The 288358-nt window shown below is 42.0% G+C and overlaps 3 protein-coding genes across 6 annotated transcripts; 1 reads left to right on the top strand and 2 right to left on the bottom strand.

Annotated features, from left to right (window-relative positions):
• Positions 1 to 6208: 6208 nt before the first annotated feature.
• On the bottom strand, positions 6209 to 20717 carry LOC118392246 (oligosaccharyltransferase complex subunit ostc). Its single transcript, XM_035784030.2, has 4 exons — positions 20326 to 20717; positions 13110 to 13203; positions 12757 to 12954; positions 6209 to 6450 (listed from the first exon to the last, which is right to left on the bottom strand). The coding sequence occupies exons 1-4, from the start codon at positions 20462 to 20464 to the stop codon at positions 6432 to 6434; spliced, it is 450 nt and encodes a 149-aa protein (XP_035639923.1). The 5' UTR covers positions 20465 to 20717; the 3' UTR covers positions 6209 to 6431.
• An 11493-nt stretch (positions 20718 to 32210) lies between these two features.
• Positions 32211 to 39541, bottom strand: LOC118392245 (60S ribosomal protein L34). Its single transcript, XM_035784029.2, has 5 exons — positions 39452 to 39541; positions 38873 to 38945; positions 38521 to 38620; positions 35870 to 35973; positions 32211 to 32335 (listed from the first exon to the last, which is right to left on the bottom strand). The coding sequence occupies exons 2-5, from the start codon at positions 38935 to 38937 to the stop codon at positions 32251 to 32253; spliced, it is 354 nt and encodes a 117-aa protein (XP_035639922.1). The 5' UTR covers positions 38938 to 38945; positions 39452 to 39541; the 3' UTR covers positions 32211 to 32250.
• A 38923-nt stretch (positions 39542 to 78464) lies between these two features.
• Positions 78465 to 271272, top strand: LOC118392243 (sodium/potassium/calcium exchanger 2-like). 4 transcript variants are annotated; one of them, XM_035784025.2, is made up of 11 exons: positions 78465 to 78895; positions 95873 to 97087; positions 191590 to 191631; positions 193737 to 193845; positions 209252 to 209266; positions 245756 to 245854; positions 255584 to 255669; positions 263675 to 263809; positions 264140 to 264229; positions 265366 to 265532; positions 266934 to 271272. In XM_035784025.2, exons 2-11 carry the CDS (start codon positions 96173 to 96175, stop codon positions 267181 to 267183), a joined length of 1908 nt encoding a protein of 635 aa, XP_035639918.1. In that variant the 5' UTR covers positions 78465 to 78895; positions 95873 to 96172; the 3' UTR covers positions 267184 to 271272. The 4 variants fall into 4 exon arrangements, with proteins under 4 accessions (XP_035639918.1, XP_035639920.1, XP_035639919.1 ...); XM_035784027.2 differs by lacking the exon at positions 191590 to 191631; XM_035784026.2 differs by lacking the exon at positions 209252 to 209266.
• Positions 271273 to 288358: the final 17086 nt, after the last annotated feature.

Genomic DNA, 288358 nt, shown 5'->3' with positions numbered 1-288358 from the left:
ATTGGTAAGAATGCCTCAACCCCACATTCAAGAATGGCCTTTTCCCCTTTATTCAGATTACAATTGCTCACTTTCAGTTATTTGAAACGACAATCTCCAAAAGATTGTTAGTATTATTATTATTAACCCTGCATTATAATTAGATAAAAGCCTTAGATATTCTCACAGATCAGATTTTCCCTAAAAAAATGCCCTTTAATTTAGAATCCTCCAATCCTATAAATATAATTATTGGTGGAGAGTCACATCACTGGAGGAGAGTCAGGCGGCATTGGCTGAGTTTAAGAGGGCAAGGGACGAGATGGAGTCACAATCCATGGCAGGCAAACATGCAGATGATTATTTCAACTACATTTTAGATGCAACAAGTTCGATCGGTTTTAAATCAGGAGACCTACAGTGCCATGAAAAAGTATTCATCCCCCGTGGCGTTATTCTTATATTGTTGCATTACAACCTGTAATTTAAATAGATTTTCATTTAGTTTTCATGTAATGGACATACACAAAATAGTTAAAATAGGTGTAGTTAAATATATATATAAAAAATATATTAAAAAAATGAAAAAGTGGTGAGTGCATACAGTTGAAGTCAGAAGTTTACATACACCTTAGTCAAATACATTTAAACTCAGTTTTTCACAATTCTTGACATTTAATCCTTGTAAAAATTCCCAGTCTTAGGTCAGTTAGGATCACCACTTTATTTTAAGAATGTGAAATGTCAGAATAATAGTAGAGAGGATTTAATTAAGCTTTTATTTCTTTCATCACATTCCCAGAAGTCAGAAGTTTACATACACTCAATTAGTATTTGGTAGCATTGCCTTTTAATTATTTAACTTGGGTCAAAAGTTTCAGGTAGCCTTCCACACGCTTCTTACAATAATTTTGGCCCATTCCTCCTGACAGAGCTGGTGTAAATGAGTCAGGTTTGTAGGCCTCCTTGCTCAGGGCTTTGTGATGGCCACTCCAATAACTTGACTTTGTTGTTCATAAGCCATTGTGCCACAACTTTGGAAGTATGCTTGGGATCACTGTTCATTTGGAAGACCCATTTGCGACCACGCTTAAACTTCCTGACTGATATCTTGAGATGTTGCTTCAATATATCCGCATAATTTTCCCCCCTCAAGATGCCATCTATTTTGTGAAGTGCACTAGTCCCTCCTGCAGCAAAGCACCCCCAACCACATGATGCTGCCACCCCCATGCTTCACGGTTGGGATGGTGTTCTTTGGCTTGCAAGCCTCCCCCCTTTTCCTCAAAACATAAAGATGGTCCTTATGGCCAAACAGCTCTATTTTTGTTTCATCAGACCAGAGAACATTTCTCCAAAAAGTACTATATTTGTCTCCATGTGCAGTTGCAAACCGTAGTCTAATTGTGATACATTGAATTATAAGTGAAGTAATCTATCTGTAAATAATTGTTGGAAAAATTACTTCTGTCATGGTCCTTCTGTGGCTCAGTTGGTAGAGCATGGCGCTTGTAACGCCAGGGTAGTGGGTTCAATTCCCGGGACCACCCATACGTAGAATGTATGCACACATGACTGTAAGTCGCTTTGGATAAAAGCGTCAGCTAAATGGCATATATTATGCACAAAGTAGATGTCCTAACCGACTTGCCGAAACTATAGTTTGTGAACAAGAAATTTGTGGAGGGGTTGAAAAACAAGTTTTAATGACTCCAACCTTGTAAATTTAGACTTCAACTGTATGTATTCACCCCCTTTGCGCATGAAGCCCCTAAATAAGATATGGTGCAACCAATTACCTTCAGAAGTCACATAATTAGTTTAATAAAGTCCACCTGTGTGCAATCTATGATCTCAGTATATATACACACACCTGTATATATAGGCATGTGGGAGACTCCCCAAAGGTATGGAAGAAGGTACTCTGGTCAGATGAGACTAAAATTGAGCATTTTGGCCAAGGAAAATGCTATGTTTCAGTCTTCCAGAGATTCGAGACTGGGACAGTCAATTTCTTCAACAAATGATCATAAATATCAAACCAGTTGTTTTGTTTAAGTATTAAGTATTAAAATACTAATTTAGTAATACAATTGTATGCAGAAGTTACCTTAGCTTTCTTGGGAACAGGCACAATGGTGGCCCTATTGAAGCATGTGGGAACAACAGACTGGGATAGGGATTGATTGAATATGTCCGTAAACACACCAGCCAGCTGGTCTGCGCATGCTCTGAGGGCGCGGCTGGGGATGCCGTCTGGGCCTGCAGCCTTGCGAGGGTTGACACGTTTAAATGTTTTCCTCACGTCGACTGCAGTGAAGGAGAGTCCGCATGTTTTAGTTGCGGGCCATGTCAGTGGCACTGTATTGTCCTCAAAGCGGGCAAAAAAGTTATTTAGTCTGCCTGGGAGCAAGACATCCTGGTCCGTGACGGGGCTGGTTTTCTATTTGTAATCCGTGATTGACTGTAGCCCCTGCCACATACCTCTTGTGTCTGAGCCGTTGAACTGATATTCTACTTTGTCTCTATACTGACGCTTAGCTTGTTTGATTGTCTTGCGGAGGGAATAGTTACACTGTTTGTATTCGGTCATGTTTCCAGTCACCTTGCCCTGATTAAAAGCAGTGGTTCGCGCTTTCAGTTTCACGCGAATGCTGCCATCAGTCCACGGTTTCTGGTTTGGGAATGTTTTAATCGTTGCTATGGGAACGACATCTTCAACGCACGTTCTAATGAACTCGCTCACCGAATCAGCGTATTTGTCAATGTTGTTGTCTGACGCAATACGGAACATATCCCAGTCCACGTGATGGAAGCAGTCTTGGAGTGTGGACTCAGATTGGTCGGACCAGCGTTGAACAGACCTCAGCGTGGGAGCTTCTTGTTTTAGTTTCTGTCTGTAGGCAGGGATCAACAAAATGGAGTCGTGGTCAGCTTTTCCGAAAGGAGAGCGGGGCAGGGCCTTATATGCGTCGCGGAAGTTGGAATAGCAATGATCCAAGGTTTTTCCAGCCCTGGTTGCGCAATCGATATGCTGATAAAATTTAGGGAGTCTTGTTTTCAGATTAGCCTTGTTAAAATCCCCAGCTACAATGAATGCAGCCTCCGGATATATGGATTCCAGTTTGCAAAGAGTCAAATAAAGTTTGTTCAGAGCCATCGATGTGTCTGCTTGGGGGGGAATATATACGGCTCGGTGAAAGGCAGAACACAGGATCCGCTTCGCGAAAGTCATATTCTTGGTCGTACTGATGGTGAGTTGACGCTGCTCTTATATTCAGTAGTTCTTCTCGACTGTATGTAATGAAACCTAAGATGACCTGGGGTACCAATGTAAGAAATAACACATAAAAAAACAAAAAACTGAATAGTTTCCTAGGAACGCGAAGCGAGGCGGCCATCTCTGTCAGCGCCGGAAGTATTGTCAAAGATTGCTGTATACCAGCGGAACCGATCCAACTTGAAGGAGCTGGAGCAATTTTGCCTTAAAGAATGGGCAAAAATCCCAGTGGCTAGATTTGCCAAGCTTATAGAGACATACCCAAAGAGACTTGCAGCTGAAATTGCTGCAAAAAGGTGGCTCTACAAAGTATTGACCTTGGGGGGTGAATAGTTATGCACGCTCAAGTTCTGTTTTTCTTGTCTTATTTCTTGTTTGTTTCACAAAAAAATATTTTGCATCTTTAAAGTGGTAGGCATGTTGTGTAAATTAAATGATACCAACCCCCCAAAAATCTATTTTTATTCCACGTTGTAAGGCAACAAAATAGAATGCCAAGGGGGTGAATACCTTCGCAAGCCACTGTACATGTAGAGATTAAAAAAATATTTGTAGATATACTGTAGGCCTACCATTTGCGACATGAGTCTCACTCGTGTTGAGTAATGTGCTGTTAAAAGTGTTGGTTTTATTTAACATTTATTTTACTACATAAAGGTCTACTTACTCTGCTTGTTCCAGTTTATACCCTCATTTGCAATGCAAAGGGGCAGCAGCGTAGCCTAGTGGTTAGAGACTAGTAACCGGAAGGTTGCAAGTTCAAACCCCCAAGCTGACAAAGTATTAATCTGTCGTTCTGCCCCTGAACAGGCAGTTAACCCACTGTTCCTAGGCCGTCATTGAAAATAAGAATTTGTTCTTAACTGACTTGCCTAGTTAAATAAAAAATAAAAAACCTTACAATGGGAATAAATGGAAGAGGCAAGTGGGCTGCCCACATGTTCAAGCACTGTTACCAGTCTGGTAATAAGAGTTGCCGATATAAGTTACTAATTTTTAATGGGGTAGAAACTGAATTTTTATTTATTAGGGATCCCAAGGCAGCAGTTAATGTGTTTGGACCCCTTAAATCACACAAAACAAAAGATAAAACAGTAATCACATAACATTTTTACATCCCTACATCTCTACAATACAAAATGTATTATACCACCATACAACAATGACGTGCACCAAGAAACCTTAAAGAAAGCATAGTGAAACATTAAACAAAGTGTTTTTGAAAACAGGTTCAGTCAGATGTAGCTGTGATGGGATCAGCACCTTTGACAATTCTGCTGAGGTCAATGCTGACTGGTCATATTGGGTGTTGCCTCTTTCTCGCCCTTATTTGGTCAAACATATATTGAATATCCACTCCTGACAGTACATAAATTATTTACTTAACTATTTGGAGGTTTCTATGAAGCATCACAGTCAAAGGTCATTTGCGATTGGTTGGTTGGTTTTGTTTACATAAGTTACCAGTTAGGTGACACTGATTATCCTTGTACAAAATACACCATACACCTCTGCCAAGAGTTAATTGGGAATGAGGTTAAACCTGAGTGAGATCGCACATTGGATGTGAGTTGTTCATGCTTAAGTACTTGCGCTCAAAATACAGACCTTTTCAATGGGCATATCATCAAAGAGCCGGAGAACATCTTTGTGTGTTGTTTACATATTTTTTTCTGTGATGAGAAAAGAAAGTGGTAAATGTAACTCCAACTGACGTTTTTATTACTACACATTGCGGTTGTTCACAGAATTGACTGGCTGACAAAATTTGGGGTAGGGTAAACCGTTTCTATTAGTGACAACTTCTAAACAGATCTGTTGCTGGTCCTGTGCGCTGCTCTCAATTTGAAAGAAGCACTACTTTTTGGACATCCAGCCAAAGTCTCTATATACTTACTTCAACATTCACTGCTACCCTGTGATCCAAACAGAATTCAGGCTGTTTCACTAGGATGAATTCAGTTTGGATTTAATACTACCACAAATTGTATCATCTTTGGTAATAATTTATAAAATAATCAAATAACCATCTGTTGCAATGATTGTGAATGGTTGCATTATGGATGTTTTTAAACCTCTGAACAGAAAGATGCTGATACAAATTAAGATGAATTTTACCACAATGCTCATTTCTGCAAAAGAAAAACAATAACAAATGCACCTGGGGGCAGTCAGTGTCGCCGTTATGCCGATTGCAGATCTCAGCTTTAAATGATTGCTATTGATATCATTGCCAAAATATCAATTTTGGCCTATTTATGTGAGCTGTAGTTTGTCTGTCTTTCTATATGCCACTTAATCTGTACACTCGAGGGCACATCACGGAGCTGTGTGTTGAGTTATTTTGAGGGGACAGCTAATTTACACTGTTATACAAGCTGTACACTCACTACTTTACATTGTAGCAAAGTGTCATTTCTTCAGTGTTGTCACATGAAAAGATATACTCATATTTACAAAAATGTGAGGGGTGTACTCACTTTTCTGATATACTGTAAATAAAAGGAAAAATAAAAATTGGCTTCATCAATAAGTGCATCGATGACATCGTCCCCAGTGACCGTACGTACATACCCCAACCAGAAGCCATGGATTACAGGCCACAACCGCACTGAGCTAAAGGCTAGAGCTGCTGCTTTCAAGGAGCTATGCTATTGGTCTATTAACTCAGTGTTTCCCAAACTCTGTCCCGGGTGCACGTTTTGGTTTTTGCCCTAGCACTAATCAGCTGATGCAAATGACTTCCTGATCATCAAACTTTGAATATTTGAATCAGCTGTGCAATGCGAAAGCAAAAAACTAAATGTGTACCTGGGGGGGCCCCAGGACCGAGTTTGGGAAAGCTTGTATTATCATACCGCCTGGTAAACTCCATCCCACCAATTATCATTTTCACATTATATTGATTTATTATTAAAACCCCTGGAAATATATAAAACACAGGAAATCTCATTTTTGACAGCACTGGCCTTTAATACATCACTCAAACATGGTCAAAGACGTATTGCTCGGGAAGGATGTTACTGTCAATTCTAAATTTGCAATTTAAATTTGTGTTGAATGTTTAGGCTGGCTTAAATCAATTGAAGCATTATTACATAATCAGTGATTGTGCAAATTATACATGTCTTTGCACTTCTTTCTTCATCTTTGGAATATGTTGTGTCCATCTTTAACCCATGAGGTACCCACTGCAGGGAAATATAAAAGGAAAGGTAGAGACAGATTAGAGTAGGCTTTCAACACGTGCGGTCAAAATTAACAAACAGGAGGATCCTCAATGACAAAACTTTAAATATTTGGCAGCAGTTCAGGTAAATAACTGATTGATATACACACTATATATACAAAAATATGTTGACACCCCCTTCAGCCATACCTGTTGCTGACAGGTGTATAAAATTGAGCACACAGCCATGCAATCTTCATAGACAAACTTTGACAAGAGAATGGCCTTTACTGAAGAGCTCAGTGACTTAACGTGGTACCGTCATAGGATGCCAATAAGTCAGTTCTTTAGATTTCTGCCTTGATAGAGCTTTAAGTGCTGTTATTGTGAAGTGGAAAAAAACTGTTTCAACACTCACTACAGAGTTCCAAACTGCCTCTTGAAACAACGTCAGCACAAGAACTATTCGTCGGGAGCTTCATGAAATGGGTTTCCATGGCTGAGCAGCAGCACACAAGCCTAAGATCACCATCGAGTGATGAATCGTGGAGGGCGCTTAACCAACGTGAGTTGAAAAATGCTCACTCACCATTAAACACAAATTTTATTTGAACAACAACGAGTAAAAGCTTGATGTTTCAGCATTTATCAATGGCCTTAATCAGAACATTTATTAAGCTGGCCCGATTCACAGGTCATAAGGGGTTTGAACTAGGTGAAAAACACCTCCTGGGTTTGAGCCAGGTGTCCAGTTCAAAGCTGAAAGCGAAGTCGGCTCAAAACAAAGTGATGCATGTCAAGCATGTGGAGTAATGACTTAGGATTCCCAGTTCACATGCAAAAGTGTTTGATCTTATTATAAAACGCATATGTGCTTTATCTGCCTTCAAGGACATTTTTTTTGGAACAAATACTTCATGGAAAATACGTGTTCCTGAACAATGCAATGATTTTACATCTTCACTATCTTTTGCTGTTGTAATTTGATTGCATAGCATTTTCCATTGCATTATTGTTTTCTAGTCTGTATTTTGCCTTTGACCACAGTACCTCTTACCCTGCGGACCTACTTGAATTGACTGCCACACCTCTCATTGGCACTGCCAGCTGAATAGAGTTCTCCCTAATTGTCTCCCCCCCATCCCTACATGTACTTGTCTATTCCCTCTGTCATTGTTCTGATGAAGGCTGTAATGTCAAGCTTTTAATAGTTGTTTAAATAAAATAATGAGTTTAATGGTGAGCGAGAATTGCGCCTTTTCCATTCCAATTATATCACATAATTTGAAATATGAGCATCACATTCTGCTAATGCAACAGCTCTAATTTTGATGACAACACTACTGTGCCTTGACAAGGGATGTTCCACTCAAAATACAGGTTTTTAGATATCCCACTGGGCACGCACAAAATTACGTTGAACCAACGTGGAATGGATGTTGACTTGACGTCGGTGCCCAATGGGATAGGCCTATATTTAGCTTCCTTCGATATTTGATAGTCTTAGGTGTTGTACCAAATGACCGCACCCTATTGGGGCGTAAGGTTGCCTAGTGGTTAGAGCGTTGGGCCAGTAACCGAAAGGTTGCTAGATCAAATCCCTGAGCTAACAAGGTAAAAATCGGTCGTTCCGCCCCTGAACAAGGCAGTTAACCCAGTCACCTAGGCCGTCATTGTAAATAAGAATTTGTTCTTAACGGACTTGCCTAGTTATATAAAGGATAAATTAAAACATTTAAAAAACATCCATATATAGTGCACTAGTTTTGCCAGGAAAGTATGGGCCCCGGTTAATAGTAGTGTACTATATAGGGAACAGGGTGCCATTTGGAGATACATCCATAGTGTTTTGCCAACATTATCATAGAGTCAAAAACAGTGGGTGTTTCTCTATATGCATACTACCGTGCTCCACACTCATGCGCCGAGTGCATTCCCCGAAGACTTTCTAGCGAGGACGAGTGTTGAGAACATATACAACATTACATTTGAGAATCACTTGCACTCCCCCTACTGTATTCTTACTCTGCACCTCCCTATTCACTAAATCTTCTTCCAGCCAAGACAATGGCAATAGAGAAAAAACAAGAAGTAAAATTATTGCTTTGTGTATAACTATCAGTTCCTTTGTCACATTTTGTTACAGCCTTATTCTAAACTGGATTAAATTGTTAAAAAAAAATAAAAAATACATCTACCTACCGTAATTGCTGGACTATTAAGCGTACCTGAATATAAACCGCACCCACTGAATTATTAAAAAATATGTATTTTGTACATAAATAAGCCGCACATGTCTATAAGCCGCAGGTGCCTACCGGTACATTGAAACAAATGAATTTTACACAGCCTTTAAATGAAACACGGCTTGTAACAAAAATTAAACAGTGGCCTACCAAGAAAGTCATTGGTCACTTATCTTCCTCCTCCTGTGCACTGAAACCACTGAAGCCATCTCCTTCGGTGTCGGAGTTGAATAGCCTCAGAATTGCTTCATCCGATGTTGGATCATTTTCATTGTCGCTCTCGTCACTTTCATCCGGAGGCAAATACCCCGCTGAGCTCATGCTGCCCCTTCAACACGCAGCAGTCCAGCCTTTCGAAACCCGTTGATGATAGTGGATTTTTCGACAATGCTCCACGCTGTCAGGACCCACTGGCAGACTTGACCATAAGTTGCTCTTCGCATGCGGCCCGTTTTAGTGAAGGATTTCTCCCCACTTGTCATCCAAGCCTCCCATTGAACAAGGAGCGCCACCTTAAATGCACGATTTACACTGATGTCGAGTGGCTGCAAATACTTTGGGCCATCTGCTTTTCTTCCCTCTGAAAGCTGTTGTCTTTTTGCACTGAGTCAGTTCCTCACGCTGCTTTCCAACGTCTTATCATCGACTCATTAAGGCCAAGCTCCCGTGCAGCAGCTCTATTTCCTTTTCCAACAGCCAGATCGATCGCCTTCAACTTGAAAGCTGCATCATATGCATTTCTCCGTGTCTTTGCTATGATGAGGGTGACAAAATTACTACCGTAATCAGAATGATGGGAAGTTTGAGCGCGCTCGATTTACGTCACATTATGTGACGGTGCACAGCTTTTTGGCGGCATGAATCCTGTGAAAGCGCCCAGACGGCATCCCCAGCTGCATCCTCAGAGCATGCGCAGACCAGCTGGCTGGTGTGTTAATGGACATATTCAATCAATCCCTATCCCAGTCTGTTGTTCCCACATGCTTCAAGAGGGCCACCATTGTTCCTGTTCCCAAGAAAGCTAAGGTAACTGAGCAAAAAGAACTACGGGGCGTAGCACTCACTTCCGTCATCATGAAGTGCTTTGAGAGAGTAGTCAAGGACCATATCACCTCCATCCTACCTGACACGCTAGACCCACTCCAATTTGCTTTCCGCCCCAATAGGTCCACAGACGACACAATCGCAACCACACTGCCCTAACCCTTCTGGACAAGAGGAATACCTACGTGAGAATGCTGTTCATCGACTACAGCTCAGCATTTAACACCATAGTGCCCTCCAACCTCGTCATCAAGCTCGAGACCCTGGGTCTCGACCCCACCCTGTGCAACTGGGAACTGGACTTCCTGACGGGCCGCCCCCAGGTGGTGAGGGTAGGTAATAACATCTCTACCCCGCTGATCCTCAACACTGGGGCCCCACAAGGGTGCGTTCTGAGCCCTCTCCTGTACAGAGGGAGCTCCCCCTTATCCACATCAACAGGTAAGTAGTGGAGAGGGTAGTAAGTTAAGTTCCTCGGCGTACACACCACGGACAAACTGAATTGGTCCACCCACACAGAAAGCGTTGTGAAGAAGGCGCAGAAGCGCCTCTTCAACCTCAGGAGGCTGCAGAAATTCGGCTTGTCACCAAAAGCACTCACAAACTTCTACAGATGCACAATCGAGAGCATCCTGTCGGGCTGTATCACCGCCTGGTACGGCAACTGCTCCGCCCACAACCGTAAGGCTCTCCAGAGGGTAGTGAGGTCTGCATAACGCATAACCGGGGGCAAACTCCCTGCCCTCCAGGACACCTACACCACCCGATGTCACAGGAAGGCCATAAAGATCATCAAGGACAACAACCACCCGAGCCACTGCCTGTTCACCCCGCTATCATCCAGAAGGCGAGGTCAGTACAGGGGCATCAAAGCAGGGACCGAGAGACTGAAAAACAGCTTCTATCTCAAGGCCATCAGATTGTTAAACAGCCACCACTAACATTGAGTGGCTGATGCCAACACAGTGACTCAACTCCAGCTCACTCTAATAATGGAAATTGATGTAAAAATGTATCACTAGCCACTTTAAAGAATGCCACTTAATATAATGTTTACATACCTTACATTACTCATGTATATACTGTACTCTATATCATCTACTGCGTCTTTATGTAATACATGTATCACTAGCCACTTTAAACTATGCCACTTTTATGTTTACATACCCTACATTACTCATCTCGTATGTACAGTGGGGGAAAAAAGTATTTAGTCAGCCACCAATTGTGTAAGTTCTCCACTTAAAAAGATGAGGCCTGTAATTTTCATCATAGGTACACTTTAACTATGACAGTCAAAATGAGAAAAAAATCCAGAAAATCACATTGTAGGATTTTTAATGAATTTATTTGCAAATTATGGTGGAAAATAAGTATTTGGTCACCTACAAACAAGCAAGATTTCTGGCTCTCACAGACCTGTAACTTCTTCTTTAAGAGGCTCCTCTGTCCTCCACTCGTTACCTGTATTAATGGCACCCGTTTGAACTTATCAGTATAAAAGACACCAGTCCACAAACTCAAACAGTCACACTCCAAACTCCACTATGGCCAAGACCAAAGAGCTGTCAAATGACACCAGAAACAAAATTGTAGACCTGCACCAGGCTGGGAAGACTGAATCTGCAATAGGTAATCAGCTTGGTTTGAAGAAATCAACTGTGGGAGCAATTATTAGGAAATGGAAGACATACAAGACCACTGATAATCTCCCTCGATCTGGGGCTCCATGCAAGATCTCACCCTGTGGGGTCAAAATGATGACAAGAACGGTGAGCAAAAATCCCAGAACCACACGGGGGGACCTAGTGAATGACCTGCAGAGAGCTGGGACCAAAGTAACAAAGCCTAGCATCAGTCACATAAATCCTGCAGTGCCAGACGTGTCCCCCTGCTTAAGCCAGTACATGTCCAGGCCCGTCTGAAGTTTGCTAGAGAGCATTTGGATGATCCAGAAGAAGATTGGGAGAATGTCATATGGTCAGATGAAACCAAAATATAACTTTTTGGTAAAAACTCAACTCGTCGTGTTTGGAGGACAAAGAATGCTTGTTGCCTCCAAAGAACACCATACCTACTGTGAAGCATGGGGGTGGAAACATCATGCTTTGGGGCTGTTTTTCTGCAAAGGGACCAGGACGACTGATCCGTGTAAAGAATGAATGGGGCCATGTATTGTGAGATTTTGAGTGAAAACCTCCTTCCATCAGCAAGGGCATTGAAGTGGCTGGGTCTTTCAGCATGACAATGATCCCAAACACACCGCCCGGGAAACGAAGGAGTGGATTCGTAAGAAGCATTTCAAGGTCCTGGAGTGGCCTAGCCAGTCTCCAGATCTCAACCCCATAGAAAATCTTTGGAGGGAGTTGAAAGTCCGTGTTGCCCAGCAACAGCCCCAAAACATCACTGCTCTAGAGGAGATCTGCATGGAGGAATGGCCAAAATACCAGCAACAGTGTGTGAAAACCTTGTGAAGACTTACAGAAAACGTTTGACCTCTGTCATTGCCAACAAAGGGTATATAACAAAAGTATTGAGATAAACTTTTGTTATTGACCAAATACTTATTTTCCACCATAATTTGCAAATAAATTCATTAAAAATCCTACAATGTGATTTTCTGGATTTTTTTTTCTCATTTTGTCTTTCATAGTTGAAGTGTACCTATGATGAAAATTATACAGGCCTCTCTCATCTTAAGTGGGAGAACTTGCACAATTGGTGGCTGACTAAATACTTTTTTGCCCCACTGTACATCTTTTGAGTGGTTGTGCAACACCCACACATCCATCTCAACCATCCTATCAAGAGTGTTGCTTGCGTTGTGACGATTAGGTCGTCTTCAAACTAGACAAACAAATGTTTAAAAAACGCAGCAACTTAATGGTTTTCAATGGGAGCAGTGTGTTGGGGAAGGGCCTAGGTTTGTGTTGTGCTGTCCATCAGAAAATAGCTAATTTCTCCTCACCCCACAGACATTAGTTGCATGTGTTTTGGTTTGGAGGTATCCTAATAAATCTTCACAAGACATTACTTACGGCAGTTTCATTCTCATGAACACCCTGGCCATGAAGAAGCTGAGCAGGACGCTTACAAAACCAATGAACAGCAGGAGGAAGCGGTTGAGTTTAGGGATGTTTGGGGCATTGGAGCGATCCAGGATTATGAAGCCCAAGCCTCCCATAGTGAAGAGGAAACTGGAGGCCAACCCTTCCATGATGTACTGGCCATTCACTCTTCATGTGAAAGAGAACAAATAAAGTGTTCATGACTACCCCCTTTACATATTTGGCAATACAATGCAGATAATTATGATAAATGGGGTAAATGATGGCCCAAAGCATTGACAATGCAGGAACAACATACACTGGCAAAGGGGCAGCGTACTTACCTGTATGCCAAAAACGCAACAGGCCGCTGGTGCCCATGTTCATCAGTCATTGAACCCACACTAGGTGGTTCCACAATGACATCGTAGATGATGCCTGCAGATGGGAGAGAGACACGATGAAAGCCCTTCAAAATATTTAGCTAAAGTAACTAGATAGAAAATCAATAGTTAGCTATGCATTGCATGGTAAACGTGATGTGCGAGGGCAAAAGAAGGTGCAATGCTAGCCCAGACCATCTGAGCTGGCTTTCTTCAAGTAGCCTATACAAATCGCCTAATAAATGACTCAAGGTTCATTAGCCACAGTGTGGGGGAAGCTACTCTTAGAATATAGTTTAACATTACCTAGTGTAATTAATCAGGCTGTAATACACAATTGGTATATACAGCCTGAAATGAATTCTTGCAAAATCTTGTAAAATGTTAATTACAAGCCAGTATGTTGAATAAAATTAAATTTGAAGTTAACTCCTTCAGCTGCTCAAAATGACAAATTATCCACAGTATTGTTTACCCGACTTTTTAAGAGTGCCTGTAGTTATATAGTTAGGTATAAGAGGTCAACCGGTTAATCGGAATGGCCGATTTAACTAGGCAAGTCAGTTAAGAACACATTCTTATTTTCAATGATGGCCTAGGAACGGTGGGTGAACTGCCTTGTTCAGGGGCAGAATGACAGATTTTTACCTTGTCAGCCCGGGGATTCAATCTTGCAACCTTACAGTTAACTAGTCAAACTCTCTAACCACCTGATTACATTGCACTCCACGAGGAGCCTGCCTGTTACGCAAATGCAGTATGCCAAGGTAAGTTGCTAGCTATCATTAAACTTATATTATAAAAAACAATCATTCAATCATAATCACTAGTTAACTACACATGGTTGATGATATTACTAGTTTATCTAGCGTGTCCTGCGTTGCATATAATCGATGCGGTGCGTATTCGTGAAAAAGGACTGTCGTTGCTCCAATGTGTACCTAACCATAAACATCAATGCCTTTCTTAAAATCAATGCACAGAAGTATATATTTTTAAACCTGCATATTTAGCTAAATCAATCAAGAGCATCCCAAACATGTTCAATGGGCTATGGAAGAACTAGGACATTTTCAGCTTCCAGGAATTGTGTTCAGATCCTTGTGACATGGGGCCGGGCATTATCATGCTGAAACATGAGGTGATGGAGGACAAATGGCGCGACAGTGGGCCTCGAAATCCCATCACAGTATCTCTGTGCATTCAAATTGCCATCACTAAAATGCAATTGTGTTCAAATCAAATCAAATCAAATTTATTTATATAGCCCTTCGTACATCAGCTGATATCTCAAAGTGCTGTACAGAAACCCAGCCTAAAACCCCAAACAGCAAACAATGCAGGTGTAAAAGCACGGTGGCTAGGAAAAACTCCCTAGAAAGGCCAAAACCTAGGAAGAAACCTAGAGAGGACCCGGGCTATGTGGGGTGGCCAGTCCTCTTCTGGCTGTGCCGGGTAGAGATTATAACAGAACATGACCAAGATGTTCAAATGTTCATAAATGACCAGCATGGTCGAATAATAATAAGGCAGAACAGTTGAAACTGGAGCAGCAGCACAGTCAGGTGGACCGGGGACAGCAAGGAGCCATCATGTCAGGTAGTCCTGGGACATGGTCCTAGGGCCCAGGCCAGTTGTTCGTTGTGTGTTGCTTATAACTGACCATACCATAACCCCACCGCCACCATTGGGCACTCTGTTCACAATGTTGCCATCAGCAAACCGCTCGCCGACACAACGCCATACATGTGGTCTGCGGTTGTACGTACTGCCAAATTCTCTAATACAGCGTTGGAGGCGGCTTATGGTAAAGAAATTAACATTCAATTCTCTGGCAACAGCTCTGGTGGACATTCCTGCAGTCCGCATGCCATTTGCACACTCCCTCAACTTGAGACATCTGTGGCATTGTGTTGTGTGACAAAACTGCACATTTTAGAGTGGCCTTTTGTCCCCAGCACAAGGTGCACCTGTGTAATAATCATGCTGTTTAACTTCTTTGGGATAGGGGCCAGCATTTTCACTTTTGGATGAATAGCGTGCCCAGAGTGAACTGCCTCCTACTCAGTCCCAGATGCTAATATATGCATATTATTAGTAGTATTGGATAGAAAACACTCCAAAGTTTCTAAAACTGTTTGAATGATGTCTGAGTATAACAGAACTCATATGGCAGGCAAAAACATGAGAAAAAAATCCAAACAGGAAGTGGGAAGTCTGAGGTTTGTAGTATTTTAACTCCCCCCTATTGAATAGACAGTGGGATATATATTTTGAGATTTCTGTTGATTTGTAATTGGCGCCCTGCAATTTCATTGGCTGTTGGCGAGGGGTTCCTCCTAGACAGGTTAATCAGCTTCTTGATATGCCACACCTGTCAGTTGGATGGATTGTCTTGGCAAAGGAGAAATGCTCACTAACAGGGATGCATGCAAATTTGTCCCAAATAATTAAAGAAAAATAAGCTTTTTGTGCATATGGAAAATTTCTGGGATGTTTTATTTCGGCTCATGAAACATGGGATTAACACTGTATATGTTGCGTTTATATGTTTGCTCAGTGTAGCTATTGAACCAAGCATGCCATGGCTTTGAACATAGTATATTCTGAACGAGGGAGAACAATCCACACGTTGAGTGATTTCTTAATTTATACAACAACAAAAAAAAATAGCTAGGTGTGGATTGTTCTCCCTCATCTGATTCAGAATATACAATGTTCATTGTCATGGCAAAATTGAGGAGAACTGAATATCCAATATAAAACGTATTTTAACTCTGTGCTGAACCAAATCATGTACAGTGCATTCGGAAAGTAATCAGACCCCTCGATACCCGACAATGACAAAGCGAAAACATAATTTTTTATTTTAGGAAATACCTTATGTAAATAAGTATTCAGACCCTTTACTATGAGACTCGAAATTGAGCTCAGGTGCATCCGGTTTTCAATGATCATCCTTGAGATGTTTCTACAACTTGGAGTCCACGTGTGGTAAATTCAATTGATTGGACTTAACCTGTTACTTCTACCCCCTACTTTTTCGAACATACTGTTAAAAATCGCGCAACATTTCAGCGCCCTGCTACTCATGCCAGGAATATAGTATATGCATATGATTAGTATGTGTGGATAGAAAACACTCAGACGTTTATAAAACTGGTTAAATAACGGCTATGACTATAACAGAACTTGCGTTTCATCGAAAAGTGCAGGAAAATCTGATCACTGAAAATGGGAAAATATATCCATGCGCCACTTCAACCCATTGTTAAACGTGAACCACATTAAATGGATCCGAGGTTGCAATACCTACAGCTTCCACACGATGTCAACAGTCTTGTCATTTGCCTACGATTTGTTTCTTGGTCAAACAGACACGAGGCAGCGCAGTTCTTCCGGTCTCCGACCGGATATTTTGGTTGAGATTTACCCGGACATTATTTCCAGACGTACAGCTATAGAATATACATCGCCTCGTGATCAATTTGATCGCTTATTAACGTTTACTAATACCTAAAGTTGCATTACAAAAGTATTTCGAAGTGTTTTGTGAAAGTTTATCGTTGACTTTTTTAATTTAAAAAAATGACGTTACGTTATAAAACGCTATTTTTTTCGTTGATCACACAGTCTTCATAGATCGATATCTAGGCTATATATGGACCGATTTAATCGGAAAAAAAGACCCAATAGTGATGTTTATGGGACATCTAGGAGTGCCAACAAAGAAGATGGTCAAAGTTTTATATTGTTTTATATTTTATTTGTGCGTTTTGTGTAGCGCCGACTATGCTAATTATTTTGTTTACGTCCCCTGCGGGTCTTTTGGGGTGTTACATGCTATCAGATAATAGCTTCTCATGCTTTCCCCGAAAAGCATTTTAAAAATCTGACTTGTTGCCTCGATTCACAACGAGTGTAGCTTTAATTCAGTACCCTGCATGTGTATTTTAATGAACGTTTGAGTTTTAACGAGTGCTATTCGCATTTAGCGTAGCGCAATTTGCATTTCCAGATGTCTAGATGGGACGCCTGCGTGTCGGGTAGGAGCAAGAGGTTAATTTGGAAAGGCCTTTCTATACAAGGTCCCACAGTTGACAGTGCATGTCAGAGCAAAAACCGAGCCATGGGGTCGAAGGAATTGTCCGTAGAGCTCCGAGACAGTATTTTGTTGAGGCATACATCTGGGAAAGGGTACCAAAACAGTTCTGCAGCATTGAAGGTCCCCAAGAACATAGTGGCCTCCATCATTCTTAAAATGGAAGAAGTTTGGAACCACCAAGAGGTGGCCGCCCAGCCGAGATGAGCAATCGGGGGAGAAGGGCCTTGGTCAGGGACGTGACCAAGAACCTGATGGTCACTAGCAGTTGCTCCAGAGTTTCTCTGTGGAGATCCGACAACCTTCCAGAAGGACAACCATCTCTGCAGCACTCCAGCAATCAGGCCTTTATGGTAGTGACCAGACAAATGCCACTCCTGAGTAAAAGGCACATGACAGCCGGCATAGAGTTTGCCAAAAGGTACCTAAAGAGTCTCAAACAATGAGAAACAAGATTATATGGTCGGATAAAACCCTGATTGAACTCTTTGGCCTGAATGCCAAGTGTCACATCTGGAGGAAACCTGCCACCATCCCTACGGTGAAGCACGGTGGTGGCAGCATCATGCTGTGGGGATGTTTTTCAGCGGCAGGGACTGGGAGGCTAGTCAAGATCGAGGGAAAGATGAACGGAGCAAAGTACAGAGATCCTTGATGAAAGCCTGCTCCAGAGCTCCTCTGTCCAGGCTCCTCTGCTGCTCCAGGCTCCTCTGTCCTCCACTCGTTACCTGTATTAATGGCACCTGTTTGAACTTGTTATCAGTAAAAAAGACACCTGTCCACATCCTCAAACAGTCACACTCCAAACTCCACTATGGCCAAGACCAAAGAGCTGTCAAATGACACCAGAAACAAAATTGTAGACCTGCACCAGGCTGGGAAGACTGAATCTGCAATAGGTAATCAGCTTGGTTTGAAGAAATCAACTGTGGGAGCAATTATTAGGAAATGGAAGACATACAAGACCACTGATAATCTCCCTCGATCTGGGGCTCCACGCAAGATCTCACCCCGTGGGGTCAAAATGATCACAAGAACAGTGAGCAAAAATCCCAGAACCACACGGTGGGACCTGGTGAATGACCTGCAGAGAGCTGGGACCAAAGTAACAAAGCCTACCATCAGTAACACACTATGCCGCCAGGGACTCAAATCCTGCAGTGCCAGACGTGTCCCCCTGCTTAAGGCAGTACATGTCCAGGCCCGTCTGAAGTTTGCTAGAGAGCATTTGGATGATCCAGAAGAAGATTGGGAGAATGTCATATGGTCAGATGAAACCAAAATATAACTTCTTGGTAAAAACTCAACTCGTCGTGTTTGGAGGACAAAGAATGCTGAGTTGCATCCAAAGAACACCATACCTACTGTGAAGCATGGGGGTGGAAACATCATGCTTTGGGGCTGTTTTTCTGCAAAGGGACCAGGACGACTGATCCGTGTAAAGGAAAGAATGAATGGGGCCATGTATCGTGAGATTTTGAGTGAAAACCTCCTTCCATCAGCAAGGGCATTGAAGATGAAACGTGGCTGGGTCTTTCAGCATGACAATGATCCCAAAAACACCGCCCGGGCAACGAAGGAGTGGAGCGCATTTCAAGGTCCTGGAGTGGCCTTGCCAGTCTCCAGATCTCAACCCCATAGAAAATCTTTGCAGGGAGTTGAAAGTCCGTGTTGCCCAGCAACAACCCCAAAACATCACTGCTCTAGAGGAGATCTGCATGGTGGAATGGGCCAAAATACCAGCAACAGTGTGTGAAAACCTTGTGAAGACTTACAGAAAACGTTTGACCTCTGTCATTGCCAACAAAGGGTATATAAGAAATTATTGAGGTAAGTATTTGGTCAATAACAAAAGTTTATTTTCCACCATAATTTGCAAATAAATAAATAAAAAATCCATACATATACACAAATACATCCATACACACATAAAAGGAAATATTACATTTACATTGGTTACAATTATTATTTTATGTAATGTTTGCTTTGTCTTTATGGCGTATTGTGTGTAGATTGAGGGGGGGGGGGGACAATTTAATCCATTTTAGAATAGGGCTGCAACGTAACCAAAATGTGGAAAATGTCAAAGGGTCTGAATACTTTACGAATGCACTGTACTTATGGGCTCGCAAAAGGTTGAGTAAACAATACTTCCTTGTAGATATTGTCTAATTTCTAGCAGCTGAAGGACAAACCACACAAATAAACAGGTATAGTATGTTAAAATGTAATTGCATTTAACATTCTAGCTTGTAAGGAACATTTACATGATTTTGCAGGTATTGGTTTTATTGTTTATACCAATTAAGTGTGTATTACTGCCTGATTAATAAGACTCGAAATTACCAAGCTACCAATTACTTAATAGACACACAGTAAAGCTACCCTTTGTTTAACTAAAGTTACTTTAAAAAAAATTGTTCACTAGCTACATCAAAAAAAAGTTCAACATTACTGCACAAACATGGGTGTGCTTGGAAAAAGCAGATTTGGTTGATGGTTGGCACAAAACTGGTTTGTAATGTTAATTGTGTGTTCTTATGAAATCCCTTCATTTTTGCAACACCGATTAGCCGATTGTATTGGTCTGACTGCATGTACTGTTTTTTCCTCAATGTGTATGTTAACTAAATAATTTTGCATAAATTACAAATCCTGGAGTTAAGTAGTTAAACTCAACTCCAAGATTTAAGATAGAGTTTAGCAATGATTGATGTGGGCACACTGGAGCTGACATCACACATCACATATATTGGATTTCAGCACCCTAAGAATATCCCACAATTACACACATTTATACATATAAAACAACGAAATGTTGTGTGACGGGGTGCCAGTCCAGCCACACTAGTCACCACTCAACTCCATCGTAAATCGTTGAGTCGACTAAGACTAGTTGAGTATCCCAGCTATCGCTAACTGCATACAATACTTGTGATTGTTGAATATCGTTTTTAACACATAGCTAGTTAGATGGACGTAACTTGGTTTATAACGTTACAGCCAAAGCAAAGCATGTTTGGGGCTGTATTAAACATGATCTGTTACAGCTAGCAGCAGTGTTCGACAACTTACCTCCAGTAATGAGAAAGTACGATACAATAACGATCGCATAGACTGTCATAGCAGAGGGCATGTGCAACCATGACGGCTTTTTGAGTTTTATATTTGGACATTCCAACACTGCGAAAGGTATACCATATAACGTCTCCATAATTCAAAACGAATGTACTCTTTCGGTAAACAGATTTCTGGTTTCTGTCCGTAACGTCGACGTGTCCAGGAAGTACCGAAAATCGAGTGCGTTGATAAACACTTAATAAGTCAGTGCCATTATTTGAATTAGAAAATGTATTTCATGAATCGAAAAATGTCATATCCAAAATCACTGTACCCGAATACTGACAAAGGGTGACTAACGATCTATTTTACTTTGAAATGGGTCATTTATCTGGTAAGACCTTCGCGGTGACGTAGATGTTGTGCGACAATCAACGGTTATAGCGCAAACCCTTTTGTTCTAATCTACCCCCATCAGTGTTTCCAGGTTGCAACCTCGCAGTTTACTTTGAGAACGATGTTGCGATTGAAAATATATTGGTTGCGGGTTTTTTGGCCTCTCTGGGGAGCAGGTTTTTTTTAAATCAATGATCTCTCTGTATTTAGCTCCGTTCATCTTTCCTTCGGCCCTGACTAGTCTCCCAGTCCCTGTGCTATTTCCAAGTTGCACCACCGCCACCATTGCATTTATCTTAAAATATATATATATACTTTTTTCCCCAACCTTTTTTATTTTTTAATTAACAACAAATCAATACATAAAGCACATGAGGGAACACAAGCATACATAGATTACAAACAATAGACAATCGAGCTAGGGGGTACAATATCACATTACAATTACACAAGGACCTTAAGGGACATGCATATACTTACAATTCTAACAGCTTTTTTGTTAGTAGAGCATTTAACCGTCTTAAAATACAGTTCAATTTCAATTTGTAGGGTACGAAAATGTGGTTTTCTGTTTGTAAATTTACATTTGTGTATATGAAATTTGGCCAAAAGAATAATGAAATTAATTACGTAAAACTGTTTCAGCTTATTTCTGTTGTACGTAAAGAATCCAAACAGTACATCTCTCCACAATAGTGTAAAATCTTCATAAATGTGTTCAATTATAAACCTACCGATGTCTTGCCACAGTTTTCTTACATGCATACAATGCCAAAAAAGATGCAACACTGTTTCTGGGTGGTCATTACAAAAGGAGCAATTTGAGTTGATGTTTTCCTTAAACTTTTTCATATAGTGGTTGGCAGGATAATATTTATGAATAATTTTAAAGGAAACTTCCTTAATTTTGTTCACAAGTAGGTATGTGTGTGGCAACATCCAAACTTTTTTCCAACAGATATTATCAATAAATCCATTCCAATAAGGCATGACATAAGGTAGATACAACATCCCGCTGAAACAAGGATCGTATAGCTCTGTTGTTGAATGGACCAAAAGAGAAACAAATCTCAATAGAAGGTAAGCTCTGAGGGTCAGGTCTTGACACGTTCCTGAAAAACATAGCAACACCTGAGGGAATGGCATCTAAAACAATTGCAAAATCTTTAGGTGTTACAGGGACCTTGTAAAGTGATAAGAATTCTTTATAACTGAGTAAAAGACCCTCTGCATTTACCAGTTGGCTCAACAACAGGATATTATTTCGGAACCAATATTCTAAAAACGAAGATGTATTTTTATACAATACATCCCGATTATTCCATATATAATATCTGTGTGGAGAAAACTTGTGTTTATAAATTAAGGACCATGACAAGAAAACCTGCCGAAGAAAAGCAGAAAGTTTCACTGGAACTTTGTCAATATTATAATTGCAAAACAACATGAAGTTAAGGCCACCAAAAGTAGAGAAGACATGATGAGGAACAACATTCCAGATAGAAATGGGTCTTCTTAGGAATTGTTTTATCCAATTGATCTTAAAAGTATTATTTAAAGTAGTAAAGTCCAGAAAATTCAGTCCACCAATCTCATAAGTGTTCATTACAACAGTTTTCCTAATGTAATGGGTACGGTTTCTCCAAAGAAAGTTGAAAAGCATCTGGTCTATCTCCTTGCTTATTTTACTGTCCAGATATAAAGATAGAGCACCATATGTTAGTCTAGAGATACCTTCAGCCTTGGTTATTAGGACTCTACCTTTTAAAGATAAGTCCCTCTGCAGCATTGATTTAGTTTCTTCTGGGTTTTTTTTAATAAGAGGGTTAAAATTTAGTAAGCCTCTAGACTTCTGATCCTTTGTTATGCCTAAATATGTAAGTTCTTCTTTTACTGGAATACCATAATATGAAGGTGTCACACAATATTTGACAGCTATGAGTTCACATTTACTAATGTTAAGATATAGACCAGATGCTTTGGAAAAGGATTGTATCACATTGATCGATATGGGAATTTGGTTAGCGTCTTTCAGAAAAAGAGTAGTATCGTCAGCCAGCTGGCTTATAATAATTTCTTTACCAGCTATGGAAATAACTTGTACAGGACTATTATTTAAAGAATTTGCAAGAAGTTGGGTGATTAATAAAAACAGGTACGGAGAGATATGACAACCTTGCCGAATTCCTCTCTTTAACTCAAATCTAGGTGAGGTGCCATATTTCAATTTGATAGAGCTGTTACCATTTGCATAGAGAGTCTTGATAGCCTTACAGAAAAAATCCCCAAAGCCAAGTCTCTCAAGGGAGTGGTAGAGAAACCAATGCTCTACTGTGTCAAATCTAAAAATAATATGAAGCTATCCTCAGTTATTAGGTCTGAGTAGTCAAGTATGTCTAATACTAGTCTGACATTGTTAGAAATATGTCTGTTCCTCATGAAGCCAGACTGTGTTTCATCAATGATTGCATCCAGGACTTCTTTAATTATTTTTGCAAGTAGTAAGGCTAATATCTTATAGTTATTATTAAGAAGACAAATTGGACGGCAGTTATCGATGAGCAGCACTTCTTTTTTAGGCTTAGGTATCAGTGTTATTAACCCCTGACTCATTGTAGGAGGGAGAACATTGTTTTTAATACTCTTTAAAAAGACTTCAAATAGGAAGGGAGCTACTTGTTCAGAAAATAATTTGTAAAATTCTGATGTAATTCCATCAACACCTGGTGATTTATTGTTCTTTAGATGTTTGATACACTCTATAATCTCTTCAACTTTGATGGGTTCATCACACTGTTTAGATTCTATATCACTGATAGAGTGAACATTATTCAGTGAGTTAAAAAACATATCTGTGGATTCCTGACAGTACGTAGAGCTATACAATTTTCTGTAAAAATTTCTACAGTATTTAGCGATACATTTTTGGTCATCTGTAATAACACCATCAATGTTTAACTTATAGATAGTGTTATTTTTAGAGTGAAATTTCTATTTCTAAAGAAATAGGATGAATTCTGTTCTCCCTCCTCAATCCATTTTTTCCTAGATCTAATAAAGGCTCCTTCTGCTTTTAATTTATATACACTGCTCAAAAAATTTAAGAGAACACTAAAATAACACATCCTAGATCTGAATGAATGAAATATTCTTATTAAGTACTTTTTTCTTTACATAGTTGAATGTGCTGACAACAAAATCACACAAAAATTATCAATGGAAATCAAATTTATCAACCCATGGAGGTCTGGATTTGGAGTCACACTCAAAATTAAAGTGGAAAACCACACTACAGGCTGATCCAACTTTGATGGAATGTCCTTAAAACAAGTCAAAATGAGGCTCAGTAGTGTGTGTGGCCTCCACGTGCCTGTATGACCTCCCTACAACGCCTGGGCATGCTCCTGATGAGGTGGCGGATAGTCTCCTGAGGAATCTTCTCCCAGACCTGGACTAAAGCATCCGCCAACTCCTGGACAGTCTGTGGTGCAACATGGCGTTGGTGGATGGAGCGAGACATGATGTCCCAGATGTGCTCAATTGGATTCAGGTCTGGGGAACGGGCGGGCCAGTCCATAGCATCAATGCCTTCCTCTTGCAGGAACTGCTGACACACTCCAGCCACATGAGGTGTAGCATTGTCTTGCATTAGGAGGAACCCTGGGCCAACTGCACCAGCATATGGTCTCACAAGGGGTCTGAGGATCTCATCGCAGTACCTAATGGCAGTCAGGCTACCTCTGGCGAGCACATGGAGGAATGCCCCCCAAAGAAATGCCACCCCACACCATGACTGACCCACTGCCAAACCGGTCATGCTGGAGGATGTTGCAGGCAGCAGAACATTCTCAACGGCGTCTCCAGACTCTGTCACATCTGTCACGTGCTCAGTGTTAACCTGCTTTCATCTGTGAAGAGCACAGGGCGCCAGTGGCAAATTTGCCAATCTTGGTGTTCTCTGACAAGTGCAAAACATCCTGCACGGTGTTGGGCTGTAAGCACAACCCCCAACTGTGGACGTCAGGCCCTCATATCACCCTCATGGAGTCTGTTTCTGACCGTTTGAGCAGACACATGCACATTTGTGGCCTGCTGGAGGTCATTTTGCAGGGCTCTGGCAGTGCTCCTCCTTGCACAAAGTCGGAGGTAGCGGTCCTGCTGCTGGGTTGTTGCCTTCCTATGGCCTCCTCCACGCCTCCTGATGTACTGGCCTGTCTCCTGGTAGCGTGCTCTGGACACTACGCTGACAGACACAGCAAACCTTCTTGCCACAGCTCGCATTGATGTGCCATCCTGGATGAGCTGCACTACCTGAGCCACTTGTGTGGGTTGTAGACTCCGTCTCATGCTACCACTAGAGTGAAAGCACCGCCAGCATTCAAAAGTGACCAAAACATTAGCCAGGAAGCATAGGAACTGAGAAGTGGTCTGTGGTCCCCACCTGCAGAACCACTCCTTTATTGGGGGTGTCTTGCTAATTGTCTATAATTTCCACCTGTTGCCTATTCCATTTGCACAACAGCATGTGAAATTTATTGTCAATCAGTGTTGCTACCTAAGTGGACAGTTTGATTGAGCCTAAAATCTATTCTGGATTGTCTGGAACCTGTTTTGTTACTCAAGTGAATGATCTTTCGGCCGGAAACCTCTCTCTCCATATATCAGTAAGATCAAACTTTTCCATAAAAAGTATTAAACCCAAATTCTGATTGGTTGGCATACCTGGGGGCCATCTATCAGTTGAATTATCTATTGTAATGTTAAAGTCCCCTCCTATCAATAATAACGAATTGGGAAATTTAGATAACCAATAAATATATGTTTCTCTATAGATTCAAGCAACTCATCATTCTCATGTCTGGTGTTGTACCCGTAGAAGTTTACAGTAACTGATCACAAGACAAATAAAGTGACCAAAGGGGTCACATGGGGTCACATTCCGAGTGTAGAATATTACCACCAAATGTATTTTTCATTGTAGTGACACGGGCAGAGCGTTCAGATCCATGGGAAAGTCAAATATCGTTGCCCCACTGTGACCTCCAGAAGTTGGCATCAGCCAAAATTGAGTGAGACTCTTGAAAAAAGCAAAACATCTGTTCGAAATTGTTTAGCAAATAAAAATAAGGCCTTGCGCTTCACATTGTTTTGTAACCCCCAAGCATTAAGATATACTATAGACAAAGACAAAACAACAAAGATTATATAAAATTATAAACTGTAGTAGGATGAGTCAAAGACATAGGAGCAATGAACGTAAACGATAAGGAACAGAGATCTGCACCATTTAAGTCAATTTAAAGTGAAAATAGCTTATTCCATAACCTTTGAGCTAGACGTTATCTGGCTTTGAAATTCAACTCAACTGGAAATTATGTTCAAGACCAAACCAAGGGTTCTTGTAGTAAGAGAGACTAAAAACCCTCTTTAGTGTAATCAGGAACTATTCTGAGAAATAAAACAACAAATAATAATTTAAATAAAAGTGTACCTACTATTTTAAGTACATATGAAAACTGATCATAAAATAATTGAATAAAAAATGTTTTACATATAAATGTTCCTAAGACCTTTTTTGGAAATAAGTGTTAATAACTAAATAGAGCAATAACCGTGTAAAGTCAGAGCAGACCTGTATATGCCCTTTAAAACAGTATCTTAGTTACTGTATACATAAAAAATAAACACAGCTTTCAATCTTCTTCGTAAGTTTGTAAACCAAATAGGTCTTCTGGTCATACAAGAACAAACTAATAAATTGAAATACCTGAGTATTCCTGAAAAATAGTCACCTGATGCCTGTTAGGTAAACAACATAAGGAAAATGAGAATACCATGGCTGAAACCATCAACCTGTTCCTTCTGGTGAGATTTTAGGGAGGAATATGGATTTCTGAACCATTGATGAAGCCTCGTCCTTCGACGAAGTAAGCAGCCTTCCCCTCATTTCGTGCTATCTTGATCGTTGGCCACAACTTGTTCCTTCTTTCTATGTCTTCCGGGCTGAGATGCTCGGCGAAACGCATACCATGGCTCTGAAGGAAGGCGTTCTTCCTAGCAGCTTTCCAGACAGCATCCCTGTAGAATCTGGTAGTGAATAGGATGATGATACCTCTAGGTCTTGAATCGTTTTGCTGTTGCTTCTTGCCGAGGCGATGCACAACGTCGATGGTATCACCAACTTTGTTCTTCTCTGCAGGCAAAACTTCTTGGCAGATACGGATAGCCTCTCCTCGCACATCTTCATTCTCCACCTCTATCAAGCCGTAGAGTCTCAGGTTCCATTTTCTTGTGTATTGTTCCAGATCAGTGAGACGTCTATGGTAGACATTGTTATTATTTTCCACCCTGTCCACATTCTTTTCAACTTTTGCCACTCTCGTTTTCACATCCTTAATTTCACCACATGCAAACTCCAGTCTTTTTCAAGCCTTCGATAACCATGGTGTTCGCGCCTACCATTTTCTCAATGGGGTCACACCTGGAGTTGATGAGTAAGGAGAGGGTAGCCACAATGTCAGAGTTCATGTTGGGTTTTTTGGAGGGTGGAGGTTTGCACGGAACTGGTAAAGAGGGGAATTCGTCGTCGTCATCTTCAACAGCATTCGAAAGCATGATATTATCCATAGGCCAAGTGTAGTTATGGCAGTTGTCTATAAGCACGTTTCTCTCTTGTTGATTAGCAATAGACCGGCTAACTTCTTCCTTTCTTTTTTTTCAAGAGTTTGCATGGACATGCCGAAATAAATGATCCAATTATCATTCCAGTCACAGGAAAGGTCTTATATCTTGAACAAAGAAAAATAGTAATGACTGTAAACTTGTTTTTTTTTTTTTTTTTCACAATCTTTCTGAAGTTTGGTACGGAGCTCAGTAAAAAAGCGTCTGTTCAAGCCACCATCTTGGCACCTCCCAAAATATATATCATTCATTGTGACCTGCTGCTGAATGTGAGGCAGGCTGTTGAGCGAGAGTGGTGGGGAGGGACGGAGTGGTGTGTGTTGAGAGAGCCCAACAACTATTGCCTGAGTCACGTGAGCTGTAGGTTTGCGATTTAGATTGTGGTTATAGAGAAACCCATCTCCAACCTTTTCCCCCATAAAACAGATTCATATGCTACGATTTATGCATATCAAGAAATAATGGATACGAATCACTGGAAAATGACATTGGGCGCACTAGAGCGCATTACATACACCCCATCAGGGTGGTTTAAACTGCATTCGAATGTTGACTTAGCATAAAGAAAACTAAAAAGCGAAGTGCTTTATGCATGCTTAGCTCATGGGTCTCGGGCTGCCGAGTGGAAATTTGAAATGGAAGTTATGGACCTTCCTCACGTGGTTCTTTTTATAGGGAAAAGTCCTCAATGAAACTGACATTAAATGTAGAGAATTATACATTTGCCACTCTGTTGGCCATCAAGTAGCCTATTAATGTATATGCCATTGTTGGACACCATTTGATACAATACATATGTTGAAATGACGATATCACTGGAGTCATTGCAAATCAATTTGTGTCACATGTGTAACCTACATGAAGCTGGCAAACCAATATCAATAATAAGCCTATAACTTCAGTTTGTTGTAGCCTTGGGTTATTATGCAATTATTAGAGAACATGCTTTGTTAATTCAATTGGAAGTTATAAAAGCTATATCGCAATTGCCAATCAGTTAGAACGCATATGATTTGACGTAACAGTAGTCAAATTCTTCGAAAGCCAAGTGAACCAACAGATCACTGACCATTTCGAATCCCAATGTACCTTCTCATACTCAACGACAAAAGACAGTACTGTGCAGCCGTCTTCATCGACCTGGCCAATGACTGCCTCACCTGGTTCACTAACTACTTCTCATATTTCAGTGTGTCAAATCGGAGGGCCTGTTGTCTGGACCTCTGGCAGTCTTCATGGGGGTGCCACAGGGTTCAGTTCTCTGGCAGACTATTTTCTCTGTATATATCAATGATGTCGCTCTTGCTGCAGGTGATTCTTTGATCCACCTCTACGCAGACGACACAATTCTGTATACATCTGGCCCCTCTTTGGACACTGTGTTAACAAACCTCCAAACGAGCTTCAACGCCATACAATACTCCTTCCGTGGTCTCCAACTGCTCTTAAATGCTAGTAAAATGAAATGCATGCTCTTCAACCGATCGCTGCCCGCACCCGCCCACTTGACTAGCATCACTACTTTGGACATTTCTGACTTAGAATATGTGGACAACTATAAATACATTGGTGTCTGGCTAGACTGTAAACTCAACTTCCAGACTCACATTAAGCATCTCCAATACAAAATTAAATCTAGAATCGGCTTCCTATTTCGCAAACAAAGCCTCCTTCACTCATGCTGCCAAACAGACCCTCGTAAAACGGACTATCCTACCGATCCTAGACTTCGGCGATGTTATTTACAAAACAGCCTCCTACACTCTACTCAGGAAATTGGATGCCGTCTATCACAGTGCCATCCGTTTTGTCACCAAGCCCTATACTACCCACCACTGCTCTTGTTGGCTGGTCCCCAATACATATTCGTCGCCAAACCCACTGGCTACAGGTCACCTATAAGTCTTCGCTAGGTAAAGCCCCGCATTATCTCAGCTCACTGGTCACCATAGCCACACTCACCCATAGCTTGCGCTCCAGCAGCAACAACATCGCCTATGGGCACAAACCCACCGTCGCTGGACCAGACAGGACTGGCAAAAAGTGCTCTTCACTGACGAGTCACGGTTTTGTCTAACCAGGGGTAATGGTTGGATTCACGTTTATCGTCGAAGGAATGAGAGTTACACCGAGGCCTGTACTCAGCGGGATTGATTTGGAGGTGGCGGGTCCATCATGGTCTGGGGCGGTGTCACACCATCATCAGACTGAGCTTGTTGTCATTGCAGGCTATCTCAACGCTGTGCGTTACAGGAAGGACATCCTCCTCCTTCATATGGTACCCTTCCTGCAGGCTCATCCTGACATGACCCTCCAGCATGACAATGCCACCAGCCATACTGCTCGTTCGGTGCGTGATTTCCTGCAAGACAGGAATGTCAGTGTTCTGTCATGGCCAGGGAAGAGCCCGGATCTCAATCCCATTGTGCACGTCTGGGACCTGTTGGATCAGCGGGTGAGGGCTAGGGCCATTCCCACAGAAATGTCCGGGAACTTTCAGGTGCCCTGGTGGAAGAGTGGGGTAACATCTCACAGCAAGAACAGGCAAATCTGATGCAGTCCATGCACTGCAGTACTTAATGCAGCTTGTGGCCACACCAGATACTGACTGTTTACTTTAGATTTTGACCCCCCCCCTTTTGTTCAGGGACACAATATTACATTTCTGTTAGTCACATGTCTGTGGAACTTGTTCAGTATGTCTCAGTTGTTGAATCTTGTTATGGTCATACACATATTTACACATGTTAAGTTTGCTGATTATATGCGCAAAGGGGATTTATTTACATCTATAAAACCTGGTTCGAGCCCTGAATGCTGATTGGCTGAAACTCAGCGTTCCGTCGTGCATAACAGCCCTTAGCCATGGTATATTAGTCATATACCACAACCCCTCGGGCCTTTTGCTTAATCATAGCAGTCAAACAAGTTAAATCCATTTATGGGAAATGATCTGCCGATTTTAATAAGGGCAAATTATCTTTTATCTTGCCACATATTCATATCAGTGGAGGCTAATGAGGGGAGAACGACTCATAATAATGGATGGAACGGACCCAATGGAATGGCATCACACATGGATACCATTCCACTGATTCCGCTCCAGCCATTACAAGCCCGTTCTCCCCATTTAAAGTGCCACCAACATTCTGTGATTCAAATTCCTTAAATACGTCATAGCTCGCAGTAATTGAGGAAATCCTGATTTAACTTCTAACCTCGTTACAAGTTCCTACGATATTTCTTGTCTCGATAACAGTTAAACGTGTTATTGTATAAATATGGCAACTCCTCTCTTGCTGTGATAAAAACAATTGGGCTAGTTCAGGCCTTTTGGGCAGCTTGAATGGTCATTGGGCAAGAAATGTTCTCGACCTGGCAACCCTGCCCCCCATTGAAGTTTAAAATGGGTAGGTAAGGGTTATAGATTCAGTAGAGGTAAAACCGAACTCGACCAGATCTCAAGTTGCCTCATTAGCCCCCAGCAAAATTGAGATTTAGATTTTTTGTATTTCACAACATAATGTAAAAATCATATGCTTGTATGGATGTCAACCCCAACACACGTTCTTGTCATCGTTTCCATTCAACTGTATTAGTTGTTCAACTACCCCCACCAATTGCTGTATGCGAACAAGCTGATAAACAGGAGTTACTATTTAGCAGTTACTTCTAAACCTGAAAAGTAACCAGTGGGCCTGTTACAATACATAAATTAGAGATTTGACAAATATCCACTTTGTTATATCAGAATTATTGAATGTGCACCAATCTGGTCAATGTGACAGATGCCGAGCAGTTGCATCGCTCCAGTCAACCGTCATTGACTGTTCTCTGCTACGACAAGGCAAGCAGTAACGGAGCACCAAGTCTAGGACCAAAAGGCTCCTTAACAGCTTCACCCCCAAGCCATAAGACTGCTGAACAAATAATCAAATAGCCACCAGACTACTTACATTGAAGTCTTGTTGATGGACCTAGCCTTGAGTGCGATGGCTACCTTGTGTGTTCATACGGTATAGTGAACTTTGTTAAACTGGAACCTTGTCGTTGTGTCATTTCAAGTTAACACCTGTACCCCCTGCAATATAGCCTCACTTTGCATTAATTTATATATAATTTTTTACTTTAGTATGTTTGGGCTTGTAAGAAAGCATTTCATGTTAAGGTCTACACTTGTATTCAGAGCATGTGAAATAAAGTTTGATTAGACTTCTTTATGGTTAGGGTATGGATGTCCCAAGGATCTGAGATAGCACTGACTACAAAAGGGTTAATAAACAAATGTACAAGGGTAGCTAATGAGATTAGAGACTGGTTAAACTGTTTGGTAATAGTTTTACTTGTTAGTATTTATATGATTTATCACCCACCCATATTGGATGAAATCCAGAGTATTCCCAAAAATGTAAAGCCTATAGAACTCTTGGCCAGCTTGATAGCAGCAACAGCCACTGAACATTAGTACATATTTAGTCAGATGGATGACTATGATCTCTTTACAAAAATGGCTTATTTGTAGTAAAGCAACTTGTTTACCTTGTATAAGCCATCAAATAATTTCAGTTTAAAGGCCCGCTCACCTTCATAAATGCAAGCACATGCAGCACCATCTTAATATTTAATAAAATACACAATTCCTGGATGTAATGTCAGTGTCAACACTTTAAGTGAATAGAACAATGTTCAGTAGTCCACTCAGTTTTCAAACTTCAGTCTCAATCAAAACTACAAAATGGTAGTTCACATTGAGAAACACTGGACTCAAACTTCAAATTGAGGAATACTATGGACAGTTACACCATTTGAGTCAGGACACTAAACATATTTCAATTATTTTAATGTTGCAGTACAAATACACATTTACTTAGATTTTTGACTCTGTGCCTGTGCTTTAAGGACCTTGACAACGATCTTCTGCTCCTCAATCAGGAAAGCACGCTTGATCCTGTGGTAGACAGAAGGGTGAAGGTTAGTGGATCAGTTAACTGAGATGTTCAGGACATGCCTTTAATGGTTACTTTACAAATACTGACCAAATGTCAACACTAAGAAAAATCGAATGAATGCATGTTGCAAAGACATTGCAGAAACATCCATCTTTATTTTTTGCACATAGGAAGTGTCACTGCTTTTAACAGCACACCCCAGGACAAATCTCCCAATGTGATACTAGTTGACAAAACCAGCTAAAACCACCATCTACTTAAACCACAATTGAACAGTTAGGGAGAGATGTGATCAGGATCAGACTTGACTAAAGAATGTAGTTTTAATCCTAACACATGGAACTCACAAGACCAGAGGCTGCTGAAGCAAACAAACTGCACTTAAATTGCTATGGATAGAAATTCAACTACAGCTGGCTGGCGTCTTGAATAGAACATCTCTCTGGCATAGTTAGTCCAATATGCAAGTAAACATTATCAACCAGAACCACCCATGGGGCAGGATTAGGGCTGTTACAGTAATTGAATATCCATGTCACTGAGTTATGGATGAAGACAGTCATTTCAGGATTTATTTTTATAAACATAATTTTCATGCTGATAAACTACCCAATAGTGGGAGTTCACTAATGATAAGCAATTGTTTTGCTAAATTAATCTGTCTTTCCAACTGATGATACGCAGGGGTGTAGAGCGCTATAGGCACTTCAGTGAAAAAAGTTTGGACCTAATTTCTTTGCGTGCTCGTAAATAGATCTTTCAAAAACAGTGTCAGATTGAATAATTAATCAACAAGGTTGACCTGACTCCGAGGCCTATAATGCGCTAATGTGTCAATTGGAACCGCTGTCATTTGGTTAAAAAAAATTCATGATTGTATTACAAAATGTACAGGTCTCATTCTCTGAGTGAAAAGTAAGCCTGAGTGAAAAGTAAGCCTAAACAATCAAGGCAAGGGCTGTTCAATCGCCTCACCCCGTTGCTGCCTCTGTCGCATCGTTCTCAACACCAATATGCTCGATAACTTTTCTATTTTGCACATAGCATTTATCAAATATACACAGATATATACACAACTTCAAAATAGTGGATTCGGCTATTTCAGCCACACCCGTTGCTGACAGGTGCAAAGATTTGAGCACAGCCACGCAATCTCCATAGACAAACTTACAGTAGAATGGCCTTGCTGTAACTTTCACCTCGGCACAGTCATAGGACTCCACCTTTCCAACAAGTCCGTTTGTAAAATTTCTGCCCTGCTAGAGCTACTACCCCCGTCAACTGCAAAAGCTATTATTGTGAAGTGGAAACATCTAGGCACAACAATGGCTCAGGCGCAAAGTGGTAGGCCACACAAGCTCACAGAACGGAACCACCAAGTGCTGTATCGCATAAAAACTGTATGTATACTTCCAAATGGCATCTGGAAGCAACGTCAGCACAAGAACTGTTCGTCGGGAGCTTCATGAAATGGGTTTCCGTGGTCAAGCAGCCGCATACAAGCCTAAGATTACCAAGCGCAATGCCAAGTGTTGCTGGAGTGGGGTAAATCTCTCAGCCTTTGGATTCTGGAGCAGTGGAAAGGCCTTCGAGTGATGAAACACACTTAACCATCTGGCAGTCCGAGAGATATCTGGGTTTGGCGGATTCCAGGAGAACACTACCTGACCCAATGCAGTGTACCAACTAGAGGCCGAGCGATTAAATCGGAATGGCCGATTAATTAGGGCTGATTTCAAGTTTTCATAACAATTGGAAATCTGTATGTTTGGGCGCAGATTTGCCGTTTTTTAAAACACCTTTATTTAACTAGGCAAGTCCGGTAACCTCTTGGGGCTAGGGGGCAGAATTTCAACTTCCTGCTACTCATGCCAAGAATATAAGATATGCATATTATACATAGATTTGGATAGAAAACACTGACGTTTCTAAAACTGTTTAAATCATGTCTGTGAGTATAACAGAACTTATGTAGCAGGCAAAAAAAACCCAGAGGACTAACTGTTCAGAACCCCCCTCTGTTCCCTGAGTTGTCACTGCCAAGGGATATTTCATAGGAACCTGTTTTCAGTTCCTACCGCTTCCACTGGATGTCACCAGTCTTTGGAATTTGGTTGAGGTTATTCCTTTGTGCAATGAAGAAGTAGGCCAGCTTGGAACTGGGTAACACTTTTGTGAGTTGCGCAAGATGTGAAAAGCAGAGCTGGTTTGTTTTCATTCCTGTATTAAACAAAGATTGCCCCGTCTACAATTTGATAATTTATTAACGTTTAAAAATACCTAAAGTTGAGGCCTCCCAGGTGGCGCAGTGGTTAAGGGCGTTGTACTGCAGCGCCAGCTGTGCCACCAGAGACAGTCAGTTTTTTACTGAAAGTGATAGCAAATGCAGCTACCTGGGGATTTATCTCTAATCCTGCTTTTGTGACTATCTTTGGCTGGAAAAAATGGCTGCGTTTTCCCTTTGATTTGGTGGTGGTCTAACATAAATAAATATATGTTGTGTTTTCGCTGTAAAATATTTTAAAAATCGGACATGATGGGTAGATGAACAAGATGTTTATCTTTCATTTGAGGTATTGGACTTGTTAATGTGTGAAAGTTAAATATTTCGAAATAATATTTTTTAATTCCCTGCGCCACCTTTTCAGCTGAATGGGGGGTGGAGTTCCCTGAGGGAGCTCCCGTAACAGGTTTTAAGAAGCAGTGCAGCTTGTTTGGCTTGTGTATCGGAGGACGCATGACTTTCAACCTTAGTCTCTCCCGAGCCCGTACGGGAGCTGTAGCGATGAGCCAAGATAGTAGCTACTAAACAATTGGATACCACGAAATTAGCGAGAAAAAGTGGTAAACATTTAAAATAATACCTAAAGTTGTATTACAAAAGTTCCAGAGCCCGGACTTGAACCCGATCAAACATCTCTGGAGAGACCTGAAAATAGCTGTGTAGCGACACTCCATCCAACCTGACAGCACTTGAGAGGGTTTTGCAGAGAACAAGGGGAGAAACTCCGCAAATACAGGTGTGCCAAGCTTGTAGCATCATACCCAAGAAGACTTGAGGCTGTAATCACTGCCAAAGGTGCTTCAACAAAGTACCGAGTAAAGGGTACTTATGTAAATGTGATAGGTTTTTAGAATTTATTGCAAATGTATAAAAAAATAACTAAAGTTTTTGCTTTGTCATTAATGGTGTGTTGTGTGTAGATTAAATTGGGTTTGTTCTTCTTCAAACAATTTTAGAGTAAGGCTGTAACATAACATTTGGAAAAAGTCAAGGGGTCTGAATACTTTCCGAACACACTTTATAGGCTACTGTATCAATCTATTTGTTCACGTCATCACACAACATGAGTCATTCATGCTAGTCATTCATGTACATAGTAGGCAGTTTATGTAGTACGCTAGTATGGGTAGTTGTAGTCATGCACCCTTCACATTTTGCTAGATATTTATCTTATAAACTGTACGTTTCACCCGACATACAACACTTGGTACAGATTCTTCAGAAGGCGGTGTTTTGGATATATTCTTACCTATCACGTACACACTTCGCACACATGGCACCGCCGTAGGCCCTGCTGACGTGCTTCTTTGTCTTTGAGAGCCTCATCAGGACCTGGGGTCTCACTGCCCGGATCTTTAAGACAAACAAATGCTTGTGAGCAGATGTAACAAAACCTGAACCCAGGTTAATGTTCAGGAGAAACATGGGAGAAACCATTTTGACCATTAACAATGCCACAGCCATTTTTAAAGGAGAAATTCACTTTATTTTAACAAAATCTCAAATTACAGTATGTTAGAAGAGCCTAGACACTTTTTGCGATCTCACCTGTTTACAAAACACATTTTTTATCGTTAACATTATATGAAATTTTGTGCGATTCTGGCTGTCTCCTACCAGCTGTGGGGGCTACACAGAAACAGCACAGCTAGTTTGAGTCCGCTGGAGTCGCACAAAACGGAATACAACAAAGGATAAAGTTCTGAATGACAAATCCATGCGTACAAGAGTAAAGACCTACATCAGTATACTGAGAGCGTTGCAGTTTTAAAGTACGCATTTGGATGTTTTCGGAGCCTTTGCTTATGTTACACCCCTACAACCGCTGAATGAGCACGAGGAAGTATATCGCTGGAGTAGTAAGTTACCCAAAAGTGAAAACTTCACAAAAGTGTCTGGGCACATCTATAACATTGAACAGATCAATTCAAATAAGGCGAAATTGTCCTTAAAGATTGTTTAATAACATGCCACCTTCACTTTGCTAAAAATAGAAGTCAGTTCTATTTGTGACGCAGATAGTGCTGCAAGTCCTCCCTCTCCCATCTCCTTATTGGTTATACCCAAGTGGGTGACTGAAAGACGAACGAGGTCAGTGGCGGTAACTCACCCAATTTACAAAAGTTGCCAATCGCAATATAAAGTTGAGAAGAAAAAGCCTAGGAGAGATGACTAGATGCGATTCGGTTGACCGTTTCATGTGTGGATTAATTGTCGGAATAAAGGACCTTGTGCATTTCAGGTAAAATAACTCAATGTATATATCCCAGGACAAATTAGCTAGCAAAAGCAAGCTAGCTAGCTAAATTGCCATAAATGTTTAATGCTTTTTGACCTGTCCCCAAATTAATGTAATTGGTTCAGAGTTTGTATTGATATTTTATATATACACATAGATTTTAATACATATATATTAATATATGTGTGTTTGCGCACAGTGAGTGGACGCCTCTTCAAACTGGTGAATTTGTCTATTTCAGACAACGGGTGTATAAAATAGAGCAGAGACATGCAATCACCAAAGGCAAACATTGACAGTAGGTAGAATGGCCATACTGAAGAGCTCCATGACTTTTAATGTGGCCGTGTCATAGGAGACCACCTTTCCAACAAGTTTGTCAAATTTCTGCTCTTCTAGAGCTGCCCCGGTCAACTGCAAGTGCAGTTATTGTGAAGAGGAATCATCTAGGAGCAACAACGGCTCAGCCGCAAAGTGGTAGGCCGCACAAGCTCAGAACAGGACCGCTGAGAGCTGAAGTACGTAAAAATAGCCTGTCCTCGGTTGCCACACTCACCACCGAGTTCCAAACTGTCTCTGGAAGCAACGTCAGCACAATAATTGTTCGCCGAGATTCCGTGGCCGAGCAGCCACGAGGACCAAGCACGCCCCCATTCTCATTGACGGTGCTGTAGTGGAGCAGGTTGAGAGCTTTAAGTTCCTTGGTGTCCATATCAAAAAACTAACATGGTCCAAGCACAGAGACAGTCATGAAGAGGGCATGACAAAACCTATTCGCCCTCATGAGACTGAAAAGATTTGGCATGGATCCTCAGATCCTCAAAAGGTTCTACAGCTACACCATCCTGACTTGTTGCATCACTGCAGAGTATGGCAACTGCCCGGCCTCCACTGCAAGGCACTACAGAGAGTAGTACGTACAGCCCAGTACATCACCCGGGCCAAGCTTCCTGCCACCCAGGACCTCTATACCAGGTGGTGTCAGAGGTAGCCGGAGTGCAAAGTCAAGGTTCAAGGGGCTTCTAAGCGGCTTTGATCCCCAAGCCATAAGGCTCCTGACAATATAATAAAATGGCTACCCAGACTATTTGGATTGCCCACACCACTGATACTGTTATTATCTATGCATAGTCACTAATAACTCTAGCTACATATTACCTCGACTAACCAGTAGCCCCTGTATATAGTCTCGCTATTGTTACTTTACCGCTGCTCTTTAATTACTTGCTCCTTTTATTTCTTAATCCTATTTTTTAAACTGCATTGTTGGTTAGGGGGGCTTGTAAGTAAGCATTTCACTGTAAGTTATACACCTGTTGTAGTCTGCGCATATGACTAATATAATTTGATCAAACACATTTGGGATGAATTGTAATGCCAAATGCTGGCCCAAAATCAGTGCACCTCACTTATGCTCTTGTGGCTCAATGGAAGGAAGTCCCCGCAGCAATGTTCCAACATTTAGTGGAGAAAGCCTTCCCGGGCGAGTGGAGGCTGTTATAGCAGCAAAGGGTGGACCAACTCCATATTAATGCCGATGATTTTGGAATGAGATAGTCAAGCAGTAGTCCACATACTTTGTCATTTAGTGTTTTCACTACAACAGTAACAGACCTGAAAAAAAAGTTTGTATATTATGCAGTGGGATAGGATGTACTTACTCCACGCAGTCTACCAGGGCATATTCCGCATGCAGACTTGGGTGCCTTGCCCACCTTCTTGGTGTACAGGTACACAATGCGGTTACCAGGAGTCCGGGACCTGTAAGTGAGGAATTACACATTGCAATGTTGGTAACAATATTTTGAGGGGTGGAAACATGCTCACAAGACTACTTTTTATTTAAAATCCAGAGCTAGCTAGATACAACCACGTGAAAGCCAGTACTAACGTTACTAACCGTGTAGGTCACAAAGAAACATGCACTGTAGTAATTAAGAATGGCACAGAAGCCACGGGAATAGCAACAAGCCAATGGAATTAGCTAGCTATAGCTACATGCTAGTTACTTACAGCCTAGTTTTGTTGGAGGCGGTGTTGTAGGACAATCTACGACGGTAAGTTAGGCGCTGGACCATGTTGATACCTGGTAAATACATGATTAGTAGTATAACGTGTAACACCGGTTGATTACATTATTACCTTCCTAGATAATTTACTAGCTAGCTCGTTCATTAAAAAATGGTATCGGGGACTGCCGATGGCGTCATCACTGCGCAAGACTGTGTAACCAAGTAAACTAAATAGTATATATGCTACCTAACAAACGTATCAAGATTAAAACGTTTGATTTTACGTGGAAGAACACACCCTAGTTTGTCAATTTAAGGCAGCAAAACTGCAATGGCATTATTCTTGTAGTTACCAAAATTGAGACATTTTTGCTTTGGGCTAATGTTACTGAAGATATACTACTTAATTAAGAGGGCCATGACAAAGTACTAGGATAACATGAAATATCATCATCAACGTGTTAACGGCTTCTAACATTGGAAATATAATCTTTGAAATACGATTTGTCGTAGTATATAAACACAGATTACAGCAGATTATTTAAACTAAATATAAGCGAGAAAATTTAGGCCGCCATACCTTCTATTAATGTAACCGGAAAAGGAAGGACTAAAGTCGCTACCTTGGAATTTGACGTTTTTCTTCTTCCCTGTGAGTTTCCAGCAGACTAGACGTTGTGTTGCGTATTGTTGCCTTTCGCAGGTCGGCGTGAGAATTGCACGTTTATATATCTAATAGCCTCACACCCGTAGGTGCAGGCCGGTGCATTGGCCTCATTTATAAACCTTAGGAACATACAAAATATAGGGCAAAATGTACGTGCGTCATGCAGAAATGGCCATTTATTGACATAAATTACTTGACGTGAGAATGTGCACACCTCCCCACACACTTTAGACCATGCTTACACACATCTGCTAGTGGTTGAGATATTGTAGTGCAAGCTGGCAAGTATTTTGTGCAAATGGAGATATGCTGAAAAGCTTATTCATGAAAACAGGAAAACATATTAACAAGAATGCAACAATTTGCCATTAGCGAGAAGAGAGAAAATCTATGTAAAAACATTTTAAATATAAAATAAATAGAGTTAGGAATCTTATAATTAGACATAGGAATCTTTTCCCCCCTTTATTTTCACAACCATTGCACAATATATTCTTCACATGTTCTGGCCCTGATGGGTTCATTATCCCGAAGGAGCCATACAACAAATTACCATGCACATCTCTTGTTTAATTTGGCTCCCGAGTGTTGCAGTGCTGGAGGCATCACTACAGACCCTGGTTTGATTCCAGGCTGTATCACAACCGGCTGTGATTGCGAGTCCCATAGGGAGGTGCACAATTGTCCCAGCTTTGTTAGGGTTTGGCTGGTGTAGGCCGTCATTGTAAATAAGAATTTGTTCTTAAATCAAATATAATTTTATTTGTCACATGCACCGAATACAATGCTTTCTTACAAGCCCTTAACCAACAATGCTTTAAGAAGTTAAGTTAAAAAATAGATACGTTAAAAAAATAAAGAAAATAAAAGTAACTAATAATTAAATAGCAGCAGTAAAATAACTAACCATAGCAATAGCGAGGCTATATACAGGGGGTACAGAGTCAATGTGCGGTGGCACCGGTTAGTTGTAATTGAGGTAATATATAGGTAGAGTTAAAGTGACCATGCATAGATAATAAACAAAGAGTAGCAGCAGCGTAAAAGAGGGGTCTGGGTAGCCCTTTGATTAGCTGTTCAGGAGTCTTATTGCTTGGGGGTAGAAGCTGTTAAGAAGCCCTTTGGACCTAGACTTGGCGCTCCGGTAACGCTTGCCGTGGGGTAGCAGAGAGAACAGTCTATGACTAGGGTGGCTGGAGTCATTGACCATTTTTAGGGCCTTCCTCTTTTTATTTATTTTTTATTCACCTTTTTTAAACCAGGTTGGCTAGTTCTCATTTACAACTGCGACCTGGCCAAGATAAAGCAAAGCATGGAATAGACAAACATACAGTCAATAACACAATAGAAAAAAATAAAATAAGTGCATGTACAGTGTGTGCAAATGAGGTAAGATAAGGGAGGTAAGGTAATAAATAGCCCCTAGTGGCGAAATAATTACAATTTAGCATTTTAAACACTGGAGTGATAGATGTGCAGAAGATGAATGTGCAAACAGAGATACTGGGGTGCAAAGGAGCAACAAACTAAAAAATTACAGTATGGGGATGAGGTAGTTGGATGGGCTATTTACAGATGGGCTAAGTACAGGTGCAGTGATCTGTGAGCTGCTCTGACAGATGGTGCTTAAAGTTAGTGAGGGAGATATGAGTCTCCAGCTTCAATGATTTTTGCAATTAGTTCCAGTCATTGGCAGCAGAGAACTGTAAGGAAAGGCGGCCAAAGGAAGAATTGGCTTTGGGGGTGACCAGTGAAATATACCTGCTGGACGGTGTGCTACGGGTGGGTGCTGCTATGGTGACCAGTGAGCTGAGATAAGGTGGGGCTTTACCTAGCAAAGACTTACAGATTACCTGTAATCAGTGGGTTTGGCGATGAATATGAAGCGAGGGCTAGCCAACGAGAGCATACAGGTCGCAGTGGTGGGTAGTATATGGGGCTTTGGTGACAAAACGGATTGCACTGTGGTAGACTGCATCCAATTTGCTGAGTAGAGTGTGAGGCTATTTTGTATATGACATCGCCGAAGTCAAGGATCGTCAGGATAGTATGTTTTAGGAGGGTCTGTTTGGCAACATGAGTGAAGGAGGCTTTGTTGCGAAATAGGAAGCCGATTCTAGATTTAATTTTGTATTGGAGATGCTTAATGTGAGTCTGGAAGGAGAGTTTGCAGTCTAACCAGACACCTAGAACATGTGAACAACTCCAAATACCTAAGTCAGAACCGTCCAGAGTAGTGATGCTAGTCGGCCGGGCGAGTGAAGAGCAGCGATCGGTTGAAGAGCATGCATTTAGTTTTACTAGCATTTAAGAGCATTTGGAGGCCACGGAAGGAGTGTTGTATGGCATTGAAGCTTGTTTGGAGGTTAGTTAACACAGTGTCCAAAGAAGGGCCAGAAGTATACAGTGTCGTGTATATAGTGTCGTCTGCGTAGAGGTGGATCAGAGAATCACCTGCAGCAAGAGCGACATCATTGATGTATACAGAGAAAAGAGTTGGCCCGAGAATTGAACCCTGTGGCACCCCCATAGAGACTGCCAGAGGTCCGGACAACAGGCTCTACGATTTCACACACTGAACTCTGTCTGAGAAGTAGTTGGTGAACCAGGCGAGGCAGTCATTTGAGAAACTAAGGTTGTTTAGTCTGCCGATAAGAATGTGGTGATTGACAGAGTCGAAAGCCTTGGCCAGGTCGAGGAATGCAGCTGCACAGTAATTGTCTCTTATCAATGGCGATTATGATATCGTTTAGGACCTGGAGCGTGGCTGAGGTGCACCCATGACCAGCTCGGAAACCAGATTGCATAGTGGAGCAGGTACAGTGGAGCCTTTTAGAAAGAGAGGGTCCAGATCTGCAGGGGTCCAGATTTTGCAGCTCTTTCAGAACATCAGCTATCTGGATTTGGGTGAAGGAGAAATTTTTATTTTTTATTTTACCTTTATTTAACTAGGCAAGTCAGTTAAGATCAAATTCTTATTTTCAATGACGGCCTAGGAAGAGAGGGTTACCTGCCTGTTCGGGGGCAGAACAACAGATTTGTACCTTGTCAGCTCGGGGGTTTGAACTTGCAACCTTTCGGTTACTAGTCCAACGCTCTAACCACTAGGCTACCCTGCCACCCTAAATGGGGAGGCTTGGGCAAGTAGCTGCGGGGGGGTGCAGGGCTGTTGACCGGTGTAGGGGTGGCCAGGTGGAAAGCATGGCCAGCTGTAGAAGAATGCTTATTGAACTTCTCAATTATTGTGGATTTATCAGTGGTGACAGTGTTTCCTAGCCTCAGTGCAGTGGGCAGCTGGGAGGAGGTGCTCTTATTCTCCATGGACATTACAGTGTCCCAGAACGTTTTGGAGTTTATTCTGCAGGATGCAAATTTCTATTTGAAAAAGCTATCATTTGCTTTCCTAACTGCCTGTGTATATTGGTTCCTAACTTCCCTGAAAAGTTGTATATTGGTTCCTAACTTCCCTGAAAAGTTGCATATTGCGGGGGCTATTCGATGCTAATGACGTACGCCACCGGATGTCATTGTGCTGGTCAAGGGCAGTCAGGTCTGGAGTGAACCACGGGCAAGTCTGTTCCTGGTTCTACATTTTTAAAAATTGGGCATGCTTTAAGATTGTGAGGAATGCACTTTTAATGAATAACCAGGTGTCTTCTACTCACGGAATGAATTCAATATCCTTCCAAGATACCCGGGCCAGGTTGATTATAAAGGCCTGTTCACTGAAGTGTTTTAGGGAGCGTTTGACAGTGATGAGGGGTGGTCGTTTGACCGCAGACCCATTACGGATGCAGGCAATGAGGCAGTGATCACTGAGATCCTGGTTGAAGACAGCAGAGGTGTATTTGGAGGGCAGGTTGGTTAGGATGATATCTATGAGGGTGCCTGTGTTTATGTATTTGGGGTTGTACCAGGTAGGTTCATTGATAATTTGTGTGAGATTGAGGGAATCAAGTTTAGATTTTTAGGATGGCCTGGGTCCCAGTTTAGGTAACCTAACAGCACGAGCTCTGAAGATAGATGGGGGGGCAATCAATTCAATTCTCTGAGAATGGGGCGTGCTCAGTCCTCCTTTTCCTGTAGTCCACAATCATCTAATTTGTCTCGTTGAGGGAGAGGTTGTTCTCCTGGCACCACATGGCCAGGTCTCAGACCTCCTCCCTTATAGTCTCATCATTGTTGGTGATCAGGCCTAACACTGTTGTGTCATCGGAAAACTTGCTGATGGTGTTGGAGTCCTGCCTGGCCATGCAGTCATGAGTGAATAGGGAGTACAGGAGGGAACTGAGCACGCACCCCTGAGGGGCCCCTGTGTTGAGGATCAGCGTGGCAGATGTGTTGTTACCTACCCTTACCACCTATTGAACACCCATCAGGAATTCCATGATCCAGTTGCAGAGGGAGGTGTTTAGTCCTAGGGTCCTTAGCTTAGTGATGAGCTTTGAGGACACTATAGTGTTGAATGCTGAGGTGTAGTCAATGGATAGCATCCTCACAATAGGTGTTCCTTTGGTCCAGATGGGAAGGGAAGTGTGGAGTGCAATACAGATTGCATCATCTGTGGATCTGTTGGGGTGGTATGTAAAATGGAGTGGGTCTAGGGTTTCTGGGATAATGGTGTTGATGTGAGCCATGGCCAGCCTTTCAAGCACTTCATGGCTACAGACGTGAGTGCTATTGGTCGGTAGTCATTTAGGCAGGTTACCTTAGTGTTCTTGGGCACAGGGACTATGTTGGTCTGTTTGAAACATGTTGGTATTACAGACTCAGTCAGGTTGAAAATGTCAGTGAAGACACTTGCCAGTTGGTCAGCACATGCTCGGAGTACACATCCTGGTAATCCATCTGGCCCTGCGGTCTTGTGAATGTTGACCTGTCTTCAACTGACTTGCCTAGTTAAATAAAGGTTAAATAAATATAAAATAAATACATACAAAGAGTACCAGTACCGAGTCAATGTACAAGGTAGTTGAGGTAATGGAGTATGTATATGTAGGTAGGGGTAAAAGTGTCCAGGCAGTTAGGATATATAATAAACAGAGTAGCAGCAGCGTATGTGTGAGTGTGGTGTCAATGTGTGTGTTGTAGTGTCAGTGTAGTATGTGTGAGTGCGTGGATAGAGTCAAGTGAGTGTGCATAGGGTCAGTGCAAAACATTTACGATCAATAAATAATAAACTCGACCAGGGCAGTGGTAGAGTCTGAACAGAAAATAAACCTTTTAGGCCCCACTTCATTCACTCACCGCAATGCCCACACTAGTTCTAGTGCTAATATTTCAGCAGAGAAAAATGAGACTCCGTCAGACAGCCGCCTACACTGGTGTGGAATTAGAAGTTCTCTCAGCACGGAATATTTCTGCACCTTCTTATAATATGCTGCCAACTAGTGATGATTGTGTGACCTTCCATTGAGAGGACCACAGATAATTATTTTTGTCATGAAAAATAACCTAAACAATTATAATTAAAAGATTCACATAACCAGTTAACTTGAGCCCCACCATCCAACTATCATAAAGGGATAGTTCCCTCAAAATACAAATCAACATGATTTCCCTTTTTTTGGGAGAAGGTTAAAATCCCTTCGACCCATCCCTCAGCTGTATACCATGTGTAGGCTGTCATTTAGCTGAAAAACAAATCCCAGACTGGTGTTTTAATTATTGTTTTATTGTATTTTATCATTATTAGCCTGGTTCGTCACTATAAATTGGTATTGTACTGTTTGAAATTTGATACAATGATTTGATTAGATTAATTGTACATTTTGGGCATAATATAGTAGCCTGGGCCTGTTTCCAAAGAGGTTTCAAAACATCCTGCACACTTAGAAAAAAGGGTTCCAAAAGGGTTCTTTGGCTGTCCATATAAAGAACCCTTTTTGGTTCCATGTAGAACCATATGTGGAAAGGGTTCTACATGGAACCCGAAAAGGTTCTATCAGGAACCAAAAGGGTTCTAGGCAATTGTCAAAAAAGGAGTCTTGTCCTTGTTTCACTTCTTCACCTGCATTTATTGGAAAAGACTTGACAAGTCAAAACATTATGGTGGAAGTTCATCATTTGACTGACTTTCAACTGGTCAGTTCTTTCAAATCAGAGACCAGGAAATTATAAGAAATGTGTCCATTTCCTACACCACATGGAATATTATTTATTGTCCAGTTGGTGGCAGTAGTATCATACCAAGTGTTTGAATATTCTCGATGTGAATGTGGAAGCCTCTCTCATTGCCCCCAACAATGAGACATTAGTTAACTATCTTCTCTCCTGCCAACCATAATATTGCAAAACTCATATCCAAAACAAAAAATTAATGTTGTGGCAAATGGAAATGCAATTCACACACACACACACACACACACACACACACACACACACACACACACACACACACACACACACACACACACACACACACACACACACACACACACACACACACACACACACACACACACACACACACACCTCCAGTTGCTGTGAAAGCACTGTGCTTCAGATTTGCTATGGTTGCACACTTGGCAAGTGTATAGATCTCCAAATATGTAGCTTCCTTAACCACCTGCCCCCCTTACCCTCTGGGGCCTTGTCCCTGAGCTACAGCAAGCATGAGGGCCTCTGCTACTGGTTTCCCACAGGGATACCTCTCCTGGTTGATAGATTTCCACTGCTCTGTCCTAATAGAACCATACTAGGCTTTCTCTTTTTGAGTAAGGAAGGAAGGCATCTGCAAGTTCAAAGCATGGTATAAGATGAATCCATTGGAATTTCAAAAAGTTACAAGGTCATCTTCAAATTAGTGTGTTTATGCCCCAAGTGCTGTACTGTAAAGTCATCCTCAGCTCCTTTTTCTGAAAAAGCTTTTAAGGTGACTAAATGTGACTTTTTTTGTTGATTGCAAAAAATTAAATCCCTTACTCTTGTGCCTTGCATAATTCAGGCCACTACGGTTGAGTCAAATTTGTAATGGGGTTGATAAAATATATTATCAGAAATCTGCTGTCTATAGATATATATTAAAGAATAATAGCTCAAAATGTTGTTCTTAGTCAACGTGAAATCGACAAAAAAATTCACCATGTCATTGGATTTAGGTTAAAAGTTGGGTATAAAAAGATATCTTAATAAGGAATTGGTCCCCCTTTGCAGGTATAAAAGCCTCAGCTCTTCTGGGAAGGCCTTCCACTAGATGTTGGAACATTGTTGCGGGGACATGCTTCCATTCAGCCACAAGAGCATTAGTGAGGTCAGGCACTGATGTTGGGCGGTTAGGCCTGGCTCGCAGTCTGCGTTTCAATTCATCCCAAAGGTGTTCGATGGGGTTGAGGTTAGGGCTCTATGCATGCCAGGCAAGTTCCTCCACACCGATCTCGACAAAATGTTTCTATATGGACCTCATCTTGTGCACGAGGGCATTGTCATAATGAAACAGGAAAGGTCCTTCCCCAAACTGTTGCCACAAAGTTGGAAGCACAGAATCGTCTAGAATGTCATTGTATGCTGTAGTGTTAAGATGTACCTTCACTGGAACTAAGGGGCAAAGCCTGAACCATGAAAAACAGCCCCAGACCAATGACCTTAACCTGACCCAAATATTCTCCTCTCACTCAAATCAAATCAAATTGTATTTGTCACATACACATGGTTAGCAGATGTTAATGCGAGTGTAGCGAAATGCTTGTGCTTCTAGTTCCGACAATGCAGTGATAACCAACAAGTAATCTAACTAACAACTAACTCCTGCATCTTTCGCAGATTCTGCCATTATTCTCCTGAAGTTGCAGGTAATAAGCTACACGAGTCGGCGGCAGTCGGTGGCAACCATTCTCACGTGGAAAGCCAATTTACCCTACCATTTCTACCGATCTGGCTGCCAGTTATGGCTTTCATATGCACATTTTCGTGAAACAATTTTGTTTAATTTATAATAACGTCTTCGTATCTCAAAATCATTGTCATGTGGTTAATCACAATTCTATACAAATCTGAATAAAAATGATACAAACCTAAAAATTAACTTCTATTGCCATTGCTAACTATGTAAAATAGCCTACATAAAGACAACTAATGAAAACACTGCAGCCAGCAGGTAGAAAATAACGTGATAAAAATAAATATCCTATAAATCACATTGGCTACACATGGCCTGTATGCAACAAACTTTAAACATTGTGTAAAATATTCTAGGCCCTTAGTTTCCCAGTCAGTGAGCTCGGGACAGACACAGCTGTAGGCAATTGGCACAAGGGATAAGAAGCAGCTTCACTTGGGCAGGAGCTCACCAGAGCTGAGTACCGGCACCTCAAATGTTCTACTGCTTGAGCTCCTGTTCCTCTTAAAGAATATTAGCTCAAAAGTATTGTGGAGCTCCTGCACGTAAATATAAACAGTACCAGCACCCTAAATGAGTACAGGAACATATTTAATTCCAAGTCAAGCACTGATAAGTAATCAGTAATCAGGTAGGCCTACTTTATGAACTTTCCATTCTATCAGAGCATAAAATGTTTCCTTTTCGGGAGAGAGCTGGAAAGATTTTTCAAATACATTGAGGAACTATTGTAATTCTCAATAGATGTAAAAGCAGACTTTGTTTGCTTGCTGTTTGAGGTGAGAAAACATTACTTTGAGAAGCTCCACAGGTCATTAGTGGTGGTGCATTAAGTCAATCAGAAATACTATCAGATCCCCAAATGGACACATTTTTATGACCACATTTGCACACAGGCCAGCTAGCCTATAGGCCTACTTCTATGCGCGCACGTCCTTGCTCAACATTGGCAGTACATGCTCCAAACAAAAGACAATTACTAAATTGACAAAACTTGTAAATGGAATGAAATAAAACCAAAACTTGTTTCTCACAACTGTAGCATAGGTTGTGCACTCTGCAAACAATATATTGACTCAGACAATGAGAACGGGAAGACTGGAATAATAATTTTGAATAATATTGAACAGAAATTACCGTAACAAATGTAATAAACATTGTAGATTAGAAATTATAGGAATTAACGGTAAATGTACTACTGGTGATATATGTAATGGGGAATTGATGTACACTAACAATTCACACAATGAAGTGATGAAACAATGAATGTGCACAAAAAACACAGGATGTAGTACCCCCAGTTACCGTCAACCAATCATGTCAATGCGGAGCTATACCATGGGAGATTTTAGCATTTAAATCTTGGTGTGGAAGAATCCCCCCCAAAATGTAAGGTGGATGCCAGCAAAGCCATTACACAACACATCATAAAAAATACATTAATTGCACTACAACGGTGACAAACGGTGCCCACAAACTGTTAGGACCTACATAAAGCTGTCCCAACAGCAGAGCTTTCTTTTCAGCACCATGGAGTGAATCCTTACCACTGCTACACCTGGCTATCAGTGGAGCCTTGTCTGGCAGCGAAACAGTTCATTTAGCTTAATTTACTGCCTTTAAAAAAACAGTTGATATGGCTGACTTACATAAACAAATGTCGTTTCTACTGACAATTGAGACGTACAAACTATGGTATAAGGGGATGATGAGAGGATAAGAGACAATCCGCAATTTCTATTAAGACATTAATGACTGAGCTAGGACGGACATAGTCAATATAACTATTTGTTCAGCACTTTTGAAATGTACAGCGACAGAATTCAGAACATGGACCGATCTTACAGTATTCTCCCTGTACACCATGTCAGAACCGTAGTATAAATAAAGGGGGCATATAAGCACACAATAAAATCTCTTACAATAGTTGATGATTACATTTGTCTAAAACAGGCTATAGGCTACATGTACAGCATTAAGTCAGAACAGTATGAGGGGGAAAGGTACCAAATCATAAGGGTGATGCATATGGGCTACTAACAGCTTACTACACAACATACACTTAGTATTACTTTCTTAGCTACAGTATACATATCTCCCTGGCATATTACATAATTTATGCAGCAGCATACAAGACATTGTTGGACTCACCTTGTTGTGTTGTAAACGGCACTCCATGTGGGCAAATTTTGTCATCTAACTTTGTCATCAAAGTCTGGCATTCTCTGGATTTATGGTACTTTCAAGACAACTGGGAACTCAATGAAAAGGAGAGAGCTCGACCAAAACATCCGGTCGGAGACTGGAGGGAATCGATTCCCTTGATTCGGTTAGACCAAGAATCAATTGCGAATCAAATGACAAGACTCTAGACAACGTGTGGAAGCTGTAGGCACTGCATCCTCGGCCTCATTTAATTCGATTCACTTTGAACAATTCCTTGAAGTCGCGGATGGATATTTTTTTCCATTTTCAGTGATCAGATATTCCTGCACTTTTCGATGAAACGCACGTTCTGTTATAGTCACAGCCATGATTTAACCAGTTTTATAAACGTCTGAGTGGTTTCTATCCACACATACTAATCATATGCATATACTATATTCCTGGCCTGAGTAGCAGGGCTCTGAAATGTTGCGCGATTTTTAACAGAATGTTCGAAAAAGTAGAGGGTCGACTTAACAGGTTAATGAAGGATCGCGATACATGAAATAACTATTACAAAATACAAAACAACAAACGGAACGTGAAATCTAATTACAGCCTATCTGGTGAAACTACACAGAGACAGGAACAATCACCCACGAAATACAAAGTGAAACCCAGGCTACCTAAATACGGTTCCCCATCAGAGACAACAAGAATCACCTCACTCTGATTGAGAACCGCCTCAGGCAGCCAAGCCTATACTAGACACACCCCTAATCAACCACAATCCCAATGCCTACAAAAACCCCAATATGACAATACAATAAACCCATGTCACACCCTGGCCTGAACAAATAATTAAAGAAAACACAAAATACTAAGACCAAGGCGTGACAGAAGGGCTATATAAATACATTTGATTTGATCTGATTTTATTTAATTCAATGCTGCAGAAATGTTTGGGTGCCGTTCCCCAGATCTGTGCCTCGACACAATCCTGTCTCGGAGCTCTACAGACAATTCCTTTGACCTCATAGCTTGGTTCTTGCTCTGACATGCACTGTCAACTGTGGAACCTTATGTAGACAGGTTTATGCCTTTCCAAATGATATCCAATCAATTGAATTTACCACACAGATGGACTCTAATGAAGTTGTAGAAACATCTTAAGGATAATCATTGGAAACAGGATGCACCTGAGCTCAATTTTGAGTCTCATAGCAAAGGGTCTGAATACTTATGTAAATAAGATATTTCTGTTTTTTGTTTCATAAATGTGAAAACATTTCTAAAAACCTGTTTTTGCTATGTCATTATGGGGTATTGTGTGTAGATTGACGAGGACATTTTATTTATTTAATCCATTTGAGAATAATACCGTAATGTAACAAAATGTGGAAAAAGTTAAGGGGTCTGAATGCTTTTCTTAAATGTACCAATTATTTGACTAGGCAAGTCAGTTAAGAACAAATTCGTATTTACAATGACAGCCTACACCAGCCATACCCGGACGATGCTGGGCCAATTGTGCACTGCCCTATGTGACTCCCAATCACGGCCGGTTGTGATACAGCCTGGATTTGAACAGGGTGTCTGTAGTGATGCCTTTAGCACTGAGATGCAGTACCTTAGACCACTGCGACATTTGGGAGCCCTCTGCATTGTTACATTTTTTTGGGAGAAGCATGGACAGAGCTAGATTTGGCCTCTGCATGCCTCTGGAGGCTCTGCAATTGTGTCACACTCTCCATAAATTGTCTTTTAGTCTAGGCCTCCGCAATGGATTAGTTCACAGAGATGGGTGCAAATATATATAAATAAATATGTGTTGCTGCTCAACTAAAACAATCTTGGTCGACCAACAGCCTAACGACTGAACAATCAACCAGTCGACTAATTGGGGTCAGTCCTAATTTGCATATGAATGTACTGTATGTATCTTTATCTCTTTTTTTATTGCGATGTACACTAGTCAACTGCTTATAATGGTCTTGATTATTGTATTAATTATGTATTCATTATGATGTAGGCTAGTTAGCTGCTTATCATGGTCTTTTTTTGTATTGAAAATATATCTATGGTGATGTAGGCTAGTTAGCTTATCATAGGCCCATGTATTTTCCTGTGTATTTCCATGTTTTTTTCCCTGTTCGTTATGTCCTGTTTTTGTTCTACACCTAGGACCACATTGGAAACAAGTGTTTGTATCCTTTCATGTGTCATCCTCTGGGTTTCATGTACTTTTAACCCTTTACACTCGTGGGAATTGGCCTACATGGATAGGTACCATGGTAGCAATCGAAAGGGAACAGTTAGGAGACTATGGAGAAATTATTAGACCAACGTTGAGGACATAACAGTTCACCTGACACAAGACAGAATCCAAACATTACACTGTTGATTTTATATGTGGATTTTACATTTACTCTCCAAGCTGTGCCATTGAGGCACTAGAACAAGCACACTTTTAGCTATTTTGTTTGAAACACAGCCCAGCATTCATGCCATCCCGCAATTACGGTTGTTGTTTGCGCAATCCAAAAATGTCCCATTATAAATCGCAATCTGGGTCAAGTGGGCATCATTTGAAAGCTTGTTCAATTGCCAACATGACTAGCTAAATTACAGTATACAGTTATGCTTTCACAGGGCAATTCATGGAAACAGATTTTAATTTTGGTGCGCATAAAAAGGAGTTGTGTGCATTCAAGTGCGTGTTCCCAATAAACATCACAGGCTCATTCTGTTCAGAACAACCCAGGGTATGATGCAATGTCATCTTGTAACTGTAGGCCTACATCAAACATAGTGATCATAAACGTTGACACTGTATATGACATGGAAATGTGAAGTGTACATTTGGACTCACTGGTGTTTGGCTTGCTTGTATGACATCAAAGTGGTATTTATTATAATCCTAAATGTCTCATCTTTCAAAATACATACTGTAGAATCCACTTAATTTACACCATTTCCCTCACTCAGATAACAAACCACTTGCAAAAGTTGCCCAATTAAGTGGGAGGGATCGGGCAACATTTGGTGCTCAAGTTCATAACGGCTGTCAGTCAAAACCAATGCAGCGTTGTGAAGTGCAGGGCCAAAATCTGCAGTTTATGGGTATAAGTGTAAAGGCTTAAACTGTTTTTAAACATTTCAAATGATTTTTTCCAAAATTAAATGAATCAATTTATCCATCATGGTATGGTATAGGCCTACAGTTGAAGTCGGAAGATTACATACAGTCGGAAGTTGGAGTCATTAAAACTATTTTTTCAACCACTCCATAAATGTCTTGTTTAACAAACTATAGTTTTGGCAAGTCGGTTTGGACATCTACTTTGTGCATGACACAAGTCATTTTTCCAACAATTGCTTAAAGACAGATTATTTCACCTATAATTCACTGTATCACAAATCCAGTGGGTCAGAAGTTTACATATACTAAGTTGACTGTGCCTTTAAACAGCTTGGAAAATTCCAGAAAATGATGTCATGGTTTTAGAAGCTTCTGATAGGCTAATTGACATAATTTGAGTCAATTAGAGTTGTACCTGTGGATGTATTTCAAGGCTTACCTTCAAACTCAGTGCCTCTTTGCTTGACATCATGGGAAAATCAAAGATATCGGCCAAGACCTCAGAAAAAAGTATTGTAGACCTTCCAAAACGCCTGAAGGTACCATGTTCATCTGTACAAACAATAGTACGCAAGTATAAACACCATGGGACCACGTAGCCGTCATATCTCTCAGGAAGGCGACACGTTCTGTCTACTAGAGATGAACATACTTTGGTGAGAAAAGTGCAAATCAAAACCAGAACAACAGCAAAGAACCTTGTGAAGATGCTGGAGGAAACAGGTACAAAAGTATCTATATCCACAGTAAAAATGAGTCCTATATCGACATAACCTGAAAGGCTGCTCAGCAAGGAAGAAGCCACTGCTCTGCTCCAAAGCTGCCATAAAAAAAGACAGACTACGGTTTGCAACTGCACATGGGGACAAAGATCGTACTTTTTGGAGAAATGTCCTCCCTTGTTTGGCCATAATGACCATCGTTATGTTTGGAGGAAAAAGGGGGAGGCTTGCAAGCCGAAGAACACCATCCCAACTGTGAAGCACAGGGTTGGCAGCATCATGTTGTGGGGGTGCTTTGCTGCAGGAGGGACTGGTGCACTTCACGAAATAGATACTGAAAAAATAAAAAAAATGTGTGGATATATTGGAGCAACATCTCAAGACATCAGTTAAAGCTTGGTCGCAAATGGGTCTTCCAAATGGACAATGACCACAACCATACTTCCAAAGTTGTGGCAAAATGGCTTAAGGACAACAAAGTCAAGGTATTGAAGTGGCCATCACAAAGCCCTGACCTCAATCCTATAGAAAATTTGTGGGTAGAATTGAAAAAGCGTGTGAGCGCAAGGAGGCCTTACAAACCTGATTCGGTTACACCAGCTCCATCAGGAGGAATGGGCCAAAATTCACCCAATTTACTGTGGGAAGCTTGTGGAAGGCTACCTAAATCACATTACCCAAGTTAAACAATTGAAAGGCAATGCTACCAAATACTAATTGAATGTATGTAAACGTCTGACCCACTGGGAATGTGATGAAAGAAATCAAATCTGAAATAAATCACTCTTTACTATTATTCTGACATTTCACATTCTTAAAATAACTGGTGATCCTAACTGACCTAAAACAGGGATTTTATACAAGGATTAAATGTCAGGAATTGTGAAAATCTGAGTAAATGTCTTTGGCTAAGGTGTATGTAAACTACCGACTTCAACTGTATGTATCTCTATGGTAGCCTATAGCTCAGAAAAATGTTTAGAACTATCATGTTGATCTCATGGAATGTCAGTCCTTGCATCTATGGCTCCATCTATGTATTTGGGCTACATTTCTCCAGCCCCATGCCTCAGCTTCCCAGGAAAAGTTGTGGGGCTGCTGTTTGTCTGAATCACAAATTAAGGATTGTGGCTTTAATATATTCCCTATTGCAAATCCAGCATTAGTTAGGCCTCCAAGGTAGAAAAAAAATACTCAGGAGTCAAAGGATTGATTTGATTAAATCCAGACATACCAAGTCCTGGATTAACCTATTTCCTCTGTCCAACTAGTCCAATAGGGCTCTGCGCACTAATTTCACTTAAAGGCACAGTTCAGTCAAAAACATGATATCCTGTGTTTTATTTATATTTCCATGCTGAGGGGTTGGAATAATACCGTGAAAATGATGATAATGCCCTTTTACTGTAAAAGCTGTTTTGAAGACTGAAATTTCTGCCTGTTTTGGTGGGATGGAGTTTTGGCCTTCCATGGTGACATCTCCATGCAGTAAATTGATTAATAGACCAATAAGAAAGGAGTGTTCCAAACTTGTCTGCCAATAACAGCTAATTTCAGTTTCCCCCTCCCCACTCAGACCACTCCCAGACATTCCTAGCAAAATTCTTGCTTGAGAATTTGCCCTTTGCTAAAAATATATTTTTGAACATTTTAATTGAAAGCAATCACAGTAAGGTACTTAATTGTTACCCAGAAAATATTTGATATTGAGATAGAAATGACTGCATTGGACCTTTAATACACAGTCTCAGTAATCCATGTCATGATCCCAAGGAGCACAGAACCTACACACCCATGTTTCCATATAAACACAGCCATCTGTAGGAGGTCCAAATGTCAGACATGTCAAAAGACTGTTTGGGTCAAAAGGGAGTTGGTGTAAATACCGTGCATACCACAAACTCACTCAACTCAGGAAGTTAATATGAAGTTGTCACGCCTTGGTCTTAGTATTTTGTATTTTCGTTAATTATTTGGTCAGGCCAGGTTGTTACATGGGTTTATGTTGTTGTATTTCGTATTGGGGTTTTTGTATTATTGGGATTGCGGCTGAGTAGGGGTGTTGTATGGGCTTGGCTGCCTGAGGCGGTTCTCAATCAGAGTCAGGTGATTCTCGTTGTCTCTGATTGGGAACCGTATTTAGGTAGCCGGGGTTTCACTGTGTATTTCGTGGGTGATTGTTTCTGTCTCTGTGTAGTTTCACCAGATAGGCTGTAATTAGGTTTTACGTTCCGTTTGTTGTTTTTGTATTTGTATAGTTATTTCATGTGTCACTTTTTTCATTAAAGTCATGAGTAACCACCACGCTGCATTTCGGTCCGACTCTCTTTCTACAAACGAAGAACGCCGTTACAGAAGTAAAGAAAAAAAATCATAATGGGTATTTTTTTCATTGATATAATTGATTTTAATTATATGCATTCCCATGTGTTGACTTAATTAATTGACAACAACCCTTCTTAGCAAAGGGTTTTTACTCACTGTCCTCGTTCCAGGGTTGGACCGTCTTGTCTGAATGGTGACCACAGAAAGGAGGACTGCATCAGGACTGTTAAGTGCACTTGATTACACAAACTCACTGGGCATCTCCTTAGGCCTGCCGTGTAATCTGCTGAGATTTAAACCTGCTGCTTCTGTTTAATAAATCCCACTGCGATTAAAATAGGATTAGAGCTCTGCTTTCACCCCCTAATAACATTGGATCATGAAACATTTTATTTTTGCCTGGTTCTCCCTAATTTTTCAGTCATTGACATCGTCCACGACAGGGACAAATTTCCAGTTCCTGCCCCATTCTTTCTATCTTCTGTCTGTGGCCCAGCAGGTTGGTCCATAATAGTGTGGGGTGATGAAGATTAACCTTATAATACGGTGCACACTCTGAGTGTACAGAATATTAGGAACACCTTCCTGTTATTGAGTTGCACTCCATTTTATTCTCAGAACAGAACAGCCTCAATTTTGAGGCTACAAGGTGTCGAAATTATTCCACAGGGATGCTGGCCCATGTTGACTCCAATAATACCCACAGTTGTGTCAAGTTGGCTGGATGTCCTTTGGATTGTGGACCATTCTTGATACACATGGGAAACTGTTCAGTGTGAAAAATCCAGCAGTGTTGCAGTTCTTGACACACTCAAACCGATGTTTGTACATTCAGTGTATATCTGTATATAAAATGAAAGCTTTAGAGTGATATTTTGAATACATAACTAATACATTATTGTAATGATTGATTTTATAGTCAGATCTGTGTAAACGTGGATGTCATTAACTATATTGGTGCACTTACTTGTAACTATGTCACTGACATTGTCAAAAATAGCATTTTGCTTTTATGCTTTGAGTGTGGACCGCAAATGTGATATATAAAATAGGACAATGAAATCGATAAGACGGTGCTATTCCGGTGGGGTATACTTTTCCCCCTTAATGTTTTACATTGAACATGCTTAGTACATGCTTAGTACATTACTTTTACTTCTAATAAGCCTGTCACACAATAACTTCAGATGTATACAAGTACATAATGTCTTGTTCTTAACTGACTTGCTTGATTAAATAAAGGTTAAATAAAAGTTATAGAACAGTTTTCTACTTAAATAATAAAAATGACAAGGAAGCAAAACATTTTATCACACTGAGCTCATAACAAGAACATACAAGGCCAACCATGCAATGCCATAATAAAATGAGGTATTGAGGGGTATAGAACATGTTTCTACTTCAAATACAATTCTATGGATAAAAAAAAACATGCATAAACAACATGGAAAATGAACTAATGCATTTGATCCATATTCAGTATGATTTTGCTGTAAGAAGGCCCTGGCCTGTATATTGTGTTGATAATATGAAACCTATTTGGCATGCCTGTCATATTATATGGGTGATCTTGTAGGACGCTCAAAGTGACCTCAGCATTTCTGCATGCTGGTGTAATATTAGGATATAATGACTTCCATAGAGGCAATCCACTATAGAAGGAAGTAGGTGAGCAGAGACTCGAAGAAAGCTTTTGTTGGTCAATGAGTGCTGAGCGAAAATATAAACTGGTAGAAACAGCAACTGTTATAGTGATTCCCAAATATACCCCCAGGGGTACGCGCAATGCAGTCGGGGGTACGTCAAATAAAAATGTGATCTACAAAAAAACATTTAAAAATATATATACAGTGGGGCAAAAAGTATTTAGTCAACCACCAATTGTGCAAGTTCTCCCACTTAAAAAGATGAGAGAGGCCTGTAATTTCCATCATAGGTACACTTCAACTATGACAGACAAAATGAGAGACAAAAATCCAGAAAATCACATTGTAGGATTTTTAATGAATTTATTTGCAAATTATGGTGGAAAATACGTATTTGGTCACCTACAAACAAGCAAGATTTCTGGCTCTCACAGACCTGTAACTTCTTCTTTTAAGAGGCTCCTCTGTCCTCCACTCATTACCTGTATTAATGGCACCTGTTTGAACTTGTTATCAGTATAAAATACACCTGTCCACAAACTCAAACAGTCACACTCCAAACTCCACTATGGCCAAGAGCTGTCAAAGGACACCAGAAACAAAATTGTAGACCTGCACCAGGCTGGGAAGACTGAATCTGCAATAGGTAAGCAGCTTGGTTTGAAGAAATTAACTGTGGGAGCAATTATTAGGAAATGGAAGATATACAAGACCACTGATAATCTCCTTCGATCTGGGGCTCCACGCAAGATCTCACCCCGTGGGGTCAAAATGATCACAAGAACGGTTAGCAAAAATCCCAGAACCACACGGGGGGACCTAGTGAATGACCTGCAGAGAGCTGGGACCAAAGTAACAAAGCCTACCATCAGTACCACACTACGCCACCAGGGACTCAAATCCTGCGTTGCCAGACGTGTCTCCCTGCTTAAGCCAGTACATGTCCAGGCCCGTCTGAAGTTTGCTAGAGAGCATTTGGATGATCCAGAAGAAGATTGCGAGAATGTCAGATGAAACCAAAATGTAACTTTTTGGTAAAAACTCAACTCGTCATGTTTGGAGGACAAAGAATGCTGAGTTGTAGCCAAAGAACACCATACCTACTGTGAAGCACGGGGGTGGAAACAACATGCTTTGGGGCTGTTTTTCTGCAAAGGGACCAGGACGACTGATCCGTGTAAAGGAAAGAATGAGTGGGGCCATGTATCATGAGATTTTGAGTGAAAACCTCCTTCCATCCGCAAGGGCATTGAAGATGAAACGTGGCTGGGTGTTTCAGCATGACAATGATCCCAAACACACCGCCCAGGCAACGAAGGAGTGGCTTCGTAAGAAGCATTTCAAGGTCCTGGAGTGGCCTAGCCAGTCTCCAGATCTCAACCCCATAGAAAATCTTTGGAGAGAGTTGAAAGTCCGTGTTGCCCAGCAACAGCCCCAAAACATCACTGCTCTAGAGGAGATCTGCATGGAAGAATGGGCCAAAATACCAGCAACAGTGTGTGAAAACCTTGTGAAAACTTACAGAAAACATTTGACCTCTGTCATTGCCAACAAAGGCTATATAACAAAGTATTGAGATAAACTTTTGTTATTGACCAAATACTTATTTTCCACCATGATTTGCAAATAAATTCATTAAAAATCCTACAATGTGATTTTCTGGATTTTTTTTCTTCTCATTTTGTCTGTCATAGTTGAAGTGTACCTATGATGAAAATTACAGGCCTCTCTCATCTTTTTAAGTGGGAGAACTTGCACAATTGGTGGCTGACTAAATACTTTTTTGCCCCACTGTATGTTTGAGGTGCGAATGAGCACTGATGTCTCACTTTCCCTTGTGCTGCGGTCTAATCAGCTCTAGGATTTACCGGTAAGAGACCTTCCTGTGGATTATCGTTCCCCTAATCTCTTTAGCTGGATGACAAAAATGAATATTCACATTTCATCCCCTCTCTGCTCATTGGTTTTGCTTCTCCATTCCAAATATGTATACTGTACCTCTAATATCTCAGACTGAGCAAACATTCCCCACTCTGTTCCAACTTAAAATCTCTGGTGAATAGCTGTGGGCGTCGATTGTACACCTAAACAGGCAGCTAAAGTGCAGGAAGATACATACAGTATGTTAGAGGCAGAAGGCAGCATATACATTTATGAAGAAATATATATAAAAACCAATTTCAGTTAATTGTAGTATGTGGTGTTCATCCAGTAAGCACAGCTGGTCTCTTACAGGCCTATCCAAGCCTCTTTGGTCAGTATTGTGGTTGAGTAGGGGGATTAGCATACAGCCATAATTTAAGCCCATACCAGAGTCCCCCAGAAAGAAATCCTGTTTGGATGACCCTACACTTTTACTGTTTCGACCACCAAGCCACAAACCTTTGGCAATAATTGTGGTTAGTGAGGTTAAATTTGCTTTGGTGGCTGCGTCGCTCTCTCTCTCTCTTCGTTGGGAAAGCTTAACAGACCCCTCCCCGCATCTATCCCCCTTTACCATTGCTGACAAATGCACACAACTATGTGGCACACAAAAGCACGGATTTAGCCGCTGGCCCAAACTAAGGGTGGTATGGGGGGTAAGGCCAGGGTGGATCATTCTGTTGTTTTGTTTCGTGCAGATTTCAGACAAATCAAAACAAGTCCCATGACCAGTCATCACTTTTATGCTGGAGATGCAGCCAGATATGTGCCACTCAATGAGGAGGAGGCTGGGTGCCCATTGTGGAAAAAGAGCTGACTTAATGTCGGGATCTCATTTGATAGGCAAAATCATTGCCACAATTGAAGAGGGGTTGGTTGTAGTCAGGAAGTGTTGTGCACACAGGCCATTGGCCATTGTTACTTTATATTACAGTTATATTCACCACATACGATGCATGGATATTGTTACCCAGTAGTGGAAATGGTCTAGATTCAGTGGGAAAACCATAGTAGGGGGGTCAGGGGACAGACCTTGAGAAAAGGTTTTCTAATTTAACAACTAAATTCTGCATTTAATGGATTGAATAGAATAGTTACATTACTTATTTACTTCCTTATTATAAATAGATATTTTTGGCTTGTTTAACATTCCAAGAACATCAAATCAATATTCTAGTGGAAACATATTTCAGGTACAATGTGTACATTTGTCATTTAATAGATATTTCAAACACAAATCTAGGTATTTACACTACCTTTATGAATCAAATCAAAATCAAATTTTATTTGTCACGTACACATGGTTCGCAGATGTTAATACGAGTGTAGCGAAATGCTTGTGCTTCTAGTTCCGACAATGCAGTAATAACCAACGAGTAATCTAACCTAACAATTCCACAACTACTACCTTATACACACAAGTGTAAAGGGATAAAGAATATGTAAATAAAGATATATGAAGGAGTGATCGTAGAGAACAGCATAGGCAAGATGCAGTAGATGGTATTGAGTACAGTATATACATATGAGATGAGTAATGTAGGGTATGTAAACATAAAAGTGGCATAGTTTAAAGTGGCTAGTGATACATTTTTACATCAATTTCCATCAATTTCCATTATTAAATTGAGCTGGAGTTGAGTCAGTATGTTGGCAGCAGCCACTCAATGTTAGTGGTGGCTGTTTAACAGTCTGATGGCCTTGAGATAGAAGCTGTTTTTCAGTCTCTCGGTCCCTGCTTTGATGCACCTGTACTGACCTCACCTTCTGGATGATAGCGGGGTGAACAGGCAGTGGCTCGGGTGGTTGTTGTCCTTGATGATCTTCATGGCCTTCCTGTGACATCGGGTGGTGTAGGTGTCCTGGAGGGCAGGTAGTTTGTCCCCAGTTATGCGTTATGCAGACCTCACTACCCTCTGGAGAGCCTTACGGTTGTGGGAGGAGCAGTTGCCGTACCAGGCGGTGATACAGCCCGACAGGATGATCTCTATTGTGCATCTGTAGAAGTTTGTGAGTGCTTTTGGTGACCAGCCAAATTTCTTCAGCCTCCTAAGGTTGAAGAGACACTGCTGCGCCTTCTTCACGACGCTGTCTGTGTGGGTGGACCAATTCAGTTTGTCCGTGATGTGTACGCCGAGGAACTTAAAACTTACCTCCCTCTCCACGACTGTCCCATCGATGTGGATAGGGGGGTGCTCCCTCTGCTGTTTCCTGAAGTCCACGATCATCTCCTTTGTTTTGTTGACGTTGAATGTGAGGTTAATTTCCTGACACCACACTCAGAGGGCCCTCACCTCCTCCCTGTAGGCCATCTCGTCGTTGTTGGTAATCAAGCCTACCACTGTAGTGTCATCCACAAACTTGATGATTGAGTTGGAGGCGTGCATGGCCACGCAGTCGTGGGTGACCAGGGAGTACAGGAGAGGGCTCAGAACGCACACTTGTGGAGCCCCAGTGTTGAGGATCAGCGGGGTGGAGATGTTGTTAACTACCCTCACCACCTGGGGGCGGCACGTCAGGAAGTCCAGTACCCAGTTGCGCAGGGTGGGGTTGAGACCCAGGGTCTAGAGCTTGTTAACGAGTTTGGTGGGTACTATGGTGTTAAATGCTGAGCTGTAGTCAATGAACAGCATTCTCACATAGGTATTCCAGTGTGGTTGCGATTGCGTCATCTGTGGACCTATTGGGGCGGTTATCAAATTGGAGTGGGTCTAGGGTGTCAGGGAGGGTGGAGGTGATATGGTCCTTGACTAGTCTCTCTCTTTATGACCACAAAGCTGACTGAAATGATCAAGTATTTCAGTCACGGACACTTACATACAGGGTTCAGGCCATCTATCGTGAATTGGTCTAGTGTGGCATGAGCATGGAGCTCCCCCGGAGATCACATACTAAAAACGGATACACACAGGACAATGTTGAGCATGAAAAATCCAGCAGCGTTGCAGTTATTGTCACACTCAATCCGGTGTGCTTTGGCACCTACTACCATACCCCATTCAAAGGCATTTTACATCTTTCGTCTAGCCCACTCACTCTCTGAATGGAACACATACACAATCCATGTCTCAATTGTTTCAAGGCTTAAAAACCTTTCTTTAACCTGTCTCCTCCACTTCATCTACACTGATTGAAGTAGATTTAACAAGTGACATTAATAAGGGATCAAAGCTTTCACCTGGATTCACCTGCTCAGTCTATGTCATGGACAGAGTTCATTATTTTTTGTATACTCAGTCTATATTCCAATAAGTATACACAGGCTGCTTCAGAAACAACATTTTCAGCCTCCTGAGACAAAAATTTAGCACACTAAATTCAACAAACTTCAATACTGACAGATAAACAAAAAACTCCTTCCAGCACAGTAAAATGTTCTGCAACCATCTGATTGATCAAATAGCCTACTTATCTATCCATCCATCAATCAAAAACTCATTTTAATTAACTTGTCTAACGGGTGAAGACATTCTCAGGAAAAAACTTTGGAGTCAGATGGCTAGGGAGCCTGATTGTCAGAGGCATGCCCAATCCATTATGAGGAGTGAGTGCCAATGCATAATGGTTGAGCAAAGCAATTAAACTCTGAAACACTTTGCAAATAAATCAGTGGCCTAGTGGGCTTTTGCATCGGACAGCATTCAAACCAAAGTTGAATGAGAAGTCCCTGGGAGACCACGTTGGTTTCTCCAAGGGAGAAATGTATGTTATTACACACAAGATGTGTAAAGAATCATTGATAGCACTTCATATTAAGTCCATAGATAATGCATTAATTAAACAGACACATAATGGGTTATAATGCAGTCAAAGTGTAGTAGGGACATAGCTGAAGTCTGTCATCAGGCTATCATTACTCCTGGGAATTATTATGAAAACTCCCAATGAATGATTTTGAATAAATGTGCCATTTAGGTTGTTATGGAGGATACTGCGACACTGATAAAGGTGTTATTACCAATGTTCCCTCAAAAAAAATTCTGCTGAGCGCAAACTTAAAAAAAAACTTCCAGCACACTGTTTTAACAGTGACCATGTAGCCTACTGTGGCTGTTTAATCATACTATCATAATCCTACCATCAAAAACAATGGAGAAAATGCATCCCATAATATTTTAACATGGAAATAGCTGTCTTTCATTCAGCCTACAGAAGCCTACAGATATGTGGTGTTCAATGTAGGCCTACATGCCATGGGATTTTACAAAACAAAATGCATTATTATTCCCATTATTACAGAATCCTACTCCGAAGCGTTCTGCCTACAGCAAAATCTCTTGCATAGTTTGTTTTGTTTCAGTATGCTACATTGAAAGTGGCTAATATTTGGTTGATTTAACCACAATTGCCACAGTAAAGGGAAACATTGATAGTGTTAACTAACAGGGAAAACTCTAGAAAGATAAGTGATGTGTCATGGCCGATGAAAGGAGAGGACCAAGGTGCAGGTGGGACGCGTTAATGATATTTTATTAAATCAGAAAACTTGAACAAAAATAACAAAGAGGAAAACAAACCGTTCTGTAAGGAAACTAAACTATACAGAAAACAACTACCCACAAAAACCCTGTGGGAAAAAGCTACCGAAGTATGGTTCCCAGTCAGAGACAATGATAGACAGCAGTCCCTGATTGAGAACCATACCCGGCCAAAACAAAGAAATACAAAAATATAGAAAAAGGAACATAGAATGCCCACCCAAATCACACCCTGACCAAACCAAAATAGAGACATAAAAAGCTCTAAGGTCAGGGCGTGACATGATGTTCAATCTCGTGCTTCTCTTCATGGGCTGAAATTTCTACTGCACTCTGTGTAGCAGTCCAGGGGGAGCTGCCCGGCAGTCTCCGTTACCGTGCGCCCGCTCGGCTGTAACTGTAATTTAAGATATATATTTTTAAAGTATTATAAGAATATTCAAATCTTGATTTTGTCCAAAATAACAGACATTGTTATTTTTAGCTGTATAGACGATGCATTTTGGACGTGTATTTTGAACGCTTTCAGTGAATGCAATTATTCACGGTACTACAAAATGTGTTCACTAAAATGACAAAACGTTAACTTGAGTTAATTGATTAACTCTGACAGCCCTAATAATAATAATTGTTATGATATATTGTAATATGATTTTAAAACACTTTATGGGATCTTTTATTTGGGGCAATCTGGGATTGGCACATTCATGTTTGGACATTAAATTAATTGTATATACCCATCGATTCATTATTGAATGACATGAACTGTTTTAACTGCAATGTGTGTAAAAAAATTGTAAATGTGAACAAACAATGTATAGCCTCAATTAAGGTTTAAAACTCCTTACTCCTTGCGTCCATAGTTCTGTCTATAAATTTGAGAGTGGTTACATTTGTCCAGCACCACCGCTCAGCTTTTTTTTGGTGGGGTGCCTACTTTGTTATTGTTTGAACTGCATATTGCCAATCTGTGATTGGTACATATGTTTTGGGGTTTCTAAATGAATGATAATGTAGCAAACGGTAGGGAAGGGAAGGGAACCTGGGTGCTGGCGTGAAAGGCAAACACCCTACGCATCACGCCAATAGAGTTTGCCCACTTGGTGGGAATTGTACGTGGCTTATATAGCAAGGATTGCTACTCTTCCCAATCAAGGATCACTACTGTTCCTACTCTTCCCAATCCGAACGGGAAGGCATGTCCCCGTGTTATGACGTACCGCAATCCCACTTCATGGACACAATCCCTCTTCTGACACCAGTGCAGCAATTGACAGGGCAGGGAAGTGAATCCGGGTATCTGGCGTGAAAGGCCAACACCCTACACATCACGCCAATAGGGTTAAAACACTTGGTGGGAATTGTAACGTGGCTCATATAGCGAGGATCGCTACAATACCCATTGATTCTTATATAATGTAACGGATCTCCTCCTCTTCGTCTGAGGAGGAGTAAGGATCGGACCAAAACGCAGCGTGGTAAGTGTCCATATTGATTTATTCAAAAATACAACTGAACACTGGAACAAAATAATAAACGTGAAATATACAAAACCGAAACAGTACCGTGTGGCCCAAACATTCACATGGAAACAAACACCCACAAAACCCAGGTGGAAAAAGGTTACCCAAGTATGATTCTCAATCAGAGACAACTAATGACACCTGCCTCTGATTGAGAACCATACTAGGCCGAACACAAACCCCAACATAGAAAAACAAACATAGACTGCCCACCCCAACTCACGCCCTGACCATACTAAAACAAAGAATAAAATAACAGAACTATGGTCAGAATGTGACAGTACCCGCCCCCAAAGGTGCGGACTCCGATCACAAAACCTGAACCTATAGGGGAGGGTCTGGGTGGGCGTCTGTCCGCGGTGGCGGCTCTGGAGCGGGACGTGGACCCCACTTCACCATAGTTTTTGTCCGCCGCCTCAACCGCCCCCGTGGCCTCTTATGAGCGGCGACCCTCGCCACAGACAGGCGGGAGACTCTGGCAGCGCCGGACAGGCAGGAGACCCCAGCAGCTCCGGAGTGAAGGGCGATTCTGGAATCGCCTGGCTGACTGATGGCTCTGGCAGCTCCTGGCTGACTGACGGCTCTGGCGGCTCCTGGCTGGCTGACGGCTCTGGCGGCTCCTGGCTGGCTGACGGCTCTGGCGGCTACTGGCTGACTGGCGGCTCTGGCGGCTCAGGACAGACTGGCGGCGCTGGCGGCTCAGGATAGACTGGAGGCTCTGGCGGCTCAGGGACAGACGGGAGATTCTGGCGGCTCAGGACAGACGGGAGACTCTGGCTGCTCAGGACAGACGGGAGACTCTGGCAGCTCAGGACAGACGGGAGACTCTGGCAGCGCTGGAGAGGAGGAAGGCTCTGACAGCGCAAAATAATAAACGTGCGGGAGCACCTGTAGGGAGAAGACGGAGAGACAGCCTGGTGCGGGGGGCTGCCACTGGAGGGCTGGTGCGTGGAGGTGGCACCAGATAGACCGGACCGTGCAGGCGTACTGGAGCTCTTGAGCACCGAGCCTGCCCAAACTTATCTGGTTGAATGCTCCCCGTAGCCAGGCCAGTGCGGCGAGGTGGAATAGCCCGCACTGGGCTGTGCTGGCGAACCAGGGACACCATGCGTAAGGCTGGTGCCATGTACGCCGGCCCGAGGAGACGCACTTGGGACCAGATGCGTAGAGCCGGCTTCATGGCACGATGCCCACTCTAGCCCGGGCCGATATGAGGAGCTGGAATGTACTGCACCGGGCTATGCACACTCACCGGGGACACTGTGCTCCCCACCGCATAACACGGTGCCTGCCCGGTCCCTCTCGCTCTCTGGTAAGCACAGGGAGTTGGCTTAGGTCTCCTACCTGACCTAGCCACACTCCCCGTGTGCTCCCCCCAAGACATTTTTGGGGCTGCCTCTTGGGCTTCCAGCCGCACTGCCTTGCTGCCTCCTCATACCAGCGCCTCTCCGCTTTCGCTGCCTCCTCATACCAGCGCCTCTCCGCTTTCGCTGCCTCCAGCTCCGCTTTAGGGCGGCGATATTCCCCTGCTTGTGCCCAGGGTCCCTTGCCAACCAAAATGTCCTCCCAAGTCCAGGAGTCTGATATTTTCGGCCGCTGCTGCTGCTGCCCGTTACTATGCTGCTTGGTCCTCTTGTGGTGGGTGTTTCTGTAACGGATCTCATCCTCTTCATCTGAGGAGGAGTAAGAATCGGACCAAAAAGCAGCGTGGTAAGTGTCCATATTGATATATTCAAAAATACAACTGAACACTGGAACAAAATAATAAATGTGAAATATACAAAACCGAAACAGTACCGTGTGGCCCAAACACTCACACGGAAACAGACACCCACAAAACCCAGGTGGAAAAAGGCTACCTAAGTATGATTCTCAATCAGAGACAACTAACGACACCTGTCTCTGATTGATGACCATACTAGGCCGAACATAAACCCCAACATAGAAAAACCAACATAGACTGCCCACCCCAACTCACGCACTGACCATACTAAAACAAAGAATAAAATAACAGAACTATGGTCAGAACATGACATATAACTATAACAACTGTTGTATTCCATCAGAACTCCCAAAATAAGCTTGTTGTACTCCATTGTTTGTAAACCATGTACTGCTAAACAAACACTGTATAGCCTAAAATCATGAGCCAGGATTAAATACAAAATAAAAAGCTTGTGTTCCAGCATTGTGGATGTTGCATTTGCACAGATGAGGATCTGTGAAACCCACTCAACCTAAACAAAACAAGGAACAAACCAAAAAAGACAGGCTTTTGAAAAATTAACTATTTTTCATAACATTGTACAGTTATCTTAGTTAGCTGAATTGCTAGCAGAATTGTTTACTTGTTGCTAAGCAGTTGCTAGGGACTCTCCTGGAAGAAGCTAGCTAGCTTACAAAGAATAACAACAAAAAATATCTAGTTAACAGAAGAAAGGAAGACAAAATAAGGACAAAAGAAGGACAGAAGAAAAAGGAAAAGAAAGAGGACAACAAAGTGAAACAGTCAGCACTTCTATTGCAACTTCGTATTTTGTCGTCCTAACGTAGTCTACACTGCTATCTGCCCAGCAGCTAGCCAGCTAGCAAACGTCCACCGTCTACCGAATAGCAGCACTGTAGAAACTATTACACTCAACTGAACGACTTGATTAGTGTAGTGTTAGCTAGCTACATAGTTGTCTTTGCTGTCTTCGTATCCAAGGTAATTGTGTAGTTTAGAGCGTGTAGTCTTAGAGTGATTATCTTAATTTACCGAGGTTAGCTAGCCAGCTATTTGTCGCCCTTAATGTAGGAGACACTGCTAGCTAGCCAACAGCTAGCCAACGTCTACTGAATAGAACTTCCGCACTCAACAACCCGGTCGCATTCCGCTTCGCTCCACAGGTAGTATCACATTTTCATTTCATTTCATTACAGCACAACGGTTTGATTTGTCTGATCGTAGCTAGCTACATAGCTAGCTACATAGCCGTCTGTGTATCAAAGATAATTGTGTAGTCTAGAGCGATTTTCTAGGTTAGCTAGCCAGCTATTGTCGTTCTTTTAACGCAACGTAACGTAATCAACACTGCTAGCTAGCCAGCTAGCCCCCGAATAGCAGCACTGTAGAAACTATTACACTCAACGGAACGACTTGATTAGTGTAGTGTCAACAACGCAGCCACTGCCAGCTAGCCTACAAAGTCAACAACGCAGCCACTGCCAGCTAGCCTACTTCAGCAGTACTGTATCATTTTAATCATTTTAGTCAATAAGATTCTTGCTACGTAAGCTTAACTTTCTGAACATTCGAGACGTGTAGTCCACTTGTCATTCCAATCTCCTTGCATTAGCGTAGCCTCTTCTGTAGCCTGTCAACTATGTGTCTGTCTATCCCTGTTATCTCCTCTCTGCACAGACCATACAAACGCTCCACACCGCGTGGCCGCGGCCACCCTAATCTGGTGGTCCCAGCGCGCACGACCCACGTGGAGTTCCAGGTCTCCGGTAGCCTCTGGAACTGCCGATCTGCGGCCAACAAGGCAGAGTTCATCTCAGCCTATGCCTCCCTCCAGTCCCTCGACTTCTTGGCACTGACGGAAACATGGATCACCACAGATAACACTGCTACTCCTACTGCTCTCTCTTCGTCCGCCCACGTGTTCTCGCACACCCCGAGAGCTTCTGGTCAGCGGGGTGGTGGCACCGGGATCCTCATCTCTCCCAAGTGGTCATTCTCTCTTTCTCCCTTACCCATCTGTCTATCGCCTCCTTTGAATTTCATGCTGTCACAGTTACCAACCCTTTCAAGCTTAACATCCTTATCATTTATCGCCCTCCAGGTCCCCTCGGAGAGTTCATCAATGAGCTTGATGTCTTGATAAGCTCCTTTCCTGAGGACGGCTCACCTCTCACAGTTCTGGGCGACTTTAACCTCCCCACGTCTACCTTTGACTCATTCCTCTCTGCCTCCTTCTTTCCACTCCTTTCCTCTTTTGACCTCACCCTCTCACCTTCCCCCTACTCACAAGGCAGGCAATACGCTCGACCTCATCTTTACTAGATGCTGTTCTTCCACTAACCTCATTGCAACTCCCCTCCAAGTCTCCGACCACTACCTTGTATCCTTTTCCCTCTCGCTCTCATCCAACACTTCCCACACTGCCCCTACTCGGATGGTATCGCGCCGTCCCAACCTTCGCTCTCTCTCCCCCGCTACTCTCTCCTCTTCCATCCTATCATCTCTTCCCTCTGCTCAAACCTTCTCCAACCTATCTCCTGATTCTGCCTCCTCAACCCTCCTCTCCTCCCTTTCTGCATCCTTTGACTCTCTATGTCCCCTATCTTCCAGGCCGGCTCGGTCCTCCCCTCCCGCTCCGTGGCTCGACGACTCATTGCGAGCTCACAGAACAGGGCTCCGGGCAGCCGAGCGGAAATGGAGGAAAACTCGCCTCCTGCGGACCTGGCATCCTTTCGCTCCCTCCTCTCTACATTTTCCTCCTCTGTCTCTGCTGCTAAAGCCACTTTCTACCACTCTAAATTCCAAGCATCTGCCTCTAACCCTAGGAAGCTCTTTGCCACCTTCTCCTCCCTCCTGAATCCTCCTCCCCTCCCCCCTCCTCCCTCTCTGCAGATGACTTCGTCAACCATTTTGAAAAGAAGGTCGACGACATCCGATCCTCGTTTGCTAAGTCAAACGACACCGCTGGTTCTGCTCACACTGCCCTACCCTGTGCTCTGACCTCTTTCTCCCCTCTCTCTCCAGATGAAATCTTGCGTCTTGTGACGGCCAGCCGCCCAACAACCTGCCCGCTCGACCCTATCCCCTCCTCTCTTCTCCAGACCATTTCCGGAAACCTTCTCCCTTACCTCACCTCGCTCATCAACTCATCCCTGACTGCTGGCTACGTCCCTTCCGTCTTCAAGAGAGCGAGAGTTGCACCCCTTCTGAAAAAACCTACACTCGATCCCTCCGATGTCAACAACTACAGACCAGTATCCCTTCTTTCTTTTACATTTACATTTAAGTCATTTAGCAGACGCTTGAACGTGCCGTCCTTGGCCAGCTCTCCTGCTATCTCTCTCAGAATGACCTTCTTGATCCAAATCAGTCAGGTTTCAAGACTAGTCATTCAACTGAGACTGCTCTTCTCTGTATCACGGAGGCGCTCCGCACTGCTAAAGCTAACTCTCTCTCCTCTGCTCTTATCCTTCTAGACCTATCGGCTGCCTTCGATACTGTGAACCATCAGATCCTCCTCTCCACCCTCTCCGAGTTGGGCATCTCCGGCGCGGCCCACGCTTGGATTGCGTCCTACCTGACAGGTCGCTCCTACCAGGTGGCGTGGCGAGAATCTGTCTCCTCACCACGCGCTCTCACCACTGGTGTCCCCCAGGGCTCTGTTCTAGGCCCTCTCCTATTCTCGCTATACACCAAGTCACTTGGCTCTGTCATAACCTCACATGGTCTCTCCTATCATTGCTATGCAGACGACACACAATTAATCTTCTCCTTTCCCCCTTCTGATGACCAGGTGGCGAATCGCATCTCTGCATGTCTGGCAGACATATCAGTGTGGATGACGGATCACCACCTCAAGCTGAACCTCGGCAAGACGGAGCTGCTCTTCCTCCCGGGGAAGGACTGCCCGTTCCATGATCTCGCCATCACGGTTGACAACTCCATTGTGTCCTCCTCCCAGAGCGCTAAGAACCTTGGCGTGATCCTGGACAACACCCTGTCGTTCTCAACTAACATCAAGGCGGTGGCCCGTTCCTGTAGGTTCATGCTCTACAACATCCGCAGAGTACGACCCTGCCTCACACAGGAAGCGGCGCAGGTCCTAATCCAGGCACTTGTCATCTCCCGTCTGGATTACTGCAACTCGCTGTTGGCTGGGCTCCCTGCCTGTGCCATTAAACCCCTACAACTCATCCAGAACGCCGCAGCCCGTCTGGTGTTCAACCTTCCCAAATTCTCTCACGTCACCCCGCTCCTCCGCTCTCTCCACTGGCTTCCAGTTGAAGCTCGCATCCGCTACAAGACCATGGTGCTTGCCTACGGAGCTGTGAGGGGAACGGCACCTCAGTACCTCCAGGCTCTGATCAGGCCCTACACCCAAACAAGGGCACTGCGTTCATCCACCTCTGGCCTGCTCGCCTCCCTACCACTGAGGAAGTACAGTTCCCGCTCAGCCCAGTCAAAACTGTTCGCTGCTCTGGCTCCCCAATGGTGGAACACACTCCCTCACGACGCCAGGACAGCGGAGTCAATCACCACCTTCCGGAGACACCTGAAACCCCACCTCTTTAAGGAATACCTAGGATAGGATAAAGTAATCCTTCTCACCCCCCCCCCTTAAAAGATTTAGATGCACTATTGTAAAGTGGCTGTTCCACTGGATGTCATAAGGTGAATGCACCAATTTGTAAGTCGCTCTGGATAAGAGCGTCTGCTAAATGACTTAAATGTAAATGTAAATGTAAAGTATCCCCACTTGAACTGCCGAATAGCTATCTTTTTGGTGACGCGACTAGTAAGACTTTTCAGGAAGGCAGTCTTGTGTTCGAGCTTCGGTATGAGCTGAATCAGGGGGAAGCAGTACTCACTAAACAAGCAGCATGACGTCCTTTACACATTCACGGTAAATGCGGATAAATTGGGAATTACCTTTAAAAATGTCATTGTCTGCTGTGCAGAGCACTGGCCAACAGATAGAATCCCGGCCAATGTTAAAACTATTTTGATTTCATGTCCTTGCATCCATAGTTCTGTCTATTTGAGAGTCCTTACATTATTCTAGCCCCATTCCTCAGCTGTTTACAAAAACAGTGGCAAGGTGTCTACTTTGTTGTTGTTTAAACTGCAGATTGCACCTTTGAGTAGGGTCACCATGTTGAGAAGTTATTTGAAAACTGCACCTATGTCATTTTTTTTAATTGGCCAGATTATCAAATGTAGGTATGACATGCCAGCAATAAATGCTGCCACCACACATCCAAGTACAACTGATCAAATTATGAAAGACAAGCATTGTAATTTTGAATTCCGTAAAGTGAGTGAGGAAGAAGTGTGTTTGACCAGATACATAGTGAAGGACATTCAAGAAGCACGGCACTTACAAAAATGACTGATGATTGGCTGAGAGAAAGGTATGAAAGAAAGACTGTGGGAGCTGTTTTGTTACACTTCAGTGCGGCTTTTGACATTATCGATCATAGTTTGCTGCTGGAAAAAATGTATGTGTTATGGCTTTACACCACCTGCTATATTGTGGATAAAGAGTTAACTGTCTAACAGAACACAGAGGGTGTTCTTGAATGGAATCCTCTCCAACATAATCCAGGTAGAATCAGAAATTCCCCAGGGCAGCTGCCTAGACCCCTTACTTTTTTCAATCTTTACTAATGACATGCCACTGGCCTTGAGTAAAGCCAGTGTGTCTGTGTAAGCGCATGACTCAACACTATACACATCAGCTACTACAGCGAGTGAAATCACTGCAACACTTAACAAAGAGCTACATTTAGATTCAGAATGGGTGGCTAGGAATAAATTAAGGGTGTCCAAAATATTTCACAAACTAAAAGCATTGTATTTAATAATAATAATAATAATAATAATTTCACCTTTATTTAACCAGGTAGGCAAGTTCTCTTTTACAATTGCGACCTGGCCAAGATAAAGCAAAGCATTTCGACACATACAACAACACAGAGTTACACATGGAGTAAAACAAACATAGTCAATAATACAATAGAAAAATAAGTCTATATACAATGTGAGCAAATGAGGTGAGATAAGGTAGGTAAAGGCAAAAAAAGGCCATGGTGGCGAAGTAAATACAATATAGCAAGTAAAACACTGGAATTGTAGATTTGCAGTGGAAGAAGGTGCAAAGTAGAGAGAAATAATGGGGTGCAAAGGAGCAAAATAAATAAATAAATACATTCAGTAGGGGGAGAGGTAAGTGTTTGGGCTAAATTATAGATGGGCTATGTACAGGTGCAGTAATCTGTGAGCTGCTCTGACAGCTGGTGCTTAAAGCTGGTGCTTAAAGCCAGTTTCAGAGATTTTTGGCAGCAGAGAACTGGAAGGAGAGACGGCCAAAGGAAGAATTGGTTTTGGGGTTGACCAGAGAGATATATCTGCTGGAGCGCGTGCTACAGGTGGGTGCTGCTATGGTGACCAGCGAACTGAGATAAGGGGGGACTTTAACTAGCAGGGTCTTGTAGATTTACCTGTAGCCAGTGGGTTTGGCGAAGAGTACGAAGTGAGGGCCAGCCAACGAGAGCAGTGGTGGGTAGTATATGGGGCTTTGGTGACAAAACGGATGGCACTGTGATAGACTGCATCCAATTTATTGAGTAGGGTATTGGAGGCTATTTTGTAAATGACATCGCCGAAGTCGAGGACTGGTAGGATGGTCAGTTTTACAAGGGTATGTTTGGCAGCATGAGTGAAGGATGCTTTGTTGCGAAATAGGAAGACAATTCTAGATTTAACTTTGGATTGGAGATGCTTAATGTGAGTCAGACACCTAGGTATTTGTAGATGTCCACATATTCTAAGTCAGAACCGTCCAGAGTAGTGATGTTGGACGGGCGGACAGGTGCAGGCAGTGATCAGTTGAAGAGCATGCATTTAGTTTTACTCGTATTTAAGAACAATTGGAGGCCACAGAAGGAGAGTTGTATGGCATTGAAGCTCGTCTGGAGGGCTGTTAACACAGTGTCCAAAGAAGGGCCAGAAGTATACAGAATGGTGTCATCTGCATAGAGGTGGATCAGAGACTCACCTGCAGCAAGAGCGACATCATTGATGTATACAGAGAAGAGAGTCGGTCCAACAATTGTTCCCTGTGGCACCCCCATAGAGACTGCCAGAGGCCCGGACAACAGGCCCTCCGATTTGACACACTGACATCTATCTGAGAAGTAGTTGGTGAATCAGGCAAGGCAATCATTTGAGAAACCAAGGCTATCGAGTCTGCTGATGAGGATGTGGTGATTGACAAAGTCGAAAACCTTGGCCAGGTCAATGAATACGGCTGCACAGTATTGTTTCTTATCCATGGTGGTTAAGATATCGTTTAGGACTTTGAGCGTGGCTGAGGTGCACCCATGACCAGCTCTGAAACCAGATTGCATAGCGGAGAAGGTATTGTGGGATTCAAAATGGTCGGTAATCTGTTTGTTGACTTGGCTTTCGAAAGGCCTTAGAAAGGCAGGGTAGGATAGATATAGGTCTGTAGCAGTTTGGGTCAAGAGTGTCACCCGCTTTGAAGAGGGGGATGACCGCAGCTGCTTTCCAATCTTTGGGAATCTCAGACGACACGAAAGAGAGGTTGAACAGGCTAGTAATAGGGGTTGCAACAATTTCGGCAGATCATACAAGAAAGAAAGGGTCCAGATTGTCTAGCCCGGCTGATTTGAAGGGGTCCAGATTTTGCTGCTCTTTCAGAACATCAGCTGACTGGATTTGGGAGAAGGGGAAATGGGGAAGGCTTGGGCGAGTTGCTGTGGGTGGTGTAGTGCTGTTGACTGGGGCAGGGGTAGCCAGGTGGAAAGCATGGCCAGCCGTATAATTTTTTTTCAATTATAGTGGATTTATCGGTGGTGACATTGTTTCCTATCCTCAGTGCAGTGGGCAGCTGGGAGGATGTGTTCTTATTCTCCATGAACTTTACAGTGTCCCAGAACTTTTTCAGTTTGTGTTGCAGGAAGCAAATTTCTGCTTGAAAAAGCGAGCCTTGGCTTTTCTAACTGTCTGTGTATATTGGTTTCTAGCTTCCCTGAAAAGTTGCATATAACGGGGGCTGTTCGATGCTAATGCAGAACGCCATAGGATGTTTTTGTGTTGGTTATTAAGGGAAGTCAGGTCTGGAGAGAACCAAGGGATACATCTGTTCCTGGTTCTACATTTCTTGAATGGGGCATGCTTATTTAAGAGTGATGAAGAGTGATGAAGGCATTTAAAAAAAATAACCAGGCATCTTCTACTGACGGGATGAGATCAATATCCTTCCAGGATACCCCGTCCAGGTCGATTAGAAAGGCCTGCTCGCTGAAGTGTTTCAGGAAGCGTTTGACAGTGATGAGTGGAGGTCGTTTGACCGCTGACCCATTACTGATGCAGGCGTAGGCAGCGTAGCCTAGTGGTTAGAGCGTTGGACTAGTAACCGTAAGGTTGCGAGTTCAAACCCCTGAGCTGACAAGGTACAAATCTGTCGTTCTGCCCCTGAACAGACAGTTAACCCACTGTTCCCAGGCCGTCATTGAAAATAAGAATATGTTCTTAACTGACTTGCCTGGTTAAATAAAGGTAAAAAAATAAAAAGCTGATGCAGGCAATGAGGCAATGAGGCAGTGATCGCTGAGATCTTGGTTGAAAACAACAGAGTTGTATTTGGAGGGCAGGTTTGTATTTATAATATAATGATTTGTATATAATCATTGTAATATACTATATATAATATAATATATAATATAATGATTATAATGATTTGTATTTGGGACAAATCATTCACTAAACCCTAAATCTCAACTACATTTTGTCATAAATAATGTGGAAATTGAGCAAGTTTTATTCTACTCTTATTCTATAAGTCTATCATGGTGAAAACATGTTGATACAACAGTAGCTAAAATGGGAGAAGTCGGTCCATAATAAAGTGCTGCTCTGCCTTTTTAACAACACAATCAACAAGGCAGATCCAACAGGCTTTAGTTTTGTCGCACCTGGACTACTGTTTAGTCGTGTGGTCAGGTGGCACAAAGAGGGACCTGGGAAAATGACAATTGGCTCTGAACAGGGCAGCACGGCTGGCACTTAAATGGACATGGAGAACTAACATTAATAATATGCATATAAATCTCTCATGGCTCAAAGTGGAGGAGAGATTGACTTCACCACTACTAGCTTTTGTAAGAAGTGTTGACATGCTGAATGCACCGAGGTGTCTATTTAAACTACTAGCACACAGCTCGGACACACATGCATACCCCACAAGACATGCCACCAAAGGTCTCTTCACAATCCCAAGTCAAGAACAGACTATAGAAGGTGCACAGTACTACATAGAGACATGGAACTCTATTCCACATCAGGTAACTGATGCAAGCAGTAGAATCATATATATTCTTTAAACAGATAAAATGATCCTTATTGAACAGCGGGGACTGTAAAATAGACACACATACACACAGACACACACTCATGATAAGACATGCATATAGTAAATATGTGATACTGGAGTAGGGAACACACTAAATGTATTGGGTATATAGTTATGAAATGTAATGTAATGTAATATTTTAAATTGTATATAACTGCCTTAATGTTGCTTGACCCCAGGAATAGTAGCTGCTTCCTTGGCAGTAGCTAATGGGGATCCTTAATTAATAAATACAAACACAAAAATGTAAATGTGCTTCCTGTAGTGGAATATTCGTATCGTATCTATTTTTTGCATTTAAGCCTCTGTTTTGGATTTTTCGTCAGACTCAATCTCTCCGAGTATCAGGAGTATGGGCATGGAACAGTCATGTCACCATTTTGACCTGATCAAATGAAGTCCAATACTCTCGTTAGTCATACTGTTGAATTATAGTTTGGTAACACCTCCTACGAGTACCCTGTTTATAATGTATTGTCATAATTGTCATTAATTGTCATAATGCCTTATGCTACATATAATGTAATGCATAACATAACTGTAATGTTATAGCTGCTCGTAAACATGTACAATCATTATTATCATTATACAGTAGATGATGAACAATCTTTTGAGCTATTTGTTAATTTTCGTACTTTTTAACTACATTTTTGGGAAGGGCTCGTAAGCATTATTACGGTAAAGTTTACACTTGTTGTATTCAGCACATATGACAAATACAATTTGATTTGATTTAGAATTGAGCTTCATAGAACATTTTACTGAAGTGTTCTTTAATTTGCATTCTATTTATGAAAGGCGTTTTTTTGTTAATGTGAAAAGAGTTGTGTGTTTAGTAGGCTATGCATGAACAACAATAAAATAACAAGCCACTATGGAAGTGCACAATATGTTGTTTGGAATAGTAGACAAGAGTTTAAGGCTTTGAGGGGAGAAAGCAAGCCGTCCATCTCAATTTGTAGGTCTGAGCTTCTTACACCGTGGGTGGGTCAATCGGTGTGAATTGTCCATGAACGCATCTGTCTTTCAATGGTAAGTGGATATTGATAACAGGAATGCAGACAAGTTACTGTCTGTCTCTGTGCCCATTTTGGGTTTTGGGCAGGTGGGAAGGGAGGGTAATCAATTAGGTCAGTGAATCGTGATATATTATCTACCACGAGGGCATTAGTGTCACACATACCTTGTCATGCTGTGCAGAGATTGCTGTCTTTATCTAACACGGCTTGTTTGGAATGTCTGCTAATGCTAAATCCTGCTGGGGGGTTTGATGTAAGAGGAACTGAAAGTAAACCTGAGAAGCAGGTTTGTAGAGATGGATGTAACGTCTACTGAGGGCTGAGCAACAGACAAATCCTACAACACCAAATCCCACACACTGTTTGACCTTGAAGTCATGACTGCAGTGCATTCCTTTATGGATCTCATGTCCCAAAATGCCCTGATGTTTCAACCTAGTTTCAGATGAATAATATCCAGATTACCCAATGTGGTAGGCTATACCACATCAATTGATGTAATTTCAAAACACTTCAACTCATTGATGACTCACAAATTCAAAACCATCTGTGCCCATATCCAAAGTGTTGATTTAGGATCAAGTCCCCCGTCTTATTCATTATAATAAAAGAAAAAACAGATCATAGCTCTTACTCTGCTTTGTGAATAAGGCTCTGCTTTAGCTCCATTGGTGACTACCCTTCATTGCCTATACAAAAAAGATTGCAGTTTGAAATTGCAGTAAAAGTGCAGTAACTGCAGTCGATTGGGATATTTTGGAAGCATGAATTGCAGAATAACTACTGCACTCTAACTGCAGTTACACTGCAAAATTACTGCAGTAAAAATAGTTAAATTTGGACGCAGTATTTGTAGCATACTGCAGTTATACTGCACTAACTGCAGTAGTACTGCACTCTGACTGCAATTTGTTTGCGTAAGGGTGACCTTCATATGAAGGATCACGTGCAGACCACTAAGCAACATCATTGCACGTTATTTCAAACAAATCCATCCATCTATGTCAGCCCTATCTGTGTAGTTGAAATGGTGCCATTGCTGTAACCACGGCAACTCCATCCAAGTCTAGTATTTCCGTGGTATATGGTATCATTTGACGGTTTACACTGTACGTAGTCTACCAGCCAACCAGGGAAATGGTTTGTCCGTCGGATATTGTAGGCTATAGCCTCCGTATTCACGTGGTTGGACCGACCCTACATTGGGTTACAGTCTCTTCTCTTACATTAGCAAGGTACTTTCGGATTTCTCTGTGATATGGGAGGGATGATGCTGAGGTGAGCGCAGCTTGTAACCAGTTTGTCAGAGCTCCGCATCAATCGTCGGATAGGATAGTAACATCACATTTGCTCAATGAGAGCATAAGGACACGAGAGAGGATACTGAATTTCGACCTGGTGCGATAACGTGCCGTTCTATGTACCTCTATATAAGGTAAGACATTCATAATGACTCACACATTTGTCAATGTTAAGCGTTTACGCATACATTTTACACAGATGATGTTAACGAACAGCCTAATAATTACGCAGCTTTGGAGCACTATTGTTAACCGGCAGGGCGATTTTACAGAGGCGCGCGTTACAACAGCTGTTTGCTGGTCCTAGTATAAATTAAGAGATAAAATGCTGATATTTCATTGCACGATGCAGGATATAGGCGTACGCAAGACAAGGCCAGTATGTTTGCGTTTAGGCTATTTAATTTCAACGCAAATAGCCTAACGTTACTGACTGACTTAAACGTACATTTCCAGCAATGTTTGTTATTTATTTGTAAAAATAAAGATTCTGTCGCAAGTAGTATGTTGGTGACGTTTGCGTCACGAAAAAAAATCGACGCAACAAAAAATGTAACATTCTGACAATTTATCTAGAAAATGATCGTCTCAACGCGCATATTATCCATGATGCTCTGCAGCACAAATATGGAGGAACTAATGGTACAACCCTAGTACAAAACAAACAAGTCTAAGCATCTAGGTGCCATCCTCTTTCTCATATGGTAATGCGGTCAACCTGACTCTCAACAACCTCCTTGGACTGTGGCGTTGACACAGGTGTAGGCATGTGAGTAGCCTGTGTCGCAGTCTTGTTGTGTACTTTTGTGGGTGTGGCTGAGTAAGTGTCCTGAGAATGTGACTGTGATCTCCTAGGTGAGGACTGCTGAGTCAGGGTGTCACTTAATAACAGTTCTGGACTACTCATGACTGGTGGTTCTGCCGATGTTGCTTTACTCAACAGTAACTGATATGTGTGCCTTTGACAGATGATGTCCTCTGCAGTCTGGACAGTGTAGGACACAGGACCAGTCTGAGCAATGACCAAAGCAGGAAAACCACTTTGGTTCTTTGAGGCAGTTCCCAGCTAAGACAGTTTCTCCAGCTCTGTCCTTTGCTCTCAGTTCACAACGTTTGACTTGACTCTACAGTCTCCTTTTCGTTCTGAGGTTGGAGTAGGTTGAAGCTTGTGCGTAGCTTTCGCTTCATGAGTCGCGATACAGGTGAAGCCTTGGTGGTTGCGTGAGGTGTGTTCCTGTAGGATAGCAGGAAGCTGTTCAAGCATTGGTGCAGTCTCCTTTGACCATGAGACGCTTTCAAGGCATGTTTCATCGTCTGTACGAACCTTTGTGCCAGCACTTTGGTAGATGAATGATACGTCGTGGACCTGTTATTTTGTATGCCATTCACATGTAGGAACATGGCCATTTCTTGGGACACTAGCTGCATTCTGTTGTTGCTAATGAGTGGTGATCCGAACCGACTAAATACTTCCCCAAGATTCTTGATGTTATTCTCAGCAGTAACAGACCTCATGATGGCAACCTTTTGCCATGAGGTTTCACGACCATGAGAAACATTCTGTCTTCGAATGGAACTGTGAAGTCGGTGTATGCGTTGCCATGCCTCCCCCGGCCAAGTTGAAGTATGTTGTGACCCTTCTGACATGAGGAACATGTTTTTGCTTTCTCCTCAATGCTTCCATCCAGACTTACCATTAGGCAGGAGGGGCAATTGCTTTAGGCCTCACATCATCAAGAGGCCTCGTGAGCTGGGCATAGTTAAAAAAAAATAATAATAGTGGTAATCTTTTTTTTATGAGGCCCCCTCTGCTCCACTCTAGGGGAGTTTTGCCTGGCCACTGTGCCCAGGTTAATGAGGCCGCATTGTTGACAACAAAAGGCCCCCCAAAAAGTTTATGAATCCATTCAGCCAAATTCATAATAGATCAATCATTTATTTCCATGCATATACATATATTTCATATCAATATTAATATAATCCAAGTTTTAATAGTCAGGCTTGGGTTGGTTACTTTCTAAATGTAATCCGTTAGAGTTACCTGTCCAAAATTATAATTGCCAACATAACTTTTAGATTACCCAAACTCAGTAACGTAATACGATTACTTTCCCTTTAAGAGGTGCAGGTTAGTAGCTGGCACAGCCACAAAGTCATAAAATCTGCTTTTAAACCTAACCTTAACCCGAACCTTAACCATATTGCTAACCCTAAACAGATGGCCCATCTAACCGAAATCGCTCAGATCCAATTCCAATTAATTTAATACCCTTGATCTTCAAGAATAGGACTTGGAAATATAGATTAGCCAACCTGTTTTATCTGAGCATAACCCTAAAACTAAGGACTAATTAGCCGACTCTGTTGTTTATGATTTTGTTGTCTCGGAGGACTGATTAGGTTCATTGCTTCGAGTGGGGGAAAGAATACTGCTCTTGGAATGGCATGCTTTGAGCACTACCGAAAAGTGCTAATTGCATGTGAAAAATGTATTCCAAATTCTGCATTTGCTATAGGCCTGTTGTTTACATTTTTGTTTGTGACACTTTGATATCTCAATAATCTGCAGCTGTTTAAGTCTATCAAAGTGCGAGTTGGAGTTTGAGCATCTGTCCGTTAGGTCTATGGATTTTTTTTAATAAGCACAAATTAGATTAAGCAATAAAATCATGCAGTATGGAGCACAATACTATGAGGGAGAAGGGAGAAGGGAGGAACTCAGAAGGGAGGAACTCAGACTCTTATTCTATAGGCTGGGATACGCACTATGCGCCTGCTGCTAGAGCTAATTTTTTTACTGGCTGTCCACTGGGGGGGCGTAATCATTTTTCTGATTCTGTTGCAAAACATTTCTTAAACCGAACGAAACGGGAAGGGACCTACCTGAATATGTCCAATAGAAACTCTCCTTTTGCTCTGTTAGCTTCCGTTTGGTTTGTAAACAGTAAAAGTTTTCCCGTCATGAATACAACCCTGGTAGCAAAAACAATGATTGACAAGCAGTTTAAACTTCTTCAATTCAACCATTATTGGGTTAACAAATTAACATCCATCCACAACATCCACAATCTGTAAGGTGCAAACAGTTAAATGAGAGAGCAGGAGTGTGATTTACGTCAATGTGGCCTAGATATCAATAATAAGTGATACCCATATCGCCTGTAGGCTACACCACTGCTGTCGTCCTTACCTCCAAGCATTTATTCCAGTTGGATAATCTTTGGATGCTAACAGCAGTTGCACAATTGGAAGATCTTCCGAAAGTATTCACACCCCTTGACTTTTTCCATATTTTGTTCTGTTACAGCTTGAAAAAAAATCTATTGAATTGAGTTGTTTTGTCACGGGCCTACACACAATACCCCATAATGTCAAAGTGGAATTATGCTTTTTGAAATGTTTACAAATGAATTAAAAATGAAAAGCTGTAATGCCTTGAGTCAATAAGTATTCAACCACTTTGTTATGGCAAGCCTAAATAAGTTCAGGAGTACAAATTTGCATAACAAGTCACATAATATGTTTCATGGACTTTCACTCTGTGTGCAATAATAGTGTTTAACAAGATTTTAGAATGACTACCTCATCTCTGTACCCAACACATACAATTATCTGTAAGGTCCCTCAGTCAAGCAGTGAATTTCAAACACAGATTCAACCACAAAGACCAGGAAAGTTTTCCAATGCCTAGCAAAGAAAGGCACCTATTGGTACTGTAGATGGGTAAAAAAAAAGAAAAAAAAGAAGCTTAGTGGTGGCTATATCATGTTATGGGTATGCTTGTAATCGTTAAGGACTGGAGAGTTTTTCCAGGAAAAAAAGTATTGAATGGTGCTAAGCACAGGCAAAATCCTAGAGAAAAACCTGGTATAGCCTGCTTTCCACCAGACACTGGGAGAGGAATTCACCTTTCAGCAGGACAATAACCAAAAACACACTGGAGTTGCTTACCGTGAAGACCGTGAATGTTCCTGAGGGTCCGAGTTACAGTTTTGTTTTAAATCTATTTGAAAATCTATGGCAAGACCCTCAAATGGTTGTCTAGCAATGATCAACAACCAATTTGACAGAGCTTGAAGATTTTTGAAACGAATAATGGGAAAATGTTGCACAATTCAGCTGTGGAAAGCTTAGAGACTTACCCAGAAAGACTCACAGCTGTAATCGCTGCGAAAGGTGCTTCTATAAACTATTGACTCAGGAGTGTGAAAACTTTTGTAAATTAGATATTTCTGTAATGTTCAAGAAATGTGTTGAAATTTCTAATAACATGTTTTCAATTTGTCATTCTAGGGTATTGTGTATAGATGGTTGAGAAAAAACAAATTTTTAATCCATTTTGAATTCAGGCTGTAACACAATGAAATGTGGAGAGATGAATACTTTCTGAAGGCATTGTAGCTTGGACTGTAGCCCATTCCTGCTCTTTTCTTGCGATCCATCAAACACATGTGGCATGCCATCATAGTGGTCTCTGAAGTAGATAAAGGGCCTCATTGCTAAAATACCTAAGTAGGCCTTTAAACTTGCTCCTTTTTTCAATGCTAATTTGAATATCATTGAGAAAACAGAAAGGTCTCCAAAAACATATTTTCTGAATTGTTAAGTAATCCTACAAGTAATCATTTAGTTTTTAAAAGGTTTCTGTAATCTGATTACACTATTTTTGCTGGTGATGTAAAACAGGTTACAGTTGGTTTGTAATCTGTTCCATGTAACGGATTACATATAATCCTCAATGAGGCCCTTCACATGTAATCTGTTACTCCCCAACCTTGATAATAGTAGAAACAAGTGTCATTAATCACCCATGGACTGGTTCATAATAATGAACTATTCCAGATGCAGCAATGAGGTTCTTTTAAGATGTAATTTGTCTGTTAAAATTCAGTAAATTAATGCATTTCTTTAGTAAAAAGACAGGTGCTGCAGATAATCGTCATCAAGACAGAATCAGAGGACATGTATGTGTAGCTCATGTATCTGATGCTGTCTGGCCAGAAAGACTGGCCTCTGCCTGGGCCTCCAAATCACCAAGTCCACCCCTGGCCACCAGAAGTAGCTTTGTGTGATTTCCATCATGTGAACCATTCCATAATGACTTGAGTGTAGCTGTTGCAAAAGGGGTTTCCTCACCGAAGGCGGAATGATAACCCTCCTCCCCCACAGAAGACAACCGGACTGTACTGACAGCTCAGTTCTCCTGGAAAGGTAAAGTTTCAGTTCCGTGGCATCCCTTGCAGCCCTGCCTTTGATGATAAGTCGTTTCTGGTGTTTCTGCGCACTGGTGTTGAAGTGACTGGTGCATTTTCCACTTCTCTGAAGTAGAAAATGTCTACTTGGCGTGACTGTTGCAATATAGTTCTGACTTGCAGTTCTTGATATCGTAGGTGTGTGCTGACAACAACAAAACCCATCTTTGCATTCTGCTTACAGTAAGTGATGTAATCCCTGTATGCAGTCCAAAGATGCACGTCAGGGGACGATGATCTGTAAGAAGGGTCAACTTCCTCCCGTACAGACACTGGTGAAACTTACGCAATCCAAAAACGATGCTTAGGGCTTCCCGTTCTATTTGTGCATTGTTTTTGTTCAATATCCTCGATGCGAAAGTGATCGGCTTCTCTTCATCTGAAGGCATGATATGGTAATGACTAGGGATGGGTATCATTAAGATTTTAATGGTATTACTACTCTTACCGATACTGCTCATCTATCCAGTACTTTAACGGTATTCTGTTCGGTTCTTTTTGCAATTTTTTACAAAAAAAACCCAGAAACAAATTAAGAACAGAATTAACATTGCTTTATTTTCTGAAATGTAAAATAAATAAAATAAAAACGATTTACAGAAAAAGAAACAGCAATATTTTGAACAAATCACTATTATAGACCCTAATGTTGTGATGATGGAAATGTAAAACAAATGAAATAAACAATATTTTCCTGCAAAAGAAAGTACAGTGGTATACATGTAGAGCAAAACGGTTGGGGTATGCAGGTAGTTTGCAAAAGGACTAACAGTCCTTAGCAGTTCTTCTGGAGAAAGATCAACATATTTGCCTTCTCTGGCAGAAGTCGGGACGTCTCCTGACTTATTATGTTCCCTGCAGTCGAATATACCCTCTCGCTAGGGGCGGAGGAGGCTCGAGCACAGAGGTAGCTTGTTACAATGTTTATGAGGAGGGACAGAGTAGCTCTCTTCTCCCACCGTCACAGGATCTTCAGCCATGGGGATGGGAGGCAGGCCTTTGTAGAGCTCGACCTCTAGGTCAACACGCTCGCTGAGGGGCAAGGTGTCCTGTTGGATCGTCAACCTCAACTTCCTGTACTCCTCTGAGAACAGCTCCTCCAAGGCACTCCTTGTTTTGTACAACAGAGGGACTGGACTGTCTCCTCCATTTCCTTTCCTTCAGACTCCTCCTGTTGTTGGTGCTCTGTGCTTGTCTGCTCCTGCTCCTCTGACAGCCCTGGTGTTGCTCCTGTCACATTGACCTCAACAGTTGCCTTCCTCAGCCTGTCCCAGGTGGCGTCACTCACCGGCCTCCCTTTAATTCTGGGGTCCATTGCTGTGGCCTCATGCAGGAAGGCTTGAATGTCCTCATCCTGATAGCACTCGGAGAGATTCTCCCACACCTTCACTTTGATGGTTGCCACAAATGTTGTCTTCATGCTTCTCAGTGAAGTGCTCTTCCAGTTTTTGGAGGATGGGTATGATCTGTCGACAGGTGGCATTCTTTTCACATGGCACACACAGTGTGGATGTATAGAGGATTGTCAAACTCCTCAGCCTTATGGAAGGTTGTCCTTGGTCATTGCTTTTCGTAATCGTGGGTCCAAGGCTGCTGCTTGGATCACTGGATACTGATCCATGAATCTCTCTATCATTAGATAGAGCGAGTTCCATCTGGTCTTGACATCAAGGATGAGTAAGTGTTGCGGAAGGCCTGAAACGACAACAAAAAACAACATGCATTTAATTACAGCACACTTGAATATTGAATTAAAATGTTAAATTTGGGAATTTCAAAATAATACTTTAATAGATTGAACTGGCTTCTTACCAAGGAGCTGCTGCTTTTCTTTCAAGACTGTTTAGAATATCGAGGATCTCTTGAATCACACGGCCACTGCTCTGATTCGAAATGCTCCTTTATCAATTGAAGTAATATTGTCGATTTTCTTCACTGACAGATTCAATGTGTGTGTGCAAAGCATCCTATTTTGATGGCAACATCCATATTGCCAGCATTATCAACAGTCACAGCTACAATCTTGCTCTGGCACTACTTCGCCAGTTTGTGATTTGTACACTGCCCTGGTATGGGGGACCTTCTGGCACATCCTTCAGCTCAGTGATCACATTGGCCTTTTCTACACCATACCAGGTAGGAATTATTGTGCCACTGAGGTAATTCCTGGAGTGAGGGGTATATTTGGGGTTGAGTGCCTTGCTTATCTCCCTACAGTAAAAAAAAAGAAGATAATTCAACACATGAAAACAATCATTATTGTGTTGTTGTGTATTGTGGAGTGATGGGACTAACATATAAACCTTTTATACTACTATATCCTAAAAATGAATACAACTCAATATATACTGACAGACTGTTACCTAAAGCCCTTGGACTCTACTGTTGCAAATGGGTGTAGGCCTTTCACTATGAACTTGGTTAAGGCTAGGTGGCACTCATTCACCCTCTCCTCTGTCATCCTCCCACTAGCTGCCAGTGTGAAGGGGCTTTGGGCTTGTCTTAGGCTTGGACCAGCGCAATTAAAGGGAGGAGTGGGTTGCTTCATTGTGGCTGCAACTTTAACAAAAAAGTGACAAAGTCTTTAAATGGGTGATTGAATTTATGCACGCACCCATAGCTAAACAATTAGCTGGCTAATGGTTACTTTTGATCATGAACCCATGTTCACATAATTTAGTTAACTCTGTGTGTGGGCTCTAGGCTGCTAGCATACATACCAAACTTAGATTGGGCAACGAGTGATGAACTACGAGCTAGGCAGTCAAAAATTGTGCATTTCTCTGCCTGTACATGATGCACCTTTGATAGATGTTTGGACAGATTGCTCAAGTTTCCGACCTTACAAGCAAATGTCTTGTTGCACTTGTGGCAACGAGCATTGTCCGCATCGACTCTGAAGTGTTACACACTTTTGAACGTTTAGTTCTCTCTCTCTACCATCGTCACTAATTAAGAGCAGGCTCTTTTGTGTTTGTGTGTGTGTGTGTGTGTGTGTGTGTGTGTGTGTGTGTGTGTGTGTGTGTGTGTGTGTGTGTGTGTGTGTGTGTGTGTGTGCTGTAGCGTGTGAGAGACACAGGCTCCACGCGAGAGAGATCTCTCTTCTGGATTGGGGATAGCGAAAATGCACCATAAGACTAATGTTTTCATCCTATTGCAAATTAGAAACAGTTGGTGAGACAAAATGTGCAAGATAATGTTTATGTAGCAATAATACATAGGAAATGTGTTTTCTCAATTTCTCTAGTACCGAAAGCAGAACCGATAACGTCAGAGCTTATCGATACTACGTTCCTTCATAATTTAGCCCTGGGGCCTGTTTAATACCGGGTTTCGGGACCCATCCATAGTAATGACTGCTCCCACACCATAGGGACTAGGATAACAAGCTAGTTGTATTGGCAATGGCCGATCAAAGTGTTTTAAGTGCCTCATTTCAGGAATGTTTGCTTGGTTTTCACGATACTTCCTAGCATTGTTCTGTCCATTTCCATGTTTTGTCCTAACAAAGCAACTGATGCATACTACATATAAAGTGTACATAGTATTTCAGTAACCCCAGGAAAGAACACAGTTGACTGACTTTCTGAGGAGCAAGGGTGTCCAAGATGGCCTTGACCTTGTGAAGGCCCGTAGCATCGACAACTTGTCCGAGGTATTCAACTAGGGATGTGACAAATGGACAAATTTTCTTAACGTTTAAACACCAATTTCTTAAAATCGGTTTTCCATTAAAAAGATACTACGAATTCATACAATTCTACGTGAATTCACAATAGAGCTGCGATGCTGCCAGCAATGATTTGGGTTTCACGCACGGTTTGGGTCCCTTTCAGATGGTTAATCATTGCACAATCATTGCACACAAGTTTTAATTTCCTTATCATTTAACTTCTTGCGTCGAGCAATCCCGTATCCAGGAGCGTAATCATAGCCTCAAGCTCATTAGCATAATGCAACATTAACTATTCATGAAAATCGCAAATGAAATTAAATAAATATATTGGCTCACAAGCTTAGCCTTTTGTTAACAACACTGTCATCTCAGATTTTCAAAATATGCTTTTCAACCATAGCCATATTGATAGATAGCATAGCATTAAGCCTAGCATTCAGCAGGCAACATTTTCACAAAAACAAGAAAAGCATTCAAATAAAATAATTTACCTTTGAAGAACTTCGGATGTTTTCAATGAGGAGACTCTGTTAGATAGCAAATGTTAAGTTTTTCCAAAAATATTATTTGTGTCTGAGAAATCGCTCCGTTTTGTTCATCACGTTTGGCTAAGAAAACCCCCCGAAAATTCAGTCATTACAACGGTAAACTTTTTTCCAAATTAACTCCATAATATCGACAGAAACATGGCAAACGTTGATTAGAATCAATCCTCAAGGTGTTTTTCACATATCTATTCGATGATAAATCATTCGTGGCAGTTTGGTTTCTCCTCTGAACCAAATGGAAAAATGCACGCAGCTGGAGATTACGCAATAATTGCAACGGAGGACACCAAGCGAGCACCTGGTAAATGTAGTCTCTTATGGTCAATCTTCCAATGATATGCCTACAAATACGTCACAATGCTGCAGACACCTTGGGGAAACGACAGAAAGTGTAGGCTCATTCCTTGTGCATTCACAGCCATATAAGGAGACATTGGAACACAGCGCCTCCAAAATGTGGGAAATTTCCTGTTTGAAATTTCATCTTGGTTTCGCATTGCACTCCTGGCAATCCACTCAAGATCTGACTCATTGCCCTCTCGAACAGCGAGGATGCACTACCAAACGCTTGACGACAGTACCTGAAGATCCATTTGTGTGTCACGACGGTCAGCAGCTCTTTTTACTTTTCATACACAATCATCTGCGAGTAGGCTTTCCAGAAGTCAATTTTGCTCAACTTTGACCCTAGGCCTGCGAAAAGGTTGTCGATGTGTGGTAGCAGATACTGCTCTGCGGACAACATAGGGTTAACTGAGTGTGTTTCTGAATATGCATACTACCTTGCACCACACTCTCATGCTCCAAGTGCATTCTTCGAGGACGTTCTCTTGAGTACGTAAAACATTTAATTTGACAAGCACTCGCACTACCCCTACTGTATTACCTCAACGCTGCATCTCCCCATTCACTGACCCTTCTTCCAGCCAGGACAATGCCTCAATAGAGACGAAACAAGAAAGCAAACATTATACTTTATTATCAACTAGATAATCTCAGCCAAAAAAGAAACGTCCTCTCACTGTCTACTGCGTTTATTTTCAGCAAATTTAACATGTAAATATTTGTATGAACATAACAAGATTCAACAACTGAGACATAAACTGAACAAGTTCCACAGAAAATCAAAAGTAACAGTCAGTATCTGGTATGGTTACCAGCTGCATTAAGTATTTGCAGTGCAGCTCCCCCTCATGGACTGCACTAGATTTGTCAGTTCTTGCTGTGAGATGTTACCCCACTCTTCCACCAGGGCACCTGCAAGTTCCCGGATATTTCTGGGGGGAATGGCACTAGCACTCACCCTCCGATCCAACAGGTCCCAGACGTGCTCAATGGGATTGAAATCCGGGCTCTTCGCTGGCCATGACAGAACACTGCCATTCCTGTCTTGCGGGAAATCATGCACAGCACGAGCAGTATTGCTGGTGGCATTGTCATGCTGGAGGTTCATTTTAGGATGAGCCTGCAGGAAGGGTACCACATGAGGGAGGAGGATGTCTTCCCTGTAATACACAGCATTGAGATTGCCTGCAATGACAACAAGCTCAGTCCGATGATGCTGTGACACACCGCCCCAGACCATGACAGACCCTCCTCCTCCAAATCGATAACGCTCCAAAGTACAGGCCTCAGTGTAATGCTCATTCCTTTGACGATAAACGCGAATCCGACCATCACCCCTGGTGAGACAAATTCGCCAGTCCTGTCTCGTCCAGCGACAGTGGGTTTGTGCCCATAGGCGCCATTGTTTCCAGTGATGTCTGGTGAGGACCTGCCTCACAACAGGCCTACAAGCCCTCAGGCCAGCCTCTCTCAGGCTATTGAGGACAGTCTGAGCACTGATGGAGGGCTTGTGTGTTCCTGGTGTAACTCGGGCAATTGTTGTTGCCATCCTGTACCTGTCCCGCCGGTGTGCCTTTCGGATGTACCGATCCTGTGCAGGTGTTGGTACACGTAGTCTGCCACTGCGAGGATGATTGGCTATCCGTCCTGTCTCCCTGTAGCACTGTCTTAGGTGTCTCACAGTACGCACATTGCAATTTATTTCCCTGGCCACATCTGCAGTCCTCATGCCTCTTTGCAGCATTCTAAGGCATGTTCACACAGATCAGCAGGGACCCTGGGCATCTTTCTTTTAGTGTTTTTCAGAGTCAGTAGAAAGGCCTCTTTTATTTTTTTATTAAACTAGGCAAGTCAGTTAAGAACAAATTCTTATTTTCAATGACGGCCTAGGAACAGTGGGTTAACTGCGTTGTTCAGGGGCAGAACGACAGACCTTGTCAGCTCGGGGGTTTGAACTTGCAACCTTCCGGTTACTGTTACTGTAAACTGTTAGTGTCTTAACGACCGCTCCACAGGTGCATATTCATTCATTCTTTATGGTTCATTGAACAAGCATGGGAAACAGTGTTGGTCTGTCAAGCTATTTGGATTTTTTACAACAGGGTCCTGAAAAAGGGACGTTATTTTTTTGCTGAGTTCCTATGTGAATCGTAAACTTGCTTGTTAACAGGCAAAAATTATCTAAAGCTAATGTTATGCAAGGTAGATATAAATTCTTTGTGGGTGGCTAGCTAAGAGTTCTTCATGTCTAGCCAGTTAGCCCGATTGACTTATCCATTCACTGAACCGTTCTTCTTCAAGCCAGTAAAATGGGTATTGTACAGTGGGTATTGTAGGCAGGTTACCATGCCAAAATTAACACAGCATGTACAGTTGAAGTCGGAGTTTACATACACCTTAGCCAAATACATTTAAACTCAGTTTTTCACAATTCCTGACATTTAATCCTAGTAACAATTCCATGTCTTAGGTCAGTTAGGATCACCACTTTATTTTAAGAATGTGAAATGTCAGAATAATAGTAAGGGGAATGATTTATTTAAACTTTTGTTTCTTTCATCACATTCCCATTGGGTCAGAAGTTCACCTAAACTCAATTAGTATTTGATAGCATTGTCTTTAAATTGTATAACTTGGGTCAAACGTTTTGGGTAGCCTTCCACAAGCTTCCCACAATAAGTTGGGTGAATTTTGGCCCATTCCTCCAGACAGAGCTGGTGTAACTGAGTCAGGTTTGTAGGCCTCCTTGCTCGCACACACTTTTTCAGTTCTGCCCACAAATGTTCTATAGGCTTGAGGTCAGGGCTTTGTGATGGCCACTTCAATACCTTGACTTTGTTGTCCTTAAGCCATTTTGCCACAACTTTGAAAGTATGCTTGTCCATTTAGAAGACCCATTTGCGACCAAGCTTTAACTTCCTGACATCTTGAGATGTTGCTTCAATATGTCCATATAATTTTCTTTCCTCATTACGCCATCTATTTTGTGAAGTGCACCAGTCCCTCCTACAGTAAAGCACCCCCACAACATGATGCTGCCACCCTGTGCTTTACGGTTGGGATGGTGTTCTTCGGCTTGCAAGCCTCCCCTTTTTCCTCCAAACAAAACGATGGTCTTTATGGCCAAACAGTTCTATATTTTGTTTCATTAGACCAGAGGACATTTCTCCAAAAGTACCATCTTTGTCCCCATGTGTAGTTGCAAACCGTATTCTGGCTTTTTTATTGCGGTTTTGGAGCAGTGGCTTCTTCCTTGCTGAGCGGCCTTTCAGATTATGTCTCTATAGGACTCGTTTTACTGTGGATATAGATACTTTTGTACCCGTTTCCTCCAGCATCTTCACAAGGTCCTTTGCTGTTGTTCTGGGATTGATTTGAACTTCTCTAGGAGACAGAACGCGTCTCCTTCCTGAGCGGTATGACTGCTGCGTGTTCCCATGGCATTTATACTTGCGTACTATTGTTTGTACAGATGAACGTGGTACCTTCAGGCATTTGGAAATTGCTGCCAAGGATGAACCAGACTTGTGGAGGTCTACAATTCTTTTTTCTGAGGTCTTGGCTGATTTCTTTTGATTTTCCCATGATGTCAAGCAAAGAGGCAATGAGTTTGAAGGTAGGCCTTGAAATACATGCACAGGTACACCTCGAATTGACTCAAATTATGTCAATTAGCCTATCAGAAGCTTTTAAAGCCATGAGATCATTTTCTGGAATTTTCCAAGCTGTTTAAAGGCACAGTCAACTTAGTGTATGTAAACTTCTGACCCACTGGAATTGTGATACAGTGAGTTAAAGTTACATAATCTGTCTGTAAACAATTGTTGGAAAGATTACTTGTGTCATGTATAAAGTAGATGTCCTAATCGACTTGCCAAAACTATAGTTTGTTAACAAGAAATTTGTGGAGTGGTTGGAAAACAAGTTTTAATGACTCCAACCTAAGTGTACGTAATTTTCCAGCTTCAATTGTATTTATTAACATAACAAGATAAAATTTTGCAGTCAGGCAACATATGAGATGTGAATAGGCAACATTTCAGTGTATTTACTCTCGCTTCAGCTCAAATAATGGCCTCATTTGCATAATTTGTACGTGATTGCGTCATATTTCTTTACATACTTTCTGTTGAAGCTTGCATCGATGCATGCTTCAAAATATATACAAACGTAGTACGCATTTGGGAAGTGCCCTCCATGATCCAAGCTATTTTTATTTCTGCAGGCTCATTCAATGTGGGCCTTTTTACCACAAGCTCGGTGTTCAGTGTCCTTACACAAACACGTAGACACCTGATGTCCCGATTTCCCTGTCTCTGATTTTCAGTTACTATGTACACTTTTTTTGTGATGAACTCAACTGGTGAGCCTCTTTAGCAGCTCGTTCCATGGAAACACTGACTTCAATAGCCTTTGCCAGGGTTAGATTATTTTCAGTCAGTAGGTTATTTTCTCTAGCATCAATCCATAGCCCACATAGTCTGTCTCTAAACATTGTCATTGATTCTCTCTTTTCCTGATTTCTCTGTGGAACCTTTTTATTTAACTAGGCAAGTCAGGTAAGAACAAATGTTTATTTACAATGACGGCCTCGGAACATTGGGTTAACTGCCTTGTTCAGGGGCAGAACGACAGATTTTTACTTTGTCAGCTTGGGGATTCAATATTGCAACCTTTCGGTTACTGGCCCAATGCTCTAACCACTAGGCTACCTGCTGCCCTGGTTTTGGTGAAAAGTGTCCTTTAAGTATTTCCACAATTTATTTTTAATTTTTTGTTTCACCTGTATTTAACCAGGTAGGCTAGTTAAGAACAAGTTCTCATTTGCAACTGCGACCTGGCCAAAATAAAGCAAAGCAGTTCGACACATACAACAACACAGAGTTACACATGGAATAATCAAACATACAGTCAATAATACAGTAGAAAAAGTCTATATACAGTATGTGCAAATGAGGTAGGATAAGGCAGGTAAGGCAAACAATATAGCAATTAAACACACTGGAATGATAGATTTGCAGAAGATGAATGTGCAAGTAGAGATACTGGGGTGTAAAGGAGCAAGATACATAAATACATACAGTATGGGGATGAGGTAGTTGGATGGGCTATGTACAGGTGCAGTGATCTGTGGACAATATCCCCATATGTCTTATTACCTGGCCTGTCTAGCTGTTGCAGGCTGCATAGTAAATTAAATGTCTTTGGTCCCATTACACAAAAACATGTGCAACTATTTTGTCCTCCAACAATAACGCTTCCATCCACAGTTTTTATGCGAGTAAAGTCATGCTGTATAAAAATAATCTTATGATAAACTTCATAGGGTGGTGAAAGTGTGCAGTGATCTTGATGCACCTTTCCAATAAATATCTAGGGTCTTATTTTAGTGACATGATGATCGATGCTTGACTGCAGTTTGACAAATAAAATTATTATTGCTCTTAGACTATCCATAATAATCTCATGTAGACTCGCACAACCTACCCGCTCAACCTACCTGAACTGTATCTGCGAGCTGTTGGCTAGAGCGCACGTACCAAGACCATAGTAGGCACACTTGCTATTTAATGCAACGGTTGTTGTGACAAAACTATCTGTAGAGTTGAAAATGCAATGGAAACATATTTAAGATATTCAAGATTTTTATATGGTACATGAAAACTTAGTGCACACACAAAAAAATCTGCTTATGTCATAATGCAGTGATTTTTATCCACAACAAGTCCACTGGTGGGAAAATGCGCAGATTTTCTTAATGCGTTTTAATTTTTTTATATTCACATGAAAATTGGTCACAAATTGGTTCGAAATCTATAGAATGTAATTTGCAAAAATAACATATTCAAACCGTTCTGTACGTACAGTATATGGAGCTCCACTGCTCAATACTTTCATTAAACTGTTCAACAGTTCCAGCCATTTTTCATTTCTCAATAGTATGCTGGACACATGACATTTTTAACAACGCTTTTTTTCTGATAAAAACGAGTTCATTGCATCCACCGTATGACCATATTTCCCAGCTGCTTGCCATTGTTTTGAAGTAGTCAGAAAAAATCTGGCCTTATTTTAGGGCATTTTTCACCCTGCCAGCTCCTATTAGTTCTATTGACCATCGTGGCACCAACTTGCCTTCCAAACATTCTATTCCCAGCAGTTCTACGTCACAATGCCTGCTTCGCTATTGTTGGCAATGAGACCTGCTCACGCTGTTTATAGTTAAATGTTAACAACAACAAAGAATGGAGTTCATCCCATTGTTTCCTATAGGGGAAATATAGGCATGTTTGTCTATTTCACCAAATATGTATGTGTATATTTCGTTTTTTTCGGACGCCATTTTAATCATGACAATCTCCTCTTTCTAATTATGTAAGTCTGGGCAGCGAGCCCGGTTGTCATCAAATGCTAGCCCCAAAATACTTTTTGCCCTTGGAACGCTGAGATCCCCCCCCCCGTTGTCTTCCTATGGAAAGGCATGCCTGTCTATTTCGCCAAATATCTCACAATGTGTATATTTTAGATTTTTTCAAGTCGGGCAGCATTTTAATCAGGATCATTTCCTCTTTGTAATTATGTTCAGTTCAACCATTTATCCAGAATGTGATCATCTCAACACACATTAGCCATAATACTCTGCATCACAACTACGGTAAGTATGGAGGTGCAAATGGTACAACCCTAATACATAACATAGATGATCTGCTTTCAACACCGCAATCCAATTGTATAGTGGGCTATTTCAAGGGCATTTGGTGCATCACATTGTGAGTAAGCCTATAATTTTGTGGAATTCTGCTATTTGCATACATTTTACCTGGATACCATGCCATTAGTAGTGTTGATTTATTGTTATGAATATTATATTATGAACCCTATTTGTCCGAGTAGGCAATTAGTATATTATTAATTCAAACATTTGCAGATTTTTTCCCCAATGTTATATGCTTATTTCTGAAAAGATAAAGTGGGATATAGCTATTGCCTCTGCCTCTCAATTGATTTGTTTATTAAAAACAAAAACATTTCAAAATCAGAACTAAACCAGCACCTGGTGCAAGTAAACAAAATATTAAGCAGAAGAATTGAGTAAAGCATAAACATTTCATTATGGATGTATGGATAACTGGATAACCACTGGTCAGGACTACGTTGTGGTGTTAAATTCACTACAGAATTGTAGTAGGCATGTGACAGCTAATAGTTTGTTGCTGTGTGTGAGTTCTACATGTTGACGCTTCCTCCTTTTCTTTTTCTCTTTCATTTCTATTGAAATCTTGTTTTTAGAGGCTAATATGAAGACATCAATGGTCAAGCCAGACCCTGGAAATTATCTGGAATCCTCCCATGTTGTTTGAAGCCTAAGGCAGGACCATGCATTGTGTCTGGTGAAAACCAGTCCACCCTCCTTCTACCAAACCATTGAGAGTGAAGACACACACACACACACACACACACACACACACACACACACACACACACACACACACACACACACACACACACACACACACACACACACACACACACACACACACACACACACACACACACACACACACACACACACACACACACACCACAGAGATGGGTTTGGACCAGCCCTGCTTGGATATGGTGGTGCAAAGGCCCTTTCTGGGTGCAACATGTAATAGGCACCGCCACCAGAACCTGCGCAGAAAGATGAGGCCCATACGAATCCTGGGTTTTGTATTCAGCCTGGTAGCCATAAGCGCAATCTCATTTTCCTTCAGTGCCTTGACCTGGAGCTCAGGGACCTACTCAGAGCCGCTCCTGCCCCAGGAGGCCATCCTTCAGTCAGGCCCAACTCCACACAGGACTCTACTTTCCACACAGCACCAGGGGGACCCCAATATCTCAGCCGACATTCCCGTGGCAATGAGGTCTTCGGCAGACGGCAACGAGAGCCAGGGGGACTACCCCACGGACCTGTTCACGCTGGAGGAGAGGCGCCAGGGTGCTGTGGTGCTCCACATGTTTGGGATGCTGTACATGTTCATCTCTTTAGCCATTGTGTGTGATGAGTTCTTCGTGCCCGCTCTGACAGTCATCACAGAGAAGCTGGCCATCTCTGATGATGTGGCGGGGGCCACCTTCATGGCGGCAGGTGGGTCGGCGCCGGAGCTCTTCACTTCAGTCATTGGTGTATTCGTCTCCCACAGCAATGTGGGCATCGGGACCATTGTGGGCTCAGCTGTCTTCAACATTCTCTTTGTCATTGGAATGTGCGCCATCTTCTCCAGGGAGATCCTCAATCTGACCTGGTGGCCCCTCTTCCGTGACGTCTCCTTCTACATCATGGACCTGATCATGCTCATCTGTTTCTTCCTGGATAACTACATCTCCTATTGGGAAAGTATTGTGCTACTTTCAGCCTATGCCGCCTATGTGATCTTTATGAAGTTCAACAGCAACGTGGAGGGCTTCGTGAAAGGCTGCATGAACAAGAATCAAGTGGTGGAGGTGGAAGTGCAGCCCAAGGTGAGTCTATTTCCCTATTTTTCTTTATCTATCTTTCCCGACAGAGCTTCATCACCATTACCTCTGCCTCTCTATCTTTCAAATGAATGTGACCATTTGAATCTAGCGGTTAGAATCTCAGATCACAAGTATTGTATAAAACAACAATAGACAAATGTAACAATAAAAAGTTGTCTCTGTAACGGATAGACTTGATCTTATATGGGATAACCCCCCATTTAATAACAAAAATGTAACATTAATTTAACTAGGTAAGTAAGTTAAGAACAAATTCTTCTTTACAATGACGGCCTACCCCTGCCAAACACTAACGCGGACGATGCTGGGCCAATTGTGCGCCACCCTAGTGGTTAGAGTTTTGGAAAAATTAAAAATAAATAAAAATCACGGCTGGTTGTGATACAGCTTGGAATCAAACCAGGGTCTGTTGTAATGCCTCCAGCACTGAGATGCAGTGCCTTAGATCACTGCACCACTCGGGAGCCCCATTCCCAGCCACCAACCCACCACACACATGCTCACACACACAGCCTATGAAGGGATGGATCAATTCAAAATAAGTCAGTCAATTGAGGAAGTGATACCCTTTTTTCTATTATGGAATTAGAATATCTGGTTACTTCCTGAATTGACTGACTGACCTGAATTGACTGACATTTCAATTTATTTTCAATATTTATTCAATTTTGGACTTGCCTAGGCCTGTGACCTACAGACTGCAGGTGTCGTTTAAATGCCTTGAATGCTTACCTTGTGCTCTGAAATGAAAAATGTGTATTTCATGATTGTTTTATTTTATTTAAACCTTTATTTAACTAGGCAAGTCAGTTTAAGAACATATTCGTATTTACTATGAGTACAACCAATAAATGATTGTGAAAATGCCGTCAGAGCTCCCAGAACTCCCTCTACGGGTGATTTGGTGGACATGCAATGGTGCAAGTAAAAACCAATCCTCAAACCTCAAAATGCAAGTTTTGAAATTAAAACAATACTCCAACACACTAAGCCCATACTACACTATAGATTGTTTTAAAGGTAGTCTGAACAAGGCCAACATATGGCTTTTGATGAATTTCTCAATCAATTTAGGTTCCAATGTCAGTGGCTTCACATCCATTGACTTTTTCCACATTTTGTTATGCTGCAGCCTGAATTTAAAATGGATTAAATTGAGATTTTCTGTCACATATTGTCACAGTGGAATTAGGTTTTTCGAAATTATTACAAGTTACACTGAAAATAAATGTTAAATGTAAAGTGTTGGTCCCGTGTTTCATGAGCTGAAATAAAAGATCCCAGAAATCTTGAATATGTACAAAAATAGTATTTCTGTATGGACCTCGCTTTGTGCACGGGGAAATTGTCATGCTGAAACAGGAAAGGGCCTTCCCCAAACTGTTGCCACAAAGTTGGAAGCGCAGAATTGTCTAGAATGTCATTAGTGTTAAGATTTCCCTTTACTGGAACTAAGGGGCCTAGCCCAAACCATGAAAAACAGCTCCAGACCATTATTCCTCTTCCAACAAAGTTTACAGTTGGCACAATGCCTTCGGGCAGGTAGGGCTCCCCTAGCATCCGCCAAACCCAGATTTGTCCCTCAGAATGCCAGATGGTCAAGCGTGATTCATCACTCCAGAGAACACGTTTTCACTGCTCCAGAGTCCAGTGAGCTTTACACCACTCCAGCCGACGCTTGGCTTTGCACATGGTAATGTTAGGCTTGTGTGTGGCTGCTCGGGCATGAAAACCCAGACAAACATTTCTGGTGCTGACGTTGCTTCCGGAGGCAGTTTGGAACTCGGTAGGGAGTGTTGCAACTGAGGACAGTCGATTTTTACGCCCTACGCACTTCAGCACTCGGCAGTTCCGTTCTGTGAGCTTGTGTGGCCTACCACTTTGCAGCTGAGACGTTGTTGCTCCTAGACATTTCGACTTCACAATAACAGCACTTACAGTTGAACAGGGCAGCTCTAGCAAGGCAGAAATTTGACGAACGGACTTGTTGGAAAGGTGGCATCCTATGACGGTGCCATGTTGAAAGTCACTGAGCTCTTCAGTATGGGCCATTCTACTGCCAATGTTTGTCTTTGGAGATTGCATTGCTGTGTACTCAATTTTATACACCTGTCAGCAACGGTGTGGCTGAAATAGCCAAATCCACAAATTTGAAGCGGTGTCCACATACTTTTGTATATATAGTGTAAGTTCAGGAGTAAATATTTCTTAACAAATCACTCACTCTTTGGGAAATAAACGTGCTTAACATTATTTTTGAATGACTACCTTATATCTGTACCCCACACATACATCTCAGGTTCCTCAGTCGAGCAGTGAATTTCAAACACAGATTCAACCACAAAGACCAGAGAGGTTTTCCGATGCCTCGTAAAAAAAGAAGCAGACATTTAATATACCTTGGAGCATGGTGAACCTATTAATTACACTTTAGATGGTGTATCAATACACCCAGTCACTACAATGATACAGGCGTCCTTCCTAACTCAGTTGCTGGAGAGGAAGGAAACCACTTAGGGATTTCACCATGAGGTTGATGGTGACTTTAAAACAGTTACAGAGTTTAATGGCAGTGATGGGAGTAAAACTGAGGATGGATCAACAACCTTGTAGTTACTCCACAGTACTTACCTAAATGAAAAGTGAAAAGGAGGAAGCCTGTACAGAATTTTAAAAATCCTATACATGCTTCCTGTTTACAATAAGGCACTAATTTATGTCCTGAATACAAAGTGTTATGTTTGGGTTAAATCCAATACAACACATCACTGAGTACCAGCATGGTGGTAGCTGCATCATGTTATGGTTGTCATCGGCTAAGGACTGGGAATTTTTTAGGATAAAAATAAATGAAATACAGCAATGCACAGGCAAAATCCCAGAGGAAAACCTTGTTCAGTCTGCTTTACAGCAGACACAGGGAGACAAATTAACCTTTCTGCAGGACTTTAACCTAAAACACAAAAGTCAAATATATGCTGGAGATGCGTTGCATGTTCCTGAGTGCCTAGTTACAGATTTGACATAACATCTATGGCAAGACTTGAAAATGGCTTGCCATTATGGGTTATTGTTTTCAGTTTGCCAATATGGTGTGTAGATGGGTGATAATTATTCTTATTACTTTAATCAATATTGAATTTAGGCTGTAGCACAACAAAATGTGGAATAAGTCAAGGGATATGAATACTTTCTGAAGGCATTGTATATCCTAGAAATGCACACTGTAGTTATCACATAAATGTTGGTACCAACGTCAAAAATATATCCTAGTAATGAAAAAAGGGAAATGGAAAATGGAGATTGTTTTCTTTGTACATTGTCTGATGAAAACACACCATGTACCCTTTTTGAATTTATTTTCATACAAATTGCCCAATATAGTCACCATTTATTTTATCTATCTTTATTTTAGTTTCTCAGATATTTTCAGACTTAGTGTTCTTCTGTTGAGATGGCATTGGCCTGTGTCACCCAAGCTGCCTCACAGTATTCCTCTGTGGGATTAATAAAAATGACAGTGTCATTCTAGGTTAAGCTGGACAAATTGTGTCCCAGTTTGACAAACAATCCCTTGAAATATATGGAAACTCTACAAACCAAATTTCATTTGACAATGTCAAAGGAAGGTCTGTTTTGAAATGGGTTTAAATATATATAAAAATGAAGATATCCAAAAGATGTTAGATATCAGTCCTTAAAGTATGATTATTAGTATGATTGCCTCATTGCAAGGAGAAGCAGTTTCTGTACACAAAATTGCCACTGTGGTACAATGGTCTTACTCCATCTGTCTTTCAGTCGCTCTCATTAAGAAATTCTAAGAATCTTGAAATACTCCCTCAGGTTAAATTATGCTGTAAAATATTTGTTTTTGTTTATTCACAAATTATGACTGGTATCTTCCTTGTGATACATCTATATCTATAGGAATCCATTGACTTCACAGAGCATATATTCCATAGCAATTTGATACTGTTGTTGAGATTATCCGGATGGATTTAGGTTACTTTGTGACACGAGATGAAAATTAGTTTTTGAGATATTATCCCAGAAAGCTGTACTGTAATAAAGCTTTAAATAAATCAGGATTTACTTTAAGTAGATAAAGGATATTTCATTGGAGGTCACACAACACAATACTGGGAATTGAACATCAAATAGACTCTAGAATTCACATACATTCAAGGTTGGCTAGGTGCTTGGTATGTTCATTCCCAAGTGAGAATCTAGTAAAGCTTTCAAAATATAAGGTCTTGAAAATGGGTGTGTTGTGTCTATAGTGATGTATTTTGGCTTCTGGCTGCTACTAGTGAGTTAAATAAACCTAATAAGAATGCAACAGGGAGTGCCAGAGCAAAGAGGAGATTCAGTTGACCTTGAGATGCAATACATGAGACGACTGGAGAAAATAATAGAAAAACAAGTCCAAAAAGGTGGATACACAGACGAGTCGATCAACCATGCTTGTCTCTGTTCTCATCCCCACAGCTCAATTATCACTCATGGCATGTTTAAGTCTCTCCTATCATGGCTGAGGAATGCCTCCACCACTGCCCTGTTGGCTACAGACCATATTGTGTTGGATTGTTAGATTCTGACATTATGACTAAATATCTTTATGTCGATGATTTTACACTTGAGAGTCCTTATTCTTTGTAGAATTATGTGTACAGTGCCTTCAGAAAGTATTCATATCCCTTGACTTATTCCACATTTTGTTGTGATACACCCTGCATTCAAAATTCATCAATTATTTTTTAAATGTCACCCAGTACCCTATAATGTACACAGTACCCCATAATGTACACAGTACCCCATAATGGAAATGTTTTACAGTAAAATGAAAATGAAATACAGTAATATCTCATTTACATACAGTGGGGAGAACAAGTATTTGATGCACTGCCAATTTAGCAGGTTTTCCTACTTACAAAGCATGTAGAGGTCTGTAATTTTTTATCATAGGTACACTTCAACTGTGAGAGACGGAATCTAAAACAAAAATCCAGAAAATCACATTGTATGATTTTTAAAGAATGAATTAGCATTTTATTGCATGACATAAGCATTTGATCACCTACCAACCAGTAAGAATTCAGGCTCTCACAGACCTGTTAGTTTTTCTTAAGAAGCCCTCCTGTTCTCCACTCATTACCTGTATTAACTGCACCTGTTTGAACTCGTTAGCTGTATAAAAGACACCTGTCCACACACTCAATCAAACAGACTTCAACATCTCCACAATGGCCAAGACCAGAGAGCTGTGTAAGGACATCAGGGATACAATTGTAGACCTGCACAAGGCTGGGATGGCCTACAGGACAATAGGCTAGCAGCTTGGTGAGAAGGCAACAACTGTTGGCGCAATTATCCGAAAATTGAAGAAGTTCAAGATGACGGTCAATCACCCTCGGTCTGGGGCTCCATGCAAGATCTCACCTCGTGGGGCATCAATGACCACGAGGAAGGTGAGGGATCAGCCCAGAACTACACGGCAGGACCTGGTCAATGACCTGAAGAGAGCCGGGACCACAGTCTCAAAGAAAACCATTAGTAACACACTACGCCGTCATGGATTAAAATGCTGCAGTTCATGCAAGGTTCCCCTGCTCAAGCCAGCGCATGTCCAGGCCCGTCTGAAGTTTGACAATCACCATCTGGATGATCCAGAGGAGGAATGGGAGAAGGTCATGTTGTCTGATGAGACAAAAATATAGCTTTTTGGTCTAAACTCCACTCGCCGTGTTTGGAGGAAGAAGAAGGATGAGTACAACCCCAAGAACTCCATCCCAACCGTGAAGCATGCAGGTGGAAACATCATTCTTTGGAGATGCTTTTCTGCAAAGGGGACAGGACGACTGCACCATATTGAGGGGAGGATGGATGGGGCCATGTATCGCGAGATCTTGGCCAACAACCTCCTTCCCTCAGTAAGAGCATTGAAGATGGGTCGTGGCTTGGTCTTCCAGCATGACAACGACCCGAAACACACAGCCAGGGAAAGAAGCATCTCAAGGTCCTGGAGTGGCCTATCCAGTCTCCAGACCTGAACCCAATAGAAAATCTTTGGAGGGAGCTGAAAGTCCGTATTGCCCAGCGACAACCCCGAAACCTGAAGGATCTGGAGAAGGTCTGTATGGAGGAGTGGGCCAAAATCCCTGGTGCAGTGTGTGCAAACCTGGTCAAGAACTACAGGAAACGTTATAATCTCTGTAATTGCAAACAAAGGTTTCTGTACCAAATATTAAGTTCTGCTTTTCTGATGTATCAAATACTTATGTCATGCAATAAAATGCAAATGAATTACTTAAAAATCATACAATGTGATTTTCTGGATTTTTGTTTTAGATTCTGTCTCTCACAGTTGAAGTGTACCAATGATAAAAAAATTACAGACCTCTACATGCTTTGTAAGTAGGAAAACCTGCAAAATCGGCAGTGTATCAAATACTTGTTCTCCCCACTATACATTTATTAAAAGCTATTTTCTACATTTCCGAATAATGAAGACATCAAAACTATGAAATAACACATATGGAATCATTTAGTAACCAAAAAAGTGTTAAACAAATCAAAATATATTTTATATTTGAGATTTTTCAAAGTAGCCACCCTTTGCCTTCATGACAGCTTTGCTCACTCTTGGCATAATCTCAACCAGCTTCATGAGGTAGTCACCAGGAATGCATTTCAATTAACAGGTGTGCCTTGTTAAAAGTGAATTTGTCCAATTTCTTTCCTTATTGCGTTTGAGCCAATCAGTTATGTTGTGACAAGGTAGGGGTCGTATACAGAAGATAGCCCTATTTGGGAAAAGACCAAGCCCAAGAACAGCTCAAATAAGCAAAAATAAATGACAGTCCATCATTACTTTAAGACATGGTCAGTCAATATGGAACATTTCGAAAACTTTTAAAGTTTCTTCAAGTGCAGTTGCAAAAACCATCAAGCGTTATGTGAAACTGCCTCTCATGAGGACCGCCACAGGAAAGGAAGACCCAGCGTTACCACTGCTGCAGAGGAAATAAATACTTCATAGAATTCATCAGACACATCTCAACATCCAACTGTTCAGAGGAGACTTAAAAAAAATATATATATATTTCACCTTTATTTAACCAGGTAGGCTAGTTGAGAACAAGTTCTCATTTGCAACTGCGACCTGGCGTTGGTGAGGGAGATAAAAGTCTCCAACTTCAGCGATTTTTGCAATTCGTTCCAGTCACAGGCAGCAGAGTACTGGAACGAAAGGCGGCCAAATGAGGTGTTGGCTTTAGGGATGATCAGTGAGATACACCTGCTGGAGCGCGTGCTACGGATGGGAGTTGCCATCGTGACCAGTGAACTGAGATAAGGCGGAGCTTTACCTAGCATGGACTTGTAGATGACCTGGAGCCAGTGGGTCTGGCGACGAATATGTAGTGAGGGCCAGCCGACTAGAGCATACAAGTCGCAGTGGTGGGTGGTATAAGGTGCTTTAGTGACAAAACGGATGGCACTGTGATAGACTGCATCCAGTTTGCTGAGTAGAGTGTTGGAAGCCATTTTGTAGATGACATCGCCGAAGTCGAGGATCGGTAGGATAGTCAGTTTTACTAGGGTAAGCTTGGCAGCGTGAGTGAAGGAGGCTTTGTTGCGGAATAGAAAGCCGACTCTTGATTTGATTTTCGATTGGAGATGTTTGATGTGAGTCTGGAAGGAGAGTTTGCAGTCTAGCCAGACACCTAGGTACTTATAGATGTCCACATATTCAAGGTCTGAACCATCCAGGGTGGTGATGCTAGTCGGGCATGCGGGTGCAGGCAGCGATCGGTTGAAAAGCATGCATTTGGTTTTAGAGCAGTTGGAGGCCACGGAAGGAGTGCTGTATGGCATTGAAGCTCGTTTGGAGGTTAGATAGCACAGTGTCCAATGACGGGCCGAAAGTATATAGAATGGTGTCGTCTGCGTAGAGGTGGATCAGGGAATCGCCCGCAGCAAGAGCAACATCATTGATATATACAGAGAAAAAAGTCGGCCCGAGAATTGAACCCTGTGGCACCCCCATAGAGACTGCCAGAGGACCGGACAGCATGCCCTCCGATTTGACACACTGAACTCTGTCTGCAAAGTAATTGGTGAACCAGGCAAGGCAGTCATCCGAAAAACCGAGGCTATAGAGTCTGCCGATAAGAATATGGTGATTGACAGAGTCGAAAGCCTTGGCGAGGTCGATGAAGACGGCTGCACAGTACTGTCTTTTATCGATGGCGGTTATGACATTGTTTAGTACCTTCAGTGTGGCTGAGGTGCACCCGTGACCGGCTCGGAAACCAGATTGCACAGCGGAGAAGGTACGGTGGGATTCGAGATGGTCAGTGACCTGTTTGTTGACTTGGCTTTCGAAGACCTTAGATAGGCAGGGCAGGATGGATATAGGTCTATAACAGTTTGGGTCCAGGGTGTCTCCCCCTTTGAAGAGGGGGATGACTGCGGCAGCTTTCCAATCCTTGGGGATCTCAGACGATATGAAAGAGAGGTTGAACAGGCTGGTAATAGGGGTTGCGACAATGGCGGCAGATAGTTTCAGAAATAGAGGGTCCAGATTGTCAAGCCCAACTGATTTGTACGGGACCAGGTTTTGCAGCTCTTTCAGAACATCTGCAATCTGGATTTGGGTAAAGGAGAACCTGGAGAGGCTTGGGTGAGGAGCTGCGGGGGGGGCGGAGCTGTTGGCCGAGGTTGGAGTAGCCAGGCGGAAGGCATGGCCAGCCGTTGAGAAGTGCTTATTGTGTGAATCAGGTCTTCATGGTCGAATTGCTGCAAAGAAACCACTACAAAAGGGCACCAATAAGAAGAAAAAACTTGTTTGGTCCAAGAAACAAGAGTACATTAGACCGGTGGAAATCTGTCCTTTGTTCTGATGAGTCCAAATGTGAGATTTTTTGGTTCCAACCGCTGTGTCTTTGTGAGATGCAGAGTAGGTGTGGTTCCCACCGTGAAGCATGGAGGAGGGCACGTGATGGTCTGAGGGGGCATTTGTTGGTGACACTCTGAGTGATTTTATTTAGAATTCAAGGCACACTTAACCATCATGTCTACCACAGCATTCTGCAGCGATACACCATCCCATCTGGTTTGCGCTTAGTAGGACTATCATTTGTCTTTCAACAGGAAAATGACCCAACATACCTCCAGGCTGTGTAAGGGCTATTTGACCAAGAAGGATAGTAATGGAGTGCTGCATCCTGACCTCCACAATTGAGATGGTTTGGGATGAGTTGGACTGCAGAGTGATGGAAAAGCACACAACAAGTGCTCAGCATATGTGGGAACTCCTTCAAGACTGTTGGAAAAGCATTCCAGGTTAAGCTGGTTGAGTGAATGCCAAGAGTTATCAAGGCAAAGGGTGACTACTTTGAAGAATCTAAAATCAAAAATATATTTGGATTTGTTTAACACTTTTTTAGTTACTACATGATTCCATATGTGTTATTTCATAGTTTTTGATGACTTCACTATTATTCTACAATGTAGAAAATAGTACAAATAAATAAAAAGTGTGTGCAAAACTTTGACTTGTACTGTAAGTATTCACACCCCTGAGCCAATACTTTGTAGAAGCACCATTGGCAGATTATATAGCTGTAAGTCTTTCTGGTTAACTTCTTAAGGATGTAGCAGAATACAGTTCCCTGGCAGGAACATCACTCAGCGGCGTTTCAGAGCGCAACCTATAGTTTTTGATAAAACTCAAACTGTCATTAAACTTTCATTAAAATACACATTCAAGGTAGTGAATTAAAGCTACACTCGTTGTGAATCTATCCACCAAGTCAGATTTGTCAAATGCTTTTCGGCGAAAGCATGAGAAGCTATTATCTGATAGCATGTAACACCCCAAAAGACCCGCAGGGGACGTAAACAAAATAATTAGCATAGTCGGCGCTACACAAACCGCACAAATAAAATATAAAACATTCATTACCTTTGACCATCTTCTTTGTTGGCACTCCTAGATGTCCCATAATCACTATTGGGTCTTTTTTTCCGATTAAATCGGTCCATATATAGCCTAGATATCGATCTATGAAGACTGTGTGAACAACGAAAAAAATAGCGTTTTCTAACGTAACGTCATTTTTTTAAATTAAAAAAGTCGACGATAAACTTTCACAAAACACTTCGAAATACTTTTGTAATGCAACTTTAGGTATTAGTAAACGTTAATAAGCGATCAAATTGATCACGAGGCGATGTATATTCTATAGCTGTCCGTCTGGAAATAATGTCCGGGTAAATCTCAACCAAAATATCCGGTCGGAGACCGGAAGAACAGGGCTGTCTCTTCTTCGTTTGACCAAGAAACAAAGCCTAGGCAAATGACAAGACTGTTGACATCGTGTGGAAGCTGTACGTAATTGCAACCTCGGCCTCATTTAATCTGGGTCACCTTTAACAATTGGTTGAAGTGGCGCATGGATATATTTTTCCATTTTCAGTGATCAGATTTTCCTGCACTTTTCGATGAAACGCACGTTCTGTTATAGTCACAGCCGTGAATTAACCAGTTTTAGAAACGTCTGCGTGTTTTCTATCCACACATACTAATCATATGCATATACTATATTCCTGGCATGAGTAGCAGAGCGCTGAAATGTTGCGCGATTTTTAACAAAAAGCTGCGAAAATTCGCAGCCTCCCTAAGAGGATTTATGTCTCTATGAGCTTTCCACACCTGGATTGTGACCATTGTTCTTTTCAACTCACGAACATTCACTGTCTACTCCAGTGTAGATTTGGCCTTGTGTTTTAGGTTATTGTCCTGCTGAAAAGTGAATTAATCTCCCAATGTCTGGTGGAAGCAGACTGAACAAGGTTTTCCTTTAGGATTTTGCTTGTGCTTAGCACCATTCCATTTATATTTTAAACAAAAATACTCCTCAGTTCTTAATGACTTTCCCCAAACATATATTTTGTATGCACACAGAGCAAGTCCATGCAACTTATTATATGACTTGGTAAGCACATTTTTACTTCTGATCTTAGACTGTCCATAACAAAAGGGTTGAATTGCTTATTTACTCAAGATATATTTCAGTTTTTAATTTGTAATTAATCTGTAAATACTCAGGAAAACATAGTTTTCCACTTTAACATCATGGGGTATTGTGTAGTGGACCCGTGACAAGAAATATCACAATTCAATCCATTTTAAATTCAAGTCCTCAACTGGCAGCTTCGTTAAACACCAGTGTTTTGCGGGTACTATTTAATAAAGCTGCCTGTTGAAGACTTGTTAGGCATCTGTTTCTCAAACTAGACACTCTTAATGTACTTGTCTTCTTGCTCAGTTGTGCACCTGGGCCTTAGAGACAGTTTGCTCAGTTCTGGGAAGGGAGTAGTACACAGCGGTCTACCAGATCTTCCGTTTCTTGGCAATTTCTCGAATGGAATAGCCTTCATTTCTCAGAACAAGAATAGATTGACGAGTTTCAGAAGAAAGGTCTTTGTTTCTGGCCACTTTGAGTGAACCCATAAATGCTGATGCTCCAGATACTCAACTAGTCTAAAGAAGGCCAGTTTTATTGCTTCTTTAATCAGAAAAACAGTTTTCAACTGTGCTAGCATAATTGCAAAAGGGTTTTCTAATGATCAATTAACCTTTAGAAATGATCAACTTGGATTAGCTAACACAAAGTGCCATTGGAACACAGGAGTGATGGTTGCTGATAATGGGCCTCTGTACGCCTATGTTCCATAAAAAAAATCTGCCATTTCCAGCTACAATAGTCATTTACAGCATTAACAATGTCTACACAGTGTTTCTGATAAATTTGATGTTTTTTTTAAATGGACAAAAAATTTGATTTCTTAAAAAAAACAAGGACATAATTGACTCCAAACTTTTGAACGTGTGTGTGTGTGTGTGTGTGTGTGTGTGTGTGTGTGTGTGTGTGTGTGTGTGTGTGTGTGTGTGTGTGTGTGTGTGTGTGTGTGTGTACTACCAAGCAAAAAGATAAACACAGCATGTAGAGTGTAACATTTTCCACATGTACAGAAAGCTTCTTTCTCTAAAATGTTTTGCACAAATTTATTTACATCCCTGTTAGTGAACATTTCTCCTTTGCTAAAATAATCCATCCTCCTGACAGGTGTGGCATGTCAAGAAGCTGATTAAACAGCATTACCATTACACAGTTTGTTGTAAAGGCTTTTTTATGGCAACCCTCCCAAACAACTTGTGGTTATGTCGGTGGCGTCTGATCATAGTTTTGGAGACTTTCTGACCCCAAAACCCAACTAACGTCTGCAATTCACCAGCTGTGATTCTTGCAGATTTTTTGGCCACTCTAACCATCCTCCTCACTGTGCGTGGGGTCAATATAGACACACGTCCTCTTCCAGGCCGATTGTTAACATCTCCAGTTGCTTTAGACTTCTTAATTATTGCCCCGATAGTGGAAATGGGCATTTTCAACCGTTGAGCTATTTTCTTATAGCCATTTCCTGATTTGTGCAGCTCAACAACCTTTTGTCTCACATCATTACTGGAATTCTCGTGTCTTTCCCATAGTGATGGATGACTATGGGAACTCGGCCTGTGTGTCACCTCATATTTATACCCTAGTGAAACAGGATGTCATGAATTACCACATAAGTATTCCTAATCGCTCAGGTGAAATTAAGAACATAAAATATGAATGGGAATATACTTCAGGTAGATTTTATTCCTAAGAATTTCTAGGGGTGGCAAAAATTGTGGCACACGCTCCTTTATTTTTTTCAATCATTTTACTTCAATTAAAGGTTACTTTTTGTGAATATTTTGAATGAGGATAAACAGCAAAGACATTTTTGCTCATATTTACCAAGGGTGCCAATATTAGTGGAGGGCACTGTAATAGCATAGATTAGTTTCTATGCGGCATCTGCATACCAACCATTTGATCTCAGTCAGTTTCATGGGGATATGCTCGAGATCATCTCGAGTTATACAGTGTTGTTTTCAATTATGTACAATAAACAATTTTTAGAGCAGATGGTGTCAACAAACTGTAGCACAGTCTCTTTGTATTTTGCCTAGTGGCACGCTGTTGAGTTTTAGCCACATGAGTGAAAAAGGCAGCGAGTTTTTGTCTTACAGTAACTAAACTATTATATTAGGTTCTGTTATGTAGAATACTATCATATGTGATCTTGCAGACATTGATCTAACTTAATTTAACAAGCACCATTATCCTGAGTAGCATGCAAAGAACATGATCCACACATGCTCAGAATGTGTGGATCACATTTACTTCGTGCCATATTGCTTGTATTCCTTATGTAAAGTCTTAATGAACTTTGTCTTTGTCTTAGACATCCTTTTAGACAACATTTGCATAAAAGCATAAATCCCCTCAAGCATTTATCAGAGGTAGGACTGTAGTAGGCCTTAGCCCAGTAACTAGACAAATATCTAGTGGAGAATGATTAAGGCATCCTCTCTTGTAGCACAAGGTCAATTACCTTTGACATGCAGTAACACGAACATCTGGTAATAATAGTGCACATGGGGTGAGGAATCCCTGAAGCAATAGCATGACAGTGTGTTGTCTCACACAGTGCTGCGAAAAGCATAAAACAAACAGGGAGAGCAGAAGGAGGGGGGCACATTGTGAAAACTCAGACAGTACTGAGCCTTCAGTTGGTGATTGTCATTCTGCCATCGCCATGGCAATAGACAGGCTCAGGCGAGGCGACTTTTGCTGTGATCATGAGGTTTGGAAAAAGCTGTAACACCTACAGGATGCTAATGAGAACATTGTGTGCCACAGAGAGTGTGGGAGCAGAAGAACCTGGGAGTGCTATGGTTGATCTTATAAACTGGGCATTTGTAACTAATCTATGGGTATTTCAAAACCAGTGAAAATTATGAATCATCAGTCTTAGTTTTCAATGAATGCGATGCATTGGAAATGGTTAGTTGAATGCAATGGGTTTTGCTAAATTTACATTGGGCAGTCCAATAGAAAACTTGGATAAAAATGTCAAGCGAGGCATTCTGATTATGGATTCATCAACCAACTGACTATAAGCAGCAACATTTCCCTCACATCAATTCTCCTTTTCTATTTATTGAGAAGTCATTGCAAATAGATGTTATTTTTTAAATGATCAGTTTACTTACTGAATTGACTGCATTCAATTGGAATTGACGTCACCCTGTTGTAGGTATCAAGGTTTGAAGGAATTAGTGCTTTTGGTCACAGCTTGGGATCCAGGAATCTGTCCAATTTCAATTCTTGATATTTACCCATTTGATTCTTGAAAATTGTATAACTTCCTCATGACCTTAGGGAAAATGCCCTTTTCATAACTTACAATGTAAGGTTTTAAATATGTTTAAAACTATCATGTTAATGTCATGGACCGACAGTCCTTGCATCTAGAGCTGTCTATGAATTTGAGACGGTGTATCATTCCCTTTTGTTCCATCTTAAGGACTAGGACTGTTGCGGTGACCGTATTCCGCCACACTGGCAGTCATGAGTCATGAAGGCAGTCAAATTCCACATGACCATTTAGTCATGGTAATTAGGCTTCTCCAAGCTCTGATGCTGCAGCTGGTCATTAGTAGCCTACCGAACTTGCTAACTGCCTGGAACTCAGCACTCTATTGTCCCTCTAATCACTCTGACATCAATGCAAATGTATTCGAAAATCTAATAAACCACTTCATGAAAGCCCATGAGCTCATGTTGCGCAATGTTTCTATAGGCTATGCAATTGCGTGAGAAAATAGAGTGATGGCTACTAATAATATTAAACTTTCCTAATATTAAGCATATATTAAGCACATTGCTTATATTTACAACAGGAGTAAATATAAACCACAGGGAAAAGCATCCTCCATTCACTATTTAAGTGCATAGATGACATGTATTTTCACCCCGCTGCCCCTGTTTTGATACAGGTGCATGATAATGGTCCATTCTAAATCCAAACAAATTTCACACGTATTATTTAGTATATGTAAAGACAAGATTAAATCAAGAATAGTCTGATATGGGTGACAATATTAGCCTATCACTTGTGAATGATGCCCAGCATAAGAAACAGTGCTATGTTTTTGCGACTTGTTCCAATCACAGTCACACACCTCATGTAGCTTAGCCCATAGGCCTATATGTTTTCATAAGGTTTGCATCACAACTAAAGTGTCCAAATAACTTAAGCACATTAATCCGCTTTACAAGTGGTGTAGAGCCTCACTGGCATACAGTATATAAGCAGTGTGTGAGTTTCAAGTTTGGGTTAGATAATTTTCACCATAAAAATTCACCTTTAAAATAAAAGCATTACATGCATAATTGCATTTGCGGTAACATTTGATAATGGTGTTTTCCACTAATGGAAAATTTGCGCTTATAGCCTACTACCATGTGCGCATTGCTGCGCTTAAAAAGTGACGAAATAGCCTAATAGTTTATTAGCATTTTAAGCTAAACGTTCTGATTTGTTAGTCAGCCACATAGCATAAACAAAATGTCTGATGCTAGTGGTTGTATTAATTTGGAATCTATTCCATATCACAACTGTCCCGAGACTGTTTGAAATGTTTTTTTTCTCATACAGAATTGAATTGGTCGACTTTTGTACTATGGGAGATAGAAGATTGACATAGGTTTGTGCTTTTGTTGTTCGTTAGGCCTACTCATCTTGTTGGTTGACAAAAAGTAAATGTGAACAGTTCATCCAAAATTTCAATATGCACCTCGAAATTGGATAAGAACGCTCGCATTAGTGTCCCCGATGTGTCTGTCTTAACTTAGCCTGTGAAAAAGACCCGATCATGTGATAGAGAGCAGTGTGAGTGAGAGATGCTTCGGATTGCGCAGCACACTCCGGGAGAAGGGCACAATGCAGAATCTTTTTTAGGGTGCATTACGGCCACAAATGGGATGCTGCTGTGAAATTCAAAATAGGGATGCACGATATATCGGTGAACATATCGGAATCAGACGATATTAGCTAAAAATGCCAACATTGGTATCGGCCCGATGTCTAGTTTAACGCCGATGTGCAAAACCGATGTCAAAGCTAACGTGTATTTTGCACTACACATGCAACACAGCATTCCTAACCTAGCCCAAAATGTCTGCTGTGTGGATCGAGTAGTCAACAAGTCGAGCTGTCATTTGAAAGAGTAAAAAAGTTTCAGCAAGACAACTCAAAGGAGAAATCCGCCTTTAATTAATGCCAAGATAATAGATTTGTTGCACTTGACAATCAACTGTTCTCTGTTGTGGGTGATGTTGGCTTTCGCAACTGGTCGAGCACCGGTACACACTACAAAGTGCGCAATTTTTCAGATGTTGCCCTCCCGGAGTTACACAGTAATAGTGTCACTGCTATAAGCTTCACGACAAACTATGCACATGCAACACAAGTGCCACCACTACTATCAGTAGCACTATCAAGCTGTACAAAAAAGTCTGCAAACAAGCAAACACCGGCCACAAACTATGTGTTTACAATACCGCATTGGTAATAAATAATGATTTGTTTGACCGCAACTTCTGGGGTAGCTTGGTACCTAACTAGCACCAAATACAACCAGCCTGAAAACAATGACCAGTAGAAACTGCAGGAAGTTTCATTATTCTTAGCAATGATTTATGAATCCTTGTGAGTACGTATTAGCTTGGTAGACACTTGTTTGTTTATTGAAATTGAACTTCAATTCATGAAAATAAACAGCTAGCCAGCTACTTAACCCTGTTGCCCAAAGCTAACGTTATAAGCAGCCAGCTTGTTTCATTTGCCTTATTGAGGCTCGACCGGACATGGTTATGTGGACTTTGCGGTTTGCCTTCAAAATAAATAAAAGTACCTCTTTGAAAGTGATGCAGAAGGTTACAATTGGTGGAATCATGCCACTAGATGTTAAAGAAGGTCGGAATGTGAAGCAATGAAATGGGATATTAGTCTACTCGGTGACACCCACAGAACAGAAATTTGAAGAGTTTAGCAACTATTAGCATTATAGCTCTTATCGCGGGACTGTGACTGTGTGAAATCATCTCCCCAGTCAGCCTATTGTGTGTATTGACATTCATATTGCACTGTACAGCTTTACCTAAGGATTGGGTATCAATGAAGTGGGGTATCAACCTACTCAATAACCAGGCAATTTTTTGCCCAACATCCCCCTCAGAGTTATCAGACTCTAAACATCCACGCGGTATTGTTTTTCCTCAAAGAATAGTGTACAATACACATAGGTTGACAATAAATGTGGCTCAATTCACAGTTGTTTCAGAGCAATAAGAGCTACAATGCTAATGTTCTCTGGGTGTCACTGAGTAGACTGGTACCCCATGGCATTGATCCACAATCCATAGGTAAGGCTGTACAGTGAAATAAGTATGCCCCCAATGCAATTCTAAAGTATAATACATCCAGTGTGATTAAGAGATTTGTCAAATTATCAAATTATTGTCTTTTGTTGATTTTATATAACAACATTCCAACCTCGTTTAGCATGATCTAGTCAATTATGGAATAATTCTACTATTTGTATTAATTTGCATCACTGTCAATGACATACTTTTATTTTGAAGGCTAACCGGAAAGTCCACTACTGTGGCTAATCCTTATTGTGGCTTGCTTCACATCGATGGATCTAACCACCATTAATCATTTACATTTAAGTCATTTAGCAGACGCTCTTATCCAGAGCGACTTACAAATTGGTGCAAACACCTATGACAACCAGTGGAACAGCCACTTGCATCTAAATCTTGTTGGGGGGGAGAGAAGGGGGGTGAGAAGGATTACTTACCCTTACTTACCCTATCCTAGGTATTCCTTGAAGAGGTGGGGTTTCAGGTGTCTCCGGAAGGTGGTGATTGACTCCGCTGTCCTGGCGTCGTGAGGGAGTTTGTTCCACCATTGGGGGCCAGAGCAGCGAACAGTTTTGACTGGGCTGAGCGGGAACTGTACTTCCTCAGTGGTAGGTAGGCGAGCAGGCCAGAGGTGGATGAACGCAGTGCCCTTGTTTGGGTGTAGGGCCTGATCAGGGCCTGGAGGTACTGAGGTGCCGTTCCCCTCACAGCTCCGTAGGCGAGCACCATGGTCTTGTAGCGGATGCGAGCTTCAACTGGAAGCCAGTGGAGAGAGCGGAGGAGCGGGGTGACATGAGAGAACTTGGGAAGGTTGAACACCAGACGGGCTGCGGCGTTCTGGATGAGTTGTAGGGGTTTAATGGCACAGGCAGGGAGCCCAGCCAACAGCGAGTTGCAGTAGTCAAGACGGGAGATGACAAGTGCCTGGATTAGGACCTGCGCCGCTTCCTGTGTGAGGCAGGGTCGTACTCTGCGGATGTTGTAGAGCATGAACCTACAGGAACGGGACACCGCCTTGATGTTAGTTGAGAACGTCAGGGTGTTGTCCAGGATCACGCCAAGGTTCTTAGCGCTCTGGGAGGAGGACACAATGGAGTTGTCAACCGTGATGGCGAGATCATGGAACGGGCAGTCCTTCCCCGGGAGGAAGAGGAGCTCCGTCTTGCTGAGGTTCAGCTTGAGGTGGTGATCCGTCATCCACACTGATATGTCTGCCAGACATGCAGAGATGCGATTCGCCACCTGGTCATCAGAAGGGGGAAAGGAGAAGATTAATTGTGTGTCGTCTGCATAGCAATGATAGGAGAGACCATGTGAGGTTATGACAGAGCCAAGTGACTTGGTGTATAGCGAGAATAAGAGGGGGCCTAGAACAGAGCCCTGGGGGACACCAGTGGTGAGAGCGCGTGGTGAGGAGACAGATTCTCGCCACGCCACCTGGTAGGAGCGACCTGTCAGGTAGGACGCAATCCAAGCGTGGGCCGCGCCGGAGATGCCCAACTCGCAGAGGGTGGAGAGGAGGATCTGATGGTTCACAGTATCGAAGGCAGCCGATAGGTCTAGAAGGATGAGAGCAGAGGAGAGAGAGTTAGCTTTAGCAGTGCGGAGCGCCTCCGTGATACAGAGAAGAGCAGTCTCAGTTGAATGACTAGTCTTGAAACCTGACTGATTTGGATCAAGAAGGTCATTCAGAGAGAGAAGGGTTATTTTAGATGACACCTAGCTATATAGTTAGCTAGCTAGCTAACTATATAGCTACTGAAATAGATGTCATTTTGAATTTTGATATGTTTTTGGAAAAGAACATTGCATCCATGAGCTAGCTTTTTTATAACCAGCACTATAGTTGCGCGAGACAACTTCACGAGCATCATCCTTATTTACAATGACGGCCTATGGGACTCCCAATCACGGCCAGATGTGATACAGCTTGGATTCGTACCAGGGACTGTAGTGAAGCCTCTTGCACTGAGATGCAGTGCCTTAGACCGCTGTGTCCATGTGTATGTGTTTTTAACTGTACTAGAATGCTTAAAAGGCCAAAAAAATGTAAATATCGGTTAGCAGTGTCTTTCTTTTTGGCAAGGAAAATATTGGATATCGGTATCGGCCAAAAATGTCATATCGGTGCATTACCAATTCAAAGCATTATCATGTGCTTATCAAATTGTGAATGAGAGACTATTAGAGTGTGTACAGCCTCCGCAAAAATGAAAGCAGAGCTTATGCCCTTCAAGCAACTTTTTTCAAATCATCATTAGTCTCATCATGCAGCCTTACAATGTATTAAAAATCTTAACATATAGCCCAATGTTTGAAAAACAACTAAAGTTACATTAATAACTAAAATAAGCATATATGAATACCATTTTCTTTGTTAACCATTCAACACAGAATAGCTTCATGTGCGGACTCCCTCATTGTTTGGAGAAAGTATTTACATTTTATTAATCTTTGTTCAATTGGGTTCTTCATACTAGAAAATAATGCCATGGAATTCTAAGCAAATCTTGTCTGCAAAATGAACTAGTGTAGCCCACAGCCATTTGGCATAGCCACATCAAGACAACTCAGAGTATGCTATTCTTTTCTTCTGAAATAGACTACATTTTCTTCATATGATGCTTCTTTAGACCTATCTAAAATAAATTATGGATTTATTGTGAAGGTATAGGCTATATTACATGGATTTATTAGACTTTTAAAAATGGCTTGTAGGCCATGTGTGGAAGCCAGGAGATGTTAAATGTGTTTATTTTGTGGTTAATTACTGTGAGACCGACCAGTTATTTGCTTGACAATCACCAGCTGATGACATTCCGTGACCGCCACAGCCCTAGGCAGGGCTGCTGTTTTGTTGTTTTTTTAAATCCCAGAATGTAACTTTAACGAAGCATTCATAAACCCTTTAGTTTAAAAGGCCTTCATAGATGCTTCACAAATCGACAATAAACCAAGGTCATACTATATAAGGGTGATATCATCAGGTCATTAAATCTGGTGCTTTGCAGATTGTGACATAATGTTTTTGCCACCCTTTATAGTATGACATTTTACTTTAAAAATTATGTAAATATTTGATGTAGGCCGTATAAAGGGCTTATAAAAACTTTGTATATTATTAACATTTACTTCTTACTGAATCTGAAATTTAGTCTGAGATGTATTTTAGATGTTCTTTTTACCCTTTTTTTCTCCCCAAGTTTGTAATATCGAATTGGTTCTATTCACACGTACTGTATCAGTATTATTGGCAGCTCACTGGGTGACAGTAGACTGTTTCCTTGCTTCATCAAATGTATTCCATGATACAGCATCCATCCAATTAACAAAACTACACAATACATAGATGTGCTGTACATTTTAATGGCTTTAAAATTGAAACCACTTGTGTGCCAGAAAGTGTACTCACGTCTGGACACTTGGTATTAAATGTAAAGGAGATTGACAAACGTTTGAGGAAAGCAATAGTAAATCAAGGGCTCGAATTGCATAGTTGATTGAATGCTTTTTCTAGGCCTTTGTGAAATTATCAGTCTATAATTTTAATGGTAGGTTTATTTGAACAGTGAGAGACAGAATAACAACAACAAAAAATCCAGAAAAACGCATGTCAAAAACGTGATAAATTGATTAGCATTTTAATGAGAGAAATAAGTATTTGACCACCTCTCAATAAGAAAGATTTCTGGCTCCCAGGTCAGGTGTCTTTTATACAGGTAACGAGCTGAGATTAGGGGCACACTCTTAAAGGGAGTTCTCCTAATCTCAGTTTGTTACCTGTATACCTCTCCACCATGGCCAAGACCAAAGAGCTCTCCAAGGATGTCAGGGAGAAGATTGTGGACCTACACAAGGCTGGAATGGGCTACAAGACCATCACCAAGCAGCTTGGTGAGAAGGTGAAAACAGTTGGGGCAATTATTCGCAAATGGAAGAAACACAAAAGAACTGTCAATCTCCATCGGCCTGTGGCTCCATGCAAGATCTCAACTCGTGGAGTTGCACTTATCATGAGAACGGTGAGGAATGAGTCCAGAACTACACGGGAGGCAAACAAATAAAGGCATTACAGTCACAGGAAAGCAAATGCAAACAAGAAAGTAACCAGAGTCAAACCCTGAGATTGTAACATTAGCAAAAAACATTAGTCTTTAGAAAGGTAGTGTTAAATGAATAGCCAATGCCAACTTAGTTCAAACAAAAACATAAACACATATTGGATATTTAACATGTTACCAGCTAAGCAAGTCAGCCATCCAATGTTACTTAAATGGATACAGGTCTTCGTTCAGTTGATTTTAGATGTAGCTAGCTAGGTAGTTGTCCATATGTCAAGCTATATCTCAGCTAGCTAGCCACTAGAAATGTTGAAGTGCCTTGCTAAATCAAAATTCAAATTTCAAATTTTATTTTTTTATTTTTATTTGTCACATACACATGGTTAGCAGATGTTAGTGCGAGTGTAGCGAAATGCTTGTGCTTCTAGTTCCGACAATGCAGTAATAACCAACAAGTAATCTAGCTAACAATTCCAAAACTACTACCTTATAGACACAAGTGTAAGGGGATAAAGAATATGTACATAAAGATATATGAATGAGTGATGGTACAGAGCGGCATAGGCAAGATACAGTAGATGGTATTGAGTGCAGTATATACATATGAGATGAGTATGTAAACAAAGTGGCATAGTTAAAGTGGCTAGTGATACATGTATTACATAAGGATGCAGTAGATGATATAGAGTACAGTATATACGTATACATATGAGATGAATAATGTAGGGTATGTAAACATTATATTAGGTAGCATTGTTTAAAGTGGCTAGTGATATATTTTACATAATTTCCCATCAATTCCCATTATTAAAGTGGCTGGAGTTGAGTCAGTGTGTTGGCAGCAGCCACTCAATGTTAGTGGTGGCTGTTTAACAGTCTGATGGCCTTGAGATAGAAGCTGTTTTTCAGTCTCTCGGTCCCAGCTTTGATGCACCTGTACTGACCTCGCCTTCTGGATGATCGCGGGGTGAACAGGCAGTGGCTCGGGTGGTTGTTGTCCTTGATGATCTTTATGGCCTTCCTGTGACATCGGGTGGTGTAGGTGTCCTGGAGGGCAGGTAGTTTGCCCCCGGTGATGCGTTGTGCAGACCTCACTACCCTCTGGAGAGCCTTACAGTCGTGGGCGGAGCAGTTGCCGTACCAGGCGGTGATACAGCCCGACAGGATGCTCTCAATTGTGCATCTGTAGAAGTTTGTGAGTGCTTTTGGTGACAAGCCAAATTTCTTCAGCCTCCTGAGGTTGAAGAGGCGCTGCTGCGCCTTCTTCACGATGCTGTCTGTGTGGGTGGACCAATTCAGCTTGTCTGTGATGTGTACGCTGAGGAACTTAAAACTTACTACTCTCTCCACTACTGTTCCATCGATGTGGATAGGGGGGGGGGGTTCCCTCTGCTGTCCACAATCATCTCCTTAGTTTTGTTGACATTGAGTGTGAGGTTATTTTCCTGACACTACACTCCGAGGGCCCTCACCTCCTCCCTGTAGGCCGGCTCGTCGTTGTTGGTAATCAAGCCTACCACTGTTGTGTCGTCCGCAAACTTGATGATTGAGTTGGAGGCGTGCGTGGCCACGCAGTCGTGGGTGAACAGGAGAGGGCTCAGAACGCACCCTCGTGGGGCCCCAGTGTTGAGGATCAGCGGGGTGGAGATGTTGTTGCCTACCCTCACCACCTGGGGGCGGCCCGTCAGGAAGTCCAGTACCCAGTTGCACAGGGCGGGTTCGAGACCCAGGGTCTCGAGCTTGATGACGAGCTTGGAGGGCACTATGGTGTTAAATGCCGAGCTGTAGTCGATGAACAGCATTCTCACATAGGTGTTCCTCTTGTCCAGATGGGTTAGGGCAGTGTGGTTGAGATTGCATCGTCTGTGGACCTATTTGGGCGGTAAGCAAATTAGAGTGGGTCTAGGGTGTCAGGTAGGGTGGAGGTGGTATGGTCCTTGACTAGTCTCTCCAAGCACTTCATGATGACGGAAGTGAGTGCTACGGGGCGGTAGTCGTTTAGCTCAGTTACCTTAGCTTTCTTGGGAACAGGAACAATGGTGGCCCTCTTGAAGCATGTGGGAACAACAGACTGGGATAGGGATTGATTGAATATGTCCGTAAACACACCAGCCAGCTGGTCTGCGCATGCTCTGAGGGTGCGGCTGGGGATGCCGTCTGGGCCTGCAGCCCTGCGAGGGTTGACATGTTTAAATATTTTCCTCACGTTGGCTGCAGTGAAGGAGAGTCCGCATGTTTTAGTTGCGGGCCGTGTCAGTGGCACTGTATTGTCCTCAAAGCGGGCAAAAAAGTTATTTAGTCTGCCTGGGAGAAAGACAACCTGGTCCGTGACGGGGCTGTTTTTCTTTTTGTAATCTGTGATTGACTGTAGACCCTGCCACATACCTCTTGTGTCTGAGCCGTTGAATTGGGATTCTACTTTGTCTCTATACTGACGCTTAGCTTGTTTGATTGCCTTGCGGAGGGAATAGTTACACTGTTTGTAGTCGGTCATGTTTCCAGTCACCTTGCCCTGATTAAAAGCAGTGGTTCGCGATTTCAGTTTCACGCGAATGCTGCCATCAATCCACGGTTTCTGGTTTGGGAATGTTTTAATCGTTGCTATGGGAACGACATCTTCAACGCACGTTCTAATGAACTCGCTCACCGAATCAGCGTATTCGTCAATGTTGTTGTCTGACGCAATACGGAACATATCCCAGTCCACGTGATGGAAGCAGTCTTGGAGTGTGGAATCAGATTGGTCGGACCAGCATTGAACAGACCTCAGCGTTGGAGCTTCTTGTTTTAGTTTCTGTCTGTAGGCAGGGATCAGCAAAATGGAGTCGTGGTCAGCTTTTCCGAAAGGAGGGCGGGGCAGGGCCTTATATGCGTCGCGGAAGTTGGAATAGCAACGATCCAAGGTTTTTCCAGCCCTGGTTGCGCAATTGATATGCTGATAAAATTTAGGGAGTCTTGTTTTCAGATTAGCCTTGTTAAAATCCCCAGCTACAATGAATGCAGCCTCCGGATTATATATGGATTCCAGTTTGCAAAGAGTCAAATAAAGTTTGTTCAGAGCCATCGATGTGTCTGCTTGGGGGAATATATACGGCTGTGATTATAATCGAAGAGAATTCCCTTGGTAGATAATGTGGTCGACATTTGATTGTGAGGAATTGTAAATCAGGTGAACAGAAGGACTTGAGTTCCTGTATGTTGTTGTGGCCATACCACGTCACGTTAACCATAAACCATAAAGCGTTAACCCCCGCCCCTCTTCTTACCAGAAAGATGTTTGTTTCTGTCGGCGCGATGCATGGAGAAACCAGCTGGCTGCACCGTCTCCGATAGCGTCTCTCCAGTGAGCCATGTTTCCGTGAAGCAAAGAACGTTACAGTCTCTGATGTCCCTCTAGAATGCTACCCTTGCTCGGATTTCATCAACCTTGTTGTCAAGAGACTGGACATTGGCGAGGAGAATGCTAGGGAGTGGTGCACGATGTGCCCGTCTCCGGAGTCTGACCAGAAGACCGCTTCGTTTTCCCCTTTTTCGAAGTCGTTTTTTTGGGGTCGCCGGCTGGGATCCATTCCGTTGTCCTGGGTGAACGTCAGAACACAGGATCCGCTTCGCGAAAGTCATATTCTTGGTCGTACTGATGGTGAGTTGACGCTGCTCTTATGTTCAGTAGTTCTTCTCGACTGTATGTAATGAAACCTAAGATGACCTGGGGTACCAATGTAAGAAATAACATGTAAAAAAACAAAAAACGGCATAGTTTCCTAGGAACGCGAAGCGAGGCGGCCATCTTTGTCGGCGCCGGACGTCACTAAATCCACCGCCACATTCAGATAGCCCAGTCAGTGCTTGAGCACTTCGGTTTTTGTTGTACGTAGCTAGCCATGCGAGCAAGTCAGCCCAATGTTACTGTTGTCTGAAATCTTCTCAGCCAAGTATATATGTAATAGAGATATCCCTGGGTGCTCCTGGAGTTAAGCATTCATCTTGTTGCCATGTAAAAAAAATGTTTTTGTTTAAATGTGGCATTAGCTAGCCCGCTAGCCAGCCAATTTGATTATGATGTATAAGCTAATGTTGCCACTCACCTCAGTCAAATAAAATAAAATAAATATGTCATTGGGTACTCCCAGAATGAGAAAAAAACTAAAAAACATTGCTTTAATGTGAAAAGTAATATCCAAGTGAATGTGATGAAAACCATTCAGTTTCCAGCTCGCAAAGTAGCCAGCCACATATTCCTCCTGCCATGGCCAGCCAGCCGGGCCACTTCCTCTATCGACTTTACTCTATGCGCCAGACATAGAATGCTTTAGCCTCGGCCAGTGTGCCAAAAATGTGGGTCTCTCCCTCATAAAAGAAACGAAGATGGGCAGGGTGTAGGAGCGGAAACCTTATCCCCTTCTTATAGAAGGATTTTGTTGTATTTGAATCTGTCTCTTTTCTTCCCGAGAATCGTATATCTTGGCCACGGAATTTTGGTTGATGATCCCTCGCCCAGCACATTGCACGTTCCTTGTCTTGGTAATGATGAAAGCGCGCTATAATCGCCCTAGGCCTCTCCCCTGAGTTGGGTTTGGGATGTGTGCGATTGGTCGAGCTCAGGTGGCTTGTTTACCCATCACTTCCACCAGCATGTCAGAGACAAATTTCACAGGGTTGACTCCAGTCTCAATTCCCTGCATGGCACCAACGATCTGGATGTTTTCCCTTCTGGTATAATTCCAACGAATCTACCTTGGAAAGTAGAGCTGTGTTGGCCACTTTTATATGAGAGACAGCTGCCTCTAGCTCGGCAATCCGCTCGGTGTTGTCAGTGGAGAAATCTTCTAGTGTACTGAGGCGTCGCCCAAACGTGTTGACCGTTTCTCAAAAGGCGTCAATGGTAGTTTGGAAAGGTGCCAGTGAAGTCCTGATGAGAGAATCTATATCCTCCTTTAGGATACTTATTTTTTTAGCTTGCTCAGCTACAAACGTGGTTATAGACAAGGCCCCTGACTCTGCAGGAGGGCTTGCCACAACAGCCATTTTCGGTGTTCGGGTAGTTGCTTCGGCCTTCGACAATGTGTTGGTCGTAGCAGTTGTCCTCGGGTTGGTCTTGCTCATGGTACCATGGAAATTGATATTTTTTAAATGTTTAAATTTTATTTCACCTTTACTTAAACCAGGTAGGCCAGTTGAGAACAAGTTCTCATTTACAATTGCGACCTGGCCAAGATAAAGCAAAGCAGTGCCACAAAAACAACAACACAGAGTTACACATAAACAAACGTACAGTCATTAACACAATAGAAAATAAAAATAGAAAAATCAATGTACAGTGTGTGCAAATGTAGAAGAGGAGGGTGTTAGGCAATAAATAGGCCATAGAGGCAAAATAATTACAATTTAGAGTATATTCAGTCCGTAGGTGGAATTTGAGACAAAAAATATATGTGAAATATATACGAAGAAAAACGATATATACACGGGACGGGACAAGACAATCAAAACAGACATCAAAACAGACTGCTATCCCATCTTGGATTAGAAGAATATAATAAACTAATACATCCACATAAACATCAACAACGTTAAAATTAAAGTCTAATTAGAGACCTTAAACCATCGCCTAACATCGCCGACCGGAAGTTTCTCTCCAGCACATTTCAATCTTTAATAACATCCTATAGCAAACCTTTAGTAAGAGTTTACCGCCGAGGACAACCCAATACGAAGTTAATGAGGTTGATGAGTTGGTCAGTTGGGAAGTGATTTTAAAATCAAATGATGCATAGTAGCAGAAAGAACAAACATGAAATGCACAAAAAACTGTGTACCATTATGTTGTTTATGTGATGTGACTGGCACTGATCAGAACATTCCCCCTCTAGCGTGTCCATTGCAGATTACAGTGGCTTGCGAAAGTATTCACCCCGTTGGCATTTTTACTATTTTGTTCCCTTTACAACCTGGAATTAAAATAGATTTTTTTGGGGGGGTTTGTATCATTTGATTTACACAACATGCTTTGAAGATGTAAAATATTTGTTATTGTGAAACAAGAAATAAGACAAAAAAACAGAACTTGAGCGTGCATAACTATTCACCCCCCCAAAGTCAATTTTAATTTTTAAATTTTACCTTTATTTAACCAGGCAAGTCAGTTAAGAACACATTCTTATTTTCAATGACGGCCTGGGAACAGTGGGTTATAACTGCCTGTTCAGGGGCAGAACGACAGATTTGTACCTTGTCAGCTCGGGGGTTTGAACTCGCAACCTTCCGGTTACTAGTCCAACACTCTAACCACTAGGCTACCACTAGGCTACGCTGCCGCCCCAATACTTTGTAGACCAACCTTTTGCAGCAATTACAGCTGCAAGTCTCTTGGGGTATGTCTCTATAATCTTGGCACATCGAGCCACTGTGATTTTGCCAGCTCTTCAAGGCAAAACTGGCCCAGCTCCTTCAAGTGGGATTGGTTCCATTGGTGTACAACTGATGGTGTACAGCAATCTTTAAGTCATACCACAGATTCTCAATTGGATTGAGGTCTGGTCTTTGACTAGACCATTCCAAGACATTTAAATGTTTCCCCTTTAACCACTCAAGTGTTGCTTTAGCAGTATGCTTAGGGTCGTTGTCCTGCTTGAATGTGAACCTTCGTCCCAGTCTCAAATCTTTGGAAGACTGAAACAGGTTTCCCTCAAGTATTTCCCTGTATTTAGCTCCATCCATCATTCCTTCAATTCTGACCCATTTCCCAGTCCCTGCCAATGAAAACCATCCCACCAGCGTGATGCTGCCACTACCATACTTCACTGTGGGGATGGTGTTCTCGGGGTGATGAGAGGTGTTGGGTTTGCGCCAGACATAGCATTTCCTTGATGGACAAAAATCTACATTTTTGTCTCATCTGACCAGAGTACCTTCTTCCATATGTTTGGGGAGTCTCCCACATGCCTTTTGGCGAACACCAAACGTGTTTGCTTATTTTTTCCTTTAAGCAATGGCTTTTTCTCTGGCCGTTCTTCCGAAGCCCAGCTCTGTGAAGTGTACGGCTTAAAGTGGTCCTATGGACAGATACTCCAATCTCTGCTGTGGAGCTTTGCAGCTCCTTCAGGGTTATCTTTGGTCTTTTTTTCTTTCCATTTTTTAAATAATGGATGTAATGTTGCTCTGTGATATGTTCAAAGTTTCTGATATTTATTTATACCACAACCATGATCTGTACTTCTCCACAACTTTGTCCTTGACCTGTTTGGTGAGCTCCTTGGTCTTCATAGTGCAGCTTGCTTTGTGGTGCCCCTTGCTTAGTGGTGTTGCAGACTCTGGGGCCTTTCAGAACATACACCTTAGCCAAATACATTGAAACTCAGTTTTTCACAATTCCTGACATTTAATCCTCGTAAAAATGTCTTCGGTCAGTTAGCATCACCACTTTATTTGAAGAATGTGAAATGTCAGAATAATAATAGAGAGATCGATTTATTTGAGCTTTTATTTCTTTCATCACATTCCCAGTGGGTCAGACGTTTACATATACTCAATTAGTATTTGGTACCATTGCCTTTAAATTGTTTATCTTGGGTCCAATGTTTTGGGTAGCCTTCCACAAGCTTCCCACAAAAGGTTGGGTGATTTTTGGCCCATTCCGCCTGACAGTGCAGGTGTAACTGAGTCAGGTTGCCTCCTTGCTCACATACAGTACACTTTTTCAGTTATGCCCACAAATGTTCTATAGAATTGAAGTCAGGGCTTTGTGATGGCCACTCCAATACCTTGGCTTTGTTGTCCTTCAGCAAATTTTCCCACAACTTTGGAAGTGTGCTTGGGGTCATTGTCCATTTGGAAGACCCATTTGCGACCAAGCTTTAACTTCCTGACTGATGTCTTGAGATGCTGCTTTAATATATCCACATAATTTTCCTACTTCATGATGCCATCTATTTAGTGAAGTGCACCAGTCCCTCCTGCAGCAAAGCATCCCCACAACCAGATGCTGCCACCACCGTGCTTCACGGTTGGGATGGTGTTCTTCAGCTCTTTTTTTTCAACCCTCTTTTTCCTCCAAACATAACAATGGTCATTATGTCCAAACAGTTCTATTTTTGTTTCATCAGACCAGAGGACATTTCTCCAAAAAGTACAATATTTTTCCCCATGTGCTGTTGCAAACCGTAGTCTGGCTTTTTTATGGTGGTTTTGGAGCAGTGGCTTCTTACTTGCTGAGCGGCCTTAAAGTATTCGGCCCCCTTGAACTTTGCGACCTTTTGCCACATTTCAGGCTTCAAACATAAAGATATAAAACTGTATTTTTTTGTGAAGAATCAACAACAAGTGGGACACAATCATGAAGTGGAACGACATTTATTGGATATTTCAAACTTTTTTAACAAATCAAAAACTGAAAAATTGGGCGTGAAAAATTATTCAGCCCCCTTAAGTTAATACTTTGTAGCGATTACAGCTGTAAGTCGCTTGGGGTATGTCTCTATCAGTTTTGCACATCGAGAGACTGACATTTTTCCCCATTCCTCCTTGCAAAACAGCTCGAGCTTAGTGAGGTTGGATGGAGAGCATTTGTGAACAGCAGTTTTCAGTTCTTTCCACAGATTCTCGATTGGATTCAGGTCTGGACTTTGACTTGGCCATTCTAACACCTGGATATGTTTATTTTTGAACCATTCCATTGTAGATTTTGCTTTATGTTTTGGATCATTGTCTTGTTGGAAGACAAATCTCCGTCCCAGTCTCAGGTCTTTTGCAGACTCCATCAGGTTCTTCCAGAATGGTCCTGTATTTGGCTCCATCCATCTTCCCATCAATTTTAACCATCTTCCCTGTCCCTGCTGAAGAAAAGCAGGCCCAAACCATGATGCTGCCACCACCATGTTTGACAGTGGGGATGGTGTGTTCAGGGTGATGAGCTGTGTTGCTTTTACGCCAAACATAACGTTTTGAATTGTTGCCAAAAAGTTTGATTTTGGTGTCATCTGACCAGAGCACCTTCTTCCACATGTTTGGTGTGTCTCCCAGGTGGCTTGTGGCAAACTTTAAAACACACTTTTTATGGATATCTTTAAGAAATGGCTTTCTTCTTGCCACTCTTCCATAAAGGCCAGATTTGTGCAACAGATTTGTGCAACTGATTGTTGTCCTATGGACAGAGTGTCCCACCTCAGCTGTAGATCTCTGCAGTTCATCCAGAGTGCTCATGGGCCTCTTGGCTGCATCTCTGATCAGTCTTCTCCTTGTAGGAGCTGAAAGTTTAGAGGGACGGCCAGGTCTTGGTAGATTTGCAGTGGTCTGATACTCCTTCCATTTCAATATTACCGCTTGCACAGTGCTCCTTGGGATGTTTAAAGCTTGGGAAATCTTTTTGTATCCAAATCCGGCTTTAAACTTCTCCACAACAGTATCTCGGACCTGCCTGGTGTGTCCCTTGTTCTTCATGATGCTCTCTCCGCTTTTAACGGACCTCTGAGACTATCACAGTGCAGGTGCATTTATACGGAGACTTGATTACACACAGGTGGATTGTATTTATCATCATTAGTCATTTAGGTCAACATTGGATCATTCAGAGATCCTCACTGAACTTCTGCAGAGAGTTTTCTGCACTGAAAGTAAAGGGGCTGAATAATTTTGCACGCCCAATATTTCAGTTTTTGATTTGTTAAAATTTTTTGAAATATCCAATAAATGTCGTTCCACTTCATGATTGTGTCCCACTTGTTGTTGATTCTTCACAAAAAATACAGTGTTATATCTTTATGTTTGAAGTCTGAAATGTGGCAAAAGGTCGCAAAGTTCAAGGGGGCCGAATACTTTCGCAAGGCACTGTAACTAGGAATAAAGTGACTATGCAATAGTAGCAGCAGCATATGTGATGAGTCAAACAAGTTTGTGCAAAAAGGGTCAATGCGGATAGTCCGTGTAGCTATTTGTGACTAATTTCAGGAAACTCGGCTTGAGTCGTGGGCCACAACTTCACAGGAGAGGCATTTGAATATAAACATTTTTTAAATTTCAAATGAGTTTTTCTGGGCAGAAATGCCTTCTGGAACATGCCTTTATAATTTGCCTCAATAACAAACTTGTTTGCCATCTGTAAATACGAATATAATTCTTAAATTATTAGCCTAGTTGGTTTAGCCACTGAAAAAGAAAGGAATCTTCTCGCTAGCCATGATTGGCTGAGATAATGTGTGGGCTGGACATGCCAAGAGATGAGTTTGGATTGGTCTTCCATGTATCACACTTCTGTCTATAATATGAGCTGGTCAGTACGTGTAGGTAATCCTTTCAAACTCAGATTTTTTTGAAAGATATCACATAGTAGAACTGCAAAAGTGTTGCTCTCAACTTTCTGGAGGACTGAGTTTTGAAATACGTGGAATGCCCGGTGAATTTTGAGTATGATAGCTAAGGAAATCTAGAAAATTCTGCCGTTTGATTGCAAATATGCAGGGAGTCGAAAAGAACACACAGAAGGCTGTTGTATAAAACACCTGTCTCCGGATTACATCTTCAAACTAAGGGTAACCATGGCATCCGTGACAGAGATGGAGAAACGTCCTGCCACGTATACAGTAAAGGTCTAGCTAGCTACATTTTCAGATATTATACTTTTCTAATTTAGTCAGAAAGTCGTTTGAAGTTAAAGCGTTAGATATCTAGCTAATGTTAGCTGGCTGGCAGCTTGCTAGCTAATGTTACGTGTGATCTCGATCTTGCTAATGTTAGCTGGCAAGCGGCTTGCTACGTTACATGGATGATCTGTGTAATAATATTATTCGTATCTCAGAGCCATTTGCATTGCTAGTTGTAGCCTAATGTTAGCTAGCTAGCTAACATTGAACCTTGTTGGTTAGCTACCTACAGATTCATGCAAGGCAGTAACATTATGAGTTGGGATTATGGTAAATTGTTTAACTAGCTCGCTAGCTACATGTCTAAACAAAAGACTCCACTATGTAAGTAACCATTTCATTACACCTTCTGTATCCTGTGCATGTGACCAAATCAACTTAGATTTTATTTGATGTAGTATGTGTTTAAGATGAGATCAAATCAAATCAAATGTATTTGTCACATACACATGGTTAGCAGATGTTAATGCGAGTGTAGCGAAATGCTTGTGCTTCTAGTTCCGACAATGCAGTAATAACCAACGAGTAATCTAACCTAACAAAACTACTACCTTGTACACACACGTGTAAAGGGATAGAGAATATGTACATAAAGATTTATAAATGAGTGATGGTACAGAACGGCATAGGCAAGATGCAGTAGATGGTATTGAGTACAGTATATACATATGAGATGAGTAATGTAGGGTATGTAAACAAAGTGGCATAGTTTAAAGTGGCTAGTGATACATGTATTACATAAAGATGCAGTAGATGATATAGAGTACAGTACATACATATACTGGAAGAACATGACCTGCACCAAAGTCAAATATAAGAATATAACGTTAGGCCAATGAGACCGTGTCCAAGTTTAAAATTGTCCTCGACAATGCACTGCTTTTATTTCATCACATTCACAATTCTGTAATTGGCTTGCCATGAACTTGTAAATAATGATCTTATTTTCCTCTAATAATGAAAACAAATTAGCTAAAGAGAACACGTTGTCAGCGAACTTAACATTAGCTAGCTTGCTAACAAGCTAGAAACAAACCAAAACATTGTTTAGAAAGTTGCTTTTAGTTGCCTGGTTTGCTAGATTGACATATACTAAATTAATTTCTAAACGTGTGGTTTTATTGGTGTTAAAATACACCAGTTATGCTATTTGGGACCACCAGGCTGCTGGTGTCATGCAGCCTGTGGTTTTTGTGTTTCTTTTTCATGACGACAATGACAAGTTTGATGTCGGAGGACAACAGAATGTTCATGATGTCACTGTGACAAATGTCAATAGACGTAGTGTAAACCAGCCTTTAGTCTTGAAATCTTTGGTTGTTTAGTACATGGCCTCACATGTGAATCTTTAAAGAGATGGGTGGGGGTAAGGCTTTTACGAGGATGTAAACAATACTCAATGAGTGTAGACAAAAAGAGCTCTCCAGTAGGTTTACCAAAACATTCAAGGGACTTTCTCAAAAGTGAGGTAACAAGTTTATCAACTTTCAAAGCAAAATTACTTTCCCATTGTTCCTCAACTGTAGTGTGTGATACACTACTTTTATCCAATGTAAAAAAAAAAAAAACCTTTACAATTTTTCTACGTTATAACGAATCGAGCCGGTCGGTCACATTTAACTAACTATTTAGCAGTCATATGGCATGAGGCAAGATGCTGTTCAGGGTCCTGTTTGTTCCAGACTTGGTGCATCTGTACCGTTTGCCGTGTGGTAGCAGAAAGAACAGTCTGTCTTGGGTGGCTGGAGTCTTTGACTATTTTTAGGGTCTTCCTCTGACACTGCCTGGTGTAGAGGTCTTGGAAGGCGGAGCGCTCGGCCCCAGTGATGTACCAAGCAGTAAGCTCAACCCTCTGTAGCGCCTTGCGGTTAGATGCCAAGCGGTTGCCATAACAGGCGGTAATGCAGCCAGTCAAGATGCTCTCAATGGTACAGCTGTAGAACTTTGAGGATCTGAGGGCCCATGCCAAATCTTTTCAGCCTCCTGAGGGGGAAGAGGCATTGTTGTGCCTTCTTCACAACTGTGTTGGTGTGTGTGGGCCATGATAGATCCTTAGTGATTTGGACATCGAGGAACTTGAAGCTTTCGACCTGCTTCACTACAGCCCTATAGATGTGGATAAGGGCATTCCCGGCCCTCCGCTTCCCGTAGTCCACGATCAGCTCCTTTGTCTTCCTGACCTTGAGGGAGGTTGTTGTCCTGACACCACAATGCCAGTTCTCTGACCTCCTCCCAATAGTAGGGTAACAGTGGACAACCTGACTCTCAACAACATCTTTGGACTGTGGCATTGACACAGGTGTAGGCATGTGAGTAGCCTGTGTCACAGTATTGTCATGTACTTGTGTGAGTCTGTGTCCTGAGAAAGTGAATGTGAGCCCCTAGGTGATGGCGGCTGAGTCAGAGTGTCACACAGTAACAGATCTGGACCATTCAATACTTCTGTCTGTGTTGCTTTTCTCAATAGTAGTTTATCTGTGTCCCTTTTCCAGATGATGTCCTCTGCAGTCTGGACAGTGTAGAACATAGGACCAGTATGAGCAATGACTGTTGCAGGAACCCACTTTGGTCCGTTGAGGTAGTTCCTAGCTAAGACAGTTTCTCCATGATTGAAAGTGCTGTCCTTTGACTCAGTTCACAACGTTTGATTTGACTCTCCTTTGTGTTCTGAGGTTTGAATATGGGACATGACTGGTCCCACACCATATGGACCAGCTCCACACACCAGTTGGATGGGCAATGACAGTTCGAAATACGTTAGTGCCTCAAATTTCAGCAGTGTTTACTTGGTGTTCTTCACAAAAGTTTCCTTGCATTGTTCTGTCCATTTCCATGTTTTGTCCTGACAAAGCAACTGATGCAGTGGCTTCAGTTTTGTTGCTAAACTCAGGATAAAGCATTCAAAATCATTCAGTAACCACCGGAACGAACGTCGTTAAACTGACGTTCTGAGGAGCTGGAGCGTTCAAGATAGCCTTGACCTTGGACAGAAGACTTATGAAAGCCGTATTATCAATTATGTGTCTGAGGTATTCAACTACAACTTACAAACTTGCAGTCCATAGTCCTTCAATCTCTTTAAGGTCGCATCCAAGTTCTGGAGGATGCTATCCAGGTAGCATTGTACTCCTGGAAATATACTCAAGATTTGGTCCATTTCCCTCTGCAACAGCGTTGCCGCACTTGTGATTCCAAACGGTAGACGACAGTACCTGTCGTGGCGGTCAGCAGCTCCTTTGACTTTTCATCCATGTGCATCTGCAAGTACGCTTGGCATAGGTAGATTTTGCTGAACTTTTGACCCCCAGCTAAGCCCACGAAAAGGTTGTTGATGTATGGTAGCAGATACTACTTAAAGTCTCCACATACAGTATCCTGAATCCACCATCCTTCTTATGGACTGGTACGATGGGTGTAGCCCATTCACTCACGCTGACCGTCTCCATTGCTTAATGCTAAGCTAACTTTCATGCTACCCAGCTCTCCATTAAATACTCCTCCATGTTTCTTTAAGATGGCGGGTAGGCCTGTGTCTCCATGTGTCATTGTACGCACTGATTGTCACGGTTCATGAATCCACTGCCTCTCTCTTTCTCTTTCTCTCTCTCTCTCTCTCTCTCTCTCTCTCTCTCTCTCTCTCTCTCTCTCTCTCTCTCTCTCTCTCTCTCTCTCTCTCTCGTGTTTGTGTGGGCGTGGTTCCCAATCTCGGCCTGATTGTCTGCGCCAGCTGGAACCACTTATCTTCCCTTTATATGTTCTGTAACCAGTGTTTCTTGTTGTCAGATCGTTGTTACTTCCCTGAGGTTGTGTCGTGTGTCTGTGCTCTTCTCTCGCCGCCCTTGTGTGGATTATCTGCTGTGCTCCTTCCTACCCATCCGGACACACTCCCCTGGATTTCTCAGCACGCCATCATTGGAAGATGCGCCCTAGTCCCTGGGTCGGATTCCGTCTGAGTACAGTCTGTCTGTCCTGTTGCTGTTGTAAACTGTATCCATTAAACCATCGTTGCTTGCATCTTGCATCCGCCTCTGTATTGTCACACTGATGGCCAGTCCAGTGTGATTTTCTCTAGCTACGAACGTCCCAGTAGTGATGGATAGTCTCCTTTCACGATGTAGAGTATCAGCTTTTCAGTTTGTCCATTTAACTGAACTGGGACCTCAGTGAGGCCTCTCGCGACGACTGATTCACCTGTGTGTGCTGGTTGAAGTGGAAAGTGTTTCAGTGGATTTTTGTAGACTCAGTCTGTAGTTCCAGCTGCCCCATTGTCAACCTCCGTATGCGCTGACTGCCCCTCTAGCAAGGGAATATTTTCCTCAGTCACGTGATCTTCATTCACTTCACTCACTGACATTTCATCCTCAAGACTGCTTAATTAAGCAGTTAATTCCAAAGTTAGTCTTCACAGTTGAATAAATGTCCTTTCCTCTGTCCTTTCCTTTACACATCATGTTCCTCCCTTTGAAACCACATTGTTATTCCACTCTGACGCCTGCCTCAAATCCTTTTCTGCTATCCTTGATGATGCTAAATCTCTTTTAGCTAGGTCGAATATGCACTTGCCGCTGCTAGCAATACACTGTGCTAACATTAGCCTCGACTGTACCACAGAAAATAACAGTTTTACATTTTGGGGGGCGAGGCAGAATAGTGACTTACTCGTCGCCTATCTTTTGTTATGTCTTGTGAGTTTCATAACCACATCTTTATAACAATTCAGTAATGATGAGACAGGAATTCAGTTCAGCCATTTTTCTGAACGTTCTCATGACAATACATACCCCATTAGATAACAGGACTGATTTCTGATACCGGTCCCTCTTAATTTTGGAAAAGCATGTCTACAACCTCAGGGTAATTAAACAAGCTATGCATGCATGTATGTCAGTAAAGATATAGCTACTAAGATAGTAAGCTATGTTAGTATCCACAAGTCAGCTAAGCAATTGATCAAGTCACTGATGTGCTTGCACATAATTATTGCAGGAACAGTGGTAGAAAAAGTATTCAATTGTCATATGCGTAAAAGTAAAGATGCCTTAATAGAAAATGACTCAAGTAAAATCTAGATTGCCCAGTAAAATACTACTTGAGTAAAAGTCTAAAAGTACTTTTAAATGTCCTTAACAATTAGTATTTGAACCCAGGTAGGCTGACTGTTATTGTGGAACACACATGTTGTTGATCTGGCTCAAGACCATTGGGTCAGTTTAAGGATGGATGAGATTTTGTGGTCAAATAAGCATTTTTGTGGTTTAAGATTAAAACCTCTAATGACTCCCCATCCCGCATGCGGGAGCGTAATCATCGCCTGACACTAATTAGCATAACGCAACGGACATAAATATCCCTAGAAAATATTCCTATTCATGAAAATCACAAATGAAATATATTGAGACACAGCTTAGCCTTTTGTTAATCACCCTGTCATCTCAGATTTTCAAAATATGCTTTACAGCCAAAGCTAGACAAGCATTTGTGTAAGTGTATCGATAGCCTAGCATAGCATTATGCCTTCCTAACAGCAGGTAACCTTGTCACAAATCAGAAAAGCAATCCAATTAAATCGTTTACCTTCAGATGTTTTCACTCACGAGACTCCCAGGTAGATAGCCAAAGTTCATTTTTTCCCAAAATATTAATTTTGTAGGCGAAATAGCTCCATTTGTTCTTTACGTTTGGCTGAGAAATCGACCGGAAATTGCGGTCACCACAACACAACACAATATTCCAAATTAGCTCCATAATATCGACAGAAACATGGCAAACGTTGTTTATAATCAATCCTCAAGGTGTTTTTCTAATATCTATTCGATAATATATCCGTCGAGACAATTTGTTTTTCAGTAGGACCGATTGGAGTAATGGCTACCTCTGTATTTTACACGAGAATCTCTCTCGGATCCACCATGTGACCACTTACGCAATGTAGCTGCGTACGGCTATTCTTCAACATAAATGCGCAAAACTACGTCACAATGCTGTAGACACCTTGGGGAATACGTAGAAAGCGTAAGCTCGCTGATGGCACATTCACAGCTCAATAGGGACTCATTGGAACGCAGCGCTTTCAAAACCTGGGGCACTTCCGGATTGGATTTTTCTCTGGCTTTCGCCTGCAACATCAGTTCTGTTATACTCACAGACAATATCTTTACAGTTTTGGAAACATTAGAGTGTTTTCTATCCAAATTCTAGCATCTTGTCTTGACAAAATATCCTGTTTAAAACGGGAACGTCTTTTTTCCAAAAATGAAAATACTGCCCCTAGAGTCACAACAGGTTTTAACGTCGGTTGCCCTGCCCCCTGGTAAACAGTGTATGATCGCTGGATGATTCGTTTTAAGTCTAATACTGCGCGTAATGGAGTCGCCAATGACTAGGGTTTTCATTTTGTCAGAGCTAATGGCGGGAGGCTTCGGTGTCTCAGACCCCATAACAGGAAGAGTAGAGACCAGAGGCTCGGCTGAATGAGCGACACTGATTGAGCATTCCTACAGCATTTCCCTCCAGAAGCCATGAAAAAGTTGTTCGGCTGCGGGGACCGTGCGAGGGGATTTATACTACTATCTGTACTTACTGGTGGCACAGACACTGTTTCATCCTTTCCCATACTGAAATTACCCTCGCCTAACGATTGCATCTGAAGCTGGGCTTGCAGCACAGCTATCCTCGCCGTAAGGCAATCGTTCTCCTGTATATTATGAGTACAGAGACTACAATTCGAAGGCATCGTGTTAATGTTACTACTTAGCTTCGGCTGTTGGAGGTCCAGATAAAGCGTCCGGAGTGAAAAAGTTGAATGAAAAAAAGTTGAGTGAGGGAAAAACAAAAAATATAAAAGGTAATTAAAAAGTAAAAACTGTAAAGTTGTTAGGTAGCCAAGTAAGGTTAGCAACAAAACGCACAGCAGCACGTAAACAAGTCTGCAAGTTGTGATCAGAAATGACACGATTGACAAGTTGACAAAAAGCATTGAAGTTTCCTGTGAGAGCCAGGTCTGGCTATGGCCCAAGTTCATATTTTCTTCAGTAATGCAGTGGAGTAAAAGTTGTCAAAAATATAAATAGTATATTAAAGTACAGAGACACCATTTTGTTTTATTTTCTCACAATTGCATATTATAACATTACTGTCACAACGTGCGTAGTAATTTAGATAGGCAGAATATCTGTTTCATAGAGAGTCATACGAGAGCACAGTAATTTCAGAAATTAGGAACTATGTAAAAATGTTATATGGCGAGTGCTTTCTAATATTCCATTTTGAATATGAGTTCCACGACCTACAAGACAGGTCGGTTGAGGGAGTGCCGCATAGGAGTGATGCCACCTGATATAAAACAATGGCCGTGGCTTGGATTACACAGCTGCTGGGGTTGCTGCTGGAGAAGGAGATCAAAGGGATGTGGATGTAGCATATGGCTCAATGCATCGCCTTCCTGAGACCTATAAGTCATGTCGCCAGTCATGTAAAGTGGGAGTTGGAAACTGTGCTCGAATTGTATATAATGAGCCTGTGATTATGCTAATTATAAATGTACTATTAACCAGTATTATCCCATCTGGTTACAGTAGTAATGTCACATTTTCAGTTTAGAAAACAGGAATATTGTCACTGTCGTCGTCCTCTTCATCTGAAGAGGAGAGGCGAGAAGGATCGGAGGACCAAAATGCGAGGTGGTATGTGTTCATGATGAATATTTAATAAAAGAAAGCACTGAACACTGAATACAAACTATACAAAAACAATAAACAAATCTCGACCGTGACGCTATAAATGAGACCTGCGCTGACACAAGCAACTAACATAGACAATCACCCACAAACAAACAGTGCAACCCAGGCTACCTAAGTATGATTCTCAATCAGAGACAACTAATGACACCTGCCTCTGATTGAGAACCATACTAGGCCGAATCATACAAATCCCCAAATCTTAGAAAAACAAACATAGACTGCCCACCCCAACTCATGCCCTGACCATACTAAATAAATACAAAACAAAGGAAATAAAGGTCAGAACGTGACAAATATGCATAAAGTGTAGAAAGGCTGTTGTTAGTTGAATATTTTATTTTGCTACTGTAGGCACATGTACAGTATCACATCTATAGCAAGCCAACCCCACTCATTAGATTCAAGGGTTTGCTGATTAAGAGGGGTTTCTATTTTGCACTCAATGGTCTATGAATAGGCAGCAGCACAAGTCAGTAATTGTTTTGACCCAAATGTCAAGGCTTGGCAACACTAGCCATAGGGGTCATAGCTCAACAGGCTAAGAGTTCAAACTTTCAAGGTCATCTCTTTCAATTAATCCCCTTAATCTGATAGCGGTGCAGTTTAAGGGGACATGGTTGACTTTAGCCCACGCAGAGGTCTGACTGTGGCTCATGGGGTCACCCACCATACATACACATTGTGGCTAAAGGGCATAAAAAAAATGACATTTCTCACATATCAGTGTACACATTCCAGATACTACCACTACCTCATACATTACTACTTAATGCACACACATGATAGAATGTGGAACAGGCACTTGACCAAAGCATGATAATATCACAGTCCAAGGTCATTTTATGGCTAGCCTCATGGCAAGACATGCCAGTGGCTTACTACAAGCCAGATGCACTATCTAGTTTGAATGTTCCTGTGGAACTGCAGTATGATTTCTTCCTGTATACCTTTCTCTCCTTGTCCTTCACTCCCATTGGTGAGGCAGCACATGCAGAGACAACCTCAAGGCAGTCACTGATCCACATCCTCCCCATTATTAGTATTCCAGGCCCACATTTTTAGATTGTGCCCCTACTCTACAAGTCAATCAATGCATGACCATCGTCTCTGCCAAGCATAGCGATGTGATATGTTGGCAAGTTTATAGTTTTAATTTTGGTCACGAGCCCATTACCCTTGTCCCTTGGTTTTCAGAGATATGGAATGACTAGATATGTGAAAGAAACATGACAGAATGTTATTCCACTTACCCAATCGGAGCCTCGGTGAAGCCAATGTATGCTTACTTACACCTATCCATCTATTTGAGGTCTATGAACACCAGGGTGGATCTTGCAGCTATCTGTTCCCTCCTTAGACTCAAGGTATTTACATTGCCCAATGTACAAATTAAATATTGGCAGCTTTACAAGACCATGTATTCCCATGTTTTCAAGGACTAGTCTTTGTAATTCTCAATGCCATATTCTTTATTGCTGACTTCTTACCTTTTCATTCCTTGCTGCATTTCTCACAACACCTGACTCACTGTACATTTCATATGGACATATGGACATTGCTTGGCGATATGTAAAACCATTGTGTGTAAATATCCCATAATTATAGTTTCTGCAAAATAGAGACTAAAATAGTGAAAGTCGTAGCTTGTATTCAGGGTTTTAGTTGCAGTTGTTATAGTCATATTTGTAGAATGTCATACCTTGTTGTCATGTTGTGGCATCCATCAATATCGTCAATAACAACTCTCTTTAAAAGAGTGTCTTTGTACTGTACACACTGTAAAAAAAGGCCAACTTAACCAATTGCTCAATCAGTATTATTCTGTGAGTTGGTTGGACTTCAGAAGGACAAGAAATTGAGCTAATATGTGAACATTTGTTTACTTAACAAACTTTGCTCACAGTGAGCTGAACGTATAAAAACTTGTTGAGTTGAATTACAAATTCATGTTTGTCTTTGGAAGATCCAGCTATATGTCCAAATGTTGAGCAAATTCACCATCCTATTGCAGCTGGTTGCCTAATAATTGTATGTTGAATTTGAACAATCTACAAGTGTATGTTTGCTCAAAACCATACCAATCATTATCATGTTTCCCAGGATGCTCTATTGCACATTGTTTTTCAGAATTGTTTGTCTTAATACCTGTGTTTTTTTCCATGTACATTGATTGGTTGATTAATCTTATGCTGCACAAAGATAAATACAATTTTTCTAAACTAATCCAATCTGTTAGTAGTTAGACTTGTTGCACCCGTTACTGAGATGGTTGTTCCAGTTCATATGATTTAGGTAGCTTCATTAGTTACTCTATTTTTTACCCTGGCAATCATTCTCAATGCAGGTTGTGGGTGATTAAAAGTTCCAATTGTTGGATATCTTCACACTAGCTGGATTCCAATAGGAATTGCACATCACTTTGCAAGCCAGCGTAATGTGACTTGAAGGTGTGATGTGGACTTTAAACCGGGAGTTTCAAACCCCTGCATTAGGGTGTAACTAGGACCTCAAAGAAAGGCCTTATGATGTATGTATCGTCATAAAGAGTTAAATGATACACTCAGAAATATGCAAACAAATACTGGGTCTGGTAGATTAGCTAGCACTTTGCTCATGATGGTTTTATGAAAGACAGAGAGTACCGTTTTGGCAATGTCACGCCCTGGCCATAGAGAGGCTTTTTTTCTCCATTTTGGTTAGGCCAGGGTGTGACTAGGGTGGGCATTCTAGTTTCTTTATTTCTATGTTTTCTGTTTCTATGTTTTGGCCGGGTATGGTTCTCAATCAGGAACAGCTGTCTATCGTTGTCTCTGATTGGGGATCATACTTAGGCAGCCTGTTTTGTCACCTTAGTTGTGGGTAGTTGACTTTGTTAGTGGCCTGTATAGCCCTAGTAAGTGTCGCTTCTTGGTTTTGTTGGCGACATTCATAATAAAAAGGAATGTGCACTCACCACGCTGCACCTTGGTCAGGTCATTTCCCTGACGACGTTTGTGATTGGCAAGTTGGTAAGCCTGACCTTTTTGTGTGAAGGTTGATATACCAAAAGTCTAAACAATACATTACATACATTTTATGTCACAATGTTTATATTAAGACTTGTTGGCGCATTATTTAAATTGACAGTGAAACTGGGCTACATGATGAAGGCTGGTAAAAGTAGCTGCATGTGGATTGGACATATTACAGTAGGACAATTGATTTTGTCTTTATCAGAACTTTTGTTATAAAACAACATTAGGATTTATCTATTGATTTAAAATGGAAAATTATATTAAGTCCTACCATCTAGTTAGTTATCTTAACTAGCTAGGTTAATTGAAATACCATGATATTTTTTATATAAATGAAGGATCTAGCTTTTCTTCCAACAAGACATGGAAAACAATATGTCATATACAAAGTCAGGCAATTTGCAATATGTGGAAATCTTGATAAAATATAAAAATATAGACAGGCTTGGAGAAAATCTGCAATCTGATTGGCTAAATTGCTGTTCAAAGCCAAACTCAGTCCTCTGGACTTCAAAGGGTGCACGTTTTGGTTTTTGTCCTTGCACGACACAGCTGATTCAAATAATCAACTAATCATCAAGTTTTGAGTGTAGTGTTAGGGCAAAAACAAAATGTGGACCCCTTGGGGTCCCAAAACGCTGCATTAAAAAGTAAAGGCAAGTTGAGTGGGGACAAAAAATCATTAGCACACGTAGGACATCAAAGCTTCTATGAATAAGATGGAAGGTACATAGGAAATAGGCAAAAAGGGGTGAAAAAATCTGTAGGATTCCGTGCCAATCCACAATATTAGATGCCTGTGTCATCCATGTTTGATAAGCCAGTGTGCTGAGGCAGATGTTGGTGTAGAGATGGAAGGTGCAACCTCCAGTGCATTACCAATCTAAAAATAGAGGTACAGAAGCAATTTCCACCATCAGGATGCACTTCAAAGATTAGTTTAAAAAAGAATTGTGTGCAAGCACAGATCACTGCAGTTCCCTCCTGCAGATTTAAACATGTGGGTACTGGTGTTGATGTTGTGTATGTCCCACTTATATAAAGTAAGGTATTCAGGAGATGCTAGTCAGTAATATTTTTGCTGAATCCAGTTTAACAACCATCTTAGGTGTGTGTGTGTGTGTGTGTGTGTGTGTGTGTGTGTGTGTGTGTGTGTGTGTGTGTGTGTGTGTGTGTGTGTTGCTTAATGTTTATGTTGTAAATTCGGGGCTGGGAAAAAGGGGGCTGGGACAAAACGTGAGCCCAAGAGGTGGGGTGCCCTGGGAGCCTCTGAGGTACTGGAACCACCTTTATAATCACCTTTTATAATAGACCTTTGCATGCATTATCATCGCTTTTGTGTACTGGCATAGAGCAGTAGAGTAGAGGCGCTTGCAGAAGTTGCATACATGAGGAAATTATTTTTGTAACCTAGGTTCTGGGAAAAATGTGGCCTTTATAAACGCATTTCTACATCGTGCTAGATGACTGGAAAATATTTTTTTGAATTCTTCACAAATGTTTGAAATTACAGGCTACTTTGACACTGACAAACCGACAAACTGAGAATCTGAGATCAATAAGAACAACCTTGTCTTGAATCCATCAATAACCTAGGGTTGGGTGTGTGGAGACACACATATTGTATAATATGAATAGGAAATGATATTCCTAAAAAAGTTTTCCGGTTTCACTGACTCACCCAATGGTGTGGTGTTCACTCACCGCCAATGGCCGATACGCTCGTGCCAAAGCTTATCTCTCTTGTTTTCCTTTGCAAAACAATGTAGTTCGCTCAATAGGCCTATTTGGAAGTTGATAACTTGGTAGCCTACAGTCAGATTAGTCTTTCCAACCTGTGTTTTCCTGCGATTGTACACTGAACAAAAATATAAATGCAACATGTAAAGTGTTGGTCCCATGAGCTGAAATAAAAGATCCCAGAAATGTTCCATACGCACAAAAAGCTTATTTCTCTCAAATGTTTTGCACAACTTTGTTTACATCCCTGTTAGTGAGCATTTCTCCTTTACCAAGATACCCCATCCACCTGACAGCTGTGGCATATCAAGAAGGTGATTAAAACAGCATGATCATTACACAGGTGCACCTTGTGCTGGGCACAATGCAATGTCACTCTAAAATATACATTTTTGTCAAACAACACAATGTCACAGATGTCTCAAGTTTTGAGGGAGCATGCAATTGGCATGCTGACTGCAGGAATGTCTACCAGAGCTGTTGCGAGAGATTTCTCTCCCATAAGCTGCCTCTGTCATTTTAGAGAATTTGGTAGTACGTCCAACCGGACTCAGTCATGTGAAATACATAGATTAGGGCCTAATTTATTTATTTCAAGTGACTGATTTCCTTATATGAACAGTAACTCAGTAAATTAAATCGTAGAAATTGTTGCATGTTGCCTTTTGCCGTGCTGCTGGATGGAATTTAGCTGTTAACAGTTAGGTAGGTAGCTGATAGCCTGATGGATATTAAAAAGTGGCTTCGCCATGGCACAACGGCAGCATCAGATCAAAGTGGCGGGGAGGGGGAGAAGCCTGCCACAGAGGCCAAGGCCGCTAAGCCGACGCTAATCACCAGCAGCCTGGTGACATAGGAGATAACCAACCCGAGGAGGGGCCTGCAGCCGCCAAGACCGAACCTAGCAGCAACACCAGGATATTACAACCACCGACGCCTCCGTTAGTGTGTTTGTCTGGGGAAATACCCAACACGCCCGTACTGTGGGAGAAATCGGGCATTTTACGTGTGGTTCAAAGGCAGAGAGTGGCTAGAATATTCCTGAAAGGCAGATACAGCTTTCTGCTGTCCATGTCGAAAATGTAACATCGGCTTCAATGCTAATGCCAATAAGGCATTCACCCAAACTGGATATAATAACTGGCGACATGCCATTGATAGCAACAAGGGACTGGGGAGGCACGCATCAAGCAAAGAACATTTGAAATGTATGGTACTTTGGCCAGAAAGACAATCTAGGAATGCACAGGCAGCGGAGATTTCAACACTTGTGAATTTTGCCCGGCTTTCAAGAAATCATATGTGTCATCGATTGTGGAATTTCTTGCTATCAACGAGTTTCCTCTCAGGGGAACGTTGGATGCAAGACGGGAGGGGGGCGGTGGACTATTCCTGGCCATGTTAGATTATACGCTCATGAAAGACAAGGAACTTGCTAGTGCCTTAAGCACAATACCCTGCAATGCCACAAACACATCTCATAACATCCCAAACAAAATAATTGGGCTCATGAGTGAGGTAGTCACAGAGGACATTGTGAAGGAAGTACGTGATTTATGGTACACATTTAAAGGGGATAGGACTAAAGACCCAACCGGGTGCGAGAATGTTTCAATTGTAATCTGTAACATTGGGGAAAACAACCGTGTTTGTGAGAAGCTACTGTTAATGGCAACAAGTAAAGAATGCGATGCTTTATATCGCTGACTAACTTGGTATGGTCAGAGCTAACAAATTTTGGCATTAGCACTGAGAAGATTCTTGGTCAATGTTATGATGGGGCCAGTGTGATGTCTGGTAAACATGGGGGCATGCAAAATGTAGTGCAGGACAAGCTAAATTGGGAAGTGCCGTATCTGCATTGCTTTAACCACCAGCTGCATTTAGTCATAGTGCACGCTATGTCCTCTGAAGGTGCCCTGGATTACTTTTTTAATGTATGTAATCCCCTTTACAAGTTTCTCAGGAAACTTCGCAATATACGGGAGAGAAACTGAAACGGCTGCTTGAGCAGCGATGGACTGGTCATCTGGCCACGTTGAGTGCCTTTATAAAATCTAACAAGTTACTTCAGGCTGAAGCAACTGATCTGTACACTGGCATCAGAGGTGTCCCCAGCGCCCACAATTGCATTGAAAAACTGTGACGTGACAGTAAATTTGATGAGTTTTGGAAAAACAAGCACGTGGACACCCCCGCTCCAAGCAAACGGAAAAGAGTAGTGAGTAGTAATCTGAAAGAATATGTGGTCGAAACAACAATGGGCCAGCAAGAAGAGGATAATGAGAGGGAGTGCAAAATACTGTTTTTCAGCAATCTGGATGGATGCTGTACTGGGAGAAATTTAACGAACGAAACAGCCAACTTGTTGAGGCCTTGTGTGCCTTGCACCCAGATAATGAAACCTTTATGGGTGTGGAAAAGGTGAAACCACTGCTAGACTTAATTTCAGGGGACTTTGTGGAAGCTGAGCTTACTGTTGCACGCCAGTTTCTACAGACTGAAATTGCCCGATCTGGAGAAGAAAAATGGACAAAGGCAGAGCATTGTGGATAGATACTCAGGGCCTCTAACAGTAATGCCTACTGTGATGATGGCATTGAAGCTGGGATTAACATTTGGAGCATCCACGGCAACTTGCGAGAACTCTTTTTCAACGTTGAAAAACGTTTCAGTTGAGCACAGACAGAACATGTTGCAGATGAGGAAACACAGCTGATTCAATTGGCATTTGAGAGGCATCTTGCAAGCAAATTATGTGGGGGGTGGAACGAGAGACTGCCGAGGAGGTTCAACACAGCATCAAGGCGCCTGCAACTCTTTTGAATTTGGGTAACAACAGGCAGCCTGGCGGGGCTTGTATTATTTTTTTGTTATTTGCTAGCTTTTGGAAATGCGTGGCAAATGTCAGAAATAGGCGTAGATGTGATTTTCTTTATTGGCGTTGCTGCCAAGTCTACTGCTTCAAATCAAGTTTTATTGGTCACATACACATGGTTAGCAGATGTTATTGCGAGATTAGCGAAATGCTTGTGCTTCTAGTTCCGACAGTGCAGTAATATCTAACAAGTAATCTAACAATTTCCCAACAACTACCTAACACACATCTAAAAGGGATGAATGAGAATATATACATACACAATTGAAGTCAGAAGTTTACAGACTTCAATTTAGGTTGGAATCATTAAAACTCGTTTTCCAACCACTCCACAAATCTCTTGTTAACCAACTATAGTTTTGGCAAGTTGGTTAGGACATCTACTTTGTCACACATCTACTTTGACACAAGTCATTTTTCCAACAATTGTTTACAGACAGATTATTTAACTTATATTTCACTGTATCACAATTCCAGTGGGTCAGAAGTTTACATACACTAAGTTGACTGTGCCTTTAACCAGCTTGGAAAATTCCAGAATATGATGTCATGGCTTTAGAAGCTTCTGATAGGCCAATTGACATCATTTGAGTCAATTTGAGGAGTACCTGTGGATGTATTTAAAACTCAGGGACTCTTTGCTTGACATCATGGGAAAATCAAAAGAAATCAGCCAAGAACTCAGAAAAAATAATGGTTGACCTCCACAAGTCTAGTTCATCCTTGGGAGCAATTTCCAAATGCCTGAAGGTACCACGTTCATCTGTACAGACAATAGTACGCAAGTAGAAACACCATGGGACCACGCAGCCATCATACTGCTCAGGAAGGAGACACGTTCTCCTAGAGATGAATGTACTTTGGTGTGAATCAATTTGGTGCGAATCACGTGCAAATCAATTCCAGAACAACAGCAAAGGACCCTGTGAAGATGCTGGAGGAAGCATGTACAAACGTATCTATTTTCACAGCAGAATGAGTCCTATATTGACATACCCCGAAAGGCTGCTCAGCAAGGAAGAACCCACTGCTCCAAAACCGCCATAGAAAAGCCAGACTATGGTTTGTAGCTGCACATGGGGACAAAGATCATACTTTTTAGAGAAATGTCCTTTGGTCTGATAATGACCATCGTAATGTTTGGAGAAAAAAGGGGGAGGCTTGCAAGCTGAAGAATACCATCCCAACCGTGAAGCACAGGGGTAGTAAGTAGCATCATGTTGTGTGTGTGCTTTGCTGCAGGAGGGACTGGTGCACTTCACAAAATAGATGGTGTCATGAGGTAGGAAAATTATGTGGATATATTGAAGCAACATCTCAAGAACTCAGTCAGGAAGTTAAAGCTTGGTCGCAAATGGGTCTTCCAAATGGACAATGACCCCAAGCATACTTCCAATGTTGTGGCAAAATGGCTTAAGGACAACGAAGTCAAGGTATTGGAGTGGCCATCACAAAGCCCTTTGTGGGCAGAACTGAAAAAGTGTGTGCAAGCAAGGAGGCCTTACATACCTGACTCAGTTACACCTGCTCTGTCAGGCGGAATGCGCCAAAATTCACCCAACCTATTGAGTGAAGCTTGTGGATGGCTACCCAAAATGTTGATCCCAAGTTAAACAATTTAAAGGCAATGCTACCAAATACTAATTGAGTGTATGCAAACTTCTGACCCACTGGGAATGTGATGAAAGAAATAAAAGCTGAAATAAATTATTCTCTCCGCTATTATTCTGACATTTCACATTCTTAAAATAAAGTGTTGAACCTAATCTGACATAGACAGGGAATTCTTTACTAGGATTAAATGCCAGGAATTGTGAAAAACTGGGTTTAAATGTATTTGGCTAAGGTGTATGTAAACTTCCGACTTCAACTGTATATGGATGAATGATAGCCGAGTGGCATAGGCAAGGTGCAAAAGATGGTATAAAATACAGTATACACATATGAAATGAGTAATGTAAGCATTATTAAATTGGTATTGTTTAAAGTGACTAGTGATCCATTTATTAAAGTGGCCAGTGATTGTGTCTCAATGTAGGCAGCAGCCTCTGAAGTTAGTGATGGCTGCTTAGCAGTCTGATGTTCTTGAGATAAAAGCTGTTTTTCAGTCTCTCTGTCCCAGCTTTGATGCAAATGTACTGACCTTGCCTTCTGGATGGTAGCGGTGTGAACAGGCAGTGGCTGAGGTGGATGTTGTCCTTGATGGTCTTTTTTGCCTTCCTGTGACATCGGGTGCTGTAGGTGTCATGGAGGGCAGGTAGTTTGCCCCCAGTGATGCATTGTGCAGACCGCACCACCCTCTGGAGAGCCTTGAGGGTGGTGCAGTTGCCGTACCAGGCTGTTATACAGCCCAACAGGATGCTCTCTATTGTGCATCTGTAAAGGTTTGTCAGGATTTTGGCTGACAAGCCAAATTTCTTTAGCCTCCTAATGTTGAGGAGGCGCTATTGCTTCTTCACGATGCTGTCTGTGTGGGTGGACCATTTCAGTTTGTCTGTGATGTGTACACCGAGGAACTTGAAGCTTTCTACCTTCTACACTGCTGTCCCTTCAATGTTGATAGGGGGTGCCCCCTCTGCTGTTTCCTGAAGTCCATGATCATCTTCTTTGTTTTGTTGACGTTGAGTGAGAGGTTGTTTTCCTGACACCACACTCCGAGTTCCCTCACTTCCTCCCTGTAGGCTGTCTCATCATTGTTGGTAATCAAGCCCACTACTGTTGTGTTGTCTGCAAACTTGATGATTTAGTTGGAGGTGTGCATGGCCACGCAGTCGTGGGTGAACAGGGAGTACAGGAGGGGGCTGAGCATGCACCCTTGTGGGGCCCCAGTGTTGAGGATCAGCGAAGTGGAGATGTTGTTTCCTACCTGTTAAAGTCCAGGCCCCAATTGTACAGGGTGGGGTTAAACCCAGGGCCTCCAGCATGATGATGAGCTTGGAGGGTACTATGGTGTTGTATGCTGACCTGTAGTCAATGAACAGCATTCTTACATAGGTACTCCACTTGTCCAGATGGGATAGGGCAGTGTGCAGTGTGATGGCGATTGCATCATCTGTGGACCTGTTGGGGCGGTATGCAAACTGAAGTTTGTCTAGGGTGGCCAGTAAGGTGGAGGTGATATGATCTTTGACTAGTCTCTCAAAGCACTACATGATGACAGAATTGAGTGCTTTGGGGCGGTAGTCATTTAGTTCAGTTATCTTTGCCCTCTTTGGTACAGGAGCAATGTTGGCCATCTTGAAGCATGTGGGGACAGCAGACTGGGATAGGGAACGATTTAATATGTCCGTAACACACCAGCCAGCTGGTCTGCCAATTGCTCTGAGGACTTGGCTAGGGAGGTCGTCTGGGCCAGCAGCCATTGCTTTGATAGGGTTAACACATTTAAATGTTTTTCTCACGTCGGGCACCGATAATTGTTGCCTTCCAGAGAGAAGTCCTTGTTAGTTGGCTGCGACGGTGGCACTGTATTATCCTCAAAGCGGGCAAAGAAAGTGTTTAGTTTGTCTGGAAGCGTGACGTCAGTGTCCGTGACGAGGCTGGATTTCTTTTTGTAGTTCGTGATTTCCTGTAGACCCTGCCACATACGTCTCGTGTCTGAGCCCTTGAATTGCGGCATTTCACTTGTTTGATAGCCTTGGGAATAAGTACACTGTTTATATTCAGCCATATTCCCAGACCTCTTTTCCTGGTTATATGCAGTCGTTCTCGCTTTCAGTTTTGCACAAATGCCACCATCCATCCACGGTTTCTGGTTAGGGTAGATTGTAATAATCACAGTGGGTACAACATCTCCAATGCACTTCTTTATAAACTCACTCACCGAGTCAGCGTATAGATCGATGTTGTTATCTGAGGCTGACCGGAACATATTCCAGTCCGCATGGATCAAAACAATCTTGAAGCTTGGATTCCAATTGGTCAGACCAGCGTTGAATGGTTCTAGTCACTGGTCGTCCTGTTTTGAGTTTCTGCCTATAAGACGGTAGGAGCAAGATGGCGTCGTGGTATGATTTGCCGAATGGAGGGCAGGGGAGGGCTTTGTATGCATCACGGAAGTTAGAGTAGCAGTGATCGAGTGTTTTACACCCGCACATAGTGCAATCAATATGCTGACAGAATTTAGCTAGCCTTGTTCTCAAATTGGTTTTGTTAAAATCCCCTGCTACAATAAATGCAGCCTCAGGATATACGGTTTCCAGTTTATATGGAGTCCAGTGAAGTTCCTTGAGGGCTGTCTTGGTGTCTGCTTGAAGGGGAATGTACACCGCTGTGGCGATAACTGACGAGAAATCTCTTGGGAGATAATATGGCCGGCATTTGATTTTAAGGAATTCTAGGTCGGGTGAGCAGATGGACTTGAGTTCCTGTATGTTGTTATGATTTTACCGTGAGTCGTTAATCATGAAGCATACACCCCCTCCCGTCCTCTTCCAAGAAAGGAGTTTAACTCTGTCGGCGCGATGCATGGAGAAGTCTGGAAGCAGAACTGATCACAACAGGGCCTGCTGTCCAGGTCATAAAGAGATCGTCTATATAGAGGATAAAATATTTAACATGATCTTTGTAAGGATTATCTTCATAAATAAAATCCAATTTGAAGTTCCCCATAAAGAGATTTGCATAGTTGGGAGCTAATGGAGTTCCCATTACTGTTCCAAAAGTATGTAGATAGTAATATTTATTATTTTAGTAAGCACTAGTTGTGCAAGTTCAATTATATAATTAGTAGGCACATCGCTTAAGCGGTTGGAGAGGAATAATTTGAGGGCCTTCGGCATTCGGAATATTGGTATATAGCGATAAGACATCAAGAGTGACTAACAAATCTCCTTCACTAATAACTGGTATATACAGTGCATTCAGAAAGTATTCAGACCCCTTGACTTTTTCCACATTTTGTTATGTTACAGCCTTATTTTAAAATTGCTTAAATAGTTTTTTCCCCTCAATGACAAAGCAAAAACACGTTTCTATACATTTTTGCAAATGTATAAAAAATACAAACTGAAATATCACATTTACATAAGTATTCAGACCCTTTACTCAGTACATTGTTGAAGCACCTTTTGCACAGATTACAGCTTGGCACACCTGTATTTGGGGAGTTTCTCCCAGATCCTCTCAAGCGCTGTCAGGTTGGATGGGGAGTGTCGCTGCACAGCTATTTTCAGGTCTCTCCAGAGATGTTTAATCGGGTTCAAGTCCGGGCCCTGGCTGGGCCACTAAAGGACATTAAGAGACTTGTCCCGAAGCCACTCCTGCGTTGTCTGACCTGAGGGCTTAGGGACACTGTCCTGTTAGACTGGGGCAAAGGTTCACCTTCCAAGGTCCTGAGCTCTCTGGAGCAGGTTTTCATCAAGGATCTTTCTGTACTTTGCTCTGTTCATCGTTCCCTCGATCCTGACTAGATAAATAAAGGTTAAATTAAAAAATGAAATAGTCTCCCAGTCCCTGCCGCTGCCACCACCATGCTTCACCTTAGGGATGGTGCCAGGTTTCCTCCAAGCGTGACGGTTGGCATTCAGGCCAAAGAGTTCAATCTTGTTTCTCATGGTCTGAGAGTCTTTAGGTGCCTTTTGGCAAACTCAAAGTGAGCTGTCATGTGCCTTTTACTGAGGAGTGGCTTGCAGAGAAGGTTGTCCTTCTGGAAGGTTCTCCTATTTTCACAGAGTGACCATCGGGATCTTGGTCACTTCCCTGACCCAAAGCCCATTTCCCCAGTTTTGCCGGGCAGCGGGCTCTAGGAAGGGACTTGGCTCCTCCAAACTTCATCCATTTAAGAATGATGGATACAACTATGTTCTTGGGGACCTTCAGTGTTGCAGAAATGTTTTGGTACCCTTCCCCAGATCTGTGCCTCGACACAATCCTGTTTCAGAGCTCTATGGACAATTCATTCGACCTCATGGCTTGGTTTTTGCTCTGACATGCATTGTCAACTGTGGGACCTTATATAGATAGGTGTGTGCCTTTCCAAATCATGTCCAATCAATTGAATTTACCACAGGTGGACTCTAATGAAGTTGTACACCTGGATTGTAGAATATTTCCCAATTATTATTTTTTAAATTCTTCAAGTTGATTGTTGATCATTGGTAGAAAGACATTTTCAAGTCTGGCCATATATTTTAAAGCCGATTTAAGTGGAAACTGTAATTCGACCACTCAGGAAACTTTCAATGTTGTCTTGGTAAGCAACTCCAGTGTAAATTTGGCCTTTTGTTTTAGGTTATTGCTGTTGAAATGTGAATTCATCTCCCAGTGTCTATTGGAAAGCAAACTGAACCAGGTTTTCCTCTAGGATTTAGCCTGTTCTTATAGCAGTATTGTTTATTTTTACCCAAAAATGTATTCCATTTATTTTTTATTCTAAAACACTCACTAGTCCTTGCCCATTACAAGCATACCATAAGATGATGCAGCCACCACTATGCTTTAAAATATGAAGAATGGTACTCAGTGATGTGTTGTGTAGGATTTCTTCCTATTCAGGGTAAAAGTACATTTCTTTGCCATATTTTTTGCAGTATTACTTATTTGTATTTGTATTTATTGTGGATCCCCATTCGCTGCTGACAAAGCTGGGGGTCCAGCAAAATTAAGGCAGTTTATAAAATTTTAAAACATAACAATACATTTACAGATTTCACAACACACTGTGCCCTCAGGCCCCTACTCCACCACTACCACATATTTACATGACTAAATCCATGTGTGTGTGTGTGTGTGTGTGCGTGTGTCTGTGACAATGTTTGTGCTGCTTCACAGTCCCCGCTGTTCCATACGTTTTTTAAATCTGTTTTTAATTCAAATTTGACTGCCTGCGTCAGTTACTTAATGTGGAATAGAGTTCCATGTATTCATGGCTCTATGTAGTACTGTGTGCCTCCCATAGTCTGTTCCTGGGGACTGGGAAGAGACCTCTTGTGGCATGTCTTGTGGGGTATGTATGGGTGTCCGAGCTCGGTGCATTCAACATGTCAATATCTCTCATAAATAAAAGTAGGGATGAAGTCAATCTCTCCTCCACTTTGAGCCTGGAGAGATTGACATGCATATTATCGATATTAGCTCTCTGTGTACATCCAAGGGCCAGCCGTGCCGTACTGTTCTGAGCCAATTGCAATTTTCGTAAGTCCTCTTTTGTGGCACCTGACCACACGACTGAACAGTAGTCATGGTGCGACTAAACTAGGCCCTGTAAGACCTGGCTTGTTGATAGTGTTGTTAAGAAGGCAGCGCATTGCTTTATTATAGACAGCCTTCTCCCCATCTTAGCAACTACTGCATAAAATATATGTTTTGACCATGACAGTCTAGGGTTACTCCAAGCAGTTTAGTCATCTGAACTTGCTCAATTTCCACATTATTTATTACACGGTTTAGTTGAGGTTTAGGGTTTAGTGAGTGTTTTGTTCCAAATGCAATGCTTTTAGTTTTAGAAATTTTTAGGGCTAACTTATTCCTCGCCACCCACTCTGAAACTAACTGCAGCTCTTTGTTGAGTGTTGCAGTCATTTCAGTCGTTGTAGTAGCTGACTTATATGGTGTTGAGTCATCCGCATACATGGAAATGCTGGCTTTACTCAAAGCCAGTGGCATGTCGTTAGTAAAAATTTGAAAAAGCAAGGGGCCTAAACAGCTACCCTGGGGAATTCATGATTCTAACTGGATTATATTTGAGAGGCTTCCATTAAAGAACACCCTCTGTGTTCTGTTAGACAAGTAACTCTTTATCCACATTATATCAGGGGGTGTAAAGCCAGGACACACACGTTTTTCCAGCAGCAGACTATGATCAATAATGTCAAAAGCTGCACTGAAGTCTAACAAGACAGCCCCCACAATCAATTTATCATCATCAATTTATCTCAGCCAATCATCAGTCATTTGTGAAAGTGCTGTGCTTGTTCAGTGTCCTTCCCTATAAGCATGCTTAATTTCTGTTGTCAATTTGTTTACTGTAAAATAGCTGTATCTGGTCAAACACATTTTTTTCCAGAAGTTTACCAAGGGTTGGTAACAGGCTGATTGTTCAGCTATTTGAAAAAGTAAAGGGGCTTTGCTATTCTTGGGTAGTTGTTACACAATACATGTATGTTTTGTTCATATTTATATCCAAAAATCTGAGTTTACATCTACTAATGATATGCATATTCTAGCTTGTATGGCTTTGTAGCAGGCCGTTTACTCTGGGCATGCTTTTCATCTGGACGTGAAAGTACTGCACCCTACCCCAAAGAAGTTAAATTGAAGATCTGGCAAATATGAAAGGCAATATCTCTTACTATCCTCAGTAATTTTCCATCTAGCTTGTCAGACCCTGGTGACTTGTCATTGTTGATAGACAATAATGCTTTTTTCACCTCTTCCACATTGACTTTACGGAATTCACAAGTACAATAATTGTCTTTCATAATTTGGTCCAATATACTTGGATGTGTAGCGTCAGCGTTTGTTGCTGGCATGTTATCCCTAAATTTGCTAATCTTGCCAATGAAAAAGTCATTAAAGTAATTTGCTATGTCAGTGGGCTTTGTGATTAATGAGCCATCTGATTCAATTAATGAATGAACCGAGTTGGCTTTTTTCCCCAAAATGTCATTTGAAAGGTCAGGAGTAAAAATGTACTTAACAAATCGCATAATAAGTTGCATGGACTCATTCTGTGTTAAACAATATGGGTTAACATGCTTTTTGAATGACTACCCCACACATTATCTTTAAGGTCCCTCAATTGAGTCATGAATTTCAAGCACAGATTCAACCAAAGACCAGGGAGAACGAAGCTAATCTCGACCCAACCAACCAGCCATGGAGGTACGTCACTCACCGTGGAAGTTGAAGAAGGCATCCTCTGGCAACGGGAGTCTCCATGGAGCTGTTGAGCCCGGAACTGACACCGATCAGAAACAGCTTTTCCGCCCTGGATCCAGAAGTTCTGGCGCCTGTGTCCGTGGTGGCTTCCCAATCAAGATCGGATCTGGAGGTACCTGTGTCTTTGTCCTTGGCTGTCTTCCTCTCCCATGGCTTCTACCTCGGGTTCAGATCCTCGGAGCTCCCAGCCTCACCAGACCTTGAGGCTGCCTGAGTGACTGGCCAATTCAACATCACCAGCTGTCATCAAAGGCATCTATGGTGAGAAACATCTCGGTCCCCAAGGTAAAAACCCAGTGCTTACCCAGGAGCATGATTACAGGACATAACAAGGCTGCTTCCGACTGTTCTACCACAGATGCAAGGAGCTGACACTGTCGTAGTCCATGTGGGGTCAAACAACATAAGGAGGGCTAGCTCGGAACATTTGAAAAAGGATTTTAAAAGAACTGATTTTAGCATTAAAAGACTCTGAAAACTGACAATAATTTCAGGTCCAGTACCATCGTTAAGGCAGCGGGTGTGAAAGATTCAGCAGACTGCTGGCATTACACATCTGGCTAAAAGACTACTGTAGCTCTGCTGGAGTCACATTTATTGATAACTTTGACACCTTCTGGAAACAGAAGACACTCTACAGGAATGACGGAGTCCATCCAAATCATCTTGGCTCCTGGACTCCCTTTCAAGGCTGCGTTGAAACAATGACTGGTAAATGATCCAGGACCAGCTAAATTAATCCCTACCATTGTGACAATGAGTCATTATAATGCTGCATCACATGTACATGATCTTAGGGGCTTTGGCAAACACAATGTAAGTAATTTAATTTATGTAACCCTAATTGCACCGAATACATCTGTGTGAAAAAGTAGGAAGACCACTTTATGCAGCTCACCCTGCACTAATCAGCTCCAATATAAATAACATGAGTATGTCTACTTCTGATAAGTTTCCCAGTAAAGCATTAAACAATCAAGCAATCCAGAAAAGTGCTAAAAATAGCCCACATTAACATATGTAGCCCAAGAAACAAGGTCCATGTAGTCAATAACTTGCTTGTAACAGATGACATTCATATTCTAACGATCTCTGAAACTCACTTAGATAATACCTTTGATGATACAGTGGTATGAAATACATGGTTATAACATCTACCAAAAAGACAGAAATGCCAACGGAGGCGTCGTTGCGGTCTATACTCAGAACCACATTCCAGTAAAGGTTAGAGATGGAATAATGTTAAATACTGTTGAAATAATATGGCTACAGGTTCATCTGACTCACCTAAAGCCAATTCTTGTGGGAAGCTGCTGTAGACCCCCAAGTGCTAACAGTCAGTATCTGGATAATATGTGTGAAATGCTTGATAATGTATGTAATATCAACAGAGAAGTATATTTTCTGGGTGATTTAAATATTGACTGGCTATCATTTTAAGCTGCCCACTCAGGAAAAAACTTCAAACTGTAACCTTTGCCTGCAACCTGGATCAGGTTGTCAGTCAACCTACCAGTGTAGTTACAAACACAGGAATTAAATCATCAACATGTGTTGATCATATTTTTACCAACATTGCAGATATTTGCTTTAAAGCAGTATCCAAATCCATAGGATGTAGTGATCACAATATAATAGCCATATCATACAATAAGGTCATACAATAAGTGATTGATGAAGTGATGATGTAAAGAATATTTGCTGGTCTGTGGTGAGAAGCAACCAGAAGCTGCACTTGACGCATTTAAGAAACGACTTATTCCAGTTACTAATAAGCACGCACTCATTAAGAAAAACTGTAAAAACTGTTAAATCCCCTTGGATTGATGAGGAATTTAAAAATGGTAAGGTTGAGAGGGATGAGGCAAAAGGTATGGCAATTAAGTCTGGCAGACCAACTGATTGGCAAACGTACTGCAAAATTAAGAAATCATGGGACTAAACTAAATGAAATAAAAAGTAACTACACTATGAAACAAAGATAAATTATATAAAGAATGATAATAAAAAGCTTTGGGGCACCTTAAGGTTTGCCGTAATACTCTTATTATATATTATAATACTAAAGGCACTGTAGCTCTGCTCCTTTACTGCGCCAACAAATCAAGTCAATTTCTCATTTTGTTTCCACCTCTTTGAGAATTCAGCTCTACCTTACGTTTCTATGCAGACAGTGGACAGTGTGGATCCATGCAGCAGCTAAACAGACGTTCGGGATCCCTTGTTCTTGTTGCTTTACTTGGCGCTTTACTTACTATAGATGTTAACTCCACTGGGACAGATCTATTAGATGCTGGTCTTCTAATGTTCCCAGTCCCCCTTATTGTGAAACTCATAGGCCATACCCTTAACTTTAGAAAGCAGTGCATGTTTTTCCTCTTCACAAGGGTGGGAAGCCTAGTGACCTAAATGACTATCGCCCTACATCAAAGCTTTTGTGTTTGTCTGAAATATAATAATTGCTAAGGTCTTAACTTCATTTCTTCTCAACCAGGAACTGTTACCTAAATACCATTCTGGATTTAGACAGAGACACTATCAACTCAGCTGCATCACCTGTTGTCAATGGCATTGCATGCTCTCTTGACAAAAAACAGCATTTTACTGACTTATTTATAGACATGTCAAAAGGTTTTGATAATATGGATCAGTCATTATTATTGCATAGACCAGTGTTTCCCAACTCCGGTCCTCGAGTAACCCCAAGAACACACATTTTTGTTGTAGCCCTGGATAAAAACACCTTATTCAACTTGTTAAGGGCTTGATGATTAGTTAACAAGTAGAATCAGGTTTGCTTGTCCGGGCCCACGGAAAAAATATGTACTGTTCGCTGTACTTGAGGACCGGAGTTGGGAAACACTGTCATAGACTGTGTCCTCTGTCGGACTTGATAGTAATGCATGCTGTTCAAATATATAGTTGCTGACTGTGTCAACTCAATTCCTTGAGGTTACAAAATGTGTCCATCTCGGGTACATTTAGGGCCAGCATTATACACATTGTATATAAATGATATTGGTTCCTTAGTTAAAAACGGCAAGTTACACTTTTATGCTGATTATCCTGTTGGCCTTTAGCTGGTACTGAATGTGGATAAAACAAAGTACATGCTATTCTCTAGAATAGAGCCCACAACATGACGCCACAGACTTACATATTTCCATGTTGAATGGAGCCCAAATTGAGCGAGTCCCCTCATATACAGTGCCTTGCGAAAGTATGAATAATTTTGTTTAAAAAGTTTGAAATATCCAATAAATGTCGTTCCACTTCATGATTGTGTCCCACTTGTTGTTGATTCTTCACCAAAAAATACAGTTTTATATCTTTATGTTTGAAGCCTGAAATGTGGCAAAAGGTCGCAAAGTTCAAGGGTGCCGAATACTTTCGCAAGGCACTGTAAATACCTTGGGTTTTGGAACATTGACAAGTTGTCATTCAAAACACGTGTAGATGAGCTAATGAAGAAATTCAGAATTAAACTGAGCTTCTTCTACAGAAATACGAAAATACCTTTTTTATTTTTTTTATTTTTTATTTCACCTTTATTTAACCAGGTAGGCTAGTTGAGAACAAGTTCTCATTTGCAACTGCGACCTGGCCAAGATAAAGCATAGCAGTGTGAACAGACAACACAGAGTTACACATGGAGTCAACAAGTCAATAACACAGTAGAAAAAAAGAGAGTCTATATACGTTGTGTGCAAAAGGCATGAGGAGGTAGGCGAATAATACAATTTTTGCAGATTAACGCTGGAGTGATAAATGATCAGATGGTCAAGTACAGGTAGAGATATTGGTGTGCAAAAGAGCAGAAAAATAAATAAATATAAACAGTATGGGGATGAGGTAGGTAAAATTGGGTGGCTATTTACCGATAGACTATGTACAGCTGCAGCGATCGGTTAGCTGCTCAGATAGCAGTTGCAATTCGTTCCAGTCACAGGCAGCAGAGAACTGGAACGAAAGGCGGCCAAATGAGGTGTTGGCTTTAGGGATGATCAGTGAGATACACCTGCTGGAGCGCGTGCTACGGGTGGGTGTTGCCATCGTGACCAGTGAACTGAGATAAGGCGGAGCTTTACCTAGCATGGACTTGTAGATGACCTGGAGCCAGTGGGTCTGGCGACGAATATGTTGTGAGGGCCAGCCGACTAGAGCATACAGGTCGCAGTGGTGGGTGGTATAAGGTGCTTTAGTAACAAAATGGCACTGTGATAAACTGCATCCAGTTTGCTGAGTAGAGTGTTGGAAGCTATTTTGTAGATGACATCGCCGAAGTCGAGGATCGGTAGGATAGTCAGTTTTACTAGGGTAAGTTTGGCGGCGTGAGTGAAGGAGGCTTTGTTGCGGAATAGAAAGCTGACTCTAGATTTGATTTTAGATTGGAGATGTTTGATATGAGTCTGGAAGGAGAGTTTACAGTCTAGCCAGACACCTAGGTACTTATAGATGTCCACATATTCTAGGTCGGAACCATCCAGGGTGGTGATGCTAGTCGGGTGTGCGGGTGCAGGCAGCGAACGGTTGAAAAGCATGCATTAGGTTTTACTAGCATTTAAGAGCAGTTGGAGGCCACGGAAGGAGTGTTGTATGGCATTGAAGCTCGTTTGGAGGTTAGATAGAACAGTGTCCAAGGACGGGCCGGAAGTATACAGAATGGTGTCGTCTGCGTAGAGGTGGATCAGGTAATCGCCCGCAGCAAGAGCAACATCATTGATATAGACAGAGAAAAGAGTCGGCCCGAGAATTGAACCCTGTGGCACCCCCATAGAGACTGCCAGAGGACCGGACAGCATGCCCTCCGATTTGATACACTGAACTCTGTCTGCAAAGTAGTTGGTGAAACAGGCAAGGCAGTCATCAGAAAAACCGAGGATACTGAGTCTGCCGATAAGAATATGGTGATTGCCAGAGTCGAAAGCCTTGCCAAGGTCGATGAAGACGGCTGCACAGTACTGTCTTTTATCGATAGCGGTTATGATATCGTTTAGTACCTTGAGCGTGGCTGAGGTGCACCCGTGACCGGCTCGGAAACCAGATTGCACAGCGGAGAAGGTACGGTGGGATTCGAGATGGTCAGTGACCTGTTTGTTGACTTGGCTTTCGAAAACCTTAGATAGGCAGGGCAGAATAGATATAGGTCTGTAACAGTTTGGGTCCAGGGTGTCTCCCCCTTTGAAGAGGGGGATGACTGCGGCAGCTTTCCAATCCTTGGGGATCTCAGAGGATATGAAAGAGAGGTTGAACAGGCTGGTAATAGGGGTTGGACAATGGTGGCGGATAGTTTCAGAAATAGAGGGTCCAGATTGTCAAGCCCAGCTGATTTGTACGGGTCCAGGTTTTGCAGCTCTTTCAGAACATCCGCTATCTGGATTTCGGTAAAGGAGAACCTGGAGAGGCTTGGGCGAGTAGCTGCGGGGGGGGGGTGGAGCTGTTGGCCGAGGTTGGAGTAGCCAAGCAGAAGGCATGGCCAGCCGTTGAGAAATGCTTGTTGAAGTTTTCGATAATCATGGATTTATCGGTGGTGACCGTGTTACCTAGCCTCAGTGCAGTGAGCAGCTGGGAGGAGGTGCTCTTGTTCTCAATGGACTTCACAGTGTCCCAGAACATTTTGGAGCTAGAGCTACATGATGCAAATTTCTGCCTGAAGCTGGCCTTTGCTGCGTGTATTGGTTCCTGACTTCCCTGAACAGTTGCATATCGCGGGGACTATTCGATGCTATTGCAGTCCGCCACAGGATGTTTTTGTGCTGGCCGAGGGCAATCAGGTCTGGAGTGAACCAAGGGCTATATCTGTTCTTAGTTGTGCATTTTTTGAACGGAGCATGCTTATCTAAAAGGGTGAGGAAGTTACTTTTAAAGAATGACCAGGCATCCTCAGCTGACGGGATGAGGTCAATGTCCTTCCAGGATACCCGGGCCAGGTCGATTAGAAAGGCCTGCTCACAGAAGTGTTTTAGGGTTTTAGGGAGCGTTTGACAGTGATGAGGGGTGGTCGTTTGACTGCGGATCCGTAGCGGATACAGGCAATGAGGCAGTGATTGCTGAGATCCTGGTTGAAGACAGCGGAGGTGTATTTGGAGGGCCAGTTGGTCAGGATGACGTCTATGAGGGTGCCCTTGTTTACATATTTAGGGTTGTACCTAGTGGGTTCCTTGATGATTTGTGTGAGATTGAGGGCATCTAGCTTAGATTGTAGGACTGCCGGGGTGTTAAGCATATCCCAGTTTAGGTCACCTAACAGAACAAACTCTGAAGCTAGATGGGGGACAATCAATTCACAAATGGTGTCCAGGGCACAGCTGGGAGCTGAGGGGCGTCGGTATAGCAGGCGGCAACAATGAGAGACTTATTTCTGGAGAGAGTAATTTATAAAATTAGTAGTTCGTACTGTTTGGGTATGGACCTGGAAAGTATGACATTACTTTGCAGGCTATCTCTGCAGTAGACTACAATTCCTCCCCCTTTGGCAGTTCTATCTTGACAGAAAATGTTATAGTTGGGTATGGAAATTTTTGGTGGCGTTCCTGAGCCAGGATTCAGACACGGCAAGGACATCAGGGTTAGCAGAGTGTGCTAAAGCAGTGAGTAAAACAAACTTAGGGAGGAGGCTTCTGATGTTGACATGCATAAAACCAAGGCTTTTTCGATCACAGAAGTCAACAAATGAGGGTGCCTGGGGACATGCAGGGCCTGGATTTACCTCCACATCACCCGCGGAACAGAGGAGGAGTAGTATGAGGGTGCGGCTAAAGGCTATCAAAACTGGTCGCCTAGAGCGTTGGGGACAAAGAATAAAAGGAGCAGATTTCTGGACATGGTAGAATATATTCAGGGCATAATGCGCAGACAGGGGTATGGTGGGGTGCGGGTACAGCGGAGGTAAGCCCAGGCACTGGGTGATGATAAGAGAGGTTGTATCTCTGGACATGCTGGTTGTAATGGGTGAGGTCACCGCATGTGTGGGAGGTGGGACAAAGGAGGTATAAGGGGTATGAAGAGTGGAACTAGGGGCTCCATTGTAAACTAAAACAATGATAACTAACCTGAACAACAGTATACAAGGCATATTGACATTTGAGAGAGACATACAGCGAGGCATACAGTAATCACAGGTGTTGATTGGGAGAGCTAGCTAAACCAGTAGATGAGACAACAACAGCTAATCAGCTAGCACAACAACAGCAGGTAAAATGGCGTTGACTAGGCAGATAGGGTCGGATTAACTACACACAGAGCCTGAGTGCGGCTGGGGCCGACAGATAAAACATAGTACCGTGATTGGAGTACCAATGGAGTACCGTGATTAATTGATAGTCCAGCAGGCATCAGCTATGTAGCCAAGTGATCACAGTGTCCAGGGGGCAGCGGTGGATGGGACAGGGAAGCTAGACTGGAGTGCGACTGGAGTACTATCCAGGCTAAAAAAAAAACTGGCTCGCTGTGCAGAAGGTAAAAGCTGCTAGCAGTGGCTAACAATGACTAAATAGCTTGTAGCTAGTTAGCTGGTAGGCTTCTGGAGGTTCTTGAATGTGTTCTAATAATTAAAAATAATAGCGATTCCGTATCACATTGGGTGAGGCAGGTTACCAGAAGGTATAATCGAATTAAAAATAGAAAAGAGATTGAAAGTAAATATGGGTCCAGTGAGTGGATGGTCTGGGTGCTAACAAGCTAACAGTTAGTAGGCCGGGGCTAAACAAGCTAGCAGTTAGCAGGCCGAATTAGCAAGCAAGCAGATAGCAAGGGCTAGAACGTTAGCCTTTGGGGGACGTCTGTTTATGCCTCTTCATGCGGTGACATCGATAGACCGGTCGTGGGTCCGGATATTGTAGCCCAGGAGTATGCTTCGGTGGTAGCACAGGAGCTCTGGCCGGGCTAGCTTCAAGCTAAGTGGATGGGAACGCTAGCCAGGAGTAGTCATCCGGGGTTGCGGTTAGCTAGTTAGCTAGTTGTGAAGATCCAGATGAAAAAGTTCCATTTGCGGTGGGAATCCGGGGATAAAAAATAATAGGTCCGTGATGCTCTGGTTAGAGTCGCGTTGTTCGAACTGGCGAGAGCTGGTGACCGCTAGCAATGGTTTGCTGACTGATAGCTGGTAGTTAGCTGGCTAGCTTCAGTTGAGGGGTTCCGGATCCGAAGTAAATATAAATACTTTAGAAAAAAAAGCAGATCCACACTACATTGGGTGAGGCGGGTTGCAGGAGAGTATTTCGATGTTGAGGTTTAGAAAAATGTTTTAAAAGATATGCGAAGAAAACTATGTTTAAAAAAACGAATATATACAAGGGACACGACAAGACGTCTGACTGCTACGCCATCTTGGATCACACACCTTGCTAGCTATGGCTGAATTGTATAACCGTGTAACCGATAATTGTGGATTGTTGATTGATTATTGATGAAGACTGTCATGAAACTAAAATAATCGTCAAAAGTGCTTTAATACATTCATTTTTGGAAAACTTTTTTTATAAAAAATGTTTTGTTTAAAGTCGACAAACCACCCAAAAGCAGTAAAGTAAACGTAAACCTGGTTCACATCTAACAGTCGACATGAGGAGAGGAAACAAAACTAGCCAGTTTTAGAACTTGGGGTTTTGGAACAGCTGACTGACGAGGGGACATTCAAAAAGATGAGATGCACGGTTGATTCCGTTTCCGCAGTAACATGGACGTTTTACAATGTGATGAAACTAAGTGGCTCCTTATTTTAGCAAGGTTTTGCCTACACACACACACATGCACACAACCATATTTAGAGACATGCTAAAAAGATTAGCTCCAGCATATAGGATTATGCCAAAGATGGCAGACCCAGGATCCAATAGCGTCTTAAAATAGAAACGTTTGTGCTTTGAACTCAGTATGGTCTTCAGTCTTTGTCAACCATTCCAGCTTCAGCTCATCCACTGAAATTAAATCAAATTTTATTTGTCACATACACATGGTTAGCAGATGTTAATGCGAGTGTAGCGAAATGCTTGTGCTTCTAATTCCGACCATACAGTAATATCTAACAAGTAATCTAACAATTTCACAACAACTACCTTATACACACAAGTGTAAAGGAATGAATAAGAATATGTACATAAAAATATGTCAATGAGCGATGGCCGAACAGCATAGGCAAGATGCAGTAGATGGTATAGAGTACAGTATATACATATGACTGTGACTGAGATGAGATATCACATATAACATATGACTGAGATGGCATAGCAGTCAGGCATGCTTTGTCCTCGTCGTGTCCCGTGTATATATATATTTACATATTTTCCTCAATATCTTTTTAACCCGCCTCACCAATAAAAAAAAAAGTATTATTCACCTCAAATCTGAAATCTACAATAGAAGCTAGCCAGAAGCTAGCCAGTTTACTAGCTAACGTTAGTATTCAGCGAACTGCGGTTGGTGGTCATCAGCTATCATTTAGCTTGAAAAGCTATCACCAGTCTTGTACAACGCGACTCAGACCAGAGCATACCGGACCTATTTTCTCTCCATATCCCCGGATTTCAACCGCAAGCTCTGGACATTTCCACCTGGATCTTGCAGCTGGCTAGCAGTTATCCGAGTGACTATTGCTTACGTCGGTCCCGGGGAAAACATAAATTATTCCGGAGCTAGCCAGCTGAAGAGTTCCATCAGCTACTCCTGGGCTACAATCACCTATCCGGATCCGTTTTACTGCCAACATGGAGCCCCACCAGGCCTTCACGACTGGACTACCGACGTTATCTGCCCGAGGGAGTTATCCAACTGGCCCCTCCGTCGCGACGTTACCTGAACGCCCATCGGCGGCCCGCTAATCGTTAGCTGTCTTATCGGCTGCTATCTGAATAGGTCTATCGACAATTTTCTTGGGTCACTATAACTATATCTATTTTGCCAATTGGATTGGTCCCCTTTACCACGAGGAAACCCATTAATCTACCGACGGAAACGCACGAGGTGGCTAAAAACTGACCTCCATCCTCTGCTAGCTTACTACCCATGGCCCGGCTGCTGTCTGAATCGCCGTGACCCCAACCAACCTCACTACTCACTGGACCCTTATGATCATTCGGCTAAGCATGCCTCTCTTTAATGTCAATATGCCTTGTCCACCACCCACACATGCGATGACATCACCTGGTTTCAATGATGTTTCTAGATACAATATCGCTTTCATCGTCACTCAATGCCTAGGTTTACCTCCACTGTATTCACATCCTACCATACCTTTGTCTGTACATTATAACTTGAAGCTATTTTATCGCCCCCAGAAACCTCCTTTTACTCTCTGTTCCGGACGTCCTAGATGACCAATTCTCATAGCATTTAGCCGTACCCTTATTCTACTCCTCCTCTGTTACTCTGGTGATGTAGAGGAGAATCCAGGCCTTGCAGTGTCTAGCTCCACTCCTATTCCTCAGGCGCTCTCTTTTGATGACTTCTATAACCGTAATAGCCTTGGTTTCATGTATGTTAACATTAGAAGCCTCCTCCCTAAGTTTATTTTATTCGCTGGTTTAGCACACTCTGCCAACGCGGATGTTCTAGCCGTGTCTGAATCCTGGCTTAGGAAAACCACCAAAAACTCTATGTCCATCCCTTACTACAACATTTTCAGACAAGATAGAATGGCCAAAGGGGGCGGTGTTGCAATCTACTGCAGAGATAGCCTGCAGAGTTCTGTCCTTCTTACTATCCAGGTCTGTACCCAAACAATTCTACCTTTTAAAATTCCAACTCTCTAAAAATAAGTCTCTCACTGTTGCCGCCTGCTATAGACCACCCTCTGCCCCCAGCTGTGCTCTGGACACCATATGTGAACTGATTAACCCCCATCTATCTTCAGAGCTCATGCTGCTAGATGACCTAAACTGGAACATGCTTAACACCCCAGCCATCCTACAATCTAAGTTTGATGCCCTCAATCTTACACAAATTATCAATGAACCTATCAGGTGCCACCCCAAAGCCGTTAACACGGACACCCTCATAGATATCATCCTAACTAACTTGCCTTCTAAATACACCTATGCGTGTTTTCACTGCCTCATTGCCTGCATCTGTAATGGGTCAGCGGTCAAGCGACCTCCACTCATCACTGTCAAACGCTCCCTGAAACACTTCAGTGAGCAGGCCTTTCTAATCGACCGGGCCCTTCTAATCGACCTGGCCCGGGTATGCTGGATGGCTATTGACCTCATCCCGTCAGTAGAGGATGCCTGATGTCACCATCTTAAATATGCATGCCCCATTCAAGAAATGTAGAATCAGGAATAGATATAGCCCTTGGTTCTCTCCAGACCTGACTGCCCTTAACCAACAGAAAAACATCCCATGGCGTTCTGCATTAGCATCGAACAGCCCCCGTGATATGCAACTTTTCAGGGGAGCTAGAAACCAATATACACAGGCAGTTAGAAAATCCAAGGCTAGCTTTTTCAGGCAGAAATTTGCATCCTGCAACACAAAGTCAAAAATGTTCTGGGACACTGTAAAGTCCATGGAGAATAAGAACACCTCCTCCCAGCTGCCCACTGCACTGAGGATAGGAAACTCTGTCACCACCGATAAATCCACTATAATCGAAATTTTCAATAAGCATTTTTCTATGGCTGGCCATGCTTTCCACCTGGCTACCCCTACCCCGGTCAACTGCACTGTACCCCCCACAGCATCTCACCCAAGCCTTCCCAATTTCTCCTTCTCCCAAATCCAGTCAGCTGATGTTCTGAAAGACCTGTAAAATCTGGACCCCTACAAATCAGCCGGGCTAGACAATCTGGACCCTTTCTTTCTAAAATGATCTGCCAAAATTGTTGCAAACCCTATTACTAGCCTGTAAAGACCTATATCTATCCTACCCTGCCTCTCTAAGGTCTGCGACTGCCAAGTCAACAAAGAGAGTACCGACCATTTTGAATCCCACCGCACCTTCTCCGCTATGCAATCTGGTTTCAGAGCTGATCATGGGTGCACCTCAGCCACGCTCAAGGTCCTAAACGATATCTTAACCGCCATCGATAAGAAACTGGCCCTTCTTTAGACACTGTGTTAACAACCCTCCAGACGAGCTTCAATGCCATTACAACCCTCCTTCTGTGGCCTCCAACTGCTCTTAAATACAAGTAAAACTAAATGCATGCTCTTCAACCAATCGCTGCCTACACCTGCCCGTCCGTCCAGCATCACTACTCTTGATGGTTCTGACTTAGAATATGTGGACAACTACAAATACCTAGGTGTCTGCTTAGACTGTAACCTCTCCTTCCAGACTCACATCAAACATCTCCAATCCAAAGTTAAATCTAGAATTGGCTTCCTATTTTGTAACAAAGCATCCTTCGTAAAACTGACCATTCTACCGATCCTCGACTTTGGCGATGTAATTTACAAAATAGCCTCCAATACCCTACTCAATAAATTGGATGCAGTCTATCACAGTGCCATCCGTTTTGTCACCAAAGCCCCATATACTACCCACCACTGAAACCTTTACGCTCTCGTTGGCTGGCCCTCGCTTCATACTCGTCGCCAAACCCACTGGCTCCAGGTCATCTACAAGACTCTGCTAGGTAAAGTCCCCCCTTATCTCAGCTCGCTGGTCACCATAGCAGCACCCACCTGTAGCACGCGCTCTGGTCACCGCCAAAACCAATTCTTCCTTTGACCACCTCTCCTTCCAGTTCTCTGCTGCCAATGACTGGAACGAACTACAAAAATCTCTGAAGCTGGAAACACTTATCTCGCTCACTAGCTTTAAGCACCAGCTGTCAGAGCAGGTCACAGATTACCGCACCTGTACATAGCCCATCTATAATTTGCCCAAACAACTACCTCTTCCCCTACTGTATTTATTTTATTTATTTTGCTCCTTTGCACCCCATTATTTTTATTTTTACTTTGCACATTCTTCCAAATCTACCATTCCAGTGTTTTACTTGCTATATTGTATTTACTTTGCCACCATGGCCTTTTTTTGCCTTTACCTACCTTATCTCACCAATCGTTTATTTTTGGGGAAGGTTTTAATTGTCTCTGTGGGTACAACATCACCGATGCACTTGCTAATAAACTCGCTCACCGAATCAGCGTATTCATCAATGTTATTGTCCGACACTATGCGGAACATATCCCAGTCCACGTGATTGAAGAAATCTTGAAGCGTGGAATCCGATTGGTTGGACCAGCGTTTAACAGACCTGAGCATGGGCGCTTCCTGTTTTAGTTTCTGTCTATAGGCTGGGAGCAACAAAATGGAGCTGTGGTCAGATTTTCCGAAAGGAGGGCGGGGGAGGGCTTCGTATGCGTCGCGGATGTTAGAGTAACAATGATCCAGGGTTTTGCCAGCCCGGGTTGTGCATTCGATATGCTGATAAAATTTAGGGAGCCTTCTTTTCAGATTAGCCTTGTTAAAATCCCCAGCTACAATAATTACAGCCTCAGGACATGTGGTAGAGTCCAATGAAGTTCTTTCAGGGACGTCGATGTGTCTGCTTGGGGGGGATATACACGACTGTGATTAAAATCGAAGAGAATTATCTTGGTAGATAATGCGGTCGGCATTTGATTGTAAGGAATTCCAGGTCTGTTGAACAAAAGGACTTGAGTTCCTGAATGTTGTTATGACCACACCACGTCTCGTTAATCATAAGGCATACACCCCAGCCCTTCTTCTTACCAGAGAGATGTTTGTTTCTGTCAGCGCTATGCGTGAAGAAACCAGGTGGCTGTACCGACTCTGATAACGTATCCTGAGTGAGCCATGTTTCCGTTAAACAAAGAATGTTAAAATTTGATGTCACTCTGGAAGGCAACCTTTGCTTGAATTCCGTCTACCTTGTTGTCAAGAGACTGGACATTGGCGACTAGCATATCGGGTTGCGGTGTGCGATGTGACCTTCTACGGAGCCTGGCCAGAAGACCGCTCCGTCTGCCCCTTCTGCCGTGCCGTTGTTTTGGGTCACCGTGCTGGGATCCGATCCATTGTCCTGGGTGGTGGACCAAACAGAGGATCCGCTTCCGGAAAGTCGTATTCCTGGTCGTAATGTTGGTAAGTTGACGTCGCTCTTATATCCAATAGTTCCTCCCGGCTGTATGTAATAAAACTTAAGTTTTCCTGGGGTAACAATGTAGGCCATCTCTGTCGGCGCCAGAAGAGGAGGTAGACGTGATACAGTAGACAATAATGAGTTCCCTATTGTGAGTTTACCTTATCGTGGGCTGTGAGGAATTATTGCAATCCTTTCATTATATTTTCAATGGCTCTCTTTATTATCTAGATTAGAGTATCCACATGCCTTTTATTTGTGTGCCTTTTCTTCTGCAATGGCTCTGCACTATTGATGAGTTTGAAATAGGAATAATTATTCCTCATTACTTTGATCTTATTTCACCTTTATTTATACAAGTTAATTAAGAACAAATTCTTTTTTAACATGACGACCTGTCAAACACATCAATAAACAACAATTACACTATACATATCTACTGTATATAGGCATACAAATCAATTGCACAATACATGAAAAGCAAACACAAAACATGAAAAGCAATCATGAAATAAACACATTCTTCAGTAAAAATGCCCTCTAACATCTGCCTAAATTGCCCTAGAGGCACCAAATCCACCAACTTTAAGGACTTTGGGAGATTATTCCACATGAGAGTTACAAAAAAAACGAAAGCAGATTTACCTAGCTCAGTGGAGAATGGTTTTATTGATTTATTCGGATCCAATGACTTACCAATGACCCAAGACGGGCTCAGTTAATCCCTACCATTGTGACTACGAGTCTTCATAATGCTGCATCAAATGTACATTATCCTAGGGGCGTTGTAAGTAACTTAATTTATGTCCCACTAATTGACCTGAATACCTCTGTTGATCCTACAGCTATTGTATACAGTAATCATGAGCCTATGAACCAGAGTTACTCAGTTAACCCTAGGTGTGCCCTAGTAGGAAGACCACATTGTGCAGCTCACCCTGCACTATCAGCTCCAATATAAATAACATGAGCCTGAGTCTATTTCTAGTAAGCTTCCCAGTAATGCATTAAAAACAATCAAGCAACCCAGAAAAGTACTTAAAATATCCCATATTAACATATGCAGCCTGAGAAACAAGGTCCATTAAGTTAATAACTGCTTGTAACAGATGACATTCATATTCTGACTACCGAAAAGACAGAAATGCCAACGGGGGTGGTGTTGCGGTCTATATAAAGAACCACATTCCAGTATTGCTTAGAAATTATCTGATGTTAAATACTGTTGAAGTAATATGGATACAGGTTCATCTGCCTCACCTACTAAATCCAATTATTATTCAATCCAATTGTAGACCACCAAGTGCTGACAGTCAGTATCTGGATAATATGTGTGAAATGCTTGATAATGTATGTGAAATCAACAGAGTGGAAAAAACTTCAACCTGTTTCAGGTTGTCAGTCAACCTACTAGGGTATTTACAAACAGCACAGGAATGAAATCATCAACATGCATTGATCACATCTTTACTAATGCTGCAAAAATTTCCTTTAAAGCAGTAAAAAAATCCATAGGACGTAGTGATCACAATATAATAGCCATATCTAGGAAAACCAAAGTTTCAAAGACTGGGCCTAATATAGTGTATAAGAGGTCATACAATAAGTTTTGTAGTGATTCATATGCTCGGAAGCCAGGGTAGCGTCCAAAAAACTCTCATCGGCTCCAGAGTCAATGAGGACCCGGAGAGATTTAGACTGGCTACCCCACAACAGAAAGGCAGGAACAGGGGTGCGAGCAAGGGAAGCAGGAAAGTTCTCCATATGGCCCACCAGAGTTCTCGCTCCTACCAGGGAGCCTGATCTCTTTTAAGGACAAGAGGACACAAAATTACCAAGAGTCCTTCAATACAGACGCTTCTTCGTGTTGATCCTGTATTGCCGTTCCGCTGGTGATAACCCAGCTCTACCTATTTGCATAGGCTCGGGAAGCGGCGACTCAGCCGTCTCCATCGACTCTCGGGGCAGGTTGGGAAGCCTCGGGTTCTCTCGGCAATGGGATCGTTGGGGACTACTGAGATGATTCAGATGTACGGTGAAATCCCTGGGCGTGTGAGCGAAGTTGAATTTCCTCTCCCTCCGTTGTTACCGTAGTCGCACATCGATACGGATGGTCAAAGCGATGAGGGAATCGAGATCCGTAGGTAACTCCCGAGCAGCAAGCTCGTCCATGACCTCCTCCGAGACGTCGTGCAGGAACATATTGAACAGAGCATCGTGGTTTCAAGCGCTCTCTGCTGCCAGTGTGCGGAAATCCACTGCATGGTCAGCCACACTACAGAAGTCCTGCCAAAGCTTCCGGGCAGCTTCTCTCCTGGAGAACGGGGTGAAAAAAACTTCTTCACCTCTTCCCTTCCAGACTAACGCATATGGCCAGCTGTTGTTCCCATACAGCAGTAGCCCAGGCGAGAGCCCTCCCGGATATCAATGTGATGAGATAGGCTACCTTGGAGCAATCCAATTTGTAAGTCGCTCTGGATAAGAGCGTCTGCTAAATGACTTAAATGTAAATGTAAATGTAAGGAGGAGGGCTGAAGCACGAAAATTAGGCCACACTGAGCTAGAAATGCTCGACAGGTGCCCGACTCTCAATTGAAGTGTTGGTGGGGTGTACATGGGGCTCCCGAGAAGGTGGAGTGGTCGATGAGACACACTGCTAGCAGCCGAGGAGCTGCGGGGTTACCACTGTGGTAGGCTGCCTCCCAGACAACCACAGAATTGCTCCAGCAAACTGTTCAATGTCCGGTCATGGCATTGAAGGCCACGAAGCAGTTCCTCATGCCTCCCGATGGCGGCTCCTTGGGAGGAGATGGCGTCGCGCAGCTGGCCCGGGTCTGCTGGGTCAGTCATGGCCAGTTCATACAATCAGGAATCAAGGTGAGACCCAAGTGCAGACTGTGTGCAATAACAATGTTTAATGTAACACCAGGGGCAGGCAAACAACAGGTAAAGGCAGGCATGCTCAGGGTCAGGCAGAGTTCAGTAATCCAGAGATGGGACAAAGGTACAGGACGGCAGACAGGCTCAGGGTCTGGGACGGGCAGGGTAGTCAGGCAGGAGGGTACAAGGTCAGGACAGGCAAGGGTCAAAAACCAGGAGGACGAGAAAAAAAGAGGCAGGGAAAAAGAAATCAGCTGACAGGACAAATGCTGGTAAGCTTGACAAACAAGATGAACTGGCAACAGACTGACAGAAAACACAGGTATAAATACCCAGGTGGTAATGGGGAAGATGGGCGACACCTGGAGGGGGTTGGAGACAAGCACAAAGACGGGTGAAACAGATCAGGGCGTGACACCATTAGGAAAATGACTGTATAAACTGTTAAATCCCCTTGGATTGATGATGAATTTAAAAATTGTATGGTTGAGAGGGATGAGGCAAAAGGTATGGCAATTAAGTCTGGCAGCCCAACTGATTGGCAAACGTACGGCAAATTAAGAAATCACGTGACTAGGCTAAATAAAATTAAACTATACTGTGAAACCAAGATAAATTATATAAAGAATGATAGTAAAAAGCTTTGGAGCACCTTAAATTGTCACATCGAAGTAACAAAAGTCTATTACTAGAACAGGGGGCAGGCAAACCGACAGGTCAAGGGCAGGCAGAGGTCAGTAATCCAGTGTGATGTGATAAGGTACAGAACGGCGGGCAGGCTCAGGGTCAGAACAGGCAGAAAGTTCAAAACTGGGAAAAATAGGAACTAGAAACAGACAGGAGCAATGGAAAACACTGGTAGGCTTGATGAACAAAACGAACTGGCAACAGACAAACAGAGAACACAGGTATAAATACACTGGGGATAATGGGGAAGATGGTCGACACCTGGAGGGGGGTGAAGACAAGCACAAAGACAGGTGAAACAGATCAGGGTGTGACATAAATGACAATGGCAAGATAAGCAAACTTAGGGATGACATGCCAGCAACAAACAGTGACACTATACATCCAAGTATATCTGACCAAATTATGAAAGACAAGAATTGTACTTTTGAATTCCTTCAAGTCAGTGTGGAAGAGGTGAAAAAAGTATTGTTGTCTATCAACAATGACAAGCCAGCAGGGTCTGAAAATCTAGGGAAAATTAAGGATATTAAGCGACAATATTGCCACTCGTATTTGCCACATCTTCAATTTAAGCCCACTAGAAAGTGTGTGCCCTCAGTTCATTCCACTACCCAATAACAGTAAAGCACCCTTTACTGGCCCAAATAAGCGACCAATCCGCCTGTTACCAACCCTTGGTAAACTTCCGGAAAAAATTGTGTTTGATACTGTACAATATAGTAAACAAATTGACAACAGACTTTTTGTCCTTCCTTCAGGAAGGACAAATGACTAATGATTGGCTGAGAGAAATGTATGATAATGATTGTGGGGGCTGTCTTGTTAGACTTCAGTGCAGCTTTTGACATTATCGATCATAGTCTGCTGCTGGAAAAACGTATGTGTTCTGGCTATACACCCCCTGCTATGATGTGGATAAAGAGTTACTTGTCTAACAGAACACAGAGGGTGTTCTTTAATGGAAGCCTCTCAAATTTAATCCAGGTAGAATCAGGATTTCCCCAGGGTAGCTGTTTAGGCACCAACCCACCGTTGCTGGACCTGGCAAGAGGTGCTCTTCGCTGACGAGTCCCGGTTTTGTCACACCAGGGGTGATGGTCGGATTCACATTTATCTTCAAAGGAATGAGTGTTACACCGAGGCCTGACCTCTGGAGCGGGATTGATTTGGAGGTGGAGGGTCCGTCATGGTCTGGGGCGGTGTGTCACAGCATCATCGGACTGAGCTTGTTGTCATTGCAGGCAATCTGCCATGGCCAACGAAGAGCCCGGATCTCAATCCCATTGAGCATGTCTGGGACCTGTTGGATCGGAGGGTAAGGGCGAGGGCCATTCCCCCTAGAAATGTCTGCAGGTGCCTTGGTGGAAGAGTGGGGTAACATCTCACAGCAAGAACTGGCAAATCTGGTGCAGTCCATGAGGAGGAGATGCACTGCAGTACTTAATGCAGCTGGTGGCCACACCAGATACTGACTGTTACTTTTGATGTTGACCCACCTTTGTTCAGGGACACATTATTCCATTTCTGTTAGTCACATGTCTGTGGAACTTGTTCAGTTTGTGTCTCAGCTGTTGAATCTTGTTATGTTCATACAAGTATTTACACATGTTAAGTTTGCTGAAAATTAACACAGTTGACAGTGAGAGGAGGTTTCTTTTTTTGCTGAGTTTACATCTTGTAATGGATAATGTGGAAATTGAGCAAGTTGAGATGACTAAACTGCTTGGAGTAACCCTGGATTGTAAACTGTCATGGTCAAAACATATTGATACAACAGTAGCTAAGATGGGGAGAAGTCGTCCATAAAAAAGGGTTGCTCTGCCTTCTTAACAACACTATCAACAAGGCTGGTCCTACAGGCCCTGGTTTTGTCGCACCTAGACTACTGTTCAGTAGTGTGGTCAGGTGCCACAAAGAGGGGCTTAGGACAATTGCAGTTGGCTCAGAACAGGGCAGCATGGCTGGCCCTTAAAAGTACATGGAGAACTAACATTCATGACATGCATGTCAATCTCTCATGTCTCAAAGTGGAGGAGAGATTGACTTCATCATTACTTGTTTCAATCTGTCTGTTTAAAATACTAGCACACAGCTCGGACACCCATGCATACCCCGGAAGACATGCCACCGGAGGTCTCTTCACAGTCCCCAAGTCCAGAACAGACTATGGGAGGCGCACAGTACTACTACATAGAGCCATGACTACATGGAACTCTATTCCACATCAGGTAACTGATGCAAGCAGTCGATTCAGATTTAAAAAGCAGGTAAAGATGCACCTTATGGAACAGCAGGGACTGTGAAGAGACATGCAAAGGTGCATGCATGCTCACAAATTGTGATATTGTTGTATGGTGGTATTGAACATTTTGTTTTGTGGATATGTGGTGGTGTCGGGATGTTATATGATGTACTGTTTTATCTTTAGCTCATTCAGTACAAACATTGGGAAAGCTATTGTACTGCCTATACAATTTCCCTCCATGCAAGAGTTGAACTGTTTAAATGCTATATGGTCCTTATTAAGGCAATGCGAGGACTGTTTAAACAGTTCAAACCATTTGGCCTGTAAGGCAACCATAAGGATGGTCTGCCGGACTCCGGCTCTTGTACAGAAGAAAATCTGCATAGGTCCAGACTGTGAGCCACTTCTCTCCCTTTGATGCTTAATGAGCATGTGTTCTGAAGTGGCCTTTTCAATTGATTTGACCATTGTTTGTCCCACTGTTGTTTTAGGCCCTGAGGACTGAGGTGTGCAGATGGTTTTGAGTATCTTTTTTTGAGTATCTTTGTCTAGCTTTCAGGATATTGTTAGATTCTTCGATAATCGTAAAAATAGTTCACAGTATAATTGTAATAGCAATGTATCAACGCCTTGAAATGATACATTTAGCTGTTTGCAGGTTTAGCAAGACATAGACTAGAGAAATCCTGGATTGCAGCCAGTTCTCTTTCATAAACAATTTATAATGCTCTATTCAATTCTGTGTCTGCACAATGATTTAGCTTTAATTGTGCAGGTGTTCTGGTTGTCATGGTATCACAATGTATATCCAAACACAGGACCAGGCTGATACAGATGCCTATTTGAGCACCTCATCTCAGAATAGCCTCAAAATGTATAATCTTCATTAGGTCTAAGACACAAGACGATACAATGCAATACAGAGGGGCAATTCTCTCTTTGATAATTTTATTTAGAATGAAATGGGCCCCTCCCATGTCAAATAGGTCATAACATCAATCCATGGTTGGTTGCACTTGCCTCTTTGACACATGTAAAGCCATTCTGCTGGCCTTGGTACTTTTTCAAGATTCAACGTCACACGTGGCAAGGATACTCAAGGTGAAGAACTGAGACAAATGAGAAACTGGAAGCTCAATCGATACTGGCTATTTTGAAAGCTAATGTAGCCACTGTAAAAGCACCGTCTGAAGGGCACTGGTATCCTCAGTGTTCATCCCGAGGGGATTTTGTGCTGTAATGTAGAGGTCTGAGCAGGACTGATTTCTTCATCCCGCTCCTGTCTGCACTAGCAGCTGGTCCCAAACGCAACCGCAGTCCTACAATGTTATTTTAGGCGTATGTGACGCAGCTCACTTTCCAGCCATGGTCCCAGCAATTTTGCGCCCTAAGGGCAATAAACAATGTGTTTCAAAAAAAGTTTATCACATGTCCCGTTATATTATGTTATCTGTATTACTGGGCTATATCAGCCACTATGCAAAATATAGTTTGAAGAAAGCAGAGTTGGAGAGACTTGCACTTTCTCTTGAGCTATTTTTATAGCTTACTTTTTAGGAATGGGAAGATTTTCAGACAGAGAAATATGGGTGATCAATACTTATTTCTAGGCAATGTAGTAAACTATAGCCTAATCATATTTATTGACTGGTTGGTTCGAGCCCTGAATGCTGATACCACGGGTATGACAATTTCTTTTTTATTTTACAGCCCTAATTTTATGTTGGTAACCAGTTTATAAAAGCAATAAGGGATTCATACTGCAGGAGGGAGCGGGTGGTCAGACAACTTTGGGATGTAAATATTTTTGTTGTCCTGCAGATTATTTGGAAACGGTCTTTCTGCTTTGTATGTGTTAGCCTACCTATTGTATTAAAATGATGTATTTTGGACATTATTCACACAAGGAATTCGCTGCTTAAACTTTGGTAGCCTACCTCTCCTCTCTTAGTTCGGCGTGCGAGTTCAAGTGCACCTATGTGTGGTCTCATTGAAATAGAGTTGGCTGCCTACATGGGTGGAGAATCCCGTGGCAGTTAACTTAAATATGTTTAGACTGTAGTTTACAAGTGTCTGTAAATAAATATTGATAATGGAAAGAAGTGGAAGGCGCTCAACCAACATGAGTCGAGGTGCAATCAACATTTTTATCATCAGTGAAAAAGAAAAGGCACAAAGCGCATAGGTTAGGCTACTATAGTGAGGAAGCATTGTGCCTTTTCATTTTCAATAACTATTGATTACCCATGTATTTATTTCTGCCTGCAAATCCTCCTCCTAAAAGATGGGCTAAATTCTATATGCAAAATGTAGCAAGTCACTGTCATCATTTTTGCTGCTTCAAGTTAAGTAGCCATACATGTGAGATCAGGTGTGTGTGTGGTCTCAAATAAATAGAGTAGGCTATAGCCTATGCTTGGATGGAGAAGCATGGGGCAGTTATCTTTCCAAAGAAATGTACTTCCTAATTAAGCAATAAGCCCGAGGGGGTGTGGTATATGCCCAATATACCACAACTATAAGGCTATTCTTTGCACAACGCAACACGGAGGGCCTGGAAACAGCCCTTAACAATGGTATATTGGCAATTTACCAGAAACACCCAAGGTGCCTTAACATCCTGACCCCGCCACAATGATCTTTGCGGGGCACAGGCATCCTTCTATTGTAATGTTGTTGGTCTAAGCAGCACCAACCGACTGCTGTGAGAGAGGGTTAGCGTTTCAGTTTATGTTACACATAATACACAAAATCTTAGGAGAACTACTGTGGTCACTCTTGTTTTCCTCTCTCCCATTGACTTTATGTATTGAAATAACTGTCATTCCCATGTAGCTCAACCTCTTTTGAAGTTGTTGTAGTAGCAGCCGCAGCAACGGTGGTAGTAGTAGTAGTAGTAGTAGTAGTAGTAGTAGTACTAATAAGTGTTACTATCTCTCAGGGGGAAGTAGGTTTTTAAGCAGAATTGTTTGCCTGTGAGCTTGGTAATATTGTAATAATGCAGTTCATACTCATCAATAAATGTGTTTGCTTTATGCATGCATTTGTGAAAATGACACAGCATTATTTCTCCACTTGCCTCCCACCAACAAGCGCAGCCTGATTCGGGGAGAGCAATTTTGGCTCAGTTTTGTTGGGCATGTTTAACGTTGCCTTGTGGGAAATCAATGATTTGGCAGCTTCTGTAATTAGTTCTGCTTGTTAGAAAAATGAAGGGGTACTAATTTGCAAGTGGCTGGCTTCTTGACTTGTTGTCCCCCCTTCCATGAAGATCATTATTATTATCTTCTCTTGGTAAATCTAAGAACCCTTATGGCAGAGGTGAAAAACAGCTCAGTTTTGCTGCTCAACAGTTTCATGTAAAATCAGTGCAGTTCTCAAAGGGGTGACTGACAGCCTGTAGCCTGTACTGCCGCACTGTATGCACGTACTGGTCAACTTCTGCTGGCTATTCACTACAGCATCTTGGATTGGAAATCAGGCCTCCCATCTTCGTATTGGAAAGAGAGCTAGCCCATGACAGCTGGAAAGACTATGATGCGTCTGCCAATTTTAGGGAACCAAAAGCTTGATTTGATAGCAACCACAATCAGAATGTGTATACAGTTGAAGTCAGAAGTTTACATACACCTTAGCCAAATACATTTAAACTAAGTTTTTCACAATTCCTGACATTTCATCCGAGTAACAATTCCCTGTTTTAGGTCAGTTAGGATCACCACTTTATTTTAAGAATGTGTAATGTCAGAATAATATAGAGAATTATTTATTTCAGCTTTTATTTATTTCCACACATTCCCAATTGTTTAAATTAGGTCAAACGTTTCGGGTAGCCTTCCACAAGCTTCCCACAATAAGTTGGAGGAATTTTGGCCCATTCCTCCTGACATATCTGGTGTAACTGAGTCAGGTTTGTAAGCCTCCTTGCTCGCACACACTTTTTCAGTTATTTTTTTCAGTTATGCCCTCAAATTTTCTATAGGGTTGAGGTCAGGGCTTTGTGATGGCCACTCCAATACCTTGACTTTGATGTCCTTAAAGCCATTTTGCTTAAGATTCTCTGGTGTAATTAAACCAAGATTAAACTGTTTGGCCTGAATGCCAAGCGTCACATCTGGAGGAAACATGGCACCATCCCTACTGTGAAGCATGGTGGTGGCAGCATCATGCTGTTGGGATGTTTTTCAGCGGCAGGGACTGTAGTTTCTGATTGATAAAATGACAAAATGTCTGTGTTTTAGAATTAGTTTCTTATTAGGCTTTATATCGATGTGTTAGAATACAGCTGTTTACGTAACAAAATGTGAAAAAAGTCAAGGTGTAACGGTTTTCTTCTGGTGAAAGAGAGGCGGACCAAAATGCAGCGTGGTGGTTATTCATGTTTTTAATAAAGACGACTATACATGAACTATACATGACTAAACAAGACAAGAAAAGTGAAAACCTAAACAAAACAAGAAAAGTGAAAACCTAAACAGTCCTATCTGGTGCAAACACAGAGATGGGAACAATCACCCACAAAACCCAACACAAAACAGGCTACCTAAATATGGTTCCCAATCAGAGAAAATGACTAACACCTGCCTCTGATTGAGAACCATATCAGGCCCAACATAGAAATAGACAAACCAGACACACAACATAGAATGCCCACCCAGCTCACGTCCTGACCAACACTAAAACAAGGAAAACACATACGAACGATGGACAGAACGTGACAGAACCCCCCCAAGGTGCGGACTCCGAACGCACAACCTAAACTTATAGGGGAGGGGCAGGGTGGGCATCTGTCCGCGGTGGCGGCTCTGGCGCTGGACGTGGACCCCACTACATAATTGTCTTCGTCCACCTCCTTAGCGTCCCTTGAGTGGCGACCCTCGCCGCTAACCTTGGCCTAGGAAACCTAACAACGGGCCCCACTGGACTGAGGTAGCTCGGGACTGAGGGGAAGCTCGGGACTGAGGGGAAGCTCGGGACTGAGGGGAAGCTCGGGACTGAGGGGAAGCTCGGGACTGAGAGGAAGCTCGGGACTGAGAGGAAGCTCAAGAGTGAGAGGAAGCTCAAGAGTGAGAGGAAGCTCAGCAGGCAGGTTGATGGATCTACCAGATCCTGGCTGGCTGGTGGTTCCGGCAGATCCTGGCAGACTGGCAGATCCTGGCTGACTGGCGGATCCTGGCTGACTAGCGGATCTGGCAGATCCTGGCTGACTGGCGGATCCTGGCTGACTGGTGGATCCTGGCAGACTGGCGTATCCTGGCAGACTGGCAGATCCTGGCTGACTGGCAGATCCTGGCCGACTGGAAGTTCTGGCGGATCCTGGCAGACTGGCGGATCCTGGCTGACTGGCGGATCCTGGCTGACTAGCGGATCTGGCAGATCCTGACTGACTGGCGGATCCTGGCTGACTGGCGGATCCTGGCTGACTGGCGGATCCTGGCTGACTGGCGGATCCTGGCTGACTAGCGGATCTGGCAGATCCTGGCTGACTGGCGGATCCTGGCTGACTGGTGGATCCTGGCAGACTGGCGTATCCTGGCAGACTGGCAGATCCTGGCTGACTGGCAGATCCTGGCCGACTGGAAGTTCTGGCGGATCCTGGCAGACTGGCGGATCCTGGCTGACTGGCGGATCCTGGCTGACTAGCGGATCTGGCAGATCCTGACTGACTGGCGGATCCTGGCTGACTGGCGGATCCTGGCTGACTGGCGGATCCTGGCTGACTGGCGGATCCTGGCTGACTGGCAGTTCTGGCGGATCCTGTCTGACTGGCGGATCCTGTCTGACTGGCGGATCCTGGCTGACTGGCGGATCCTGGCTGACTGGTGGATCCTGGCAGACTGGCGGATCCTGGAAGTTCTGGCGGATCCTGGCAGACTGGCGGATCCTGGCGGATCCTGGCTGACTGGCGGATCCTGGCTGACTGGCGGATCCTGGCTGACTGGTGGATCCTGGCTGACTGGCGGATCCTGGCTGAATGGCGGATCTAACTGATCCTGGATGACTGGCAGATCCTGGCTGACTGGCAGATCCTGGCCAACTGGCAGATCCTGGCCAACTGGCAGATCCTGGCGGATCCTGGCTGACTGGCAGATCCTGGCTGACTGGCAGATCCTGGCCGACTGGCAGATCCTGGCCGACTGGCAGTTCTGGCGGATCCTGGCTGACTGGCGGATCCTGGCTGACTGGCGGATCCTGGCTGACTGGCAGATCCTGGCTGACTGGCAGTTCTGGCAGATCCTGGCTGACTGGTAGTTCTTGCGGATCCTGGCAGACTGGCGGATCCTGGCAGACTGGCGGATCCTGGCAGACTGGCGGATCCTGGCTGACTGGCAGATCCTGGCCGACTGGCAGTTCTGGCAGATCCTGGCTGACTGGCGGCACTGGCGGCGCTGGGCAGACTGGCGGCACTGGCGGCACTGGGCAGACTGGCGGCGCTGGGCAGACTGGCGGCACTGGTGGCGCTGGGCAGACTGGCGGTACTGGCGGCGCTGGGCAGACTGGCGGCACTGGCGGCGCTGGGCAGACTGGCGGCACTGGCGGCGCTGGACAGACTGGTAGCTCAGACGGCGCTGGGCAGACTGGCGGCACTGGCGGCGCTGGGCAGACTGGCGGCTGAGACGGCGCTGGGCAGACTGGAGAAAAAGGCTCTGGCAGCGCTGGACTGAGGAGCACTGGTGCCTCTGGAATGAGGGGCTCTGGCGCCTCTGGCATGAGGGGCGGTAGCTCTGACAGCGCCGGACAGGCGGGAGACTCTGGCTGCGCTGGAGAGGAGGAAGGCTCCGGCAGCGCTGGACAGGCGGGACGCACTGTAGGCCTGATGCGTGGTGCTGGCACTGGTGGTACTGGGCCACGCACCTCCGGGTGAGTGCAAGGAACAAGACACACCGGGTTGTGAAGGTGTACTGGAGACCTGGTGTGTATAGCCGGCATCAAATCCCCCGGAACTCCAACACACATTTCAGGCTGAGTACGAGGAACTGACACGGGTGACATCGGACAGCTAACACACTCCTCAGGGCGAATGCCGTGCATACTATGCCAAACCAACAGCTTTCTTTCCACTCTGTCCAATACAATACAATACACTACTCTGTCCACACTCTCAGACTCAGCACTCTGCTTCGCCGACAGCTCCAATTCCATCCATGGCTACTTACGGTAAACAGGGGGAGTTGGCTCAGGTCTGACTCCTGACTCTGCCACACTCTCCCTGTGCCTCCCCCCAATTTTTGGGGGTGCCTCTCGGGCTCCCAGCCGCTCTGCCGTGCTAGCTCCTCATAATGCCGCCTCTCTGCTTTCGCTGCCTCCAGCTCGGCTTTGGGGCGGCAATATTCCCCTGGCTCTGCCCAGGGTCCTTTTCCGTCTCCTCCCAAGTCCATTTATCCAAATAGTGCAGCCTCTCCCACTGCTGCTGCTGCCTCTGTTGCTGCTGCCTTTGCTGCTGCTGTTGCTCCTGCTGCACCTGTCGCTTCTCCTGCTGCTGCTGTTGCTGCTGCCTCTGTTTACCACGCCGCTTGGTCCTTGGTTGGTGGGTGATTCTGTAACGGTTTCCTTCTGGTGAAAGAGAGGCGGACCAAAATGCAGCGTGGTGATTATTCATGTTTTTAATAAAGACTACTATACATGAACAGACTAAACAAAACAAGAAAAGTGAAAACCTAAACAGTCCTATCTGGTGCAAACACAGAGACAGGAACAATCACCCACAAAACCCAACACAAAACAGGCTACCTAAATATGGTTCCAATCAGAGACAATGACTAACACCTGCCTCTGATTGAGAACCATATCAGGCCCAACATAGAAATAGACAAACCAGACACACAACATAGAATGCCCACCCAGCTCACGTCCTGACCAACACTAAAACAAGGAAAACACATACGAACGATGGACAGAACATGACACAAGGGGTCTTTGTCCAAAAAAATAGGCAAGGTGGCTTCTCTCCCTCTAAAAACATAAATATTTTGGTCTTCATATAATTTTGGCCTTTATTCAGATTACAATCTCTCACTTTCTTTTTCTGGAGAGAAAAAAAACATTAAAACAACATATCGTTATATATAGCCTACCCACTATGGTCAACTATTTCACTACCGTTTCACACTGCTCTGAGACAAGCATGGAGAAATTAAATTGTTCAATTATATTCCATAATATTCTTAAAATGTATGTGTTGACAGAATATAATCAAGTGATGTCTGCTAAATAATCAAGTTGATGGCAGTCATATAGTCTCGGCACCTACTTAAAGCTGAGTGACTCACTCCTTCATGGCTTTGGATCTAAATAAATACTTTTATTTTTATTTAACTAGGCAGGTCAGTTAAGAACAAATTCTTATTTACAATGATGGCCTACCAAAAGGCAATATGCCTCCTGCGAGGTTTGGGACTGGGATTAAAAATATAAATAAATGACATGAAAAATATAAGACAAAACACACATCCCAAAAAGAGAGACAACACAACACTACATAAAGAGAGACCTAAGAAAACAACATAGCATGGCAGCAACACATGACGAGTACCAACAATCTTTCTGATAGTCTTTAATAAAGAAATGTTTTGGTTATCCTGACCTGGACACCATGTACAGTAATATAATTGCCCATTATGGGCTATTAGCAGGACAATATACGCTTATTAACACCTCTCTGTATTTTGATACTTTGTGCAAGGCAATTGATCAGCATTAAAAACTTTGTGGATGGGGCCTCCCAAATGGTGCAACGGTCTAAGACGCTGCATCACAGTGCAAACTGCGTTGCCACAGATGCTGGTTTGATACCCGTGCCAGCCGCCACCGGGAGACAGACCCATGAGGCAGCTTTTGGTTTCTCTCCCTCTAAAAACGGAAATAAATATTTCTAAATAACAAACTGTCTTTATTTACAAATTAGTGAGAATGTCTCACCCCGTGTTCAAGAATGTTTTTTTCTCGCTCACTCTAGGTTAAATGAACACAAAATAACCTCCAAAATATTGTTATTTTTTAAACAAAGCGATTATTATTATTCATTAATGTAGAATTTTTAAAAGCCCCTTAGATATTCTCACAGATCAGATATGCCCTGAATGAAAACTGCCCCTTTGAAATTAATTTAGAATCCTCCAATCCTCTAAATGGAATTATAGGTGGAGAGTCACGTCCTTGAAAAAAGATTTTTCGGGTGGTCAAACTAGCACTAACTAGCATTAATGGTAACAATGGCTGACAATTATGTAACGCTCCATAGAATTATATACTGTAAATCTACCGTAGGCAACATGATTATCACTTGTGTTGAGTAATGTGCTGTTAAAAGTGGTGTAGGTCTTATTTATTTAAAAAACATACTGAAGTTAGAAGCAATAGGATTTGAAGCAATAGCCTACCTGCTGTGGTCAACTATTTCAGCACCATTTCGCACTGCTCTGAGACAAGAATGGGGACTGGTCTTGATAAATCAATGAGATTTCTATTTTTACTGAATCTCTGTTTGGGTATGGGTTAGACTACAATTAGGTTATGGAAATGTTATGCTCTTAGTACTGTAGCCTACTCCTGACCATCACGTTGTACAGCTCCAGATTTTCAATTCCATCCTAACGGAAACCCTGAGGGTTTCATTGTTCTTCAAATAAAAACACCATAATATTAATCAAATTAATGAAGAAAAATGTCACCCTACCTCAACCCAATTGAGATGGTTTAGGATGAATTGGACCGCAGAGTGAAGGAAAAGCAGCCAACAAAAGCTCAGCATATGTGGGAACTCCTTCAAGACTGTTGGAAAACCATTTCATGTGAAGCTGGTTGAGAGAATGCCAAAAGTATGCAACGCTGTCATCAAGGCAAAGGGTGGCTGCATATATTTTTCTTTAACATTTTTTGGGGTACTACATGATTTCCATATGAGTTCTTTCATAGTTTTGATATCTTTACTTTTATTCTACAATGTAGAAAATAGTAAAAATAAACTGGTACTGTATATTTACAGTACTTTTACTTAAGTAGGACAGTTGGGTACTTTTTCCACCACTGATTTCAGATAAAGATTCAATAAAACAAGTCTCAAATATAAGGAAAATGTCTATACTTTTCAGCTGTTTCAAAAACATTGCTCTGCTATTAAGATTTTTACTGTAGGAGCATTTGGCTGCACGAGACAATTCTGTTTACATCCAATGCCTCGGAGGGGGTGACTCTCAAGCAAAACTCGCCCTGTGGCGTAGGAGACGTGACAAGTTTGCATTACAGTAAAAGTTCTAGCCGAGTGTATTTTCTCAAAACCTCTAGAGCAGGGTTATTCAACTCTAATCCTATGAGGTCCGACGCCTGCTAGTTTTCTGCTCTATCTGATAATTAATTGTACCCACCTGGTGTACCAGGTCTAAATCAGTCCCTAACGAGAGGTGAACAATGCCAACAAGCAGTGGGACTGGCCTCGAGGTCCAGAGTTGAGTTTGAGGGCTCTCGAGAATCTTTCATAGTGAGAATACAGTCTTAGCCTTAATCACAGCCCTGCTATTCATTTGCAAATGAAGGTACATACATTACAACGTTTTTTATTTATCATGATCAAATGGCCTCTGATAGTGTATTTACTGAGGTAGAGAGCCTTGATTTTTGCACTTAGGCCATACTTCCAGTCCCAGGTATTATTCAAAACATTTCAGACAATTCTGAGATATTCCAATGTTGCAGACTTCTTTCTAATCATCTTGAATACTAAAATGGCTAATTAGCTTAAGTTGTTATCTAGGTCATTCCACATTATTTTATGTCCGTCGGACATTGTGTGTAAATTGTGTTAAAACACTACATGTAACAGTTGGATAACATACATGTACAGTATGCTCTAACTACTGTAAACCAAATCCCAATGTTGGCATTGTCCCACGTAATATTTTATCCAAATTCTATGAAGAATTTAATCCACTTTACCCAAGATTGTCTCAAAGTTGTCACCATTATTGCGAAGCCCTAGTTATTTTGTTTGTATGGGAAAGTCTGGAGATTTAGTTATGATTAGTGATTAATTTAAATTTGTCCCCCAGGTTTAAGGTCAGCCCTGTAACTTGAACTGAACTTTCATTTTAATATAGTAAAATTATATTCAAAAAAACAAAAAAACATTAAATATATAAAAGTCAAATTAAAGTGCAAAAACGGGAGCTGCTTCTACTCTTTTTGGACATTTTCTGGTGTTATGTGGTGGAAAATGGAATGCATCGAGCATAACCCATTGATAGATCGGCTAGAAATGTTTTAACAAGTACAAATATTGTTGTTAAGCTTGCATTCAATCCCCCCTCCTCCGTTGCACACAACAAGCTTTCATTCCCCGTCCCCTTGTCACATGAGGAATTATGGCTGATTTAAGATTAAATCCTCAACCCTGTTATGTCACTTTTATAGTCACTTCTGGCAATTGTCTCTTCAACCATGTTACATTGACATCAATTTCTCATCAACCATTTGCTATAACAGGATTGCCACTTGCGTAACAAATATGTTTCTTAAAAATATAAAATGATTGGCAACTACAAAGTTTATTCCAATACATTTGTGTAGAGAAAGAGGATATTAAAAAGCCATTGAGTAGATGTGGAATTCAAATCACTATGAATCCTCTACTTTCAGTACTTTTTAAGAGGAGCTGAGCGAAAGAAACAACTTCTATGGTTGAAAATGTCCTATGTGGCATCGATATTAGTGAGAAACGTATTTTATTGCCAAAATTGACTACAAAGTGTAAATAGTATAATTTTGGTCATAAAGTCAAGTTGTCATGCTGCGTCACACAGCTGCTAAGCTATTCTTCATGCTCAGGTGGCTGTTTGAGATATTTCAAGGAACACAAAATGGTAGAGAACATTACACACCCACTTCAAACTCATAGCATTTCTTAATGAAAAGTGAGGCGAAATTATTGAGTTCAGCCCCCCTTTAATGGATAGTTGTGGACAGGAGGTCTGTTTTACACGTAATACCTTTGCTTTCATCGAGGATGTTTCCATGATCCGTTTCCTGGAATGATCCTGATGTGACATTACATAAGAAGTGGAACCAGAGCTATTGGGATTAGCACGCACAGTGACTCCAGAAGACGTGCTAATCTCCCTGTCATTATTAGTCATGATATTTAACACTAGTTTAATGAGAGAAACAGATTATCTGACATTCTCCTGTTCTATCTGCCTCTCTGGGTTGCCTTTAAGAAAGGTACAAATAATTTAAATGGATTTATTTAAAATCAGGGATTATTCAAAAAATATGGAATGGCAGAAGAAGGTTTTAGCGGTTTAGTCCTGATAAATCTGGACTAAAAGGGAGGTCCAGGTCCTTTTGATAGATAAAATGTTCAGGTGTTGGACTGGTTGAGTGGGTAACACTATCACCTCTGGAATCATATACTTTTCCCTGTGGCAGGTTTGATCCCCCAGATGAGCCCTATGCACTTCTGCTACCTCCAGGGCTGTAGTGGTGCCTGGAGAAGTGCATATACTAAAATAATTCCCAAACTGGCCACCCATGGAAGGAATGGTGCTCTGTGTGAAACATTATATAAGAAACAGTGACATGTCCTATGAATGACTTAAAATAAAAATGTGTTTGTTTATTAGGTACACCCATCTAGTACCAGGACGGACCCCCCTTTTCCTCCAGAACAGCCTGAATTAGTCGGGCATAGATTCTACAGGGTGTGGCGTTCAAACGTTGCTCAATTGGTATCAAGGGACCTAACATGTGCAAGGAAAACATTCCCCACACCATTTCATCAATGCCGCCAGCCGGCACCATTGACATAAGTCAGGATGGGGCCATGGACTCATGCTGCTTATGCCAAATCCTGACTCTGCCATGAGCAAATCCTGACTCTGCCATGATTTGTCAGACCAGGCAATGTTTTTCCACTCCTCAATTGTCCACGGTTGGTGATCACATGCCCCCTGGAAACCCACTTCTTATTTTAATCAATCAAATTCAATCAAATGTATTTATGAAGCCCTTTTTAAATCAGCAGATGTCAAAGTGTTATACAGAAACCCAGCCTAAAACCCCAAACAGCAATAAATGCAGATGTAGAAGCAGGGTGGCTAGGAAAAACTCCCTAGAACAGGCAGGAACCTAGGAAGAAACCTAGAGAGGAACCAGGCTCTGAGGGGTTGGCCAGTCCTCTTCTGGCTGTGTCGGGTGGAGATTATAAGAGTACATGGCCATTCAAGGCCAGATTGTTCTTCAAGATGTTCAAATGTTCATAGGTGACCAGCAGGTTCAAATAATAGTCAGTGCTTGTAGAGGGTGCAACAGGTCAGCACCTCAGGAAAAATGTCAGTTGGCTTTTCATAGCCGAGCATTCGGAGGTTGAGACAGCAGGTGCGGTAGAGCGAGAGAGAGTCGAAAACAGCAGGTCCGGGACAAGGTAGCACGTCCGGTGAACAGGTTCCTTAGCCACAGTCAAAACAGTTCCAACTGGAGCAGCAGCATGACCAGGTGGACTAGGGACAGCCATAAGTCACCAGGCCAGGTAGTCCTGAGGCATGATCCTATGGCTCAGGTCCTCTGGGAGGGAGAGCTGATAGGAGATGAGCCCGATGTGGTCGTGTGCTGCAATAGCCCATCCGTGACAAGGACCGGCAAGTTGTACGTTCCGAGATGCTGTACTGCACCGTTATTTGCCTGTTTGTGGCCCAGCTGTTAGCTTTCACTATTCTTGCCATTCTCTTTCGACTGCTCTCATCAAAGAGCTGTTTTCACCCATAGGACTGCAGCTGACTGGATGTGATTGTGCACTATTCTCGGTAAACCCTGGACACTGTCGTGCGTGTGAAGACCAGGAGGCCGGCTGTTTCTGAGCTATTGGAACCGAGGTGCCTGGCACCGACAATCACTCCATGCCTAAAGTCACTTAGGTCACTCGTTTTGCCCATTCTATCATTCAGTCAAACCGTAACTGAAAGCCTCAATGCCTGTCTGCCTGCTTTATATAGTAAGCCACGGTCACGTGACTCACTGTCTGTACTGGCCACTGAGTGTATTTGTAAACCTGTAGTAACCTTAGAACAATTGGCTGAGAATTTGGTTCATGGGTAATTGGATTGGTTCATGCTCATACATTCTGAATGGCCACTTGATTAATGATTCATCTTTGTTTTTGTTTGGAGATACCTTGTGTCAATTCCAGAACATTGCATAGGATTTTCTACCTGCAGCGACACTAGCGGGATATTACTGGAAATACCGGTAAAAGCACACTGCCTTATGAAATTGTCCAAAACACAGGGCCCTACTCATGGGAGATGTGACTCACTGTGCCCAAGGGCTTTACCTAATCTCAAGCAGAAAATAAATCACAATAAGCCAACCAGACCATGTATACAGTGGCTGGACCATGGCAAAATACCTGCTGTCAAATCACTATTTGTTTACTTATTTCCCATGTCATTCAAATACAGCAATATATAAGCGCAGAGCTTCTCTAAGTATGCAACTGATAGAATGTGTAAGCATAGTGCAATGTATGTACTGTGTATGTAACTAGATGTGTACGCTCTTAGAAAAAAGGGTTCCTCGGCTGTCCTCATAGGAGAACCCTTTTTGGTTCTGTTTAAAAGGGTTCTACCTGGAACCAAAAATAGTTATTCAAATGTTTCTCCTATGGGGACAACCGACATGGCACTGCACTTGACTTGAAGAATGTTTTCGGTATGTCATGGATGGAACCGCAGAAGCAGCCTTAACCCTTAGAAACCCAGACCCAGTTTTCCTTGCATGTAAATTAAGCAGTGATTACGACTACCCAAGGAGACCGCAAATAACATTTCTGGATATTATTTTTTAAACACTCCTAGCAATAGTTATGCAAGGGCACACGACAACACTGAACAAAACATGAGACCTGAGCAACTGGCCCAGTCCACAGAGGAACATAAATGGTAATCCGGAAGGTGATCCCAATAAGCCCAATCAGGGTCACCTGGATACTAGAGGAAATCCACGGGTGCACTCCAGTGGCAGCCACAGGTAGTACACTCCGGGAAGAAATCCTGACATGTGACACTTTCAAGATTAGGAATATAAGAAAGGTAGTCTTTGGAAATGTGTTTTAAGGCCTGTGAGGTGGCTCATTGATATAAATGAGGTGGCTGATGTAGGTAGCACTCAATCAGGTTTGAGATGACAGAGGACAGATGGATGGCTTGACCATCAGTTGTAGGGCAGATGTTTCCAGCACTGGCGACCTGCTTGGGTGTCCCATTAAGCATATAGCCTCAGTCTTAATGCTGTCCTGCTGGAGGAAGTTTTCTTTCATCCATACTCTGTCATAAGGCAGCTGCCAAGTTTTCCTAGGGCTAAGATGGTGCCTGTTTTGGTGTTAATATATACTTCAGTATCGTCAGCGTATGATGTTATAGATGTTATAGTCTCTGAGAATTTGACTGAGAGGGAGCATGTAGATTAAGAACAGAATAGGCCCCAAAAAGGACTCCTGTTGGACACTGCATGTGACTGTAGACTCCACCGATCTGGACTCCAATCGTTATGTATTGCTTCCTATTGGAGAGGTAGGAGGAGAACCAGGTCAGAGCAGTTCCAGAGACTGCAGTGTGCTCTCTGAGATGCCACAGGAGGGTATTGTGGTCAACGGTGTCAAAAGCAGCACTGAGATCTAAAAGGCGAAGGAGCCTAGGTGATCCAGAATCTGCATCCATTAGTAGGTCGTTGGTAACTTTCATCAGAGCTGTTTCGGCGCTGTTTGCAATGATTGGAAGCCAGACGGGAAAACTTTGTATATCTGCTTGTAAGACAGATGGGATTGATAGAAAAGGGAGGTTGGAGCGGATGTCCTGTAGTTGGATAGGATGTCCTGATCAAGGTTGGGTTTCTTCAGTAAGGTAGTGGCTGTTTTGAAAAGTGATGGTACCTCCCCGATCAGCAGGTGAAGATGGTGACAAACAATAAAAGCTGATCGTACAGCATAGCAGCTTGCTTGGTGGTCTTTGTTGGCCAGTAGATGGACAGTGAGGCCATCCTTCCTCCGACGCCTCTAAAGCTTACAGCCATGAGTCTTAATTCACAGCAGTTCTTCAGTGAACCAGGGTGAAGAGCGTTCAAAGGTTACTTTTCATGTTTGTTTGGGGGGGGGGGCAAGGATGTTCTGGGTAGTACTCAGAGTGCTGTTATACAGGTTGACCATGTCGCAGAGTGCCAGCTCAGTGCAGTGTGGGCTGTATGTGTGCCAGGAAGAGGGATGGGTTCAATTTCCTTAGGATGCGGAATTTAATTGTCCTCTTTGGGCAGTGGAGAGGAGTGGGCACAGTCAGAGACAGTGTCACAGCCTTGTGGTCATATATGCCAAGTTTGAGGACATCCAAGTCATTGCCAGTGATAAAGAGGTCCAATGTGTGTCCACGGTTGTGGGTGCGGACATTAACATGTTGCACAAGGTTTTGACAGTCCAGCAAGTTAGGGAAGTCAGCAGCCATAGTGGACTTGGATGAGTCAACATGTTACATTTGACCAAAATCACAATATTGGAGATGGTGGGGCAAATCAATCCCAGAACAACAGCAAATGATCTTGTGCAGATGCTGGAGGAAACAGGAACAAAAGTATCTATATCCACAGTAAAACGAGTCCTATATCGACATAACCTGAAAGGCCGCTCAGAAAGGAAGAAGCCACTGCTCCAAAACCGGCATAAAAAAGCAAGACTACGGTTTACAACTGCACATTGGGACAAAGATCGTATTTTTTGGAGAAATGTCCTTTGGTCTGATGAAATAAAATATAGAAAGAACTGTTTGGCCATAATGACCATCATTATGTTTGGAGGAAAAGGAGGTAGGCTTGCAAGCCGAAGGACACCATCCCAACCGTGAGACACGGGGTGGCAGCATCATGTTGTGGGGATGCTTTGCTGGAGGAGGGACTGGTGCACTTCACCACTTCACCTCCTCCTTTGCTGGAGGAGGGACTGGTGCAGTTGAAGCAACATCTCAAGACATCAGTCAGGATGTTAAAGCTTGGTTGCAAATGGGTCTTCCAAATGGACAATGACCCCAAGCATACTTCCAAAATTGTGGCAAAATGGCTAAAGGACAACAAAGTCAAGGTGTTGGAGTGGCCTATATAGGGCAGAACTGAAAAAGTGTGTGCGAGCAAGGAGGCCTTACAAACATGACTCAGTTACACCAGCTCTGTCAGGAGGAATGGGCCAAAATTCACCCAACCTTTTGTGGGAAGCTTGTGGAAGGCTACCCGAAACGTTTGACCCAAGTTAAACAATTTAAAGGCAATGCTACCAAATACTAATTGAGTGTATGCAAACTTCTGACCCACTGGGAATGTGATGAAAGAAATAAAAGATGAAAATAAATCACTCTCTACTATTATTCTGACATTTCACAATCTTGAAATAAAGTGGTGACCTAACTGACCTAAGACAGGCAATTTTTACTAGGATTAAATGTCAGAAATTGTGAAAAACTGAATGTATTTGGCTAAGGTGTATGTAAACTTCCGACTTCAACTGCATGTGTAACATCAGGCGTTAACTTAAAATCCCAAAGCCTACTTCCAAATGTTATTTTCTTCAGGATCGCAGTGCAAAGGTTGTTTATCTGCGTTTGTTTGAATCCTGGCCTGGGTTGGTACCTGAGGTATAGATGAGGATGACAAAAATGCTACAAACAAGTTATTCTTGTCGTGGCTTAGGATGATGCTTGGGGGCGAGTCTGATGTCATTGGTGGAAACAAAGGAAACAATACAGGATACATAACAAGAGAAATAACACAATTGAGAGACATAATTCAATCTTTGAAGTTACTGGAATTCCACATAAGTAGGTTTAATATGCAAGTCTTTAATATCTTCCAGATAAAGGGAATTGGCACTTGTAATTTCTTTACATGTACTAGTTTATATATGAATCGTGAACAATTACATGAATGCTAGGTTTACCTTTTCCTCTATTTGTTTGAGTCGGTTGGGGTCCTGCAGAGTTAAATGGTCTGTGAATAGAATGGTTTTCCATGTGGCTGATGAATCTCAAAAGCCTGATGAGAAGAACATTTTTAACCATAAGCCTATCTTGGTCTGCTAGATAGTGAGTGACACAGCACAGCGGTGGTGTCAGTCTCTTGAATCTGTCTATGTCAAATCATCATCAATACGACAATGGAATGTCTCTCTACTGTCTTTTCATCTGTCTATCTGTGGTTTGTAAGACATGCTTCACATCTATGTGCTCTTTCTCTTTCTCCCTCTCTCACTTTTTCAACTCTCTTTTCTTGGATATGAAGGCTGTGAGTCCCGGGGCACCAGAGGATGAGAGCAAGCTGTCGGTAGGTCCTGTCTGGTTTGTCTATGTTTGTGTTTGTGTCTATGTAGCTACTCTAACTTTTTTCTCTCCTTCCCTACTATACTCTAAATCCAACCTCCGTGTGTGCCTGTAGTATCTCTGTCTGTCCTTGCAATTCTAAAATTACTCTCTCAGTAGGTCACTAGTGCACTAGCATGCAATGACACCTCCAGTTTCAAACGCTTGAAGAACAGTTTATACATCCAAAATGCTAAAAACAAAGTTCTTGATCAGTGAGTGTTTTGTTATAGTTCCTTTCATATATATATATATATATATATATATATATATATATATATATATATATATATATATATATATATATATATATATATATATATATACACACAGTACCAGTCAAAGGTTTGGGCACACCTACTCCCTCTAGGGTTTTTCTTAATGCTTACTATTTTCTACATTTTAGAATAATAGTGAAGACATCGAAACTATGAAATAACACATATGGAATCATGTAGTAACCAAAAAAGTGTATGTTTGGTGGGAAGTTGAGGGAATACTCTCGTAAAACACATAAAACTGGACACATGAGTGGTCTTGCAAAGCTCCCATTAAACGTGTTTAGAAAATATACAGTACCCCGCCATCCTTATGGCCTTTCACAAAGTGCAGACACTCTGTCTGCCCCCCCCGCCCGCCCGCTCAAACCCAGGAAGCCAAGTGGTTAAACTAGTCAGTGCCACCAACCAATAGTATTAGCATTTTCTTATCAAAACCCCTCAAAAAGTAAAATGTCCAATGTTAGCATGCTTTTGCATGCTTTTGCTTTTGCCCATTGTGTACAGTAGTTCAATGAGTTGGGTTGAAGTAATTTTTATATGATTTGGGCATGATATTTGAGTTCAAACCAAATTTAATTTGTCACATACACATGGTTAGCAGATGTTAATGTTAGTGTAGCGAAATGCTTGTGCTTCTAGTTCCGACCATGCAGTAATATCTAACACGTAATCTAACAATTTCACAACAACTACCTTACACTTGTGTGTATAAAGGAATGAATAGGAATATGTACATAAAAATATATATGGATGAGCGATGGCCGAACGGCATAGTATATACATATATACAGTATATACATATGAGATGAGTAGTGTAGGGTATGTACACATTATATAAAGTGGCATAGTTTAAAGTGAATAGTGATACATTTATTACATCCCATTTTTAATTATTAAAGTGGCTAGAGATTGAGTCAGTATGTTGGCAGCAGCCACTCATTGTTAGTGATGGCTGTTTAACAGTCTGATGGCCTTGAGATAGAAGCTGTTTTTCAGTCTCTCGGTCCCAGCTTTGATGCATCTGTACTGACCTTGCCTTCTGGATGATAGCGGGATGAACAGGCAGTGGCTCGTGTGGTTGTTGTCCTTGGTGATCTTTTTGGCCTTCCTGTGACATCGGGTGGTGTCCTGGAGAGCAGTTCTGGAGATGTAACATGTCACTTAGTTATTTGACTGGTTTCATGGAAAGGACTTGCACATTGTTTCACCAAAAGACACAATTAAAGGCAACATACATTTTTTAAACCAATGGGATCTCACAGGTGGGATCTGAACCTGGAGCTCTCACAGGAAAAATAAACATCTTGACTGTTAGACCAAGGGGAAATTACCTCTTGTGCCCAGGGTGCCAATGATTTTGAAGTCACAGTTAGGGCTACATCATCACAAGACCATGAGCCCTATTGATGGTCACGAGATTCACCCCCTTTTGACCTCATCCTCGATGAGACACCGTCCTACAGTTGGGTGCCATTTTCACAGGCAGGATCTGAACCCAGGTCTCTCAAAATCTTGACTGTTAGATTAAGGGGACATTCCAGGACAGGGAATTTCCACTACAGGGACAATCAAACTTTAGACCTGATACAGATAATGACCTAAGAAGAGGGCCAGCACTCTGCATTTTGCTTTGGAAATGATGATACTGCATTATTTTGTATGAGAAATACAGCTAACACTACAGTGTTATAGTGTCCTTCAGGTATTTCCTTAGGGGAACCACCAAGGACTAGAAAGAGTTGTGTAATGGTGCCATTGTTTGTGTAACGGCAATGTGCTCCTCTTGCAGGCTAGGCCCCGGCTTCAGAGAGGTGGTAGCTCAGCCTCCCTGCACAACAGCCTGATGAGAAACAGTATCTTCCAGCTTATGATCCACACACTGGACCCTCTCAGTGAAGGTAAGCTTTTATCCAACACACAAAACGGTCACTGTTTCTCTACCTCTGTTTTTCTAGTGTTTACGCAAAGCAACATGGAATGCTTTTGTTTATCTTTGCCTGGTTCCACTTCCATACAGAGCCAGAAGGTTTAGAGGCAAACTGGTGCTCATAATTCCGGTCATTTTTAGGTTAACCCAGGTTAACGTTTCTCTGCCACTCTGCCAACATTCAATGAAGATAGTTCTTGCACATACTGGACGTTTTTGCTATTAGATGGATTCTGATAGAACCGTCTTCTTCATGAGATATTTATAAAAGAAATTAGGAACACATCATAAAGCATAGAAAGGGCTAGGAGAATATTCAATCAACATCCCATAGAAAACTGGGCACAAATGTTCTTGCAATGTTTCCATGAAACATGTCTAGAATCTTGATATCCTATATTCTGAGAACATGGTAACCATGTGTATGTTTGGTGGGAAGTTGAGGGAATATTCTCTTAAAACACATAAAACTGGACACATGAATGGTCTTGCAACGTTCCCATGAAATGTGTCTGTCACATTGGCATGAAGGATCGGGAGACAGATGCAGGAATGCGTAATAGTTTTTTGTATTGTACCCAAATTATGGCGTGCCATGTAAAGGCATGGGGACGAAGACCAAACAAACACTATATAAAAATAGAGGGTCGAAACACAAACAAAAGAGCGAGGAGTACATCGAATAAATACACACGCGCACAATGATTAACACACGGGACAAGACTCATAAATCATCTGCGCAATCCACAAGGGCACGAAAGCCCAAAACACACAGCACATGTACTCGCAAGCACTAACGGACATTGTAACATTAATCGACAGCACTATGGTGAACAAAGGGCACATATAAAAAATACTAATCAGTGGAAATAGGGGACAGGTGTGTGTGAAAGTTCTGGAGGGATCCATGACAGTACCTCCCTGACGCGCTGCACTTGCAGCACAACGACACCGGCCTCGAGGACGATCACAGGAACGCGGTGCGGGTTGATCAGGACCCGATGCAGCTGCCGAAGTTGCGTCATCGTCGGACGGGCCATTTCCGCTGTCTCCCTAAATGGTTGATTATTCTGTCACGTTGGTATGAAGTGATTCAGGAGACAGGGTTTTTATAATAGGGGGTTTTATTCCCAAATTAGGACATGCTGTGTAATAGCATGGGGATGAAGACCAAACAAACACGTAACAGAACACAGGGTAGAAACCCAAACAAAGGAGCGAGGAGCACCTCGAATAAATAACTTAAGCGCACGATGATAAACACACGGGGCGAGACCTGTAATCATCTGAGCAATCCAAAATGGCACGAAAGCCAAAACACAGGTACTCACACGAACCAACGGACATTGGGCCAATAATCAACAAGACAAAGGGCACATACATACAAATACTAATAAGTGGCAATAGGGGACAGGTGTGCGTGTTGAAAGTTCTGGAGGGATCTGTGACAGTGTTTATAAAAAATATTCTCTGAATATTTTATGTTCAGAGAACATGGCAACCATGTTCTGTGTATGCTTGGTGGGACGTTGATGGAACATTCTCCTAACCCACAGAAAACAGGACACAAATGTTATTGCAATGTTCCCATTAAATTGGAAATTCTGAGAACATGGTAACCACTTTCTTGGTAAGTTCAATTTGACATTAAGGGAATGGTCTCTTGGAAACATTCCTTGCACATCAGGGGAACATTTGTTGTTGGATGGGTTATTGCTCTGAGATCTGTAAATAACTTTTCCAGGCATCCACATGATCTAACCACCAAATCTCTTTGTTAAACCTGTGCCCTATACAATATAACATGTGGTTAGGGACCCTACCTATACAGGAAGTCTCAGTAAAGCACTCAGTACAGAATTGGTCTAATGAACCGTACACGAGGCTACAAGACTGTTAAACTAGTACAGACTGGAATATGGGATTCATCCGATAGCATTGAGGGGTTTACTAAGTCCGTCACATGCTTCATCAATAAGTACATTGACGATGTCGTCCCCACAGTGACCATACATATGTATCAAACCAGACATTTTGGATTACAGGCAGTATCCACGCTAGATAGAGCTACTGCTTTCCATTAATGGGACACATACAAGAAATCCTGCTACGACCTCCAATGAGCCATCAAACATGAAAATATAGGGATAAAATGGAATCTTACTACACCGGCTCTGACGCTCGTCGGATGTGGAAGGGCTTGTAGATGAATACGGATTACAAAGGGAAACCCAGCCGTGACTTGCCCAGTGACGCAGGCCTCTCAGGCAAAATAAATGCCTTCCATGCTCGCTTTGAGGTAAACAACACTGAGTCATGCAGGAGAGTCTTTGCTGTTCCGGACGACTGTGTGATCTCGCCATGGGCCATGTGAGTAAAACTTTTAAGTATGTTATTACTCGCAAAACCGCTGGGCCAAACGGAATACCAGGGCGCGTTGTCAGAACATGCGCAGACCAGCTGGCAAGTGTCTTCATAGACATTTTCAAACTCTTCTTGTCCCAATCTTCTGTAATCCCAACACGTTTCAAAATAAACCTAATCGTTATTGTTCCCAAGAACTCCAGGGTAACCTGCCTGAGTGTGCCAGAGCGCAGAATAACTTATGAATGCTCAACACCTATTGAATATGGCCGGTGTCAGTAAACGTTGACAAAGACGTGTAATTAAATTGTTGCCAGCAGCACAGTTACAGTCACCAACACTGGATAACATGAAAACAGCCTAACCAGCTCTGCTAGGGTGAGGAAAATGGTCAGAGTGGGGTGTTGTCTCATTTGTGTCTGGAAGTAGCTAGCAAGCTAGCCAATGTTAGCCAGTTAGCTTGCAGGCTTGACTGTCGCTGTGAGGTCAGAACATTCTGATCAACCCTGCTCATCAGGCAGAGTGTCCAGTGTGCGCTCTGAACGCTCCAAAAGCGAAACGCTTTGAATTTATGAACAGACAATCTGACAGACAGTTAAAGTCACCAACGCTGTGGATAACATAACAGCCTATCCAGCTCTGCCATGGCAAGTAATGTTCAGTGACCTGTTCTCTCATCTGTGTCCGGAAGTAGCTAACAAGTTAGCTTGGGTGCTTGACTGCTGTTGTTAGTACAGAATGCACGGATCTACCCTTAAAGATATGGGAGTGGCTAAAATTTAAGAGGGTGTGAATGCTGGATGGGTGTAGACAAAGAAGTGGTCTCCAGTAGTAGAACCAAAACATTCAAAGGCCATTGACTCAAAAGTGTGTTTACAAGTTTATCAACTTTCAAAGCAGAATTACTTTCCCATTGTTCCTCATCTGTCGTGTATGATATACACTTTTCTAGCTCTGAGTCTCTATGTTTATCCAATGTGAAAAACACAATTTCAAATTTTGCTACATAAGACAGATTTGAGCCGGTCAGTCACAAATGACTATCGTCTCATGGCACTCACATCTGTAATCACAAAGTACTTTGAAAGATTGGTCATGGCGCACATCAACACCATCATTCCAGACACGCTGGACCCACAATAATTCATATAGCGCCCCAACACATCCACAGACTGGTCTATCCCACCTGGACAAGAGGAATACCTATGTAAGAATGCTGTTCATTGACTACAGCTCAGGGTGAGACTTCCGGCGCCGACAGAGATGGCCGCCTCGCTTCGCGTTCCTAGGAAACTATGCAGTTTTTTTTTTTTTTTACGTGTTATTTCTTACATTAGTACCCCAGGTCATCTTAGGTTTCATTACATACAGTCGAGAAGAACTACTGAATATAAGATCAGCGTCAACTCACCATCAGTACGACCAAGAATATGTTTTCCGCGACGCGGATCCTGTGTTCTGCCTTACAAACAGGACAATGGAATGGATCGCATGCAGCGACCCAAGAAAACGACTCCGAAAAAGAGGGAAACGAGGCGGTCTTCTGGTCAGACTCCGAACAAGGGCACATCGCGCACCACTCCCCAGCATTCTTCTTGCCAATGTCCAGTCTCTTGACAACAAGGTTGATGAAATCCGAGCAAGGGTGGCATTCCAGAGGGACATCAGAGACTGCAACGTTCTCTGCTTCACGGAAACATGGCTCACTGGGAAGACGCTATCCGATGCGGTGCAGCCAACGGGTTTCTCCACGCATCGCGCCGACAGAAACAAACATCTTTCTGGTAAGAAGAGTGGCGGGGGCGTATGCCTCATGACTAACGAGACATGGTGTGATGAAGGAAACATACAGGAACTCAAATCCTTCTGTTCACCTGATTTAGAATTCCTCACAATCAAATGTAGACCGCATTATCTTCCAAGAGAATTCTCTTCGATTATAATCACAGCCGTATATATCCCCCCCCAAGCAGACACATCGATGGCTCTGAACGAACTTTATTTAGGAGGCTGCATTCATTGCTGCATTTATCCGGAGGCTGCATTCATTGTAGCTGGGGATTTTAACAAAGCTAATCTGAAAACAAGACTCCCTAAATTTTATCAGCATATCGATTGCGCAACCAGGGGTGGTAAAACCTTGGATCATTGTTACTCTAACTTCCGCGACGCATATAAGGCCCTGCCCCGCCCCCCTTTCGGAAAAGCTGACCACGACTCCATTTTGCTGATCCCTGCCTACAGGCAGAAACTCAAACAAGAGGCTCCCACGCTGAGGTCTGTCCTACGCTGGTCAGACCAAGCTGACTCCACACTCCAAGACTGCTTCCATCACGTGGACTGGGACATGTTTCGTATTGCGTCAGATAAAAACATTGACGAATACGCTGATTCGGTGTGCGAGTTCATTAGAACGTGCGTTGAAGATGTCGTTCCCATAGCAACGATAAAAACATTCCCTAACCAGAAACCGTGGATTGATGGCAGCATTCGCGTGAAACTGAAAGCGCGAACCACTGCTTTTAATCAGGGCAAGGTGTCTGGCAACATGACCGAATACAAACAGTGCAGCTATTCCCTCCACAAGGCTATTAAACAAGCTATAAGCGTCAGTACAGAGACAAAGTGGAATCTCAATTCAATGGCTCAGACACAAGAGGCATGTGGCAGCGTCTACAGTCAATCACGGACTACAAGAAGAAACCCAGCCCAGTCACGGACCAGGATGTCTTGCTCCCAGGCAGACTAAATAACTTTTTTGCCCGCTTTGAGGACAATACAGTGCCACTGACACGGCCTGCAACGAAAACATGCGGTCTCTCCTTCACTGCAGCCGAGGTGAGTAAGACATTTAAACATGTTAACCCTCGCAAGGCTGCAGGCCCAGACGGCATCCCCAGCCGCGCCCTCAGAGCATGCGCAGACCAGCTGGCCGGTGTGTTTACGGACATATTCAATCAATCCCTATACCAGTCTGCTGTTCCCACATGCTTCAAGAGGGCCACCATTGTTCCTGTTCCCAAGAAAGCTAAGGCAACGGAGCTAAACGACTACCGCCCCGTAGCACTCACTTCCGTCATCATGAAGTGCTTTGAGAGACTAGTCAAGGACCATATCACCTCCACCCTACCTGACACCCTAGATCCACTCCAATTTGCTTACCGCCCAAATAGGTCCACAGACGATGCAATCTCAACCACACTGCACAAAGCCCTAACCCACCTGGACAAGAGGAATACCTATGTGAGAATGCTGTTCATCGACTACAGCTCGGCATTCAACACCATAGTACCCTCCAAGCTCGTCATCAAGCTCGAGACCCTGGGTCTCGACCCCGCCCTGTGCAACTGGGTACTGGACTTCCTGACGGGCCGCCCCCAGGTGGTGAGGGTAGGCAACAACATCTCCTCCCCGCTGATCCTCAACACGGGGGCCCCACAAGGGTGCGTTCTGAGCCCTCTCCTGTACTCCCTGTTCACCCACGACTGTGTGGCCACGCACGCCTCCAACTCAATCATCAAGTTTGCGGACGACACAACAGTGGTAGGCTTGATTACCAACAACGACGAGACGGCCTACAGGGAGGAGGTGAGGGCCCTCAGAGTGTGGTGTCAGGAAAATAACCTCACACTCAACGTCAACAAAACTAAGGAGATGATTGTGGACTTCAGGAAACAGCAGAGGGAACACCCCTATCCACATCGATGGAACAGTAGTGGAGAGGGTAGCAAGTTTTAAGTTCCTCGGCATACACATCACAGACAAACTGAATTGGTCCACTCACACTGACAGCGTCGTGAAGAAGGCGCAGCAGCGCCTCTTCAACCTCAGGAGGCTGAAGAAATTCGGCTTGTCACCAAAAGCACTCACAAACTTCTACAGATGCACAATCGAGAGCATCCTGGCGGGCTGTATCACCACCTGGTACGGCAACTGCTCCGCCCTCAACCGTAAGGCTCTCCAGAGGGTAGTGAGGTCTGCACAACGCATCACCGGGGGCAAACTACCTGCCCTCCAGGACACCTACACCACCCGATGTTACAGGAAGGCCATAAAGATCATCAAGGAGATCAACCACCCGAACCACTGCCTGTTCACCCCGCTATCATCCAGAAGGCGAGGTCAGTACAGGTGCATCAAAGCTGGGACTGAGAGACTGAAAAACAGCTTCTATCTCAAGGCCATCAGACTGTTAAACAGCCACCACTAACATTGAGTGGCTGCTGCCAACACACTGTCATTGACACTGACCCAACTCCAGACACTTTAATAATGGGAATTGATGGGAAATGATGTAAATATATCACTAGCCACTTTAAACAATGCTACCTTATATAATTACCCTACATTATTCATCTCATATGCATACGTATATACTGTACTCTACATCATCGACTGCATCCTTATGTAATACATGTATCACTAGCCACTTTAACTATGCCACTTTGTTTACTTTGTCTACATACTCATCTCATATGTATATACTGTACTCGATACCATCTACTGTATGCTGCTCTGTACCATCACTCATTCATATATCCTTATGTACATATTCTTTATCCCCTTACACTGTGTATAAGACAGTAGTTTTGGAATTGTTAGTTAGATTACTTGTTGGTTATCACTGCATTGTCGGAACTAGAAGCACAAGCATTTCGCTACACTCGCATTAACATCTGCTAACCATGTGTATGTGACAAATAAAATTTGATTTGATTTGAGCATTATCATCAGCAAGCTCAGATCCTGGGACTGAACACCTCCCTCTGCAACTGGATCTTGGACTTCCCGACAGGCCGCCTCCAGGTGGTGAGTGTAGGCAACAACACCTCCACTACACTGACCCTCAACATGGGGACCCCACAGGGGTGTGTGCTTAGTCCCCTTCTGTATTCCCTGTTCACCCACGACTGCATGGCCACGCACAACTCCAACATCACGTACGCTGATGACACGACAGTGGTAGTCTTGATCACCGACGGCGAAGAGACAGCCTACAGGGAGGTCAGAGAACTGGCATCTTCTCCCTCACCACCAGTAAGACCAAGTAGCTGATCATGGACTATAGGAAACAAGGGGGTGAGGACACCTCCATCCACATCAACAGGGCTATAGAGCGGAGCGGTTTGAGACCTTCAAGTTTTTCAGTGTCCACATCACAAAGGGTTTAACATAGTCCACACACACACTGCACAGATGTGAAGAGGGCACTACAGTGCCTCTTCCCCCTTAGGAGGCTGAAAAGATTTAGCATGGGCCCTCCGATCCTCAAAAAGTTATTCAGCTTCACCATTGAGAGAATCTTGACTGGACATATCACCGCTTGGTATGGCAACTGTACCACTCTCGACCTCAAAGCGCTACAGAGGGTGGTGCAGGTGGCCCAGTACATCACTAAGGCCAAGCTCTCTTCCATCTAGGACCTCTATATTTCATGCGATAATTTGCCAAAGACTTCAGCCACCCAAGCCATAGACTGTTCTCTCTGCTACCATCTGGCAAGCAGCACTGGAGCATTGGGTCTCGGACCAACAGCCTCCGAGACCGCTTCTATCCCCAAGCCATAAAACTGGTTAGTTAGTCTTGGTAACCATTTGATTATCTGCATTGATGCCATTTTGGGCCACTGACTCTATGCACACTCACACACTTACACAAACCCACACACACTCATACACTATATATGCACACACACATAACACACATGTGCACATACTGGACACACACACACACACACACACACACACACATCTTCCTCAACTACCTTAGACCCCTGAAAATTTAAATGGTACTCCCTGTATATAGCATCATTCGTGTGTGTTTTTTTCCTCTTGTGTTATTATTTATATTCTTCTTATTTTTAACTCTGCTGTATTCGGCACATGTGACATATACAATGTGATTTGACTTTTACTTTATATTTAGACATTCCATTCATCCCATTCCAGCCTTTACTATGAGCCCATCCTCCAATTTAAAGTTTCACCAACCACCACTGACTGCAGTACCCTCTGTGAGTCATGGTGTCAAAAAACGAGTTTTAACTGTGGGCACCTCACTTCCCCCATGTGAGATGAGGTCTTAATTTGGGGCGGCAGCGTAGCCTAGTGGTTAGAGCGTTGGACTAGTAACCGGAAGGTTGCGAGTTCAAACCCCCGAGCTGACAAGGTACAAATCTGTCGTTCTGTTAACCCACTGTTCCCAGGCATTGAAAATAAGAATATGTTCTTAACGGACTTGCCTGGTTAAATAAAGGTTCAAATAAATAATAAAATAAATAAATAAATTCCCTGTTGTTATCTCATATCTGCAGGGGAGGATGGAGTCCTATAAGACACCTGCTGGTTTAGCTGTATTACATTTACATTTAAGTCATTTAGCAGACGCTCTTATCCAGAGCGACTTACAAATTGGTGCATTCACCTTATGACATCCAATGGAACAGCCACTTTACAATAGTGCATCTAAATCTTTTAAGGGGGGGGGGGTGGGAAGGATTACTTTATCCTATCCTAGGTATTCCTTAAAGAGGTGGGGTTTCAGGTGTCTCCGGAAGGTGGTTATTGACTCCGCTGTCCTGGCGTCGTGAGGGAGTTTGTTCCACCATTGGGGGGCCAGAGCAGCGAACAGTTTTGACTGGGCAAACTGGAAACCATTTTTTTTGACTGTAAATGTAAATGTAAATGTAAATGTAGCTGTATGTAATTGAACTTTTTTCAGTTTATAAGGCTTTAGGCATTCTCTGTTTAGGATTGGTCTTGGCCATGGATTAGATTGCAGTTATTTTCCAATAGCCAAACCCACTGGCTCCATGTCATCTACAAGACCCTGCTAGGTAAAGTCCCCCCTTATCTCAGCTCGCTGGTCACCATAGCATCTCCCACCTGTAGCACACGCTCCAGCAGGTATATCTCTCGTCACCCCCAAAACCAATTCTTTCTTTGGCCGCCTCTCCTTCCAGTTCTCTGCTGCCAATGACTGGAACGAACTACAAAAATCTCTGAAACTGGAAACACTTATCTCCCTCACTAGCTTTAAGCACCAACTCTCAGAGCAGCTCACAGATTACTGCACCTGTACATAGCCCACCTATAATTTAGCCCAAACAACTACCTCTTTCCCAACTGTATTTAATTAATTTATTTATTTTGCTCCTTTGCACCCCATTATTTTTATTTCTACTTTGTTTTACTTGCTATATTGTATTTACTTTGCCACCATGGCCCTTTTTGCCTTTACCTCCCTTCACACCTCATTTGTACACATTGTATATAGACTTGTTTATACTGTATTATTGACTGTATGTTTGTTTTACTCCATGTGTAACTCTGTGTCGTTGTATCTGTCGAACTGCTTTGCTTTATCTTGGCCAGGTCTCAATTGTAAATGAGAACTTGTTCTCAACTTGACTACCTGGTTAAATAAAGGTGAATTTTTTTTTTAAAGCTGCTGTCTATCTTCAAACCAGTAGGGCATCAGTAGGGATTTTTTTCATTATTATTATTTTTGACAGGGAAGTCAAGCTGAGACCATGGTCTCTTTTACAGGTGAGCCCTGTAGATACAAAAATATACACATCTGTTCAATAAAAGCACTTAAATATACACAAAAATACACACAATCATACACACAAAACAATCATAAAAACAAATACGTTCATCAATAAAAAAAAGTCTGATGTCTGAAAAGCCCTATCGGCACCAATTCCTCCAATTTCAGGGTGTTTTGGAGATTGTTCCACGTGAAAGGTGCAGAAAAATTAAAAGCAGATCTACCCAATTCATTGGAGGTCGAAGGGATCTCCAACGTTAGCCATCCCTGAGCCTGGGTCAGGTAGTCCGTATGCCTGTACTTCAACAATGTAGTAAGGTATAAGGTGAGAGTTTATGTAAGAGGACTATATAAACAACAGAATGCAGTCCACGATACTTCAGAGAGTTCCAACCTACTTACTGATACAAAATGCAGTGATGTGTGCTGAACCTATTGCCCCTAATAAAGCTTAATATGCTATGGTACACAACATCTAATGGCTTCAATACAATTGGCAGCTGCATTCATATAGATCAGTGGTCACCAACCTTTGGAGTCAAGATCACTTTGGCAGTCAAAAAGTAAGCTGAGATCTACTGCTCAGATTTTTTGTTGTTGTACATTAACCTCACACAAACAGTTTTTTAGGAATGGGGTTTGGGCAGCAGGCCTAATACATTATCACAGCATATTGGCTATATGATTGGCCTGCCAATATTGTAAATAAGACCATATTATATTTCAAAATTTGAGCTTTGATAACAAAATAGATCTGTTGGTTTAGCACTTGTGAGGCACTGTGGAGCATGAATTGAAATAATTAGCTTTTTTATTTTAAAGGGCTGATGGTACCTGCATCTGATGGTCAACGAGGTCAAAGCACGACGTCAGTGATCTTCAGGTTTCGAAAAGTCAGAGCTCTAGAAAGATGGCCGATCGACCGGTTGGCGACCACTGATATAGATGATATCGCCATAGTCAATAACCAGAATAAATGTTGATTAAATTATTTTTTTTCTGCTATTTAATGAAAGGCATGATCTGCTCCTGCATAGGAAGCCTATTTTAATTTTCAATTTCTTAACTAACTTAACATGTTTTTTGTAAAAAGCCCAGATATGTATACTCAGGGACACGATCAATGAGTGCACCATTCAATGTACGTATGCATAAATAATCAGAAACATTTTTATGTGATTTAGAAAATAGCATATACATGGTTTTACATTAATTGAGAACAAGTTTCAGTTCAACAAAGGCTTTCTGCAGTGAAGTAAAGACAGATTGAAGCTCAGAAAGAGCCTGCTCAACCGTGAGGCCAATAGCATATACAACAACTGCATACAAGTGAATGGTAAAACAATTCGCAGAGAGAATAATATTGTTTATATAGATATTAAATAGATAAATACACTGGGGAAGATGTGCAACACCTGGAGAGGGGTGGAGACAAGCACAAAGACAGGTGAAACAGATCAGGGTGTGACATATACACAATACCACAATGTCAAAGTGGAATTATGTTTTTTGAAATTTGTACAAATGTATAAAAATGTAAAGCTGTAATGCCTAAAGTCAATAAGTATTCAACACCTTTGTTATGGCAACCCTACATAAGTTCAGGAGTAAAAATGTGCTTAACAAGTCACAAAATAAGTTGCATGGATCACTCTGTGTGCAATAACAGAGTTTAACATTATTTTTTAATGACTACCTCATATTTGTACCCCACTTACAATTATCTTTAAGGTCCCTCAGTCGAGCAGTGAACACAGATTCAACCACAAATACCAGGGCTTGCAAATTTAAAAAAATAAAAGCAGTCATTGAATATCCCTGAGCTTGGTGAAGTAAGTTATTAATTACACTTTGGATGGTGTATCGATGCAAGCAGTCACTACAAAGATAGAGGTGTCCTTCCTAATCAGTTGCCAGAGAGGAAGGAAGCCACTCAGGGATTTCACATTTACATTTACATTTAAGTCATTTGAGGTTGATGGTGACTTTAAAACAGTTACAGAGTTTAATGGCTGTGATAGGAGAAAATTGAGGATGGTGTGGCAGTTAATTACTTTACTATCAAATGAGGAGAGACAAACTTATCACACAAGTCAGAGTTATACTTAAACTAAATCTTTATTCACCTATTAATAAGGGAGCAGGTCAATACAACACACACCTATAAAGTGAATCGATTGAGTGCTCTGCAATAATGATGGCTGGTCGACGAATCACCCTCAGATGATTTGTTGAGAGCCCCGAGATGAAGGTACAAAGGTATTTTATAGCCAAGATACACCCCCTTCAGTCTACATAACAAACAACAGATGCATGGAATGGGTCACAAGGTTAAGATTTCTACAAAATATACTTAGAATTTACAGTAGACAGTATCTGCTGTAAACAAGGCCTCATTGTGTGGAAACCAGGGTCTGGCCGCGAGCCATCTCACCCTAGTACCTTCCAGTCAGACACACAGACACTAATCATGCAATGGAATGCAGTCTTGTTAGGTTTATCACCAATCCATCGTAAATCCACTATCAGTGTTAAATCTCCCAGAGGCCCACTTTCAGTTCTTACAGACACAATAGAGTTATAAGAACCCTCTATTCTGTTGCATAAAACAACCATTTAATGCAATAACAGTATTATAACATCATCTTGTAATTTCTGTGGTCCTTCTGTGGCTCAGTTGGTAGAGCATGGCGCTTGTAACGCCAGGGTAGTGGGTTCGATTCCCGGGACCACCCATACGTAGAATGTATGCACACATGACTGTAAGTCACTTTGGATAAAAGCGTCAGCTAAATGGCATATATTATTATTATATTATTCTGTTCTGACAATGGATCGACAACATTATTGTTACTCCACAATACTTGCCGAATTGACAGAGTGAAAAAAAGGAAGGCTGTACAGAATAAAACTATTCCAAAACATGCATCCTGTTTGCAACAAGGCACTAAAGTAAATCTGCCCTGAATACAAAGTGTTACAGTATATTTGGGGCAAATCCAATACAACACATTACTGAGTACAACTCTGCATATTTTCAAATATAGTGGTGTTGCTTCATGTTATTGGTATGCTTGTAATTGGTAAGGACTGGAGAGTTTTTCAGGTTAAAAAATAAATATAATGGAGCATAGCACAGGCAAACTCCCAGAGGAAAACCTGGTTCAGTCTGCTTTCCACCAGACACTGAGAGATGAATTGACCTTTCAGCAGGACAATAACCTAAACCACAAGGCCAAATCTATACTGGAGTTGCAGTGGCCGAGTTAGATTTTTGACTTAAATCAGCTTGAAAATCTATAGCAAGACTTGAAAATGGTTGTCTAGCAATGATCAAAAAACAATTTGATCAAGCTTGAAGAATATTGAAAATAATAACGTGCAAATGTTGCACAATCCAGGTGTGGAAAGCTCTTAGAGACTTACCCAGAAAGGTGCTTCTACAAAGTATTGACTCAGGGGTGTCATTCTTATGTAAATTACACATTTCTCTATTTCATCTTCAATACGTTTGCTAGAATTTCTAACCATATGTTTTCACGTTGTCATTATGGGGTATTGTGTGTAGATGGGTAAATATTTTTTTTATCTAATTTTGAATTCAGGCTGTAACACAACAAATGTGACGACCGGCTCAAATCGGTCTGATGTAGCAAAATTTGAAATTGTGTTTTGTACATTGGATAAAAGTGGAGACTCAGAGCTACAAAATGGTATATCATAACACTACAGTTGAGGAACAATGGGAAAGTAATTTTGCTTTGAAAGTTGATCAACTTATAAACTCACTTTTGAGAAAATTGCCTTTGAATGTTTTGGTACTACTATTGGAGAGTCCTTCTTTGTCTACAATCATTTAGCATCGTTCACACCCTCTTAATAGGGCTAGGTGACACCTGTCGACAATTTCCGTTGAAATTGGAGGGCATGCAATTCAAATAAATAATCATAAAATTATGGATATTAAACATCTAGGTACATACAAGTCTCTTATATCGGTTAGAAGTGTAAATTCTTGTTAATCTAACTGCATTGTTTGATTTACAATAGGCTTTACAGCGAAAGCATGCCCTGCGATTGTTTGAGGACGGCGCCCCACAACATATTTTTCAACCAGCACAGGCTTCATAAAATCACAAATAGTGACTAGATAATCCCTTACTTTTTGAAAATCTTCCTCTGATTTGCAATCCAAAGGGTCCCAGCTACAACATGCATGGTCGTTTTGTTGGATAAAATCCTTCTTTTATATCCCAAAAAGTCAGTTTAGTTGGCACCATCGATTTGAGTTCAACATGCAGACAAAGGAATCCAAAAAGCTACCGCAAAACTTTGTTAAAAAAAGTTAAACTGCATTTCTATTTAATACTCAGGTACCCTAAAATGTAATTAAACTATAATATGTTATACGGAAAGAAGTATGTTCAATAGAAAAGTAAAATTAGCAAGTGCGCGTCATTTTTACCTTTGAACAAAGACTGCTGACATCTAGTGGAAGCTATAGGAATTGCAATCTGGGAGCTGGAATTGCATAGGACCCATAGCTTTCCATTGTAAGTGCATGGAATCTAAAAAAAAAACTATTCTGGTTGGTTTTTCTTTGGAATTTCTCTTACAATATCAATTGTGTTATAGTCTCATACATTATTTTAAGATTTCTACAAACTTCAAAGGGTTTTCTATATCCAATGGTACCAATTATATGCATATCCTGGCGTCTGGACCTGAGTAACAGGCAGTTTACTTTGGGCACATCAGTCATGCGGAAGGCATTTCTGCCAAAAAACGCATTTTGGTACAAAAAAACTAGACATATGCCAAGTTTCCTGAAACAGGTCACAAATATGGAATAAGTCAAGGGGTATGAATACTTTCTGAAGGCACTATATATATATATATATTAGATCATTCATCAATTATGTTTTAAATTATTATATTAGATTGAGTTCATTAGGCACACGCACATAACTTGTAAATAAATAATCGTAACAGTCATGGGAGCCTGGGACATGATAAACCGGACATCTACATCCAACAAGAGTTGAAGGGCAGAGGGATACACTAGCTAGAACCTTCTCATCGTGGATCTGGTAGGACAAAAAAGCATGTCGGTGGTTTAATCCCCCCCATGTTGTTCATCAGGGTCTACTGTAGGTCAAAGGGCGATATGGGCACCATAAAACCAGGTGTATCATGAAACCATGATAAAATTAATTAGAACAGCCTAGTATGTAGTACTTTTTTTTAACCACGATGCTGGATGCTCTTCTCCATTTCATAAACAAAACAAAAACTATAAAAAATGCATCTGGGGCGACCAGTGGCACTGTTTCACCTTATGCAGATCTCAGCTTTAAGGTCCAATGTTTTATCATGTTTTATCTACTTGTACATAATCTGGTTGATCTTTTCCCTCTCCCTTCTATCTCTTTGTATCTCTTTTTCTTCCTCTGTCTCCTCAGAATTTGCTGATTCTGGTGAGTTACTTTTCTAATTATCTTTGCCAAAATGCTGTTCATTATCATCTCCACAGCTTGGAAGCGACTTTTTGCCAAACTTTCCTCTTAGTTTGTACCGCTCCCTGTTTGCAGTTACATTGCTTTCAGAAAGCATAAACACCCCTTGACTTATTCCACATTTTGTTGTGTTACAGCTTGAATTAAAATGCATAACATTTTGTTTATTTGTCACTGGGCTACACACAATAACCCATCATGTCAAAGTCGAAATTTTTACCAAGGTCCCTCAGTCGAGCAGTGAATTTCAAACATAGATTCAACCACAAAGACCAGGGAGGTTTTCCAATGCCTCGCAAAGAAGGGCACCTATTGGTAGATACGTATACATTTGAGGCAAAAAAAAGATTTAGTCAGCCACCTATTGTGCAAGTTCTCCAACTTAAAAAGATGAGAGAGGCCTGTAATTTTCATCATAGGTACACTTCAACTAGGACAGACAAAATGAGGGAAAAAAATCCAGAAAATCACATTGTAGGATTTTTAATAAATTTATTTGCAAATTATGGTGGAAAATAAGTATTTGGTCACCGACAAAGAAGCAACATTTCTTGCTCTCACAGACCAGTAACTTCTTCTTTAAGAGGCTCCTCTGTCCTCCACTCGTTACCTGTATTAATGGCACCTGTTTGAACTTGTTATCAGTATAAAAGACACCAGTCCACAACCTCAAACAGTCACACTCCAAACCCCACTATGGCCAAGACCAAAGAGCTGTCAAAGGACACCAGAAACAAAATTGTAGACCTGCACCAGGCTGGGAAGACTGAATCTGCAATAGGTAAGCAGCTTGGTTTGAAGAAATCAACTGTGGGAGCAATTATTAGGAAATGGAAGACATACAAGACCACTGATAATCTCCCTCGATCTGGGGCTCCATGCAAGATCTCACCCCGTGCGGTCAAAATGATCACAAGAACGGTGAGCAAAAATCTCAGAACCACACGGTGGGACCTAGTCAATGACCTGCAGAGAGCTGGGACCAAAGTAACAAAGCCTACCATCAGTAACACACTACGCCGACAGGGACTCAAATCCTGCAGTGCCAGACGTGTTCCCCTGCTTAAGCCAGTACATGTCCAGGCCCGTCTGAAGTTTGCTAGAGAGCATTTGGATGATCCAGAAGAAGATTGGGAGAATGTCACATGGTCAGATGAAACCAAAATATAACTTTTTGGTAAAAACTCAACTCCTCATGTTTGGAGGACAAAGAATGCTGAGTTGCATCCAAAGCATTTCAAGGTCCTGGAGTGGCCAGTCTCCAGATCTCGAACCCCATAGAAAATCTTTGGAGGGAGTTGAAAGTCTGTGTTGCCCAGCAACAGCCCCAAAACATCACTGCTCTAGAGGAGATCTGCATGGAGGAATGGGCCAAAATACCAGCAACAGTGTGTGAAAACCTTGTGAAGATTTACAGAAAACATTTGACCTCTGTCATTGCCAACAAAGGGTATATAACAAAGTATTGAGATAAACTATTGTTATTGACCAAATACTTATTTTCCACCATAATTTGCAAATAAATTCATTAAAAATCCTACAATTTGATTTTCTGGGGGAAAAAAATCTAATTTTGTCTGTCATAGTTGAAGTGTACCGATGATGAAAATTACAGGCCTCTCTCATCTTTTTTAAGTGGGAGAACTTGCACAATTGGTGGCTGACTAAATACTTTTTATGCCCCACTGTATACAGTACTAGTCTAAAGTTTAGATACACATACTCATTAATTTCCAAGAGTGTGCAAAGCTGTCATCAAGGCAAAGGGTAGCTACTTTGAAGCATCTCAAATATAAAATATATTTTCATTTGTTTTTAACACACTTTTGGTTACTACATGATTCCACATGTGTTATTTCATAGTTGTGATGTCTTCACCATTGTTCTACAATGTAGAAAATAGTCAAATTAAAGAAAAACCCTGGAATGAGTAGGTGTGTCCAAACTTTTGACTTGTAATGCATATACAGTGGGGAGAACAAGTATTTGATACAATGCCGATTTTGCAGGTTTTCCTACTTACAAAGCATGTAGAGGTCTGTGGTTTTTATCATAGGTACACTTCAACTGTGAGAGACGGAATCTAAAACAAAAATCCAGAAAATCGCATTGCATGATTTTCAAGTAATTAATTTGCATTTTATTGCATGGCATAAGTATTTGATCACCTACCAACCAGTAAGAATTCCGGCTCTCACAGACCAACAAACCCTCCTGTTATCCACTCATTACCTGCATTAACTGCACCTGTTTGAACTCGTTACCTGTATAAAAGACACCTGTCCACACACTCAATCAAACAGACTTCAACCTCTACACAATGGCCAAGACCAGGGAGCTTTGTAAGGACATCAGGGATAAATTGCAGACCTGCACAAGGCTGGGATGGGATACAGGACAACAAGCAAGCAGCTTGGTGAGAAGGCCACAGCTGTTGGCGCAATTATTAGAAAATGGAAGAAGTTCAAGATGACGGTCAATCACCCTCGGTCTGGGGCTCCATGCAAGCTCTCACCTCGTGGGGCATCAATGATCATGAGGAAGGTGAGGGATCAGCCCAGAACTACACAGCCTGGTCAATGACCTGATGAGAGCTGGGACCACAGTCTCAATGAAAACCATTAGTAACACATTACGCCGTCATGGATTAAAATCCTGCAGCGCACACAAGGTCCCCCTGCTCAAGCCAACACATCCCAGGCCCGTCTGAAGTTTGCCAATGGCCATCTGGATGATCCAGAGGAGGAATGGGAGAAGGCCATGTACCAAATATTAATTTATGCTTTTCTGATGTATCAAATGCTTATGTTATGCAATAAAATGCATATGAATTACTTAAAAATCATACAATGTGATTTTCTGGATTTTTGTTTTACATTCCGTCTCACACAGTTGAAGTGTATCTACGATAAAAATGACAGACTTCTACATGCTTTGTAAGTAGGAAAACCTGCAAAATTGGCAGTGTATCAAATACTTGTTCTCCCCACTGTATATTTTAAAACATACATTGCATATCCCTTTGAGCATGGTGAATTTATGAATTACACTTTGGATATATCAATACACCCAGTCACTACAAAGATACAGGTGTCCTTCCTAACTCAGTTGCCGGAGAGGAAGGAAACCGCTCAGGGATCTCACCATGAGGCCAATGGTGAGTTTAATGGCTGTGATAAAAAACTGAGGATGGATCAACAACATTGTAGTTAGTCCACAATACTAACCTAATTGATAGATGAAAAGAAGGAAGCCTGTACAGAATAAAAATATTCCAAAACATGCATCCTGTTGTAACCATGCACTAAAGTAATACTGCAAAAAATGTGTCAAAGCAATTCACTTTTTGTCCTGAATACAGTGTTATATTTGGAACAACACATTACTCCGTACCACTCTGCATATTTTCAAGCATCATGTTATGGGTGTGCTTGTAATCATTAAGGACTGGGGAGTTTTCAGGATAAAAAATACAGAATGGAGCTAAGCACAGGCAAAATCCAAGACAAAAACCTGTCTCAGTCTGCTTTCCACCAGGCACTGGGAGATTCATTCACCTTTCATAACCTAAAACACAAAGCCAAATATACACTGGAGTTGCTTACCGAGAAGACAGTGAATGTTCCTGAGTTGCCTAGTTACAGTTTTGACTTAAATGTACTGTGGCAAGACCCAAAAATGGTTATCTAGCAATGATCAACAACCAATTTGACAGAGCTTGAATAATTTTTTAAGGAATAATGGTCAAATGCTGCACAATCCAGGTGTGTAAAGCTCTTAGAGACTTACCCAGAAAGACTCACAGCTGTAATCGCTGCCAAATGTGCTTCTACAAAGTATTGACTCAAGGGTGTGAATACTTATGTGAATGAGATATTTCTGTATTTCATTTTCAATAAATTTGCAAACATTTGCAAAAACATGTTTTTACTTTGTCATTATGGGGTATTGTGTCATAATGTTTTAAATATTTAATCCATTTTGAATTCAGGCTGAAACAACAAAATGTGGAATACTTTCTGATGGCACTGTACAGGTATGTCAATGAATGTCCAAACATAAGTTTCTATGCAGACATATTTTTACTATTTTATGTGAATGTATACCTCTGTAACCATTTTTGTTTTCTCCATTATCCTTTCCATCTCCCCTCTTGTTTTACCCCTTGTAAGCTAACCATTGTAACAATACATATTATACTAACTATCTTGCATGCATGGGGCTGGGAGATACATTGGGGCCAAACATTGAAAGAGCTGACTACATGTTTTGTTCTTTGACACACATTAAACAAACATAGAGGACACAGGACCAACGATCGACCGAAAAGAGTCAGTGTCCGACAGGGTTGGGGAGTAACTGATTACATATAATCAGTTACATGTAATCTTTTTATTTTTATTTTTTGTAATCCCTTACGTAATGTAAGCAAAAATATGAAAATCAGATTACATATACTTTTAAAAAACTTTTAAATGAAAAAAGGATGTTTGAGAAAGAAGACTGTTTCTCAATTGACATTAAATTCAGCATTGAAAAAAGGCGCAAGTTTAAGTTTGTTCCACCTGAGCGAGTCTGACGACAAGTCAGAATCCACTGTGATGACACACCAAATGCGTGTCATGGATCCTTTTCGTCTTCTTCTAATGCCTCTTAAAGGGGAAAGTGAACAAAAATTGACTAATAGTCATCAGATTACGTTTACTGAGTTTGGGTAATCCAAAGGAACGTTACTGATTACAAATTTGGACTGGTAACTAGTAACTCTAACAGATTACATTTAAAAAGTAACCTACCCAACCCTGGTGGCCGACCATTACCCACTGTATCTGTGGTGTGTTTGCACAGTTGCTTTCCACTTTGATTCCTTAACACTAGAATCTACAAGTAACTGCCAAAATAATGGAAACACTTGAATAAATAACAGTGTGGTACCTGAGTTAATTAAGTAATTAACATCCCATTGTGCTTTGGGTCATGTATCGAAATGCTTGTCAGGCCATTAGTTTGGTTACCATGGCTATGTCCCATAGTATGACAATTCCACCATCCACAGGGCATGAGTGATCACAATGGTTTGATGAGCATGAAAATGATGTAAACCATATTCCATGGCCATCTCAGTCACCAGAACTCAACTGAATTGAACACTTACGGGAGATTCTGGAGGGGCACCTGAGACAGCTTTTTCACCACCATTAACAGAACACCAAATTATGACATTTCTCATAGAAGAATGGTGTCGCATCCCTCTAATAGAGTTCCAGTCACTTGTACAATCTATGCCAAGTTGCATTGAAGCTGTTCTGGCTCGTAGTGGCCCAACACCCTATTCAGTCACTTTATGTTGTTTACTTTTTCCAAACTCTAAATACAAAACTCTAAACTGATAACACTTATGTTCATAACCTTTGATTGTGCATTGGAGTTGGAGTTGAACACATCTTTCACCCCTGAGTTATTCATGCAAAATTGTTTTCTGTGAAATACCATGAGAACATTTAGTTTATCCACCAATACATCCGATAATGATAGGCTCACCACTTAGTCATTTTAACTACCATTTACATTTTTTATCAATCGCTTTAGTGCTATTTTCACAAGTATGTGGTGATTTTTCAAAACTCTTAGTACAAAAAACTCCAAACTGGTAACACTTGTAACGCATCAAGTATTGTATTCCAAACCTATTATTGTGCTTTCGTTTTGTTTGGAGACATCTTTCACCACACAACCATTGATCAATACATTTAGTAGGCACTAGTTTGTATATCAAGCCTGCATTTGGCCATAGGTTCTCATTGACATTGCAGTAAATGTCGTCATTGTTCATTCACCTGGGGAAAAACCTTTTGGCATGGCGAATCCAAGCCTGATATACTGTAGGCCTGGATTGATGCCATTGCATTCCTAATCCATGGCCTGGAGGAGGGTGGCACGCTCATTGGGGTGGCGATCATACACCTTCCACCTGTATTGTAATCATGTATTTTACAGTATTGTACTTACACATTGTAGCTATCCTGTGAGGCTCTGTTAGTAAGAGCATGACACTAGCAACAATAGAGTTGTGGGTTCTATTCCCACTGGGGTCACATACAAAAATGTATGTATAAAAATGCCTGCTATATAACTGACATATTTTACAGTTTTCCAGTACTGTTTTGGCCAATGCAATTATTGTAAATCCGTGTGAAACTATTCCATCAAAGAAACGTCATTTTGGATACATATTTACTGTATAGTGGATGCATTACATACAGTACATGCCATCATAATAGTACATTACAATATACATCATAAATACTTTTTATGTTTATACTTTACAAACATACATTTTCATTATGTAATTCTCAAAATCTGTTGTAGACAAACCATTTTAAAATATATAGATGTGATTATCAATTAAGAGCAGTCAGATTAAGTAATAGTAAAATGTATTTTGACAAATGAGAAGACAATCATGTCAAAAGTAAATGTGAGCATTGCATTGTGAAAAGAAATTACTTTATATGAACATATATTGCAATGTGAAACATAGTTCTAGATTAAAGGGTCATTCCACGAAATGGGTGCCTTTTGCGTTGATATGTCAGTAGACATTGTGCATCAATATTGAATTTTAAAAGCCTGTTTTGTTAAATGAAGTGCCCTTTAATATAGACCACATGGGCTGTGTTTTCACATGCAGTCCAATTCTTATATGTTTCCACTTATTTGTCTTTTGACCAATCACATCAGATTTTCTTTTTCAGAGCTGATCTGATTGGTCAAAAGACCAATTTGTGAAAAAAACATCAGAATTGGGCTGCCTGTCTAAATCCAGCCATGGATAATTCAATAAATTCGATGTTTCATATGAATAAAGACTTGCTAAAGTGTCAAAATTCATCATGTCCCTCCGTCAACCCTGTATCCCCTCTAAGAAGATTGTTTAACCCACTTAACCCCAAAATGTCAATATAAAGCTCTAGTTATTTTGTTGCGTTGAAAGTTATTTCTGAAGATTATTGTTACCATTTTAAGGTTACGTGAAATTAATTATTGTTTTGATATGGTGAAACTATTACTTTTTAAGTATTGTTTTCAAAAGAAACATGGACATCTACACGTGAAATCATAGTGCAAGTGAGCTGGTTCTTCACTTTTTGTACATTTTCTGGTGTTTTGTGGTGGAAAACTGAGCAGGTTGAGCGTAACACATCAACCCTGTTACCGATAGATTGACAGCCTAGACATGTTTTAACAATAAAAAGAAATGTGAAGCTTGCATTTAATTGCCACTCCCTGTTGCACGCAACAATCTTCCATTCCCATGTCACAAGGGGACTTATGGCTGATTTATGATTACATCGTCAACCCTGTTATGGTCAACCCTGTTACTTTATTTGCCACTTACTATGCACTAGTATTTTTTTATTTAACATCTTGAGATGGGAAACTTGTTTTTTAGGGTGTTGAAAATGTGTTCTTTGTGATAATTTTAACATTCTAAGTGAATAAAAAAAACGAAGTTACACTTCACAAAAGCCACCGAATTGGTGGAATGAACCTAAACATTTCTTAAGTTTAGTGAAAAAGGGAATTTGTGTGTTTGTAGTTTTTAAACAACAATGTTTTTGTGTTGACCCTTCTTTTTCAAGACCTCTGCAATCCGCCATGGCATGTTTGTCAATTAACTTCTGGGCCACATCTTGACTGACGGCAGCCCATTCTTGCATAATCAATGCTTGGAGTTTGTCAGAATTTGTGAGTTTTTGTTTGTCCACCCGCCTCTTGAGGATTGACCACAAGTTTTCAATGGGATTAAGGTCTGGGGAGTTTCCTGCCCATGGACCCAAAATATCGATGTTTTGTTCCCCCAGCCACTTAGTTATCACTTTTGCCTTATGGCAAGGTGATCCATCATGCTGGAAATGGCATTGTTTGTCACCAAACTGTTCATGGATGGTTGGGAGAAGTTGCTCTCGGAGGATATGTTGGTACCGTTCTTTATTCATGGCTGTGTTCTTAGGAAAAATTGTGAGTGAGCCCACTCCCTTGGCTGAGAAGCAACCCCACACATGAATGGTCTCAGGATACTTTACTGTTGGCATGACACGGGACTGATGGTAGCGCTCACCTTGTCTTCTCCTGACAAGCTTTTTTCCGGATGCCCCAAACAATCGGAAAGGGGATTCATCAAAGAAAATTACTTTACCCAAGTCCTCAGCAGTCCAATCCCTGTACCTTTTGCAGAATATCAGTCTGTCCCTGCTGTTTTTCCTGGAGAGAAGTGGCTTCTTTGCTGCCCTTCTTGACACCAGGCCATCCTCCAAAAGTCTTCGCCTCACTGTGCGTGCAGATGCACTCACACCTGCCTGCTGCCATTCCTGAGCAAGCTCTGTACTGGTGGTGCCCTGATCCCGCAGCTGAATCAACTTTAGGAGACGGTCCTGGCGCTTGCTCGTCTTTCTTGGGCGCCCTGAACCTTCTTCACAACAATTGAACTGCTCTCCTTGAAGATCTTGAAGATCCGATAAATGGTTGATTTAGGTGCATTCTTACTGGGAGCAATATCCTTGCCTGTGAAGCCCTTTTTTGTGCAAAGCAATGACGGCACGTGTTTCCTTTCAGGTAACCATGGTTGACAGAGTAAAAACAATGATTCCAAGAACCACCCTCCTTTTGAAGCTTCCAGTCTGTTATTTGAACTCAATCAGCATGACAGAGTGATCTCCAGCCTTGTCCTCGTCAACACTGTGTTAACGAGAGAATAACTGACATGATGTCAGCTGGTCCTTTTGTGGCAGGGCTGTAAATGCAGTGGAAATGCATTTTGGGGGATTCAGTTCATTTGCATGGCAAATAGGGATTTTGCAAGTAATTGCAATTCATCTGATCACTCTTCATAGCATTCTGGAGTATATGTAAATTGCCATCAAACAAACTGAGGCATCAGACTTTGGGAAAATGTACATTTGTGTCAGTCTCAAGACTTTTGGCCACGACTGTACTGTATAACTAGGAATAAAGTTACAGATAGTAAACAGTACCAGCAGCGTATGTGACGAGTCAAAAAAGTTACTGCAAAAAGGGTCCATGCAGATAGTTAATTAAATAGTTAACCAAATAGGACTATGTAGCAGATATATGTTTTGGGGGTAGAATCTGTTCAGGGTCCTGTTGGTTCCAGACTTGGTGCATCAATACCACTTGCTGTGCGGTAGCAGAGACAACAGTCTTCACTTGAGTGGCTGGAGTCTTTGACAATATTTAGGGTCGTCCTCTGACACCGCCTGGTATAGAGGTTGTAGATGGTAGGGTGGGAGCTTTTGCCCCTCTGTTTCCTGTAGTCCACATTCAGCTCCTTTGTCTTGCTGACGTTGAAGGAAAGATTGTTGTCCTGGCACCACACTGCTAGGTCTCTGACCTCCTCCCTATAGGCTGTCTCATCATTGTCGGTGATCAGGCCAATCTACCACCGAAGTCTTGTCGGCAAACTTAATGATAGTGTTAAGATCAGTGCAGATGTTGCTTGTAATCAATGGCTTCTGGTTGGGTTATGTAGAGTTGAAGTTGGAAGTTTACATAAATACTTAGTTTGGAGTCATTAAAACTTGTTTTTCAACCACCCCACAATTTTTTTGTTTACAAAGTATTAGTTTTGCTTATTTTGTGCATGACACAAGTACTTTTTCTAACAATTGTTTACAGACAGATTATTTAACTTATAATTCACCGTATCACAATTCCAGTGGGTCAGAAGTTTACATACACTAAGTTGACTGCCTTTTAAAGAGCTTGGAAAATTCCAGAAAATTATGTAATGGCTTTAGAAGCTTCTGATAGGCTAATTGACACCATTTGAGTCAATTGGAGGTGTACCTGTGGATGTATTTACAGGCCTATCTTCAAACTCAGTACCTCTTTGCTAGACAATCATGGGAAATCATGAAGAAATCAGCCAGGACGTCAGAATTTGTTTTAGACCTCCACAAGTCTGGTTCATCCTCAGGATTAATTTCCAAATGCCTTAAGGTTGCACGTTCATCTGTACAAACAATAGTACGCAAGTATAAACACCATGGGACCATGCAGCTGTCATACCGCTCAGGAAGGAGACACGTTCTGTCTCCTAGACATGAACGTACTTTGATGCGAAAAGTGCAAATCAATCCCAGAACAACAGCAAAAGGACTTGTGAAGACGCTGGAGGAAACAGGTACAAAAGTGCTATATTCACAGTAAAACGAGTCCTATGTCGACATAACCTGAAAGGCCGCTCAACACTTTTTGGAGAAATGTCCTCTGGTCTGATGAAACAAAAATATAACCGATTGGCCATAATGACCATTGTTATGTTTGTAGGAAAAGGGACGTTTCTGAGCCGAAAAACACCATCCCAACCGTGAAGCACGGGGTGGCAGCATCAGGTTGTGGGGGTGCTTTGCTGCAAAAGGGACTGGTGCACTTCACAAAATAGGTGGCATCAGGAGGAAGCAAAATTATGTGGATATATTGAAAGCAACATCTCAAGACATCAGTCAAGTTAAACTTCTTATGGCTGGGGGCAGTATTGAGTAGCTTGGATGAATAAGGTGCCCAGAGGTGCCCAGAGTAAACTGCCTGCTACTCAGTCCCAGAAGCTAAGATATGCATATTGTTGGTATATTTGGATAGAAAACACTGAAGTTTCTAAAACAGTTTGAATGATGTCCAACCAGGAAATGGGAAATCTGAGGTTTGTAGTTTTTCAACTCTTGGCCTATCGAATACACAGTGGGATATTGGTCATATTGCACTTCCTAAGGTTTCCACTAGATGTCAACAGTCTTTAGAACCTTGTTTGATGCTTGTACTGTGAGGTGGGGGCGAATGAGAGGGGAATGAGTCAGAGGTCTGGCAGAGAGCCACGAGCTTAGTTTCACGTGCTCACGTGAGAGCGAGCTCTGTTCCATTGCATTTCTACAGACAAATTAATTCCCCAGATTGGAAAATTATTGAAGATTTATGTTAAAAACATTCTAAAGATTGATTCTACTTGGTTTGACATATTTCTACGACCTGTAATATAACTTTTTGGACTTTTCGTCCGTACGTTCCGCTGGACTTGCACACACGTCGTGAGTTTGGATTTGTTTACCAAACGCGCTAACAAAAGGAGGTATTTGGACATAAATGAACTTTATTGAACAAATCAAACATTTATTGTGGAACTGGGATTCCTGGGAGTGCATTCTGATGAACATCATCAAAGGTAAGTGAATATTTATAATGCTATTTCTGACTTCTGTTGACTACACAACATGGCGGATATCTGTTTGGCTTGTTTTGGTCTCTGAGCGCTGTACTCAGATTATTGCATGGTTTGCTTTTTTGGTAAAGCTTTTTTGAAATCGGACACAGCGGTTGCATTAAGGAGAAGTTTATCTAAAGTTCCATGTATATTTTCATCAACATTTATGATGAGTATTTCTGTAAATTGATGTGGCTCTACAAAATCACTGGATGTTTTTGGAACTACTGAACATAACGTACAAATGTATATTGAGACTTTTATATAAATATGAACTTTATCGAACAAAACATACATGTATTGTGTAACATGAAGTCCTATGAGTGTCATCTGATGAAGATCATCAAAGGTTAGTGATTAATTTATCTCTATTGGTGCTTTTTGCGACTCCTCTCTTTGGCTAGAAAAATGGCTGTGTTTTTCTGCGAATAGGCACTCACCTAACATAATCGTTTGTGGTACTTTTGCCGTAAAGCCTATTTGAAATCGGACACTGTGCTGGGATTAACAAGAAGTGTATTTTTAAAATTGTGTGAAATACTTGTATGTTTGAGGAATTTTAATTATGAGATTTCTGATGTTTGAATTTGGCGCCCTGCACTTTCACTGGCTGTTGTCATATCGATCCCGTTAGCAGGATCTCAGCCATAAGAAGTTAAGAGGTTGGGCCAGTAACCGAAAGGTAGTACATAGAGTGACTCTTTCCTATGGTCCTTCATCTTAAAGCACACTGACTGATGGAGAATGAGGATGATGTAGTATTTACAGCTACATCCATATATTATTTCAAATATCGGCTTAATAAAGGTTAACAGAAAAATACAAGATTGTTTTGACCTTACAATATAAATTGATGTCAATTAATAGATGTAATATAGTGTTCAGCATTTATCAAAATATATCAGTTATCTAGGCACTACATAACTTTGGTTCTGTTTTGAGCAGTTTGATTGAGTTATAGTTACATGTATTGTTCACAAATGACAAGAAAATCATATCAAAATTCATGCTGACAAGGTACAAATCTGTCGTTTTGCCCCTGAACAGGCAATTAACCCACTGTTCCTAGGCCGTCATTGAAAATAAGAATTTTTTCTTAACTGACTTGCCTAGTTAAATAAAGGTAAAATAAAACATAATTTTTTTGAATATTGCATTTGAAAAGCAGATACTTATGTATCCAATTTGTATTTATTATTTTAAATGTAACCTTTATTTAAATAGGGAAGTCATTTAAGAACAAATTATTATTTACAATGACAGCCTACCTGAGGCAAATCCAGATAACTACGCTGGGCCAATTGTGCGCCATTCTATGGGACTCCCAATCACAGCCGGATATGATACAGCCTGGATTTGAACCAGGGACTGTAGTGACACCTATTGCACTGAGATGCAGTGCCTTAGACCATTGTGCCACTTGGGAGAAAGATTGATTTGGTGCAGTGAACCAGTGACTTTTAGAATTTATTTGTTGCACTCAGTCAATTGAATATGTGCTTAGAGTTTTGAAGCGTGAGCCATTTTGATGACCTGTTTGTATTTTCTGTGCTTAGAGATGTGAAAATGGTCCACATACAGTTTTCTTACAAGTACAGTGGGGCAAAAAGTATTAAGTCAGCCACCAATTGTGCATGTTCTCCAACTTAAAAATATGAGAGAGGCCTGTAATTTTCATCATAGGTACACTTCAACTATGACAGACAAAATGAGGAAAAAAATCCAGAAAATCACATTGTAGGATTTTTTATGAATTTATTTGCAAATTATGGTGGAAAATAAGTATTTGGTCAAAAACAAAAGTTTATCTCAATACTTTGTTATATACCCTTTGTTGGCAATGACAGAGGTCAAACGTTTTCTGTAGGTCTTCACAAAGTTTTCACACACTGTTGCTGGTATTTTGGCCCATTCCTCCATGCAGATCTCCTCTAGAGCAGTGATGTTTTGGGGCTGTTGCTGGGCAACACAGACTTTCAACTCTATCCAAAGATTTTCTATGGGGTTGAGATCTGGAGACTGGCTAAGCCACTGCAGGACCTTGAAATGCTTCTTACGAAAGCCACTCCTTCGTTGCCCGAGCAGTGTGTTTGGGATCATTGCCATGCTGAAAGACCCAGCTGCGTTTCATCTTCAATGTCCTTGCTGATGGAAGGAGGTTTTCACTCAATCTCACGATACATGGGCCCATTCATTCAGTCCTTTACACGGATCAGTCGTCCTCGTCCCTTTCCTGAAAAACAGCCCCAAGGCATGATGTTTCCACCCCTATGCTTCACAGTAGGAGTTAAGTTTTTACCAAAAAGTTCTATTTTTGGTTTCATCTGACCACATGAGATTCTCCCAATCTTCTTCTGGATCATCCAAATGCTCTCTAGCAAACTTCAGACGGGCCTGGACATGTACTGGCTTAAGCAGGGGGACATGTCTGGCACTGCAGGATTTGAGTCCCTGGCGGCGTAGTGTGTTACTGATGGTAGGCTTTGTTACTTTGGTCCCAGCTCTCTGCAGGTCATTGACTAGGTCCCCCCATGTGGTTCTGGGATTTTTGCTCACCGTTCTTGTGATCATTTTGACCCCACGGGGTGAGAAATTGCGTGGAGCCCCAGATCGAGGGAGATTATCAGTGGTCTTGTATGTCTTCCATTTCCTAATAATTGCTCCCACAGTTGATTTCTTCAAACCAAGCTGCTTACCTATTGCAGATTCAGTCTTCCCAGCCTGGTGCAGGTCTACAATTTTGTTTTTGGTGTCCTTTGACAGCTCTTTGGTCTTGGCCATAGTGGAGTTTGGAGTGTGACTGTTTGAGGTTGTGGACAGGTGTCTTTTATACTGATAACAAGTTCAAACAGGTGCCATTAATACAGGTAACGAGTGGAGGACAGAGGAGCCTCTTAAAGAAGAAGTTACTGGTCTGTGAGAGCCAGACATCTTGCTTGTTTGTAGGTGACCAAATACTTATTTTCCACCATAATTTGCCAATAAATTCATAAAAAAATCCTACAATGTGATTTTCTGGATTTTTTCCCCCTCATTTTGTCTGTCATAGTTGAAGTGTACCTATGATGAAAATTACAGGCCTCTCTCATCTTTTTAAGTTGGAGAACATGCACAATTGGTGGCTGACTTAATACTTTTTGCCCCACTGTACTTGTAAGAAAACAGTAATTTCCAATGTAACCACGAAGGTCTTTCTTACACATATGGGTAATTTGGTATTTTGTTTTGGTTCCTAAATTGTGCTGTGCCCAACCTTTTTTATTGAATTTAAATCTGGCCAGCCCCCTCTGCTATTTTGAGGTCTCTACAGTTTGATCAGGTTCTAGTCCGGGCTCTGGCTGAGCCACTGAGGGACATTCAGGGACTTGTCCCGAACCTATACCTGCATTGTCTTGGCTGTGTGCTTCGGGTCATTGCCCTGTTGGAAGGCTAACCTTCATCCCAGTCCGAAGTCCTGAGCGCTCTGGAGCAGGTTTTCATCAAGGATTTCTCTGTACTTTGCTCCGTTAATCTTTCTCTCGATCCTGACTAGTCTCCCCGCCTCTGAAAACCGTCCCCACAGCATGTTAATGCCACCACCATGTTTCATCGTAGGGATGGTGCCAGGTTTTCCTCCAGGCCAAAGTGTTCAATCTCGGTTTCATCAGACCAGAGAATCTTGTTTCTCATCGTCTGTCCTACAAAACCAAAAAAAGAACTATTTCCTGAATGGATTTATCTCATGTTTTCGCATGCTAAATCAATTCACAGACACGATTTTAACAGTTTTAGAAACTTTAGAGTTTTCTATCCAAATCTACCAGTTATATGCATATCATATCTTCTGGGCCCGAGTAGCAGGCCGTTTAATTTGGGCATGCATTTCATCCAAAATTCCGAATGCTACCCCCTACCCTAGAGAGGTTAAGTCCTGTGCTTGTTGAGTGTCCTTCCCTATAAGCATGCTAAAATTCTGTTGTCAATTTGTTTACTGTGAAATAGCATTGTATCTGTTCAAACACATTTTTTTACAGAAGTTTACTAAGGTTTGGTAACAGGCTATTTGAGCCAGTAAAGATGGCTTTGCTATTCTTGGGTAGTGGAATTACTTTAGCTTCCCTCCAGGCCTGAGGGCACACGCTCTCTAGTAGGCTCACATCAACACCATCATGCCGGAAACCCTAGACCCACTCCAATTCGCATACTGCCCCAAAAGATCCACAGATGACTCAATCTCAATCAAACTCCACACTGCCCTTTCCCACCTGGACAAAAGGAACACCTACTGTATGTGAGAATGCTGTTCATTGACTACAGCTCAGCATTCAACACCATAGTGCCCACCAAGCTCATCACTCAGCTTAGGACCCTGGGACAAAACACCTCCCTCTGCAACTGGGTCCTGGACTTCCTGACAGGCCACCCCCAGGTGGTAAGGATAGGCAACAACACATCTGCCATGCTGATTTTCAACACTGGGGCCCCTCAACAAGGGTGCGTGCTTAGTCTCATCCTGTACTCCCTATTCACCCACGGCCAAGTACGACGCCAACACCATCATTAAGTTTGCTGATGACACAACAGTGGTAGGCTTGATCACCGACAACGATTAGGCAGCTCGTAGGGAGGAGGTCAGAGACCTAGCAGTGTGGTGCTAGGTCTATCAGGATATTGAAAAGAGATGGAATGGGTCCCCAGATCCTCAAAAAGTTATACAGCTGCACCATCGAGAGCATCCTGACCGGTTGGCGCTACAGAGGTTGGTGCATACGGCCCAGTACATCACTGGGGCCAAGCTTCCACCATCTCCCCCCTTTGTTTTTACACTGCTGCTACTCGCTGCTTATTATCTATGCATAGTCACTACAAATTACCTCAAATAATCTGTACCCCCACACATTGACTCGGTACCGGTACCCCCTGTATATAGCCTGGTTAATGGTAATGTAATTTTCTTGTTATTTAAAAAAATAAAAATAATAATAGTTTATTTAGTAAATATTTTCTAAACTCTATTTCTTCAACTGCATTATTGGTTAAGGGTTTGTATGTAAGTAAGCATTTCACGGTAAGTTTGTCAGTGACAAATAACATTTGAATTGAAGAGAAAATTTAAATTTTGGTAGTATTCACTATGCTAAATCTTAAATCAGCAACACAAACATTTTAATTACAGACAAAACAAAGCATGATAACTTCTGTTCGCCAGGAGTCCACTGTAATCCCTCCACTCATTAATCATATGTGTTTTAATGCATCCCCATGGTTACGGCATATACTATAACCAATCTCCGTTGGATTTTCAATGCCCTGTGTTTGGCTGTGCCAATTCTAAACTTGTTGTTACCTTTTAGAATCCATTCCCCTTTCATTTCGCATAGCTTATCCAACCCCATAATAGGTTCCACACCCATTGCCATGTAAAATCATCCTCTCCCCGAACCACAATCGAACGTATAGAGGCCAGCCAGCCCTATGTGAAGTATTCCTGTCCCGCTGTCTTCAAGAGAGTTCACCGCTGCTCGTCTATTAATGCTGCAAATGCCTTCATCTTAGTATTCTCTCCAAAGGCAGTGGGTGCAGTAGGCCCCCGTACCATGCCACACTCCCTTTTCCAATGACCAACAGCCCCACACCTAAAACAGGGCTCTGATGCCTTGCGCCTTGGGACCAATTCACTGCCCTTTCCTCCCTGTGTCTTTGTCTTTCCTTGGCCATTGACTTTCCCTGTGGCTGTATTAACCACACACACTGCTGCAAAGTGAGCGGAATTAGATTCCACTCTCAAAGCTGTCTTTACTATCTCATCCCAGTGAAAATGTTGGTCCCCTACCCCCACATTAGCCGTTTTGATAACAGGTTTCAAACCTGCCATCAAAGCAGACCTAAAAATTATATCAAGGTACTCACATACCCATTCCTTTTGACGCTGAGTACATAAAATGCCGGTGTATTGAGCTTTTGATATTTATTTTACGTCATTCTGCCGTATCACAATAGCATCTCTAAATTATTTATTAAATTGGAATTTTCTGTCAGCAGGGAAATGCTGACCAATTTAATTCCATTTGCTCAAATTTTTCCATATTTGAGCCAAAATGGTAGAATGCTCGTGCGCTTCTTTTAGCAAATCCATGGCTTTGCTATAGTTTTCCTCTTATTTTCCCCCATTTACGGGAGTGTCAGAAGCCACTGATGCCATTTCAATGGTGGTTATTTATGTGCCTTTCTCTAGTGTCCAGGGTGTTTAGATTTCCTCACTCACAGCTTTAATAGATGCCCTCTATTAATAATTTTCCAAGGTAGTGATACCCACTTCCCCGGAGACTAGTTATGGTATTTGTGCCTATTAATTGGTCACCTGATACCTTGTATTCAAACCAATACTGAAGCGTCTGCCAATTTACTACTGGAAAATACAGGGAGATCTAATGTCTTGTACCAGTGTCACACTTCAAATATTGCTGTTGTTGACAACACACATTATCAAAATTATTCACAGTTGTCTTCCTATTTCCACATAATCTGTCATGGTTCCTCGCGTCAATAAGGCATAAACCAACCTCTCTCTTATTGCTACTGCTAATAAACTCAAATAATGTTCAAACAACATTCAAATATCATTTGGCATTTCTAACCATGAATGAGGCACTCCTCCATAACTTGTAGGCAACCTTTTATCACCATTCACATTGCCACTCACTGACAATGTTTCATCTCAAGATATATTCTCAGATATCTCCAAATTCACCAGCGAACGCACTTCCTTCCTTTGTCCTTCTACATGGACTACTTCTCTACAACCTTTCATACTAGTATACAAGCATGACAATTTATCCGTAAACAAATACTCTACGGCCTTACGACCACCGCGGCTGGGACTTTTGTCCCACTTCGGATCTCGCAGGGGAATACCCCCACGAGGGACCTATCCTACACGGAACCTACCCTACACTGTGGTGTCACTCACGGATCTCTTAGAGAACTATCTCCACGTGGGACCTATCCTTATGCAACCTACCCTAAACCATTTATTTCTATGGATCTCACAAAGGAACACCCCGTCGGGACCTATCCTTACGGAACCTACCCTAAACCATATATTTCTGACAGGTCATTCCACAATGGGCCTACAGAATAAACTCAGGCTTTCTAGGTCTGCATCCTATAATTATTTCAGAATAAGTGGTAACAGGTGTAGGAACTGTGCCCACATTGTTTTTAGTTTCGGCTCCTGTTTCACTGATTTGGACTGTAGTTCGACTGTAAATCGTGGTGAATCCTGCCGACAACGCCAAGTGTTAGGTTCTGAACAAACAGAGTAAAAACTCACGGACAACTAGTAAAAGTTAAAATCAAGTTTATTCACCAACTGGGTCAAACAGCTGCAAAGACAAAGATACATTTCCCCCAGCATAAGTATGTATACCCTCCTACGAGGCAGAGGCAACTCCTTGAACATGTAAACAGCTATAACATCTCTGCTGCTAGGCAGGAACTTAAGGGGTGTGTGTGTAATAGGACTGTTCCTTCTCACTTCATCTGACCTCGGCCTGAACTCTTCACTCCTCCCTAATCCACGGCATCCAGTGATTGCCTTTTTCCTCACTCAGTAATTTTCCATACCCTTAGTTCTTATCCACCCTCTATTGACCCCACCATATACATTCCTTAAATATGTAATCAACAACTTATAGTATGGTAAGTATATTTCAAGCTAGAATCCAACAAGATAGTTTGGGTACCATTAATTGACTATTTAGCAGTCTGGCTATTTAAATTCAGATTTTGGTTTCCCAAAGCATCTTAAGGCTAAGTTTATCATTAGAAGCTTTGGAGGAGCGTTGTTAAATCTCTGATCTGTTGCCCAAAACCATCATTATTAACGTTACACTTGGAAATGCTCATAATCTACCACTCATAGAAGAGCGAAGTGCATCGTTAGATGCTTCCCCCCCTCCTGCGTCACTTTATCCATAGAAGATCTACACTAAACATTTAATCACATTGTTTATCCGGCTCTCTGTGACTGCCTATAACTCCAGAACAAAGTTGAGTACAAATACAAAGTTATAAAATATGATTAAAATGAAAACCGAGATCACTGCCTTCAAATATAAACAGTAGGCGGTATTTCAGTATTTCATGCTCAATCAATTGAGTTCTATTTTGCTACTTGTAGGCTACTGTGTGTAATTTGTCTCCATATACTTCATGTTATGTAGCCTGAAATGTGTGCAATGATGTGCCGAATTTGTATTATCTCTATATGAGATGTGTTGGGAAATGCATGTTACATCTTTGTCTGTTGTAATAAATATCCATCGTTAAAACACTCGTAAGTCTATGTTCCAAGCCCTCAAGAACATACCAGAACATGTGTGTTTGGGGTTGTTGTCCTGCTGGAAGACCCACAACCTTCTACAGAGACCTAGTTTTTGGACATTGGAATGAACATTCTACTTCAAAAAAACTTGACTGCTGATTTCATGATGTATTGCACACATTCAAGGCCCCAGGTACCGGAGACACCAAAGCAACGCCATGTCATTATTAAACCTCTCCCATGTTTGATTGTGGGGAGAGTGTTTTCTTTGAATGCTTAATTTGGTCGTTAATAAACATAGCAAGACACCACTGCTGAAGGAGGCATAAGAAAGCCTTATTTCACTTCTCATAAACCCACCTAAACAAGCCTAAATCCTGGGAGAAATGTTCTATGGACCATTGAAACTAAATTAAGCACTTTGGCAATATAAATCAGCACTGTGTTTACTGACAACCGAATTAAGCATTCAATGAAAATAACACCCACCTTACAATCAAAGATGGGGAGGATTGATAATCCTGTGGGGTTGCTTTGCTGCCTCTGGTACTAGAGGCCTTGAATGTACACAATGCATCATGAAATCAGCAGATTATCAGGTGTTTTACAGTCCAATATTCAACCCGGTGTCCAAAAACTGGATCTCCATAGAAGGTTGTGGGTCTTCCAGCAAAACAACGACCCCAACAAACATCAAAAAGCACCAAGGAATGGTTCAAGAAGAGATGCTTGACCATTCTTGGGTGGCCAGCAAAGACTCCGATCTGAATCACATTCAAAAGCTATGGTGAGATCTGAAAACAGCAGGTGGTGTATAAAAAAATATAATTGGTTCTGCGATGTTGAAAATCAAAAACAAGGTGTTGTGACCAAATATGTGTATATACAGGTATATACAGTATCTTTTTCTACTTATTTGAGAATAAATAGGAAATGAATTAAGAAAAGTGCAAGGGTGCCAATATATAAGTCATGTTATCATTGCAACACAATGTGAATGACAGTGTTGGCTATACATCACAGAGCACGCTCTGGCAGAGCATATGGTGGAGAACAGCAACGCTATGCTGGTACTGCATGCTGTGAAACGACATGGGAAGCAGCTGAGTAGCGAATATTTCTTTAGAAATCAACAACTTTGGTTAGTCACAAATTCAAAGATGATAGTAGACTAAATAAATTACAATACAATTTGGTGCTTTATCTTGGAGGGACAAAGGCCAATTGAAGTTTGAGTAGGTATGCGGTACAAGCCCTTCCTTCAGTGATGGTCTGCCACTGGCGATAGGGTCATAAAGTGACAGGCTCATCTTTGGTTTCTTTTTAATACCCCATTATATAGTAAAAGGAGACTAGATAGTTGCTGCATTGTGGTGTGGACATGTTGTTGCTGTTACTGACCATTGCTGAACAGACCAGACAAAGCTGTCTAGTTTACCATGAATGGTTCATCCCTCAACACACACACATACACCAAAACTACAACTTGTCACGCAATCAAAATAATTAATGTTTCAACAAAGAGTGGCTTTTCTGCTAGATTTGATTTGAACTGTTAATATGCTATTTTTTACAAACAATCAATTGGTTATAAAAACAAAACTGAGTAAAGGCATATAACAGATCACTATTTGATTATATGTTCTATATACTCTATATTCCACATAAAATATTTTATATTGTACCAGAAAGTTAAATAGTAATGCAACTTTCATGCATCATGCTATATATAAAACCCATGTCAAATGTGGCAAGGTGTTCTTAACCTTGGCCACTGTATGGTGTCTGCAACTACCCTACATCATTGCATTTGTGTCCCATGTCTGGCGTGTATCCGGTCATAGTGTGTGGTTGTTGTCGCACCTGCACTGTGTTATGACCCAGAACTAATTTATCACGCAGCTGAATCAGTGCCCCCTGCCCTGTTCATTGTCCACCATCCACGCATACTTGTTTTAGGAAAACTGCAGAGTCTTGCTGCTACAGCCATTCAGTGCTCCCAGGCTTTTACTACCCCACACATAAATAGTTAGATGAATAATTGGGCCTTGACAAAGTTATGTAACCCCCCAACTCGTGGCTGGCTGTTGAAATAATCAATGTTAAAAGCCTTCTGCTCCAGTACAGACTCATTTTCATGACGCAAAAAACAACTGCAGCAGAGAGGTCATGCCACAAGGACAAAAAGCCATTTGATAAACAGCTAAAAGTTATTATGTCCTGTATCAAAGGGCAAACAAACATGGTAGTGATTTGTTAATAAGGTATATTTCTCCATAAGTGGCAACAGTTGATGACAACACCATTAGGGAGGTTATCAACTTGAACTTAACACTGAGCTAGCTCCCTTTAACCAGCATTAATATACCCAGATATAATTTAGCTGCTGCTTTGTTTTCACAACTCCATCACCTGCACCTCTCCACTTCCTGGAAGTAGGACTCTAATAGACTCAACAAGTCTCGTTTCCACGAAACCTTTTCAAATTATAGAAGCCCCTCAAAACACTTTTAAACACAGATTTAAAAAAATACAACTCTTGATTTGGATGAGTGTCCTGAACATTTGAATATGCATTCCAAAATCTAATTTATTTCGTTTTATTTTGGTTTCTCATAGTTACACGTGTTACAGATAAGTTTAGACAGCTGACTCATTCATTCTGATGACTGGGTGAGATAGAATACTTTCAGTAAGGGAAAGAAGCACGGTTTTCCAGACAAAGCATCCAGATGTGTCAGATTCTATCTATTGCAGTGTCCTCAACACTGGATTTTCCAGTTGAGCAGTGCTTTTAAATCCTGGCTAATTCGTCAAAAAGAGTGTCTCTTCTCTATATACATAAGAATCAAAACATTTCGCTAGATTGATCTCAAAAAAGCAAATGCTCATTGTAAATGCCCTTTTCAGTACTCATCACTACAGAAAAGAGAACTGATCTTTGCTGTGTACACACACACACACACACACACACACACACACACACACACACACACACACACACACACACAGTGGGGCAAAAAAAGTATTTCGTCAGCCACCAATTGTACAAGTTCTCCCGCTTAAAAAGATGAGAGGCCTGTAATTTTCATCATAGGTACACTTCAACTATGACAGACAAAATGAGGGAAAAAAAATCCAGAAAATCACATTGTAGGATTTTTTTATGAAGACCCACTTGAATTGTGATATAGTGAATTATAAGTTAAATAACCTGTCTGTAAACAATTGTTGGAAAAATGACTTGTGTCATGCACAAAGTATAGATGTCCTATCCGACTTGCCAGAACTATAGTTTGTTAACAAGAAATTTGTGGAGTGGTTGAAATACGAGTTTTTAAGGACTCCAACCTAAGTGTGTGTAAACTTCTGACTTCACTTGTACATACTGTATACATATATACACACATACATACATACATTTGGTTTGTCAAAATTAATACGTCTATAATTTCTTGAGGTGCTATACATTTACATTACATTTAAGTCATTTAGCAGACGCTCTTATCCAGAGCGACTTACAAATTGGTGCATACACCTTATGACAACCAGTGGAACAGCCACTTGCATCTAAATCTTGTTGGGGGAGAAGGGGGGTGAGAAGGATTACTTACCCTTACTTACCCTATCCTAGGTATTCCTTGAAGAGGTGGGGTTTCAGGTGTCTCCGGAAGGTGGTGATTGACTCCGCTGTCCTGGCGTCGTGAGGGAGTTTGTTCCACCATTGGGGGCCAGAGCAGCGAACAGTTTTGACTGGGCTGAGCGGGAACTGTACTTCCTCAGTGGTAGGGAGGCGAGCAGGCCAGAGGTGGATGAACGCAGTGCCCTTGTTTGGGTGTAGGGCCTGATCAGAGCCTGGAGGTACTGAGGTGCCGCTCCCCTCACAGCCCGTAGGCGAGCACCATGGTCTTGTAGCGGATGCGAGCTTCAACTGGAAGCCAGTGGAGAGAGCGGAGGAGCGGGGTGACGTGGAGAGAACTTGGGAAGGTTGAACACCAGACGGGCTGCGTTCTGGATGAGTTGTAGGGGTTTAATGGCACAGGCAGGGAGCCCAGCCAACAGCGAGTTGCAGTAATCAAGACGGAGATGACAAGTGCCTGGATTAGGACCTGCGCCGCTTCCTGTGTGAGGCAGGGTCGTACTCTGCGGATGTTGTAGAGCATGAACCTACAGGAACGGGACACCGCCTTGATGTTAGTTGAGAACGTCAGGGTGTTGTCCAGGATCACGCCAAGGTTCTTAGCGCTCTGGGAGGAGGACACAATGGAGTTGTCAACCGTGATGGCGAGATCATGGAACGGGCAGTCCTTCCCCGGGAGGAAGAGGAGCTCCGTCTTGCTGAGGTTCAGCTTGAGGTGGTGATCCGTCATCCACACTGATATGTCTGCCAGACATGCAGAGATGCGATTCGCCACCTGGTCATCAGAAGGGGGAAAGGAGAAGATTAATTGTGTGTCGTCTGCATAGCAATGATAGGAGAGACCATGTGAGGTTATGACAGAGCCAAGTGACTTGGTGTATAGCGAGAATAAGAGAGGGCCTAGAACAGAGCCCTGGGGGACACCAGTGGTGAGAGCGTGGTGAGGAGACAGATTCTCGCCACGCCACCTGGTAGGAGCGACCTGTCAGGTAGGACGCAATCCAAGCGTGGGCCGCGCCGGAGATGCCCAACTCGGAGAGGGTGGAGAGGAGGGTCTGATGGTTCACAGTATCGAAGGCAGCCGATAGGTCTAGAAGGATGAGAGCAGAGGAGAGAGAGTTAGCTTTAGCAGTGCGGAGCGCTCCGTGATACAGAGAAGAGCAGTCTCAGTTGAATGACTAGTCTTGAAACCTGACTGATTTGGATCAAGAAGGTCATTCTGAGAGAGATAGCGGTTGGCCAAGGACGGCACGCTCAAGAGTTTTGGAGAGAAAAGAGAGAAGGGATACTGGTCTGTAGTTGTTGACATCGGAGGGATCGAGTGTAGGTTTTTTCAGAAGGGGTGCAACTCTCGCTCTCTTGAAGACGGGAGGGACGTAGCCAGCGGTCAGGGATGAGTTGATGAGCGAGGTAAGGTAAGGGAGAAGGTCTCCGGAAATGGTCTGGAGAAGAGAGGAGGGGATAGGGTCAAGCGGGCAGGTTGTTGGGCGGCCGGCCGTCACAAGACGCGAGATTTCATCTGGAGAGAGAGGGGAGAAAGAGGTCAGAGCATAGGGTAGGGCAGTGTGAGCAGAACCAGCGGTGTCGTTTGACTTAGCAAACGAGGATCGGATGTCATCGACCTTCTTTTCAAAATGGTTGACGAAGTCATCTGCAGAGAGGGAGGAGGGAGGGGGGAGGATTCAGGAGGGAGGAGAAGGTGGCAAAGAGCTTCCTAGGGTTAGAGGCAGATGCTTGGAATTTAGAATGGTAGAAAGTGGCTTTAGCAGCAGAGACAGAGGAGGAAAATGTTGAAAGGATGCCAGGTCCGCAGGGAGGGGAGTTTTCCTCCATTTCCGCTCGGCTGCCCGGAGCCCTGTTCTGTGAGCTCGCAATGAGTCGTCGAGCCACGGAGCGGGAGGGGAGGACCGAGCCGGCCTGGAGGATAGGGGACATAGGGAGTCAAAGGATGCAGTAAGGGGAGGAGAGGAGGGTTGAGGAGGCAGAATCAGGAGATATATACGCCTTTTAGAGCCTCTATTTTCATTAACTATACCAAACATTAGGAACACCTTCCTAATTTTGAAAACCCCAGCAGCGTTCAGTTCTTGACAAATTGAAACCGGTGCGCCTGGCACCTACTACAATACTCCGCACTTTATGTATTTTTTCTTGCCCATTCATCCTATGAACGACACACATACACAATCCATTTGAATTGGCTCAAGGCTTAAAAATCCTTCTTTAACCCGTCTCCTCCTCTTCATATACTACACTGATTTGAAGTGGATTTAACAAGTGAAATCAATAAATCATAATTTTCACCCGGATCCATCTGGTCAGTTCATGTCATGGAAAGAGAAGGCATTCCTAATGTTTTGTATACTCAGTTTATATTGAGATCTCTGCAACCACCGATTAGATTGAACATGTCGCTACTGCATATGTATCTCGGATACGAAAATGTAACTCATTCAAAGTAGTTGTAAGGATTCAATCGTTTTTTCGTAGTCCTTGCTGCTTGGTTTTGCACTTATACAGTGATGTCTTGGTGTGAGAGAGAATTTACTGTCCTTGTGTATTGTGTGTACGATGATAAACCTTCAGAATTTCTTGACCTTTTCCATGTCTGTCATAATTGCCTTACCCTTGTCTTTTACTGTAATGTTGTAGAACTTGTGACTTATGGAAAACTAAAATATTATCAAACAATGACCGAGGAAGGTAAGCTTTTTCAATAGATTCTTTGAGTCACTTTTCCCATCTGTTTTATTTTTCTCTCCATTTTGATTACTTTGACTTATGCTTCATTATTTTGTGATTGTTATGTATGCTTTTGCTTGTTTGATTACCTCTCTCTACGAGATTTCACTGACATAAGTGAAAATCATTTTCCAATGCTTGGACATCTACATGTTTGGACATCTACATTATATTATCTTGTTCTTCAAGAAAGAAGGTCAGAGGTATTTAACTCTTGTTTGTTTTAGTGTTTCGTGATGGATAGCATTTGTTAACGTGTATAATTGTGTTTTGTTTGTCTAATAGTTTAAAAAAATGTGTCAAGCTGAAGTTAATAGGTGTAGTGTCAACCATACAGTTATTTAAAAGTTTGTGTGAGATTTTTCACCCACTCTTTTTAGATCTTCTAAAGGGTTTTGCCTGATGGTTCAAAATATGACTGTAATTTAGCAGGCAGAAGGGCCGTGCTAAGTTATTTTCCAACTACAGATCTGCTTGTGAGTGGATATGTACTGTCCTGGTTTGGGGGTACTTTCAGCCCTAGGGCCTTGTCATTGACCATTGAAGATTAGTAGGGGTATCTGACTCTTTTCCACGTTAACATATATACACAAACATGCCTGCAAGAACATACGCAAGAACACACACAGACTCCCCCCAAAAAACATTGGAACATCACATCAGTCCTTTCTCTCTTTCATCTTGGAGACACAAAATCGGCCATGCCTCCGCACACTCTCGGAATCCCCACAATCTGCAATGAGAACGGAACCGAGTATGCAAGTAAGATTTACGTCACTGATTTTGGCAAAGTGGAGTGACTCATCCACCCAGGAATTGCATAACAGGCGTCACTGTCAGAAAACCTAGTAACCAAAGAGATATAATGTAATAATGATAACTGGGAAAGGGCTGTCCTCCAATGGTGAGTCAGGCTAGAAGCAGCAGACGTGGAGAGTGTGTGATCCATATCAGTGTGTCAGAATGTATTAAAGAGTGTGTGTGCCGAGCAAGGGTGTTGATTGCTACAGACAGCGGAATGAGAAAGAGGGTGGAGAGCTCTGTGGCACTGGATTGCTGTTGAACAGTTAATGATTTCGCTGGAAGGTCACACATGGTGACAAGGTACAGCTCGATGACTCACCACAGCCGTTCTGACAAATTAGCCGACCTTGGAAGCTTTCATGTTGATTGAAATGCACCAGCCTGGTTGAAAGTATGACCAACATGCGTGCACTGACTTTCATGCAGCATGCCCATACAGTACCTTGCAAAAGTATTCGGCCCCCTTGAACTTTGCGACCTTTTGCCACATTTCAGGCTTCAAACATAAAGATAGAAAACTGTATTTTTTTGTGAAGAATCAACAACAAGTGGGACACAATCATGAAGTGGAACGACATTTATTGGATATTTCAAACTTTTTTAACAAATCAAAAACTGAAAAATTGGGCGTGCAAAATTATTCAGCCGCCTTAAGTTAATACTTTGTAGCGCCACCTTTTGCTGCGATTACAGCTGTAAGTCGCTTGGGGTATGTCTCTATCAGTTTTGCACATCGAGAGACTGAATTATTTTCCCATTCCTCCTTGCAAAACAGCTCGAGCTCAGTGAGGTTGGATGGAGAGCATTTGTGAACAGCAGTTTTCAGTTCTTTCCACAGATTCTCGATTGGATTCAGGTCTGGACTTTGACTTGCCAATTCTAACACCTGGATATGTTTATTTTTGAACCATTCCATTGTAGATTTTGCTTTATGTTTTGGATCATTGTCTTGTTGGAAGACATATCTCCGTCCCAGTCTCAGGTTTTTTGCAGACTCCATCAGGTTTTCTTCCAGAATGGTCCTGTATTTGGCTCCATCCATCTTCCCATCAATGTTAACCATCTTCCCTGTCCCTGCTGAAGAAAAGCAGGCCCAAACCATGATGCTGCCAACACCATGTTTGACAGTGGGGATGGTGTGTTCAGGGTGATGAGCTGTGTTGCTTTTACGCCAAACATAACATTTTGCATTGTTGCCAAAAAGTTCAATTTTGGTTTCATCTGACCAGAGCACCTTCTTCCACATGTTTGGTGTGTCTCCCAGGTGGCTTGTGGCAAACTTTAAACAACACTTTTTATGGATATCTTTAAGAAATGGCTTTCTTCTTGTCACTCTTCCATAAAGGCCAGATTTGTGCAATATACGACTGATTGTTGTCCTATGGACAGAGTCTCCCACCTCAGATGTAGATCTCTGCAGTTCATCCAGAGTGATCATGGGCCTCTTGGCTGCATCTCTGATCAGTCTTCTCCTTGTATGAGCTGAAAGTTTAGAGGGACGGCCAGGTCTTGGTAGATTTGCAGTGGTCTGATACTCCTTCCATTTCAATATTATCGCTTGCACAGTGCTCCTTGGGATGTTTAAAGCTTGGGAAATCTTTTTGTATCCAAATCCGGCTTTAAACTTCTTCACAACAGTACCTCGGACCTGCCTGGTGGGTTCCTTGTTCTTCATTATGCTCTCTGCGCTTTTAACGGACCTCTGAGACTATCACAGTGCAGGTGCATTTATACGGAGACTTGATTACATACAGGTGGATTGTATTTATCATCATTAGTCATTTAGGTCAACATTGGATCATTCAGAGATCCTCACTGAACTTCTGCAGAGAGTTTGCTTCACTGAAAGTAAAGGGGCTGAATAATGTTGCACGCCCAATTTTTCAGTCTTTGATTTGTTAAAAAAGTTTGAAATATCCAATAAATGTCGTTCCACTTCATGATTGTGTCCCACTTGTTGTTGATTCTTCACAGAAAAATACAGTTTTATATCTTTATGTTTGAAGCCTGAAATGTGGCAAAAGGTCGCAAAGTTCAAGGGGGCCAAATACTTTCGCAAGGCACTGTATATGCATTCACGCCACTTCAGTAACACGTGTGATGTAGTTCTGACCCCTACACACAATACCCTTTAATGACAAAGCAAAAACATGATTTTAGATATGTTTGCAAATGTATTAAAAGTGAAAAACAGAAATACCTTATTTACATTCAGACCCTTTGCTATGAGACTCGAAATTGAGCTCAGGTGCATCCTGTTTCCATTGATCATCCTAGAGATGTTTCTACAACTTGATTTGAGTCCACCTGTGGTAAATTCAATTGATTGGACATGATTTGAAAAGGCATACACCTGTCTATTTGAGGTCCTACAGTTGACAGTGCATGTCAGAGCAAAAACCAAGCCATGAGGTCAAAGGAGTTGTCTTTAGAGCTCCAAGACAGGATTGTGTCAAGGCAGAGATCTGGGAAAGGGTACCAATACATTTCTGCAGCATTGAAGGTCCCCAAGACCTCCATCATTCTTAAATGGAAGAAGTTTGGAACCACCAAGACTCTTCCTCGAGCTGACCGACCGGCCAAACTGAGCAACCGGGGGAGAATGGCCTTGGTCAGGGAGATGACCAAGAACCCGATGGTCACTCTGACAGAGCTCCAGAGTTCATCTGTGGAGATGGGTGAACCTTCCAGAAGGACAACCATCTCTGCAGCACTCCGCCAATCAGGCCTTTATGGTAGAGTGGCTAGACAGAAGCCACTCCTCAGTAAAAGGCACATGACAGCCCACTTGGAGTTTGCCAAAAGGCACCTAAAGGACTCTCAGACCATGAGAAACAAGATTCTCTGGTCTGATGAAACCAAGCTTGAACTATTTGGCATGAATGCCAAGCGTCATGTCTGGAAGAAACCTGTTACCATCCCTACGGTGAAGCATCATGGCTGTGGGATGTTTTTCAGCAGCAGGGACTGGGAGATTAGTCAGGATCGTGGGAAAGCTGAATGGAGTACAGAGAGATCCTTGATGAAAACCTGCTTGAACATATTGCTGAGTAAAGGGTCTGAATACTTAAGTAAATGTGATATTTTAGTTTTTTTTATACATTTGCAAAATGGTTTGTCATTATCAGGTTATTGTGTTTAGATTGATCAGGGAAAAAACGACTTAACAAAGTCGAGTAAAGCTGCAATGTAACAAAATGTGGAAAAAGTCAAGGGGTTTGAATACTTTCCGATTGCGCTGTATATGCCATTTTGCAGACACTTTTATACAAAGCGCACAAAGCGCATACATTTTATGTATGGGTTGCCCCAGCAGGAATCGAACCCACAACACTTGGCATTGCAAAAAACATGCTCTATCGACTGAGCCACACAGGACCACTGCCTGGACTACTGCCAGAGCTGTTCTGAAGGAAGTTTTCAAGGAAGTGAGTTTGTGTTTATACAGGGTCTCCCGCCCTCACCTTCCGTCAACCAATCATGTCGATGCAGAGCTATACGGAGCCCTCCGTATTGTTACCACATTTTAGAGGTGCATGGCGATGCGGTACGGAGCTCAATTTGTCCTCTGGAGGCTCCACAATTGCGTCACACCATCCATACTGTGCCTCTGACCACATTTTCGGGTTAAGCATACATTTATTCTCATGCAATAATGGGGATTTCCAGCAAACTCAGCTTTTACACCTGCTAATATACCGCAGCTTTATTGATGTGCGGGCCAAAATTAAGTTTTAGGTGCTCGTATGAATTTTATAGCCAATCAGCGTTGATCTAAACTGAGTGAACTCAGCTGTGACTGGTCTTTGAGCACCAAAAAAAAACGTGTAAAGGGAAGCCAGTTTGAATTTGGCTTCAAACCAATCACATCACATCAATAGCCAAACGTCATTGACAGAAAAAAAACTTGAATTGTTCCATTTCATTGTGTTGTTGTCCTCTGGTGGCTAGCTAGCTAAAGTCAGCCCTTTTCTAAATTAGCCATGGATGGTGTTGTGGAAATTCATACTGAGAGACTTTGGTATTTCTTCAAACAAGTATCTTTATTTAATATTGATTAATTATTGCAATAATGAGACTAGTCAACCCAACACTATTGACTGTTGGGCTGAGCAGTCTAACCTTCACAGAAATGCAGAGTTCTTTATATAGCTGACACCAAGAATGCTTAGTCATGGCTGGTTCCACCCCTCCGAAGCAGATTGGGGCAACATAAGCCACTCTGGGTTCATCCTGTCGTTATCTGCACGGGTGGTATTGTCTTAACCCCACCCTGGCTTAGTTTCCCAGATGCCAGGATGATTATGAGACAATGAGGGATCATTCTAAACCTAAGCTATCTCTAACAAAACCCATTCTTGACTATACACCCAGATTAGCTTCAGGGACCTAGAGTGGAGACCATAAAAACACATCATTAGTAGAACTGAAATGTCTTACTTTTTGTTACGTATGAATTGTTAACCATTAATATCAAATCAATCAGGTAAATACATCATTTTTCTCTCACAATGGAGATAAGGATATTGACTTGTGGTTTTACGTAATTCTCCATACTGACCAATGATTATAGTGGCGGTTCTGATCCAACCATACATTCATTCATTGTGCCTGTAGCCTGAGAAGATGGAAGTTCAACATGTAGCTAGATGTAGTATGCTAATGTTAACTAGCTGGCCTGGCGCATCATTGCCAATGAAAGGAAGTTAGGCTACCGATCAAGAATCTTAGCCAGGTAGCCTAGGACAACAAAAACGAAAACCATGTAATGTATGACAGAGTTATAGACCGTTTTAGGCAACATGAAAGAGGAGGATGGCAATGACGTTACTCTACAAGTTGGGTGAGTCAACATGTTTTTTCGACATGCATGCACTGACATGCACACACACAGAAATCAGTAGCATGGACAGCCACATCATATTTAGTTTACATTGATTGGACTAAATACATTTTGGTATCTTTTTTTGTCATTGTATTAGACTAAGCATAGGTGATTAGATGTGGAAATGTTGAAGTTGAATTTTCCTGTGCGAGCACCATTATGAATATCAAGAGGCTGTATCTTGCATAGGTATCTTATCTCTAAAGAAAAGCCATGGACATTCAAACTGTTGCTTGTGCAAAGCACATTTTCACTGTGAATGTATTATTGCGCCAAAAAGTCTGTTATCAACACACATGGCAGTCCATTCAAAATGGCAACAATGGAACATGTGGTTTTTGATATGCATCTATTTCAAAGCCGACCTTTGGATGGGGTTTAAACACATCAAGGTGATATTCAGACATTATTTGATGGATTTTGACAATTCTAAAAGCGTTGAGTATCTTACATTTATCAGAACTGTATTGTTGACCTTTTATCAATTTTGACAACCGTTGCTGCTTACATACACTAGCGGTCAAACATTTTAGAACACCTACTCATTCAAGCATTTCCTTTATTTGTACTATTTTCTAGTGAAGACATCAAAACTATGAAATAACATATATGGAATCATGTAGTGTGAAATAAATCGAAATAGAAATGTCCTTGTTTTCCATGAAAACATACACGAAAATAGGAAATATTGTCAAGATGTTGACAAGGTTATAAATAATGATTTTTAAATTGAAATTATCATTGTGTCCTTCAAACGTTGCTTTCGTCAAATAATCCTCAATTTGCAGCAGTTACAGCCTTGCAGACCTTTGGCATTCTAGTTGTCAATTTGTTGAGGTAATCTGAAGAGATTTAACCCCATGCTCCCTGAAGCACCTCCCACAAGTTGGATTGGCTTGATGGGCACTTCTTACGTACCATACGGTCAAGCTGCTCCCACAACAGTTCAATAGGGTTGGGATCCGGTAACTGTGCTGGCCACTCCATTATAAACAGAATACCAGCTGACTGCTTCTTCCCTAAATAGTTATTGGATAGTTTGGAGCTGTGCTTTGGGTAATTGTCCTGTTGTAGGGGAAAATTGGCTCCAATTAAGCACCGTCAACAGGGTATGGCATGGCGTCTCAAAATGGAGTGATAGCATTCCTTCTTCAAGATACCTTTTACCCTGTACAAATTTCCCACTTTATCACCACCAAAGCACCCCCAGACCATCACATTGCCTTCACCATGCTTGACAGATGGCGTCAAGCACTCCTCCAGCATCTTTTCATTTTTTCTGTGTCTTACGAATGTTCTAATTTGTGATCCGAACACCTCAAACTTCGATTCGTCTGTCCATAACACTTTTTTCCAATCTTCCTCTGTCCAGTGTCTGTATTATTTTGCCCATCTTACTATTTTATTTTTATTGGCTTGAGATATGGCTTTTTTTTTAGGCCAGCATCCTGGAGTAGCATCTTCACGTTTGACGTTGAGACTGGTGTTTTGCGGGTACTATTTAATGAAGCTGCCAGTTGAGGACTTGTGAGGTGTCTGTTTCTCAAACTAGACACCAATGTACTTGTCCTCTTGCTCAGTTGTGCACCAGGGCCTCCCACTCCTCTTTCTATTCTGCTTAGAGCCAGTTTCCTCTGTTCTGTGAAGGGAGTAGTACAAAACATTGTACGAGATTTTCAGTTTCTTGGCAATTTCTAGCATTGAATAGCCTTCATTTCTCAGAACAAGAATAGACTGACGAGTTTCAGAAGAAAGGTCTTTGTTTCAAGCCATTTTGAGCCTGTAATCGAACCCACAAATGCTGATGCTCCATATACTCAACTAGTCTACGGAAGGCCAGTTGTAATTGCTCCTTTAACCACAACACAGTTTTCAGCTGTGCTAATATAATTGCAAAAGGGGTTTCTAATGATCAATTAGCCTTTTAAAATTATAAACTTGGATTAGCTAACACAACGTGCCATTTGAAAACAGGAGTGATGGTTGCTGATAATGGGCCTCTGTACTTCTATGTAGATTTTCCATTAAAAAATCTGCCGTTTCCAGCTCCAGTAGTAATTTACAACATTAGCAATGTCTACACTGTAATTCTGATCAATTTGATGTTATTTTGATGGACAAAAACAAGTACATTTCTGTGACCCAACACTTTTGAAAGGTAGTGTATATTTTATATTTGAGATTCATTAAATAGCCACCCTTTACCTTGATGACAGCTTTGCACACTCTTGGCATTTTGTCAACCAGCTTCACCAGCTTCATGCTTTTCCAACAGTCTTGAAGGAGTTCCCTAGTATGCTGAGCACTTGTTTGCTGCTTTTCCTTCACTCTGCGGTCCGACTCATACTAAACCATCTAAATTGGGTTGAGGTTGGGTGATTGTGGAGGCCAGGTCATCTGATGCAGCACTCCATCACTCTCCTTCCTGGCAAAATAGCCCTTACACAGCCTGGAGGTGTGTTGGGTCATTGTCCTGTTGAAAAACGAATTAATTAAAATAATTTATTTGGGCTGGTATTTCTGAGGCTAGTAACTCAAATTAACTTATCCTCTGCAGCAGAGGTAACTCTGGGTCTTCCATTCCAGTGGCGGTCCTCATGACAGCCAGTTTCATCATAGCTCTTGATGGGTTTTGCGACTGCACTTGAAGAAATGTTAATGTCTTTATTAAACTAATGATGGACTGTCATTTATCTTTTTAGGGATAGGGGGCAGCATTTTCACTTTGGATGAATAGCGTGCCCAGAGTGAACTGTCTCCTACTCTGTCCCAGATGCTAATATATGCATATTATTACTATTGATAGAAACCACTCTGAAGTTTCTCAAACTGTTTGAATGACATCTGTGAGTATAACATAACTCATATGGCAGGCGAAAACCTGAGAAAAATCCAACCAGGAAGTGGGATATCTGAGGTTGGTCGATTTTCAACTCATCACCTATTGAAATCCCAGTGGGATATGGATATGTTTGCACTTCCTACGGCTTCCACTAGATGTCAACAGTCTGTAGAACCTTGAATGAAGCTTCTACTCATGTGGGGCCGGATGAGAGGGGAATGAGTCAGTGGTCTGGCAGAGAGCCAGGTCCTGGTCACGCGCATTCCACATGATATCGACTTGTGTTCCATTACTTCTATAAACACAAAGGAATTCTCTGGTTGGAATATTATTGAATATGTATGATAACATCCTAAAGATTGATTCTAAACTTAGTTTGACAAGTTTATTTCGACCTGTAAGTTTTTGTCCGACGTTCGCCTGTTTCTATCCGAGCGCCGTTTCAGATTATTGCATGGTATTTTTTTCCGTAAAGTTTTTCTAAAATCTGACAGCGGTTGCATTATCTTTGAGCTGTTCTTGCCATACATTGACTTATGTATACCCCCATACCTTGTCACAACACAACTGATTTGCTCAAAAGCATTAAAAAGGAAAGAAATTGCACAAATGAACTTTTAACAAGGCACACCTGTTAATTGAAATGCATTCCAGGTGACTACCTCATTAAGCTGGTTGAGAGACTGCCAAGAGTGTGCAAAGTTGTCATCAAGGCAAAGGGTGGCGATTTGAAGCATCTCAAATATAAAATATATTTTGATTTGTTTAACACTTTCTTGGTTACTACATAATTCCATATTTGTTATTTCATAGTTTTGATGTCTTCACTATTATTCTACAATGTAGAAAATAGCAAAAAAAAATATAGAAAAACTCTTGAATGAGTAGGTGTTCTAAAACTTTTGACCGGTAGTGTAAGCTAGCCACCAATTTAAAACAGATAATGTTGGTTACCATCTTTATTAAATTGTCCAATATGATCTGATCTACATCCTTATTATTTAAAGTAGTAAAGTAAGGAAATTGACCTCTATGTTGAATGTCATTATTTTTGCATTCTGTTTATGCCATTACTGTCTTTTTTATTACAATATTTTGGTACGTTGTATGTGAATACAGTGACAAGAAGAGGTTACTAATGATCATAGATGGACCTCATCAAGACACATTTATTAAGAATTTGCCTGGTGCAAAGTTGGCAGTCGGCAACCCCGAAAGAATATCTTGCGGCAGCTACTCAAATAAGTTCTGAGGGGAGCTGCATGAGAAAAGATACTAGAATGAGGAGCGAAAGAAGGGCGATAGAGTCAGCACTCTTCAAGTTTCTCTAAAGTCTATGGGTAAAAATTTTAAAGAAGCTCACACATGCTAAATCGTCATTTGTACAACTAATCAGTGACGAAAAACCATCCCACCGGAACAACTGTTGCTCGTTTATTGTTGCATCCCACAGTCTTTTGACAGACATTACCATACCATATGTTACATAGTCTGTCCAAGAAAGATTAGTAACAAAATGTTTTTTCTGAAATTGATATTATCAAGTGCAATATCTTAATCAGTCTCTTAAATTGTATGTAACTGTTTTGTTCTATCTTTTAGACTAAATGCTATGCCTCCAGAAAATAAAAGTGTACAAATTTAGGTTCAACTAGCGTAAAGGCTTAGTAGACCTGGCCATAGATTGGGTGTGACCGATTATGCTTCATAAAGTGTTCTCTCCCACTGGCATGCATCTAGGACATTGCTGGGTCATTAGTACATTATATGACATTGACTTAAAACTGTAATTTGAATAGTGATATGAAAACTTGCTTCCGTTTTCCTTTGAACTTAGATAGGTCTGGAACCATGAGAAAGGCAGAGGAGCCCTGAGTCCAGGCAATGGACCTGTGAAGGTGACACAGGGCTTCCGTCCCCTACTGTAGTTAACTCCCTGATGGTTATGTTGCAGGACAATTCAGAGAAAAGGCATCCATCCTTCATAAGATTGCCAAAAAGAAATGCCAAGTAGAGGACAGCGAGAAGGCTAATGGAGTAGCCAGCCGATCAGGTGAGTGGTCTCTACTCTGGGGGTTGGTCTAGTGTAGTCCCATGTGTTAACACAAGTGAATGATATCAGAAACACAAACAAGTTGAAGAGTGATCTCTTCAAATATTTGTATGTTTAGAAGTTGGCTAAACAGACAGCAGTTGGCCAAACATTTGTATGTTTGGCAGTTGGCTAAACATTTAAATAAATCCATTCAATGCTCTATATTATTTTGAAACCATGTAATTGTTAGATATTTGTTACTATATAACAGGTTCGGAAAAATCTACTATCTGATGAAATGCAGGTCGAAGCTATTCAATAATATCCAATAACCACACAGGCAGAGATCATCACTATTTGGCCATGTTACAAAGTACAGAAGTTCCAAACAGTCATTATGCCTGTCCTTACTAGCATGCCCATCTAGTGATTATCACTCTGTCGAAGGAGTGCTAGTTGTAACTTGATACATCCAATCTCAATATGCCAACTCCAGGCTCTGACGAAAACAAAAAACATGGTGAACATTTTGCCATGCTCTGGGTCTGTAAACAGTAGTAACCACCAACTTCAGTTTATTTTATCTTAAATTAACAGACTAATCTAACATTCCTACACCCTACTCTCATAACCCATGATGCTGGATTGCTACCACCTTGAGGTTTTGCCTGCTCTCCTGCGTTTTCTAAAACAGCTCACTAGCTTTTGAGAAACGCAAATACTATTGCCATTGTTTTGTCACAGCAAGAAAATAATCCAGCAGCAACAGGAAATGTGAATTATTATGTGAATTACAATTAATGGACATTTTTTGTAGGGTTTGATACAGTTGTTCTTCCTTTAAAAGTTGCGTCATACTTCAGCACAGCTTACAGGCTGCCGCAGAATTCTATGGCACGTTATTTAATTGTCAGCCATTGTTACCATTAATGCTAGTTAGTGCAAGTTTGACCACCAGATGGCATCTTTGAGAAGCATTTGGATAACCTTCAAAACTGGCTGTACTAGAGAATTTAAAAGCTTTTTTGTAAGAACATAGTACATGGGATTAATTTTAAGACATTTTGCTTAATTAATTTGATTAATATTATGGTGTTTCTATTCCAAGAAAAACAAAAAACAAAACCCTCAGGATTTCTGTGAGGATGGAACGGAAAATATGGCACTGTTCAACGTGGCGGTCGGGAGTAGGCTACAGTACTAAGAGCATAACATTTCCACACCCTAATTGTAGTCTAACCCATACCCAAACAGAGATTCAGTGAAAATTGACATCTCATTGATTTATCCAGACCAGTCCCCACGCTTGTCCCAGAGCAGTGTGAAACGGTGCTGAAATAGTTGACCATACGCGGGTATTCTATTGCTTCAAGTCCTATTGCTTCTAACTTCAATATGATTTTTAAATAAATAAGACCGACACCACTTTAACCTCTCTAGGGTACGGGAGACACTAACGTCCCATCTGGCCAACATCCAGTGAGGTTGCAGAGCGCCAAATTCAATTACAGAAATGCTCATCATAAAAATTCAGAAAACAAAACATATTTTTGTTGAAAGATTAACTTCTTGTTAAACCAACCACAGTGTCATTTATAAAATGCTTTTCGGAGAAAGCATACCTAGCCCAGAACCTAGCCCAGTTGACAAATTATTACAAACAGTAACCAGCCAAGCAGAAGCGTTACAAAACTCAAAAATATAGATCAAATTAATCCCTTACTTTTGATGATCTTCATATGGTGTTAATCAGAAGACATTAATTTACTCAATAAATGTTCCTTTTGTTCGATGAAGTCTCTTTACATCCAAAAACCTCTGTTTTGTTAGCACGTTTTCTTCAGTAATCCACAGGATCAAACTCAGTCAAAACAATCAGACAAAAATCCTAATTGTTTCCCTAAAGTTCATAGAAACATGTCAAACGATGTTTATATTCAATCCTCGGGTTGTGTTTTAGCCTAAATAATCTATAATATTTCAACCAGACAAGAACGTCGTCAATATAAAAGGTAAACAAGAAATGCACATGCGCCTGAAAAAACTCTGCGACACTTTAGGGTCTACTCGTTCAGACTGGTCTTACTTACTCTTACTCCTCATATATAAGAATACAAGCCTGAAACGATTTCTAAAGACTGTTGACATCTAGTGGAAGGCATAGGAACTGCAAATGGAGTCCTAAGTCAATCGATACTGTAATGGCATTGAATAGAAAGCTACAAAACCACAAAAAAAAATACTTCCTGAATGGATTTTTCTCAGGTTTTTCGCCTGCTAAATCAGTTCAGTTATACTCAGACACTATTTTAACAGTTTTTTAAACTTTAGAGTGTTTTCTATCCAAATCTACCAGTTATATGCATATCATATCTTCTGGGCCCGAGTAGCAGGCCGTTGAATTTGGCTATGCTTTTCATCCAAAATTCCAAATGCTGCCCCCTACCCTAGAGAGGTTAAACAGCACATTACTCAACACTAGTGAGACTCATGTCGCCTTCAGTAGGCCTACAGTATATCACAAAATATTTTTTCAATGACGTGACCCAGCTAACAATGAGGAATTGGCCCAGAGGTGGCCCTCTTCTGGGGGACCGGAACTGATTGAATCGGCCCGGCGTCAGGTGTCGGACTGCGAATCAAAATTAATGACTGCCCAGAATCGGCCCAAGTACATCGGGCCGTTTCCATCTACTGGAATTCAGCCGACTTTGCCGGCAACTTGCCGATGCAAATTTACATTTAAAGAAAAATATATAAATTGACCCAATTTAGTAACTTTAAATATTACTATTATATATTTTATACATACAAATTATACCCATCCACAAAAAAAAAAACATTTTGTGTTAGAGGAAACACCATACACCTGGTGACCGTGTCAGCGTGCATGCGCCTGGCCCGCCACAGGAGTCCCTACAGCATGATGGGACAAGGGAATCCCGGTCGGCCAAACCCTTCCCTAAACTCAGTATAATGCTGGGCCAATTGTGTGTCGCCTCATTGGTCTCCCGGTCATGGCCTGCATGGGACTCGAACTAGCATCTGTAGCAACGCAGTTTGCACTGCGATGTATTGTCTTAGACTGCTGCGAATCTCAGGAGGCACCATCCACAAAGTTTTTAATGCTTTGTCAACTACCTTGTACAAAAAAATGTGTTAGGTCAAATCTGATCTGTGAGGTTATTTAAGGGGCTTTTATATAATTCTAAATGAATTCATAATAATTGTGCGGCGCCCTATGGTACTCCCAAATCACAGTCAGATGTGATATAGCCTGGATTTGAACCAGGGACTGTAGTGATGCCTCTTGCATGGAGTTGCAGTGCCGTAGACCACTGTGCCACCCAGGAACCATGATCAGTATATATTGTGCTGCTAATAGCCCATCCTAGAAATGTTGTTTGCAGAATTCACAGCCTGCTGTGCTTGTGGAAAACAGGGTTAATAATAATAATACTTTCTTCCTTCCACTTGATAAAAGTTTTTTTACAGAACAAATAATACAACTAATATTGTGGTTAAACTCAAATATACTAATTATATTTGAGTTTAACCACAATATTTGTTGTATTATTTGTTATGTATTTTCTGGTGGATTAAACTGAAATTGCAACCAACCTGTCTATGACCTGTTTAAAAACGAACGATATTTTGGAGATTATTTAATTTTCAAATAACCTAAAGTGAGCGTGTAAAAGGCCATTCTTGAACATGGGGTGAGACATTGTTACAAATGTATAAATAAAGCCAGTTTGTTATTCAGAATAATTTATTTCTGTTTTTAGAGGGAGAGAAACCAAAAACCTACCGTCACCTCATAGGTCACAACCTGCACAGATATTGAACCAGCATCTGTAGCAACACAGTTTGCACTGCAATGCAGTGTCTTAGACCGCTGCACCACTCAGGCGCTGTACAAGGTAACTGGTCGGGAGTAGCCTACAGTACTAAAGTAAGAGCAAAATAATCCTAACATTTCCACACCCTAATTGTAGTCTAAGTTTCTCTTAGAATAAAAACCTTAGTGTTTTTGTAAGTAATACTGACGAGTAGAGATAAAATAATAAGTGTATTTTTCCAGGTGTGTGCGTACAGGACAGAGGAATCGCAATTCTTAGAGTATTGTTCTAAATTCAATCATCTCCTTCATCCTCATCATTCAGTTAAATGAAAGTCGTGCAGAATTATCAGTTTCTATTTGGTTTATGTTGCCCATTCATTGTCAGAGACCGTAGCACCTTGGGACTCAAAAGCATAATCAGTCCTCTAACTCCCCCTTGTGCTGGTCTGGAGCAATGAAGTAGTGACACGGGGTACGGTACTAAAACACAAATTACATCTAAGTCCACAGCATAATCGCAAAACTTTTAGTTGAGCAGCCACTGTACATTTGTGTTAGGATAAATCAAGTCTTACATTTTAAATTGGAATTAACTATCTTTAGAAGCCTTTTTAAACCTTGAATACACTAGAATGAGCATTTCCTGCTGCACATGAACATTCTCTACAACAGCAGAGTGATTAAATTAAGATAGCACATCTGTATAGAAAAGTTAGAATCTTAGTAATTGAGGAGCTCTATCTTGGTAGGGGATCTGTAATATGGTCCAAATCACTGACCCAAGTCCACAATGATATTTATAACCTGGCATTATGCCTCAAAAGAAACCTGGATTCAAAGTAAGGTCCTGGCTATTTATCAAATTACTAAAAGCGGAATTTTATGTTTTTTGGCTGGGGTCAAAATATATTTTTAAAGCCCACATTGATGCAGAAAATCTAAAATATTGGTGTAGTTATTAGGAACATGTTGACCGACAAAGTCCTGAAATTGGGAGGATGGAATAAACCACCATTGCTATCTTTTGGGTTAATGAGGCGTCAGTTCTAAAGCCAAGCAAGCATGGCATTTAGAAGTGCCAAATCAATTGTGACTGTTGTCTTAGAGCAATGTTTTGTTCAATTGAGCCACTGCCAAGTGTAATTCCTGTGTGTTTTCACTTCAAAGAGCTCTGACGCAATGGTCCAAAAGATACTCAGAGGGGCCATAGAAAGATCTTTCATGTGTATAATGTTCCCATACAGACAAAATCAAAGAGGGACATGGATATTTATTACTGAGACTAAATTAGGCTAACAGTGCTATATTAACCTATTAACATCTTAACAGAACCCAAATTCATGACAAGTATCAATTTAAGATTAGAAGTTCATGTTGCTGGTTAAACAAGTTTGTACTTTAAAAAATATTGTACTGTAGTCCCCAAAAAATGTCAAATGTAATTAATATACAAATGCGTAGTGTAATGTCTTATTTACTCAGAAAGTAATATGCGACTAGTATATCAAATTGACATATCAAATGTATCATTCATTTGAATATGTTCTATGGTTTAGTTAATAGTGCATAGGATCCCTTCCAAAAGGGCCGGGGAAGTCATTTGTTAGACAATAGGAGTATCAGATCATTTGACCTCCCTGGCAATATCCTGCTATGTCACAACCACACTTGGATTAAACCAACTTCCATGTCAATTTTGTTATAGTCATCCGATTTATTAGCTTTCGGCATTTTGTATTTTAATGAATAGTGTAAGTAAATCTGTCCTTAAATGAATAGGGCCCTAAATGAAGTTCGACAAAAGGTAGCCCTCTTACAAGATAGAGGTTGCTGCACTACAGGAACACACACTCACAGGCACCCTAGGTCCAACATCTCATCGCTTAGCATTTCTGATGCTGCTAGCAATGCTTATGGGGACATATTGTGCTCTGAAAAGCCCAAAACAATAATTGCAGCCACTGTTTGAAGCTGTAAGGCATGACTGTGAAAGACGTGAAGGTTGGATGTCCTAATGCAGTGTTCCTCAAGCCTTGTCTTAAAAAGATCATGTACACCTGCAGAAGCTCTACAGAGCTGACTATTGTTTTTAATTTTTTTATCTTTCTTTCATGGCAACACTTTGTGAGGGTGAGAAAAGTTGTTTGCGTAAAGTAGTGTGTACAATGATTATTTTCATCATCGGATACCGTAGATAGTTTGATTGATGGATTTGCAATTATAGCTAGTTATTTCTTAATGAATGAATCTCTTGATTAATCATAGCAGCATTTTACAGTGTTGTTTTACGAATATTACTCTGTATTTGGTTAACTTGCTACACTGAATTGGCTTTTTTCCTATCTGTATTCATGGGTTGCATCTCTGTCACTTGGTCATGCCATTGTTATGAAAGTTCTACAGGCGCCTCAGCAATAGTCATGCTCGAAGTCGAGTGTTAGCCAGTCATTGTCAACATTGGTTAGTGACCGTTTCGTCGAAATTACACTATAGTGGCCTGGAAATACGATGACGTGTCTAAAGTAGGAAAATAATTAGTAGGAAACAACTTTGCCATCACTATGGTGTCATAAAATGTACTTTAGACAGATGGCGAGGTTGCCATTAGATAGCAAAGTTCTTTACAAATAGCTAATGTAAACTCGTACATCGCCTTGGTCCGTACAATTGCCCTTATTTTAGCGCCCCAAAAACATTTACATTTAAGCCATTTAGCAGACGCTCTTATCCAGAGCGACTTACAAATTGGTGCATTCACCTTATGACATCCAGTGGAACAGCCACTTTACAATAGTGCATCTAAATCTTTTAAGGGGGGGGGGGGTGAGAAGGATTACTTTATCCTATCCTAGGTATTCCTTAAAGAGGTGGGGTTTCAGGTGTCTCCGGAAGGTGGTGATTGACTCCGCTGTCCTGGCGTCGTGAGGGAGTGTGTTCCACCATTGGGGAGCCAGAGCAGCGAACAGTTTTGACTGGGCTGAGCGGGAACTGTACTTCCTCAGTGGTAGAGAGGCGAGCAGGCCAGAGGTGGATGAACGCAGTGCCCTTGTTTGGGTGTAGGGCCTGATCAGAGCCTGGAGGTACTGAGGTGCCGTTCCCCTCACAGCTCCGTAGGCAAGCACCATGGTCTTTTAGCGGATGCGAGCTTCAACTGGAAGCCAGTGGAGAGAGCGGAGGAGCGGGGTGACGTGAGAGAACTTGGGAAGGTTGAACACCAGACGGGCTGCGGCGTTCTGGATGAGTTGTAGGGGTTTAATGGCACAGGCAGGGAGCCCAGCCAACAGCGAGTTGCAGTAATCCAGACGGGAGATGACAAGTGCCTGGATTAGGACCTGCGCCGCTTCCTGTGTGAGGCAGGGTCGTACTCTGCGGATGTTGTAGAGCATGAACCTACAGGAACGGGCCACCGCCTTGATGTTAGTTGAGAACGACAGGGTGTTGTCCAGGATCACGCCAAGGTTCTTAGCGCTCGTAATACGTAATACTTAATACGTAATAGAGGTCGTGTGGGAAAATTGCTTTTTTTCACTCGATCTGTCCAACATCACCTAATCGCATCTAAAATGTAAATAAAAAACTATAAAGAGTTTATATAATGTGTCATTACATACCTATTTGAAGGTTTGTGTCGAATTTGAATTGGGTTTTTAGGGCGGTGCTAAAGTGATCTTAGAAGTAAACAGCGGCTTTGAGAACGACACAAAAAATGACAAGGTAACCCCGTTACTGTCCATTTCCTGTTTTTAAAGGATGAGGGAAGTGCTACACCTGGTGGAGAGAGATTGTAAGACAGAAATAGTTGCTTTATGTATGCTGTACGTTACGACATGACACGTCTAGATGTAACGGAGGGTCCGTTTTTTAAACTTTTCTCCAATACTATAGAGCCATTACCATGTCGATCAACACTTGAATAGAAACCCAGTTCACACCCCCGATTTTGAAGTCAACCCAGTCGCTACAGTCCCATTAGTTCTTTGTAGCCTCGTTTGAATGTTGCGGTTGCTCACATTTGTACGGAATGGGGTGAGTTTACGTTAGCGATGAAAACTATAGCTAGTAAAAATGTGGTGCTGTCCCCTCAATCTTAGTTTGCTAGCTAGAGTTTTGCTGCATGTTATACTGCATCACAATGATGACAAAAGGTTTTCTATTAAATATATGTCTCCATTTGAAATGTCATCATGTTTCCAAGACACGATAATGCACTTTAGACTAAATCTTCATCAGCGCCAATTCAGAATTAATTGAGTAGAACATTCAGAGGGCGCAGTGCCTAAAGAGAATCTTCATTCTGGAGAAGGTCTGTATGGAGGAGTGGGCCAAAATCCCTGCTGCAGTGTGTGCAAACCTGGTCAAGAAGTACAGGAAACGTATGATCTCTGTAATTGCAAACAAAGGTTTCTGGACCAAATATTAACCTCTTAAGTCGACCCGACACGCATGCGTCCCATCTAGCCATCTGGAAATGCAAATGCGCTACGCTAAATGCTAATAGCACTCGTTAAAACTCAAACGTTCATTAAAACACACATGCAGGGTACTGAATTAAAGATACACTCGTTGTGAATCCAGCCAACAAGTCAGATTTTTAAAATGCTTTTCGGCGAAAGCATGAGAAGCTATTATCTCCTCCTCTTTATTGGGTTGTTGTCCAGAACTATACTGTTTGTTACTTTTTTTGTATGTAAGGGTTTTTGGTAGCAGATTAAAATAGTTATTGTGGGATGGGGACCTGTTTGCGTTAGAACCTCAAAGATATTGACCTTAGAGTTATGGAATGCCGAATGCCGATATACCCTAAATATCGATCTATGAAGAGTGTGTGATCCAGGAAAAAAGACCATTTTAAAACGCAACGTAATTTTTTTTAATTAAAAAAGTTGACGATAAACTTTCACAAAACACTTCGAAATACTTTTGTAATCCAACTTAAGGTATTAGTAAACGTTAATAATCTATCAAATTGATCACGGGGCGATGTGTATTCAACACCACCTTCCGGAGACACCTGAAACCCCACCTCTTTAAGGAATACCTAGGATAGGATAAGAAATCCTTCTCACCCCCCCCCCCAAAAAAATTTAGATGCACTATTGTAAAGTGGCTGTTCCACTGGATGTCATAAGGTGAATGCACCAATTTGTAAGTCGCTCTGGATAAGAGCGTCTGCTAAATGACTTAAATGTAATGTAAATGTAATGTAATAGCTCCACGTCTTGAAATCATGTTCGGAAATTTCTCATCCAAAACATCCTGTCGGAGACCGGAAAGAATGGGCTCTCTCTCACTCGTTTGACCAAGAAACAGGCAATTGACAAGACTGGCGACATCGTGTGGAAGCTGTAGGACTTGCAATCTCAGCCCCATGTAATTTGCTTTCCAATAGACAATACATGCAAGTGGCGCATTGATATATTTTCCAGATTTTGGTGATGGGTTTTTCTTGCGCTTTTCGATGAAACACACGTTATGTTATAGTCACAGCTGTGATTTAACCAGTTTTAGAAACGTCAGAATGTTTTCTATCCACACATACTAATCATATGCATATACTATATTCCTGGCATGAGTAGCAGGACGCTGAAATGTTGCGCGATTTTTAACAGAATGTTCGAAAAAGTAGGGGGTAGACTTAACGTTCTGCTTTTCTGATGCATCAAATACTTCTGTCATGCAATAAAATACAAATGAATTACTGAAAAATCATACAATGTGATTTTCTGGATTTTTTTTCGATTCCGTCTCTCACAGTTGAAGTGTACCTATGATAAAAATTACAGACCTCTACATGCTTTGTAAGTAGGAAAACCTGCAAAATCGGCAGTGTATCAAATACTTGTTCTCCCCACCGTATACCACAATTACATTAATTGCTCTCCATGTTTTCTCTTTTATTGCAGATAAAAATCTTCCAAACAGCTCAAATGTTGAGGTGGAAGTCACACCACCAATGAATGGCACTACAGGACAAGAAGGGGAAGCTCTGGTAAGAAACCCATTTTAGGGGCACACACACACAAACCAACATAGACCGGACCGCAAACAAGTGGGCACACAACTCAATAATTCCCATCCCTCCCACTTGTGCACATAGTTACTAAGGTACAGATACAGTAGAACCTCAAAGATATTAACCTTAGAGTTATGGAATGCCGAACCTGAACAATAATTAAATGGAGAAAAAAAAACTGAATTTACTGCAGGTTACAGACTAACTTAAATGTTGCTTTCATGTGAATCATAAAAAGACTCTTCAGATAGGGTCTTCACTCACATGCTTCTTGCTCATATCACGGATTCCCCCAGTACTGCTGCTCATTCCGTGGACCAGTTCCCGGAGGTCTACTTCACCGGCCTCTAGCCATCACTGCACTGTCTCAATACACACACCTGATTCCAATTCCCTCGATTAGTAATTGTACATATGTGCCCTCTGTTCACCATTGTCTTGTTGGTTATTGTTCCCATGTCCGTTGGTCTGTGAGTACCTGTGCGTTGTTATTTCGGCTTTCGTGCAGCGTGTATTGTGCACTTGTTATTACGGGTCTCGCCCTGTGTAGTGTCTTGCAGGTATATATTAGGAGGTTTAACTTCGCTCATTTGTTTGGGTTACCTCCCTGTGTTTATGAATACATGTTCGTTTTGGGCTTCGTCCCCGTGCCTTTTCATGGCATGTTGTATATTTTGGGTGGAGTATTATGATTTCCTGCCCCTGTCTCCAATCATTAATAAAATGTCATGTTTAAGCACAGATTAAGCCCACTTTAACTTCTTGCGGCGAGCCATCCCGGATCCGGGATCGTGAATACAGCCTCAAGCTCATTACCATAACGCAATGTTAACTATTCATGAAAATCGCAAATGAAATGAAATCAATATGCTAGCTCTCAAGCTTAGCCTTTTGTTAACAACACTGTCATCTCAGATTTTCAAAAATATGCTTCTCAACCATAGCAAAACTAGCATTTGTGTAACAGTATTGATAGCTATTGATAGCTAGCATTAGCATTTAGCGTTAGCATTCAGCAGGCAACATTTTCACAAAAAACAGAAAACCATTCAAATAAAACCATTTACCTTTGAAGAACTTTGGATGTTTTCAATGAGGAGACTCTCAGTTCGATAGCAAATGTTCAGTTTTTCCTGAAAGATTATTTGTTAAGGAGAAATCGCTCCATTTTGTGCATCACGTTTAGCTACTAAAAAAAACTGTATCCAGGATTGTGTAAATCTATCCGCAAGCTCATTAGCATAACACAACGTTAACTATTCATGAAAATCGCAAATGAAATTAAATCAATATGCTAGCTCTCAAGCTTAGCCTTTTGTTAACAACACTGTCATCTCAGATTTTCAAAAATATGCTTCTCAACCATAGCAAAACTAGCATTTAGCATTTAGCATTAGCATTTAGTGTTAGCATCAGCAGGCAACATTTTCACAAAAACCAGAAAAACATTCAAATAAAATAATTTACCTTTGAAGAACTTTGGATGTTTTCAATGAGGAGACTCTCAGTTAGATAGCAAATGTTCAGTTTTCCTGAAAGATTATTTGTGTAGGAGAAAACGGTCCGTTTGGTGCGTCACGTTTGGCTACCAAAAAAAAACGAAAATTCAGTTATCCAAACGCCAAACTTTTTTCCAAATGAACTCCATAATATCGACTGAAACATGGCAAATGTTGTTTAGAACCAATCCTCAAGGTGTTTTTCACATATCTCTTCGATGATATATGTTTCGTGGAAGTGTCCTTTCCCCTCTGAATCGCATGGCAAAATGCATGCAGCTGAAGATTACGCAACAATTTAGACAAAGGACACCGGGCGGACCCCTGGCAAATGTAGTCTCTTATGGCCAATCTTCCAATGATATGCCTACAAATACGTCACAATGCTGCAGACATCTTGGACGAACGGCAGAGAGCTTAGGTTCATTCATCACACATTCACCGCCATATAAGGAGACGATGGGAAACAGAGCCTCATAAATTCTGCTCATTTCCTGTTTGAGGTTTCATCTTGGTTTCGCCTGTAGCATGAGTTCTGTGGCACTCACAGATAATATCTTTGCAGTTTTGAAAACGTCAGAGTGTTTTCTTTCCAAAGCTGCCAACTATATGCATAGTCGAGCATCTTTTTGTGACAAAATATTGCGCTTAAAACGGGTACGTTTTTTTATCCAATAATGACATAGCGCCCCCATAGGTTGAAGAGGTTAAGCACTTTGGAAAAAAAGTGTCTGCTAAATGGTGTATATATATATATATACACACTTAACCTCTTGCTCCCACCTGGCACGCAGGCGTCCCATCTAGAGCTCTGGAAATGCAAATGCGCTACGCTAAATGCTAATAGTATTAGTTAAAACTCAAACGTTCATTAAAATACACATGCAGGGTATTGAATTAAAGCTACACTCGTTGTGAATCCAGGCAACAAGTCAGATTTTTAAAATGCTTTTCGGCGAAAGCATGAGAAGCTATTATCTGATAGCATGTAACACCCCAAAAGACCTGCAGGGGACGTAAACAAAATAATTAGCATAGTCGGCGCTACACAAACCGCACAAATAAAATATAAAACATTCATTACCTTTGACCATCTTCTTTGTTGGCACTCCTAGATGTCCCATAATCACTATTGGGTCTTTTTTCCGATTAAATCGGTCCATATATAGCCTAGATATCGATCTATGAAGACTGTGATAAACGAAAAAAAATAGCGTCTTATAACGTAACGTCATTTTTTTTTATTAAAAAAGTTGACGATAAACTTTCACAAAACACTTCGAAATACTTTTGTAATGCAACTTTAGGTATTAGTAAACGTTAATAAGCGATCAAATTAATCACGAGACGAAGTGTTTTCTATAGGGGTCCGTCTGGAAATAATGTCTGTGTATTTCTCAACCAAAATATCCTGTCGGAGACCTGAAGAAAAAGCCTGTCTCTTGTTCGTTTGACCAAGAAACAAAGAATTGGCAAATGACAAGACTGTTGACATCGTGTGGAAGCTGTAGGTACTGCAACCTCAGCCCTATTTAATGTATTTCGCCCATAACAATGGGTTGAAGTGGCGGATGGATATAATTTTTCCACTTTCAGTGATCAGATTTTCCTGCACTTTTCGATGAAACGCACGTTCTGTTATAGTCACAGCCGTGATTTAACCAGTTTTATAAACGTCTGAGTGTTTTCTATCCACACATACTAATCATATGCATATACTATATTCCTGGCCTGAGTAACAGGGCGCTGAAATGTTGCGCGATTTTTAACAGAATGTTCGAAAAAGTAGGGGGTAGGAGTAACAGGTTAAGCAATAAGGCCCGAGGGGGTGTGGTATATGAATAATAGACCACGCTAAGGGCTGTTCTTAAGCACGATGCAACGCGGAGTGCCTGGACACAGCCCTTAGCCGTGGTATATTGGCCATATACAGTATCACAAACTGCAGATGTGCATTATTGCTTTTATAAACTGGTTGCCAACGTAATTAGAGCAATAACAATAAATGTTTTGTCATACCTGTGGTATACAGTCTGATATACCATTGCTGTCAGCCAATCAGCATTCTGGGCTTGAACCACGCAGTTTATAATATATTATATATCATCCCCAAAGACTAGAAGTGGAAACCAAAAAAATGGCATCAGAATATATTGGTTCGCCTGATTATAGCACGGTTGTGGACGCCATGCTATTGATAACAATTCAATCATCTGGATGTGGAGAGGGAGGAAGAGAATAGCCCTTTTGTTTTACTGCTGTTTCATCACCAAGGTTACAAGCAAGTCTCTTGTCAGCGCCAACGGTCATGGCAGATTAAGCAGCCTGAGCTGTCATCAGGTCCATCTTCTATAGTGCTCCAACCCGCTTAATATGCCGCGTAGGTACTTCATCTTGAACCTTTTTACATTAAAAACCCAACGAATCAACCGTTGGTCTCATTAGAACAGGATATCATACCCCTAGGTTTGAAAACAAAGAATACTCTGGTCAGGGCGTGTCAGGCAGTTACTTTTTATAATGCATATATCTGCTGCTCTACATGTAGGTCTATCTATCTCCCTCTCTCATTTCTTACTGTCCTGTGAAATAAATAATTTAAAAAATACAATCTGTTGTAACATACTCTGTTTCACAGAAACATGGCTCTCTCGGGATACACTGTCGGAGTCGGTCCAGCCATCTGGATTCTCAGTTCATCGCGCCAACAGGAATAAACATCTCTCTGGGAAGAAGAAGGGCGGGAGTCTATGTTACATGATTAACGACTCATGGTGTAATTGTAATAGCATACAGGAACTCAAATCCTTTTGTTCACGAATACCTTACAATCAATGTTATCTCCCAAGAAAAAAACAATTTGGTTATTGTCACAGCTGTGTTTCTCCCCCTCAAGCCGATACGACGACGGCCCTGAAGGAACTTCACTGGACTTTATGCAAACTGGAAACCATATTTCCTGAGGCTGCATTTATTGTAGCTGGGGATTTCAACAAAGCAAATTTGAGGAAAAGGCCACGTAAATTCTATCAGCATATCAACTGTAGTACTCACACTGGAAAAACACTCAACCATTGTTACTCCAACTACCAGGATGCATACAAGGCCCACTCCCGCCCTCCTTTTGGCAAATCTGACCACGACTCAATTTTGCTCCTCCCTTCCTATAGGCAGAAACTCAAACAGAAAGTACCCATGCTAAGGACTATTCAACGCTGGTCTGACCAATTAGAATCGATGATTCAAGATTGTTTTGATCACACGGGCTGGGATATGTTCCGGGTAGCTTCCGAGAATAATATTGACGTATATACTGCGACGGTTACTGAGTTTATCAAGAAATATATAGGAGATGTTGTACCCACTGTGACTATTAAAACCTACCCTAATCAGAAACCGTGGATAGATGGCAGCATTTTGCGTAAAACTTAATGCGTGAACCACCGCATTTAAGGGCAAGGTGACTGGGAATACAGCAGAATACAAACAGAGTAGTCATTCCCTCCGCGAGGCAATCAGACAGACAAAACGTTAGTATAGAGACAAAGTGGAGTCGCAATTCAATGGCTCAGACACGAGACATATGTGGCGGGGTCTACAGACAATCACACACCACAAAAGGAAAACCAGCCATGTGTCGGACACCAACATTTTGCTTACGGACAAGCTAAACACATTCTTTGCCTGCTTTGCGGATAACACAGTGCCACAGACACGGCCAGCTACCAAGGAATGTGGGCTCTCCTTCTCCGTGGCCGACGTGAGTAAGACATTTAAACGTGTCAACCCTCTCAAGGCTACCAGCCCAGAGGGCATCCCTATCCCTAGCTGGCTGGTGTGTTTACGGACATATTCAATATCTCCATATCCATGTCTGCTGTCCCCACATGCTTCAAGATGGTCACCATTGTTCCTGTACCCAAGAAGGCCAAGGTAACGGAACTAAATTACTATCGCCCTGTAGCAGTCACTTCTGTCATCATGAAGTGCTTTGAGGGGCTAGTCAAGGATCATATCACCTCCACCTTACCTGTCACCCTAGACCCACGTCAATTTGCTTGATGCCCCAATAGGTCCTCAGACGATGCAATTGCCATCACGATGCAATCGCCATCACACTGGATCCTATCCCATCTGGACAAGAGGAATACCTATGTAAGAAGGCTGTTAATTGTCTATAGCTCAGCATTCAACACCATAGTACCCTCCAAGCTCACCATTAAGCTCGAGCCCCTGGGTCTGAACACCGCCCTGTGCAACTGGATCCTGGACTTCCTGATGGGCCGCCCCCAGGTGGTGAAGGTAGGAAACAACATCTGATCCTCAACACTGGGGCCCCACAAGGGTGCGTGCTTAGCCCCCTCCTGTACTCCCTGTTCACCCATTACTGCATGGCCATGCGCACTTCCAACTCAATCATAAAGTTTGCAGATGACACAACAGTAGTAGGCTTGATTACCAATAATGACGAGCCTACAGGAAGGAGGTGAGGGCTCCGGGAGTGTGGTGTCAGGAAAATAACCTCTCACTCAACGTAAACAAAACAAAGGAGATGATTGTGGACTTCAGGAAACAGCAGCACCCCCCATCTACATCGATTGGACAGCAGTGGAGAAGGTGGTCCACCCACACAGGCAGTGTGGTGAAGAAGGTGCAACAGTGCCTCTTCAACCTCAGGAGGCTGAAGAAATTGGGCTTGTCACCTAAAACCCTCACAAACTTTCACAGATGCACAATTGAGAGCTTCTTGTCGGGCTGTATCACCGCCTGGTACGGCAACTGCACCGCCCACAACTGTAGGGCTCTCCAGAGGGTAGTGTGGTCTGTACAACGAATCACCGGGGGCAAACTACCTTACCTACAGCACCCGATGTCACAGGAAGGCCAAAAAGATAATCAAGGACAAAACCACCCGAACCACTGCCTGTTCACCCCGCTATCATCCAGAAGGTGTACAGCTACAGGTGCATCAAAGCTGGGACCAGAGAGACTGAAAAACAGGTTATATCTCAAGGCCATCAGACTGTTAAATAGCCTTCACTGCTGCTGCCTATGTACTGTACACAAACTTGAAATCATTGGCCATCCATATATTTATATATTCTTAATTACATTCCTTTACTTAGATTTGTGTGTATTAGGTATTTGTTGTGAAAACGTTAGATATTGCTGCACTGACGGAACTAGAAGCACAAGCATTTTCCTTCACCCGCAATGACATTTGCTAACCATGTGTATATGACCAATAAAATGTATTTCATTTGTTTGACTATGTCCTTTAACTCCAATTTGCTGATGAAAGTTGTACAATAAAATACTAAAATCACATACCCAGATAGGGAAGTTAGCTCAAATTAATGCATTGATAATGTTATATATTATGTATAATTTACAGTATATCATGACATTATAATTTTTTTTTACTATGTGATCAGCTTAAATGCAGACTACATCTTGCTCTCTCGGGTCTGTTCTCGTGGACTGCCATTACAATCACTTATTGCGAACTTTGTAAAAATGTCTAGTTAGCTGCAGTACAATATCAATGACCTATCAAAGTCAAAACTATAATTTCATATTTGGAAATTACTCCAACACGCTCTACACGTCTGGAATCCCTTTTGCAAGTACCGCAAGTACACAGTACATTTTCTGCTCCACCTTTGTTGGTGTAGGCTAGATGTTGTCAAGATCTGTGCAAATGCACCTGCAGATGAGCCGAAAATACCTAACTCGTCACTGCTCAGGTTCTTAAGCTTGTTCCACGTGTTTTAGGGAGAGGAAAATGTCTTCAATATTGTGACAATAATGCAATATATCAGGTAACTGGGTCTGGAATTTTGGCCAGAAGAGGCCTGCTTGGATTAATGTAATGTGGTGAGACAGATTTCTGTGTTAAAGTGAGCCATTGCCTACTTATCTTTAGAAGTTGAGGTATCTCACTTGTTTGGCATTCTGATAACCACACTGAAGGTGCAGCAGTCCAGACATTCGATCGTGTGCCAGCACCTGATGAGAAGAGTGTCAGGTTCATCCAGGCTTGGAGCAATCGTCCAAACCACTGTCATCAAACACCCCTCTCTCAAGGTCACAGAGAGTGAGGGAATGCCAACCAACTCTATAATCATTTCCGAAGGCCTTAGTTGTCATTATTATTTATCATCATCATCATAATATTCATATTTTTTTCCCCAGAAAGGCCTGGCTGCCCCTGACTGCACCACAATTTGAGCACAGATCTCCCATTTTCTCCAAACCAATTTCACATTTAACTGTATCAATACTGCAGGTTTCTCTTTTCTTTGAATTTATTGCATTATTCCGATGCACCTGCAACGAGAACTCAGATTACATTTACATTTAAGTCATTTAGCAGACGCTCTTATCCAGAGCGACTTACAGATGTACGAGTGCTGTATTTAATTTTGAAACTGTAAAGATACAGAAAGCCTCTCTTTTCCACACTTGCTCTCTTTTCTTAGGCTGAGGATGAGGAGGATGAGGACCAGCCTCTGAGCCTGTCCTGGCCAGATACCATGCGCAAGCGTTTCACCTACCTCATCATCATGCCCATCGTCTTCCCTCTGTGGCTAACACTACCTGATGTCAGGAAACCAGTAAGTTATTCCCCTCCATTTCTATCTCTTACTGTTCCAGTTTGTCAGATAGAGAAATATCCCCAAATGGAATCCTATTCCCTATATAGTGCTATACACACTATGGGCCCTGCTCAAAAGTAGTTTAGGGAATAGGGTACATTTGGGACGCAGACATAGAAAGACTCATGTTTGGTATGAATTGTATCTGTCTATAATTATTTATCTATAACTGGTCAATAATAAGTGTGATGTGTTTGCTTTAGATACCTGTAGAACAATAATATTGAGGCTTCATTTGTCATTTATGCCTTTAGAGTAACCATAGCCTTTTCCTCCTTTGTCTAACAGACTGCAAAGAAGTTCTTTCCCATCTCATTTCTGGGTTCTATCTGTTGGATTGCTGGATTCTCCTACTTAATGGTGTGGTGGGCTCACCAGGTACGTGGGGTGCATTGGGGGCTAAATTCATTGAACCATTAAGGGTTTTTCACACTACTGAGCCAAGCCAAACCAAGCTGTACTGAGCTGGCCTAGTTTTGCATCCACCATAGTTGCTGAAAATTTTGAGATTAGAACAGTACTATACTGAACAAAGATATAAACGCAACATGTTGGTTTCATGAGCTGAAATAAAAGATCCCAGAAATGTTCCATTTGCAAAAAAAGCTTATTTCTCTCAAATGATAAAAAAGAAACAAATATTCTCCATCCACCTGACAGGTATGGCATATCGAGAAGCTGATTAAACAGCATGATCATTACACAGGTGCACCTTTGTCACACAACACAATGCCACAAATGTCTCAAGTTGAGGGAGTGTGCAAATGGCATGCTGACTGCAGCAATGCCCACCAGAGCTATTGAAAGATGATTGAATGTTCATTTCTCTACCATAAGGCACCTCCAACGTCATTTTAGAGAATTTGGCAGTACGTCCAACCAGACTAAAAACCGCAGACCACATGTAAACCATGCCAGCCCTCCACATCCGTCTTCTTTACCTACGGGATCGTCTGAGACCAGCCACCTAGACAGCTGGCAATATTTCTGTCTGTAATAAAGCCTTTTTGTGGAGGAAAAACTAATTATGCGCACCTGCCCAGTCATGTGAAATCCATAGATTAGATTATTTCAATTGACTGATTTCCTTATATTAACTTCAATTCAGTAAAATCTTGAAATTGTTGCATTTATATTTTTGTCCAGTATACATTTAGTGAAATCGTGTTTCCTTTTGTAAAGACGCTAAACCACCTCCCACAGAACAGAACACTAGCATGTTCACAAGCAAGTGACAGGATGTATAGGTAGTTAGAAAAGGAGAGGGATATTCAGAGGGTTAGAACACTGTAATATTGTTATCAGAAGCCTTCCGCTCTTTGGCCTGTGTAACTACACCTCTCAATCAAAGCTAGACCACATTAAATAGTCAGAGTTCATGAATACAGGGATTTCAGCAGAATATGAAAAAAGAAAACCCCAAAATATGTCAAAGTAAAGCTGTTTAATTCCTTAAACCTCACCTCCACTTAAAATATTTATTTACCCCATTTTTTTCTGTTTACTCTTTACAGGTTGGAGAGACCATTGGGATTACAGAAGAGATTATGGGCTTGACTATATTAGCAGCTGGTACCTCCATCCCTGACCTAATCACCAGTGTCATTGTTGCACGGAAGGGGCTGGGGGATATGGCCGTGTCCAGCTCTGTGGGCTCCAACATCTTTGACATCACTGTTGGGTACGCTTTTGTCATCAGTACTGTGATCACTGTAATTTCTAATTACCGTAAAAATGCAATTAATAGCAAGGGTATTTATTTGCTTAAATCACTGAACACAACAGGCACGTATTAGAGAGAGGCTTCTAATGCACACAGATTTTGCTCATTTGCATAGTTAATTGTTTAGTTCCAGCTTTTACTTCTAGCATTTGAATAAATGTTTTAATTTCCTGAACTAATGTGTTATCATTAGTTTAGTGGGTCTGTACCCACTAAATAGTTGACTGTTTTTGTGCTTGCCAATTAGCTAGCAAGCACAGTTAGCTAGCAGTTCTCAGCGGCTACCAGTTTCTTACTGGCAATAAAAACTTATGATTGCCATACATTTTTTTAGTCATTACTGAATTATTTAACGTAACAAATCAAACAAATTAAACCTTGTAAACAATTCATTGTAATTTATGGTAACCTTGTAAAAAATTCATCAAGAACTGGCCTTTATTTGAAACAGCTGTTTATTTGCTGAAATGAACGCTGTTGCCTGACTATTAAAAAGATACCAACGGATATTTAAGACACTGCCTTTCATTTAAAGATGCACTATGCAAAAATTTGAATAGTTCGCCTAATTTCAATTTATGTGACAAAACAAGCAAGTATTGTGCAGAGAATAATTGTTCCATCTAAACCGCTGTGAAATATATTTTCCATAACCAAACATCTTTTTTCAGCTGTATTTTCAGCTGTTTCAAGCTGGTGTACAAAACCGAAAGTAAAAGACGCAAAAATGTAACTTAAGCACTGAAAGCATATAAATAGTGCACATAGAACAGATATACCGTTCTTAGACTTGCTTTCAATGACAATGACATATTTTTCTCACATTTCTATGTGAATTTGGTTGTTCCTTTTATGTTCCTTTCACATTTTGAACATTGTTTATTATTAGATTAGTCTTAGCATTTTGGCAGTGCTGGGGGATGTTTTTACATATTACATAGTAACAGTCATACAGTATTACTTTGTTCTTATCCAATAAGTAGCTTTCGGTTTCATTGGGATTAATTAAAACCACACTTCACGTCATTTTGATAACAATTATTACCAGATTTATGATAAATGCTTGGTAGACACCAGATACTTTATAATAGGATGTAAAAGTTAATTGAACTGTTGTATTCTCAAATTTATTCATTTGAATAAGGTTTGCCCATCGGTGGTGACATGGAAGTTCCCACTGTGGACATTTTGCCAAGGGACTTTATTCATTACAACCCAGAGGCATCCATTCTCAGGTCTAAACTGAACAATAGCTATTATCTAGATTTATTACACAGATGTATGTGATGCTGAAAGATAAACTTTAAGTATGGCTGAAGACCATGTAACACGTGTGTCTGTTTATTTTGTGTGTTTCAGCCTGCCGTTCCCATGGCTCCTCTGGTCCATTATCAACAACATGCGGCCTGTGGCGGTGAGCTCTAACGGGCTGTTCTGCGCCATTGTGCTGCTCTTTCTCATGCTCATCTTCGTCATCATCTCGATTGCTGCCTGCAAGTGGCGGATGAGCAAGCTGCTGGGCTTCATCATGTTCGTGCTCTACTTAGTTTTCCTGGTGGTCAGCGTTATGCTGGAAGACAAGATCATCGCCTGCCCTATATCCATCTGAGACCCCTCCACTCCTGCCACAAAATGTTCACTCCTTCTACAGGATACAAGAAGCATGGATAGGGATAGAGGAAATACATTCAAAAAAAACTTTCAGAATAAGGGCGCGTGATTAGGCTCGGCTGATTCACTGGACGGCTAGACCTGAGCGGAAGTAGATAATATTAATAATAATCATCATCATCATCATCATCATCATGATAATAATAATAGTAATAATACAAAATAATATTATTATTTTGGGGCGGGTGGCTGGGGGTAGTAAGATGGCCGGGGATGTTGTTTTTTGGGATGGGGGGGTGTATTAGCCAGGTAGAGGAGCAACTATGCCGTCTTATGCATGTCACTTGTTTTACTCAGTGGACTACTCAGTAAAATATTCAGTAGATTGAGGAGGCTGAAGGAAGTACACAAGAGACTTCTGACAAAGCTGTGGTGGCTGAGCCTGGCATGAAACACCAGAGGTGCAACAATAATGCTTTCTGCTTCAGGACAGATTGTGAGAAACCTTTTTGAATAAAACTTTGGATGACACTCTTTAACTGGTTTCACTGACTGACCAGATGACTTCACTCGACTTGTCACTCCAGGTGTTTGTTGTATAGTGAGTTTGATGATGATGAAGGGATGTTGCTGATACTCCACACAATGTGTGGATTCACACAACACTAAAATATGGTTTGGAGCCATGATTATCTCCTCTCTTGTGTACTTAGTGACAGAGCATCAAAATATGAAGCAGTCCAAGCAGTTTTGAATGCAGAGCTGGAGATAGGAACTGATTTTGGCAAATGTATCTTTTGCTTTGTCCAAAAGACTAAAGTTCAAATATTCCATCTCCCCTTCTGGATGTCATTGCTCAACATGTCTGTTCAGAAGATTCATGTATTATTTTTGGATCGACACTATAGCTCTAATTACTAAAATAGTAGTAGCCCAGTTGTACTGTAGCAGTAACATGTACTCTAGGTGTTGGATCTTGCCTCTTCCTGGGTCCTGATAGGCCTACTTATGATCTTATGCACTTCTCCACCCGCCATTGGACATAAGAGTTCATATTGTACAGAGCTTGCCATGCTTCACACACCAATTGGAAATGTAAACTCTACTGGAAATGTTTGGCTTGAAACCCAATTCAATCAATTGCAGACGAATGGAAAAAACATAACATAATTGACTCAATGTTTAAGCTGGAATATAAGGACAGATGTGGTTGCACATCAATATACAAAGACTACAGATACGATTCAAAATTGAGATAAGTGAATGAAACTGCTACTTTTGTATCAATTTGGAATAACGCCAAGAGATTGGGGTTGTGTCCATTTTCAAACATTTAACAACTCTGACACACAGTGTAAAAATTCTGAGTAAAACCACAGGGTAGTTTAAAAAAAATCTGCACTTGATTGAATTGGCCTCATCTGCAGCCTCTCACAAATATATATTAGCTTCCAATATTCTTCACTCTGAATAAACAAAGCATGCGTAGACTCCGATAGGACACTCATAACCAATATGTAAAGTCAAAATACAGTAGTAGATAAGATAACTGGCACTCGATGTTTGAAATAGTCATAAAATGCTATACTTAGATTAGTGAATGTTTAGCACACTCTTGAAATTAAGACTTTAATATGCAGGCTCCTAGAGAAGTTTATAGGAGCAGTAAAATGCATGATACATTTTCTTGTTATACCTGCCAGAATAATCACTACCCAAAAAATTATGAATTCTCAAATATTTAGCATTTCAATATTTCTTTGACGCAAGAGTGTTAGGCTTCTATGTACAAAACGACAACAATATGTATGGTTAATGTCTATCAACCTTGTGCAATTTATTTTCAATTGAATGGTGCTTTTGTCTGCATGTGGGAAGTCTGTATACTCTGCCATTGTAAAAATGGAAATTTGATTAACAAAAAGGTACAGTAATAACAAATGAATGGAGGTTACCAGTATTTTGCAGCAAATGGAAACTTATTATAGAAATCTATAATTATCTATATAGTCAGCAAATCTCATGCAGTCGTTTTTACAGTCACCCATAAACTACAGTACATGGAACATTGACATCACAAAACTAACAGCAATATACTGTATACTGTATGTCAGGGTTGGGGTCAATTCTGATTTTAAAAAATGTTTTAAAGGAGAGTGGAATTCCATTATCCATAAGTATCTTCTGAATCTTTATTTAGACATTGAATAATTAAATAGGGAACACAGGCAAGGAGGAGGGAAGTCAGCAAGGTTAAGGGGGGGGGGGGTTAAATCAGTGACCGTCAGGATTGTACATGTGTGCTTTCTGCTTTCTACGAGTATTACCATTGGACCACACAGTCTAATTCAATTCCAGAATTGTATTGGCCACACCCCACAGGAAGAAGAATTTGAATTGAATTAAGTGGAATTGAATTGAATAAAATTCTATGAAATTCAAATGGAAATGTAATTTAATTAAATCCAGAAATTCAGAATCGGCCCAAACCCTGGTATGTGTCATTAATAATTGCATTTCCATCCATTTGACTGCTGTACTTGCCGTGACCTCTATCGTGACCTCTATACCTATACATTTAAAAACGATTTCTCCTGAAATCCTCCAAAATGTCTCCATGTGGCTCACTTTCAGACATCTAAACTGGCCAGACACACCTGCATTACCTCAGTTCTCTCTCTGTATATTAGCAAGAATTGACTGTAAAATATGAATAACTAAATAATGTGAATGTATGAGGAAAAGTGCATGTGAGGAATTTGGGCTGGTTACCCATGGGCGGCACACATGAAATGGAATTATGTACTGTACGTTAACCTTATGCATAACGCAAAAATAAGAAAATACGTAGAAAATACATGTAAATAGAAAATATGCCTTTATAAGATTCCTTACTTGAACCAATCTAGAACAAAACTCATTGGTTCAGGTTTGTATTGTGTTAAAAAAAGAGTATTTAATGTTTCAGTGGTAAGAAAACTTTTATCTTTCAGAATATTGATATAGTAAGCTTGTTCTCATATTATCATAGTATTTTTTTTAAACAATCAAATATGAAGTCACCCTCAACACTTCAAGGATTCAGTAATATCATGATTGATTGGTTGGATACTTCACCTGTGTGTACACCACATTTGTGTATTGTTTTGCTGGTATAAAAAATTAGGGCTTTAGATACCACATTGCCTCCTGATATTTGTCTATTACCACTACTATTTATACCACTACTATTACCACTATTTTTTTTCCCTTTTACCTCTACCTGTCTTTAAAGTGTAGGTGCAAAAGTCAAGGGGCAGATTGGGCTGTCACTGCCAAGGAACCATTTATTCTTCCCTGCACGTATGCACAGACATGAAAACACAAGTTAGAAAGCTAAGACATAAGTTGTGAGCATCCCCTCATTCACATTTAGATAATAAGATAGATGTTTTCCACACACACCTTTTTTTAAAATCTTCGCTATATAGTGCTCATTGCCTTACCCTGTAGTACGATCCAGAGAAAAGGAGAACTGTGTTTGTGTGGCTAAAATACAGTACATGAATGTGTCAGGCATATTCTGTCATTGAATCGCTCCTACCCACAGTCTCATTAGTCTTACCTCACCAAACCACTTGACTTAACCTTTTTCTCTTAGGTGGGGGTTGAATTCTTGAGATCAAACTTCCCCAACCTTAGTGAAACTGCCATTTCATAGTGCACTTGTACTTTTCATTCAGCCTCACTTTTCCAGATTCCCTCAGTGACATTTATGTCTGGTGTCAAAGGTACTGTCAAATAATATCCTATGAGCAGAGGCACTGTTTCCAAAGTTACATGGTATATTGTGTGCAAGCATGAATGCAAAAACAACCAGTTTAGCATGTGAGACTGACATTGATTGCAGATTATAGGGTGAGTCAAACACTAATACACATTTTTAACTGTAAATGTTTTTATTTTATTGGTGTTAATGTAAGATTTATTTAAGGTGTACATATATACAGACAATTAACCATATAATCTAGATGTGTAAAACCACTATGTAAAACTACTGTAAAACACAAAGTATCTAATACAATGAATAAAGGTAACAAGGAAATTATTCAAACTTGTACTTTTGTTTTATTTTCCATTATGTTAAAGCTGCAGTCTGGGATTAGAAAAACAACAAAACTGTCACCCTGCCACTTTTTTTGGTAAACAGCTGAGGGATAGGGCTGCAGAAATATAACCACTCAAAGTTCATAAATGGGTCCCAAGAGATGGTCTGGCGGTTAAGGCATACGGCATATGACAGATCCCCCTGCGCATCCCGGAGCATGTGACAAAGTCAATGGTACAAAGCCAAAGATATTGATCTGTTTTAAGCAATCAATCTTATGTCATCGTGATGACTATAAACTTTTATACTAACATCACCAATCTGAGGTAAAAGGATGTGTAATTCCACTTAATGTTATTGAATTTATTTTATTTTGGGGAACAGACATATACAACTAAATGTACAATGTGGACCCAGAGGATATCACTTAAAAGCATTAATTAAATCACTTGTTGGTCCTCTATGGTAAAAACAATAACACATACAGTGGCAATGTGAACCCTTTGGAATTATCTGTATTTCTGCATAAATTGGTCACACAATTTGATCTGATCTTCATCTAAGTCACAACAACAAACAAACACAGTCCGCTTCAACTAATAACACACACATTATTGTAATTTTCTTGTCTAAATTGAATACATAATTTTAACATTCACAGTGTAGGTTGGAAAAAGTATGTGAACCCCTAGGCTAATGACTTCTCCAAAAGCTAATTGGAGTGAGGAGTCAGCTAACCTGGAGTACAATCATTGAGACGAGATTGGAGATGTTGGTTGGAGCTGCCCGGCCCTATAAAAAAAAAAACTCAAAGTTTTTGTTTGCTATTCACAAGAAGCATTGCCTGATGTGAACCATGCCTCGAACAAAAGAGATCTCAGAAGACCCAAGATTAAGAATTGTTGACTTGCATAAAGACTTGCATAAAGCTGGAAAGGGATACAATGTCACGGTTTACTTCTGTTGAAGGAAAGGTGGACCAAAATGCGGCGTGGTTTGTGTTCATCTTGATATTTAATTAAAGAAAGAACTGAACACTGAATACAAAAACAATAAACAAATAACGACCGTGAAGCTAAATGAGAACTGTGATGACACAAGCAATGACCCTAGACAATCACCCACAAACAAACAGTGCAACCCAGGCTACCTAAGTATGATTCTCAATCAGAGACAACTAACGACACCTGCCTCTGATTGAGAACCATACTAGGCCGAAACATACAAATCCCCAAATCAGAGAAAAACAGACTGCCCACCCAACTCACGCCCTGACCATACTAAATAAATACAAAACAAAGGAAATAAGGGTCAGAAAGTGACATACAAATGTATCTCTAAAAGCCTTGATGTAAAACAAATGGTCTATAAATGGAGAAAGTTCAGCACTGTTTCTACGGTTCCTCCTTTAAAAGTTGCATCATGCTGCGGCACACCCTGTGTGCTGCTGCAGCGTTTGTTTAAATAAAAACAAATATTTAACCAGGTAGGCTAGTTGAGAACAAGTTCTCACTTACAACTGCGACCTGGGGAAGATAAAGCAAAGAAGTGCTGCACAAACAACAACACAGAGTTACACATGGAATAAACAAACACGCAGTCAATAATACAATAGAAAAAATGTCTATATACAGTGTGTACAAATGAGGTAGGATAAGGGAGGTAAGGCAATAAATAGGCCATAGTGGCGAAATAATTACAATATAGCAATTAAACACTGGAGTGATAGATGTGCAGGAGATGAGTGTGCAAGCAGAGATACTGGGGTGCAGAGGAGCAAAATAAATCAAATAAATAACCGTATGAGGGATGCGGTAGTTGGATGGGCTATTTACAGATGGGCTATTTACAGGTACAGTGATTTGTGAGCTGCTCTGACAGCTGGTGCTTAAAGTTAGTGAGGGAGATATGAGTCTCCAGCTTCAGTGATTTTTGAAGTTCTTTCCAGTCATTGGCAGCAGAGAACTGGAAGGAAAGGCGGCCAAAGGAGGAGTAGGCTTTGGGGTGTCCAGTGAGATATACCTGTTGGAGCGTGTGCTACGGGTGGATGCTGCTATGGTGACCAGTGAGCTGTGATTAAGGCGGGGCTTTACCGAGGAAAGACTTGTAGATGACCTGGATCCAGTGGCTTTGGCGATGAATATGAAGAAAAGGCCAGCCAACGAGAGCATACACGTCACAGTGGTGAATAGTATATGGAGCTTTTGTGACAAAACGGATGGCACTGTGATAGACTGCATCCAATTTGCTGAGTAGAGTGTTGGAGGCCATTTTGTAAATGACATCAAGGATCAGTAGGATAGTCAGTTTTGCGTTTTTATGTTTGGCAGCATGAGTGAAGGACGCGTTGTTGCGAAATAGGAAGCCAATTCTAGACTTAATTTTGGATTGGACATGCTTAGTGTGAGTCTGGAAGGAGAGTTTACAGACACTTAGGTATTTGTAGTTGTCCACATATTCTAAGTCAGAACCGTCCTGAGTAGTGATGCTGGACGGGCGGGCAGGTGTGGGCAGCGATGGGTTGAAGAGCATGCATTTAGGAGAAGTTGGAGGCCACGGAAGGAGAGGTGTATGGCATTGAAGCTCATCTGGAGGTTTGTTAACACAGTGTCAAACGAAGGGCCAGAATTATACAAAATTGTGTCGTCTGCGTAGAGGTGGATCAGAGAATCACCAGCAGCGAGAGCGACATCATTGATGTATACAGAGAAAAGAGTCGGCCTGAGAATTGAACCCTGTGGCACCCTCATAGCAACTGCCAGAGGTCCGGACAACAGGCCCTCCGATTTGACACACTGAACTCTGTCTGAGAAGTAGTTGGTGAACCAGGCGAGTCATTTGAGAAACCAAGGCTGTTGAGTCTGCCGATAAGAATGTGGTGATTGACAGAGTCGAAAGCCTTGGCCAGGTCGATGAATAGAGCACAGTATTGTCTCTTATCGATGGCGGTTATGATATCATTATGGACCTTGAGCATGACTGAGGTGTATCCATGATCAGCAAGTTGCTGTGGGGGGTGCAGGGCTGTTGACCGGGGTAGGGGTAGCCAGGTGGAATGCATGGCCAGCCGTAGAAAAATGCTTATTGTAATGCTAAATTATCATAGATTTATCAGTGGTGACAGTGTTTCCTAGCCTCAGTGCAGTGGGCAGCTGGGAGGAGGTGCTCTTATTCTCCATGGACTTTACAGTATCCCAGAACTTTTTGGAGTTAGTGCTACAGGATGCAAATTTCTGTTTGAAAAAGCTATCCTTTGCTTTCCTAAATGCCTGTGTATATTGGTTCCTAACTTCCCTGAAAAGTTGCATATTGCGGAGGCTATTCGATGCTAATGCAGTACGCCACATTATGTTTTTGTGTTGGTCAAGGGCAGTCAGGTCTGGAATGAACCAAGGGCTATATCTGTTCCTAGTTCTACATTTTTTGAGTGGGGCATGCTTATTCAAGATGGTGAGGAAAGCACTTTTAAAGAATAACCAGGCATCCTTTACTGTTGGAATGAGGTCAATATCCTTCCAGGATACCCGGGCCAGGTCGATTAGAAAGGCCTGCTTGCTGAATTGTTTTAGGGAGCGTTTCACAGTGATGAGGGGTGGTCGTTTGACCACAGAACCATTACGAATGCAGGCAATGAGGCAGTGTATTTGGAGTGCAGATTGGTTAGGATGATATCTATTAGGGTGCCTGTGTTTACGTATTTGGGGTTGTATCTGGTAGGTTCATTGATCATTTGTGTGAGATTGAGGGCACAAGCTTAGACTGTAGGATGGCCGGGGTGTTAAAGCATGTCCCAGTTTAGGTCACCTAATAGCACGAGCTCTGAAGATAGATCGGGGGCAATCAACTCATTTGGTGTGCAGGGCACAGCTGGGGGCAGAAGGTGGTCTATAGCAAGAGGCAACGGTGAGAGACTGGAAAGGTGGATTTTTAATAGTCAAAGCTCAAATTGTTTGGACACAGACTTGGATAGTAAGAAAGAACTCTGCAGGCTATTTCTGCAGCAGATTGCAACTCCGCCCCCTTTGGCAGTTCTATCTTGGCGGAAAATGTTATAGTTAGGGATGGGAATTTCAGGGTTTTTGGTGGTCTTCCTAATCCAGGATTCAGACACGGCTAGGACATCTGGGTTGGCAGAGTGTGCTAAAGCAGTGAATAAAATAAACTTAGGGAGGAGGCTTCCAATGTTAACATGCATGAAATCAAGGCTTTTACAGTTACAGAAGTCAACAAATGAGAGCGCCAGGGGAATGGGAGTGGAGCTAGGCACTGCAGGGCCTGGATTAAGCTCTACATCACCAGAGGAACAGAGGAGGAGTAGGATAAGGGTATGGCGAAAGGCTATAGAACTGGTCGTCTCGTACGTTCGTAACAGAGAGTAAAAGGAGCAGGTTTCTGGGCACGGTAGAATAGATTCAAGGCATAATGTACAGACAAAGGTATGGTAGGATGTGAATATGGTGGAGGTAAACCTATGCATTGATTGACGATGAGATAGATATTGTCTCTAGAAACATTATTTAAACCAGGTGAGGTCACCGCATGTGTGGTCGGTGGAACTAAAGGGTTAGCTAAGGCGTATTGAGTAGGGCTAGAGGCTCTACAGTGAAATAAGGCAATAATTACTAACCAAAACAGCAATAGACAAGGCATATTGACATTAGGGAGAGGCATGCATAGCCAAGTGATCATTGGGTCCAGTGAGTAGCTGGGCAAGCTGGAGACACGGCGATTCAGACAGCTAGCGGGCCGGGGCTAGCAGAAGGGCCAAAGAGGGATGTTGCGACAGAAGACATCAGTTGTCATTGCTCCCGGCGCCGACAGAGATGGCCGCCTCGCTTCGCATTCTTAGGAAACTATGCAGTATTTCATTTTTTTATGTATTCTTTTTTACACTGTTACCCAGGAAAACTTAAGTCTTATTACATACAGCCGGGAGGAACTATTGGATAAAAGAGCAACGTCAACTTACCAACATTATGACCAGGAATACGACTTTCCCGAAGCGGATCCTCTGTTTTGTCCACCACCCAGGACAATGGATCCGATACCAGCAGGCGACCCAAAACAACGGCACCGCCAAAGGGGCAGACGTTGTAGTCTTCTGACCAGGCTCCTTAGACGTGCACATCGACCACCGCTCCCGAGTATTCTACTTGCCAATGTCCAGTCTCTTGACAACAAGGTTAGATGAAATCCGAGCAAGGGTAGCCTTCCAGAGAGACATCAGAGATTGCAACATTCTCTTTTTCATGGAAACGTGCCTCATTCGGGATACGTTATCAGAGTCGGTACAGCCATCAGGTTTCTTCACTCGCGCCGACAGAAACAAACATCTCTCTGGTAAGAAGAAGGGTGGTGGTGTATGCCTTATGATTAACGAGTTGTGGTGTGATCATAACAACATACAGGGACTCAAGTCCTTTTGTTCAACAGACCTGGAATTCCTTACAATCAAATGCCGACCGCATTATCTACCAAGTTAATTCTCTTCGATTATAATCGCAGTCGTGTATATCCCCCCAAGCAGACACCTCCACGGCCCTGAAAGAACTTCATTGGACTCTATGTAAACTGGAAACCACATATCCTGAGGCTGCATTTATTGTAGCTGGGGATTTTAACAAGGCTAATCTCAAACCAAGGCTCCCTAAACTTTGTCCTCAGATTAATGCAGATGAAGGGAGTTAGATATGCATAGTTTTTTTTCTGTATATATGAATTACAAATCAATCATGTTTCTAGTCTATTGTAATAATTCAAATAATGGATCATGGAGTTTGATATGACTGAAAAATAATATTTCAGAGATTCATACCTGAACCACACCTTTATTTGCCAAGGAAGAGTACATGATCATGAATATATTCAATATACAGGCTACAATAACTACAGTGCATATGTAGTACTTGCAGTATATGTAGGACTTGCATCCTTGGCACAATACAGTTATTATATTCTACTCTGTCTATAGGCTTCATTAATGCCATTCAGACTTGAAGTTGATATAACTATGATAGCTGAGGTTCATAGATTGGTATGAATATTAGTTCAGAACTTATCGTTTCAGGGTCCATACACGGATCGGCTACATACTGCAGCTAGCTACACATCCATAGGCATACAGTTATTTTTATCCTTCACTACACAATAGGCAAGTAAATAGTTAGCTAGCTATGTTACTTCAGCTGCATTGCACAGCAAGCTTACACAATTGTACATTACATTTGCAGTAAATACTTTAGCTAGCTAGATTCTTTACGTCCACTGTTTCACAAGACGACAGCCTGGTTCTCAGGATTCCCTAAAACATTAAACAACACGAATTACAAATGAATTCGCCTAACACTAGCTAGCTAGCTAACGTTAGCTGGTCAGATAACTAGCTAACTAGCGATTTCCGTAAATTAACTTTATGACAAAAAAATATGCACAAACGTTTGTCTCTACATTAACTAACATATTCTTCTCATTTGTACATTTGTTCCTTGACTCGTTACGATGTTATAACAACTTACATCTGGTTCGACTGTAATGTTTTGTCAGCCATCTTTGTTGAAGAACGCCACAAAGGCAAGGGTGGCTCGTGTCAAAATTCGTCATTGGAACCACTTGATATGATTGGTCATATAAAAACCTTGGTACCCAAATGCATAATGAGTGCTCTCTCCCCCTTGTGGTGGTCTGGAGCAATGAAGCCATGACACTGGGTACCTCTAAGTCCAGCGGTGCAAGCTCGCAACTTTTAAAGGAGGAACCACTGTACTGTCCGTAGGAGTGGCCGTCCTGCAAAGATGACTGCAAGAGCACAGCGCAGAATGCTCAATGAGGTTAAGAAGAATAGAGTATGAGTTAAAGACTTACAGAAATCTCTGGAACATGCTAACATCTCTGTCGACGAGTCTACGATATGTAAAACACTAAACAAGAATGGTGTTCATGGGAGGACACCACAGAAGAAGCCACTGCTGTCCAAAAAAACCATTGCCTGCACGTCTGAAGTTTGCCAAAGAGCATCTAGATGTTCCACAGCGCTACTGGTAAAATATTCTGTGGACAAATTAAACAAAAGTTGAGTTGTTTGAAAGGAACACACAACACTATGTTGGAGAAAAAAAGTCACAGCACACCAACGTCAAAACCTCATTCCAACTGTAAAGTATGGTGAAGGGAACATCATGGTTTGGAGCTGATTTGCTGTCATCGACGGAAAAATCAATTCCCAAGTTTATCAAGACACTTTGCAGGAGAATGTAAGGCTATGTGTCTGCCAATTGAAGCTCAACATAAGTAGGGTGATGCAACAGGACAATGACCCAAAACACAAAAGTAAAACAACAACAGAATGGCTTCAACAGAAGAAAATACGCCTTCTGGAGTGGCCTAGTCCTGACCTCAACCCGATGGAGATGCTGTGGCAAGACCTCAAGAGAACGATTCACACCAGACATCCCAAGAATATTGCTGAACTAAAACAGTTTTGTAAAGAGGAATGGTCCAAAATTCCTCCTGACCGTTGTGCAGGTCTGATCCGCAACTACAGAAAACTTTTGGTTGAGGTTATTGCTGCCAAAGAAGGGAAGGGCTTCCGAGTGGCGCAGCAGTCTAAGGCACTGCATCTCAGTGCAAGAGGCATCATGACAGTCGCTGGTTTGAATCCAGGCTGAATCGCATCCGGCCTTGATTGGGAGTCCAATAGAGCAGCGCACAATTGGCCCAGCGTCGCCTGGGTTTGGCTGGGGTAGGCCGTCAATTGTAAATAAGAATTTGTTCTTAACTGACTTGCCTAGTTAAATAAAAGTTTAAATATTGAATCCAAGGGTTCACATTCTTTTCCCACCCTGCACTGTGAATGTTTAAATGGTGTGTTCAATAAAGACATGAAAACGTATAATTGTTTGTGTGTTATTAGTTTAAGTATACTGTTTGTCTATTGTTGTTACTTACACAAGTGGCAGTGGAATGGTTTCTCTCACTTTGTCTGCTTTTTAAAGCTATTTCTACTTTTTCTTTGCTTGATCTCCAAGGGGAGGCTATTCCATAGAATTCCTTCATAGAACAACGTGCTCCTCGCAGTACTGTTTACTCTTGGGATTTCACAAGACATAACACTGCCTCTGGTATTGTAAACGTGTTAGTTATAGACCATATAAATACAGTTTTTCATATAACCTGGGGCACGATCATTTAAGATATAAAAAATATGATTACGTTTAAGTTGGTTCGCGCTGGACTCCAAAGGCAACAAGCCCACCTCCCGTAACTCCTGTACCGCTATGTGGGTCCTAGAGGGGGGGGCATATACCTGATAACTTTACTTTGCATGACCTGCATTGTCTTTTTCAGATTTTTTGATAGCCCACTATTACCATGAATAGCAGGACTAATCAAAAAGACAATGAATCAAGGTTAAGACAAATCAGTTTCTTATATTTAATGTTGAAATATCTTGTGTTACGATATAAACATATCAATTTGTTTGGCATTTTAGAAATAATTTGTGCAGCAATCAAGTCTCCAAAAAGGGAAACATCATTTAGGGAGACAAGATAAATTGCATTTGTTTTAGATTCAAATTGCATTGCCTGCACAGTTTAGCTTTATTTTGTCCACATTTTGTTCCAAACAAAATCGATTCAGTTTTTCCCAAATGTAGTAACAATTTGTTGTCAGTCAACCAATCTCTAACAAAATGCAATTCCTTACTCAGGGTCTCCTCTATGTAAAGTGTATCCTTTCCTGATACCTATATGGCTAAGTCATCAGCATAAAGCAGGAGTTTGCACTTTACTGTATCTGGCATATCATTGAAGTATTTAAGAAATAAGAGAGACTCTAAAATGTATCCCTGCGGTACTCCACAGGATATTTCTTTGACCTCTGACCGAACATCACCAACATTACATACTTGTGTTCTGTTGGTCAGATAAGACCTAAACCAATTCACTGCTACATCATTTAGACCCATGCATTTCAGTTTCATCAGTAGAATGTCATGGTCCACAGTGTCAAAAGCTTTGTGAAAGTCTAACATGACCATACCTGTATAGTTCCCCTTTTCACTTTCCTGCTTGATGTGGTCAAAAAGGTGGATAAGGCAAGTATCAGTCGAATGAGCTGTTCTAAAGCCAGATTGGAGATCATAAAGAAGTTTGTGCTCGAGAAGGTATCCCTCAAGTTGATTAAAAACAAATCTCTCAATGACTTTGGATAAGGTGCTGAGGGTTGACACAGGCCTGTAGTTTCCTACATTTGTTTTACTGCTCTTCTTGTGGAGCGAAACTGAGAATTGTACCTCTACTAATACATTTACATTTAAGTCATTTAGCAGACGCTCTTATCCAGAGCGACTTACAAATTGGTGCATTCACCTTATGACATCCAGTGGAACAGCCACTTTACAATAGTGCATCTAAATCTTTTAAGGGGGGTGAGAAGGATTACTTTATCCTATCCTAGGTATTCCTTAAAGAGGTGGGGTTTCAGGTGTCTCCGGAAGGTGGTGATTGACTCCGCTGTCCTGGCGTCGTGAGGGAGTTTGTTCCACCATTGGGGAGCCAGAGCAGCGAACAGTTTTGACTGGGCTGAGCGGGAACTGTACTTCCTCAGTGGTAGGGAGGCGAGCAGGCCAGAGGTGGATGAACGCAGTGCCCTTGTTTGGGTGTAGGGCCTGATCAGAGCCTGGAGGTACTGAGGTGCCGTTCCCCTCACAGCTCCGTAGGCAAGCACCATGGTCTTGTAGCGGATGCGAGCTTCAACTGGAAGCCAGTGGAGAGAGCGGAGGAGCGGGGTGACGTGAGAGAACTTGGGAAGGTTGAACACCAGACGGGCTGCGGCGTTCTGGATCAGTTGTAGGGGTTTAATGGCACAGGCAGGGAGCCCAGCCAACAGCGAGTTGCAGTAATCCAGACGGGAGATGACAAGTGCCTGGATTAGGACCTGCGCCGCTTCCTGTGTGAGGCAGGGTCGTACTCTGCGGATGTTGTAGAGCATGAACCTACAGGAACAGGCCACCGCCTTGATGTTAGTTGAGAACGACAGGGTGTTGTCCAGGATCACGCCAAGGTTCTTAGCGCTCTGGGAGGAGGACACAATGGAGTTGTCAACCGTGATGGTGAGATCATGGAACGGGCAGTCCTTCCCCGGGAGGAAGAGCAGCTCCGTCTTGCCGAGGTTCAGCTTGAGGTGGTGATCCGTCATCCACACTGATATGTCTGCCAGACATGCAGAGATGCGATTCGCCACCTGGTCATCAGAAGGGGGAAAGGAGAAGATTAATTGTGTGTCATCTGCATAGCAGTGATAGGAGAGACCATGTGAGGTTATGACAGAGCCAAGTGACTTGGTGTATAGCGAGAATAGGAGAGGGCCTAGAACAGAGCCCTGGGGGACACCAGTGGTGAGAGCGCGTGGTGAGGAGACAGATTCTTGCCACGCCACCTGGTAGGAGCGACCTGTCAGGTAGGACGCAATCCAAGCGTGGGCCGCGCCGGAGATGCCCAACTCGGAGAGGGTGGAGAGGAGGATCTGATGGTTCACAGTATCGAAGGCAGCCGATAGGTCTAGAAGGATGAGAGCAGAGGAGAGAGAGTTAGCTTTAGCAGTGCGGAGCGCCTCCGTGATACAGAGAAGAGCAGTCTCAGTTGAATGACTAGTCTTGAAACCTGACTGATTTGGATCAAGAAGGTCATTCTGAGAGAGATAGCGGGAGAGCTGGCCAAGGACGGCACGTTCAAGAGTTTTGGAGAGAAAAGAAAGAAGGGATACTGGTCTGTAGTTGTTGACATCGGAGGGATCGAGTGTAGGTTTTTTCAGAAGGGGTGCAACTCTCGCTCTCTTGAAGACGGAAGGGACGTAGCCAGCGGTCAGGGATGAGTTGATGAGCGAGGTGAGGTAAGGGAGAAGGTCTCCGGAAATTGTCTGGAGAAGAGAGGAGGGGATAGGGTCGAGCGGGCAGGTTGTTGGGCGGCCGGCCGTCACAAGACGCGAGATTTCATCTGGAGAGAGAGGGGAGAAAGAGGTCAGAGCACAGGGTAGGGCAGTGTGAGCAGAACCAGCGGTGTCGTTTGACTTAGCAAACGAGGATCGGATGTCGTCGACCTTCTTTTCAAAATGGTTGACGAAGTCATCTGCAGAGAGGGAGGAGGGGGAGGGGGAGGAGGATTCAGGAGGGAGGAGAAGGTGGCAAAGAGCTTCCTAGGGTTAGAGGCAGATGCTTGGAATTTAGAGTGGTAGAAAGTGGCTTTTGCAGCAGAGACAGAGGAGGAAAATGTAGAGAGGAGGGAGCGAAAGGATGCCAGGTCCGCAGGGAGGCGAGTTTTCCTCCATTTCCGCTCGGCTGCCCGGAGCCCTGTTCTGTGAGCTCGCAATGAGTCGTCGAGCCACGGAGCGGGAGGGGAGGACCGAGCCGGCCTGGAAGATAGGGGACATAGAGAGTCAAAGGATGCAGAAAGGGAGGAGAGGAGGGTTGAGGAGGCAGAATCAGGAAATAGGTTGGAGAAGGTTTGAGCAGAGGGAAGAGATGATAGGATGGAAGAGGAGAGAGTAGCGGGGGAGAGAGAGCGAAGGTTGGAACGGCGCGATACCATCCGAGTAGGGGCAGTGTGGGAAGTGTTGGATGAGAGCGAGAGGGAAAAGGATACAAGGTAGTGATCGGAGACTTGGAGGGGAGTTGCAATGAGGTTAGTGGAAGAACAGCATCTAGTAAAAATGAGGTCGAGCATATTGCCTGCCTTGTGAGTAGGGGGGGAAGGTGAGAGGGTGAGGTCAAAAGAGAAGAGGAGTGGAAAGAAGGAGGCAGAGAGGAATGAGTCAAAGGAAGACGTGGGGAGGTTAAAGTCGCCCAGAACTGTGAGAGGTGAGCCGTCCTCAGGAAAGGAGCTTATCAAGGCATCAAGCTCATTGATGAACTCTCCGAGGGGACCTGGAGGGCGATAAATGATAAGGATGTTAAGCTTGAAAGGGATGGTAACTGTGACAGCATTAAATTCAAAGGAGGCGATAGACAGATGGGTAAGGGGAGAAAGAGAGAATGACCACTTGGGAGAGATGAGGATCCCGGTGCCACCACCCCGCTGACCAGAAGCTCTCGGGGTGTGCGAGAACACGTGGGCGGACGAAGAGAGAGCAGTAGGAGTAGCAGTGTTATCTGTGGTGATCCATGTTTCCGTCAGTGCCAAGAAGTCGAGGGACTGGAGGGAGGCATAGGCTGAGATGAACTCTGCCTTGTTGGCCGCAGATCGGCAGTTCCAGAGGCTACCGGAGACCTGGAACTCCACGTGGGTCGTGCGCGCTGGGACCACCAGATTAGGGTGGCCGCGGCCACGCGGTGTGGAGCGTTTGTATGGTCTGTGCAGAGAGGAGAGAACAGGGATAGACAGACACATAGTTGACAGGCTACAGAAGAGGCTACGCTAATGCAAGGAGATTGGAATGACAAGTGGACTACACGTCTCGAATGTTCAGAAAGTTAAGCTTACGTAGCAAGAATCTTATTGACTAAAATGATTAAAATGATACAGTACTGCTGAAGTAGGCTAGCTGGCAGTGGCTGCGTTGTTGACTTTGTAGGCTAGCTGGCAGTGGCTGCGTTGTTGACACTACACTAATCAAGTCGTTCCGTTGAGTGTAATAGTTTCTACAGTGCTGCTATTCGGGGGCTAGCTGGCTAGCTAGCAGTGTTGATTACGTTACGTTGCGTTAAAAGAACGACAATAGCTGGCTAGCTAACCTAGAAAATCGCTCTAGACTACACAATTATCTTTGATACACAGACGGCTATGTAGCTAGCTATGTAGCTAGCTACGATCAAACAAATCAAACCGTTGTGCTGTAATGAAATGAAATGAAAATGTGATACTACCTGTGGAGCGAAGCGGAATGCGACCGGGTTGTTGAGTGCGGAAGTTCTATTCAGTAGACGTTGGCTAGCTGTTGGCTAGCTAGCAGTGTCTCCTACGTTAAGGACGACAAATAGCTGGCTAGCTAACCTCGGTAAATTAAGATAATCACTCTAAGACTACACGCTCTAAACTACACAATTATCTTGGATACGAAGACAGCAAAGACAACTATGTAGCTAGCTAACACTACACTAATCAAGTCGTTCAGTTGAGTGTAATAGTTTCTACAGTGCTGCTATTCGGTAGACGGTGGACGTTTGCTAGCTGGCTAGCTGCTGGGCAGATAGCAGTATAGACTACGTTAGGACGACGAAATACGAAGTTGCAATAAAAGTGCTGACTGTTTCACTTTGTTGTCCTCTTTCTTTCCTTTTCTTCTGTCCTTCTTTTGTCCTTATTTTGTCTTCCTTTCTTCTGTTAACTAGATATTTGTTGTTGTTATTCTTTGTAAGCTAGCTAGCTTCTTCCAGGAGAGTCCCTAGCAACTGCTTAGCAACAAGTAAACAATTCTGCTAGCAATTCAGCTAGCTAAGATAACTGTACAATGTTATGAAAAATTGTTAATTTTTCAAAAGCCTGTCTTTTTTGGTTTGTTCCTTGTTTTGTCTTCTATTGAGTCTTGCAGTTTTCTCTTGATTTTTTTCGATGTACTTCACTCTAAAAAAACATTTAAATCTCAATATGTACAGGAGCTCATTTTTCAGCAGCTGCTCAAATTTAGAACTCCGGAACACAATAGAAAGGTTTTACAATATGCGCTATCATTTTAGCAGTGACACAAGCACTATCCTTTATGAATCTTTCAGGAAGGTTATCAAATCAAATTTTATTGGTCACATACACATATTTAACAGATGTTATTGCGGGTGTAGTGAAATGCTTGTGTTCCTAGCTCCAACAGTGCAGTAGTATCTAACAATTCACAACAATACACACACATCGAAAAATTGAATAATGGAATGAAGAAATATATCAATATTAGGATTAGCAATGTCGGAGTGGCATTGACTAAAATACAGTAGAATAGAATACAGTATATACATATGAAATTAGTAAAACAGTATCTAAACATTATTAAAGAGACTGGTGTTCCATTACCAAAGTGACCAGTGATTTCGCGTTTATATATATATATGAGGCAGCAATCTCTAAGGTGCAGGGTTGAGCAACCGGGTGTAAGCCGGCTAGTGATGGCTATCTGATGGCCTTGAGAAAGAAGCTGCTTTTCAGTCTCTCGGTCCCAGCTGTGATGCACCTGTACTGACCTTGCCTTCTGGATGGTAGCGGGGTGAACAGGCCGTGTCTCGGGTGGTTGATGTTGTTTATGATCTTTTTGGCCTTCCTGTGACATCTGGTGCTGTAGGTGTCCTGGAGGGCAGGCATTGTGCCCCCGGTGATGCGTTGGCAGACCGCACCACCCTCTGGAGAGCCCTGGGGTTGCGGGTGGTGCAGTTGCCATACCAGGCGGTGATACAGCTCAACATCAACAAGATGCTCTCAATTGTGCATCTGTAAAAGTTTGTGCGGGTCTCAGGGGCCAAACCAAATATCTTCAGCCTCCTGAGGTTGAAAAGGTGCTGTTGCACCTTCTTCTGTCACTTTTGCACCATCTTCTGTTGCTGTTGCTCCTTCTTCACCACAGTCTTTGTGGGTGGGCCATTTCAGATTTTCAGTGATGTGTAAGCCGAGGAACTTGAAGCTTGAAGTTTATCATTTTAAATGGCTAATTGATCATTAGAAAACCCTCTTGCAATTATGCTAGCACAGCTAAAAACTGTTGTTCTGATTAAAGAAGCAATAAAACTGGCCTTCTTTAGACTCGTTTGGAGCATCAGCATTTGTGGGTTCGATTACAGGCTCAAAATGTCAAGAAAAAAATAACGTTCTTCTGAAACTCGTCAGTCTATTCTTGTTCTGAGAAATGAAGGCTATTCCATGCGAGAAATTGCCAAGAAACTGAAGATCTCGTACAACACTGTGTACTACTCCCTTCAAGGAACATCACAAACTGGCTCTAACCAGAATAGAAAGAGGAGTGGGAGGCCCCGGTGCACAACTGAGCAACAGGACAAGTACATCAGCTCTCATTGAAACCTTCAGAAATCACTCTGCCGTGTATCACGTGCTGCTGTGCGTTTTGTTGCTAACCTTACTTTGCTACCTGCATGGTTTTTACTTTTTAATTAACTTTGTAGTTTTTCCCTCGCTCAACTTTTTTCTATTTTTTTTCTACTTCTTTCTAATATTCTAATTTTTGGTGACTTTAATATTAACATGAAAAGTCCACAGACCCACTCCAAAAGGCTTTCAGAGCCATCATCGACTCACTGGGTTTTGTCTAATATGTCTCCGGTCTGCCACAGTCATACTTTGGACCTAGTTTTGTCCCGTGGAATAAATGTTGTGGATCTTAATGTTTTTCCTCATAATCCTGGACTATCGGACCACCATTTTATTACGTTTGCAATCGCAACAAACAATCTGCTCAGACCCGAACCACGGATCATCAGAAGTCGTGCTATAAATTCTCGCACAACCCAAAGAATCCTAGATGCCCTTCCAGACTCCCTCCACCTACGTATTCCTCCAAAGCTCAGTTGTCCTGAGTATGCACAACTCTGCCAGGACCAATGATCAAGGGAGTCACTCAAGTTTTTTAGTAGTATATCTCTTGACACATTGATGAAAATAATAATGGCCTCTATAAACCTTCAAGCTGCATACTGGACCCTATTCCAACTAAACTACTGAAAGAGCTGCTTCCTGTGTTTGGCCCTCCTATGTTGAACATAATAAAACGACTCCCTATCCACCGGATGTGTACCAAACTAACTAAAAGTGTCAGTAATAAAGCCTCTCTTGAAAAAGCCAAACCTTGACCAAACAAAATATAAAAAACTATCGGCCTATATCGAATCTCCCATTCCTTAAAAAAAAAAAAAAATTTAAAAGCTGTTGCCTAGCAACTCATTGCCTTCCTGAAGACAAACAATGTACAGTCTTGGCCAAAAGTTGAGAATTAAACAAATATTAATTTTCACAAAGTATGCTGCTTCAGTGTCTTTAGATATTTTTGTCAGATGTTACTATGGAATACTGAAGTATAATTACAAGCATTAAATAAGAGTCAAAGGCATTTATTGACAATTACATGAAGTTGATGCAAATAGTCAATATTTGCAGTGTTGGCCCTTCTTTTTCAAGACCTCTGCAATCCGCCCTGGCATACTGTCAATTAACTTCTGTGCCACATCCTGACTGATGTCAGCCCATTCTTGCATAATCAATGCTTGGAGTTTGTCAGAACTTATGAGTTTTTGTTTGTCCACCCGCCTCCTGAGGATTGACCACAAGTTCTCAATGGGATTAAGGTATGGGGAGTTTTCTGGCCATGGATGTTTTGTTCCCCGAGCCACTTAGTTATCACTTTTGCCTTATGGCAAGGTGCCCCATCATGCTGGAAAAGGCATTGTTCGTCACCAAAACTGTTCCTGGATGGTTGCGAGAAGTTGCTCTCGGAGGATGTGTTTGTACCATTCTTTATTCATGGCTGTGTTCTTAGGCTGAGAAGCAACCCATTACATTTACATTTAAGTCATTTAGCAGACGCTCTTATCCAGAGCGACTTACAAATTGGTGCATTCACCTTATGACATCCAGTGGAACAGCCACTTTACAATAGTGCATCTAAATCTTTTAAGGGGGGGGGGTGAGAAGGATTACTTTATTCTATCCTAGGTATTCCTTAAAGAGGTGGGGTTTCAGGTGTCTCCGGAAGGTGGTGATTGACTCCGCTGTCCTGGCGTCGTGAGGGAGTTTGTTCCACCATTGGGGAGCCAGAGCAGCAACCCCACACTTGAATGTCTCAGGATGCTTTACTGTTGGTATGACACAGGACTGATGGTAGCGCTCACCTTGTCTTCTCTGGACAAGCTTTTTTTCCAGATGCCCCAAACAATTGGAAAGGGGATTCATCAGAGAAAATGACTTTACCTCAGTCCTCAGCAATCCAATCCCTGTACCTTTTGCAGAATATCAGTCTGTCCCTGCTGTTTTTCCTGGAGAGAAGTGTCTTCTTTGCGCCCTTCTTGACATCAGGCCATCCTGCAAAAGTCTTCGCCTCACTGTGCGTGCAGATGCACTCAATCCATAGGGATTAAAGGGATGTGTTTGCTGTGGGTGCCTAT

This window comes from Oncorhynchus keta, chromosome 13 (assembly GCF_023373465.1).
Source record: "Oncorhynchus keta strain PuntledgeMale-10-30-2019 chromosome 13, Oket_V2, whole genome shotgun sequence".
Lineage (NCBI taxonomy): Eukaryota > Metazoa > Chordata > Actinopteri > Salmoniformes > Salmonidae > Oncorhynchus > Oncorhynchus keta.
Note: the sequence above shows the minus strand (reverse complement) of the source record. Positions and strands in the feature narration are given on the sequence as shown.

Coding starts and splice junctions, on each gene's coding strand:
- LOC118392243 (XM_035784025.2), top strand. CDS start 96,173: ATGGGTTTGGACCAGCCCTGCTTGGATATGGTGGTGCAAAGGCCCTTT. Junction 191,632..193,736: donor AGGATGAGAGCAAGCTGTCG/GTAGGTCCTGTC, acceptor CTCCTCTTGCAG/GCTAGGCCCCGGCTTCAGAG. Junction 265,533..266,933: donor ATCTTTGACATCACTGTTGG/GTACGCTTTTGT, acceptor TGTGTGTTTCAG/CCTGCCGTTCCCATGGCTCC.
- LOC118392246 (XM_035784030.2), bottom strand. CDS start 20,464: ATGGAGACGTTATATGGTATACCTTTCGCAGTGTTGGAATGTCCAAAT. Junction 13,204..20,325: donor GTACTTTCTCATTACTGGAG/GTAAGTTGTCGA, acceptor TCCCATCTGCAG/GCATCATCTACGATGTCATT. Junction 12,955..13,109: donor GTTGCGTTTTTGGCATACAG/GTAAGTACGCTG, acceptor TTTCACATGAAG/AGTGAATGGCCAGTACATCA.
- LOC118392245 (XM_035784029.2), bottom strand. CDS start 38,937: ATGGTCCAGCGCCTAACTTACCGTCGTAGATTGTCCTACAACACCGCC. Junction 38,621..38,872: donor GCCTCCAACAAAACTAGGCT/GTAAGTAACTAG, acceptor CCTCACTTACAG/GTCCCGGACTCCTGGTAACC. Junction 35,974..38,520: donor GCCCTGGTAGACTGCGTGGA/GTAAGTACATCC, acceptor TTTGTCTTAAAG/ATCCGGGCAGTGAGACCCCA.